This window comes from Ursus americanus, chromosome 34 (assembly GCF_024610735.1).
Source record: "Ursus americanus isolate L20-20 chromosome 34, mUrsAme1.1.p, whole genome shotgun sequence".
Lineage (NCBI taxonomy): Eukaryota > Metazoa > Chordata > Mammalia > Carnivora > Ursidae > Ursus > Ursus americanus.
This window is the reverse complement of record NC_142160.1, coordinates 1,495,139-1,783,496: the sequence shown is the minus strand read 5'-3', so window position 1 is coordinate 1,783,496 and position 288,358 is coordinate 1,495,139. Positions and strand designations below refer to the sequence as shown.

Genomic DNA, 288,358 nt, shown 5'->3' with positions numbered 1-288,358 from the left:
TCCATGTGGAATATTTTCTAAAAATGACTCCGAATATTTGTACTTTTATAAACATAGATTTATAGCCCAGTCCTTATCCTCTAGATTATGTAGTTAAACGTTATATTCATAATCACAAATGAAATTCAAGTGTGACACTTTATATGGAAAGTTCCAGAATGTACCTAAATTAGATGGATTGAGACAGTTTAGTATGTGGGAAGTACCATGCAATTATGTAGATTAAAAACTACATCAGAGATATTAAAAATGTTTGTTTAACTTTGATCAATAAATAAACCAAAATCAAATGGTTTATAATTATAAACATTATAACATTATAATTATAAACATTAAAACAGCCTCCACGCTGATGATAAGAAAAACTGACTTTTTTCCAGTACCACGTAATTGGTGAAGGAATCAAGTTAAATATATGCCTTCCCTGCCTCAAATTATTTGTTAAGAACAAATATCCAGGTACCAATCTACTTTCTGTTATGAATGGGTTTAAGTTGAATAAAATTCAGGGTACAACTTGTAGAGAAAAGACTATAATATAAAAGCACTAAAGAGTTGTGGGGGGAAAAGATAGAAGGAAGGAAGAGGGGAAGAGAGAATGAATAAGGAGGGAAGGATGAGATTAGCATTTAAATCAATAGGCAAAACCTCCCAAATGTGGGTGGGCCTCATCTAATTAGTGGAGGGCCTGAATAGAACAAAAAGACCAGTCTCCACCAAGTAAGAGGGAATTTTCTAGCAGATGGATTTCCATGTCACTGGCACCACCAGCTCTCCTGAGTCTCCATTTTGCCGAGGCCCAGTGTGGATTTGGACTGCTCAGACTCCATAGCCCACGAACCATGTCCTTGTAATGACTTCACACACACATCCTGTTGGTCCTGTTTCTCTGGAAGACCCTGACTAATCACACACCCCATCATTCTCCATTGTTAACACACACACAGAGGTGTCCTGAGATACTGTAAAACAATTTTTACAAAACAGAAGAGCCTTGCCCCAGACACACAAGCCTTTACTTTACCCCCAAGAGAAGCCAGAGGTAAAAGGAGACGTTTTAAAAACCAAATCACTGTGTGAACACCTTGCTCATTAAGAAGGACTCTGAGGCATTAAGCTGTCGGAATGCCGGCACTGGCCACGGTCCTCGCCATGGTCCACGCCCACCGCCCCAAAGGCTTTGCAGAGACCTCTATGAGACAGCCCCCTCACACACGCCCTGGCTCTCTCCTGACAGAGCTGGGCCAGAAGGCCTGTGATGCTATGAGCACCCCTGTCTCCGCGAGTACGGAACGGCCCCTCCACCTCCCTGGTCCCTGGCACCACCTTCCACCAGGACTCCCTGCAGGTCCAGGCTCAGAGGCACACGGGTCATGGGGGCCAGTCTAACAGCAAGCGGCACTTGCTTTTTACAAAACTAGCAGTCCCTACAGACTCTCAGTTGTGCCCAAAATTTAGTGCTCCTCCTTTCGGGTTTGTTTTTGGTTTTGTTTTAACTAATAAACTTAATTTTTTAGAGCAGTTTTGGGTTCACACAGCCTGTCTTTACAGCGCCCTCTGCTGCCGCCTCCAGCCATTGCATCCTCTCTTACTGGGTCCACACCTCCCCGGGGTAGCAGGTGGGAAAGGAAAAGCCCTTCTTCATGTAAAGCAAGTATTAATTAAGCATGATCTTCTACTCTATGTCAGGCACCTTTTAAGACACTGCAGAAATAGCAAAGTTACACAGAAAAGTATTTTTGACATTATTTCTCATTTAATAATACATAATAAATAACATCAGGGATGACGTCAAAGAAAAATAGAGTGGAATCAAGGGATAGAGACTGAGCGGCTCAGCTAGTCACGAAGGGCCCCTCTCTGTTAGTTGTTTTTTTAGATTTTATTTATTTATTTGAGAGAGAGAGTGTGCCAGTGGGAGGATGAGCAGAGGGAGAGGGACAAGCAGACTCCACACTGAGCATGGAGCCTAATGTGGGGCTCAATCCCAGGACCCTGGGATCATGACCTGAGCTGAACCAAGAGTTGGAGGTTTAACCCACTGAGCCACCCAGGCGCCTCTCCGTTAGTTTATTTCTGAAGCTGGTGTAGACATCGAGCCCTATCGATGTTGGCAAATGGAGAGACCATGGGGCAGATCAGAGGGAACAGCATATGCAAGGGTCCTGAGGCAGAGGCACAGGACAGTAAGTGAGTGAGGCCTGGGTGCGGAGTCTGGGGGGATTCCAGGCTCCCTGAAGGGAGACCCAGCTTTATTCTAGGTGGGACAGGAAGCATGGGGTTCCACACCATCCATCCCTTAACTGCCTATCCTGAGCCTCACCTCTCTTTCCTTGGGTTTGTGGGTATCCGGGGACATTTGCAAATGGGGAACCACATAGGATAGTCAGTAGAGCACAGGGTTCCAAGGCCAGGTTGGGTGACTCTGCCTCTGTTTCAGGAACATGCTTCTTTCCTTCCTGGTTCCCTTAGGGGCTTCCTATACCCCACAATCTGAAATCAGATTCTCCCTAATTGTAAAAGAGTTTTTCTATGACCTGGGAAATCCAGTTCCTTTCTTCTTGGTGATGCCAAGGACTTCATTTTCTTATCCTCCCAGGAGGCAAGAGAAAATATTTATATTCCCTTTTTCCTGAAGCAACAAAACCATCAGGTTTCCAAATTTGGAAAATCCCGTTGTGCACATTCAGGCTCGCGTTGCAGACTCCAAAATGAGAGGCGTGGCCAGCGTCGGAGCAGAGGTCCAGGTGCCACACTGGATGGGGGTGCGTCTGGGATGCATCTGAGCCCCAGCTTCATGGCTGTGAAAGGCCTGGAAGAATCGGGAGGGGCTCAGATATGCTGAGATACCAGAGCTTCCCACACTTACCAAACTTGCTACAGTGATACACAGAAGCAGTGACACTGGCCTGGGTGCCGCTTCATCCACACAGAGAGAGAAGAAAAGCTCAGCCCCAAGAGCCAGGATGGGATACCACGTCATGTCCACCATCAGACAAACGGGTAGAGAAGATGTGGTGTCTGCGTGCAGCGGGGTATTATTCAGCCTTGAAAAATAAGGAAATCCTGTCATACATCACAGCTCGGATGAATCCAGAGGACACTGTACTAAGTAGAACAAGGCAGACGCAGAAGGACAAATGCCACATGGTTCCCCTGCCATGAGGGCCCTAGAGTCATCCAGCGCAGGGAAGCAGAGCAGAAGGTGGGAGCCAGGGCCAGGGGAAGGGAGGGGTGCTGTTCGAGGGAGAAAGCTTCAGTTGCGCAGGATGAATGCATCCGGGGACCTGCCGCCCACCCCGTGCCTGTGGCCAACGGCGCTATGCTTTGCCCTTGAAAGTCTGTTAAGAGGGTACATCTCATGTTACGTGTTCTTACCAAAATAAAATAAGATTTAGGAAAAATAAAATTGATTCTTTAAATTATTTTTTTAAAAAGAAGAAAAAGAAAATGCAAGCAAGAGCTTAGCCATGACAAAGTGGCCTCAAGGAGTGGAACTGCTGAAGGGGCCCCCAGGACAATGGAAGCCCCAGCCCCAGGCCCTGGCTATACTAGCCCCCCGGTGCACATCGCCAGGCTGGTCCCCAGTGGGAAGTCTTGGGGGACGTGTGCTGGTCCTCAGGACCAGTGAGGCTCCCTTGCCCCGAGAAGATGTCCTTGTCTCCCTGGGACCTCAGTAAAGTTGCATTCTGGCAGAGGGAGCAAAGGCCAGCTCCCAGGGAGGCGGCCAGGCTGGGGGCCCAAGCTGGGGAATGCCACCTCCCCCTGAATGGGATTGAGGCTTCTGTCACTTGTGACCAGGATATTTCTAACTGATTCATTCTAATAAAAATAGCATTTAAGATAGATAAAACATGAGGGCATTTGTCATATTTGCTGATAAATTACTAAACATAATTTTTAAAATCGGCAATTAGATGAGATGAAACAATTACAATTCCCTCATTCAATGTGTATCTTTTCCATTAAGGACCTTGCAAGGCGGTTCTATCATGACAAACTAAGTTCTGCTCTGCAGTGTGGGCTGATTACTTAGCGGACAAGGGATGTTACCTATGAAGTGACCCAATCTGTGTGAAGTTCCCCAGGATCCTCTGGAAGAAAAAAAAGTAGAAATCAATAAAAACCTTTGAGTCCACAGATGGAAGACATTTTCAATGATGTTTCCACTGGTCTGAAGTGAAAAATAAATACAAATAGAAAGTTAAATTCTCATTTTTCTATGTTCTTAACCTAAGGAAGCGTTTTTTGTAAACAGTGGGGAAAACAGCAGCGAAGCGAGCACGTGCCTCTGCTCCAAGCTCTTGGCCTGCGCATGGGAAGAGAGCCACCGCCAAACCTCCTACCACCTCACACTCTTGCTGCCATGTACCCATAAAAACCCTGTGGTCCCCAAGAAAGCAAACAGAGTTCTAGTTAAAATTCACAAAGAAAAGTTAAGAATTAAAACTCCACGCAGTTTTGACCTAACGATACACTCTCACTCTTGTCCTTTGTGTGTCGTCTTAAATCCAGTTTCTTTCTGGGTCGTGTAAGAACGAGGTTTTCACTGGGAAATTCTACACCGCATTTTACTGGTCTCCACATATGCCTCAGTGTCCAGTGGCCTGAGTGCCCCCCAAGCCCCCCTGTTCCAAGCCTCTGAGCCTGGAGTCTGTGTCCCCATCAGACACACAGATACCAAGGGAAGCTCGTTCATACAACAGTTGGGTTACTTTAGTCATAAAAGCCAACCAGTTGCCTGGTTAAACTTTTAAAATTTATTTGTCACCTGACTGGTTGTCTCTTCACATAAATTTTATTTTATTTTATTTTTTATTTTTTTCACATGAATTTTAGAATTTAGTTATGGCAATAATTTCATCTCTACTGAGGGAAATTACATGTTTTTTGTCACTTAGTAAGAACGGCATGGCTTATAATGCTTCTAGAGTGAATTCTTACCAGAACACAAACTCTAACCTCAATCCCAGTAATTACGTCGGACTTTACTGTTGACATATTTGCATTTTCCTTTTGCTTGGTTTGATTTTATATTTTCAAAATTGTCTACATTATTTAGTATATGTTTTAATATACACCATCTATGTATTTTTGAAGCCTATGTGGAAACAAATTTTTAATTCTTCAGAGGAAATGACTTAATAAATTGATAAGCTATATAGCTTTGAGATTTTGTCATGAGTATCTACTTTTCTGTGTAAAATGTCTGTGTAGATTGCCAATCACTACAAAAATTGTTGCAGACCACCCTTGTTGTATGTGACTATTGACTGAAATACTGGTGAAGCGTCTTTCCCGGTTGCTTCCCCAGGAACCCTGTCACAGGCTGTTGTGGCTTCTGAGTGTGTGTGTGATTCTGTAACGCTCATAACATTCCTCGACACCAGCATTTTCCAAACAACGAGCAGGAAAGCACCAGAGTCAGGAAACAATTGAATGTCCACCAACAAGGAAATGGGAAAACCAAGGGTGGTACATTCATATAATGGAACTACTCAGCAATAAACTCGATCAGCGGCTGACACACAGCGACACGGATAGATCTCAGAAACACTGCGCCAGCCACAGCACACATGTGCCACAGGAGTCCACTTCCGCAGGGTTCGGGGACACACGGGAAGCTGCTCCGTAGTCATGGAGACCAGACTAGCGGCTCTCTGGCGCCAGCGAGGGCGCGTGGAGACAGATGGACTGCAGGCCACAGAAAACGTCTTAGGGATGCAGTGTTCTCTGTGCACATTTGTGGAAAAGGGATGTGTTTTGTTTATGTAAATTATACTTTACACTGTTGGTTGATCTTTTTTTTAAATGAGTGTCCTTTGAGATGTTCAGATGTGCTCGGCAAAAATGGAGTGACGTGGTGAGCTAACGCTGGGGACAAGCGGACAAGAGCAGTTAAACTGATTGATTTGTGCAGGAATTCCCAGACTGCAGTGGATGCGCCGAGGGAAAGACGCTCCCCGCGGTCCTGAGGATGGAGCGGGAAGAGCACCCTCGCTCACAGCTGCTCTGAAGGGTGCCAGGCGTCTACACAGCGGCGTCTACACCACCAGGGCCACCGCACACCCTGTCCGGAAAAATGTTTCCTCCACACACCACAAAAATCACAACAACAACAACCACCACCACCACCAGGTGGACTAAATTGAAAAAAAATGTCTCAATGAAAAGCTGGTGCTGTTGGGTATTTGGGATGGTCGTCCTAAAAGTTCAGTCTGACCTCCAGTCCTTAAGCACACACCTCTCGGGCTTCCATGTTTCTCTATTTCATTCTTACACTCAGACAATCAGACATTCCTTAAACTGTCACCAGGGCATTCCTGAGCCTGAGAAAACCAGTTTTCCTCTTCATTATGGAATAAAAGCTAGGAAAATGCCATTATTCACAAAAATGGAAGTCTATACACTTTATAGACTAGTATTATTTTAATATGAACATTCTGGGGGAAAATCAGTTATATTTTCCTGAAGTATCTTCTTGGCGTTCTGTAAATGACAATGCAGATGGCTGCCGGGCACTGCTCAGGAGACAGTCTGCATCATACGGCAGCCAAGGATGGAGGGGCAGCCCCAGAGGCTGGGGTGACAGATGAGCAGCTGCTCTTCCAGGCAGGTGAGTGGTGGCCGGAGCCCGGGCGTGCCTGCTCTTGTGTCCCTTGAAACTGAGGCAAAATAACAATGTAGCTTCTAGTAATTCATACCCCTCCAAAAGAGGATGATTTCTCATAATATTCCTAACTTAAAAACAACAACAAAACAAAACCAAGAAACCACTCTTTGACGCTTGAAAAACCAAATCCAAATTCCCATGTTTTGGAGTTTGTCAATGGAAAAGGTGATACAGAAGGTTTCCAAATACGTCTTTGGGGAGGTGAAAAATTGGTTCCAATGATTTTAGTAAGAAAAGCCATCCATGTGTTCAAATTAAAATCTAGAGAATAAATTGTTGAAACATCTTCCATCAAAAATAAGCAAAAGTAAGAAAATACATTAATAAGAAACTTACTTCCAAAGGATCTGTTTTGAAGAGCCGCAGAATCAGAAGAAACCAGGCCATAATCTTTTGAACCAGTTCTTGAAATCGTCCACTCTTGTTGTATCTGTTGGTCTTTCTTTAATTCTATTAACTGACGTTCAAATCTTCCAATAAAAAGTGTATAATTTATATTCTCTCGCTGCAGGAATAGGAGGCCCATAGTCCTTGGAAGCCTGTATCTGAGAACTATCTGGATCATATTATACATTGATTTGCTCTTGGCTTTGAAAATGGTTTTAGTTCTGTTGCAACCCCATTTAAAGTATCTGTTAAAACGCTCTGGTATAATCTGTGTGCCTGGCTTTTGAAACCTGCTCCAGCAACAAAAATGCCATTTGCATAATGCCCGTGTCAGCTAATGCTGCATAGCAGTGTGATCACAGCCTTGCAGGAAATCAATAGTTCTAGTGACTGAAGTATTGTAAAGGGATGAAGAAAATAAGAATTTTTAATTATTTTTAATGCCTTGGCTATTTAAACTTACCAGCCTTTTAAAATGGATTTCTCTAACAGGACCCAGGGATCTGTCTGCTACCAGTTTGGCTGGCGACACGAAGGTGAGTTTTCTGCCGCGTTGTGGCCCTTCCAGTGGATGACGCAGCCAGGATAGGGCCCCAGAGCCAGGCCCAGGCATTAGCTTGTGGCTGGTGCCCTTCATAACAGGAGGCTCCCCAAGAGCATGTAAGGCGGCATGAAAACAGTCCTACAGTAAGGTTTTTGCTCTGTAATTCTGGAGTAGAGTTGGAGGCACTTATGTGGCAATTAAGTATGAATGCGCTCATTTCCTGACAGGCCAACTATGTGACTCTCACCCGGGGAAATCTTCCACCGACTCAGCACCGCACAGACGATGCAACCAGAGCTTCGGTGGGGCTGACGTGTGGCCGCGCTTCCGGATAGGAGGGACGATCACGTCGTGTGCTTGACAAGTGAGCATGTTTCTGTGGGGGGAAAGGCTATAAGACAGCCATGACCCACTCCAGCTTTTTGTGCCATCATTGTAATACGTTATCCTTAGAATAATTAGAAGGTTTCCAGTTCATGGAAATGCTGAGAAAGTGTAGATTTTGCTGGGTGCAAGGAGATGAGCGTTAGTTTCCTCCGTTAGTCTTGGTTTCTACCTTCTGGTCTTCTGTGCACAATGCAGCCACAGGCCCGGTTTTGGGAAGTGTGGCCGCTGGGCAGGCCCTCTCAGGTCCCTGGTTCCTACTTAGGAAGAGTGGTCCCCATTTCTGAGGCTCCCCATTTGTGAAGGTCCTCATCAGCTGAGCAGATGGGGAAAGCTGATGAAAATCTTTCCCTTTTTATGCACATATAAACAGAAGGCCATCCACAGGCTTGCTGGCTTTCTTCCGTCCCTGTGGGACCCCATAGCAGGAGCCTCCAATGCCCGTGGAAGCACAAGGAAACGGATGGTAGATTCAGGGGACCCGCCTGGCAAGCGGATGTTGGTGCTGTGGGTGGAGCTGCCTGTCCCGCTGCAGAGTCTCTGCGCGGCCCTGCAGAACCTTGTGCGCGTTTTCACAGCATTCGTGTTGTATGAACCACTCCATGCGTGCATCACACGTGTTTGTCTGAAATCACATAAAGAAATATATTCTGTGAGGAGTCTGGCCAGCAGCGTGGCTCGAGTCCTCTCTATGTCATGGGTTCCCCGGGGGGCCAGGGTTAGATGCCCGTCCCGCGTCCTGCTGACACAGCAGGCGGGTGGTGCCTCCCAGGCAGGGCCCCTCCCTTCTGTGCCACATCAACCACAGCGCCATCAAGCGGCTATGAAGAGCGTGCACGTGGACGCCTGTGGCCCACACACAGCCTCCCACCGATTTTTTTTTTTTTTTGGCCCACACTGTACTTTCAAAGAAAATGTAAATAGTTCTAACATATAAAATTTGAGAATGCTCACATTAAAAGTGTCTAGATTCTGGCTTCTCCAGAAAAATCAGTAGCTCCAACTCTCCAGCTTGGCAGGAGCTGCGTGGGCTGAGAAACGATGACCTTACAGGATGGTCATGAGCTCTCCGTGTGCCCAGGCCCTTCTAGGCCCATCCACTTACTTACCACTCGGCCCCCGGAGGCGGGCAGGTGGCCACCCTGCTTTAGAGAAATGATGGTGACCTTGTCCTCAGAGCAACACCAGAGCCTCAGGGTGAACCCGGAGCACCCCTCTGCCTGAGGGTTCAGCTCCCACTCCTCCATGATTCCCCTAGTTTCATAGATAGAGCCTTTGACTCACTATTATTTTTTTAATTTACAAGGTTGCTGTAGGAATTTCCCCCAGAGGCAAGCCCAGCCAAGGTGCCGACATCGGACTGCCCAGGCTGTAAGGCAACAAGGGAGGTGATGGGGGTCCTGGGACATGGGACACAAAGAGTTTGGATCCATGCTGTCTGGGGTAACAGGTGCCAGCCTCTAGAAAGTTCTCCAGTAAGTTTTCAATGGGGCATGCACATTTAGAGAAAATACATTGTTTACTGACACCATTTCAGCTAAGCATTAGGAAAAATTAAGAAATGTATAGCTTCTTGTAAAATGTTCTTTTATTGAGCGAGTGGCTGGAATATTTCAAGAATTTAGGATTAAAGTTATTCTTCATGTGCAAAGTAATATAAATGATGATCATTAAAAAAGACATTAGAGGCATTGATTGAATTATGTTGTTTTATAGGATTTGTTCAGCACAGCAAAGTGTTTAAAGATCAGTATGTTTTTGCTGTCGACATAAAGAGAGAAGACAAATATTAGTAGCAATTCACTTTTTGAACTGAATCTGTTTTGTTCTTATTTAAGATTTTTTTCTTCATGACACCAAAAGCAAAGCAAAATTTTTTAAAAAGTAGGACTATAGTGGGGCGCCTGGGTGGCTAAGTCGATTAAGTGTCCGACTCTTGATTTTGGCTCAGGTCATGATCTCAGGGTCGTGAGATTGAGCCCCTCGTCGGGCTCTATGCTTAGGTGTGGAGTCTGCTTAAGATTCTCTCTTTCCCTCTCCCTCTACTCCTCCCCCTCCCTCTCTAAAAAAAATGTAAAAATAATGAATAAATTAATTAATTAAAAGCGGGACTAAAGCAAACTACAAAGCTCCTGCACAGCAAGGAAACCATCAGTAAAATGACAAGCAGCCTGTGGGATGGGAGAAGACAGTTGCCAATCATACAAGAGTTAACATACAAAATACGTAAGGAACTCATACAACCCAGTAGGGAAAAAATCCAATTAAAAAATGAACAGAGGGGGGCGCCTGGGTGGCACAGCGGTTAAGCGTCTGCCTTCGGCTCAGGGCGTGATCCCGGCGTTCTGGGATCGAGCCCCACATCAGGCTCCTCCGCTATGAGCCTGCTTCTCCCTCTCCCACTCCCCCTGCTTGTGTTCCCTCTCTCGCTGGCTGTCTCTATCTCTGTCAAATAAATAAATAAAATCTAAAAAAAAAAAAAATGAGCAGAGGACCTGAATAAACATTTTTCCAAGTAAGACATGCAGATGGTCAACAGGTACATGAAAAGATGCTCACCATCACTCATCATCAGGGTCATGAAGATCCAAACCACAATGAGATGGCACCTCACACCTGTCAGAATGGCCATTAACAAAAAGATAAGACATAAGTGTTGGCAAGGATGTGGAGAAAACCCTCATGCACGGTTGGCGGGAATGCAAACCGGTACAGCCGCTGTGGAAAACAGTATGGAAGTTCCTCAAAAAACTAAAAATATAACTACCATATGATCCAGTAATTCCGCTCCTGGGAATATATCCAAAGGAAATGAAAAAGTATCTCAAAGAGATGTCTACACCCCATGTTCATTGCAGGATTGTTCACAGTAGCCAGGACAGGGAAGTAGAGTGTCCATCAACAGATGAATGGATAGAGAATGTGTGGTACACGTTTATAATGGAATATTACTGAGCCATGAGAAAGGAGATCCTGCCATTTGCAGCAGCATAGATGGGCCTTGACAGCATTATGAAATAAGTCAGACAGAGAAAGATAAATACCGTCTGGTGTCACTTATATGTGGAATCTAAAAGAAACCAAAAAACAAAAAGCTCAAACTTGCAGAAGCAGAGAGTAGAACGGTGGTTGTCTGGGGCTGGGGGCGGTGGGGGAAAGAGGGAGACTTTGGTAAAAGCGTACAAACTTCAGCTATAAGATGAATAAGGTTTGAGAATCTGAGGCATGACGTGACTATAGTTGCTAATACTGCATTGCGCACTTGAAATATAGTACAGTAGGACTGAAATGTGCTCACACACACACAAAAATAAGGATGTGAGGTGATACATATGTTTAACTAGACGGAGCGAATCCTTTCACCGCACATAGACCAGATCACCACGATGTACATTTTAAATATTACAATTGTATTTGTCATTTGTTCCTCAGTAAAGATGAAATTTAAAAATTTTTTCCTTCAAAAAACCCTCTGAGAACCAGAAAATCCCCAAAAGCATTTAAAAAGTAATTCAGTACCTGCCAAGACCCACTTTCCTGTGAGATCGTAGCAATGCACTTTGCGGAAGTTCCACATCACCAACGCGGCGCCCCTCGCTCCCTCCCTTGCAGACGCTATTTCCAGGAGATGTAATTCGGTCTGTCGGAAGTATCTTGCCTAGAGACAGACGTGCGCTTGAGTCTCTCCCAGAGCACATCAGAGAGAGACAGCAATACCCTGCTAAAATCGTAGTTGCTTAATCTGGACTCAGCAGGACCACACATAAGACTGCCGTTTTGAAAATGTGGAAGAGGACCTGTTGGGATGAATCAGCGTAAGCATCAGGTGCAATTCAGAAGTCCTCCGTCAGGGCGTGGGGGTCATGGAAATCTGGTGGTTACGACAAACGTTTCTCAAGTGCTCACCGGCAAGACAGTGGAACCGCGCGTGGTCTCAGGGCACTACCCGCTTTCCCTTTCCTTTGTTAGGATCCATATTCGAGAAGAAGAGACAATAAGCAATTTAATAACTGCTTTGGTGATGGCGCGCCTGGATGGCTCAGCCCATTAAGTGTCCAACTCTTGATTTCGGCTCAGTCATTATCTCAGGGTCATAAGATCAAGCCCGTGTGGGGCTCGCTCTGGGCATAGAGCCTGCCTAAGATTCTCTCTCTCCCTCTGCCCCCCCAAAATAATAATAAATAAAAATAAAATAAAACAACTGCTTTGAGGATGCTGGTGTCCCTCCTGGATCTCCCTCCCCACCTGGCCTTCACTCCCAGCTGCTGGGAGTACCTTTGCCAACAGCACCCAGATGGGTCCCTCCTCGGAAACTGCCCTCAGCAAAGGACACTGCCTCATCCAAGGTCACCTGCCCTCCCTGGAGGGTGCAAGCCCTGGACCCCTTACCTCTCAGAAGAGCCATGCCTGCTCAGACCTGTGCCCACGGAGGCTGCTGCAGCGACCAGTCACAGCCGACTCTGCCCTGCCAGTCCTGCTGCCCTAACGCCCTCACAAGGTGACTGGCTCCCAAGAGGGCACCTCAAAGATCCTGCCTGCAAATCTCCCTTCAGACTCTGTTCTCTAAGGAATCCTGACAGTGTGGCTTCTGCCACGCTTCGTATTTTATAGGAGTGTTGCAAGTATATCAAACTGTCCCAACCGTCATTAAATTGTCATGTGCTGGCCTCAAGATTTTCTCTTAGAGGGTGGTATTAACTGACATTGACAAAGGAACGCTATTTTTGTTCAATGGTGACGAAATTCACATGACATCAAAACAGCTGTCAAGCAGTCAATTTCGTGGAGACAAAAATTATAAAATTAATTATTTTGAAGCATCATTGTCTGTTTTGGGGAGGTATTTAATTACTTGAAATTTATGGCTGTTAAATTCAAGTGGGCTGCTTGAATTTAACAATTAATTAACAAAGCGTAACAGTGCTTCCCTTTCCAGGTGCGCTTGGAGCAGTCTTGATGAAGGGGAATCTTGCCTTCAAGCACATTGTGAGTTGTTCTTGTCAAAAACCAGTCTATGTTCTACGAGTTTTCGATGGAATTTGGAAGAAAAACATGCCGCTTCCGAGCTGAGTTTGGAGGCAAGGCATTCTGGATGCATCCGAGCAGCGAGAGCAGGGAGCAGGGTGAGGGACAGATCCAGAAGCAGTGCCGCGCCCATCCCCACCTGACAGCGCCCGCCACGGAGCACTCACTTTAGAATCCACTCCAAAGTAATGCCACTGAAGGTCCCAAGGCAAGATGGGGGACTGAGTCAAAGTAGAGTGATCAGGTGCAAGATGAGACATTTTCTGTTTCTTCTGGCTCCCAAAGCTGCCCAACCTTGCCAAGCTGTGTCCCTGGGGCCCCGAGAAATGTGGGCCCAGAGTGGGGAGCCCCCCTGTGGGAGTGGCACCTGCTGCATGAAAGGCAATGGCAGTGGGCGCCCCTGGTCTGAACGGCGCTTCTTCTCTGGGCCGATGCCTTTCTGACCCCCCTAGTCTAACCCTGGTCTGAACGGCGCTTCTTCTCTGGGCCGATGCCTTTCTGACCCCCCTAGTCTAACCCTGGTCTGAACGGCGCTTCTTCTCTGGGCCAACGCCTTTCTGACCCCCCCTAGTCTAAGGAAAGGGAGGTGGGCCAACAGAAAGGGTTTCCAGCAGTGCTTGTGGGTCCTCGAGGAACGTGGCATGGAGTTTTGCCTCGAACTTCTTGGAGAAAGTTACCAGGAGGTCAGTGAGAGCCATGTGACCGGCTCACACGGTGCCCAAGAAGCCACGGGCAGAGAGCAACCAATGAATCAGTGGATGGAGCCACGATGGACACAGACCATCCATTATGTCAACCGGTGCAAATCAGCAGAGCTCCCCTGTTAAAGACGGAAGGGAGGAAGAACGGAAGGGCCATGGCCAGTATTTATAAAAATAAAAAATCCAGCATCTTGCCACCTACAGGAGGCGTACTTGAAATAAAAATTCCTGTGCATTAGAAAGTAAGCTGTGCCCTGCTGATGCTGACGGAGAGAACGAGGGTGGACACTAGTGGGAAGCCAGGATTGCAGGGACCACAGGAACCCTCCACGGCTTCACCCTGGCTGAACAGCCCCGGGCGTCAGCTTAAGTCTAACAGGCACGGTCATTCTGTGGGTTGGAACAAAAACGTTTCCAATTGTGTGTGACCTACTTTACCTAAGTTTGCCGACGGCCAGGTGCACACATTCTGGTTTCCTCTCTCTCCAGCTCCCACTTTTGTCCCCTCCCTAGTTTAGCCCCAGTACAGAGGTTCCCTCTGAGGATTTATTTTTAAACTGATAATATTATGTCCCCAAAACAAAACTGCAAAAAACCCAACAGTATAGCAAGAATAAACTGACAAATTCCCTGACAAGAGCCGGCTTCCCAAATACAACAAGTGAAGATACAGCTAAATAAGATCAGTTTCCCACATACCTTAGAAATGGGTTCTCCCTCTAAAAGTGGCATTTCAAGGGACACAGAGCTGGAGGATTTGGGAATGTCCAGCTGTGATCAAGCCGCCTAAATCCCACGGAGGAGGAGCAGATGGCTTGGACTCAAAGGTGCTTGTCGCTCGGGAAGACTGAAATCACGATGAGTACGTTGTATCTTGTCTGAAGAGTCAGTATTTGTCAAAGAGAAGCCTGTACGAGTACTGTAGACCACTGGCCCTCAGAGTCAGGACTTGCCAGTGTCCCCACCATGTGCGGGGTGAAGCTGTCCTGCCGGCCGGCGCTGGAGGCCCTCGTACGGGAGTGATGGATGCGTCAGCCACCGCAGGACAGCTCAGCTTCTGATTCAAAGCTGTGTCCTAAGGCTGCCGCCTGGCAAGATGCCATCCAAGCATCTTACGCACACCTATTTTCCACCCAAAACAGTCTCCTAAGAATGATTGGCTTCTAGTATTGAAGAGAGAATGTGTTGAAGAGAAGAGCTCCTGTGCTTTACTCATTGGAAAGTAATAAACTGGCATTTTGGTTTATACATCAGTCTCTTGAGGGTTTGGTTAACTTGAGTTAACTATGGATGCTACCCTGGAGTGAAGATCCTACAGTTCCCAGAAGAACACTGTCTGAGTAGCCAGCAGGCACCTTCTTTGGCATCAGAGTGGGGTCAAGGCTTCAGCACTGATGAAAATGACAGAAAATTCAGAATCAGCCCTCTACCAATACCCCCAGAACCTTCTTTGTATTTCACTTTCCATCAGAAAACATTTTCTCCAAGGAGGAAGTTCCTAGATGTTTTGTATTCTGGGTCTCACTCCAACACAAGCGTCTCCTTCAGAACTAGATATCCCAGGGGCACCTGGGTGGCACAGCGGTTAAGCGTCTGCCTTCGGCTCGGGGCGTGATCCCGGCGTTATGGGATCGAGCCCCACATCAGGCTTCTCTGCTATGAGCCTGCTTCTTCCTCTCCCACTCCCCTGCTTGTGTTCCCTCTCTCGCTGGCTGTCTCTGTCTCTGTCAAATAAATAAAATCTTAAAAAAAAAAAAAAGAACTAGATATCCCAGAGGGAGGATTTAGAATGACACAGAAGCCCTCATTCTCTTTGAAAAAAGCTGTCACATACTTCACTGCAAATGATCTGAATCATAGTTTAATTCATTTCAAGTCACCGGTCACAATATTGAAAACTCTCCTGCCTGAGCGAGTATACACAAAGTGTGGATTCATTCTTCTAAGCTCATCAAGATAAACTTCTGTATCAGTAATAATGCCAGAAATAAGGAACTTATTTTAAATAATGACCACAGTTTCTGGAACTCTCCCACCTTTTATTTGTCTAAAGAACTTTTCTTTCCCCACTGAATTGTTAACATTGGTACAAAACAGTTCTTCCAGATTCGTTTCTTTCAAAACGAATTTATTACACATTTAGTTCTCCTAAAATATGCCAGACTGACAAACTATAGATCACTCAATTCTAAATCTGTAAACTGAGAGTCTTGTTAGAAGAATGAGTTGCATTAGGGGAGAAAATAAGTTGCACGAGGGAAAACAGGGGATTTGTCCTGAGCGGAGAGCAGCCGTGACATCTGAGGTGTGACCAGAAAGAAAAGAAAAGAGTATTTGCTTTCTCTTGTTTGAGATGAGTTACGTCTTGTACCCTCAGGTTCAGGCTGAAAGCTGTGAGCAGAGTCAGGAGAAGGGGCTGACACTCCTCACCCTTCCTTGGGGCGCCTATGAGGGTTTCTCAGCTAACCCCCGAGTTATCCCCATTTCACAGACTTAGGAATAGAGGTGCAGGAGGATTCAGAATTCACCTTTTATCGGCTACACATCAGTTACCTGGACACCTGACAGCAAGAGGAAGAAGAGGAAATGGACACGCAGCCCACGGGGGTTTGGGATTAAATCAGGGGTTCTGCATAGATGCTTCCTTCGGCCAGCGGCAGCTGCCTGCTGGGGGGGAGGTGGGCTCGGGGTGGGGGTCTAGCTGGACTGGTGCAGAGAAAGAGTGAGCTCGCTGCAGTGTGAGGGACACAGAAGAGGAAAGGGTGTCCGATCGTTCTGGGCGTTCACGGTGAGGTGCCGGATCCAGGGCTGCTGGTGGAAGCAAAACAGGGAAGCAGGCGGCAGACGGATAGAATTGGAACAGGCGGAAATAGATTTTTAAACCCAATTTCCATTTTTCCATTTGTCTGGCTTTGTTAAGAGGAAGTTTTCTGAGTTGAGGCCCCCCTCCCACTGAGCGGGGAGCCTGACATGAGGCTCGATGCCACAACCCCAAGATCATGACCTGAGCCGAAACCAAGAGTCCGAGGCCCAACCGACTAAGCCACCCAGGCACCCGGAAGCCCTTTTAAAAAGTCATTTAGTCACTGTGAGCACTTGGTAAGTGTTAACAGCACCAAAACTATTCGTGATAATTATTGGCCATAATCATTGACAATTTATAGCAAGAGGCAGCAAATTATGGCCCACAACCCGCTTTTAGGCAGCCTGCGAGCTAAGAATATTTTTTACATTTTTAAATGTAAAATGGGGGGAGAAAAGGAGACCATTATTTAGTGACATGTGAAAGTTACATGAAATTCAAATTGTGTCTGCAACACATGTCCAAAATAAAGTTTTATTGGAACACAGCCATGCTCCCCCATTTACAGATGGCCTGTGGCTGCTTTCCTGTTCCCATGGCAGACTGAGGAGCTGGGACAGAGGCTTGCAAACGCACACGTTTACCATCTGACCCTCCACGGAAGGTGTGCCAGCTTGTGACAGGACAAAGTATTCGTTTCTTCCTTAGGTCGCTCCATGCCTGTTATCAAAATATCGCGGATGGCCAGCTATGAAGACATGCATAAGTTTATCAAAGATATTTGGAAAAGAGAGAGAAATCAGAACCACACGAAATGGGTAGTTGTGAAATAAAAGTTAGGGGCACCTTCCCAAAATGGATTTGAATTTCACAGCCTGCAAAGACTCGCGGTTCTTAGACGTGCTCTGGGATTTAGAGGGTGAGCTCATATGCACAGTGTGCGTGAACGAGCAACACTGCGCAGGAGAGGCAAAACCCCAATTAAAGTGGAAAGGTTTGGAAAATGCTACATGGACGCGACACCTGGACCCTCATGTTCACTGCGGCATTATTTACAGTAGTGAGGATATGGGAGCAACATTCATGCCCATCGTTAAAGGAATGGATAAAGGAGGTGTGGTATATACATACATGGAATATTACTCAGCCATAAAAAAGGAAATCCTGCCATTTGCAACAACATGAATGGACCTGGAGAGCACGATGCCAAGTGAAATAAGTCAGTCTGAAAGAGACAAATACTGTATGATCTCATTTGTATGTGGAACTTGAAAAAATAAAAGAAAAGAAAGAAAGAAAAAACCCAATGTCATAGAAAAGGAGATCAGATTCGTGGTTCCCAGAGGCAGGGATGAAGGGGAAAGGGATTGGAGGAAAGTGGTCAAAAGGTACAAGCTTCCAGTGAGAAGACAGAACTAGGGTGTGAGGTACGCGTGGACCGTAGTCACCACGGCCGTGTGATGCACAGGGTTACGGGAAGCAGCTCTGAAGGGATGGGCTCTCCTGGGGATCTATTTCAGATGATGGATGCTCACTACATTGACAGTGGTGACCATTTCAAAACATCTGTAAGTCAAGTCATCGTACTGCATGTCCTTAATAAAACTGGAACAAAGTTTTTAGAATGGACAGGTTTCAGCTCACATCACAATAACGCTGCTGGGATTGTCCACTTGCCTGATCGCTAAGCAGTGTTTTCTTGGGAGTGGGGTGAGGTCCAGAGTGACAACAGCTAGTGGCCGATGATGGACATTATAACGGGCATCCTCAAGATACAAGAAGCTAACGATCATGGCAGAGACGTGTGCCACGTGCGGGATGCAGCCCCCATGGGTGCCTGGTGCACACCGTCCCAGAGGGCTGAGTTGGAATTACTGACTCACGTTTCTGTTACGCTGCTGCTCATTTGTTTCTTGGATTTTTTTTTTTTTAGGGGTTGGTTTTTTGCTTTTTAGAATGTTTGCTATATCCAAGAAACCAAAGAATCAACGTGACATAGTAAAACTTTGACTCCTTCCAGTTTAAGAGAACATTGGCATCGCTGGGCTGGGATTGTTTCTCTTTGGCACACGCTGCACCAAGGTGCAGAGAAACCCCCAGGTTCTCACCCACTGCCACCTTTCAGGTTAAAAAAATATAGTTTTAAAATATAGACCTGATTTCCATCCTTGACCATGAGTCAGGTTGCTTATATTCATAAGGCACAAAGAAACCAAGCAGCAAAATGATCATTAATGTGGAAATATATCGTTAGCCACAAGGGCCTGGATCAGAGCTATAAACCCTCAAGGACCTGTGAAACCATCTGAGATTTGAAAAAAGGAAGAAAAAAATGTGCATTTCAAAACTAATCTCTATTTAATTAACTGTTTACAAAATATAGCATTGGGTCAGCAACTTAACTGAGTTTTCTCTGATAGACTTGTTGGCTGGGCGTGTCATGGGGGCCACACCCTACTCTCAGTCCCTGCCTTTCCCCGCATTTTCACTTTAGGGAAAGAGAAAAAAATGACAAACATGAAGTCGGGTAAGAGCAGAGCTATGAACAGAAATCCCACAGGGTAGGAGGACCCAGGGGTCAGGTGGAGGTGACCTCTGGCAGAGAACTGTGTGAGGAGGGGCCACCCCACATCCAGGGGAAGGGGGACAAATCACATTCGCAGTTCTAGATTTTCTACTTACCACATTGTGAAACTAAAAAGAAGCAGGTGGGCTTAATTTTCATACCATAGTCTATTTAACTCATTATACCAAAATATTATTATTTGGACATGTAATTGACATCGACAATTTTAATGAGATTTTTGCTGGGACATGATTAAAGCTGATTGAAATAGACAACAGTGTAGCATTAATCTAGGTGAAGCGGGTTTATTGGCACTTTTGGCCAGTTAGGACTTCAGGAAGCCATTCATCTTTCTTTTGAGAATCTTTTCCTAATGTACAGGCCAGAAGGATTCCTGATTAGGATATTTGGGAATATCTCACATGAATTATTTTAGAACTGCTTTCTTAGGTAACTTGCAATTTCTAGGATGAACAAAGCCTGTTATAGCCCTCCCCGCAAAGAATTTGTGCTCATAAAATGTGTGCAAACTGGTAAGGAAGTCGGAAGCAGAAAATGGGATTCTGTAAAGCAACTAGGCCGTGCACCTCTAAGAACACACGCACGTCCCGTTCACTAGAGCAGGTTCGGAGGCAGTGCTGACAGACTTGCTCCTGGCTGCCACTAACTGCAGACCCAGAGGCCCCTGGTGAGCACTAAATGGCACGAAGTCGCACCCTTGCTGGAGGCCAGGTCGCCCGTCTTCCTGGGAATCCGCCCTGTGACAGAGGAACAATACAAGGAGCTGTTTCCCAAATTTAGGAGAGGATTAAGAATGACCTGGATGCTTGCTGACAATACAGATTTGGAGCCCGAAGCAGGGAAATCTTGCTTGAGCAACCACTGTGGATCGAAGTGAAATTTCCAGTACCAAGGACGAAGAGCAGGAACCTGGGGTTCTAGGCCCTGCCCTCCCCGCCACATCCCTCTGCACCTCCAGCTCCCAGCTGCCTCCCTGTCCATTTATAGCAAGGGGAACACGGGGACACCTGGGTCAGGGCAGATACTTCTGTTTCTTGGCTACAAGGGATCCTGAGCCTAGGTTTCAGAGTCCACCTGCTGCTGGCAAACAAAACTACTTTTCTCTTGGCGGGTGTGTCAGCGATTATGAAAGTGAGTGCCTGGGACGTTGTGAAATCCTTACACGGGAGAAGCCGCCCTGGCTTTTGGTCTCTGTGAGCTGATCACCCCCATAGCAGGCTCTCCGCCAGCCAGGACCTGCTGCACTTCTCTGCCTTGTGTTTTAAGATGTGGTGTGATTAGAATATGAGCAGACATGTCCTGAGGATGAAAACAAAACGGCAGAGAAGCCCCTGAGAAGATGCCTAACGCCATCAGCTGTGAGGAAAGTGCGAATCAAAACCATGCGGGATATCACTACAGACCTAACGGTGCGGCTGAAATAAAAAATATCGACAGCACCAAATGCTGGTGAAGATTCAGACACTGAATCACTCCTGCACCCTGGAGGGAGCGTGTATTTGCACAGTCACTCCAGAAAACAGTGCGGAAGGTTTTACAGAGCTAAACACACAGTCACTGTATGACCAAGCAAGGACACCTTGGACATCTATTCCGCGGAAACGGAGGCTTATGTTCACGCAAAAACCTATATGCGAGTGTTCAGAGAAGCTTTATTCGTAAATCTAGAAACACCCCAGATGCCCTTCTGTGGGTGACTGGTCACAGACTCTGGTATCTCCGTACCATGGAATTCTACTCAGCAAGCAAAACTGACCATGCAACAGATTACAAAGGAGTTCTACGGAGGGAAAAAGTCCAGTTCCAAAAGGTTACTGTTAAAAACCAGTTCACCTGAGTAAATTTTAAAGACTTTATTGGCTTTATTCAATGATTCGTGAACTGGGCAGCATCACATCTAGCAGACAGGACAGAGACCCATTTCACACATGGTACGAAACAGAAGACTTATACAGGCAGAAGGGGGCAGGACAAAGAAGTTACTAGCAACGAGTAGATTCTTTTAGGCAAGGCCACCTTCCTTTGGGGGAAGGCCAAGGGTCCATCAGGCAGATGACCTCACTAGTGCTGACCAGGTAATCCCAGACTGACTGGTTAAGATTACATCCTGGGAAAGGCTGAAACCATGATTAGGTTCGATGTGAAGTCTTGGTTTGGTGACATGAACTTATCCCAAGTGACTCCATTTTGGGCCTGTTCTCTCTTTCTCTCTTTTTTTAAAGTACTTATGGGGCTTGAACTCACAACCCTGAGATCAAGTTACCTGCTCTACTGACTGAGCCAGCCAGGCACCCCTGTTTTCTCTTTTTAACCATACCATATGATTCCATTTTTATATCATTCTTGAAATGTCAAAATTATGGAGATGGGGAATAGACTAGTGAAGAGGAATGATTGCTCAGGTTAGGGATGGCATGGGGAGGACAGGGGTCACCTGAGGGGGTCTTGTGGTGATGAAAATGCTGTGTCTTGACTGTGTTAGTGTCAATGTGCTGGTTGTGACATTGTCTTGTAGTTCTGGAAGATCTTACCCTCTGGGGAAATTGAGTGATGGGTGCTCAAGATGGGTCTGTATTATTTCCTACAACTACATGTCAATGTACAGTTTTCTTTAGATGAAAGTTTAGTTTAATAAGATATGGTGTAACTGTAGATGTCTTATGCACCCCAGCCTGCCCACACACACAAGTATACTGTCCCCTTACTCTCATAGGCATTCGAATTTCTGAATTCTTCTAAACGGCAATTAAATGGCCCAAATTATTAATTCACCATTTGAAAGTTGTTATTAGCTGCTGTTTGTCAAAAGAGTCTATCATTTTTATCCATTTCATGTCACCGAATCATTCCCCCTTATCCATATCACTGAGGGCACACAGCCAAAAGTTCTGTATAATCTTTTTTAGTTCTATCTAAGCAACGTTTATGATTGGGAACAAGGATGCTGAGATGGTTTTGTTGAACCGCGTATGACAGAATGACTGCGCAGGAGAAGTAGATGGTGCCGGGGGCAGTGAGACTCGGAAGACGGGAGACCATGGCCCACAAAGCATGACCATAAATGAGGTATTTCAAGTAGGCAAGTTTGCTTTCGTGACAGTGCCTACAATTTGCAAGCAAGTGCAACCAGGGAATCAAGGATTGAACAGTCAGAGGGCTCACACATGTGGGCGATGAAGAATAAGACCCCGGTCCACAAGCAAGGAGAACCACCACATAAATGTGATCTTCCACTTCATCTTTCCTAGAAACACAAAAAACCCAAGTCAAAAAGGAATGCACAGCCAGCGCACTGAGCAAGCTGGCTCCACAGCTGAACAGGCCGTGGGTGCGCCCAGTGAGTAACAAATGAATAATGGAACACTTGAAAGGCTAAGACATTTGTATAACCATGGAGCCTGCTGAGGAGGGAGCAGCTGTAATGAAAGCCACAGGGAAAACACAGAGCAGAGCATCCTGGGTAATCCTCTAATCACACTTTTTAACAAGAGAAAAGCCCTTTCAGGCCTGTACCTTTCATTCCCCTAGAAACTCATCACTGGATTTCCAAAGAACAAAATTAAATACAATGAACAGTCTTTAGAATTTTTCTTTACTCATTTGGAAAGACAAATAAAGGGTAAATATTCCAGAAAAAAAAAACATCAAGTTCTACAGTGTTCCATAAAGGACTCTTTTCTTTGTCCTGAGCTCAGAGCTTTCTGATCTAGAACCAAGTATGAATATCCTCTCCAAGGCAGACTGGGCCCAGTGGCCTCAGAACCCCACGGCTCTGGGATGGTCCCACCCATCGTTGCTCCATGGCCACCATTTCTACTCATCACTAGCTGGGTGGAGTCGCTCTGTTCACGGCTTTGGATAATGCTCTAATCACGTGCGATTTAGTACAAAACGCCGAACGAACTCCTGGTTTCTCGCATTCATTCCTGACATCCCACGGAAACAATTTTAATGGAAAGAGACAACCCTGCAAACATACACCATCTTATGCTCTGTGAGTTACCCCAATACCTGTGCCATCTTTCTCCTTGTTCCAGTTATGGATTGCTACAAAGATCAGTATTATAAAACAACGTCCACTTTATTATGCCCTTTCGATTCTGCAGTCAGGAATTTTGGCAGCGGCTTCTTTCCTCACTCATCCGACACCTGGCCTGGGATGACCCGAAGGCTGGGCTCACCCAAGCCTGAGCTCTTGTATGCGGCTTCTCTGTGAGGCTTGAGCTTCCTCCCAGCATGGCTGCTTCAGGTCAGGTAGGCTTCTTACATGGGGGCCCTCCCATTCAGCGGTGTGGTCTATGTCCCCCACTTTCTATCTGGGCGGGCTTCTGTCTGCTTTGACCAACAGAATATAGTGGAGGGGACCCTTTGTGACATGAGGCCATCCTGCATCAGCCGGCTTCCACACTACCCTCTAACTGACCACAGATACAGGGACCAACCAGGCTGGCCCAGACTGGACTGCCAGCCCAGATGACTCAGTAATCAGATGTGCAATAATCAGATGGTTGTGGTTTGAAGCCACCATTTGCTGGCAGAAGCTAGTGGGTATGCATGTATTTGGGTCAGTACTTTATGATGTCAATAGCCTCACCAGAGTTCCAGCTCCGTGAAGAAAGGCGCCAGGTGCACTCTGCTCACCATCTCGTCGCTGGGGTTTAAAACAGCACCTGACACAGGGAGACTCTCAGTAATGATTTATTGTTGAGTGAATTAAGTGAATAGTCATGAGTCTCCACTGGGCCTGTTCCCACTCTGTCATAATCATGTCTATATGCTGTGTATTGACCCAACTTTAGGTGAAACCCAGAAAATTCATATATGGCCAGAGGACCGGACTCAATGACATTAACTTTGACAATATAAAATAAGTGCATGCTGGGTATTGGGAATGCCCTAAAACTGAACTGGGGAGCTCACACAGCTCTAGACTTATAAACATCGATGAGTTGTAGTCTGACAGTGGGGGACTGTTATGGTATGTAAACCATACCAACCATTAAAAATCGGGGAAAAATCTATCACTGAAAAAATAAATGCATATCTAGCTGGAAGAATGTAGGATGCATAACGTGAGGGAAAAGATAGAGGGAAGGGCAGGGTTTGGAGACCCACCCGTCTCAGCAATTACTCCCGTCTAAAGTTGACCCAACAAGAAATTCACGTTCAAGCATTCCATTTAAAGCTAAATCGTGAATCCACAGGAGAGCTGGCTACAGTAATGTATCCAGAGCAATCTGGAGGAAAGAGAGAGGACCACGACTTAGCCAAACCTTCATCCTAATGGAAAGTCATCATAAAACAAATCAAGGTTGAAAAATGGAGAAATTGGTTAAGTATATTACTTATTTATAATTTGGAATTTTGGAAATAGCCACCATGGAAACTCAAAATAGTAATAGTTAAATTCCTGCCTTTAGGAAATTTCCCACACGTGCCTGGATTAAATCACAGTTGGTATTTTTGCGGCAGAAAAGATGTTGAAAATGATGTATCGTATTCTTACTGCCCACGTGTGTCCATGTGTGTGTTTGATGTTTTAAGAGATTCATAACATCAAAAGGAAAACTAACCTCGATAAAAAAATTCCAAAGAATCCCCTCAAATATTTATAGTGATCAGTGACAGGAAATATTCTTTCTTTCATTTTTAAGAGAAATATTAAGATTTCATTACATGGGATGGTTTACGTTTAGCAAACTAGTTGATCCAGATTAAGTTGCCCTGTTATATTTCAAGTATCTCTCTAAATTTCTGTGACTTTTATATTGCTGAATTTGCTGCTAAAGTTCTTGATCAAATTACATTTAAAGGGGGCACCTGGGGGGTTCAGTCGGTGAAGCGTCTGCCTTCCGCTCAGGTCATGATCCCAGTCTCCTGGGATCGAGTCCCACATCAGGCTTCTTGCTCAGCAGGGAGCCTGCTTCTCCCTCTGCCGCCACTCCCCCTGCTTGTGTGCTCGCTCGCTCTCGCGCTCTCTGACAAATAAATAAGTAAAATCTTAAGTACATTTAAAACTTTTAAATGTGACTTTAAAAATGGTCACTAATCAGGTCATACCTAAGTGTATCCAATAAAATGTAATATCCATGAGTGCTTTGATGATGAGCCAAAGGGCCTTCCTTTGGTGCACTGAATCATCTCATTTCTATTACCTTGAGTCCTTGGATATTTCTGAAATTAAGAAGAGAATGTCACTAAAATTGGCAAGAGTCTTCCAAGGTTTATTGGTCAGTGTATTATCGCTTTCGGCCAAAGCGACCGTCTCATGTGACATTGGCCAGGGTGTTGTTTGTTTCCGTGGGATCCGTCCTCAATTCCTGCCCTGGGGGAGCGGAGGCCCGCCTGCAGTTTCCAAATGGACTTTGAAGTCCCAGCAGAAGTAATTGTTTGGAAGAAAAAAAGACTTGAATCTCAAAACCATTCATCCTCAGCACCAAAATTTGAAACTTTGTCATAAACAATTTGTCACAAGCAAGTTTTCCCACTGGGAAGACAGTGGTTCTTTCCAGGAAGTAAGTTGTCGTAGAAAACACGGCACAGCCGCGGGCGCCCCAGCTTCAGCTGCCCCTACAGATGTGCTTACCCTTTCTCCGTGCAGGCAACAGTGAGAAGAAGGCCAGGAGTTAGGATACTGAATTTTCCATTTGTCTAGGAGCCTGAAAACGTATGGGCTGAATAGCAAATAGTTGGTCTCGGGGCAAATGAGAACCCGTGTTGCTGCACTCAGCCCGAATGTCTGTTGTCCTGGAAATATCACTGAGACCAGACACGCTGGCAAAACGTCTGGCGAGACAGGATAGATTGTTTTGATTTAATTCTAAGTATGGGGAATCCCCAACGGTCCCGTATGAAAGAACGCGGTCGTGTTATAAAATCTGAGGAAATGTGCAAAATGTGAATCGTGCCAAAGACCGCCGCCGTGCCCTGGAAGACCAGATACGCTGGAAATCTCTTTTGGGACAGAGACAGCCCTTCTGTAAGACAGTGGCCCCAGGTTGTGTAATTCGTTCCTCCCCTGGTCACACCTTAAACTCGAATTTCTGGGCCTTCTTTATCAATTTTATGTTAATTAGCTGGGAATTAATATTTCAAGTCCATTTGAGTGTATATAAATGCAGTGTGATTGTATACACATGTGTGGGTGCAATAAATATGCCCCAATTAAAACAACAAACCTGCTGCTTCGTGCCCAGCATCTGAGAGAAGCAGAGCAGTGGAGCCCCAGACCCAGAAGCAAGCGCTCAGCTACCCCACAGCCGATCCGTATTTTCCTCTTGGGTTCAAATCCCTCCTCTCCGTTGCTTGCCGCCTGGTGTTGGATGGGTTACATGGCCCCTCTGCCCTTCACAGTCCCCATGTGTAAAGAGGAACAACACCCCTCCTTGCAGAGCTGGAGAGGAGGAGCGAGCTACTGGTGCAGTACCGGGTTCACAGGACCCTCCCTGAGCAGAGCTGTGGTAATGGAAGCAGTGGCTCCGGGGGCCCAAAGCTCTCACCCCTGACACCAAATACCCTCCGTGCAGCACAAAGGAGTGAGGTCATCCAGAGTGTTTACCGATGTCCCGGAGAAGGTTCCAACACTGGGTTCTCATGGTGGGGTTCCACAGGCTCGCACCCCGTGTGAAACCTGGGCGCAAGCCTGCGGGTTTTCCTAGATGCTCCTTTTGAAAGATCCCCCTGTGTCTCTTGCTTCAATGGCCTTAATCATTTATTTATTCATTATAAGGAGTGTGACGGTTAATTTTATGTGTCAACTCCACTGGGGTGTCTGGATATTTGGTTAAACATAATTCTGGGTGTTTTCTGCATGAGATTAACATCTAAATGGGTAGACTGAATGAGGCAGACGGCCTGCTCACTGTGGGTGGGCCTCATCCAGTCCATGGAGGCCTGAGTAGAGGACAAAGCCAAGGAAGGGAGGCTTCCCTCTCTGCCTGACCGTCTCTGAGCTGGGGGCACGGCCTTCGGCTGCCTTCAGGGGCAGACTCAGATGGAACCCACACCCCAGCTCCCAGGTCTCCAGTGTGCCCACTGCAGGTCAGGGACTTCCCAGCCTCTAGTCACGTGAGCCAATTCCTTATAACAAACCTCTACTTGTATATTCTTTTTTTTTTTTTTAAGATTTTATTTATTTATTTGACAGAGATAGAGACAGCCAGCGAGAGAGGGAACACAAGCAGGGGGAGTGGGAGAGGAAGAAGCAGGCTCACAGTGGAGGAGCCTGATGTGGGGCTCGATCCCAGATCGCCGGGATCACGCCCTGAGCCGAAGGCAGACACTTAACCGCTGTGCCACCCAGGCGCCCCTACTTGTATATTCTATCAACCCTGTTTCTCTGGAGAACCCTGACTAATACAGAGCAGTAATCCATATTAATTTTAAATACTTAGGATACCAAAAAAGCTATGAAAAAAATCACCTATAATCTTGATTCTCAAAAATCACTAGGGACAATTGCGCAATGTCATGATATGCAGCTTCATAATCCACTTTCTTTCACATTGTGACATTTTTGAGAATATGCTTTTTAAAACATTATTGTTTTTCAAACAATAAATACTTCTTATTTTTTTTAAAAAGTGATACAGAAAAAAACCCAGGAATGTAAATATCCTGACTCTAATCAGCTCAAAGCAAAACAAGGTGGCACCCAGAGAATAACTTTCTACGCATGACTAAACATAGAAGAATAGGAAAAAAATTACAAACATGGGATTATAATATGTATGCAATTTTTAAGTAAAATTGTCAAATTTAATTTTCTGGAATCTAATAGAAGAAAATGGAGTGAGTCAATTTCAGGAGTTTCTGTACATCGAATAAATTTTCTTCATAAGAGAAATTCATTTCCAAATGACACTCTGAAGACAGAAAAACGCGTATTGTTGCGGCTACAGGAAGCAGGAGTCAGGATTCTGTTTTGCGAATCTCAGGAAATAACTGGCTGCCCAAGTAGAAAGACATTTTTCAAAAGAGACCTGGTAGCTCATCAACTCTCAGTTTGTTCTCGGTTATTAAGAGTCTTTTACGGTTTGCTTCTTTCTCTTTTTTTAATCTTATTTTATTTATCCCTCTCTTGCCCTATGTTCATCTGTTTCGTTTCTTAAATTCCACATATGGGCGAGATCATAGGATAATTGTCTTTCTCTCACTGACTCATTTCACTTAGCGTAATACCCAGTACTTCCAACCATGTCATTGCAAATGGCAAGACTTCATTCTTTTTTATGGCTGAATTATTTGTATGTATATATACAGACACACACACCACATCTTCTTTATCCATTCATCTGTAGATGGACTTCTGGGCTCTTTCCATAGTTTGGCTATGGTGGACATTGCTGCTATGAACACTGGGGTGCAGGTGCCCCTTTGAATCACTATGTTTGTATCCTTTGGATAAATACCTAGTAGTGCAATTGCTGGATCACAAGATAGCTCTATTTTGAACTTTTTGAGGAACCTCCCTACTGTTTTCCAGAGTGGCTGCACCAGTTTGCATTTCCACCAGCAGAGCAAGAGGGCTCCCCTTTCTCTACATCCTTGCCAACATCTGCTGTTTCTTGGGTTATTGATAATAGTCATTCTGACAGGTGTGAGGTGACATCTCATTGTGGTTTTGATTTGCTTTTCCCTGATGATGAGTGATGTTGAGCATCTTTTCATGGGTCTGTGGGCCATTTCTGTGTCTTCTTTGGAAAAGTGCCTCTCCGCGTCTTCTGCCCACTTCTTATCAGTTCCTTTATTTTGAGATATGAATACCACCTACATTGTGTGACTAGGAGAGCTACATGAGGTGATGTGGAGCCCCAACACATCGAGTGCCCGATGACCTTAAGGACTGGGTACGATGGGTTGAGTTTTGCCCCCCAAAGTCCTTATGTTGAAGCCCTGACTCTAGGACCTCAGAATGTGACCGTGCTTGGAGATGGAGTCTTTACCGAGGTGGTTGAGTTAAAATGAAGTGTCAGGCTGGGCCCTAATCTAGTGCGACTGGTGTCCTTATAAGCAGAGGAGATCAGAACATGGGCACACATAGAGGGGTGACCACGTGAGGACCCAGGGAAGACGACGTATCCATGCCCAGAACAGAGGTCAGGCATGTTAAATTAGCATCTGTCTCCTGGAGCCCTGGGTGCTGGACAGTGAGCATGGTTCCACAACAGGCCACAGAGAAATCGAAATAGAGAAGTTTATCACAGAACCTGGAGGAGGCGCTTGCCTAGGGAGGCCCTAGGGAGCTCAAGGCAGGTGCAGGCAGAGAGCAGAAGACCTGGGGCTCCTGCCTTTACCAGGGCTCTCCTGGTCTCCAGCTTGCCAAGTGCAGATCTTGGGATTGGTCAGCCTCCGTAGTCAGGTGAGTCAGCTCCTCTAATAAATCTCTTTCTATAAATAAACTCCATTGGTTCTGTTTCTCTGGACAACCCAGACTAACAAGCATTTTCTTTATACAACTGATCATTGTAAATTCTTTCTCAGCCCCTTTGAGATGTATGTAAATCTTTTTTAAAGCCTCTTGCCTGTGTTACAACACAGGAATGTCCTTCTCGAGGACCTGGGAGCCATCTCTCTGAAATGAAATGCCGCGGAAGGTAGCATGCAATCCCCCAGTCCCTGTGGGGGTGGGTGCCCCATCTCCTAGTTGGACAGCTACCGGCCGTCGCAAAGACAGGAGAAGTCCACGTTTCCTTTGGGTAAAGCCAATTAGCAAACACAGGCAGTCTTGGGTCCCTGTCAGCCAGCGCTTGAAGAATCCCGTCCTTTGTCTCAGAGGAGCTGCGTCCTCTCTCCGCTGTTGTGGTAGCTCTGCATTGAGTCGTCCCTACCTCTTTCACCTTCTCCAGAGCTGTTTTGGCTTTGGGAGTGCCCACACCTCTGCTCATACAGGCTACTCCGGCCTGTGGTCTGCTCCTCACCGGCCTGCACACGCTCAGACCCCGACTGCAGGGGAAGACCAAGAAGGCGGGCAGCGTGGGCCCCACACACGCAGTGGGTGTGCAGTGACACACCCAGGAGCCCCGTGCGTCAGGGCCCTGCCTCCTGGCTTCCCGCATCCCCCCAGGTCTGTCCTCAGACACAGAAACAGGTGCGGCCACATCCTGAGGCACATGGATTCAGTTGCTCCCCAAACCAAATTTCTATAGAAAGTAAGTCTCCGGGTGCCGGGGTGGCTCAGTCGTTAAGCGTCTGCCTTTGGCTCAGGGCGTGATCCCAGAGTCCTGGGATCGAGCCCCACATCGGGCTCCCTGCTCCGCTGGGAGGCTGCTTCTTCCTCTCCCACTCCCCCTGCTTGTGTTCCCTCTCTCGCTGGCTGTCTCTCTCTCTCTGTCAAATAAATAAATAAAATCTTAAAAAAAAAACAAAAAAAAGGAAAAAGAAAGTAAGTCTCTAAGGAAATGCAAGCATTTACTTGTTTCCACAGGTCCACAATGAGATGACCTTACGGACAGGATGTGGGCCCACTTCTCGGACTTTTCCTGTTCGTGTATCTTTCTTCCTATGTCCTAAAACAGGAAAATTCTAACATGTACCTCAATTTCCCACTTACACAGCTAGCTTCTGCTAGAAAATGTCTGCTCGTAGAGGGAAAACAAAAACCCCAAACCTCTCCTGAATTTTAAGCACAGCCCTGAGCAGTGATCCTCAGCCTTTCGTGGTAACTGTGGAAGGCGCAGGTGTGAGAAGCCTGATCTTGACCTGTAATGCTTCATCCTTCTCTCCCTTGTCATCCTTGGGAGGACTCAGGAGACAAGGGAAGGCCTCACCTGGGCTCCAGCCACAGCGAGGGGGGTGTGGGGGAGGGGCACAGGAATCCCACCAGAACTGCAGGGAAGCGACAGGCTGGTGTTCTCATTTTTGCTGTTTCGAAATTGCCTGTTGGGAGTTGGGCAGGCCTCTCTGGAAGCAGAGAAGAAGGCCGCTCTTGCCCTGTGTTTGGGCCTCTCAGTGCCCAGCAGGGGGCCTCGGCCCCTTGGCAACCCCCCAGGGAGAGGCCCAGCCCTGCAGTGAAGCTCCAGGAGCAGGCTCAAGGTCTGGAGCGTGCAGCTCTCATCCACTTGCTGAACTGTGTGCTTTTGTTCTTTCAAGTACTTCCTCTAATCGAGCTGCCTGGAGATGCGCTTGTCAAAGGAGCTAGAAATAGAAGCCTCTTAGAAACCCCGCTGGATTCCTGGTGAGAGAGGCCTGAGAGAGAGCAGACCACGTGCACACACCAGCAGGTGGGCCCGGTTCTCACGCTCTTCCCCCCCGTTGAGGCTTCTCTCTCAAGGACCCTGAAAGGACCACTTTAGAATCCTTGAGGGGATTCCCAGTAAACCTTTGGCTTTGGGCTCCCGTTGCTAAGCTGCGTGCCTTTTGTGGTAGCCAGACGTCAGCCATTTCTCGCTGTTCCAAGTGCTGAGTGGTGACCGCTTAGAAGTTGGGTCCAAAGAAAACACGGTAGAAGTTCCTGGAAAGATTTGCATCAATCATCATATGAAGGAGGGGCTGACCTCCCAGACACTAGAAGTGTGCTCCAGTTGTGTTCTGTACAAGAAGTGGCTTTCGTTAGGGTCTCCACGCTGTGGTACGGAACGATGCGACGCCCTCTAGGATGGAGGATCGGGCTGTTCGCGTAACACAAGCATGTGCAGAAGTGGTGGTTAGGGAGTCAGCGTGGCTAACACATCCTTCGGGGGTGAAGGGTAAGGAGCCTCGTCTGCGTTCGATAGCACTCTGTCCCTGGAGGCTGGGTTCGGGCCTTCACGATTCAGGAAGGTGAACACAGCGCGCGGACCTGGAAGACCTCAGGAGTAGCCGTGGCGCTCCACACCGCCCACTCTTCCTCAGCAGCTTCCCACCCGTGGTCAGAACGACCTCACGCCCCGGCCTTGTTCCCCGGGTGCCTGCCTGATGTTCCCAGCCTCTCCAGCACTGCGGGGCACACAGCCCTCCACGGGCCTCCTCCCCTCCCAGCCCTCCTCCTCTGAATGTGCTACCACGGCTGGGCCACGCTTCATTATTCACTCTCCGTCAGGGCGCTGGTTAATTTCTTGTGTGGACTTGACTGGGCCGCAGTCCCCCATATTTGGTTGGACAGTATTCCAGATGTTTCTGTGAAGGTATTTGGTAAATGAGGTTAACGTTCAAATTAGCAGACTTTAAAGTAGAGGAAATTCTGTAATGTGGGTGGGACTCATCCAATCAGTTTCAGGTCTTAAGAAAAGACTAAAGCTCCCTGAGAAGAGGGAGATCTGCCTCCAGATGGCCTTCAGACTCAAGACTGCAACATTAAGGCTTCCCCGGGTCTCCAGCCCGCCAGCCCACCCTGCAGATTTTAGACCATTCTCCATAATCGTGTGAGCCAATTCCTCAAATAAATCTCTCCCACTTGCACTCTCCCTTCTTGCCTCCCTCCCTCTCTCTTGTTTTGTGTCGCACACTCACACACAGTGTTGGTTCTTTCTCTCTGGAGAAGCCTGTCTGATACGGCTTTCCATACTCACCTCATCTGAAGACAGCGGCCCACACAGAGGGCTTTGCCAATGTCCTTCGTGAGCATTTCTGCGGCCCGGGTCTCAGCATGTGTGGGCCCTGGACTGGCCTGAGGCCTGAACTCCAGGCAGGAGCAGGGAAGGCTCTATGTTGCCGGGGCCTGGGTGGGCGTTCCCAGCACAACCCCCAGTGCAGACACAGAGCACCTGTGGAGCAGAGGGGGCGTGAAGTATGTGCTGTTCCTTTTAACCGCATCCACACAGACGTAATGATTTTAAGGCATAATATTTGGAAGTTAATTCCCACATTACTATTTTGGGGAACTTGAGCAGGGGATCATGAGAACTGGAATTAGGGGCTAGCTCATGAATAATTGAAGTTCCTCTAATCAGTCATTAATACATTAATAATTATGACATGAATACCTCGTAAAAAACTGGAGTTACTCCCTGGTGTCAAGCCCTATCGGCGCCTTCCCTGCTTTCTGTCCTGTTTTGTCAACTTCACCCGCTGCCTGTTCTCCCACCTCCCGCAGCACCTGGACTTGGGCCTTCTTGGGCCGGCCCACTGACACAACATCTGCTACCACATCGGGGTTGTCCATGTGTTTGTCTAAATGCTGAATCCCAGGGTGGAAATCAGCACACAGCAATTGTGTTGACCATGTAAGAAGGGGTCGTCAGAAACCCAAGTGAAGTCATTTCCCAGAGCACCACTGCGTGTCCATGTCATGATAGCGACATCTACCCCTGAAATCTCAGTGGCTCCCAGAATGATCTTTTATGAATACGATCCCAATCACCGTTTTGTTTTGTTAAGATTTTATTTATTTAAGAGAGAAAGAAAGTAAGAGTGGGGAGAAGAGGGAGAAGCAGGCTCCCCTCTGAGCAAGGAGCCTGATGTGGGGCTCCATCTCTGGACCCTGGGATCATGACCTGAGCTGAATGCAGATGCTTAACCGACTGAACCACCCAGGCACCCCAATCCCAATCAACGTTCAGGCCACACACGCAGCCACCAGCCTGAGTTGTCCAGACCACACGTCACTGTCCCAGTTCAAACCTGATAGAAACATGTGAACCCATCGTATCTTGACTGCAGCACACCCTCTTCTTAAGCATGAAATTCACTTTTCTTGTTATACTGAGTCCTTGGCCGGATTCTGCTCAAGGAAAAGAAACGCAATGTTAAAAATCTTCCATCGACACTGAGCGCCATGCTTTTCTGCCTGTAACTGGATGTGCCACCACCAAGAGCAGACATATTTGCCTCCATTTCTCTAACACGTTTGCCAAATATTATACGACCGTCACAGGCTCTCCGCTGACGAACACCCTGGATCACTAATTCAACCAGCCCTGGTTGGGAGTTACTCTCTGTCATAAACAATAGGGCACACCATCTGCTGTGCCCTTCGTATTAAAGGATTTGCCTTTAAACCATCAATAGCTCCATACAGCTCCGTGTCCAACCCAGAATCAAAGCAAGAGCTCGTTCCACAACAATTTTTGAGAATGGAGTTCTGTTTTCTTTTGCACTTAATGGCTACGACCTATTTGATGTGCACACGAGGAGGCATGAACCTGACGCACAAGGAGGACGAGCCTTTTGAGGGTCCTACGAATGCACTCATGAACTTGGGCGTGCTGTGTACTGGTCAGCGTGCACCCTCTAACCCCTTTCCAGTGAGCCACAAGCCATGAACAAATGTGTAGCAGGCTCATGCAATTTTTACTTGGGGGACATTTTAAAACAATCCCTGACAGAACTAAGAAGCCACAGATATAAAAAGTCAGAGGAAATGAGGGAAAGGACAAAGAGACAGGAAGGGAGGGGGGACAGGTACACAGGGTGCCAAATGGCACCCAGACTTGCCTTCAGCTGTCCGAATCACCTACCCATCTTGGAAACAAAGCTTTCGTGGTAACTGGGATGTCTCTGCCTTTCAGAACTCCACAAATACCCATTGCGGCCCTATTCCTGGCGGTCAGGACGGATCAGCGCAGCCCCGGGTGTCTGCCCACACGCGTGGTCCAAGGTTCACATCGGCTCATCCGAGAGCTTCGTCCTTCTGATGACGAATGTCACTTCGACATAAAGGGGGTGAGTGTAGAATGCTTGGCAGCAGAATACGTTCCCATAGTCCATAAATGTGCAGTTTCATGGACTGTCTGATGCATTTTGACAAGAATGATCTGGGAGAGGGTTATGTGCCGGACGTTCTGCTCTTTTTGGAGAACCCTGGGGGCCTGGGGAAGGCTGCTCTTGTTCTGCCTCCGTGGGAGCAAACAGTGATGCTTTCAGGTAACAATGCAAATGTCAGAACAAATTTTAGTGCAGTCTGTAAGGGAGCATAAGGACAGAGAGGAGGAGCTGAGGGCAATTCGGCTTGGCACTGCTGCCGGGATCACTGTCCTTCTCCCCAGTAATGTCTACATTTTGAATCCCTTGTGGTAGATACAAAATACGGCCGCATTCTGGGAGTCTGCGTGGCGTGGATAAGCTAGCATCCAAATTCATGAAAGGAAGCGTGTAGAACACAGAGTCACTGGTTATAAAAGGAGCAGAGAGAGACAAAAGTGAAGGGGAAATCTGATGAAAAAAGGTTGGGGTTCATCATGGAAAGAGCCAGAGCAGGGCTTCCGACCTAGACAAATCTCTACGCCAGTGGTTCCCAAGCTTTGACATGCACCAGGATCTTGTGGCCTGAGAGCTACCAGATAAAAGGCAGAACTCCAGTCAAATGTGCATTTCAGAGAAGCAGTGAATCATTTTTAGTATAAGTATGTCCCATGCAAAAAAAAAAAGGGGGGGGTATACTTATACTAAAATATGATTCACTATTTCTATAAATTCGAGTTACACTGTGTGTCCTGTATTGTATTTTCTCTATCTGGCAAGCTCACCTAGAGAGCCTGTTCAAACACTGGTTTCTGAGTTTGATGGATCTGGGTGGAGCCCAAGAATCTGCAATTCTAACCCATTTCCTGGTGGTGCTGAGGCTGCTAGTCCGGGGATGCACTTTGAGAATTGCTGCCCCCAAAGCCCTCCTGGTGTAATGACAGTTCTGCGTCTCTCTGGCGGCACGCCCGCAGGAGGGATGCTCTGGGGACGTCAGCTGTGCCTCCTCTGCCGCTTCATCTCCTGCCTCCGCCGGGAGCGCAGAGCCCTCCGTTGTCAGGCAGAAGCGCCATGTGCTCCTGTGAACTAAGGAGCAAGGCTCGTTTTCTCACGTGGGCCCGGCCCATCCATACCCGCTCTGTCTGAAGTTCTCAGTTGGAAGCACAAGGCAGGCAGGGGGCTTGACGGAGCTGTAGCCCGTTAGACACGGTTCTGCATGCAGGGTGTGCGAGGGCATTCTCCCACTGCCTACCAGCTGATCCCATACTCAGAAACACACTCTGCTTTTCTACAAAAGGCATTAGTGCCCCATCAACATAGGTGATGCAGTTCTTGCTGAGCATGTTAAATTTACCAGCATCTTGCTCGTGGGAAGAACGTCTACACCAGACTCCCATTACGCTCGTTAGCCAAGGCACCCCACACGTGTGCTTAGTGACTGGTGGACTCTGTCCCCTTCGGAGGCCGACTCGCCTGGTATAGTTGCTGAGCCACAGACTCATTCCGGACAAAGGCTTCTCCAGCTTACTTGGGTCCGGAAGCCGTGTGTATTTGATGGCCGTGGCTGCCATAGCACTCTGCCCTCTGGCCCCCTAAATTCATAGGGTAGCGTTCTAACACCCAGGGCCTCAGAATGGGACTGTGTATGTACAGAGGGCCTTTACATTTGAAAGTAAAATGAGGTCATTAGGGTGACCCTCATCCAACGTGACTTGTGTCCTTATAAACAGAGATCAGGACACAGACACGCCCAGAGGGACGACCACGTGAGGACGAAGGGGGAGGACGGTGTTTACACGCCAGGAGAGAGGCCTCAGAAAGAACCAACCGTGCTGACATGCTGATCTCGGACTTCGGCTGTGAGTTCGCTGTGACCGCCGAGCTGACTGCCACGCCGTGGGAGCGCAGGTACTCCCTTACGAGGAAGAATGGGCAGCACATACACCCCAGATGTGACGATTAAACTGCGGGATTCCATTTAAAATTCACTTTGAATTAACCTGTGATTAAGGATCTCACGTTGCCCCTCCCAGCAGATTTTACCGTCTTATCCTTCAGTCCCTCTGTGCCCCCCAAACAAACAGAGACCACAGACACGCACACAGTGGAGCTGAGGGCCGGGCCTGGGGCGCTCCGTGCGCGCAGGCTAACTTACCCCCTGCTTCCTCAGGCTCTGACTGCGCCAAGAATCATCTTTAAAGATGATCTGCTTCCTTATTATTTTTCTTCTTTGCAACATGCAAATCTTGGCCTTGATAAAAGGCAATATTCTTTGCTAATTTGAAGTACAATGAAACATATAAAAAAGAAAAAAGATTTCCGACAGACACTGTTAATCAAGTATTCAGAAATCTGCTTGTGCTGAAATAACCTGACATTTCTGCACGTCCTTTAGTCCCTCTAATACAGTTTGGGGTTTTTCCCTCCACAAAGGTGCATTCTTGATAATTGCTTCCTCACATCCCTGGGAAAACTGCTAGAAATCATAGACCTAATTCATAGTGTAATTACATAGCTTGACCTGAAGATTTCAGCTCCTTGGACACAGAGCCACAGGGTTTGCACATAAGCAGGTTGAGCACAAACTTTCTGAGCAGTTAGATCTTGCAGTCCCCCCACTTGATACATATCTTATTCAATACACTGAGAAACACATCTATTAATAAAGTGAGGTCATTTTTTCCACAAAAAAATATTTTATTTATTCATGACTTCTGCTTTCCATCATCACACTGACTTGTACCACTCAAAATTACAATTTCACGACATTACTTTTCTCTAATATACACATAATTAGTTACATATTTGATTAGCTTCCCTTCACCCCCAATACTACTCACTTTCTCTGATTAACCATCCGAGTCATGCAAACCCTTACGGTTATCCTGCTGTCAGTGGGAAGCGCAGTTAAACAGGATTAGTTAACGTCACACCGTGAGTTAGGTTGAAGGGTAGCAGGTGGTCGGGAAGTTAATTTCACAAATAAGTGGATCCTATTGACTCTGACAAACAAAATGTAAGAACAAAAACAGTCAAAGCAGAAGGAAGACCCTTTGTCCTTCTCAGCCCTATTTTGCATCTGCTGACTGCACTGGCGCAAAAACTCCTGTATGAAAAAAGACTCACGGTTCCTTCCTGCTTCATTCATTACCAGTCTGTGTCATTTAAAACGTTATTACTTTTGAGGTCTGAAATGCCACAGCTGAAGCTGGGTCACAACAATTTCGGGTAAAAGTCCTTCCACAAGGGGCGAGGAGATTCACAGGCTGTGGGGAGGGTCCCTAAGTGCCCAGGTGCCTATCACCCCCTCCCCCCACCAGGACACCAGCAGGGCGGGATGGCCTGTCCCTGGGGTGCTCCCGCTGCGCCACCTGGTGGGCCATGTCTGGAATAGGTGGGTGAGCACCCCCCCGGGGGTTGGGGGGCTTGTCAGAAACGCACAACCCCAGGCCCCAGGAGACCCCCTGGGTCAGACACTCGGGGGTGCAGCCCAGTGATCAGTTTAAACACAGCCCTCTGGGTGATTCTGATGACTCTTGATGTGCTAAACATGGGCCAAAATTGAACTCTAGGCACTATGAATACATATAAAGATAGTCACAAAATCCAAACTACCCATAAGGGAAAGTATGCTGGTCTTTTTAAAGGAAAAAAACATTCTGAACACAGGGCCGAAAGCAAATCTTGGGAGTGTGGGCCCTACACCGAGAAATGTAATGGGTGCCACACTGGTGTGGGCTGACATGAGGTCACAGGGGAGCCCTAGTCCAGCGTGACTGGTGTCCTCACAAGAAGAGATGAGGCCACGGATGCACACAGAGAGACGCCGGGAGGAGGAGGCCATCTGTAAGCCCAGGAGAGAGGCCTCGGGAAACCAGCCCTGCCCACGCCCAGATCTCAGGCTTCCAGGCGGGGTCCTTTGTGTCTGTGGTCCTTTGCCATGGCAGCGGAGCAGACTAATACACACGCTCGTGAACAACCCTCAACAAATGAACTAGTGGCTTTAAATGCGAGTTCATTATTCCCTCCTCATATCTAGTGAGGCCGAAGTGTCTGTGCATAAACTGATGCACGCAGTTTGTTGGGGGCGGGGGCACCAGCTTCAAACAAGTGGTTTCTGCAAGTCTGTCTGTCCATTCGCGCCTCTCAGTTCCAAAGGGATCTAGCAATAACTGGTGTCGGGTCCTTCAAGGGGAAGGAAGACAATTCACAGGAAGATGAAAGGAGTAAACGTTTGATAGACTCAGACAACATGGGACACGGAGGAACTTCAACAAGCAGACCTTGATGGGCGCCTCCCTGTCCAGCACGGCCAGTCCCCCTGCGGGGTCACCACCGACCACAGCTCCCTCCCGGAGCAGGTTCTCTAGCCACATCCTCTACACACTTAGAGGGAGGCCAGGGTTCTTCCTGAGCCTTCTGTTTCTTAAAAATGAGCAGCCCAGAACACTCAATGCCGGAGAGACACATTTTGGGGTGGCAGTTTTGCTCCCCTGCATCTCCATCACATGACCGACAGGGGCCCCCTACTTGTCCCCAGGTGGCTGTCCCCCCACCCCTCACGTGGCTGTGTCTCTCCCCATATCACTACTGAAACTTTCTTTGAAGGTCAGGCACACAGAAGGCTCTTTCCAGGAAAGTGACCAGCAGAAGAGGAAAAATACTTAGACATGGGCGGTGCACATTCATCTGCACCCGGAGCAGAGGAGCCCACACACACCCGCCCCCACCCAAGCTTCCAGTCGGACATTCACTGCCTCAGTCTTAAACTTGAACGAATGATCGAGGATCACCAAGTATTTGAAAGAAGGCTGTAACACGAAAGACAGAGACCAACATAAATAGGGGGGAAAAGTGCAAAGAGGGGAGTCGTCGTGGGAAAGCTGTGTGGTCAGGCGTTGTCCGCTCCAGCTCTGGGAACTCTGTGCTTCGGGGTCACCAGACGGCACGCGGGGCCAGTCAGGGTTGGGTGCCGTCCTTGCATGTGTCCCGTGCATCCAAGAGCCTGTTCCCTGGAGTTTGGCGGCACTCTCCAGCGAGGCTGAAGATGATCCTTCTGGAGACTATCTTCCAACAGACGAAATCTCCAGGTTACAAGGGGTGATGCAGGTCACCGTCCCCCGGGAGCGCACCGTGGAAACATCGCTCGGCCAAACGGTGGTTATTTTTAATAGAAGCAGCGAGGCCTTGGGCCCAGCGAAGTGGATCCCCCTCTATCGGCTGTGGGTCGGAGGAGGCAGGGGCCACGCGGGCCGGATGTCCTGGGACTATCTGGGAGCGTGAGAGTGCAGGAGTTCCAAAGACAGTGGATCCGAGATTCGGAAGGACCCACGGCAGTGCTTTCGGCCAAGGTGTGCAGAGGGTCTCGACAAGCGTTGCCAGTTGAGACTTCGTGATGCCGTCAGTGAGTGTGACTAACTCTGAGGACTGAGGACGGTGCGCACGGTGCCAGTGTTGTAACACCTGCCACACAGCGCACATTTGTCGAAGTACCTGACCGGTAAAACGGGTTCTCTGATCGCCGTGAAGTTTGAGAGGGGTCCCCAGGTAGGGGTTCTCTTTCTCACAGAATTTGAGCCACAGAAGAAGCAGTGGCCTGTCTGCAAGGGAAAGCTTCGGTCCAGTGACAAAACATACAGACCATGACTAAAATGTATTTCTATCCCTGAGATACGGAAGCAACATCAGATCCATTTGCCAAATGTGGAATGGCCCATCAGGCCATCTGGGGTCTGGGAGCAGCGCAGTTCTCCCTGAACTATGCTTTGAACAGGCGGGACAAGCAAGATAGGCACTTTCTGTGGCCCTATTACCTCTCCCCCACCAATACTGGTTCCTGAATGCTATCGCTGTGTCAGGAAACCAATGGTTTAAAGCACGTACGGTGGTAAGTAGTGGGAATTTTGGAACTTCTGCTGGGCACCTTGTTATTTGGTCCAAACCAGAAGACTTCTTTCTTTTTATCAAACCAACAATTATTAGATTTCCAATACTGTTTTTCCTTTTCAGGGGCCAATTTTTGGGGCCTCCTGGTCAGTTTTTCCAAATTATCATTTGGGAGAACATCCCTTTGGACCATGATAGAGGTCTGGCTATTGGTTTCCTTGAGAGTAGCTTTTTTTTGCCCCAGAAATATCAGTGAGGTGATTTCCTGTGGCCTCCAGAGAGTCACTTCCAGAATGCCCAGGAACTTTAATAATGGCCAGAGCAGCCAGCGAAAATATGGCATGTAATAAATTTTGGATATAGCCATTTAAAATTTTATCTCCATTGGAGGTAAACCTCACTGTTTCCACAGTATTTCAAAGTCATGAGCTACTGGAAGGCATACCAGCTCTGGGTATGAATGCTTGTTGTTTTACCCTCAGCTAGGGTGTCAGGCTCAAGTCAGGGTGCTGATATCGATTCTAATGTCGAAAATATTGGTAGCAGGTAAAAATCCAAATTACCAGGAAAATATAACAATTTTAGAAGGCATGTGCCCAACAGTACATAAAAATCTCAAAAAGTATAAAGCAGAAACTCATAGAAATCCAAGGAGAAACTAAAAAATCTGTGATCATAGTAAGATGTTTCTCAGTGATTTACCAATTAAGTAACAAAAACTGGTAAATATTTGAACAACAAACCTGATCTCTATATAAACATATATAGAACGCTGCACCCTTAAATTAGAAAATGCACATTATTTCGCAAACATTTAAGGGAAAACATACAAACATGGGCCATATCCTGGACCATAAAGCTAGTTTCAACAAATTCCAAAGAATTCGTATCCATCTAGGCTACATTTTCTGACCATAACTCAATTAAAGTAGAAAACAGAAATAAAAAAAAGACAGCATTGGGGCGCCTGGGTGGCGCAGTCGTTGGGCGTCTGCCTTCGGCTCAGGGCGTGATCCCCGTGTTCTGGAACCGAGCCCCACATCGGGCTCCTCCGCTGGGAGCCTGCTTCTTCCTCTCCCACTCCCCCTGCTTGTGTTCCCTCTCTCGCTGGCTGTCTCTGTCTCTCTGTCAAATAAATAAGTAAAATCTTTGAAAAAAAGAAAAAGACAGCGTTAAGAAAATAATGCCCACAGGCTTAGGAACTAATCGGTCAACGAGTCTAAGTAATTCGTGGATTAAAGAAGAAATCACACTAGAAGTTGGGAAGTACTAATGCTCACTCATCGTATGCTAGAGCGACAGGCTGAAAACTAAAAGCACCACATGAGTGTAAATATCCAACAAGAGAATGTATTTGCCCAAAAAGCAGAAAGCAGAAAATAATAAAAATAACAGTACAAATGGATTAAAAAGGAAACAAAATACACCTAAAGGAACCCAAAAAAAGTCTAAAATTGGTTATTTAAGGGAGAACCAGAGGATAAATACAACCAAGCAGCCGACCTCTGGCGGGCCGTGCAGCAGCGGAGGTAAGATACTGTGCTCTTACCACAGTTGGGGTCAAGGAGGAGGCGAAAGTGAAGTCACGGCAGACTCTTCACTCATCATACAGAGTGCTTACCGTGCAACGGGTACTGTTCTAGACGCTCTGCGAGGCCTGTACCACAGCAGCCCTATCATGACCCTCGTATCTCAGACGAGGAAACTAAAGCACAGAAGGTCAGTGACTCACCGAAATTCAAACATCGTCGCAGCGTTACAGTTGTGATTGAACGCGGGACCCATCCGTCCATCCACACACATTCAGCCCCACGGTGTCAACATCATTGTAAGAAGAGCACGTGAGATCAGAGATACTGTGCTTGCCATCTTTAGGAAATCAAATGTGTCCTCAATAGGAAACCGGAAAACGGAAATCAACTTTGGAAGCTGGAAAAATCAAGAGTAATAAGTGATCGGGACGCCTGGGTGGCTCAGTCGGTTAAGCATCCGACTCTTGGTTTGAGCTCAGGTCATAATCTCCAGGCTCTCGCAATCAAGCCCCAGGTCATGCCCAGTAGAAGGGGCCTGCTGGGCACTGCTTGCTGCCGTGAGGGAGCATAGATAAGGGAGACCCCCCCAGAAGTGAAATGCGTTCGGGGGACTGTGACGTGTCTTCGGGGGGCCTGAACGGGGAAGGCTCCCTCAGTGTCGATGTTCCGCCCACGAACCCAAAGATGGCATTTCTTAGCAAACGTCTTTGCCCCTCTCTCTGGCCCAGACACTCGGAGCTCGGACGGACAGGTTCCACTCCTGGGTCTCTGCTCCTGCCTGACCACCCCCAGTGTGGGCCAGGCCCAGACCAGGACCAGGAGCATTTCAGAAGTTTCAGTGATTCATCTGAATGGTGCTGCTGGGCCTTCAAAGCATTTATAATTAGCTGGAGAGATTTAATAAAAAGGGCGAGGAAGGAGGTTGACCCTGGCTGATCATCTGCTCAGACTCTTTGCTGTAGGTAGAGGTTTAATTAGCTGAACGGTTCTCGCCCAGATGTTGGAAACAAGACTACGTGTCCTTAAACATTCACTTAGGACATTGTTTGAAATGGGTGCATAATAGTTCACGTTCTAGAAGATCCGTATAATTAGCCGTTCTACATTCCTTAAACTTGGCAAATTCCTCCCAAATTTTACTATTACAAACGAAGCTCTTATGCATATCCTTAAATATTACACTGTGTGATGAGTATTTTCATTTTCAGGCCAACATAATAGGTAAAAAATGGCATGACTCTATTTTAAGTTGCCTTGCTCTTTAAATTTTAGAATGATGACTTTTAAAACATGTTTATTGCCATTTCATCGTACTTTCATTTTGGGAGGTGCTATTTTTTTTAAAGATTTTATTTATTTGCCAGAGCGCGAGCGAGCATGCTCGCAGGCGTGCACGTGCATGAAGAGGGGGAGGGGCAGAGGGAGAAGCAGACTCCCCGCTGAGCAGGGAACCTGATGCCAGCTGGATCCCAGGACCCTGGGATCAGGACCCGAGCCGAAGGCAGACGCTTAAACACCTGAGCCCCCCAGGTGTTCCTAGGGCGTGCTATTCATCATTATCTGAACTTACTAGTTTCTCTGCTATTATAAATGCTCATTTTGCCCCCAGTTTGTCATTTGCCTGGTGAGTTTTGTCTGCAGTAACTCTCTCTCCCCAGCTAATAGCAGAGCCACCTCTTTTCTCTTTTGTGTTTAGGTTTATGCTCGGAACCTTTGTCTTAGCCCCAGTGAGCTGCCCTGTAATTAAGGAAATTAGGTTGTAAGAGAAGAAATACTGTTCAGACCCTACACCTAGAAAGAGCTGCGGGCAGACCTGAATGCCAATCCCACCTCGGGCTCTTCCCCCTGCTGCTCAGACTTCCTCTGGCCAGCTGCCTGGTGGGTGGGCACGTGCAGCTGGGGACAGGGACCCAGGAATTGTAATCCAAGAAGACCTGGGGCCTTGGTGAGCCTGGCTCCCCGTTGTATATCCCAGAGCATTTTCTACCAAATACCAATGCTCTAAATCCTATGATGACAAATTTCTTGCTAATAGAACACAGAGAAATAGAACACAGGTCCTTTGGATTCTTTTGCAGCAACAGGAAGCTTGGAGATGCCAGAGTCTCACTTCAGAGAAAGAATATCGCTCACCGCGCATCTCAGCACAGGCGGGGCCTGGGCCCAGCATTACCCTGGGTGCTTAATAAATGGTTGGCACGTATCTTCTCTCTAGTCCCCACCATGACCTGGCACATAGTAAAGGCCACTAAGATTTGATCCATTCCAATGTGGACTCACACCTTGCAAGGTGTTTAAGATGCAAAGACGGGGAGTCAGAGAGAACCCCACCTTCAGGTCAGCAGTCAGCCAAGCCCCTCCCCTTGCTGCATCTGAACAGGACAGCCGCTAAGTCCCAGGTCACACAGCTCTGCTCCTGTCACTTCAGGCCCCAGCCCTGGGAAATCCAGAACAGACTTCATGACCAGATACATGGGGCAGGTCCCTGACAAGGACCGCGTCACACCAGGTAGCCTGGGGCTCTGCCTGCACACCCGTTCAGCGGGGACTGTCACCTGGGACAGGAGAATGGGAGGCAAGGAGCACTGGGCTTCGATCAAGACAGATGGCACCAACAGAGGGGAACAAGCAGGTGGACCAAGAGGGCACTGCACCATTATTCACAAAACTCCGGGCGGTTTGTGACTGTGTCCGCCTTCCTCTCGTTTCCCAGAACAGTAATGCAGCCGGGAAGTGAAGTGTGTGCTGGTGCTCGGCTCCTGGCATCCCGAGGACAGCAGGGTGATGGGTCTTCGGCGTCCACTCTGACTTGCCCCTGGCCCTTGCTTGGAAGGTGAGTGAAGCTAATGTTTACTTCTCTGTAACCTCAAAGCTGTGATTCCGTGACCGAGAGGGGGTCTTCATGATTTCCCCAACTGCAAAGGACCCCCACCAGTCCCCACCCACCCTCCCTCCCTCTCCCCCACTTCTCGGCACAGGTGGGTGTTGGGAGAGCCCAGGCTATGCTATGGTCTGGAGAGAAAGGTGTCATCTATCCTCCTGGCTTCTCCCCCTGCTCACACCCATCTCTTTCACGCCAAGGTTTACAGAAGCACACTTGGCTAGACATGGGGAGAGGCGGGGAGAACGGGGGAGGGACCCCGTGAAGGCCAGGCAGAAGGATGCAGCACTGAGCACACGGAGAAGAGGGACAGTCTGTTACACGTGCGTAGAAATAGCCAGAATCCGAGTCCTCATGCTTTATTGTCAGATCCACATTTACCAGGCAGCCCCCACCCTGACCCCAAGCCCCTTCTAAGAGTTTATAGGACATTGTTAAGTGCTCCACATTTACCGATTATTAGAAGGCCGGACAGATGGGTTCCTAAAAAAATCCCTTTTTCTCCCATCGAAGGAAACCCCCTTGGGTCCTCTGCCTGTTCCTCTGTCCTTCATGACGGACCCCACTCCCTGAGAGCTAGTCTGGGGCACCTCTCCACAGCAAAGGACACAAACCTTTGCACTCCTTTTTAATTGTGCGTAGTTTCAAGCGTACAGAGGAACCGTAGCTGATTTACTCTATCTCCTATCCACTCAAGCTTGCTTAAGTCATTTCAACGTTTTGCCCTGGAAGAATCCTCATGGGCTGCCCCACAGCTGTGGGGGTGAGGGCTGGGGTGCTCCGGGGTCTCGGGGTCCCCAATCAGCATCCTGTCTCGGAGGGAGGTGGGGAAACTGCTCCCAATGCCCACAAGCTCATCCACGGGCGAGGGCTGCTGCCAGTGCTCCTGGGGTGGCGGGGACGGTGGGGGCTGCTCCCAGGCCCCCAGGTGCTGGGATTCCACCTGTGGCTCCAGAGCCAGCGAAGGCTGCCAACCCCACCAGGGCTGCTGCTGAGAGGGAGGAGCCTGCTCCCACCCCTGCAGGGCACAGTCCCCGTAGGACAGCAGCTGTCCCAGGTCCCCCTGCTGAGCTCCACTGCAGCCAGCTTCCTGCTGGAAAAGGAGCTGTACGGGAGCCGGAAGTGGACACAGAGCTTCAGGGCTGAAGGTCAAGGGAGAGTAATAGAAATCTCCGGAAGGCTCACCCAGTGCACTGACTGGAGTCTCCAGGTCAGGCAAGGCAACAGTGTTCAGGACATCAGCATGCCCCAAAGGAAGGACTTGAGCAGAAGCACCCCCCGACTCCCCGGAGAAGTGGCCAGCATCGCTCAGGGCCCCCACGAAGTTTTGCTGACACGGGCAGTCTGGGGCACAGCTGCCATGCTGAACGGGCCCTAGAACCTGGGCATCTGCCTCCACGCTCGGCCTCCGCTGGCTGCTCTTCGGGATTCGGGCTCTCCGGTTCTGAAACCAGACCTGGAGGGGAAGGGATGGCACGAGAAGAGGAGAGAGAGAAGAGAGACTTTCGAATGAAGCCCAGTCCGATAATTATCATAATTATCACCAAGTAGCTGAGGTTAAGCTGTTATCAAATCAAACTTCTCCAGTTCAGAATGAAAGCAAATCCTTGGCTCGGATAATCCAAACCATTCGCTGCCTGGCCCAGCCTGCCTTCCAGGCAAATGTCCCCGAAACGCCCACCTGTGCCCACGTGTTTGTGGGTGTGCATACACACACGGTCACACACGTGGGCGCCCCGGCACTGCGTGGAAGCGGCCACGGTGACACCACGCTCTCACCGCGCGTTGCATTAGTGTAGACAGTTGCTAGGCTTAACACGATGGCTGGAGACCAGCAAGGGGAGAGTCAGGGCCCGTTAGCCGGTCAAAGTTAGGGACCTGTCCTGGCAGCTATAGGAAGCGAGAACTAGACGGGCCCCAGACAAAGGCCAGAGACCCCGTCCCAATAAGGGAGAAAAGGCACATGAAAACCTACTCACCCCAAAATCCCCTCCCCAAAGTAATAAGGATTCCACTCCCTAGTTAACAACTGTCAAGGAAAGCTAGAGACCCAAACCGCGTGCGCGGCTCTGCTGGAGCTCCCCCCATGCTCGCTTTGATACCCTTTCCTTGCACCGCTCACCCTCTGCGTCTTGTGCGTCCTTGAATTCTTTCTTGGGACGAGACCGGAGCCTCCGATGACGTCCAGGGACAGGCTGGGCAGAGGCCCCAGGGCCCGGAGGTCTCCCCACTGACGCTCTGGCTCCCACACCTTCTCTACTTGCCAGTGGCAACTGATTGTCTATTACCTGATCACCTTTCAGGTTAGGTCTCCCCACAGGTAGGGGACATGCAGGGAGCTGCGCAGAGGCACACGCTTCCAGGCTCAAGATCGCATGTTCTCAGGTACAGCATGGTGACTACAGCTAGTGATTGTGTCTCCTACGCTTGAGCATTGCCGAGAGAGTAGATCCTAAGTGTTCTCCCCCCAGAGATGGTAACCAGGACCTTCACACAGAATTGTTTAAAGCTCTGAGGACCTCTGCCTCTTTTTCACACATATGTTCATTATTTGTTAAACAAGTATTCAAAATAATGAAATGTTTTTTAAATGTACCGGAAAAGTGAGGGCCTGGACATGCAGACAGGGGCCCCGGAGCACGAACGGCCATGGAACCTGACCCACAGACTCTGCAGCTGTGACAGTCAGGACCCCCGTCACCTGCTCTCAGCTCAGACAGAAGTACCGCCTCCAGCCAACCGCCCCAGCCTCCGTCGGAGTGCGCCCGGACTTGCAGCCCCCTGCTCCCCGCCTGCCTTCGAGACTCCACTGAACCCAGTGCCTTATCTGGGTGGTCTCCTTTCCACCATACAAGGAATAAGACAGCCCTCTGAGTAAAGCCCTTTCTGCCCAGGTTCAACGTGGGTCCCTCTGCAGGCCACCTGGGCAGGTGAGTCCTTGGTGCGGGCCCAGGTTGGTTGAGGTTCCTTCTCTTCTGCCCAAACACAGGTGCGCCCTCTTCTTCTCTCCAAATTTCTGAGCAAGGCACAGAATCACCCCGTCCACACGCACTCCCCACCCCGTGTAGCTTGAGAGGCGGTTCCAGTGCCTGCGGGGGCACCCCCAACCCCCTGTGGCCTCCCAGTGGAGCTCAGCCAGGCCTCCCTTCTCTCTTCCAGAACACAACAGGGACCTCTGTACAGGCCCAGCCACCAGGCATGGCCTGAAGATCCCACAGGACAATGGGACACAAAGAGGCCAACAACTCCCAGCATTTTCTCTGCTTAGGGGGAAAAAAAATCCTCCAAACTGCAAGATAAAGGTGGGCCATTCCCAGAACTCCAACCCTGCACCCTCCTCGAACACACCCTGGCCCCAGGCTAGGCCCAGGTGCTGGTGCTGCCTGTGCGAGCCAAGCTAGCCTTCCTCCCCGAGCCTCTGCAAATGCTCATCGCATCTTCAGCCCCCACACTCGGCCCCAAGGACTCACACTGGCAGCCCGAACCAACGTCAGGGTTTCTTCCTGGCTCCAGGAGCGTCTTGAGCTCGAACCAGAACCCACGCCCCCAAGTACTGAACTTCTGTGGCCCATTCCCCTGTCTGTGAAAGGTCATCAGGTCGCACCTGGCACGTAGGGTTGTTCGGGCTTCAAGGAGACCATGACCGGCAAACCCTTGGGAATGTGATCGAGTCCGGAAGGGCTGCCTGTCCTCCCTGAGTGAGGGTCCAGGCTGGCTTAATGCCACTACATCAAACCATTTAGAGGCCTCTAAATCAAATGTCACAGGCTTAGGCCTTTCACTAAGCTCTTTTGTGTCCCGGTTCTCTTTGTAGGGTCTTAACAGTTGGGGGGGGGGGGGGCTTCTAGGACAGATCCGGGAATTAATTTAGAAAACTCTGGTTTAGGTTACGTTTCTAAAAATAGGAAGGCCCAAGGCCCTCACCCCCCGGGCTTATCTCTGAGCCTACACAGGATGTTTCTGGTAACCTCCCCTCTGGGCTGTGGTTTGTTTAATCATCCCGAACGTTTTCTTTACATTAGCAAACCCTCAAGGAGCGTTCATTCCCAGGCAGCAGCCTCTGTTCCGGGCCACTACCCTCACTGAGCACCTCGCAAGGGGCTAAGTAAGAAGTGGGGGGCCCTGGGAGCCCGCTGGGGTGACTTTGACTCCGCTGCCCCCGAGAAGCAGCTGGGGAGATGTCACAGCTCCCAGGACCAGCTGGAACCCAGACTCTGTGGACAGCAGGCTCTCCGGGGCTGACAGGCGGAGGGCAGGGTCGGCATGCTGGAGTCACCTGGTAGCTGAAAAGCTTCTGCACACCGGGGGCCACTCCCAGAGATCCCAAGTCAGTTTGAGATGAGACCCTGACGGTCTCAGATTGAAAAGCGCCAGTCCAGGGCAGACATTTCAATCCTGGCTACACAGCAGAATCACCTGGGGGGGGGGGGTCCAAACAATCTTCTGTGTCCGGGCTCCACTCTCAAACCCAGGCTGCACCCACGCTCATCACGGCAACCTTCCCGGAGGTGGAACCCAGTGCCCGCAACGCTGAGACCCAGAGGATCCAGTGGTGGACCCCCAGGATCCCTGTGACGTTCAAACCCCGACGTAATCTGCCTCTGCCACATTCACCCCCCACTTCCCAGAGGCCGCCAAGCCTGCAGCACAGAGGGCGGCCCCCCGCAGAGCGCGACCCACCCCTGCTTTTCCTGCCTTCTCTCTCGTCTTCTCAGAGTAGATTTTCTGGCTACAAGAATACATTTGCTTGTCTTGATAAACAGTTTCAGTTAACATGTAATGGGCTTGTTATGGTTATTTTTAAAAGAATTAGCGAATATTTGAAATTTTGTCCAAAACGTTAACATGGTAAATATTGGGCAGATACACCCTGGCCAGAGCTGTAACCGGTTACCAAACCCTATCTGTACTTGCCCAGCTCAGTGGATGGGGATAATTAACGCCCATCTCACAGGGTACTGAGAGGATTAACTCGAAGAGGGTGGTTAAGTCCGAGTTAAAAACAGGCTCTCACGCCACCTTGCCCTCCTATCAGGAGCACAGCTCCATAGTCACCTGGATTCTGGGCTCAGGAATCTGGGTGCGTCTGGCCAGTTCTTCTCTGGCGATAATATCAGGGTACGAGTCCCTCTCAAAGGCCTCGATGAGCACCTTGTACTGACTTTTGCTGAATTTGGTCCTTCTGCGTCTCCGACCTCCTTGGGGCGCTGGGACAGATACACAGGGAAAGAGGAGGCGTTAGTCTGACCCCACACATGTCCAAGTCAGCAAGCAGCCTGCAGCGTCCCAAGGACAAGGCATCTGCTTCCAGGCATAGGACTGAGGTCCTTCTGAAAAATTCTCCCAGCCTCTCCTGAGACACTGCCTCTGGCCCGGTGCCCTTGACAGAAGCCACTCGTGAGCCCCCTGGACTCCCACACCAGGGTCTCCTGCGGCTCATCCTGCCCCAGCCAGCTGCCCCAAACAGTTCCCAGGCAGCTGCTCTGTGAACTGTAGGGACATCTCACGTTCCCGTCAGATATCAGATGGGCACGCCCGGGTTCCCTATCTCGCTTGCACCCACCAATACACAAATAGGAAGAGATGCCAAAAACCAAACGAGAAGGAAATTTCATGTGAGAAATCTGAGCATCAGGGAATTTCTGTACATTAGCATTTTCCCCTGTGACCCCGGGGCAGCCCCCCAAGCCCTCAATTTTAACCTCTCCTCCCCTCACCCTGAGTCTGGCAGAGCTGGGCTCGCCACTAACGAGAGATTCAGGCCAAAAGAGAATTCACTTTGTGGAGAAAAGCGGGCAAAATACAGGCCCAGGCGAGGTCCTGCTCAGAGCCCCCACAGCGCCAAACATCCTGCCAAAACCGATTATCCACACTTCTGAATTGAAAGAGCACTGTACCACCTTCATCCTTCTACCACCTGAGCTCCTCCAGGAGGCCTTCCAGGGTTTGGTTTGGGGTGTTCGTCTCCCTCTTTCCGGGTCTCAGTACCAGATGTCACCGTGAACACAAACCCTGAAGCCACACGGCTGAGACCTGCCTGGACCCTGCTCTCCTGCCTCTCCCGCCAACCTTCCAGGGCCCCCCTGAAGGACTCACGGTCTGAAGACATGACCAAGCTGACGCTGGACGGGCCCAGGAGGGATCGGTGGGAACTGCCTCCCTCTCCCCCACCCGGATTCTTATAGAAAGGCAGAGGGACCCACCCAGTTAAGCCCCTTTTTAGCACTTCTCAAGACCCACCTCCCTTAATACCGTCTTCTCGGGAAAGTATGCTTCCTGGAGTTGTGCGGAGCCGTTCTCCCCTCTTGCCCTCGGTGAGGGTTCTTCTCGGGGGCTCTCAGGCCCTGCAGGGCAGCCCACCTGGTGAGCGGACCTACATCGCTTAGACTATGCCGACCACGTACGTCGCCCAGGAGTGCCGTTCTGCAGGCTCAGCCAGCAGTGAATTAAGTGAAAAGAGTGGACAGGAGGACCACCCCAAATGCACACCTCCTGCCCGTGTGTGCTGTGCAGCAGCCCGTGTGGGCTGGGAGTCTCACTCCTTCCTCAGTTACTATGGAACCCTCCACTGCTACTTGCTCGTCCGTACCCTCTGAATTCTAACAGGCAGATTTTGACCACAAAATGAGCTTTCCGTAAAGCAGCTCCACTACGCCCACCTGGCACACAGATGGTGGTGAGTCAAGGTCGATGCCAAATATCTATGCCCCCTTTTCTGGAATCTGGGTGGACTGACCAAGTCCCAGGGTCGTCAGTAGCGTGTAAACCCCTGTGAACAGGACCGCGGGTTGCAAAGAGCCCCAAGCTGCAGGTTCCAGGAGTGGCAGGGCCGAGCGGAGGCCCAAGGGCAAAGCTGCCCGTCTGCAGGCTTATCTCACCTGGCGGATTAGCAGGGCGGGGCAGTTAGTTAACCACATTTTAATGAGTATCAAGTGCGTCCTTTCAAACTAGGCAGAGTTTTGCTTTGTTTTGTTTCTGGCTGGATTGATTTGCAAGTGAAATGTTTTGGGACATCCTCATGAGGTTGACTCAGAAAAACAAAGAAAGAGAAAGAAATTGTTTTCACCGAGGACTGTGCTGGACGGAGTGATTTAAATATCCAAAGGAGGAGCCTTGAGAAGATAGAGGGGCTGAGAAGCGGAGTGGGACCGTCCTTGGGTGCTGCTGAGAACCTCGCGAAATGCCCCGTGAACTGTCCTGATACTCTCCCTGGACAATCCCAGGAAACCAGGTTCCCGCTCTGCAGACCAGGAATCTGGAAGACGCAGGACCACTGCCCTCCTGGCCTGCTCTGCGAGCCCCTCTGCCAGCCTGTCCCCCTGCTGTAAGGAGGAAGCAGGCCATAAATCCAGAGTGCTTCCACTCCTAGAAAGCACCAGTTCTGGTTAGAAATGGTCCCCAAAGCTGTATGTGTTTGAAGGACATGGACAGAGTCTCTGCTTGAGTATGTTCAGTATCAGAGAGCCTTCCTGGGACCAAAGGAACCACCTGATGGGGTCTAAAGTCCGTACTCCTCTCCTAGGGGACAGATACACCAGCTACAAGCTAGCTCAGCCACCCCCCCAGCTCCATGCTGCCCCATGCCTCCCCGAAATGACCATGCACCACCCTACAATGATCCTCCAGACCTAACAACCCTACAAGGACCGTACAAGGCCCCACAGCACCCCACGGCCCCCAACGGCTATGACCGACCCTTCCACCCTTGAAAGCTCTCCCTTTTTTTCTTGCCTCCTGCAGTCCCACTGAAGAGCTCCGAGGTTTAAGGAGACCCACTGCCCATGCAGGGCCATGTGGAGAGAGAGAGGGGAAGGTATGCATGACCCAGGCAGGTCTGCATGGAACAAAAGCTCTGAGAGGGGTGGACATGGGTGCTGGGGGAGCTTGTTTCAGGAGGGCAGAAACTCCAGCATTGTTGTAGGAAAGAACGGACCAAAACAGAGACTGAGGGGGCCATCCCGAGGAGGGATGTGCCCAGAGCTCCAGGACCCTCGTGGACCTCTGCTTGGGGCCGAGCCCTGCCGGTGTGTTAAGTGGTCCTCACCTCCACCCTCATCTCTGTTCAGGCCCAGGTCCCTCAGCAGACACAGCCCTGGATCCCAGCGGTCTTGGACATGACCTTCGGCCTGTTTCCTCACCTGCCACAGGCCGTGAGGGCATTTCTATCCGACACAGAGTGTGAGCCACACCTGCTGCTGGGCGCCCGCACGTGGCAAGTCTGAGCTGGGCTTGCCGTGAGTGCCTACACACCCTGCCTTTTGAACATTCGACACAGACAGGCGTGAAGTAGCCCAGGGATGTTTATATTCATTACATGGTCGAAATGATAACATTCTTGGCATATTGGGTAAAATAAAATCTAGTATTAAAATCTGTCACCTGTTTGCTTTTGCTCCAGATGGGAGTCCCGAATGGTGGGCCCTGAGGCGGCCAGCAGACCTCACGGCTGGACAGCAGAGCTGGGGAGTCAGCTCAGGCCCCAGGACGGCGGCTTCCTACATCACCATGGTGACGCATGGAGGCATGCCATGCCTCCTACAATAATAGACCAACATGTACGTCCTCCTCTTTTCCCCCAGTCACCTTGGAAACGGTTGGCCTTGGCCCCCTCCCGACCTCTCCAGAAGAGACAGAGGACCCAGAACACCAGGTGCCCAGGTAGGTCCCAGAGGGAGATGCATTTTGGAGGTTGTGGACTGTTCCCTTAGTGGGGTGGGGGTCGGCTCTCCCCCAGTCTTTGTCCAGCCCACGGCCTTGCCTAAGGACAGAGTATGGCCTCGGTGAGACACTTCGCTTTTGGAGCCTCAGTGAAACACAGTGACTACAATAGATGGCCTCTAAAAGCCTTTGAAATGCAAACGGACTGGCCCAGGCCCCCTGGGAGCACCACCCAAGTGTTTCATGGCTCCAGGCAGGAGGGTTGCACTATTCCCAACTTTGCTGTGCCTTTTCTCCAAGTTTCTTTTCCCAAGAGGTTATAACCATGAGTCAGAAAATTACCATAACTTACCCTGGGGCTGGGGCTGGGGGTGAAAGCTGTGGGAGGGGAAGTCACTTCCCTAAGGGGACCACTCCCACCAGCGGCAGAGCCGACAGCAGGACCTGAACTTGAGGGCCTGGGTGCGTGACAGCAGGACCTGAACTTGAGGGCCTGGGTGCGTGCCTGCGGCCTGCACCGCCCTGGACACAGGGCCGCTGGTCGTGGTCTCCACGGATCGGCAGGCTCGGCCAGGCGGGGACCCCCCTTGGTAACCAGGGTCTGAGTAAGGACACAGATGGCCCACAGGGGCACAATCCCTTCCTCCACATCTAAACTTGGTGTCCTTAGTTCCGTTAGGAAAATACATCGGACAAACAAAGTCAAAACCAACAATAATCCCGCACAGTTTTTAAAATGGTATAAATTCGAGTAAAATATCTCCTTCCCTGTATCCACGGCCCCTAATGCCTGCCCCTCCAATGGCAACCCCAGGGGTAACTGCTTACAGTGTTTTGCCACATTTTCCTTGCATTTCTACATACAACATTTATTTTACAAAAACGTGTGGACCGACTTCAGTTGCGCAGAATCCCTCCGCGTCAGCCCATGCCGCCTCCTCGCACGGACGTGTACGTTCCTGTCCAATATCCTGGAGTCCAGTAGACGTCCTTCCAGGGACGTATGAGTGCTGACAGTTCTCCGGCGGTGAGGGAGTGGGGTGCTGCCTCAGCCCAGCAAGAGCACAGCACCCGGGGTGGCCTGCCCTCTGGGGAAGATGCCCGGGCACGGGCTGAGCACCCCGAGGACACAAGGGGTCTCACTGTCCCAGCAGCCACAGTCAGGAAGGAGCTGCGTGACCCTGTCAGAGAGGAAGGACTGCCCGCGTTGGAACTTCAGCTGATACAGAATGAGAACTTTCAGAGCAGAATGTGTTGCCCTGTTTTGGCCAAGCCCTAAACCGTCTTTACAAAGTCCCGGGTAAGGCTTGGAGAACACCTGGCTCTTGTGCTGCTCCCACTTCTCGCTTGGGCAAGAGATCCATCTGCCAACTCTCAGGTTGCCGTTTTTTTTAGAGAGAGAGAGAGCGCTTGGGTGTGCGGGGGGGGGGGGGGGGGGGCGGGGAGGGGGAGGGGCGGGGCAGAGGGAGAGGGAGAGAGAAACTTGAGCAGACTCCCTGCTGAGTGCAGAGCCCACCCAGCGATAGACCTCAACGACCCCGAGATCGTGACCTGAGCCGAAGCGAAGATTCAGACGTTTAACCGACTGCGCCACCCAGGTGCCCCTCAATGTTGCCTTGTTACAGAACGTGGAATAGGGAGAGCTCTTACCCAGAACACGGATGTCGAGGTGGGTCGCCAGGCTGTCAGCGGCAGTGATTGCTTGAGGAGCAAATCCGTTAAAGGACGTATTTCTGAAGCCACCAAATGCACATTTAACTGAGGCCATCATGACGGAGCCTGAGACAGATAGGCTCCGCTGCCCTTTGCAGTCCTGTTCTCGCCGCTGCCCCCAGGTGCCTGGCTGGAGCCCTGAGAACAAATCCAGGACCTCGGGAAGATGGCGACAGTTGGGTATGTCAGTTATGTGCTGCATGACCTGATATCTTGAGGCCTCTTCTGGAGGTCGGCCTGGACTGTCCTGAGTTTTTACGCGTGAAGGGAAGGGCGCAGTGCGAGGAGCAGGCTCCGCCCCCTCCGTGCTCAGGAACCTGATGCCGTGGACTCCCCATCACCACCCGCCTAGTGAGTGGCATGTTGCTGCTGATTCAGACGTGGAGCGTGGTGCTGTCCGCATGTGGTTGCCGAGAGCAGCTGAGAATTGCTGTGTGGCTTTTCAATATTTGATTTTGGGCTAAGGTGTTAGCATCTCATTCCTGCCGGGCCAGTGGAGGTGACCAGTCCCAACAGGATGGGAATAAGGACGGTCCTTTTGGTAAGTGCACAGGTCGGCGGCAGTGGAGGTACGCCCAGGGGGCAAAGGGTGGCTGGAAGAGTAAAGGTCACAATGTTGCCGTAACAGGGACTGTCTCCTCGTCTGGCTTGTGGGTGGGCAAGTTCTGGTGGACTTGCTCCTGGCCTAGGAGTCAGTTCCACAATAGAGTCTGCATGAGAAGTGACCACTGGGGGCAGTGAGTAGCCAGGGGCTAGAGCTGGAGGCAGTGTGGGAACAAGGGCGCGGGTGGCGGTTGTGCCGTGTGCAAAGCAGAAGCTGTGTTCCAGGAGCTGCGAGGGCTCTACCCCTTGAGGTCCAGGCGGGTCAAGCTGGGGTGACCCAAGAAATGTCTCTGGTGGTTGGTGTGGTTCAGAATCCGTTGTTTGGCTTCCATAAAGGTGAAATGCTGCCTGGTGGTGCCAGGTAGTGGGCAGGAGACTTAGCCCAGTTTTGCAAGTGTTTAATAGGGGGAGGGTGTGCGAGGCAGTTACCTACTCCAGAAAAACAGTACTCTCTATGGTTGTGAGGGTCGGTCAGTGAGAGCCACGTGTGCAGCTCGGCCTCCACGGTCACTGTCCCCCGGGTGCAGAGGCCACCTGGGAGGGGAAGGTCCCAATGTACTGCACATTGTCCCCATCATTCTCTCGGGCTGGGGGGACGTTGTCCAAGGCACTGGTGTACTTGGGGTGGTGGGGGCCAGCCCGGTGAGTGGCCCACCCAGGAGGAGATGCATGAAGAGCTGGTGTGGCTGGCTGGTGTTAAATCCTGGGTCTCCCTGCTGGGGCCCACGGTCAGGGTGGCACCGTGCTGTGGGCTCTGTGGCTAGGTGAGTGGATCTCAGGGAATCCACCTGGGCGTTGGGAGTGTGTCTTGCAGAGCAGCACGAGGTGTCCATAACCGAGTTTTGTGGGGACTCTGTCCACGGTGCATACAGATTCTGGACACATTGATGGGCTAATTGCAGGGCATCTGTGGATGGCAGCTTCGCAATCCAAGGCTGCCCCATGAACCTATGGCGATCGTCAGAGCACACACCTGCCCGCCAGATGGGCTGACTTGGTCACACGGGAGGGACTTTCTGCCTGGTGTGTAATTGGAGGCAGGGCATAAGGACGAGTCTCCATGGCTCCATTATATGAGAGGGAGGTGAGCTCTGGGTCAGAACCCATGCCCGGTGGCACCGCGGCCGAAGCCTTTCTATCAGGGCCTGGGCACCTGGTGCTCAGTCACCCGTGGTGCCATTGTGTGCCTGGCTGATTCTGCCCCAGCACATCTTCCAGGACAGGCTAGGCCCCAGTGGCCCACTGGCAGCCCTTCCATCCAGGCTGTGCAGATAAGAGAGTCTCCACAACAAGGACAGCATTTACACCTGACCAGCTGGCAGGGCCTCTTAGGGACCAGCCGTCTGGATACTGACCAGAAGCACCGAGTGACTGCTTTGGAGCCTGAGTTCATTCCCCGCTCCATCTGTGGTGGCCTGGGGGCTGGGGGCTGGGGGCTGGGCACATGTCTGCCGACAGCAACCACTAAATTGCAGGGCTCCTTCATGGATTCCGTTTCCCAGTGGGACTGGCATCTGCTTGGCAGAAGGCCTCTTTTCCTCTCTCTCAGATCCACGCGGTCCCACTAGTGGATCCTGGAGCTATAATTTCAATCTCCTGCAAAAGTTTTGATGAATTTGTTTTAAATTGACCAGCTATTATAACACAAATGTGAGGCAACACCATTGGGCTTAGCTTTGCAACTGACCTGGGCATCACCACCTGGACCAATTAAATCTATATAATCATGACCTTTAAGCAATTTCGTGGGGTTGTTCCCTTGGCTTTCTATTATAAGAGGGTCATATTAAGCAATCTGCCCTCAACCAGATCACCAGTTCAAAAAATCAAAACCAAAACCAAAACAATAAAAATTGCAGTGGTAAGGGGAGTGTCCTCTGGTGATGTCATCTGGTGACAGATGTGAATGATGTTGTCCCTGGTGTTGGGGGTGAGGTTCCCCACGGCACTCAGAGGAAGTCCTCGGGGGAAACCGGTAGTTGGCACGGCAGTTTTGGAGTCCTGAGAGCTGGGACATGAGCAAGACTAGAGCTTAGGGCAGAGTTTCTGTCCATTTGGGGGACCCCCGTGTGTTTATTTTATTTTTTTTTATAATGATTTTTTATTATATTATGTTAGTCACCATACAGTACATCCCTGGTTTTTTATGTAAAGCTCGATGATTCATTAGTTGCATATAACACCCAGTGCACCATGCAATACGTGCCCTCCTTACTACCCATCACCAGTCTATCCCATTCCCCTACCCCCCTCCCCTCTGTAGCCCTCAGTTTGTTTCTCATAGTCCATAGTCTCTCATGTTTCATTCCCCCTTCTGATTACCCCCCCTTTCTTTATCCCTTTCTTCCCCTACCGATCATCCTAGTTCTTATGTTCCATAGATGAGAGAAATCATATGATAGTTGTCTTTCTCTGCTTGACTTATTTCACTTAGCATTATATCCTCCAGTGCCGTCTATGTTGTAGCAAATGTTGAGAACTCGTTCTTTCTGATAGCTGAGTAATATTCCATTGTATATATGGACCACAACTTCTTAATCCAGTCATCTGGTGAAGGGCATCTCGGCTCCTTCCACGATTTAGCTATTGTGGACATTGCTGCTATGAACATTGGGGTGCATATGGCCCTTCTCTTCACTACGTCTGTATCTTTGGGGTAAATACCCAGTAGTGCAATGGCTGGATCATAGGGTAGCTCAATTTTTAACTTTTTAAGGGACCTCCACACTGTTTTCCAGAGTGGCTGTACCAACTTGCATTCCCACCAACAATGTAGGAGGGATCCCCTTTCTCCACATCCTCTCCAACAATTGTTGTTTCTTGCCTTGTCTATTTTTGCCATTCTAACTGGCGTAAGGTGGTATCTCAGTGTGGTTTTGATTTGAATTTCCCTGATGGCTAATGATTTTGAACATTTTTTCATGTATCTGTTAGCCATTTGTATGTCTTCATTGGAAAAGTGTCTGTTCATATCTTCTGCCCATTTTTGATTTGTTTATTTGTTTCTCGTGTATTGAGTTTGAGAAGTTCTTTATAGATCTTGGATACCAGTCCTTTATCTGTAGTGTCATTTGCAAATATCTTCTCCCATTCCGTGGGCTGCCTCTTAGTTTTGTCCCGTGTGTTTAAAAGCTTGAGGAGCACATCTTTGAGTAGACCATTGTGCCTCTCCGTAAGCCAGGCCTCCTGGGACTAGTGAGCGGGGTGGAAACACTGCAAGATGCCGTGTTCTAAAGCCACGACTGAACAGCCTGGGAGGTGAGGTACACGCTTTGCTCTCCGTCTGTGACGTCTGGTGTGCCAGAGGGAGTGAGCACAGACCCGGTGAAGAAGGGGGTTGCGCATCGGCAGCAGTGTCTGTGAGGAGTGGCCAGCAGGAGTCCAACGGAGGTGCCCAGCTCATGGCTGTGTGCCCACGATCTCCAGCAGAGGGCCGCTCGCAGATAGGGTCACCCTGGGGCACATGTCCTCTCGTGGGAGCCAGTCATGTACCAGTAAGAGACAGTTAGGTAGCACTACCTTGCCTAGGGCCAGGGTGAGGGGCTGCTGCGCCTGTGTGCCCGGTCAGTGAGTGCTTCATGCCCTATGACCCGATGTAACGGGCCCACTCTACGCAGGGGTGCGCCATCTCGGAGGAAGAGTTGTGTTGAGGCTGTGTCTGGTACACGGGGAGGTGGCTCGTGTGGGACCTTGGAACAGGCATGTAATTTGGATAAGGAGTCTGCAACATTACTATTAGGTGCTTCTGGTGTGTGTTGGTGTGTTTGTGCAAAGACACGCATGACCGTCATCAGCGTGCGTGAATTGGCTGTCGTTTTCCAGATGGAGATGCGCCCGGGAGGCCACTGTCCAGAGGCTGCTAACGTGGCGTACCACGCAGGAGTCAACAGTGTACGCTCCTGGGAGTCTCGTTTTTGTGGCCTGTTGTAGAGCCAGCACGCCGCCACCAGTCTTCCAGGACAGCCGTCCTCACCCAGGGATATGCGCTCCTTGAGTGACGTGCCCTGGCCTTCACGGCTGCATTCCACGCAGTGGGGGCGCTGCCATCGGTGAAGAGCCCTGGGTCCCTTTCCGTGTCATACGGTGGATTCCAAGGGCCCCCCAGACTGCTGGAGGGGCTGGCGGTGGGGGTGCCACCAGCTGCACCCTCCGCGTCAGTGCTCCGGGAGCTGAGCGTGGGGGAAGGCATATCTTCTTGTAATCTGAAAAAAAAAAATTCGGTTTCAACAGTGAGGCCTCAGTGGCTATGCCGAGCCAAGGCAGGATGGGAACCTGTGTGCCAGGAAGTATGGGCTGTGAACCTATTAATGCCTCTGTCTCTAAAAGAGCCCCGTACACCTCCAAAATTTGGCACCTGAGGGGCACGGACCAGGCTGTTGTCTGGGCAGGTTTGGTCCAGAACCCCACGGGCAGCCAGCTGGAGCCGCGCTTAGTCCGGAGACTCCCTGAGGCGTAGTCGGCTGTGGCCAGTGATTGAACGTGGAAGTCTGAGCCCAGAGGGACGAAGGGCAGCGGCAGCTGGAAGGCAGTTTGCTGAGGTTCCCCCAAGGAAGGAAGCGTACGTAGGGCGAAGTCTCCAGAAGGCGGAGAGACCTCACGTGGGCTCCCCTGCTGTAGTGTAGTGGGAGGCCGGCTGTGAAGACTGGAGGTTTACAGCGGCAGGAGTCTCGTGGCCCTCAGCCGGCCACAGTGTGCCAAGAGACCGGACAGAGCGGCAGGTCCTTGGATCTTACCCGGAGCAGTGGCTCGTCCTGTCTGCTGCAGATGTTGTTCTGTTGGGGGTAAGTCTTCCCGGACAGCGTCTCAGGACCCCGTAGCAGAACGTCCTCTGTGCGTCCTAACAGCCGCGGCGGGTCAGTTTGGGGGCATTTAGGTCTCGTCTGCATCGGTTATATGAGACCCAGGGCCGCGTGGGTAACCTGTCGCAGAGGAGTAAATGTGCCCCGGGTGTCTGAAAGGGAGAGCAAATCCACGTTGTGAGTCTTTACTGATGGAAATAGAGGAAAACACATTGGTTTGATGTCCAACTGTAATGTAAGGGCCCTGAGCGTTTTTGATGTCATCTGTCATCTCTGTCTGACAAAACGGGAGCCTGCATGGCAGGAGCCCGTGCGTCCACGTCTCCAGAGTCCGCTGGTGGTCTCCGTTCCTTAGGGGTCAGTTTAACACTGGTGACAGGGTGAGCTGGTGGGCTACTGACCCAGGGGAAGCCTCTCTGTGGTGATGGGCCAGAGGCCCCACGTACCCCGCTTCAGCCAGTGTTGCCGTGCGTTTCCTACACGCGCTGGACAAGCGGCCGCGCAGCTTCCCCTTCATGGGCTGTGCCGTGAAGATCCCCAGGAATGGAGGTTTGTTCCAGTAGGTGTGGGTTGAATCACCGCCTCTTGGAGCTTCCCTGTGAGATCTGAAACCGGCCTTGTGTTCAGAGGGCAGAGAGTCAGAGAGGGTAGGAGGAGGCAGGCCGCTCCAGGTTGGTAGGTGGCGTTTGAATAAGCAAAGGGAACTTACTTGAGCAGCAGCAAGATGAAGGGATCCCCAACTGTCCGCCAAATCTTAAAAGTTTATAAAGAGGCTCCCACTGGGCTCAGTCACGTGTGTGGTGCGGGTGTTCTCCACACCAGGTCGCCGTCGCAGGGCTACACCTTTGGAGCAGCCTCCGGGAGCGGGAAAGCCACGCGGAACCCATGCTCCAGGAGCGGGAGGGGACGAGGAGCCGCCGAGTGCCCGGGTCCAGCTCACAGCTCAACCGGCAGGCACATCCTCTCGATGACATTCCCCAGCAATGTGGGGTACCTGTAACAGGAAGAGGGAGCTCGGGGGCCTCCAGCACTAGTAGCTGTTTGGGAAATACGGGGCCGCAGACACATCCAGCTTGACTTGTACTCCGTCTGGTAGGGTCTCGGAAGCTCCCCTGGGGAGCTTAGAGGGTTACCTGGAATTACCATGACTCAGGCTCCTGTGTCTGACAGAGCCGGGAGTATGCTTATTACCTTTGTCCCGGTGGACCCCCAGAGTCACAAATGGGTGGTTGTTCCCGGGAAGTAGGACAAGCTCTCCTAGCTGCTGAGTCCTTAGGGTAAGGCTCTGGGGGCTCCCAAGCTCCCAGGTTGGAGAAGATTTTGGGAGGAAGAGTAGACTTCAGGACCCTCTGAAGGCCTCTCAGCCATGGAGATTGAGCTCTGTTGTGAGGTGATCGCTTGTCAAGAGAGAGGAGCCTGCACCAGGGTGCACAGCTATGAGCTCACTTGGGACCCACAATCAGCAGAGCTGTGGCATAAAGCCCCTTGAGTTTAGAACCGTTCTGGGCATTGCCTCCAGTGCGGGTGGTATGTAGCTCAGAACGTGGAGGTGGGAAGGGTGCTCTGGGAGGTGGGATGGGGGACCTGCACCTGAGCGCTGGCCTTCGGGTGGTAGGCCACTAGAGTACTGCAGAGTCTGAGTCTCAGCGAGCGTCTCCCTCATGGTGGGCCCTGTGTCTATTTCCCTAGGGCCTCTTTAACAGTATGGGAGGTACCCGAAAAGTGCAGGAGTGCTGCCCTGTAATTTAGGGAGGGGGCTACGCCCTGTAAGAATTCTCTGGAGGAGGGGTTGACGGGGGCCTGTTCAGGATTGGAGATGAAATCCAGGTCGTCTGGAATGCTATATGTTCAAAGAAGTGATAGAAGGCTGGGAAGATCGTGGAGTAGGAGGACCTCAAGCTCGCTTCCTCCCATGGGTACACTAGATAACACTACACCGGTGTAAGTAGCTGGTAGTGTGGGGAAGGGTGAAAAACAGACTTTGACACAGGGAAGCCCACAAATGGGGAGGATGAATCCCCACATACGGATTTGAGTTCTTACAACCAGCAGGATTTAAAGTCTGGAATTTTAAAAATCAGTGAGCTCAGCTCTGGGAGAGCCCAGAGGGCGTTAGGAAGTGGAGTACCCACCCTTAAAGAGACAGCACAAGAAGCAGCCCAGAGCAGGCAGTTTGAAAAGCACTGGGGGAGATGGGAGGGAGAGAGATTTACTCATCTCCCAACTGTAGCCCAGAGAGACAGGGACCACAGGGAGACCTTCCCCTAGGTAGAAGGGAGCTGGCAGGCAAGGTGTGTCGTGAGAGAGGGGCCACAGGCCATAGCCACACTTGCCTTTGTAAGGAGCCATGCCTTCCCCAGCGAGGATGGGCTTGGAGTCCTGGTACTACTCATAAGCACAGTAGTCACAGAAGGGGAGCCTCCTGGTCCTAAGGGCATGCCTGCCACCCTCGTCTGGTAGTACACGCTTGGGCAGTTTGACACTTGACCATGAACAAATGCAATGGACCTTGAAGCCTTGCAAAAGTCTTAGCCAGTTCACCTCACAGCCAGCAGCTGGGTCCCATCTTAGAAGTCTAACACCATGGGAGGACTTAACTCCTGTGGGCTGTTCATGGGTGGAAGGCGTCCATGGCACCTCCATCAGCTCCACCAAGCAGCATTCCAAGAGTCCAAGGGGCTCTGCCTGCCTTCCTCTGAGCTTGCGATTTTGGTAGAGAAGGGTGGGAGCACACTGCACAGGCAGCACTCTGCACAGTAAGTACTCTGCACAGGCAGTAAGGACTCAGCACAGTAAGGACTCAGCACAGTAAGGACTCAGCATAGTAAGTACTCTGCATGGGCAGTAAGTACTCAGCACAGTAAGTACTCAGCATGGGCAGTAAGTACTCTGCATGGGCAGTAAGGACTCAGCACAGTAAGTACTCAGCACAGTAAGTACTCAGCACAGTAAGTACTCTGCACTGGCAGTAAGGACTCAGCACAGTAAGTACTCAGCACAGTAAGTACTCTGCACTGGCAGTAAGGACTCAGCACAGTAAGTACTCAGCACAGTAAGGACTCTGCATGGGCAGTAAGGACTCAGCACAGTAAGTACTCAGCACAGTAAGGACTCTGCATGGGCAGTAAGGACTCAGCACAGTAAGGACTCTGCATGGGCAGTAAGGACTCAGCACAGTACGTACTCTGCACTGGCAGTAAGGACTCAGCACAGGCGATATTCTACAGCCCACAGCAGGAACTGAATGCCAGCAGACAGTGGACCTCTCGCAGATAGATCATCGCCTGAGAGAACCATTTGCAGCTGAAGGCTGTTCCCTGAGGTCAGTTGCAAGCAACTCAGTCCATCCTGTTTAGGAAGGTAATTGTGACTTTGTTAAATGAGCAGTTGTTAAGTGGAGCCCAGGGTGCCCTGTGGTGAGTCTGGTTTACAACAACAACAAGTTCCACAAGGTAATTGAAGTACAGAAGTTTATTATTCACAGGTCCTGGGGGAAAGTACACTTCTCCAGGGGTCACACGGGGAGGTCAAGGCAGGTGCAGGCGGGAAGGCAGGACCTAGGGCTCATGCCTTTATTAAGGTCCTTGGGTGCAGTGCTTTGGGCTCCCCCGCTAAGGCCAGACTGGTCACTTCAAAAATAATAGGATTTTGGTAACCTCTCGGGGTCTTATCTAAGGGATGCACACAGGGAGGGCCCCGAGGGTGGGGGGATGCTTGCTCAGAGGGCTACTGGGGAGTCATATCCAGAGCCTATGTCTGCTTGTGACCCTGAGGGCCACCTAGGGCGTGTGCTCCAGGGAAGGGTCAGTGTCGGTTCAAGGCCTCCAGGCTGCCTGGCCACACAGAATGGGTGTGGAGGCAGCAACACCACGGAGCATCTGAGCTAAACTCCTGACATTCATAGTGTCATGGTGAGCATGTCATCAGGGTCTACCCGTGTTGTACCCTGAGTCATAATTTCCTTGTTTTTAAGGCTGAATAGTATTCCATTGGATTTACATACTACTACATATCCCAATATATATTTTGTTTATCTGTTCATCTTCCATGGACACTGGGCTGCTTCCACCTCCTGGCTCTTATGAATAAGGCTACTATGAACATGGGTGTGCACACATCTGTTCAAGTGCCTGCTTTCAGTTCTTTTTGGGTATATACCAAGAAATGGGATTATTACTGGATCACATAGTAATTCTGTTTAATTTTTTGAGAAACCACCACCCCATGTTTTCCTGGCCCCGTGGGGTTTTGTTCAGGTTCTAAGCTATTCTCAGCCCTGCAGCAGGGGTTCCCCAGACCCTGCCGGGTACCTTGGATGGCTGTGGCCCAGTGTCTTGCACACTGGATGGGGCAGGCCTCTCGGGAACACCACTGCTTCTCACCAGCATGGCCTTCTGTTCTCTTCAGTGGGAGTCTGGGAACCGGGTCTGCTCACTTATCTCCAGTCCCGTCCCCCATATTTTGTAAAGTAAGGCAGCTACTTTAAGACCCACTTCCAGGGTTATTACTGATTTGACAGGCGGTTTTGAGAAGGAAAATAAAAAATAAAGTAACAATCCTATTAAGGCTGAAGGAAACTAGAATATGTCACCCCACAATATGCCTTTGTGAACATAGATAAAAGAAACCTCATTTAGAATGGGCTCAGGAGACCCTGAAGGGGGTGCTCTCACACAGGCACCTCTCCCTGCACCTGCACCATTGGCAGGAAAAAGATAATTATCTTGACAAGGGGGAACTTTTTTCACATAAGAATTTAATGTACTGCTTTATTTTTATTTATTTTTAATTCCAGTATAATTAACATGCAGTGTTATATTAGTTTCAAGTGTACAATATAGGGACTCAACAACTTTATACATTTCTCGGTGCACATCAGGATAAGTGTGCTCTTGGGATGCCTGGGGGCTCAGTTGGTTAAGCAGCTGCTGTCGGCTCACGTCATGATCTCAGGGTCCTGGGATCAGGCCCCACGTCAGGCTCCCTGCTCAGCGGGGAGTCTGCTTCTCCCTCTGCCCCTTCTCCCGATCCCACTCATGCTCTCTTTCTGTCTCTCTCTCTCTCAAATAAATAAATAAAATCTTAAAAAAAAATGGTAATGGACTCTTACTCCGCATCACGTAGTTCACCATCCCCCGCAGAGCTGCCCTCTGGTAACAATCAGTTTGTTCTCTGTAGTTAGGAGTCCGCTTTTTGTTTGTCCTTTTTTCTCTTAATTTGTTTTGTTTCTTAAATTCCACATATGAGTGAGATTATATGGTGTTTGTCTTTCTCTGACTATTGCACTTGTGGTTATACCCTCTAGATCCGTCTATGCTGTTGCAGTTGGCAAGATTCCATTCTTTTTATGGGTGAGTAATATTCTATTGTATATGCTGCTGCTTCTTTATTCACTCAGCTATTGATTGATTTGCAAACATTGAACCGCCTTTGCATCCCAGGAATAAAGCCCTCTTGATCTTGGTGAATGATTTTTTAATATCTTGTTGAATTCTGTTTGCTAATATTTTGTTGAGGATTTTTGCATCTATGTTCATCAGAGATATTGGCCTGTATTCTGGGGGTTTTTTTAGTGCTGTCTTTATCCGGTTTCAGTATCAGGGTAATGCTGGCATCATAGAATGAATTTGGAAGCCTTCCTTCCTCTCATATTTTTGGGAATAATTTGAGAAGAATGGGGATTAACTCTTATTTAAATATTTGGTAGAATCCACCTGTGAAGCCTTCTGGTCCTGGACTTTTGTCTGTTGGAAGTTTTTAAATTACTGATTCAATTTCATTGCTGGTAATCAGTCTGTTCAAACTTTCTATTTCTTCCTTCTTCAGTTTTCGTAGGTTATATCTTGGTAGGAACTTATCTGTTTCTTCTAGGTTGTGCAGTTTGTTGGCATATGGTTTTTCATAATATTCTCTTACAATTGTTTGTATTACTGTAGTGTTGGTTATTATTTCTTCTTTTTCATTTCTGACTTTGAGTTCTCTCTTACTCTTTTTTTTATGACCCTGCCTAAAGGTTTATCAGTTTTGTTCATTTTTTCAGTGAACCAACTCCTGTTTTTTTTATTTTATTATTATTTTTAAAAGATTATATTTATTTATTTGACAGAGAGAGACAGCCAGAGAGAGAGGGAACACAAGCAGGGGGAGTGGGAGAGGAAGAAGCAGGCTCCCAGCGGAGGAGCCTGATGTGGGGCTCGATCCCAGAATGCTGGGATCACGCCCTGAGCCAAAGGCAGCGCCACCCAGGCACCCCTGGTTTTATATATATATTTAGTTTCTATGTCTTTCTGTCTACTCTAATCTTTATTATTTCCTTCCTTCTGATGGTTTGTGGTTTTGTTTGTTGTTCTTTTTCTAGCTCCTTTAGGTGTAAAGTAAGTTGTTTGAGATTTTTCTTGCTTCTTGGGGTAGGCCTGTATTGCTATAAACTTCCCTCTTAGAACACGTTTTGCTGCATCCCAAAGATTTTGGACCATTGTGTTTTCATTTTCATTTCTTGGGGGGGAGGGGAGGAGTATTATATACCAACAAATTAGATAACCCAGACGAAATGGATAAATTCACGGGAAGACATGGACTCTTAAAACTGACTCAGTAAGAAACAAATTTTGAACAGACCTAGAGCAAGTAATTAATAATCAAAGTTTCCCACAAAGAAAACCCAGGAACAGATAGTTTCACTGGTTCATTCTAATAAATGTTTAAAGAAGTAGTAACATGAATCCTTCACAAACTCTTTCAAAAGAGAGAAGAGGGGGGAACACTTTCCAGTGTGTTCTATGAGGCCAGTATTCCCCTGATACCAAAACTAAACAAAGATATCATAAGAAAACTACAAACCAGAATCCTTTATGAATATGGATTTTTTTAATTATAAAAAAAAAATACTAGCATAATGAAGCTAGTACCAGAAGAATGAGAAGACAGGCCACATACTAGGAGAAAATATTTGCAAAAGACATATCTGATAAAGGACTGTTACCCAAAATGGGCAAAGAAGAAACAATTCAACAAATACGATATACAAATGGTAAGCAAACATATGAAAAGATGCTTCACATCATGTGTCATTAAGAACTGCAAATTAGGGGCGCCTGGGTAGCGCAGTCGTTAAAGCGTCTGCCTTCGGCTCAGGGCGTGATCCCGGCGTTCCGGGATCGAGTCCCATGTCAGGCTCCTCCGCTGGGAGCCTGCTTCTTCCTCTCTCACTCGCCTGCTGTGTTCCCTCTCTCGCTGGCTGTTTCTCTGTCACATAAATAAATAAAAAATCTTAAAAAAAAAACTGCAAATTAAAGCGACAGTGAGATACCGTGACACATCTGTCAGTGTGTGAAAATCAAAAACACCGACAACATCAAATGCTGGTGAGGATGTGGAGCAATTGTATTGCTTACGAGAAGGCAAAAATGGTGGAGCCACTTTGGAAGAAAGTTTGGAAGTTTCCTACAAAACTAAATATACTCTTACCATTCAGTTCAGCCACTGTGCTCCTGTTCTGGTTTCTCCCCAAACGAGTGGAAAGCTTTTGTCTAAACAACACCTGCAGATAGATGTTTATAGCAGCTTTACTCCATAATTGCCAGGACTCTTGGAAGCAACCAAGAAATCCTTCAGCAGGTGATTGGATAAATACACTTCAGCACATCCAGACAGTGGGATATTACTAAGTGCTGAAAAGAAATGAGCTAATCCACTTTTGTGCTACATGTCCTGGGCATCCGAGGTGCTGGTGGGCAGACATCATGGATTAGGCCAGGCAGTTCACTGAGCCAAGTCAGCAGTTCGTGAAGGACTCAGTTTGGCTGGTTGAAAGATGCACTAAACCTGATAGAAAAGAATTCCAGAAGATTGCCATGGCAACAGCAGTAGGATTTGCTAGATGGGATTCATTGGCCTTTTTTGTGAAATTGATCCATATCGCTATTAATAACATCATTGTTGGTGACTGAATACCTTTTAATTTTTTTAAGACTTATTTATTCATTTTAGAGGGAGAGACAGAGCAAGCGCAGGGAGGGGCAGAGGGAGAGAGACAGAAACTCAAGCTGACTCCTCACTGAACTCAGAGCCCAGTGCAGGGCTCGACCTCAAGATCCTGAGATCAGGGCCTGAGCCGAAACCAGGAGTCATTCGCTCAACCAACTGCACCACCCGGGGATACCTCTTCAGAAAAGTTTTTGATCTTGGGGGTTGGTGAACAAGTGAGGATTTGAGAAGCTCATGGAGTAAAAATTTGCCTGTATGTTTTGTGTTTTTCTTCATTTTTTTTTGCTCCAAGATGTTTTATATATTAAAACAATTTCAAAATAAAAATAAATGAGCTATCAAACCATGAAAAGACATAAAGGAACCTTAAATGCATAATATTAAGTGAAAGAAACTAACCTGAAAAGGCTACGTACTGTGTGATTCCAACTCCATGACATTCTGGAAAAGCCCAAACTGTGGAGACAGTAAAAAGTTTGGTGGTTGCCAGGGATTAAGGAAAAGGTATGAATGTGATGAGGACAGGGGACTTCCAGGGCAATGAAACTATTCTATATAATACGGTAATGGTGGGTACATGCTATTATGCATTTGTCCAAATCCATAGAACGTACAACACCAAAAGTAGTTCTTAATAGACTATAGACTTTGAATAATAATGAAGTGTTAGTGTTAGTTCGTTGATTCTAACGAATGTACCACTCTGAGCAGGATGGTGGTGGTGGAGGAAGCTGTGTATTTGTGAGGACAGGGAATATATGGGAACTCTGTATTTTCTCCTCAGTTTCATCGTGAATATAAAACTGCCCAGAAAAGGATGCTTTTCTAAAAAAGGGTTATACATAATGACTAAGTGAGATTTATCCAAGGAATGCAAAGTGGGTTCAAAATAAGAAAATCAAACAATGTAATATACCATATTAATAAAGGACAAATTCCACATGCTAACCTCAATAGACACAGGGGAAAAAATGCATTTGACAAATCCAAAACCCTTAACGGATATAAATAGCCAACAAAATGAGAATAGAAAGGAACTTCTCCAACCTAATAAAGGCATCTATGGAAATCCCACATTTATTATCATGCTTAATGGTGGAAGACTGAAGTTTTCTCCCTGATATCAGGAACAAAGATAACCATGTCTGGTTTCTCCACTTTTACTTAGCATTTTACTGGAGGTAAAATTAGACAAGAAGAAATAAAAGGCATCTAGATTAAAAGACATGTAAAACTATCTCCACTTATGGAGGACATGATTTTGTATACAAAAAACACCAAGGAATCCACATGAAAATGGTAAAAGCTAATAAAGGAGTTCAGCAGTGTTGCCCTGAAAACTGCAAAACATCAATGAAGGAAATTAAAGATTTAAATAAGTAGAAAGGCATCCTATCTTCCTGGATTAGATGACTTAAAATGGCAAAACTCCCCAAATTATATACTGATTCACTACAATCCCTACAAAATCTAGTTCACTTTTTTTGTACTAATTAACAAGCTGATCCTAAAATTCATATGAAAATGCAAGGGACCCAGAATAGCCAAAACAGTCCTGAAAAACAGGGACAAAATTTAAAGATTCACATTTTCTGATTTCAAAATTTACTGCAAAGCTACAGTAATCAAGACTGGGTGATACTGGCATGATAGACAAACTAGTGGGATAGAATTGATAGTCCAGAAAAAAACCCATATACTATGGTCAGCTGATTTTTGACAAGCGTTCCAAGACAATGCAAAAAGAAAGAAATCATCCTTTCAACAGATACTGCTAAGACAACTGTATGTCCACATTCAAAATAATGAAGTTAGACCTCTGTCTCAAACCACATCAAAAGATGAACTCGAAATCGGTCAAAGACCTAAATATAAGAGCTAACCCTATGAAACTCTTAGAAAATAGAAGTCTTTGTGGTCTTGGATTAGTCAGTGGTTTCTTAGATATGATGCCTATAGCAAAAGCATCATATCTTTTTTTTCATTTATGCTTGAAATTTGAAATGAAATTCGTGCTTCAAAAAACACTATCAAGAAAGTGAAAAAGATGAAATTTGTGCTTCAAAGAATGCTGTCAAGGAAGTGAAACGGATAACTCCCAGAATAGGAGAAAATATTTGCGAATCATATATTTGGTAAGAATGTAGCATCCAGAACACATAAAGAACCCTTTCAAGTCAACAATATAAAAACAAATATCCCAGTAGATAATGGGGGAAAGGACTTGAACAGACATTTCCCAGAGAAGATGTACAAATGGCCTACAAGCACATAAAAATATGCTCAACAGTATTGGTTATTAGGGAAATACAAATCAAACCACCTTATGCTTACTAGGGTGACCGAAATAAAAAAGATGGTCAATGTGTTGGCAAGGATGTGGGGAAATAGGAACTCTCATACACCTCTGGTGGGAATGTACACAGGTGCAGCCACTTCGGACAAGGTGTGGCAGCGACTCAAAGAGTTAAACGTGGTTACCATAGGGCCAGGCAGTTCCACCCCCAATGTATACCCAAGAGAACCGAAAACATAATTGCACACAAAAACTTGTACACAAATGTTCCTAGCAGCACTATAACAGAGCCAAAAAGTGGAACCAACCTAAATGTCCATCACCTAAGGAATGAATAAACAAAATGAGGTATTCCCATATGATGGATATGATTTATTCATAAAAAAGGAATGAGATACTGATACATGTTACAACATGGCTGAACCTTGAAAAATGCTAAGTGAAGAAAGTCAGACACAAAATGTCACATGTTGTATGATTTTATTTATATAAAATGTCCAGACTAGGCAAATTCATAGAGATAGCAAGTGGATTAGTGGTTGTCCAGGGTTGGGAGAAGAGAGGAGAGGGGAATGACCGCTAATGGGGCGGGGGTCTTTTTGGAGGGTGATGAAAATATACCCTGGGTATTGGATAATAGTGATGGTTGCAATCTTGTGAATATTTAAAAATTTTGTGAATATACCAGACATCACCTAAGAGTACACTTTAAAGGGGGGGAATATTATGGTATGTGAATTGTATTTCAGTTTAGAAAACAAAACAAAAAATTGGCCATACTGTTTTAGGCCTATCCCTGGACTCTATTCTGTTCCATTGATTTATGTATCTGTTTGCCTGCCATTACCACACTGTGGTGGTTACTGTAGCGATATACAACTCCCTGCTATTGAGAAGGGTGTTTCCTCCCTTGAACTTTATTCTTCCTTTTCAGCACTTTTGAAAATAGCTATTCTAGGGGCACCTGCTGGCTCAGAGGGCGTGTGACTCTTGATCTCGGGGTTGTGAGCTCAAGCCCCACACTGGGTGTAGACATTACTTAAAAACAAACAAACAAATAAATAAAAACTAGCTATTCTAGTTTCTTTGCCTTCCCATCTATACCTTATAATGAGCTTGTGTACCTCTGCACACTCTTGGGGGTACTTGGTTGATAGTTTTGCTCAGTACTTCTATGTCTTTGCTGATTTTCTGTCTGGTGGTTCTGTCAATTACTGTGATAGAAAACTGTAACTGAAGATATGTCTATTTCTCTTTTCAGTTCTGTCAATTTTATTGCTTGATGCATACACATTTTAGATTAAATCTTCTTAATGAATTGACCCTTTTTAATAATTATAATGTTTCTCTTTGACACTGGTAGCTTTCTTTGTTCTGAAGTCTACTTTGCCTTATTTTGATAGAACCCCTCTGGCTGTCTTGGATTCGTGTTTTTATATATATACATTTTAAAGGAAACTTTAAAATTTTAGAATAGTTTTAGATTTACAGAAAAACTGCAAAGATAGTAGAGTTTGCATATGCCTAATGCCCAGTTTCTCCTATTAACATTTTATATTAATATGGTACATCTATCACAATTAATAAACGATATCAATACATTGTTATTAGCTAAAGTCCATATTTTATTCAGATTTCCTTAGTTTTGGTTTTTTTTTAAGATTTTATTTATTTATTTGACAGAGAGAGACACAGCCAGCGAGAGAGGGAACACAAGCAGGGGGAGTGAGAGAGGAAGAAGCAGGCTCCCAGCGGAGCAGGGAGCCTGATGCGGGGCTCAATGTGGGGCTTGATCCCAGAGCCCTGGGATCACGCCCTGGGCCAAAGGCAGATGCTTAACGACTGAGCCACCCAGGCGCCCCATCAGATTTCCTTAGTTTTATTTATTTATTATTTTTTTTAATGTTTTTTTATTATATTATGGTACATCCCTGGTTTTAACCTAATGTGTTTTTTCTCTTCCAGGTTTCCATCCAAGATACCCAGTTTTAGTTGTTAATCTCTTTAGGCTCTTCTCAGCTCTGACAGTTTCTCAGACTTTTCTTATTTTGATGATCTTGACAGTTTCGAGGAGTGTTAGTCAAGTATTTTTGTAGATTGCCCCCAAGTTCGTCTTTTCCTGGTGTTTTTCTCATGGTTAGATGGAGGTCATGGGATTGCGGGGGTTGGCGGGTGGAGACCACAGAGGAAAGTTCTAGTCTTTCCACGTATCTGTGATACGTACCGTCAGCACAACTTATCACTAGTGATGTTGACCTTGATCTCCTGGCTGAGATGGTCTCCTGTCAGGTGTCTCCCCTGCATAGTCCTTGTACTCCCTTTCCATACTGTCCTCTGCCAGGAAGACACAATGTACCACCCGCACTAGGGGAGTCATGCGTACCTCCTGAGATCAGAGCATCTACATAAATTATTTTCTCCTGCATAAGATACTTTCCATTATCCCCCATCTGTTTATTTACTCAATCATTTATTTATATTACTGTGAACCCATGGACATTTACTTTATACCTGGGGCTATAATCCAGTACTACATTATTTATTTCATTGGTCGAACCGTTTCAGCGTTGGCTGTGGGGAGCTCTTTCGGTTGGCTCCTGTGCACTTTTTTCTGAAGCAGATTTTTACTTTCCATTTTCAGTATTGTCTGTGACTACTTTAAGAACCACTTCAAACAATGCTACGTTTTTCTTTCCAATATCAAACAATTTGGGTGGCTTAGATGGTTAAGTGTCTGCCTTTGGCTCAGGTCGTGATCTCCAGGTCCTGGAATCGAACCCCACATCAGGCTCCAGCTCAGTGGGGGGTCTGCTTCTCCCTCTCCCTCTGCCTCTCCCCCTGCTTGTGCTCTCTTTGTCTTTCTCTCAAATAAATAAATAAAGTCTTTTTAAAAAAACAAATATCAAACAATTTTTAAAACCCAAGTAAAGAAGAATAACCTATCATATTCACCAAATATTAACCTGTTCTACTCCTCTTTTTCACTCCCAGCATTCCCTGCTTTCTTCTGTTATCATCTCCCTTCTGTCTCAAGGACTTCCTTTAGCAATTCCTCTAGGTGAGGTCTGCTAACAACAAAATCTCTGTTCTCCTTCCTTTGAGAACGTCTTCATTTCCCTTTCATTTCTGATGGATTTTCTCCCTGGATATGGAATTCTTCTCTTAGCACCTGAAAAACGCCGTGCCACTTCTCTGGCCTCCATGACTTCTGGTGAGAAATCACAGCCACTGGAGACTTTGTGCTCTGTGGGCAATGTATTATCTCCCTATGGATGCTTTCAAGTGTTCTTCTTTTCCCTTTAGTGTCCGGAAATTTGATTATGATGTTTCTGGGCATGGATCTCTTTGAGTTAATTCTGTTTGGGGTTCACTCAGCTTCTAAAATCTCTCCCCCAATATTTGTGAAGTTTTCTGTCATTATTTATTCTAATATTTTTTTCATCCCTGTGCTCTTTCTCCTCTCCTAAATGTTAGAAGCACTATTATTGTCCTACAGGTCCCTCATATTCCATTCCTTTCTTTTTTTCTTTCTTTCTTTCTTTCTTTCTTTCTTTCTTTCTTTCTTTCTTTCTTCCTTATTTTCAAGATTTTATTTATTCATTTGAGAGAGAGAGAGCATGAGAGGGGAGGCAGAGGGAGAGACAGGAGCAGACTCCGTGATGAGCAGGGAGCCCAATGTGGGGCTCGATCCCAGGACCTTGGACCATGACCTTAGCCATTACTATGTCCACAGTAATATAAATAAATGATTGAATAAATAAACAGATTGGGGATAATGGAAAGGTAGGTGTGTAACCAACTGAGACACCCACGTGCCCACTCCCTTCATTTCTTTTTAGATTTTTAATTAAAAAAAATTTCATTGTATTCAAATCAAAACCACACTGAGATACCACCTTACGCCAGTTAGAATGGCAAAAATAGACAAGGCAAGAAACAACAATTGTTGGAGAGGATGTGGAGAAAGGGGATCCCTCCTACATTGTTGGTGGGAATGCAAGTTGGTACAGCCACTCTGGAAAACAGTGTGGAGGTCCCTTAAAAAGTTAAAAATTGAGCTACCCTATGATCCAGCCATTGCACTACTGGGTGTTTACCCCAAAGATACAGACGTAGTGAAGAGAAGGGCCATATGCACCCCAATGTTCATAGCAGTAATGTCCACAATAGCTAAATGGTGGAAGGAGCCGAGATGCCCTTCAACAGATGACTGGATTAAGAAGTTGTGGTCCATATATACAATGGAATATTACTCAGCAATCAGAAAGAACGAGTTCTCAACATTTGCTACAACATGGATGGCACTGGAGGAGATAATGCTTAGTGAAATAAGTCAAGCAGAGAAAGACAACTATCATATGATTTCTCTCATCTATGGAACATAAGAACTAGAATGATCAGTAGGGGAAGAAAGGGATAAAGAAAGGGGGGGTAATCAGAAGGGGGAATGAAACATGAGAGACTATGGACTATGAGAAACAAACCGAGGGCTACAGAGGGGAGGGGGGTGGGGGAATGGGATAGACCGGTGATGGGTAGTAAGGAGGGCACATATTGCATGGTGCACTGGGTGTTATACACAACTAATGAACCATCGAGCCTTACATCGAAAACCGGGGATGTACTGTATGGTGACTAACATAATATAATAAAAAATCATTATTAAAAAAATAATAATAAAATAAAAGCACTAAAAAAAAAAATTTCATTGTGGGGGCGCCTGGGTGGCTCAGTCGGTTAAGCATCTGCCTTCGGCTCAGGTCATGATCCCAGGGTCCTGGGCTCGAGCCCCGCATCCGGCTCCCTGCTCAGTGGGGAGTCTGCTTCTCCCTCTGCCTGCCTCTTCCCCACTTGTTCTCTCCCCTCTCTTACTCTCAAATAAATAAGTAAAATCTTTTTTAAAAATTGCATTGTGGGGAAAACAAATACAGTTTACCATCTGAATCATTTATTTTGTTTTTTGAACCATTTTTAAGTGCACAGTTCAGTAGTGTTAAGTATATTTATATTGTTGGTCAACCAATATCCAGAACTTTTCATTTGGTAAAATTGAAATGCTGTACCCATTAAACAATAGCTCCCTATTTCCTTCACCCCATTCCCTTTAGCCCCTAGCACTGACCAGTCCACTTTCTATTTCTATGAATTTGACTATTCTAATACCACATGTAAGTGGAATCCTACAGTGTTTGTCTTTTCATGACTGGCTTATTTCACTTAGCATAATGTACTCAAGGTCCATGCATGCTGTAACATGTGTCAGAATTTCCTCCCTTTTTAAGGATAAATAATATTCTATTGTACATATATACCACATTCTAAAATCTATTCATCTGTTGATGGACACCTGGGTTGCTTTCTCCTTTTGGCCATTGTAAATAATGCTAATATAAAAATAGGTGTACAAATATCTCTTCAGGATCCCACTTTCAGTTCTTTTGGATATATATACCCAAAAGTAGATTTTCTAGATCATATGGCAATTCTGTTTTTAATTTTTGAGGAACCACCATGCTGTTTTCCACAGTGGGTCCACCATTTCACATGCTTTTGTGTCTAGCTTCTTAGGCTCAACATGGTGTTTATGATTCATCCATGTTGTTGCCAGTGGTGATGCTTCGTTCATTCTCATCACTCTGTAGAACTCCACTGGGTAAATATTCACAGTTTATTTATCCATTCTACTGTGGACATTTGGGTTGTTCCCAGGTTGGGCTATTAAAGAGTGCTGCTATGAACCTGTATGTCCTTTGGGAACATACCTATATGCACTTCTGCCAAGTTTAATTCCTAGGGGTGGAATTACTAGATTACATATGTGTATGTACGTATGTATCTATCCATCCATCTATAAATATGTAAAAATCTCCACATGAGTTTGAAAAGATAGTATGAAACTGTTTAAAGTGGCTGTATGGACTTGCTCTCACATCAGCAGTGTATGAGAGTTCTGGCTGCTCGACGTCTTCACCAGCATTTGGTATTGTCTGTCTTTCTCATTTAAGTGATTCTGGGTGGTTACAGTAAAATTCGGAGTTTTTAGATTTTATGTATTTATTTTATTTTTTAATTTTTTAAAAGATTTTATTTATTTGACAGAGAGACAGCCAGCAAGAGAGGGAACACAAGCAGGGGGAGTGGGAGAGGAAGAAGCAGGCTCCCAGTGGAGCAGGGAGCCCGATGTGGGGCTCGATCCCAGGACCGTGGATCATGCCCTGAGCCGAAGGCAGATGCTTAACAACTGAGCCACCCAGGTGCCCCTATTTATTTATTTTAGAGAGAGAGCACGAGTGAGGGGAGGGAGAGGGACAAGCAGACTCCCTGCTGAGCACGGAGCCTGATGCAGGGCTCAGTCCCACAACCCTGAGATCATGACCTGAGCTGAAATTAAGAGTCGGATGTTCAACCGACTGAGCCACCTGGCATCCCAGTAAAATTGTTTTAATTTGAAATTTCCTGGTGACTAGTGAAGTTAGCACAGACCTTGTCAAGTATTTATTGGCTATTTGGGTATTGCCTTTTGTGAAGTGCCTACTCCAGGTTTTGCCCATTTTTCTGGTAAGTTTGTCTGCTTCTTACTTATTTTTTATGAATTCTTTATAAGTTCTAGATAGGAGCCTTGGTCATATATATGTATTTCGGCATCTTCTCCCTTTCCGTGGCTTTCCTTTTCACTCTTTAGTGGTATCTTTTGAAGGACAGATGCTCTTACTATTGATAAAGTCCAATTTCTCATGTTAGGGCTTTCAATTTCCCTTTTAGTGCTTTCCATAACTTCTTTAAGAAAAATCTTACCTAACCCAAAGTCATTAAGACATTCTGTTTTCTTCCAAAACTTCATTGTTTACCTTCAGTATTTAGTTCTGCAGTCCATCTGGGATCAGTTTTTGTGTATGGTGTGAGGTTTGGGTCAATATACATTTTTTCCTCATATGACCTTTCAAATGACCCAGTACTAGTTTTTGAAGACCATCCTTTTCCCATGCCACATCCATTTCCTCACCATTTTTAATAGCTACAAAATAGTCCATTCTAAAGCACTCTCATAACTTATCTACCCATTCTTCCATGGGATATTTGGGTTATTTTCTGGCCTCTGCTATCATCAAACAGGGTGAATATCTTTGTTTGGACATCAAGGCATTCTTCTGCAATTTTTAAAACAAAGGTGGAACTTCTGAGCCAGAAAATACTTACCTTTTTGAAAAATTAATAAACGATACAGTTCAAAACTCCAAGAATACAAAGAGTGAAAAGTTTACCTCCTACCCTGTCCCCAGTCCTTGCAGTCCCTCCACCAGGTCACTGCAATTATGAAATCTTGAGTATCTTTACAGATACCTTGTAATGGATGAACAGGTATTAGTTAGGTTTTTTTCTTTTCCTTACACAGCTAGGGGCACACTGTATGCTCTGTTCTGCATCTTGCCTTTTTAACTAAACAATGTATCTTAGAAGGCTTCTTATGACTGCACGTAAAAAAGCATCAGGCCACATACTCCACTGGATGAGTGTGCCACCATTTAGGCGGTCTCCTACTGATGGACATCCGTGGTGTTTCCAGTTTTTTGCTGTTCACTCGGTGCTGCGATGAGTAACTTTGCACACGTCACGTGTTCTCACATGTGTGCAGTATATCTGCTGGGGAATTTCTAGAAGTGGCCTTGCTGAGTCCAAGGATATGTATCTGTAACTTACCAACATTGCCAAGTTACACTCCCACCAGCAATGTATAAGAGCTCCTGTTTTCCCACAGCCTGGCTAATGGATTAGATCTGGGATCATTAGTCATTTGATAGGTGGAAAACTGTAGATTATTTTGCATTTATCTTGTGTGTGAGACTGAGCATCTTTTCAGGGGTTTAAGAGCAACTTGTGTTTTTTGTCCACATCCTTTGATGGTATGGACTTCTTCAGAATCACTCATGCAAATTCCTTCAAATGTTACCTCATGAGAAGCCTTAGACGTGGACTTTCTGGTCAGAGTTCGAACTTTTTAAAAGATGTCTCTACGCGTTGCCAGCTGACCTTCCAGAAGGGAGGCCCCACCCACGTTCCTTCCACAACTTGGCCCTAGGCCAGGCTCCCATCATCACTGGCCCCAGAGTGTCCTTGAAGCTGGCATGACCAGCTACGGGTGAGGATCCTGGCCTGGTGGGACGGAGCTGGCCCCGCCTCTCCAGGAGGCCCCGCCCTGTCGCCAGGAGCCCCCGCCCCAGACGCGTAGCCCCGCCCCCACCTGCGATGCCTTCCTATCGCGACCGCGCGGCCCCGTCCCGCCCCCCTGGCCGCGAAGCCCCACCCCCAGGCGCGGCGGCTCCGCCCCCCGCTGCGTGCCCCGGCGTCGCTGGTCACGTGATGTATGGGGTGCGGGGAGGGGCTACTGGGAGCCATTGCGCCCTCCGCGCGCTATGGCTTCCCCCGAATATAGTGGGCTGCGGCCTGGCCGCGGGAAACAGGCGAAGGCATAGACGAGGCCCGGACGCCGTCCGCAGCTGCCGGCGCCGGGAGGCAGCTCGTTGCTAGGCAGCCGCGTGGGGCCAGCGGGGAGGGGCGGGGCCCGCGGGGGCGCAGGCATGGACCAGTACTGCATCCTGGGCCGCATCGGAGAGGGCGCGCACGGCATCGTCTTCAAGGCCAAGCACGTGGAGGTGAGCCGGGCGCGGTGCGGCGCGCAGGCCTGACCGCTCAGCTTCCAGCAGTTCCTGGCCGAGACACACACCCCCCCCGTTTTCCCGCCCCACGTCTGCACCGCTGCGCCAGCCGCCCCGCTACGTGGTGTGCGCCCACCACTTCGGCCCCCTTCAGGGGGTGCCGTCCAGGTTGCGGTCAGCTGCCCAGCCACCCGCGATGCCACCGCAGTCGTCCCGCGAGTGCCCCGAGGAGCGTGGCGTCAAAGTCTGGGAGCTGTTCGCGCAGCGCCGCAGCAGCTGGGTCCCAGGCTAGATCTGATTTCCCTCCAGAACGGGGTGGGGGCGCTTCCCACTCCCCCAAGGGCCTTGGGCCTCTGCGACCCCCCACATGACACCTGTCCCGAGGCGCACGCCCTTCCCCACCCTGGGATGGGTGGCAGTGTCAGCGTTGTGTCCCGCAGACTGGAGAGATCGTGGCGCTCAAGAAGGTGGCCCTGCGGCGCCTGGAGGATGGCATCCCCAACCAGGCCCTGCGGGAGATCAAGGCCCTGCAGGAGATCGAGGACAATCAGCACGTGAGTTGGTCTGGGCTCCCTGTGCTCCTCCTGCACCCCTCCCTTACTCCTGTCTTATCCACCTTGGCCCCCACTTAAGTCATTCTGCACCCATTCCCTCTTACCCCCTTATTTCTTCCTGTACTCATAATTCATTCATTTATTCACTGACTTCTTTTCATCAAACATTTGGTGATTTGTAATGATGATGATAACTGCCTCTGTTGAGTTCTGTTTTGTTCCACAGGCTGGGTTAACTGTGTTAGGTTCGTTGTCATTCTGAGTTGCTGCTCTGCAAGGCCAGTTTCAGGATCTCCCGTTCTTCTCGGGCCAGGGGAGGAGGCTCGTCCACCAGCTGTGGGCACGCAGCTGGTCCGTGGAGGCTTTGGCTGGGGTCTGATTGAGGAGTCCAGATGTTCTAACCTGGGGTCCACCCGTAGGCCCTACCCTGTGCTGGGCATGGGCCCCGAACCAGCTTCTGATAACTTAAGTGCAGTAGGGGAGATGCACAGAGAAGGCAGGGCCCACATGGCCTGGTTCGTCTGTGATGGGACTGGAGGTGCTATGGGCACACGGGGAGAGAGACATACACCCCCAGCCTCATTGCTCTTCACCATGCTTTCTCTCATCCCTGGGGAGTGACATTTGTGTCGTGCTCCTGCTTGTCTGTTATCCTCTGGAGTTTTCTATGATACATTGGATATATGACAAAAGCATGTTGTAAAACTGTTTATAAAACACATCTAAAAACTTGTCATCCTAGTTTTGTACGAAAACGTGTGTGTATATATATATGAGAATATGTGTTAGTACACGCCATAACTGTTGTAAAGTCTGACAGAATGTACTGTAAGGTTGATTGTAGGTGATAGGCTGTTTCTTCTGTTGTTTGTTTTGTAATTCTGTGTATTATCTGAATGTGTGTGATCTGTGCAATGATCGTGTGCTACCTTCAAAGTCTGAAAACCAGCAAGAAGTCTGTTTGCATTTTTTTGAGGGCAGTCCAGGGACGTGCAGACAGCCCACGTGCGAGAGAGGTGGAGGGCCCGTAAGAAGGCGGGTGACAGGGCCCCTCAGCTCGAGTCGGCAGCCCAGAGTGTTCAACCGTAAAACCCTCCGGAGTTGAGCCCTCGCCACCTTCCAATCTTACCGGAGCCAGTGCAGCCGCTTCCTCACTGTGCTCCTCTCCCCACTGTCAACAAGTGTGGATGGAATCCACTTCCTCGCTTGAAAAACCCACTGGCTTTTCTTCACACAGAGAACTCCAGCCCCTCTCTTCATTCATTTCACATAACTTCTGAAGTGTCTCCTGTGACACCGTCCAGGCCACAGAACCGAGCAAATGTCCTTCCCCTAGAGGATCCTACATGCTCTCGACCCCCCAGCCTCCTACCTGTTCCCACGTTGGGTCTTTGTGCTTGTGGTCCCTCGGCCCTCAGCTCCTTCCCACATCCCTGCGTTACTGACCCCACCCGTTTTATTCTCTGTCCTCAGAACCTGGACACACCCTGGCGGTTTGCTTTCTCATGTGTTAGGTGTGTGTGTCCCTGTGCTGTGAGCTCCTTAAAGTCATTAGGACCTGCCAGGCCTTGCTCCTGCTCACTGCTGTGCTGCCTAGTCCCTGTGACCCGTGGGCCCTCAGGAAGTATATGTGATGTGTCTCCTGATGCTGGGGTTTCATGGCCCTAGAGGAAACCAGAGGAGACCTGTGCTGTGTGTGTGAGAGAGAGAGGGTTGCCCCCCAGGTGATTTCCCAGTTCCTGCCGTAGGTGACCTTCCTTAGACCTCCTTTTCCCTGAGTGTGAGTGCGGTGTTAGATGGGGACCTGCCTTCTCTCCAGAGAGGGGAGCCAATAGAGAGCTCAGAACTCCTTTCTGAGCTCAGATCTCGCATCACCTCTGCCTGCCTTGTCCTCTGTCAGGGCAAGGGCTGGGGGTCCCAGAGACGGTCTGAGCAATGTGGGTCCAGGGGTGACGGGATGCCTGCCCCGCAGGTGGTGCAGCTGAAGGCCGTGTTCCCGCACGGCGCAGGCTTTGTGCTGGCCTTCGAGTTCATGCTGTCAGATCTGGCTGAGGTGGTGCGCCACGCCCAGAGGCCACTGGTCCAGGCACAGGTCAAGAGCTACCTGCAGATGCTGCTCAAGGGTGTCGCATTCTGCCATGCCAACAACATCGTGCATCGGGTCAGTCTCTGCATGGGCTGTGGCGGGACCTGCGGGGCCAGCCCTTGAAGAAGGCGTGGTCAGAGGGGGTCAGAGAGAATAGGACCTGTGGTGTGGCCACACCACAGAGTAAGTGGCCCTGGAGAGGGTGGGGGCCTGGGCTGACCCATGTGCTTAGCCTTCCAAGCTCACGTCCCAAGGTCCTCTGGGGGATCTGGAGGAACTGATGCTTCCTTTGGTGCTCTCAGGACCTGAAACCGGCCAATCTGCTCATCAGTGCCTCAGGCCAGCTCAAGATAGCGGACTTTGGCCTGGCCCGGGTGTTTTCCCCAGATGGCAGCCGCCTCTACACACACCAGGTGGCCACCAGGTAGGGAAGGCCAGTTCCCAGGCAGGGCTTGGCAATGGACGGGCCCCATCCTTCTCACTGGGGATGAGGTGCTTCTGAACCTTCAATTCAGACATTGGTTGTGGGTCTGATGTGGGGCTGGGGTGACCTATTCAGGCCGCCTTCTGGCAGACCAGCGACCTGGTTGTGACTTCCCGCCCTCCTCCTCACAGGTGGTACCGAGCCCCTGAGCTCCTGTACGGCGCTCGCCAGTATGACCAGGGCGTTGACCTGTGGTGAGGCTCCTGTGGGCTGGGCGTGGGGGAAGGTGGGTTATGGAGTCACCTTTTTCTCCTGGGCTTTGGGGTTGCTAAGCTATTTGGGGGTGTCTTCTGTGAACTATAGGTTGCCTTGGGGGTGTCTTCCCTGGTTGGGCTGTCTGAGGAGTTTGGTGTCAGTTTTCCTCTCTACGACATTTTTGAGCTGGGTGGGGATTAGGTGTGATCAGAGTGGGAAGCTTCCGGGCTGGAGTGGGGGAGGTGGTGTGAGGCTCAAGGCGTATGGATCATCTACATGAGTGTATAGGGGTTGCATATATCCCAGGAGGTGAGCTATCCAGAGGCCTGGGTCCCTGCGTGTGAAGGCTCGAAGCCTTTATTTGGGGTAGGATGATTTGCACAAGCTCAAGAGCTTGAGATGTAGGGGCTGTTCTGGAGGTCTGCCCCGGAAGGCGAGGAGTGTAAGGTGGTGGCTGTGTGTCCCAGAAATTGAGGCTCTGAGAAGTCTCAGAACTAGTGAGGGTGTCACTGTGTTTTCTAGGGTTGAGGCCAGTGAGCTGTTTAGTAGGGGGATATGTTCTGTGTTCTAGGCTTGTGGTCTTTGTTTACGAGTCTGTATTCCTAGATATGAAGCATCTGTGCTGTTTGTGGTTCCTTGGCCCCAGTATGAGGTGTGGGTGCTATGTGGGAAGATCTGTGTCCTTAGCGTGAGGTGATGGAGCTGGTGGCAGGAGATCTTTGTCTATAGTGTGAGGTGATAGAACTGGGGTTAGGGAGATCTGGGTCCCAGTGTGAGGTGACAGAGATGATGGGGGGAGACCTGTGTCCTGGTGTGAAGTGGCAGAGCTGGTGGTAGGAGATGTGTGTCTGGTGTGAGGCAACGGAGCTGGTGTGGGGAGATCTATGTCCTCGTGTGAGGTGACAGAGCTGACGTGGCAGATCTGTGTCCTGGTGTGAGGTGGCAGAGCTGGTGGTGGGAGATCCTGTGTCCTTGTGTGAGGTGATAGGTGACAGAGCTGACGTGGCAGATCTGTGTCCTGGTGTGAGATGACAGAGCTGGTGGGGGGAGATCTATGTCCTTGTGTGAGGTGACAGAGCTGACGTGGGCAGATCTGTGTCCTGGTGTGAGGTGGCAGAGCTGGTGGTGGGAGATCCTGTGTCCTTGTGTGAGGTGACAGAGCTGGTGTGGGGAGATCTGTGTCCTTGTGTGAGGTGACAGGCGACAGAGCTGGCGTCGGGAGATCTGTGTCCTGGTGTGAGATGACAGAGCTGGTGGGGGGAGATGTGTGTCCTGGTGTGAGATCTCTGAGCTCTTTGGGTCTGTATCCACAGGGCTGTGGGCTGCATCCTGGGGGAATTGCTGAACGGATCCCCTCTCTTTCCTGGGGAGAACGATATCGAACAGCTTTGCTGTGTGCTTCGAATCTTGGGCACCCCCAGCCCTCAAGTCTGGCCGGTTTGCAAGGGTTCCCAGTGGGGAGGGGTGGGGGCAGGTGTCCTCCCTTCCCCTCAGTAGCCAGGACCACCCTTTCCTGCACCTTTTCCTCATGGCCCCATGCCTCCTTGACCACCCATACCACTGTCCTGGCCTCCCTCGGGGGCTTCTCCCTTTCTGTCCTGCTGGATGCCTGAGGCTAGGTCCTGTCCCTTCTCTCCCAGCACACTTGCACTTCTCACCAAGCTGGGTATGGCACAGGTACCTGAGTCAGGGAGGGGATGTGGGATTTCAGGAGTGACAGCAGGAGCGGGAGCCGCGGGTGAGAGTGAGCAGGTGGGCCATAGCGAGCAAGAACTAATGACAGTGGTTCTAGGAGATCACAGAGCTGCCCGACTACAACAAGATCTCCTTCAAGGAGCAGGCGCCCGTGCCCCTGGAGGAGGTGCTGCCCGACGCGTCTCCTCAAGCCTTGGACCTGCTGGGGCAGTTCCTCCTCTACCCTCCGCGCCAGCGCATCTCAGCCTCCCAGGTACGGTGACCCACTTTCCCTGATACCCCTCACTCAGGACCCGCAATCCCGAGGTTGAAGCCCCTCAGGACTGTGATGGGTTGGAACCAGAGCCCAGGGGTCACAGGCAGGTCCGGGGGCCCATGCCTACCTTGCAGAAGAGTGCATCTGTGTTATCCCTCATCCCTTCAACAGATACTCACTCTGCATGATAAACTCCCGCTATCATCCTGGGCCCTGAGGGTGGGGTGTTGGGACTGACTTTGGGGGAGTGCAGGTTTAAGCATGAGAGAAATGATGAGCAGAGGTCTGGCAAGGGGGACCCAGAAGGGTGGGTTGTGTGGCAGGGAAGGAGGGGGAGGACCATGGGCTGATGGCCAGTAGTGCCAGGGCCTCTGCCTTGGGTATACCTGTGTCCCCAGCCTCATGGCTGCCGTTCCCTTCCCACCCTCAGCACTGGCATGGCCCCTGGTGAGTTCTCACGTCATCGGCTCCTCTAAAGTGGGCCAAGGCCATCCGACCGCTTCCTGCAGTCTGGTAGCCCCTGCACACTACCCCACCCCGCCATTGCCTGCTTCTGCCCATTCAGTGTGTCCTCCACCTGGCAAGCCGCCTAAAACCCCCTGCAGGGCTCTCCTGTGACCCCCTCTCAGAGCAGAAGCCCAGGTCCTAGGGGCCAACGGGTGTCACACACTTGGGGCCATCACCTCCTTGGCCCTGCCAGCTCCTGCCCCTTTGCTCATTCCCCCTTGGGCTCCAGGTGCACTGCATGTCCTTGGGCCTCACCCGTGCACCTCTCTGCTCGAGCATCGCTTTGCAGGCCTTCAGCCTCTCCAGCATCCCTCACCCCCTTGCTGTCTCTTCCACAGCCCTAGTCATGTGATGCACCCTGTATCTTCCTTTATCTTGTTGGTCACCCGCACCCCTGACTCGTGGAAGACGTCACGAGGGCAGGTTCTTTGTTCTGCCAGCCTCCGGAACAGTGTTCAGATGGTGAACACTCAGAGATGCTGTGGGAGCGAGCCTCAGGAGGGCAGTGCTCAGGTCCTCCCTCACAGGGAAGAGAGCTGAGGCGGGGACGGGGAGGTGACTGATTTCCTTCTGCTTTCCCTTGCTTGCTGCCCCCAGGCCCTCCTGCACCAGTACTTCTTCACGGCTCCCCTGCCTGCCCACCCCTCGGAGCTGCCGATTCCCCAGCGCCCAGGGGGACCTGCCCCCAAGGCCCACCCAGGGCCCCCCCATGTCCATGACTTCCACGTGGACCGGCCTCTCGAAGAGTCACTGTTGAACCCGGAGCTGATTCGGCCCTTCATTCCAGAGGGCTGAGACGCTGGGCCAGCCCTGTTGTCCTGCTCCCCAGAGTCCCCAGGCTTCTTGTTCTGCATAGCCTGACTCGACCTCCCATGGCCTCTACCCAGCCACACTCAGTCCACTCCATGCCTGGTCCTGCTCCCAGCCAGTTGATGAGGATGTCCAGCTCCAGCAGAGGAGACCTGCAGCTCGCACTGTCGGCTTCCGTTCTGCGTGCTGCTGACCTACCCATCAGAGGGAGACAGTGGGCTCCGGGGCTGTGCCTGCCATGGTGCTGGTTCTCCAGGCTCTGCCTTCCCAGTCAGGGACGGTCCTGGGAGAGCCGTCTAGGGGAGTGCAGAGGGTAAGATGTCCTCACACTGAAACACAGGTGGGAGGGCAGGTTTGTTTTGGTTTTGTTTTCAGAGGCATTAAAAGCTAGTTCAGTTTCAAGATTTATTATGAAAAGCCCAGGTAGTTCTGCCTGATGTCTGCCCCTCTTCCCTTCCTATTTAGGGAAGTGGCCGAGGTGGCATCAGTTCATGGCCCCTTCTTCCCCTGCTTCCCTATTCAGGGAAGTGGCCCCATTCATGGCTACTCTGGTCCTGAGGGTTTCATACAGTGCTCTCATTTGGAGGTGAGGTGGCAGGAGTTAAGCCCAGGGATGGCTCAGGTTGGGCACCTATCAGGTTTAAGCTGGTTTACCAACATCTCTACCTTCAGGATAAGGTTGAGCCAGGACCAGACGTATCCCCTCCTTAGATAAAGAGCAAGTAAGGAGATAGGCATTCCTGGAACTCATGTCTTAATTTAGTAAATCCAAATACAAGCCCAATCAGCCCTTGTTCGTTGTCTAGTAAGATTTGATAAGCTGTTTCTACAGTTTGTATCAAAATAAAAGGGTTTAGGCAGAAGAGGAGAAAAAGGAGGGAAGGACTCACTCTGTTAGACCTAAGACTTAGCATAGGGCTCAACAATTGGGACAGTGCAGCCTTAGTTCAGGAAGAATTAAAAACAGAGCAGAGAAACTTAGCAAGAGAAACTTGAGGGATGTGTGCCTGTTTCTCCAGCCGCATCTCCTGTCAACTCTAAGCTGCAGTCTGGCTACCTTCTGGGAGCTCTGAGCTCCGTATAAATTCCAGCCTGTACCCGCAGCTCGACCACTGACCCTGACTTTGAATGTCAAGGTCAGAGTGAAGCTGGGTGTCACGGCCAGGGTGAGGTTCACTGTGAGGGTTACGGTGCCAGGGTCAGGTGAAGGTAGGGGTTTCGGTAGGATAGATGGCAGATGATAGCAGGGTTGAGGGTTAGAAGCAGGGCGAGGTTGGAGGGGAGGGTCAGGGTCAAGGTAAGGGTGAGTGTCACGACCAGGGGCGGCTGGACCCTGGTAAAGGAGAGGACCTTGTCAAAGGCCAGGTTGAGAGAGTGTAAGCGGTGGGGCCGAAATGCAGGACAGGGCAGTCACTGGCAAGGGTGAGGGCCGGGGCTGGGGAGGTGCTCGCCTCAAGGTCCCTGGCGTGAGGGTCAGTGCAGGAGTAGAGGTCAGGGCGAGGGCCAAGGGGGTGGTCAGAGGCAAGCGGAAGGTTGGGGAGAAGCGGGGCGGACTGGCTACTGCATATGCTGGATGGCTGGAAGAGGATTGACTCAAGATCCGGAGCAGTGCGGGCTGGGTGGGCGTAGTCTGCACGGCGGAAGCGCGGTAGTCGGGGCGGGTCTTGGTCTGAGGGGCGGAAGCGCGGTGGGTTGGCCGCGGTTTGGTTGAGTGGAGCGGAAGCGTGGCAGGGTGGGCGGGGTTTGGCCTGTGGGGCGGAATTGCCATGGGATGGGCGGAGTTTGGCTGAGTGCGGCGGAAGCACGGTGGGATGGGCGGGGTTTGGCCTGCGGGGCGGAAGTGCGGTGGGATGGGCGAGACCTGGCCAAGTGAAGCGGAAGGGCGGTGGGATGGGCGGAGTTTGGTCAGCTTAACGCAAGCGTGAGGGAAGCGCGGTGGGATAGGCGGGGTTTGGCCTGCAGGGCGGAAGCGCGGTGAGGTGGGCGGGGCTTGGCCGAGTGGCGCAGAAGCGTGTAGGAGGCGTGGCGGGAGGGAGGGGCCGGGGTGGCGGAGCGAGATGGAACCTCGGCTTGGGCCGCACGAGCTGCTCCACGTTTTCTCCTTCCTGGAGGCCCGAGACCTGCTCTGCGCCGCACAGGTGGACAAGGTAGCGCGCTTGGTCGGGGCGGAGGCAGGGCTGGCTTCACGGTCCCCGAGTGCTCACGGCTGGCCCCGCTCTGGGCTTGGTTCCCCATTTGGGAGGCGGTGTCAGGCGGCCCTGATGCCGTGGTCGGCAGAGGGCGCTCGCGGCCCCGGGGGTGGTGATCTGGGCGGCTTTTTGGGGAGCAATGCTGCAAGCCGCCGGCCTCTGGCAACGCTCAGACGCTGCTTGGTTCTCCTGCAGCGGGCGCCCTGCCATCAGGCTTCACTGCTAAGATGGGCTTGAGCACCGGTTTCCTTGCTCCTCCCATCTCTTCTGGATAATTCTGGAATTTCTCTCCTGGGGCCTGCTTGGGAAGCCAAGATTTTCCTGAGTGGCACGCCCGCTGCGCCCAGGACGCTCGCACACCTGCAGCCTGGCTGTCCGTGCCCTGGGCTTGTTGAGTGCATCGGTTTGCACCTGGGCCCCGTGTGCAGCTGCGCTGAGCTCTTCCTAGAGCTCCACGCAATTTAACTGAGTGTATAGCATATTTATTTAACGTCTGCTTTTCCCCTTACCGAGATTCATTATCCAGATCAAGGTTGTCTGTGTTTTGCGTCATGTGTCTCTAGCAGCCAGTGAATTTCTTGGCGTTTAGTGTACCCTCTGTAAATACTTGCTGAGTATATGAGCTTTGTTAAGTAACCTAAAATGCATTTGTTGACCTTAAAAATGAAACCGCCAGTTATTTTGCCACCAAAAATGTGTTTATTTGGGAATAGCAGAGAATTGCAGTTTGGGACAAGCAGCTTACAGTAAAACCATAGTCCAGAAAACAAAGGCCAGGAGGCTTCTTATATAGAAGTGTTGTGAAGGCTGTTGTAAGCTAAAGGTCCCCTGGAGGAGCTGGGAGCTGGAAGTGTAGTGGCCTCTCTTAGGCTGGGCTGTTGCTGGGGCAGGAAATCTTACTCCCTCTGGGATGGTAAAGTAGTAGTCAAACTAGTATCAATTTGCAATGTGCATCTTTTCCTATGGGGTCTGCACTTGACAAGTGCTGTGGTCTGAAGAGTCCCCCACTGCTGGTCTCCTGAGGTTTTCCTTATTAATTTTCACACATTATCGTATCATTTTATAGAAGGATCAATAGCAGATTTTTTTCGCAGACTTCTATTTGAATTTTATAACTCATTTAAAATGTGTCACGTAAAACCCCGCGTTTTTATCCCCTTTTTTTTTACCAGTAAGGAAACTGAGGATCACCCAGGTAGTCCCATACAGGGCTGGAATTGGATCCCTGGCTGTTTTCCCGGCAGCAGACTAGGGATACTACAGGGGCAGAGTTTGAAAGGAGGGTGACTTATACCATTGGATAGCACCAGCTTTTCTGGGACATAGTTTCCCCCTTAGGTAAGATGAGGTCAATGATCTTTGCCTCACGGTGCCACTATAAAGGGCAGGATCTAACAGAGGGATCCTCAAAGGTGGGTAGTATTTTTCAGGTTATATTACACATTATACTTTGTATTTGGGAAATAAGTTCTCAGTTGGGTTTTGAACTGGGAGTTATAGAAAAGGAAAATGTATAAATCTTCTTACCTGACTTGATTTTGGCAAAATACAAATATTACGTTCCTTCCAAAAATACCGAGGAACTTTGATCTAGCAGATGACCAAAGGCTGTGGAAGTGGGGGCCTGGGCTCAGAGGAAGGTGGTTCCTTCTGCCATGGATCAGAAAGCCAGTTTCTGGGATGGGGCCTTCAGTGGAGCTGGACCGCAGACAGCTCTACAGTGGTTCCCACCGAAGCTGTGTGGGCTTCAGAATCAGGCTGGCCTAGGCTGGAGAGGCCAGGGAGGCCTAGAATGCAGCTGTGGGAATGAGGGAGGGCAGGCATGGCACTCTGGTCCCCTCCTGGGACTGACGCTGAGCCTCTCCCAGATGCTTCTACAGGGCAGGTTATGGAGCAGGGCTGACGATGTGTCCCCCCCCCCCCCCACGCCCCCAGGCGGCTGTTCAGTTCCACCATCTTGGCATCTCTGGGACACCCTCTAGGCCAGTGCAGCAGCCATTCTGGGGCCTGTTGCTCTACCCTCCTTTCCAGTTCTGACGGCAGCCGATGATCCTCCTGAAACAGTGTAACCCTGCCGCTCCTCCAGCCGCAGTTCCCGAGGGCTTCTCACAGTTCTTGCCAATAGGCCTTTGGGATTTAGGACTTAGCAGATCTCCAGCTCCTTTCCCCAGAACCGTATACTCCAATTATGGCAGAATACTCACTCTTTTTTTCACACTTGAGACACTGCTCGGGTAGTCCTGTCTCTCCCTGGAGTACTTCAGCCACTGGGGACTTGATCAGTAGTCACTTATGAGCCCCTTGGCTCTGATTTAGCTCTCTGCCCCTTCTGCAGTGCCCAGCAAGCTGGGTGCCAACTGCACATTGACCGACCAGACATTCTCTTCTCTGTGCTCTTGTTCTAGGTCTGGAATGAAGTTTCAATGACCAAGGAACTGTGGAGGTGAGTGAAGGAAAGGCCAGACATGGTCAGGGGAGTGTCCCACAAAGGTGAGGAGTGCACTGGAGAAGAGGTTTGAGCACTGTTTCTGGCGTTGATGAGTACACGAGAAGGGACAGTCCACAGCACTTAGCAGGACCCCCCCCCCCCCGGTTAGGTGTGTAATACTCTTTCTTTTTAGTGGTATGTTGAAATGTAAGAGTTTTATTAATTGAATGGGAGATTGATATACGGCAGGAGTACCAAACTCAGGGGCAGAAATGTACAGGAAATGCATACAGCCGGCTGACAAGACAAATCAAACTACTTTTCATTTGAGCTCATCTGTGGTGTAACAACATAGCTGTATAAGCACATACGATTTTAGAATTTAAAAAAAAAGAAAATCAGGGGCGCCTGGGTGGCCTAGTCAGCTAAGTGTCTGCCTTCAGCCCACGTCATGATCCCGGAGTCCTGGAAGGGGCTTCGGCTCCCTGCTCAGTGGGAAGTCTGCTTCTCCTGCTTCTCCCTCTCCCTCTCCCTCTGTAACATCCCCCCCCCCCACCGGCTCCTGCTCGCTCTTGTGCATGTGCTCACTCACTCTCAAAATCTTAAAAAAAAAAAAAAAAAAATCAATGGAACTTTACATCAAAAACTAGGGATGTAATGTATGGTGACTAACATAATAAAAAATTATTATTAAAAAATTAAAATTAAAATTGAAAATGAAAAATATTTTAGTCATTAATTTATTATGTTTTTCTTTCTTACTCATTTTCCCTTTGGAACCTGACTTTTGTCCCAAGAAAGGAGGCAGATCGTCGGTCTCTTGCTGAATATAAGACAGACTATAGCCTTGACTGTCAGCTGGGAGCCGTATTTAGTTTTAGCCCCTACAGCTGTTCACACAGGAAGGGCTGCCAAACATGGAGGGAATCTTTGCTGGATGGGTTTTGTTTTCAGGACAACTATGCATTGAGATCCTTGAGAATTCTGGAATGCAGGTCTTGCCGTATTCAGTGTTCAGTGTCTTACAGTACCTGATGCTTTTCGTTCACTTATCACTAGTGATATTGGAAAAATGATACTAATCCCCTTCATTAGTTTTGAAGAGAACTTTTGTTTTATTTCCATCTTTACATTTTGGGGAATGAACTCTAGATAGAACATTCATTTCTGGAAATTGATTTCTCTGTAGGGAATGGACAAGATTATGTCCTGCCAAATGTGATTCTCGGTGACTTTGTGTCATAGGAAATAAATGAATTGACTTATGGGTTGCTGTGAGTATTTGTGGAAGACCTAGCAGAGCAGTATTCACGTTTGAAATCAGTAGGATGCCAGCCCCAACCCTGGTCTTCGTCCTCATCTTTGGTGATAAGCTGGGAGAGGAATTTCTGTTTGAGTGACAGGGGTAAGTTCCTTTCAGCAGTTCAAAAAATATCTTCAGTGGCTTATCACCTACCCACCACACGTATGTCATATGTTGGCACGTCGTTCCTCCAGTTCCTCAGGTCGATGGTTTGGCTTCTGTAAGCCAGGTCACGAATGGGTTTCAGTTCATTACTATTTCATACTGTTTGGTGCTAAACTTTCTTAGCATAAAGTCATTCTTTAGCATTGTATCTTTGAACTGTGTTCTTATAAAAATGGGGTTTGTTTCTGGAGCTGGGACAACAGCATTTCAGGAGCATTGTCATCTGTGGTCACATGCATGTATCATTTCTGATGCTGTGTCTGTCATGGGTACCAGGTCCGAAAGTTCTCCAGGACCATTAGAAATTCTTACGGACACAGCAAATGAATGTAGTTAACTGGTCATTTATTTTTAATGTCTAGTATATAACTTTAATTGAGAATGCTGCAAGTTCCTTTTTTTAATGTCTCATGACCTTTTAAATTCTGCTGTCTTCACATTAAACATTAGCTTTTGGTTAGAAGTAAAATTGCAAATATTTGCTTTTGCTTAAGGTACATAATTTCTGTTGTGTATAACAGATCATCTGTTATTAATTGCTATCTGAAAAGTTTTGGTATCACAGTATTTTTTCACTTGATACATTGAAATTCAGAGGAATAGCACATATTTTATTAATATTCATATTTCAACCTTTTTGATGGTCTGCCTTTGTTTCGTTTGTTTTTAAAGTAGTTTCTAGGGGCGCCTGGGTGGCTCAGTCGTTAAGCGTCTGCCTTAGGCTCAGGGCGTGATCCTGGCGTTCTGGGATCGAGCCCCACATCAGGCTCCTCCGCTGGGAGCCTGCTTCTTCCTCTCCCACTCCCCCTGCTTGTGTTCCCTCTCTCGCTGGTTGTGTCTCTCTCTGTCAAATAAATAAATAAAATCTTTAAAAAAAAAAATAAATAAAGTAGTTTCTATGCCCGGCGTGGAGCCCAGTGTGGGGCTTGAAGTCATGACCCTGAGGTCAAGACCTGCGCTGAGCTAAGAGTCAGCTGCTTGACCAACTGAGCCACCCAGGCACCCCAGTCTCCCTGTGTTTTTGTCAAATCATTTGTTTTTTCATTTCTTCTAAATATTGGTCATGAGTCCTACTTAAGGTTTGATGTGTAATGGCCTTAAATACGTAGAAATAGACTTTACTTCCACAAGGAACTGTGCCTTCTCTTTTTCTTAAGCCACATTATCTTGGTCTAGCTTTCGTTTTCACACTCTTCAGATTGAGATATGGGTACAGGAAATTTCCTTTTCTTACTTCAGCTCAAAGCCCACAGCATAAGGAGTGGTGATGCGAGGTAACTGGCGCTCAGTCCTGACATCCAGAAGGTACAAGAGTTGGTGAGGCCCAGAGCTCGTTCTTTTCTACAGGGTACAGGTTTGTGCAGCTCCGGACAGATTTGCCAGCTGGGGATTTGGGTTCAGTACAGCCACACCACTTGCCTTTTCCTGACTTTTATGTGAAATCTAAGGATTTTTAAGTGTGGCAGCTGGTTCGTGTGGGCTGATCCTGTGCGAGCCAAACAGAATAATCCAGGTGTCCGTTCGGTCCACAGGCTGCAGGTATACTGCTATCACTTTTTTATTTTTTTAAGTTGAATCTTTTTTTTTTTTAGGATTTTATTTATTTATTATTTGAGAGAGTGAGATTGAGAGAATGAGTGGGAGGAGGGGCAGAGGGAGAAGCAGACTCCCTGTGGAGCAGGGAGCCGGACATGGGACTCGATCCCAGGACTTCGGGATCGTGACCTAAGCCACCTAGGCATCCCAGTGTACTAGTTCTGGCAGAAGGACCAGAGTTCCAGCAAGCACAGTAAAACCTTCATCCAACATGGGCACTGGATCCTTCTCCGTGTGTTAGAAGGTCCCTGGTGCCTAGCACAGGCCTGACATGGAGGTGCTCAGTGAGTGGAGCAGCTGTGATGACTGTGTGTTGTACTTTGGGGCCACGGGCTGTGAGCCCTGTATTTCCTACTTAACCTCATCTGTGTTCTCTGTGAGGTAGGCGTGCTGGGCTGGAGCCACACGATGCCGCATCAGCTCCGCGGACTGTGAAATGCTGGAAGCCTCTGCCCATGAAGCGTCACTAGCCTTCCCCCAGCCAGAAGTCCTCTCACTTTGTGCTCAGGTCCCGTATCACATGTTGCCCCTTCTGAAATGTCATCTTTCTCCCATAAACTTTTATTTTGCTTATCCTCCTAGCCACTGGCTGAGAGTGTCCCACGGCAAGAGCCATGACTCTTTCACTCTGGTGCCCACAGACAAGATGGAGAGTCTAGTTCTCTACAGTGTGGATGAGCTAACATTTTTATTCTCAAAAACCTGATGAGAGAGGCTCTATCATAGAATTGACAGCAGTCAAATGGAAGCCCAGAATGCAGGGTCTTGGAAAATGGTGGGTTTGAAAATTTTCTGCTCTATTAAAGCAATGAGAAAACTGACACAAATTGTCAAAATTAACTTTTTCAGAACTCTGGAAATTAACAAGAGACTTGTAGTAGTCTAGGAAGTGTTCATTTAAGAAAAAAATATTTGAATCTTGGAATAGCAAGTTTTCTAGCCCTGTTCCCATAAACCCCCTCCAGTTCTGTGTTAGCCTCGAACATCAACAGCTCACAATCATAGTGAAACCAGGAGGCTGGCAGCCACTGGAGGGGGCAGAATGGGATTGGATTCTCATTACCAGAGAATTGTCATTATTTGACCTGTCTGGTATTTCTTGGAAGACCCCGTGGGCAGACTGTTTTTATTTGGTCTGATTTGGAGTTCACTCAGTGTGAAAGCCTTTCCTTTGGGACCTTTGTCAAAACAATAATAGTTGATTAAATTTGTGGCTGTCAGAACTGATGGACAGCAGTTGAGCAAATAGTAGGCTAACCAAAAAGCTTAAAAGGAAAAGCTGAGAATGTGATGTCTTTAGGGGCTTGGGCTTTGAAAAGCTCTGACACTTTCCTAGGAACCTAAAAGCCCAGGCACTTGTAACGGGGGTGCACAAATTCAGGGAAGACCTCAGAAGGCTCTAAAGTCACTTGTTTGGCTAACCCTGGGGTTCTGTGCAAGTAGGAAGTGAAGGCTAGGGTACAGTTGTCAGCTGCCTTACTGAGTGTGGGATGCATGCCCCAGCGTGCACCGGAGCCCGTGCTGATGCCCACAAGACTTAGTAGTTCCAGGCATTTGGGAAATCCCTGGCCAATCATTAGTAAGCTCTAATTTAAGCAGACTTCAGTGGCCAGATGTAACAAAGAATGCAGGCTTTTCAGAATTCGTTCATAAACTTTACTAAACGAACAATAATAGTAAACAGCTGAAACAAACCTGGGGGGGCTTCAGATTTCCAGAATTCCACGGTATTTAAAATGTTCGCTTTTCGGGGCGCCTGGGTAGCGCAGTCGTTAAGCGTCTGCCTTCGGCTCAGGGTGTGATCCCGGCGTTCTGGGATCGAGTCCGACATCGGGCTCCTCCGCTGGGAGCCTGCTTCTTCCTCTCCCTCTCCCCTGCTGTGTTCCCTCTCTCGCTGGCTGTCTCTCTGTCACATAAATAAATAAAATCTTAAAAAAAAAAAAAGTTTGCTTTTCAACAGAAGTTACGCGTCATGCAGAGAAATAAGAAAACTATGGCTCATACACAGGAAATAAAGCAAACAACAGAACCTGTCTTTGAGAAATTCAGGCATTGGATGTACTAGATGAAGACTTTAAATTGGCTCTTTTCATTATGTTCAAAGAACTAAAGCGAAGTAGGATAGTGTCTCATCCAATAGAGAATAGCAGTAAAGAGTAATTATAAAAATAACTAAATAGAAATGATAGAGTAGAAAATTATCCTATCAAATTAAAAACTCAGGATTTGAGCATAGAAGATAGAATCAGTGAATTTGAAGATAAGCCAATGGAGATTATCCAGTCTGAAAAATAGAATGAATATAAAGGAAGAAAAATCAACAGTGCCTAAGAGACCTGTGGGACACCATCAAGCATGCCAGCATTGCATAACAGGAGCCCCAGAATGAGAGGGAAAAAGGAGAAGGAATAAAATATTTAAAGAAATAAGGGCCGGAAACCCCGAATTTGTTGAAAGATGTTAATTTACACTTGCAAAAACTCAATGAACTGCAAGTAGGATAAACTGAAGAGTTCCACATCACCAGTGTCGTCTCGGTGCAGTAGGAAGCACGTCAGTCTCACAGAGTTCCGCATCAGGACACATTGTACGGTCACCTGGCTGGCTCAGTTGGTAGAGCATGCAACTCTTGATCTTGGGGTCATGAGTTCAAGCCCCACACTGGATGTAGAGATAACTTACAAAAATAAAATATTTAAAAAGACACGTTGTAATCAAACTTGAAAGCTGAAGACATAGAATCTTGAAAGCAGCAAGAGAGAAGCAGCTCGTACAAGAAACCCCGATGAGACTAACAGTTGATTTCTCATTAAAAAAACATGGAATCCAAAAGGTAATGGGATGACATTGAAAGTGTTGAAAGAAAAGATTGTTACTTAGAATTGAATATCTAGAAAAATAAAGGAGAAAATGAAGACTTTTTAAGATTAGCAAAAGCTAAGAGGGTTTGTTGCTGTACACTTGCCATACAAGAAATCCTGAAGGAAGTCTTTCAGATTGAAGTGAAAGGACATTACGCGGTAAGTTGAATCCACGTGAAAATAGTTACTAGTGAAGTAACTCTATAGGCATATGTATAAGGCAGTATAAACGTATTTCTTATTTGTAGGTCTCGCAGGTCTCTTTTTCTCTTCTATGATTTAAAAGTTGCGTAAAACAGTAACTGTAGATCTCTGTTGATGCAGTAGGATGTGTAACGTGTAATTTGTAGATGGAACAGCACAGCTGGAGAGGGGCAGGAAATGGCACTACATAGGAGCAAAGTTTTTGAATATTGTTGAAATTAAGTTGATATCAATCAAAACTAGATTAATCCCCAATGCAACCATTAAGAACTTAAAAAATACAGTCAAAGAAATGACAAGGGAATTAAAGTAGTACATTAGAAAATATTCAACACAAAAGAAGGCAGTAACAGGAATAGAGGGGAAAGTGCATAAAACATAGAAATAAGTAGCAAGATGACGTGTAAATCATGCCTTATTACATGAAATTATTAAGTGTACACTCCAATAAAAAGGCAAAGTTTGTCAGAAGGGATAAACAATTATCCAACTTTATGCTCTCTGTAAGAGACATACTTTAGATTCAAAGACTTAGATAAGTTGAAATTAAAAGAATGGGAACAGATAAGACTGTGCAGACAGTAACCAAAGGAAAGTTGGAGTAGCCACGCTAATATCAGATAAAGTAGACTGTTAGACAGAAAGCATTACTAGAGACAGAGAAGGCTATTTTATGATGATAAGTCAGTCTATGAAGAAGTTCTAAAAATTACAAATGCATACGCACCTAATAACAGCCACAAAAGACACGAAGGGCTGACAGAATTCGGGGGAGAAATTGATAATTCAGCAATAATGGAGACTTCAAGAAATACTCTTCTATTTTTTAAGATTTATTTGTTAGAACACGAGCAGGGGGAGTGGCAGGCAGAGGGAGAGGGAGAAGCAGGCTCCCCACTGAGCAGGGAGCCTGATGGGGGGCTCGATCCCAGGATCCTGGAATCATGACCTGAGCCAGAGGCAGACGCTTCACCAACTGAGCCATCCAGGCGTCCCAAGAAATACTCTTGAATTACAGTTACATGACCAAAGCTGCACGTTCTTGGCCTTGGGTCAGTTAAAGCCCCTGTCACGTACGGGGGGCGGGGAGGGTTGGGACCTACTTCATGGAGGTGTCGGGAAAACTGGTGGAATACCCAAGAAGCGCTGATGCCTTCTGGTGAGCCCTTGTTCAGTGTCATCTCATCACTGTCCCCATGTAGCAATGGAGGTAGTTGAGGCCTTGGTAGGCAGAGTGAGTTGTCCAAGCTACGAGACAGTAAAGCCAGGAATCAAAGCCAGACCTGTCGACATCATAGTACCTTCTTCTAACACCTGCCCTGTCCTGCCTGGGATCGTGGGTGTTTTCCAGGCAGCTGTGTCTGAGACGCTGGTCATCATGTAAAGGCTCCCAGATGACCTTGGGCGCACAAACATGGAAACAGTACTATCTCTGCCGATCTGAGCTGGAGTTCCGAATGGAATCTGGGCGGCCAGAGAAGGACTTCATCTGCAAAGCCATTGCTGGGCATGAAGGTACAGTGGGGAGTACAGTCCTGTGTGCTTTCCTGCTGCTCACCTGCCCTGGTCGAGTGCCCTGGGATTTGGTGTTCAGCCAGTGAGGCAAGGGGCTGCCTGATGAGTACTTGCCCTGCTGGGTTCTGTATTTGGCTATGTCACTTGGTGCTCGAAGTTACCCGGTGAAGAAGGGATCGTTGTATTTATTTCAGAGTAGAGGGAAACAGAAAGCAAGAGTAGGGAGTTGTTGTGGCTATGTGGCTGGTGGGAGGGGGCAGTCCTGGGTGTGAAGCCCTGTGGCCACTGCTGTCCCCTAAGGAGCAGCTGTGCACTCCCGAAAGAGAGGAATGAGTGTCCTGCCTGCCCCCCAGTCCTCATGTCCACGTCCCGGACAAACGTGTGTGCGTTCAAGGCCAGTGTCTGTTCTCTTCTAGGCGGCATAGACGAGCTCGCCTACATCTCAACCAACGAGTGCCGGTTTGACGGGCAGGAGAAGTCAGTGGTGTGCACCGTGTCCTCAGACAGCACTGTGCGTGCCTGGGATGTGCAGGAGGTGAGCCGGGTGGAGGGGCCAGGGTGCGACTCACAGGTTCTTAGGGAGGTCCTTCCTCTTCACTAGCGCGTTCATCCCCCGCGGGCAGCTTCGAGGTGGTGGAATCCCCGTGGTATAGACAAGAATGCTGAACTGCAGGAGGCCAGGTCGTGCCTGGAACTCAGGTCTGATCGCAGGTGGAGCCTGATCTGCCCCTCACGCGGCCGGGCTCGGGGAGCTGGGCACCTGGGGCAGTGGCGGGGTGGCAGCACCTGCTCCCCGTCCCGCGGTGTCCACGTTGGGGCTGGTGCCCGATCTGGGGCGTTCTGCTCAAACAGTTGCCTCTTTTAGTTACCCCCGTGTACCAACTAAGTACACGAAGTTGAGACTTCGATAACTCAATTTGTATTTCACACTTGGTTGTCACTATAGTTAAAAAACTTTGAGCCCATTTTCTCGTTGATTCTCACAGCGGCTGAGCAAAGCATGGGTTATCGTCATCCTGATTTTATAGACGGTCAGTCTGAGACAGAGGGAGATGTCTGAGTCTTGAGCCATCTGGTTCCCTGTAAATCCAGGGGTTCCGCACACGTAAAACCCAGCCTCCTGTGCAGAACGTTTTCCTGGAAAGCCACAGATCACCTCTTGGTTTTGAACGCCCTGGACAAGCAAAGGCACCTCTAGGTCCTTGCTGCGTCAGGTGGGGAGCCTGTTCACGTCGCTGTCAGAGGTCTGCTGGAGGTGCCCCAGCTCACGCACAGAGAGCAGAGCGGGCTCCCCGGGTTTCCCTACCCCTTCGAACAGGGTACCCTGGCTTGCAGCACACTGATCGAGACCTGGGCCTTCCTTGTGAGTGTGCAAGGAAGCAGGCTGCTGGGAGCTGCGTCCTTGCACCCCTGTGCCCGTGGGGCCGCTGCTCTGCCCAGACGTCATGTTAGAGTCTGGGAGAGAACGGGTGTGTGCTGTGCTTGGTCACACGGGGACACTTGAGAGGCCGCCTGAGGCCACAGGTGGTGATGGAGTCTTCAGAGTCCCAGCTGCGGTGCAGCCTAGGTCGTGAGGGGCCCAGGAGCCAGGGCAGGGGCTCAGAATGGGAGGAAGGGGTGCCGGGGGGGGGCATTTGAGGGATGCGCTATGGTTAGTTACAATTTGTTTTGCTTTTGAATCATGAAAGTAAAATACTGTTGAGGGTTTTGGAAAAGTAGGACTAGGAGATATTTCATGAGCAAAAGAATTGTCCCCCTGCCTGCTCTCCTCAGCAGTTCTTCCCAGAGGCGACCACTGTTGACGTCCTGTCTGATTTTGTTTTCCTGGTAGCTGTCGATTCAGCCGTCTTTACGTTAGTAGACTTTGTTCCTCAATCCGCATACTTCAGAGACTATGTGTTGTCTGCCTGCTTTGCAGAAACTTCTTTCATTACCAGGAGCCTGTTCTTATCCCCATGCTCTTTTTTTTGTTTAAAGGGTACAAAGTTGTTTGTGTCCTTTCTCTCTACTCCGTGGCCAAGCTTTCGGTTCTTGATGATTTCCTGTTCTCGTGCTTGGTTTTCCTCCTACAAGGCAGTGTTGGAGGGTCATTTCACGGGAAGGCCTGTGGCTGCTGAGGGTGGGAGGCTGCCTACATTCCTGCGGCCTCTCTGAAGGACCTGCCTCGGCTGAGGAAGGACACCTGGCCACATGGGCTCATAGTGGGGGGGGGGGGCGGCCCTGGACTTGCCCCGATGATCGGGTCTCGACTTGAGCGGGAAGAGCACTTGGGTACGGGCTCGGTGGACGTTGTCCGTCAGGGGCCCTGTGGCCCTGCTCTAACCCCTAGTTCTGCGGGTGCGATGCCGGAGCAGAAAGCAAACGGGAGTGGCCTGTTCTGACAGAGCTAGTGACCCACAGTGACGTGTGAGGCACACGCATTTTCATGTGTTGTGAAATTGTCTGCTGGTTTTGTTTTTAACTAAAATACAGATACGAGCAGTGGGCTGGGTGTGGCTGAAGGCCGTAGCTGGCTGAGCTCTGCTTCCCTGTGCTCTGTTTTGCCAGCGTGAGCCTCTTTCAGAGTCCAGAGCCATCTGCACACGTCGTGCCTGGTTGCACAGCCTCAGTACCTCCTCGAGCAGACCTCCTGTAGAGATGACCCCCCTTGCCTCCTCCCACCTCCACACACAGCAGTTGCCCTGTTCCCGAATATGGTCTGTGTAGTTAGCAGCACTGTTACCGCATAAGTGCTTTTCACGCCGAGCTGTGAGGCAAACTAACATTTGGCTTTTCCTGAAGTTAATAAATACTTCTTTTTTAAAAAAAGATTTATTTATTCATTTTAGAGAGCAGGAGAGCAGAGGGTGAGGGAATCTGAGGCAGACTCCCCGCTGAGCGTGGAGCCTGTCGTGGGTCCCAATCCCAAGACCCTTGAGGTCATGACTGGAGCCGAAATCAGGAGTCAGACACTCAACTGACTGCACCACTCAGGTGCCCCAATAAATGCTCCTTTTCAAAAATGATCTTAGTTCCCACGTACTCACAGTATTTAAGATCATGCTTTGGGGGCGCCTGGGTAGCGCAGTCATTAAGCGTCTGCCTTCGGCTCAGGGCGTGATCCCGGCGTTCTGGGATCGAGCCCCACATCAGGCTCCTCCGCTAGGAGCCTGCTTCTTCCTCTCCCACCCCCCCGCTTGTGTTCTCTCTCTCTCGCTGTCTCTCTCTCTTGTCAAATAAATAAAATCTTTAAAAAAAAATAAAATAAAGACCATGCTTTTGACTGATCATATTGGTTTCTGGTCTGTCTAGCTTTCCATGCCACGTCTCATCCACTGTCGCTGGAGAATTCTAGGGTTTGAGTTCGTCTGTTTCTGGCGTCAGAGGCCTGGTGCCGCCAACAGCGCCCTCCCTTCCTGCGGCAGGTGCGCGTGTCCGTGCTCAGACCCCTGACCTCCACTTCCACCCGAGACCAGGAGGGAGTCTCACGCCTCCCTCACTAACCCTGGTGAATGTTCAGTGTTCCCTGAGGCTCCTTGCCGCCTCCCCCCCCCCCCCCCGCCGTGTCACTTGGCTGCTTAAGCAACAGAAATCAACTGAGAAAGGAACTCACAGAGGAAACCTGAGTGTCTTGGCCGGAAAAAGAGATACAGAGCGTGGTAAAATGAACACACGATAGAGAAAGGGTCATGATGACCAGGGTGGGAACAGAACATCGCGGATGGTTCTGTGGTGTGCCGCCTTCAGGTGTCCCGGGCCCGCCGGCACCGCCCTTTCTCAGCTGTTCCGTTCTTACAGTCCTGGGAGAGACCGTGGAATCTCCAGCTCGGGTGTTGGCCGGGGCACCTCACAGGAAAGTGGCTGTTTGAAGCGGGATGACACAGACCTGCCGTGTGAACTGTTCTCCGCACACGCCTGAGGCAGCAGATCTGTAAAACGGGCCTGCCGAGGGCCAAGGGAGGCGCTTCGCGTGTAGGTTCTCCAGCAGCCGTGTGGCCCAGGCCCCAGCCTGCTACCCAGCCGGTCTTGGTGGAGCTGGGGGCAACCGCCGTGCATGTCTGCCCCCCACCCCAGTCCTGGTGGCGCCACTCAGCCCTTGGGCATTTTCCTACGCCCCCAGTGCAGCCACTGCTCTGCCCCGGAACCCCGTGTCCGAGTCGTGCTCGGCACCACGCTGTGGCTCCCAAGGGTGGGGACAGTGCCTCTTCCACCTGCGCGTCCCCCGTGTGCGCTAGGTGACTGTGATGTTGATGAAGTGAATGGCCCCCGTATAAGTTGTTCTTTTCCTTCTACCATTGCCCAGGGCACAGAGATCTGGTCGAGCCCCCAGCAGCCTGCTGCTGTGGTGAATTTGGTGACCTACCCCCGTCTGCAGCTGGTCGTCACCGCGGACAAGCAGGGCCTGATCAAGGTGTGGAAAGCGGAGAATGGGAGGGAGCGGGCCTCCTTCTCCCTGCCTACATTCTCGTCTGCGTTGCAGGCCTGTGACCATCCGGAGGGCCCCTTCCTGCTGGTGAGTGATGGGCTCTTGGGAGCCTCTGCAGGTCCTAGCTGTCTCCTAGGGTCATGGATACTGGTGCTGTGACCAGTGTGATGGGTGGCGCCTGAAGCCGGCACTCAGTATGGCAGAACAAGCCGTTGTGCGGCTGCTTGGTCCTCCAGCTCAGCTGCCCACAGCAGCCTGTCTCCGTAGCCCCGTCTCTGCCTCGGTAGCCATCAGCGAGACCCAGCCATGCGCGGCCCGCGGGTTCTGTTCATGTGCCCCTGTTCTCCTGTCCCCTGACCTTGCAGGCAGTCTCTCTTCTCCCTGCAGTTCCTTCTCTCATCTGCATTCTCACCCTTCCTTCCCTGTTTCAAGTCCCAGCTAAGGCCCAACTCGGGAGAAACTGAGGCATGTTTGACAAAATGTGGTATTTGCCCAGGACGCTAAAAGCCTCTCACCAGAATGTCCATTTAAAAGTGACTCCTGGGCATTGGGAGGGTTTGGCCGGGAGAAACAAGGAAAGTGAGTTTAAGATGGCAGGTGCAGGAAGTGGCTCTCAGCTGGTGGCAGTGTCCCCACCTCTGGGGAAGGAGGCCTCGGAAGGGCTGGGCAGGCTGGCGTCCCGGGTTTCAAGAGGAGCGGACATTTGGGAGCAGCTTCATATGCACACAGAACTGACTGGAAAGGAACTAGGCTTAGCAAACAAAGTAAGTAACAGCTGATGAAACAGATTTCACGTAAACCATCTGCAGCTGTTGCAGACGACTTCAGAATAAGCGTAATTGGGGTCCCCAGATCAATTTGAGTCTGTTGGGTAGATGAAGAGGCCACTGTGGTTCTCTCGGGGGCTGGTAGACCACCTGATTCCCGGTTATTTGTCTGCAGAGCACAGTTAGTGAAGGTAGAAGGCGTGCATCTACTGGGTAATGTCCGAGAGGAGAAAGGACAGAAACGTCTAGACCAAGATTCAGGAGATTTAGCAGAAGTCAAAGTGGAGCCCGACACTGTGGCTACTTTGCCCCGGAGACACTTCCCCCAAGGCACTGAGAGGCCGTAGACCTTTGACGGCCCAGGGGACGAGTTGGGAGTACGGGGTCACTGAGGGCAGAGCCCTGAGCCTCTCCTTACACTGGGCAGGATGTCAGGTGTTGCAGCCCAGTGGAGGGTCTGCAGATTGGCCGTGCTCCCCGTGGCTGCAGCCCAGCACCCCGGCCCCCAGGAGGAGTAAATGAGAATCCTTCCTGGGGAAGGATAACGTCACCCGAAGCCGCATGTTATTTCTGTTTTGAAATGCAATGTTCAGCACACACTTAGAGCCAACTAGGCACGTGAGAGAGAGAGCACGAGCTCAAGCGGCGGGGTGAACCGCAGAACGGCAGTCCTTGCACTGAAACGCCTGTGGTTGCTGTGTGTAGGGAGGTGGATTTCAGCACAGAGCTCAAAGCTAGGAAAAATGACGTAACAGATTTAGAAAAGAACCAAATAATTCCAGAATAGAAACACCGAGTACAAAGGTTAAGTGGGTGGGTGGGTTTCATAGCAGGATGGACAGTGGAATCACACTGAGATGGGGGGGGGCAGGGAGCCTGTGGGTCTGTGGCAATATCCCATTTCTTAACTTGGGTGGCAGTGTGAATATTTGCGATGATGCATTGAGCGCTGTTTGTGTTTCGTGCACTTTTCTGTGTGGTGTTTTCTGCATCAGTGAAAAAGTTAAGAGGTTACCTGGAATGAAATGTAGATATCGAGTGAGGTACATGGAAAGAGAGGGCAGGAGGTGTAGACCAGTCCTTCTCAGGCTTTAATGGCATGTGAACCACTGGGGATGTTGTTTAAATGTAGATTGCAATTCGGCGGGTCCCTGGGGATGCCTCGATTCTAGTGTGTGTGTGTGTGTGTGAGAAAGAGAATATGCAAACAGGGAGGGGGAGAGAAAGAGCCTGAAGCAGACTCCCCACTGAGCGTGGAGCCTCTCATGGGGCTCGATATCACGACCCTGAGATCATGACCTGAGCTGAAATCAAGAGTCGGACACTTAGGCACCTGAGCGCCCCAGGCGCCCCTGGATTCTGACGTTTTACAACCTTGGTAGTATCAGTACTGCCGGTCTGCAGACAACACTTTGAGGAGCGAGGCCATAAAGGATCCGTGGAAAAATTGTAATATTTGGTATCAGGAGCAGGTGAGGGAGTGAATGGGTCAAAAGCAACATTTGGAGAGATAGTGGCAGGTATTTCTCCAAAACAGACTGAGGACATTGATCCATGGAATCAAGAAGGTCTACAAGCCCCAAGTGGGATAAACAAAAATAAATCTGCACGTGGGCCATCAGAGTGACCTGAGATAACCCGAGGACCGAGAGAGCCTCGCTGGTAGAGCCAGAGCACGCAGACCCCTTCAGTGTCGGACGTACTGCGGGCAACAGTGGACCTCAAGGACCATCGAATAGGATCTTGAAAGAAATAACTGCCAGCCAGGAACCGCATAACAGAAAGTGTTCCCCAGGAATGGAGGGGAATAAAGGCATCTCCGATGAAACGCAGCATTAGCCACAGCTGCAGCGCCGCCGAGAAGAACACGGGGGGACTCGAAGCAGAAGGCAGGTGAGCGGCGCTGCAGTCCCAGGGCGGCGGGAGAGGCTGCTGAGCAGCTAGGTGGGGACCAGGAGGCCTGAGAGTATCGGCTGTGAAACAGCAGGAACCACGTCTCGTGGGTTTTAAACTCCGTGCAGAAAAGAAACAAGGGGCGTTAGCATTTGTGTTCGGAGAAGGTTATGAGAAACTAAACAGCCCAGGATCCTTGACCCGTTTGGTACCATTCCTGTTATGATGGGCGGTGACGTCTATAAGGCCAGGCCGCATGTAGGACCTCTCTCCCAGCTCCTGGAAGAGAAATGAAGGAGCGTATAGCCTCGAAGTCCTAAGGGCAGAGGGGGCAGGGTCAACCCTGACCCCAAGTTCAGCTTGATTATCAAGAGTGATGAAACCACATGAGCACCGAGAGGGTCTGAAGAGGTAATTTGTCACATGATCAGGCTTTTGGGGACAGAGGCTGCCAGGAGCTGGGTCTCAATGGCTGGAGGCAGCAAGGGGGAGTGACTGGCCTGCTCTTCCTGTGGTTGGGGTAGTGTGGAGGGAGGGCTGCGGCTTGGGCCGAGCTTCTGTGGTTTGAATTCTCCACGGGTGGCCTTTATCCACTTGCCTGGATGTGGAACAGAGGGTGGGATGGGCAGGCTGAAAAGCGGTCTGCCATCAAACATCAAAGACAGTCAGATTCCAATAAGTTTCCCTTCTGGGGACTTTACTGTAATTCTGTCTTCAGGCCGATGGCTGAAATGTGCACTTTTTGTTTGTTTTTAAAGATTTTATTTATTCATGAGAGAGGCAGAGGGAGAAGCAGGCTCCCTGCTGAGCAAGGAGCCTGATGCAGGAATCAATCCCAGGACTCTGGGATCATGGCCTGAGCCGAAGGCAGCCATGTAACCGACTGAGCCACCCAGGTGGCCTGAAATGTGTACGTTTTATGTCCTTGAACCTGGACTTGTGTAAGCCAGCCATACACGTGGCGCTCTGGGGGGCCGCATGCTAAGGCTGGCACCTGAGGGGAGGTTCTCTTGTGTGGCTCTTTCGGAAGCTCAGGGTTGTGTAGTCGAGAAGTGAAGTGAGTGCCTGGTCACTGTTGGTATGTCTGGGTCTCCAAAGGGGATGGGGGTGTCGGATACGTGCAGAGATATGTATGATTGCCGTCTAGGTCTTGGGGTGTCTGGGAGGCAAGAGTTCCTGAGGTCTTCACCAGGAGGGAGAATTTTGGATGAGAAGCTTTGTTTCTGGCCACAAGGCTGCAGCACTGGCAATGGCCTAAGAGCATAAGTGTGTGTCTGCAGCTGGAAGCTGGGGCTTCCAAGGCTAAGGTGACTGCCCGAACTTTGGCCGTTGGTGCTCACCGTGGGGTCCACCCTTTATCGGGGATATTCCAGTTGGTGGAGGAGCCGCAGCAGTGGGCTCCGTGTGTGATGGTGGCTTTGCCACCTGTATAGCATGGGAACCCCCTTTCCTGTTCATTCAGAGGGTGGCCTTCTCCAGTGTCCCTGCACGTGGCAAGGGTCTGAGGACAACAGGAAGCCACTTCCTCCCACAGAGGGAAAGCCCAACGTGGCCCAAGCCTGCCTGGATTCTGAAGATGCCATTTTTATCTCAGCAGGGAGGCTTGGGTGGCCCGTCAGAGGCTGCGAGGTGCTCCCCCACGTCCCGAGGCGTGACGCCGACACGGGAAGGCGGGGGCCCAGGACCTCTGAGCACCAGCCTCGGCACAAGGGCCCGGATGCGGCTGGCCGCCTTCATGCTAGTGCAGTGTTATGTGACCCCAGGAAAGCAGGCTTTGGGCAGAAGCACTCATTTTCTTGGGGTTGCCCTCTAGGGGGATGGAGCAGGATCAGCCCCGTGCCAAGATTAGGCTCAGATTTGGAGATTGCTAACTCTGTATGTGCACCAGTAGGGTATGGACTAGGGTATCCGCTGCCCCCCCCCCCCCAATTCATATCTACTCGGAGCCTCAGAATGTGACCCTGTTTGGAAATGGTATCTGGTTAGAGATTTCAGGAAAAACCCTCCTGGATTTAGCCTGGGCCCTCCGTCCAATGAGTAGTGTCCTCATAAGAGGAGGAGAGGACACAGGTACACAGAGAAGGCCATTTGCATACAGGGGCAGACAAGTCAAGGAAAGCTCTGGAGCCTTCAGAAGGAGAGGGCCCTGCTGGCACCTGATTTGGGGCTTCAGCCTCTAAAATTGTGAGAGAATAAATTTTTTGTTTTTTAAGCCACCTAATTTGTTACTTCAGCCCTAAGAAATTAATGTAAGACCCTAAAACAGAACACTCAGGGCACCCGGCTGGCTCAGTCAGTAGTGTGGGCAAACCGCTGGCGGGCTCAGTGGGTTGAGTGCGCAACTCTTGATCTCAGGGTTGTAGGTTCGAGCCCCACATCGGGTGTAGAGATTACTTAAAAATATAATCTTTAAAAAAACAAAAGGAAAAGCCTGTAACACTTAAGGAAGTTTGGAATGAAAAGGAGGGAAAATGACTCACTGGAGATGCTAACCAGAAGCAAGCTGAGGTTAGATCAGAAGACTTCAAGATAAAAGTCATCCCTAGATGTTCAGGGGCACTTTATAATAATAATTAGATTAGCCTCCCAGGAAGATAGAGCAAGGCTAAAGGTGGCCTAAACATATATGATATAGAACAAAATTGGTGGAATTTCAAGGAGAAATGGTCAAATCTAAAGACATCCTGAGAAGTGTGTTACACAGCTAAAGGGCAGTGATCTGGGTGTGCCCACTGCGAAAGCTCTGAAGGCAGTGAGTTTGCTCTGGCTGGTGCCGAAGTCGGAGACTGGAGACTAGAGGGCACTCACGTGAACCCCACTGGCTGCCGTGTTGGGGGCCTGGGAACGCCCCACCGCCCACCACGGGAAGGCTCAGTTTTGCTTGCGGCCACAACAGGCTGAGCTGCCAGCAGCCCCACTGGGACCCCAGGTGCAAACCTGGCCCTCGGCTCGGCCTCATGTGACTTCTCTGACCCGTGGATTATTTGGAGACGCTACATGTAGGTTATTTAAAGTTAAATTACATGTGTGTGCAAGGTCAGCATTGAGGTTTTTTTATTTACAAATGGGTTTCCAGAATTTGTAGGAAAGGCCATCCTTTCTTCACTGAATTATAGCAGCACCGTTGTCAGAATACCAGCATCATGTGTGAGTCGATTTCCACTGTAAGGATAGACATGGGCTCTCGTTGGCTGTACACTTAGAAGTCATGACCTCCAGCATTTTCTTATTTCAAAAATAGATGGATTTCTTTAAAAACTTTCAAGTCAGCTTGTCAATTAAAAAAATTTTCTTTATTATGTTCAGTTAGCCAACATATGTACATCATTGGTTTTTGATGTAGTGTTCAGCGATTCATTAGTCGTGTATAACACCCAGCGCTCATCACAACACGCTTGTCAACTTCTTTAAAACTACCTACTGGGCTTTTGATGACATTGAATCTATAGATTGATTTGGGGACACCTGACACCTAAATACGTAGTCTTCTAAGTCACAAACACGGCATCTATGTCTCCATTTAGATGGGCCTTCACTTATGTCTCTCAACAAAGTTTTGTAGTTTTAAGTGAACAGGGCTTGCATATATTTTGTTAAAATTATTCATTGGTATATTACACTATTTTAAATGTTAATGTTTTAAAGTTTAATTTCTGATTTTTCATTGCTAGTATGTAGCATATATAGAAATGTATAAATACAGACTATGGACTCTGGGAGACAACCTGAGGGCTTCGGAGGGGCCGGGGGTGGGGGACTGGGATGGGCTGGTGATGGGTAGTAAGGAGGGCACGTATTGCATGGTGCACTGGGTGTTATACGCAACTAATGAATCATGGAACTTTACATCAGAAACCAGGGATGTACTGTATGGTGACTAACATAACATAATAAAAAATATTATTATTAAAAAAAGTATAAATAATATATAAATGTGTAGTTCTGTATTTAAGGAAATTGCTATACATACTATACGTAGCACATAGAAGTTACCTCTGTATAAATATGTGTAAGAATACATTTGAATTTTGTATATTTACCTCCTATCTAGCAACCTTGCTAAACTCACTTATTAATTTTAGTAGTTTTTATTTTTTGGTAGACTAGAAAATTTTCATTGGTAAAGATTTTCTCAGGACACAAAAAGCACTAACGTTACAAGAAAGAAACAGATCTATCGGATGCCATTGAATTCAGAAATTTTGCACTTAGAAGGCATTGTTCAGTAAAAGAAAAGGCAAAGCTTAGACCAGAAGAAAACATTTGTAATAATGCAACTTCGTTTTAGGACTTTGTCCAAAATATATAAAGATCTATTATCACTCAGTAGGTAAGTGACAGCCCAACTTTGAAGTTAGGCAGAGGATTCGAACACTTACAGAAGGATATAAACAGGTAGCCATTAGCGCACAGAGAAGGTCCACAGCACCTGTCCTCGGTGGAATGCAGTTTAGAGCCGTGGTGAGATACGGCACCGTGTTGATCTGAAGAACTGACATTAAACGCCTGCTTACAAAGATGTGACACAATACTTCAGAGAATTGTTTGACAGTTATTTTAATATTAAAAAACACTTCCCACATTACCCATCAGTCCCTTTTTCAGCTATTTACCAATGAGATAAGAAAGTCTTTACACAAAAGACTTTACACAGATGTTTGTAGGAGCCTGGTAACAATAGCCAAATTGGATACAACCCGAGTGCTTAACAATAGGTGGATTTCCAAAAATGGTATCTGTGTGCGGTGGAATACTACTCAGCACAGAAAAGGAACGGGGCTGCGGATCTGTGCGGCAGCGTGGATGAACCTGAGAAACGTGCCGAGCAAGAGAAGCCAGACGCAGCCGCGTGTGTATATGCTGTGGTTCTGTTGCTGGGAAGTTCTAGTCCCGACAGAACAAGTCTTCACTGTCAGCAGACCGGCGGTTCCTAGGGATGGAGGGGACTGTGAAGAGACACAAGAACTGTGGGGATGATGGAGACTGTTCTAGAACTGGGTTAGGGATCTAAGTCTGACTTCCCTTACTCTTATTTTTTCAAGGTTTCCTTAGCTACTTTCATGTTTATTTTTCCATATGAACTTTAGAACCAGAATCTCTGTCTCCTGGAAAGAAAATGATATCTTCGTTGATATCATTCGGTTTAAATACTAACATGGAGAAAATGGGCACCTTTATGCTGCCGAGTCAGTCTGTCCAAGAATAAATGATGTATTTCCATTGGTTCAGGTTTGCTTTTTATTTTCTTCAGAAGTGATTTCCTTTTTTCCTCACATAAATTTTGCACATTTCTTTTTGTTAACTTTATTCCAAAGTATTTTATCACTTGTTGCTATTCCATTGATACGGGACAGTATTTTCTGTTCCATTGTTTTCTAACTGGATGTTGTTTGTTTAAATGAAAGCTGTTGTACTTTATATTGTGTCATCTTACTGAATTCTCCTGTTTGCATTTATTTTATGATTGATTCTCTTAATTGTTTTAGGTAAACACTTAATCATCCATAGGTAGAGATACTTATTTTTTTCAAGCCTTGGGCATCCAGTTGCTTTCTTTTCTCTGGCTGCTCCGGCCCGTACTTCCAGTACAATATTAATTAATTAGTGGTGCCGTTGGTGGCCATTTCCCCTTGTAGCTGACTGTGGTGGGATGACCTGGAGCTTCACTGTGGTGGGTGGGGTGCTGGCTTCAGGAACAATGTTAATGAAAGATCCAACAGTGACCATTTTACTGTTTTCAGAAATCATGCTTAGGTGTAGAATTTTGTGAGAGGCCTTTTCGTTTTGCAGATATAATTACAGGATGTTTCTCCGTAGGTTTGTTATGGTGATTTATTGGATTTTTAAGATATAAACCATCGTATATTTCTGTTTAGTGTCATGATGCATTCTAAATGTTGGCGTTCTACCAGGATTTGGGTCTGTCTGTGGGGGATTGGTCTGTAGTTTTTTTTGGTCGTCTTTATCAGGTTTACATATAAATGCTGTACTTCATTCAAGGAAAGTGAACATTTTCCTTCTTTTTTAATGCCTTGGAACAATTTAAGTTGCATTGGGATTATCTGGTTTTTCAGTTTGATAGAATTTATTTTTGATGTTATTGGGTGCTGGGTCCTTTTTTTGTGGGGAAGTTTTAAAACCATTTTCTCTGGAAATTGGTCTGCTCAAGCTTTTCTTTGTCTGCTAGGATCAATTTTAATATACTGTGTTTTCCTAGGAAACTACCCACCGTATCTAGGCTTTCAACTTTTTATGTATACAGTTGTCTAGAATACTCCTGAGATTTTTTCCTTCAAACTTCCTCTATTTGAACATTTGTTTCTGCCCTGTCATTTTTTAAATTTTTTATTTAAATTCAATTTATTTAATATATACTGTATTATTAGTTTCAGGGGTAGAATTTAGTGATTCATCAGTTGAATAGAACACTCAGTGCTCATTACATCAAGTACCCTCCTTAATGCCCATCACCCCAATTACCCCATCCCTCAACCCACCTCCCCTCCAGCAACCCTCAGTTTGTTTCCTAAAGAGTCTCTTACGGTTTGCCTCCGTCTCTTTTTTTTTTTTTTTAAAGATTTTTTATTTATTTATTCGACAGATATAGAGACAGCCAGCGAGAGAGGGAACACAAGCAGGGGGAGTGGGAGAGGAAGAAGCAGGCTCATAGCGGAGGAGCCTGACGTGGGGCTCGATCCCATAACGCCGGGATCACACCCCGAGCCGAAGGCAGACGCTTAACCGCTGTGCCACCCAGGCGCCCCTCCGTCTCTGTTTTTATCTTATTTTGGTTTTCCTTCCCTTCCCCAATGTTCATCTGTTTTGTTTCTTAAATTCCACATAAAAGTGAAATCGTATGGTGTTTGTCTTTCTGTGGCTGATTTACTTTACAATAATACCCTCCATTTCCATCCACATTGTTGCAAATGGCAAAATTTCATTCCATTGTGTATAAATACCACATCTTCTTTATTGCCCTGTCATTTCTTTTTGTGTGTATGTGCTTTCTCCATTTTTTGTGATTATATTAGCTAGTGCCTTGTCTGTTTTATTTAATATTTCTGTTGATTTCCAGTTTCATTTCATTTTATTCCATTGTGATCAGAGTTTGTATTACTTTACTGTATAGGATTTACTGAGGTTTCTTTGTGACTGTATATTCAGTTTTTGTGAATGTTTGCGTGTGCTTGCAAGGAAGGTGTATTCTCCATTATTGGGATGCAAAGATCCAAAAATAGTCATTATTAAGTTTATTGTTAGGTCTTTTTATTAGAACACGAAGGGGGGAGGAGCTGAGAGAGGGAGGGGGAAAGAATCTCAAGCAGAGTCCGCATTGAGCGTGGATCCTGACGTGGGGCTCTATCTCACAACCCCAAGATCATGACCTGAGCTGAAACCAAGATTCCAGCTCTCAGCGGACTGAGTCACTCGGGTGCCCCAGTTATATTGTTAGGTCTTATATTTATTTACTTTTTGTCTACCTGGCCTTAGACTGAGAGCATTATTATTGTTTATTTTTACATAATAATGTTTAATTCATAAATATTATTGTGTTTCACTGTTTCTGTGTTTGCTTTGTGAAGGTGATTGGGGTGTTTCTTTGATTGATAGCTATCAGAGGTTTTATTTCTTCGTTGTGAATTACAGCCTTTAGTGTTGTTAACCTTGAAAAAAAAAAGCTGCCAGTTATTTTGCTAGCAAAAATGGGTTTATGTGGGAATAGTGGACAGTTCAGTTCAAGACAAGCTAGCTGCGGCAAAACCATGGAGAAGTCCCAAAAAACAAGAGAAAGCTGCTTTTATAGAGGAAGGGGGTGGGGCTGTTGCAAAGTAAATGTCCGTTGGCATGAACTCGGAGCTGGAAGTATAGTGGCTTCTCATTGGCGGGGCTGTGCCGGTCTCTCATTGGTGGGGCTGTTGCTGGGATGGAAGAAACCTGCCTCCTCCTGCTGGGATATTAAATAGCATCCTCCAGGAGGTCCCAATCTCCGTTTGGTCTGCGTTGACAGCCAGTGCTTGGTGTGAGAGCTCCCCCTGCCAGCCTCTGAACTCCATTCTAGGCAAGGTTTCCTTTTACTGATTTTCACATGGGTAGGAAGTGTCTGTTGTTGGATTTCCTGCTTTGAGCCTGAGTCCTCCCTTTTCTGCTGTCAGGACCACTTCAGCTGCTTTCCAAGGATTTGTGTGTGCCTGACACACCTTTACCATTTCATCATGGTTAACTTCTGTTTTGATTGAGCTGCTTGAATACAGTCATGTTTTCTTCTGTTCATCAATGTGGTCATCTTTATGCTGATAAAGTGAGTTAAGCCATTTACATTGAACAACGTATGTTCCTGATCTCAACTTTTGTTTCATATCACGTTTATGGTGTGATGTGGCACATACTGGGCTCCATTCTCCAAGTGTGTTTTCCCTTTTTATGTGTGTGTTTTTGGGTAAAGGTGATCTTTTGTTATTTAGGAAGGTTTGTATTTTTGTTGGGGTGGTTACCTTTGTCTTTTTTTTTAAGATTTTATTTATTTATTTATTCGACAGATAGAGACAGCCAGCGAGAGAGGGAACACAAGCAGGGGGAGTGGGAGAGGAAGAAGCAGGCTCCCAGCGGAGGAGCCTGATGTGGGGCTCGATCCCAGAACGCCGGGATCACGCCCTGAGCCGAAGGCAGATGCTTAACCGCTGTGCCACCCAGGCGCCCCTACCTTTGTCTTAATACTTTGTCTCCATTTTCCCTGTCCAGGCCTATGTACTATTTTATTTGTGGGCTTTACGTGATACTCCTTTCCTCCATGGCGATCAGTGAACTTACTCTACTTTGATCATTGTCCCTTCTCTTCCTGCTTTTGAAGATCCGCTATTTCCACCTTTCTGAGAACATGCAACATTTACGCAACATTTACACACTGTTCTTCCTTGTCACTTTCTCTCTCTCTCTTTTACCTCTTTGATCTACAGTGTCCTGTACTTAGTAGTCACACCAGTTCTGGTGACATTTTCCTTGTATCTTGTGGTCTGATGGGGCCCCATCTCTAGTAGATCCCCAGGGAAGTCTCTCAGATGCATCCTTGCAGGTCTGGTGCTGCTTTCTGTGGCCTGGATGCTTGAAGCATGGCCTGGCTGGGCCGTAAATCCCTGGCTCATATTTGTCTTAAATTTTGTGAAAATATTATTTCACTGTGTATGTTTCTGTTGAAAAGTCTACTCCCACCTTGACTTACTTTCCTTGTTAGACACTTGGACTTGTAAATCAGAAGCTTGAAGGATTTTTGAAATACCTTAAGTCTAGGAGTTTTGTTGTGAGGTGTCTTGGTGACCATCCTGGATTGACTTTTCCAGGAACATGTGTACCCTTTTGATACATGGATTCAGGTTTTCTTTTTCAGAAAGTTTCACTGTATGTGAGTTTTAAGTATTAGTCTGTTTGCTTTTCCTCTGCAGGAGCTCCACTTGTATGTTGACTCAGATCTTCTTTGCCCGTTCTCTTGGACTCCTGCTCTCGGATTCATCTTAGCCCTTTATCCCATCTTTGTTCTCTTGCCTGTTTCCCTTCTTCTCTTTAGTGTCCTTATTGGTCTAGTAGAATATATTCTGTCTTAGGTATATTGCTAGTCTTTCTTACGATAACTTTTTCTTCAGTATCTTTCCCGAATTAAGTTAACTCTGATTTCACATCTTGGCTTTTTGTCCATTTCCGGTTGAGTGTTGACTTTCTAATTCAGGGTGTTCTTCATGTCTGCATGTGCTTATTTCGTGATATTTGATTCAGTTGGGGTGTGGCTCCCGGTCTCTGATTGTTGGTTGTTCTTTGGGGAATGGTTCTGTCAGCTAAAATGTTTTGCTTCTTTCTTACTTTCACTTTCTTCTAATGACTTTGTTTGAATGTTGCCTGCCATTTGCTGAGCATTTTGAAGTTTCTGGGTTTTCTTGGCCAGTAAGAACAGGTGTCTTTATGTAAGTCGAACAGAATAGAAAGTCCAGAGAGGGTTTCATATGTAAGTGCCTGTGTAAACATGTCCATTTTATTTACTTATTTATTTATTTATTTATTTATGCTGAAACCCGGGAGCAAACCATAAAGTTGTCCTTTTATTTATTATTTTAAAGATTTTATTTATTTATTCGACAGAGATAGAGACAGCCAGCGAGAGAGGGAACACAAGCAGGGGGAGTGGGAGAGGAAGAAGCAGGCTCATAGCGGAGGAGCCTGATGTGGGGCTCGATCCCAGAACGCTGGGACCATGCCCTGAGCCGAAGGCAGACGCTTAACCGCTGTGCCACCCAGGCGCCCCTAAAGTTGTCCTTTTAAAATAGTAGGTGAAGGATAAGCTATTGGAGAAATGGAACGTACGGACAGGAAGGGAAAACAAGTTACTCCCATGTCACTCTATAGAAATATGTTTAGAATAATTAAAAACTAATGCAAAAGGCAATAGTATAGAATTATCTCAGGAATATATAAACAGTTTTTGAATCAAGAAAAATTATGTAGGTTTGATTTACCTAAAAATCCAAAACATCTGAATCAGAGAATATTGTAACATTAAAATACATGACAAATACGAGAGAACACTGAATCTTCTTTAACAAAACATTGATATCAGATTATATGAAGTATAGAATCTAGATGAAAAAAGATATGCATAGTCAGTTTCATAGAAAACAGCGCAAATGGCCAATAATACCTGGTTACTAACCCGTAATCGAGGAAGTGGCACTAAGATGAGGCTCTTCACCTCTTAGATGAGTAAGCATTCTCAGAGACCGGCATTACAGTGAGTCAGGTGAGGCTAAATAGGTATTTTTTACACATGGCAAACACGATTTGCGCTTTTTGAAAAGGTGGTGGTTTTTCTGTTAAGTCTTCAGGATGACACTCTTCGACCTGATACGGCCAGCTCTGGGGACCGCCGAGAGGTGGTACTGGAACTGGTGTGTGGGGCTTCTGTGCAGGAGTGCTCAGTGCTGCAGTGACCAGATTTGTGAACAACTTAAATTTCCAGCAGGGTGAGAGGAGGTGAAAAGTCGTGGGAAATGTCTGGCAAGAAATATTTCCAAGGAGTGTTAGAAGCCGAAAACAAAAAGGCAGTTTGTGGATACCACTTCAGCATAACAGATAGAAGGAGCCCCGGAGGTCGCACCCCGGCTGCCGTGAGGAGGGAGTAGAGGGTTTGCTGCGAAGGCTTACGTGTATCGGAACGTGTTTGTTTCTGGCGCACGGAAGTGGCACTGCCCCAGCAAGGAGGCAGTCGAGCAGTCGCCCTCTGGCCTGAGAGGCCGTGTGCTGACCACGGCCTTTGCTGTGCAGGTGGCCTCTGCTGAGGGCGTCCTGTATGCGCTGACCGTGCCCCAGCTGCAGCTGCTCTCCAGGACCAGGGTGTTTCCGAGCAGCCCCACCAGTCTCCTCTGCTCTCCTGACTGCCAGTGGGTGTTTGCTTCGACCCAGGACTCAGACCTGGGCCCAAAGGTCAGTGGTGAGCTGTGTCCTCCGCTCCAGGGTCCTGGCTTTGTGCACACAAGGTGGTGGGTTCTGTGCCCAGGCTTGTGGATGGGTCTGGGAGGGTGGCTTCCAGCGCAGGACCAAGCCTGCCAGTAGCACCTGCAGACAGGACGGTCCAGGGACAGGGGAGTCGTCTGGAGCAGACTTCCAAGTGGGTAGGCCAGGAGTACAGAGCAAGACGTTGGAGGTAAGAGCACACCAGTGGTGTACACTGCTCAGAACCACAGGAGCCCGGAGAAAAACACGAGAGCCGTTGATTTGGTTGTCCTGTCACACCGACTGACCCGGGACTTGTGTGCGAGATGTTCCCAGCGGGGCCTGACTGGCTGTTCTGAGCAGTCTGGAGAGGAGGGTGCACAAGGGGCACAGGCAACCCTGTAAGACACAGAGAGGTCACCGGGTGTGGGTCTGCGGCCCTCCTGGGTGCTTCTCAGCGTCGTGGACCACGTGGCGGTGTTTCCCCAGGTGTTCTACACTCGCTCCCTGCTGTGTCTGCTGGAAGATGACCCTCCCGTCTCCACCACTCTGCCCGTCAGGCTGACTTCCAGAGCCTGCTGGGCCCCGGACGAGACCGCCAGGCTGATGGTGATGCACAGAAACCGTAACAGCACGCGGCTGGCCGTCACCACCTGTGAGCTGGGGGCCAGGCAGCCCCGGGAAGGAGTGGATGTTGTGGGTAAGCGACCCCATGCCAGACCGTCACCATTGCACCGCGGTGCTTCGAGCACAGATTCCTCGGGTTCCTTTGGGGCACTTTTCTTCCTTCTCAGTGAATACAGTGGCCCAGCAAATGTCTTCTTGTTTGCGATTGTCTGTACTGGCCGAGTGGCTGAGCGCTTGCCACATTCTGGGCCCTCTGTGTGGCCCTGGGATCCAGACACTAACCACTGGCCATATACAGTCTCGTTTCTCCTCACTGTCTTGTCACAGCTGTGGCAAAGACACTCTTTTTGGTGCTGAGTGTGCACAGAGATGAGTAAAAGCCACAACCATGTCTTCCCCAAGGAGCTCCCAGGCCAGCAGGAAAATAAGACCTAGAGCCATCTCGTTTTCTGCCGCCTCTGTCTCCCAAACTGCACGTCACTGTGACTGGCCTGCCCTGTGGCCCTTAGCATTTTTTTCTTTTGTATTCATTTGTTTTCATGTCGTCATTTGACCATAAACTTTACTCTGAGCTTCCTGGCAGCCGAGGAGAAAGGGGAAACAGATTGTGTACTCTAATCTGTTGTTTGGTATGAGCATGAATTCTTCAAAAGATGTAATTGTTTTTTCCTGGTGGCAAACCATAAGGAAATGATCCAATTAATTAAAAAAAAAAAAACGAGGAATGCTATACAGTATAAAAGACAGTATCATCAGTAATAGTTTTTGGTAGATGTTATAAATGTCACAGTTCCCATGGTGCCGCTTCTTACGTCACCGTGCCGTAGCTGGGGGCGGGCGGGGGGCCCATCTCCTGGAGGGTACGTGTGCCAGATGTTGTCGCTTCCACATGCATTTTGCCTCAAATCTTTGCAATCCCCTTAAGTAGGGCACCATCATCCGTATTGGAGAGTGGATGAACTGGAGGCTTCAGGGAGTAATTGCAGGTGTGACCACAAAGGTGTTGCTCTGGTCAGCGTACCGTGTCCTCTTAGGTGAGGCACGTGTCCTCCACACCCCCAGCTGCTATTGAGAGATGACAGTCTGTGTGTTTTTATTTCAAAAAGTGCAGCAGATTGCAAGTTTCCTCCTGCCAGACACCATGATGCCTCCTCACCTCATGAAGGGCCACGGCTCCCAGGTGATCCTGCTGGTGTCGGGGTCGGAGCTGGTGCTCTTCACCATCCAGGGCCTGCAGCTGGCAGCCTTCCAGGACCACCAGAAGCCCATCACATCCCTGTGGGTGGTGAGTGCGGGCCCGCCTGCCTGCATGGTGGCCCCGGCTCCAGAGCCCGGGGCTCTGCCTCACTTGGCTTCTCATTTCAAGGACCAGAGCCGAGTCCTCACGGCTTCCTTCGACCTCTCCCTGCGAGTGTATGTGTGGAATAAGGAAAATAAGATTCCCGTCCTCAAGAGCTGCTATCACCTGCTTGGGGGCTCCCACAGATGGGCCAGGTAACTGCGTCCAGTTTCCTTCACTTGACCTGCGAAGTGGCCTCACCTGGCCTTTCCAGCAGTATGACTGGGACTTGGGTCTCAGCCCGGCCTATTTTCACTATCCGGGGAACCTGAGATAAGTCGCTGCTCAAATGCCATTTCCTCCTCTGCTTAAAAAATTTATCTCCTTTAACGTACAAAGCTGCCACCTGCCGCCCAGTCTCCCAGATGAAACAGGGTCTGAGATGTGGCTGTTTTGTCCACAGCCCCACAGGGGCACATAGTGACACCTGGGTGGGCCCAGCATGGACCTGGAGCCCCACCCTCACCTCCTGCCCTAGGCCACACGATTCCAAAACCATTTACCAAATGCAGGTGGGGGTGGAGTCCGTGGGGGTGGGATGGGAAAAACCCCAAAGAATGCAGTTTTTCTTTGGGTTCTTCAGTTAGTATTTTGGAGTCACTTGTTTCTTCTTCCAGACTGAGTTCTGCAAACGGACGGGGTGGACAGGTCCGCCTCAGGCTGCACAGAGAGATGGCGACCGCCATCACACTCGGCGTGCGGTCTGGGGTAATTTCAGCCTCCTGTGGCAGATGTTTTGCTGTTGTAAATGAAAATGAAAAAATACCAAGCCCCAAACCAAATATTTAAAAAACTACAGATTTCTGTAACAGACCTACCTCATTTCTGAGTTTTCAATCAGTTGTCGTTTGAAGATAATTATTAAAGCAAACTCCTAATTAATACAGAAAAACTTTGTTTTAGTATACCAAGCTCAACTTTCTGATGAGACAGAAGTAGAGATTTCACTCAAGTCTTACAGTAACGGGTAGGTTTAAACGCTGTCTCTTCACTTGCTAAACAAAGCATAGAGGACGGCCTGTGCTCTCGTTCCGAGGAGGACGCGTACCAGTTCCTTCCCCGCTCGGGTTCCTCCGCAGAGTCCTTTGAAGTTGGAGGCCCTGTTGGCATCTGCATTGCTGTGTCTTTGCTAACGCCCTCGTGCAGTTGTTCACGCCCCTGCCCTTCGGGGGCGCGGGCATCGTGGCTTCACCACGCTGAGTGTGCGTGTGCCCAGAGGCCGGCGTGGGTGACCAGCCTGTCAGGCGGGCGCGGTCCCGCTTAGACGCTGCGACCGCTCGGCCGTGGTGATGGCTTCCTCCTGCGGCGGCAGGAAGCCTCTCTGCTGAGGGACGCGCAGCGCAGACACTTGTGCTCATGGTCGCTGGAAAGCGGCCCGGTGCGGAGGTTGCCCTTGAGGGATTGTGCTCCCGTGTTGGCCTCAAAATACGCTTTTCCTGCTCTTCTGTGTGTGTGTCTTTAAAGAATTCTCTACCTCATTACTGAGTGGGTAGAGCATCCTTTCCCTGAAATAACACTGTTCTCAACTTAGCAACCAAGTGGCACTTCTAGAAACTTCTTTTTTACATGTCTTTTAAAAACACTGTACCACATGCACGAGACGGCGCGACCATCGTGCTGAGCAGGTGGCACTGTGAGGATCTTCACGTGTGTGTTCACACACTGACTCACATGGATATAGGATGGAAGACATTCTTCACTGAACTGACGCCATTCTCAATGTCATAAAAAGTAGCACACGTAGAAATATCTTTTCCAGAGTGTGCTTTAATCAGGACCCCAGAATGGATCATGATTTTGAATTACACCCCTTTCCTAATTCAGAACAGATTCCTCCAGAAATCCTCAGTTGAGTGGTAATTTCCTTTGGGAGCTTCATTTGGCAACAGTAAACCCAGCAATCTTGCTTCGTGCTATTGCCCATAACTTTTTCCAGCACCTTTTTGAATGCTGTAACATAACCAGTACTTTGAGAGCTTTTCAGTTTCCTAAAATGTTATCATCTGTGAATACATAAATAATTCTCTAAAGAAAACAGGGAAAATTGGTGTGTTAAATATAAATTTACCACAACCTAGCCACATACCCCCCAGGTATCTGCCCAAGAGAAATGTTCTGTCCAAACAAGGACTTGCACATGAATGTTCTTAGCAGCTTTATCTTGTTTTATTTTTAGCATGGAATTAATTCTGAGCTAAACAGTAGTTCATGAAAGCCAAAGTGGCAATATTTTAGAAGCAATCTATGGCCAAAACCAGCTTCTACAGGAAACTCAAATCCCTTGTGTGCTTGTCTGGTATGGTTCTCTCCACACCTGCTCACTGTCTGTCATGCCTCAGAGCAGCGTTGTCTGTCTAGGCAAAGATAGCATCGTGGAAAATGATGGCTCCATTAGCTCCTGTGTTGATGTCTTTCACTGAGACTGGTTGGGAGTTGATGGCCTGGTTCTCAGTTCTGGGGAAATGACTCTACCCTGTCGAGATTGGATTAGGTACCTGTTCTCTATTGGAAGTTTCTAGATTTGCTGAAATCATGATTCAGGCAGCTACCATCAGGAGGGCCCAAAGCGGATACTCCCACTCCAGAATGTGAGCCTACCTGCTAGTTGTTAGGAATGAACGCAGGTCTCAACCCCGATGGGGTGTGCTAGGGTGGAGAAGGTCCAGAGGTTGTGTTCCATCTTCGTGTAAAGGCTTAACTACTTAAACATATGTCTTCTTTAAGTTAACATGCAGCCTGTCCCTTCCTTTCACAGTGGATTCACCCACGTGGAAAGCGACTGTATGAGTATTGTAGGTGTGGAAGCCAGAAGCATCGGGACTAGTATCCTGAGGTCATATTGCTTCAACATGCAGCATGGCTCAGATGATTGTGTCAATTGAAAATAATCTCACTTTGGTGAAAAGCTTGTCTACATACAAACTAAATGATTATTTTATCAACATTGGAAAAGGAATGAGCAATTCTCAAATGCCTCTTATGGACCAGGCACTGTGCTATGCGACTTTTTTTTTTAAATCCTCACAGCAAGCCAATGAAGGACATATGATGTCTCTCTTTTTCAGACAAGGAGCATGACCAGTAACAGAGTCACTCATTGTTGGCCTGTTGTCTGGCTGCCATGCCCCCTGCCCAAGCTTATTCAGATGGTAAGTGGGAGAGAGGAGGGGATGCAAGAAGGCCCGTGTTCAAGGTGCTGGGCTTGTATCCTGATTGTTTTTGTCATTCAGATACGTAATGAAGGAAGGAAATGTCTTTTTTCTCTATTCTGTTACATGCTGTAGACGCATTAATAAATAGTTGTGTGGCACCACACTGCTGAACTGTAGGGATACCATTTTGTATTCTGTGCAAGTGGCATCCTTGGAGTTGGTCCCCAGGGCAGCCCTGGCTCCTTGGGTCGCACATCATTAGAGTTCTCAACTGCAAGCCACAGGACAGAAGGCTCGCTAACACCAAGAGAGGAATTTACTGGAAGGAAATAGAACAGTGCACTAGGTCAGCGGGAAGGCTGGAGAAACAGACGTGGAACCACAGGAGACCGGGCAGCAGGCAGCAACCAGAGCCTGTTCCAGCAAGGTCTTGCCTGCTGTCGTTTCCCACACGCTCCTACCGCTGCCATTGCACGCATGGCGCTGATGCTGTCTGAGAACTTCCCGGCTGCTCCGACGCTCGGAACACCAGGACGCGTGTGTGATTTTCCGGCTTCACGACATGCCCACACCCCCCGGGCCAGGATGGGAGAGAGCGACCCCTTCAGCTTCAGTTGAGCAGCTCCCAGTTGACTCGCACTGTGAAAAATTCTTCAAAAATAGGAAAAATTCTTGAGAAACAGTGAGGATGAAAAGCTCTCTGCTACAGCCTGCTGCTTCAGGGGTCCAGTACCACAGCCCTTCTTCCTGATTCTTGTACTGTATACCCAGCATAGCGCCTGTGCCCCGGACAAGCCCAGTTACAGTCATTTCCTCAAGAGGAAAAAATCTATAGCCCCCCCTCCCACCCCCCTGCTTTGAAATCTGTGATAAGGTTTATTTTGGGATAATTGTAGGTTTACAGAAAAGTTGCAAAGACAGTGCTGTGGATTCCATATACCTTTTGCCCAGCCTCCCCTGGTGTGAGTATCTCCCAAGGTCTTTGTCGTCTGGAAGTCAGAAATCTCTGTTAATCCTGTTACAGTACTGGTTGGTACTCGGCGGTCCTAGTGCATCCTGCATACAGCCATAGGGGAAAGGGAGAGCAGACAAGAAATTAGATAAATAAACACACACGTGACACAGCAAGAAAGGAAATAGCTCTTTCCTTCAGAAGACGAAGGGAAAGTTCAGGTAAGTTGCGATACAGTTTCTGGTGAAGACACATGGAAAGAGGTTGGAGTGTTCGCAGAAGGGGGGGGTCAGATAAGGGAATGGTGAGTGTATGGGCCACCTAAGAGGTGTGGACATGGGGCAACTGGGAAAGCAGTGCGGTCAGTTCTTAGGGGAGCCAGCCAGAGCCTGGTGTGTGCTGGCTGCAGCAGTAGAGTGGTGTCATGTCCGGCTATGGTGGCCCTGCCCAAGGACAGCTCTGTGGACCCCTGCTTTGGGTGTGATGTGGGAAGCTTGGGGAGGGAGTCATAATGGGAGCACTGGAAGCTCTTAGGGAAGGTGTGTGTTGAGTCTGGCAGACAGGCTCCTCACAGGAAAGCAAGGTCTCTGAGGTGTGATACCACAGCCTGGGGGAAACACAAAAGTGTGTCATGCTCTCACGTCCTCTAAATCCAAGTTCTGAGCCTTTTTCCCCCTCCTGTGGCAAGGACTGCTGCTGCTGGGGGAGCACGAGGGCCTCAGGAGCACCTCTGACTCCTGCCAGCAGGCAGATCTCAGCCTGCCTCTGAGTCTGTTACTCCAGGTGCAGCCCAAGATACTCCAAAAGTAGAAATAGATACAAGGGGCGCCTGGGTGGCACAGCGGTTAAGCGTCTGCCTTCGGCTCAGGGCGTGATCCCGGCGTTATGGGATCGAGCCCCACATCAGGCTCCTCCGCTAGGAGCCTGTTTCTTCCTCTCCCACTCCCCCTGCTTGTGTTCCCTCTCTCGCTGGCTGTCTCTCTCTGTCGAATAAATAAATAAAAAAAATCTAAAAAAAAAAAAAAAGAAAAAAAGAAATAGATACAAAACACTGGCCACAAGTGAAGTCTTAACAAATTCCAAAATATTGTTAACTATAAAAAGTCCTTTGTGAAAAGACAGTCACACCAAATACACACACACACACCATTAAAATTCACTTTTAAATAATTGATGGGTTAAATAGAAAATCTAAGCAGAAATTATGAAATATCAAAATTAAGGATAGATAATTTTCTTAACTGGATAAAGGGAGTGGGGAAAGATTGCAAACGCGTAATGATAGGTAATCAGAAACGTTTCTGCTGATGTTAGAAACAAGGTAAGCATGACATTGGTCACATACTGATAAATGTAATACTTTTTTAAATTCTAAAAAAAAATTAGAAATGGGTATGTGTGCTATAATTTCTAAATAGTACTGTCTCCTTTAGAAACCTAAGAAAATCATCAGAATTAGCAAATCAGCATGACTGGTGAATAGGGTATCTACATATTGAAATCAGTGTACAAAAATTAGAAAATATGATATCATTCACAATAACACCAAAAACTATAATATCTTGGGATCTTAAAAAAAAACTTAAGAAAAAACACAGCTTTTCTAAAGGAATAAAGAATAGAGATAACCCATGTTCAAGGATAGAAGAATCCCTACTTGAAAGAGGCCATATATTGAAAGTAATACCAATAAAATTGCTACCATTTTTAAAATAGAATGTAAAAAGTTGATTATTGGATGTATATGGAGCTATAAGAGGACAAGAGTAGCCAAGACAGTCTTGCAGAAACGAGGGCAAAGGAAGGGGTAGACCTGCTCTGTGAATCATGAAGACAGAATTGAACTTTATCATTGAGACAAATGGCATCTGTGTGGATAGACAATAGATCAAGAAACAGACCCAGGTATGTTTGGAAATTGGGTGTACAATAGGAGTGACACTGCAAGTCAGAATGGAGGGGTGATGCTTTAGTAAGTGATCTTGGACTGCTATCCAAATGGAGTAAAAGCAGATTTCCTTCCTCATTCCATGCACAAAAATACGTTTTTATGTGTAAAGGATCTAAATAGAATTGCTTTTAATTATGGGGAAATTTTAAAGCAGGATTAATACAAAAGCAAAAACCATAGTGAAATAGTATCAAAATTTAAATCTTTTGTTCAAGTGGCACCATAACCAAAATTAAGACATGCCGTTGACAGCAACCCCCAAATTGAATTAAGAGGAAATGTAATTTACAGAAGAAATCAAACCCTAAAGAACAGGAGAAAATGCCCAAAATCATTAGTAATCACAGCCGAATAAAATAATAATGACCTATCACTTTGCACTATTACGCTGGCCAAAAAAAAAAGTAAAAAGCTGATGATGCTGAGTGTTTGCAGACACATGGACACAGGACCGGTGCTGGAGGCTGCCTCCGTCCTGTTCGCATCTGGACGTCTGGCCGATCCGAGGTGCGTGCTCCAGTAGTGCGGGTTCAGGCCAGCGCTGTCTCAGCCCCCCACCCGTCCCCCGTTCTGGTCAGCACCGGGCTGCCTTCTCTTAGTCCCTGTATCCTCTGCTGTGAGGGTGTAGCTCTTGGAGGTCCTGGCTCAGTGTGGGGCTCACTCCTGTGCACCTCTAGTGTGCACCATCCAGCACCTAGGTGGGTGACAGCTCAAATGCCCTGCAGCGTGTGCCTCAACTCCGAGCGTGGGGCAGCCTGGTGCGGATGGGCTGCCAACTGCAGGAGAGCGGGACCTGGTTGAGGGAATTGGAGGTGTGTAAGCTCCAAGTCCCAGCTCAGTCCACCGTTTGCACCACTCCCTCCCGATGTGTACAGCTCTTAGACTGCATTGTGGGACCTACCATCCCTGAGCCGCCTCCTGCTGAGAACAAAGGCATCTTTACTGTGCCAAGTGTGACCAGAGTCCCAGAGCGGATGATGACCTGTCTGGATGCCTGTGGCAAGAGCACTAGTGAAATGAGCAAGAGCCCCTTTGCTGGATTCCCTTTAAGCAGCACTTTGGGCTATCTGGGTTGCTTGTTTGGTGGGGTGACCCAGACCTTCGTCCCCAAGGTGATGGTTGTGGTGGTTTCCCTTGCTCACTCAAGGTCATTGCTGCTAAGTCATTGCTAAGAGATACCCAGTTACTTACCTAGGTTGTAGACACACTCCACGCGATTATCTACCAGCAGCCTTAGTCCCTGATGTTTGTCACTTACGATTCCAATCAGAGCCAGTCCGTCCTTCCTTTGCCTGTTGGGCCACTGGCCAAGAACAAAAAAGAGGTAGTAGTCACAGCTTCCATTTAAAAGGAATGCTTGCTGTGACCCTGAAAGAATTGTCTCCACTCCTATCTCCAGCAGCTAGGACCTATCCATAATCTGCGAGAGCCCCGGGTTGCATGAATGGGAAATGAAATATGCGGGTTTGCTGACTGTCATAATAGATGGGGCCACTCCTACACCTGTTGGTTCTCAGACTCCTATATTCTAGCAGTAGTGGCACTATTCGTCATTGGTTCAGAATGTATGCCACATCATGGATTGGAAGATGGTATCCAGGCCACATTAGGTGGTGTCCTCTGGCCAGCACCTTGGTGCAACCGTCAGTAGGCCATGTCATCATCACATCAGGCCAGTTAATCCTGGATGATGGGATGGGACAAGACCAGTGCATTCCATAGTGATGAGCTCATGGTCACACCTCCTTTGGTGTAAAATAAGTCCTTCATTCTGAGGCAGTACTGTGGGATATCACAGGTAAGGCATTCCATAAGACTTTGGGTGCTGGTGCTGGCAGAACCATAGGCAGGGGTCATAAGGACAAAATACTGCCCCGTGATTAATGGTGCCAAGTGGATAGCATCATGGACAGGCCTTCAGCTGTGGTGGTAATGTGAGTCTTGATACAGGAAGTCCTTGTCATTGGGCCTGTGCTTAGCTGTTTGTTACCCCTGACACTGTTCATGGGTCTTTGCACAGGGACCGGATTGGTGAGAAGAGTCTGCCTGGCAGCCAGAGGATGGTCATCCTGTTGCCGTATTATTGAGAGCCTTCCCTGTAGTACATGGTCTCTGGTGGGCTTTCAGGTAAGACACAGGTCTCATGCTGTTTGCCCAACTCCACCTTCCTCGGACCTCCAGTTTGACCCTTCTAGGCCCCTGACCAGGCAATCCATCTGCCACTGTCAAAAGTCCATGTATCTCTGTACCCACAGTCATTTTCTTTCTTATGAATGAATAACTGAGCCGCTCTCAGCTTGGTTCATTTGAAGGACTTCCTTTCACAGTGTCTTTCAGGGATATCCCCAGTGGTGCTGTAGTGAGGCATAGTGCAGCAGCAGGCCATTTCTGCCAACACCCACATGACCAGCCAGCCTGGGTGTGATTCACTCAGTCCTTTCCTCATGCTGGTTGGTTGTAGGAACCCCCCATGAAGCATGGGTGCAGTTGAGGGGAGAGGCAGCACAGGTAGGAGTCTGGGTCACCTGCTCCTATGATTCTGTTGGGTCTTATGGCCACGCTTAGGTGCAGTCCCAAACGGGCCATAAGCATTGCATGATAGATCACTGCTGTGCACGCTGAATTCTGTAATGGGTGGATCACATCACGTCTAGCTTATGATGGGAAACTCCGATCAGTTCTCATATTGTGTCCTGCTGTTGGGTGATCTGTCGCTACCAGGTCACAGGAGCTACTCTTCACATGACTGGTTCTCAACCCTAGAAGGCACAGATTTACTCCAGAACCCTACCTCTCTGTTCTGTTGTCCCTGTTGGAGCTTTCCAGATTCCAGACAACATCCTTACCGATCACAGATCTTGCTAGCACCTTCTGACCTGCTGAATTCTAGGATCAAGGAGGTCTTCTTGTGCCACAGCTAGGGTCTGCTGTAGAGCCTGCTCTGGCTCCAGACCCAAGACTCTGGCACCCTCTGGAGTTACTCAATAAATGAGTCAGAGGAGTATTCCCAACTTTGGTACTTGTTGCCTCCAAATTCAAATTCCAGAGAAACAAACTGAGGGCTTCAGAGGAGAGGTGGGTGGGGGAATGGAATGGGCTGGTGATGGGTAGTAAGGAGGGCATGTATTGCATGGTGCACTGGGTGTTATACGCAACTAATGAATCATTGAACTTTACATCAGAAACCAGGGATGTACTGTATGGTGACTAACATAATAAAATAACACTAAAAAAAAAACAATTCCAGAGAGACCCACAGAATGTTATTTTCATTGTTTTTGAGTGGAGAGATACTTGAAGGGCAGCAGGTCCACGAGCGCGGACACCAGACCCGCAGGACACCGGACCCCACACCCAGAGCCGCCAAAGGACGCCACCACCGACTCATAGGACCCGCATCACCCCCACAGAGTCCCCCGAACCGCCAACGGACGGCGCCTCGCACCATAGCCTACCCGGTTTAGTGTTCAGGAGCATGGGCTACAAAACGAGCTGTGTTCCTATGGTTATCTGACCCACAAGAAGGATTTCAATTTCTTTGGAATTGAAAGTTGCAAAGAACATCAAGAAATAATAGTTTGAGTGGATGACACATTCACGGAACCAGGGAAGTAACCACCATCCACAGGGTGTATCAAGGAGATGCTCAGCCTAGGGTCAGTGTGGCTGTGGCTTGATCAGGAGAGAGGCAGCTTCTGGGAGACCTCTTGTACATAATATTGACCAAGGCAACCTTGGCCAGCGACACCAGCAAAAGGCCATCACCGCGAAGACAGTGACCACCTGTCTTCATTACCCCCAACCGGGAATCAAAGCACTGGTTGAAGAAACAGACTTGACAGTCAGTGAGACTCTGGGTCCCCCTGGGCTGAGTTCTCCACACAGTATGTCCTGTTTCTCCAAGAGCAGGGCAAGGAGCCACCATTTTCCAAATCACAGACTGAATATCCTAACAGAACAAACTTTACGAATGTGCTGCTTGAGTGGCTTTGTTTGAAGGGGATTGTTAAGTGGTGGGCTGGGAGCAATGTGTTCCAGGGAAGACTGGAGCCCTCTGGCCTGCAGGTGACCCTCTCGTCAGGCAGGAGCAATTCTGTAGTAACTCATCGGGAAGCTGGGTACTGTCCCCAGCATGGCGTCATTCCTCGGAAGGCAGGGACACAAAGGGACATAGGCAGAGGTCAGCCTTGCTGAGAACGCAGACCTGGCACCTGCTGTCCCTTCACGTCCACCGCCCATGTAGCCAGTGAGGGTGCCAGCTTCCTGCCTTCACAGAAGCTTCTGACAGCACACAACATCTGAGGTGATCTCCAGCATGGACTTCTCACATTTGGAGAAATCCAGAGTGGTCCATGGAAGTCACTAAAAGTCTTGTTTTAGGGCAAACCTGCTTATTTTGCAAGATGTGCTTCCTAGTCAATTGGGGTTAGGATGTCCTTTCTTTATGAAACGATGTTGTTGATGTTTGAAAAATAAGAGATGGGCAACCTCATGAGAAATTGTGCCCTTATCTGGGTGGGGGGAGTCAGGGGTCATGATGAACATGTTGACTGTCGAAGTGGCAAGAGGGCAAGGCCAACTTGTCTCAGACGGCTTCCCGCTGGACTGGCCTCCCTGAGCTTTCATGGACACTGCCCACAGCCAGGGCCCACAGCTGTCAAAGCTGGTAAGCACCACCTGGTGGCTCAGCCATGGGCCTACTGAGCATTAGAGCTGCAACCACAAGCTCAAAATCAGATGCTGACCAACAAGGAAACAGCTGGTGCTCCTCTCACCCTGAGTGCTCACAGGATGCTCACTAGATGATGGTGCTAGTTCTAGTTCCTGCCAGCACAGGGCCTGGGATTCTCTGATCATACACTAGATCGCATCAGAGCTTGACGGCTGAGCCTCTCTCCTGGATCCTGGATCCTGGATCCCTTCAGGATCCCTGTGTGCTGGTCCAGAAAGCAAGTATAATGGGAACCCACAAACTCCCACTTGTCCCCTGATAAACATGTCTGGCAGCCTAGGATTTATATTTTCAGGGCATTCCCTTATGGTTACTCTAACAAGTACAAAAGACTGATCTGAACTACTATGTAAAATTAATGTTTGAAAAGTTTATTCCAATGATATTTGAAGAATGCATTTAAAGTAACTAAAGTAAATATAATTGCATCTTACTCTAGTATGTCCAAAGTATAAGCTTTAAATAATATAAAAATGACAATAATAATAAGAAAGCCTCCAAATATTTGAAAATCAAGATGCAAACTTCCAAATAATTCATGGTAAAAACAAGTATCTTGAAGAAATTTTTAAAAATACACAGAACAAAATGAAAATGAAAATACAACATATAAAATGTGGTAGGACCCAGATAAAACATTGCTAAGAGGGGGGGCGCCTGGGTGGCTCAGTCATTAAGCGTCTGCCTTCGGCTCAGGGCATGATCCCAGAGTCCTGGGATTGAGCCCCGCATCGGGCTCCCTGCCCGCTGGGAGCCTGCTTCCTCTCCCACTTCCCCTGCTTGTGTTCCCTCTCTCGCTGGCTGTCTCTCTCTCTGTCAAATAAATAAATAAAATCTTAAAAAAAAAAAAAAAAAAGAAACATTGCTAAGAGGGAAAAATGGCACTAAATACCTATATTAGAAAAGGAAGTTCTCAAATTAATAATCTAAGCTTCTACCAAAGGAAACTAGAAAAAAATAGCAAACTAAAGCCAACACATGAAAAAAGAAGGAAAAAATAATACACCATTATTTTTAAATAGATTTTATTTATTCATTTGAGAGAGAGTGTGTGAATGAGAGAATGCAAGCAGGGGGAGCAGCAGAGGGAGAGGGAGAAGCAGACTTCCCACTGAGCAGGGAGCCCAATATGGGGCTCAATCCCAGGACCCTGAGATCATGACCTGAGCCCAAGGCAGACGTTTAACCAACTGAGCCACCCAGGCATCCCAATACACTGTAATTAAATGGAGTTTATTCTAGGAATGCAAGCCTGGTTCAATATTCAAAAATCATCAATGTAATCCACCATATCAATAGTCTATAGAAAAAGACACTTGTGGCATAGCAGTTAATGCAGAAAAAGCATTTGACAAAACAACACACATTCATGTTAGACACTCATAAAACTGGGAATGGAAGGGCACTACCTCAACTTAGCAAGGAATATCTACAAAAAAACCTGATGACATCATATGTAATGGTGAAAGAATGGACATTTTTCTCTTAAATTCAAAAACAAGACCAGAATGTTCTCTCATCTCTCCTTTTCAACTTAGTACTGTAGATACTGGCCAGTGCAGTATGGCAAGAAAAGGAAAAAAGACAAACAGATTAGAAGGAAGGAAGGATTACTGTCCATATTCATGGATGACATGACTGTTCACATAGAAAACCCAAAGAAATCAACAAGAAAATGCCTAACAAATGATAATCAGTCTATCAAAGTCTCAGGATACAAGATCAGCACAGAAACATGAATTGTATTTCCTAATACTAACAATGAACGACTGGAAACCAAAATTAAAAACACAATGACATGTACAACAATTCCAGAAAGTGAAATGTTTGGTTGTAAAACTTTTTTAAAAGAAAGGATCTGGGGTTGCCGGGTGGTGGGTATTAAGGAGGGCATGTGCTGTGATGAGCACTGGGTGTTATATGCAACTAATGAATCGTTGAACTCTACATCAAAAATTAATGATATACTGTATGGTGGCTAACTAAACATAAAAAACAGAGAGGATCTGTATGATAAAACCAATAAAACCTTGATGAAAAGAACTAAACAAGACCTAAATAAAGAGATATGTCACATTCACGGATTGGAAGACAATATAGTAAAATGTCACTTCCCACAGAATTCTTTTGTCCACCTAGACAAGCTTATCCCAAATGTATAGAGGAGAAGGTAAAGGGACCAGAAGAGCTACAGCTGTTTGGCGAAAGCAGAATACAACGGGAGGGTGTTAAGACTTGACATAAAGCTACAGTGTAAGGCAGTGTGGTGGGATAGGTATGTGGCTCCATGGACGGGACAGAGAATACAGAAATAGTCACACAGAGATACAGCAAACTTGTGTCTTAGAAAAGTGCAAAAGCAATATGATAGAGGATAGTGTTTTTGGCAAATGTTAAAAATAACTCAGAACAGATAATAGATTCAAATGTAAGATATAAACTTTGAACCTTTTATAAGCTAAGCTAGGAGAACATCTTTGGGTGCTAGGGCTTGTTGAAGAGCTCTTAGACCCGACAGCAAAAGCACCAGATAAAAGAAAATGAAAAAATTGGATTTCATCAAAATTAAAACTTTTCCCGGATGAAAGGCCTGGCCAGGCATGAAAAGAAGCTACAGGTCTGGAGAATCTATGTGCCCTACCAGAAGCAGGAAGGAGTTTTCTCTGACCTACACTTGAGACTGTAACAAGGCTACTGGAGGAAACGCTTGTGCAAGTGTGGGCCCCCTGGGGCTGGACCCCAGAGCCTTGGACTCTCCAGCTGGCCCACACAGGTCTCTAGCCGCCAGCTACCACGTGAGCTCTCCTGCAGCTCTCCGGCAGCTGGCCACACTTGCGCAAGCTGGGATTCCTCATCTGCTGGTCTCTCTGATTTTCTGGGCCACGGCTTGCCCTATGACCTCAATTCTCTGCTGGGTCTAAGAAGAGTTATTGATTTTTAGTTTGTTCAATGTTTTTCATGTTTTGAGGATGGGAGTAATGACTTTCAAGCTTCTTACACTCCAGACTGGAAACAGGAAGCCTCTAACTGGTTCCTGTTAGCTTGCTCTCACTTCTGTAGCTTATCTGGGGTTGACTCGGCAACGAGAGCTGGCAGCCAGTGCCAGTGCCCCATCTAGGAGGGCAGGGAATCCCCAGTGGCAGACCTTCCACGTCCCTCTCCCCACGGATGCCTCCAGTACCCCTCCAGGCCCCGTTCCCAGGCTCACTGCCTCCTCCACTCGGCCCCTTCCCTCCACCCCACCCTAGACTGTCTACTCAGGAGTGGTTATCTGGGACCCACTCTGGAGACAGATCTGAGGAAGCCTTTCCCTGGTGTCTGAGGGGAGGGCAGGCAGGGTAACAGCACCTGAGCCCAGCCTGCTGGAGTTTGGAATAGCAAGGAGCTCCAGCTCCCTGAGAGAGAGGTGTAGGTCTGAGTCCCTGTTCTACGACTTGTGCCATCTCTGAAACCCTACGGAACCCCGCAAGACTTCATTTGATCTTTACAGGAAGCCGAGGCAGGACGAAACTACTGAGCACGAAGTGGGGAGTGGCTGGGCTGTTCCTGAAAGTTGGATGCTCCGTCGTGCAGGTGAGGTATGCGCGGGATGCCTCTGGGAGAGGTCTGAGAACCCAGGAGGGGCAGAAAGCACCCAGCTCCAGAGCACAGCCAGCTGCGGCTGCCACAGTTGGCAGGCGCAACGGTGAGAACCCGCGGGGATGCTAATGGTCCAGCTGAAGTGCCCGAGCTGCCCTAACTTGTGAGAGTGTGAGAACCGCGTGCCGTCTCAGTACTCACTGACACCCAGGGGCCTGAGCACGCCTGCCTGGGGCCCCAGCAGTGAATTTCCCACAGAGGGAGAGAATGCTCTCCTTTCCACTTCCACAGACAGCTGAGCCAGTGGCAGGCACACAGCCAGGCATAGGGTACCTCACTGGCGGGGCTCCGGCTAGGGGGACGGCTAGGGCAGGGTCTGCCAGCAATGCCACACAGGTGTAGGCCCTGGGAAGACACATTCCCGAGGCTCCCAAGATCATCCTGGAAGGCAGCGCCTGCACCAGTGAGATCCCAGTGTTAACAAGCATGTGAATCCATTTTTGCCCATCTGTCAGCAAGGATCCAGGATATTTAAACAATGCCAGAATTGGAAAGAATTTGCATGGAGCCCTCTGAATGGCATTTGATCTGTACTGGACGTGCATTAAATGGGAGCTTTCCCACCTTATTGTGGGTGTGAGGCCTGGGGTGGGTACATTGTGAGTAGGGGGCTATGCTGGCTGTACAAGGGCCTTTGTCAGGCAGACGGCCAGGAAGGACACCCTAGAGCATTGCTTCAAGGCTCATCGCCTGGCCACCAGGTCCTGGGTCACCTAAGCAGGAAAGGTGACTTCAGCATCCAGCTGTTGAAGGTATGGGGACACGTCAGACAGGCTGTCTTGCAGCCTTGGGAAGCAGGGAGCCGTTTCACGAGGAGCTGGGCCCCTTCTGACTGCAAAGAGTGGGGCCATGGGGACAGGTTTTGGAAGGTGCTGGGAGCCCGCTGTAGAACACAGGTCTGAGGACCACCGGCCTGAACCTCAGCTCTCAGCCCGGCATCCGGCCTCCTCTGTTCCTGGCTCACTCTCCCAGACCCTCCGTGTCTGAGAGCCGTCCCTACTGAGGGCCAGAACCCCCCTCCTCATGGCCTGGTTGTGCACCCCAGTCCAACTCAATCACCCTACAGTCTGGAGCTTCCCTCCACCTCTACTGGGAGTCGGTCCTCCTCCCTCCAAATCCCTGGATTGGTGTTTCTCTACTTTGGGGACACTGTTGCTCCCCCGCACTGTAGACATCTGGTGAAATGTCTTACTTCTGCTTGTGGGCTGAACTGTGTTCTCCAAAATTCTTGTATTGGAGTCCTAACTCCCAGCGCCTCAGAATGTGGCTGTATTTGGAGATAAGGTCTTTGCAGAGCTGATTAAAGGTAAATGAGGTCACTAGGGTGGCCCTAATCCCATATGACTGGTGTCCTTATAAGGAGATAAGGACACAAACACACACAGAGGGACGACCATGTGGGGACAACGGGGGAGACGGGAAAGACGGAGAAGCCTGGGTCTACCGGCCCGCAGAGAGGCCTCGGGTGAAACCGGCCCGCCCACGCCTGGACCTCCGACTTCCCACCTCCAGGGCTGGGAGGTGATAAATTCCTTCTGTTCAAGTGGGTCTCTGGTGTTTGTTAAGCAGCCGGAGCTGCCTGACACACTTCCTCTGAAGGCCCACGTGCTCGCCAGTGCTCCCTGAGGCAGGGGTGGAGTCTGCTCTCCTCCCAGCTGGCAGCCCTGGCTCCCTCCCAGGACAGTCTCCCTGACAGGCCCCCTTTCCTTGCACCGGGAGCCAGATGCTTGGCCTCGAGGGAGCGGTGAACGCTGAGGAACAGGAGGGGGAATGGGGTCCCCAGACAGGAGCGGAATGAGTCCTTTATTTGTTTCTGTTTGTTTTTTCAGGCTTGGCTTGGGGGGTGGCAGCTGATGGACAGGGAAGTCCCGGAGGAACCCTGAGAGCCAGTGGGGCTGGGGGAGGGGAGGTGTGGAAGGTTCCAGCAAGCAGACTGGGTCTGAGGCAGAGAGCTGGACAGAGGGGCTCGGTGGGTCACCGCAGGGCCTGCCGTGGGTCCCTGAGCGCAAACAGTAGCAGGAGCCAGGTCTGGGGAGGTATGAGGGCTGTGCCACGCCCCGCGGAGCTGGCGGCCTGCAGAGGCTGCTCTGGAGACTGAGGAGCAGATGTGGGATCAGGGGTGGGTGTGAGCCTCTGGGTCTTGTGGATCCAGTCGGTGAAGTAGTCGACCCTGGTGAAGACGCTGGGGTAGAGAGGGTGCCGGCAGTCCAAGCCCCAGCTGGCCAGCCCCACCAGAACCCAGGCTGCGGGGAGGTCGCAGACGAGGGGGCCCCCGGAATCACCCTAGGACAGAGAGGGGCGTTAGTGTGGGTGACTGAGCAGAGCCTGACAATAGCAGGGGGCAGGTGGCACTTGTGAGTCTGGGGAAGTCTGGCGGCTGGGACAAGGCACCGCCCAACGCCTAGAGGGGACAGCTGCAGGGACAGGGCCCACAGGGCTGGCTGTGAGTGGATCCTGGCCGGCCAAAGCCTCTGCAGCTGCCGGCCCCCCACCACCACTGGAGCTGCAGCATGCATCCCCCCTGGGGCCCCCTTCTTTTCACCCATTTAGGGCTTTGGTTTTCTCTGAGCTTCTTGGTCAAGCATGTCCAGAAAATGCCCAAGCCCAGGCCTGGTGGAGGCAGCCTACATTGTTGGGGGGCTGGGGGGAGCAGGAATGGGTTCCCTGACAGGTGCTGAGAGTTACTGGAGTCCTGAAATGCTGGCAAGGCATGTTGGTGGCACGGTGGGGACGCACCAGGGTGGAGACTCAGGACCGCTGGGGGGAGCCTTTCCGGAGAGGAGGGTACTCCTGCCGCAGGTCTCCGTGGGAGCCAGAGCTGTGGGAGAACCTCCAGGGCCCCAGGATGGTTCAGCAGTGCACGGTGGGTGTGTGGGTGGGAAGGCGGCTGGGATCCTAGCACGACCGCTTGGGTGTTGTCAGATCTCCAGCTGAGACCCAGGGCTGGGAAAGAGGTCGCTTGAAGGAGAGAGAAGGGCACAGGTGCGGCGGGGCAAAATGTGACCCTGAGAGACACACAGCCTTGCCCCTGGAAACTGCGACCTTACGAGGGGCTCTGCAGTCCTGGTGGAGTTGAGGGTCTCGGAACAGGAAGACTGCCCTGGGTTATCTGGGTGGGTCAGCACGAGGCAGAGGGAGGCAGGAGGTCAGAGTCACAGAAGGAGTGTGCCCCCGAAGCCGAGGCTGGAGCCACGCCCTCTGAGGACGGAGGAGGCCTCGGGCCAAGGAGTGCAGGTGGCCCCAGGAGCTGAGGAAGGCAAGGAAAGTCTTCCCTCGAGCCTCCCGCAGGAGTCAGCGGCGCCCACACCTGCATTTTAGACTTTGGACCCCCAGAAATGTCAGATGATGACTGTCGCTGTGGCCACCCAGTTTGAGGTGGCTCATCAGTGTACTTCCAGACTCACACACAGGGGCTCCTGGGAGAATGATGACCCCTCGCCCCCCCAAGAGCCCCCACCTGGAGTGCCTCTGGTTCTCCCAGCGGTGTGCCCCCCATAGCTGGCCCCCGTCTCGTGCCGTGGCCTCTGTCCACTGCAGGCCTCAGTGGTCTGCGCAGGTGAGCTGCAGATGCTACGAGGGACCCGGGGCCAGCCTGGAGGAGGCAGGATGGGGGCCAGCCTGGAGGAGGCAGGATGGGCTCCAGCGGCCTCCCAGCCCCTGCGGAGCTCTCAGCAGGCAGAGGAAAGCCCATCACTAACACAGCCCACGAGAAGTGCACCTTGGCTTGCACCAGCCTAGAGACAGCGCAAGCCGCGTGCGTGCGTGTGTCGGGCAGGGCCCAGGCAGCGACGCCCACGTTGATGAGGGTGAGTCTGAGGCAGGCCCAGAAGGACACGCAGAACTCAGATCGGGGAGGCAGACCAGGCCGATACGTGCTCCTTGTTCCTATGGACCAGGTGCCGCGCTAAACTCTCTACAGGAACCCCATTTCATGGGGGAGGAAACTTGGCTGGACTCTCAGCACTGATAAATGACAGACTGAGGCTGGAGGCGGGTCTGTCCACCCTGCAATCTGAATGCTGAGTCCCCGGCAGCACCCACCTCCCAGAGCTGCTTCCAGTGCCCTGCACAGGGGAGGGGCACTTCAGGGGAGAGAAGAGAGCCCGGGGTGGGGGCCAGAGCAGGTGGCCTGGAACACGGGGCCAGATGGAATCTCATGGACAGGCTGTGGTGACTGGAAGGCTAAGGGAAAAGGGGGGGACTCCCGGGTGTCCAGCTCAGCAGTGTCCTCAGCCTGGGGTTGAGGACACTACGATGTCCAGACCTCAGGCCCACAAAGGGCACCGGCTCTAAGCTCCACAGGCATGGCCTCTGCAGAAGAATGCAGGTGGAGGGCAGGGTCAGAAGGGAGGTCCAGGGTGACAGCTGGGTGGGGACTCAGGGGCTGAGCCCTTTGCATCACCCTGGGTGCAGCTGGCCCTGTGAGGAGGCTGGACCAGAGAAGCTGGTGGCCTGGGAAGCAAGAAAATGGGTCTACGTCCTCCCAGGAGGGCAGGCGGCCCAGCAGCTCCCGGGGCCGTAGTGAGAGCGGCTGTCAGTGGGGCCTGCCCCCGGCAAGCCCCTCTCACACCTCCTGGGGCCACCATCACCCATGACCTACAAACCACAAACGGGGGCTTAGAAAACAACAGAAACTTGCCTCTCCCGGTTCCAGAGCCAGAGTCTGAGCTCAAATGTGTTGGCACCTTCCCTCCATCCTTTAACCACACCAGTCACGGCATTTAGGGTCGCTCTGCATCCAGAACGGCCTCACCTCGAGACTCTAATCACAGCTGTGAAGACCCTACAGAGTTCCCAGTACAGTCACATTCTCAAGTTCCCAGTGGACGTGAATTTGGGGAACAGTGTTCAGCCCACTGCACCATCCTTTCAACAACCCCACAAAGGAGGCCTCAGAACCCCGCGCAGGCACAGAAGGTGCCACCTGAGCCCCCCCCCCCCCCAGCAGGCGGGGACACGAGGCCGAGCAGGGTGTCTGGTCCAGAGCCCCCCTCCCCTCCCCTTCTGGAGCCCTCCGGGCAGTACCACGGCTGGGCCCTGGGGGCATGCTCAGAGGCCGGGTGGGCTTGGAGTGGGGGGGGGCTTACATCAGGCTGGCCACATTCCCTTGCTGGGCCTGCTGGCCCACCTGCAGGATGGGGCCTCGCACAGAACGGAAAGAGACCCTCACGGTCCACATGCCCAGCAGCGGACACGTATCCACAATATACGAAAATGCAAAGAGCTCCAGAAAGGACAGCACAACAGAAAAGTGGGAGGGGGAAACCCTAGAAGGGAAACTTGACAGAAGACACACGGGAACAAACAGGAGAATTTATGTGACTTAGTCATCAGGAAAACACAAATTACACCCCAGTGAGACGTCGCGACGCACACACCCAAAATGAGCAAAGTTGGAGAGTGCCCGGCGTTGGCGAGGATACAGACGCACCGCGGCTCGAGGCGGCGCGAGGTCTGCGAACCCCGCCACGGCTGAGCCTCCACGGCCTTTCCCTCCGACCGCTCGCTCGGGAGCATGAAGCAGAGGAGTCACCTGAAGTGACTGGCAGGGAGACTCGGAAGCTGCCAGCCCTCCTCAGCAGAAGCCGCGGCGGACTGAACGCACACGGCCAAGCGGGGCAGAGCCGCGGCCCGCGCAGGACCAGCCGCAGGGCTGAGCAAGCACAGACCGAGCACAGAGACGACGCTCTGCGCGGGGAAAGCTCGGAGTCTGACCGGAGGTGTTGAGGGCGACGGTGGGTGGGGCGGACGAGCTCAGCCCGCACACACACCTGGACAGCAGACGCTGTGGGGGGTCCTGCGGGCGCCCTCGTGGGGCTTAGGGAGGGGCAGGGGACGGGAGACACGCAGGCCCGGGGGGGGGGGGGCAGGGGTGCTCCGCAAGCGGGACCCTGGAGACCGGGGGGGGGGGGCAGGGGAGAAGAGAAACGGCCCCACTCACTTGGCAGATGGCCTTTCCTGTCGAGAAGTCCCCAGCGCACACCATCTCCTCTTGCACAGAGTGGGTCTTGCTGTTGCTAAGTCTTCGTCCGTATAAGACATTACAGAACTCGTTGTCAAGGAGCCTCACCTTACCCTCCTGCAGATGGAAGGGCGAGGGCAGATGCTCTGTGTGGACAAGAAGGAGACCAGGGCATGCGCTGTGGGGAAGCCCAGCCACGCCGCACCCCTGCTGCCCCTGACACACGGGGCCTGCTCAGCACAGATGAGCCTTGAACGCGGCGGCAGCCTTCGTCTGTCCCTCACAGGCTCCTCTCCTATTTCCCAGACCTTCCACTCTCCTCCACTCCGTGCACCTTGCTCATACCCGTCCTAGTCCACAAAGACAGAGGGCAAATCCCACCCACACACGCCGTTTGTGGACCCTTAGCAACCACTGACCAACACAGGCCATTCACGTGCACTTGTCTGTCACTGACCTTCCTCCCATCCATCCATCCTCCTACCTCACACCCCACCAGGCTCCCTCCCTCCACCCACCTGTCCACACACCCACCTGTCCACGCACGGCTCCATCCCTCCAGCATCCGCCCACCAGCCACTCATCTCCAAGCCGCGCTTCCCCATCCAGCCACGAGCACTCACCTGTCCATCCGTCTGTCCTCATGCTGGGCATCTTGTGGACACCCCTGACACAGGAGGCATTGTTGTTGGGGACACAGGGTGAGGAGGTAAGTGGACGGGGCTGTTACAGATCTAATAAGTGGTGTGAAGGAGACAGAACAGGAGGAAGTGCCTCTTGAGCTCCTGGAGCAAGTCGAGCTCCAGAGGAGGGGCCGAGTTGTAGACGTAAGGACAGAGTGACTCCCGCATGCAAACGCTGGAGGGCGGAGAGGCCGCCGAGGCCACGAGGCCACGGGCTGGGGTGAGGACAGCCTGGCGCGCTCAAGCAGGAAGGAGGCTGGTGGCCGGGGCGCTGTGTGCAGGGGGCAAGGGGGTGTGCAGGGAGGGTGGGGCCAACATCACACAGGCCTGCCGGCCAAGGCAGGGAGTTGGACTTGTTCTAAGCACGGATGGGAAGGCATGCAGGGAGCTAAGCAGGGAAGTGGCGGACTCATGTTTTAAAGAGGACAGACAGCCATGTGGATGCTAGCGCAGGGCACACGGGGTGGAGCTGGGAGACCAGTCTGGAGCGATGGTCCGTCGGACTGGGGAGGCAGCGGTGGAGTGTCTAGGCCTTGGGGCCAGCTTGGGATATTAAAACAAGTGAGACATGGTCCCTGCCCTCGAGGAAGAAGAACCAGCCTCTGCCTCTGTGTGTGTGCGTGTGTGTGTGTGTGTGCACTCACACACGTGCAAGGAGGAGAGAGAGAATGCTGGAGGCTGGACAGTCCCTCAGACTTAGGGAATGCAGAATCACACACTACTTGGAACTAGAACTAAAATGGCCCAGTCGTCTAGAAATGAGGCCCAGAGGCCCAAGGTCCCGTGGCCACTTGCCTGGGGCCCCTCAGGCCCAGCCACGCCTCCCTTCTCCCCTGCAGCCCTCACCCGCCCGCGTCTCCCACACCCCCTCACTGTCCTCGCTGAGCATGCCCCAGCCGGTGATCCAGCAGGACAGGCTGCTGGACAGCTGCAGGCCCGGGCTTGGGAGGCAAGCGGGGGCGATGTAGGCGGTGAGGTTCACGGGCAGGTGCAGCTGTAGCATGACGATGTCACTCCCGAAGGGGTGATGCTTCTCGAAGTCTGGGTGCACGACAATCCGGCGCAGGGACAGCTCCCGCGTGTGCGGGGTGTGCTGGTACAGCCGCGTGCTCCCCAGCAGAACCCGGTAGTCTGCTGGCGCGTGGGACTTGCTGGCGGAGAGGAGCTCGTGGTCATTCTCACCTCTGAGCGTGGGCCAGCTCTGTCTCCCTGCCCTCTCATCTAACCACCCCTCCCTCTGGAGCCTGTGCCTGACGGAGGACAGGCAGCGTCTGTCTCCTCTTCCCAACCCTCTTGAGGCCGACCGATCTCTTGTTCCCAGCCTCAGAACATGTCTCCCCACTACACCTCGCACTGGAGGAGCGGGATTCCTCGGGCTCAAGGCTCCTTGCTGGGGCCTCACATCAAGCTCTTTCATTTTACACAGAGGCGCTCTGGCCCCAACCTCCCTCTAGCCCGACCCTTCCCAAAGCTCCCCACTACCCGACTGTGGCCCCACAACTTTCCTGCCCCTTCTTCCTATAAACGCCTTCCTGCCCCACAGCTGCTTGTCCATTTGGTCCGTACACGTTCACAAAACATTTGTTAAATGAGCAAATGAGCACAGGAAATCGAACCTTGCCTTGTCCCCTGAACACGAGTGACGGAACAGCCCACCCTGCGAGGTGCATGGCCCGCCACCTGGAAAGACTTCCCCCACTCCCATGCCCAAACCCTTTCTTCCGGCGCCATGCCAGCTGGGCCACTGTTCCTCTCCTGACCTCCCTCCCTGTCCGCGGGGCCCTCCCCTCTCACCCATGTTGGTTTTCTCTCCTGCCAGCATGGAGACGCCCCCTCGCCACAGAGGGGCCCATGTTTGGCACAGGGTCGGTCCCGATGAGGCTCCAGGCCCTTAAAGCCAGTCAGTGCCTGAACTCTAGTTCCCTGACGTGGGCTGTGATGCCCCCACTCCCTTGAGACTCCTCCTCGTCTGTTCAGAAGCCGGGCACTGAGCCAGGCCCAGGAGGCCAGAGGAGCCAGCCTGCTAAATAGCCACGTCAAGCTCAGGGAGCCCACCTCCCACCCAGGCAGCCTGGCAGGTGGGTGCTGGCAGCCACGACTCCTCCCGGGCACGCAGTTCTGCAGAAGTAATATGAAAAACCGGCCAGCTGTTGCTGTGTGAGCAGTCCCAGGTCCCTGCCTACGGTCTGACGCCCAGGAGTCTTGGGACACTGAGGAGAAGCCCTGGCCGAGGAGGCCAAGAGCCTGTCCACACTGCACGACGGCAGGACAGACCCTGCTAGTTCCCTGGGGCACGTCTGTGCTGGGGAGCAGGCACAGGGGCTGAGGTCGGAGGATGAGGTGAGTGGGCAGCACACTCAGGTGGAGGGGACATGGGTCAAAGGTCAAATACGCTGCTCCAGAGCAAAGCCCAGAGGAGCTGGCATCAGACACCCATCATCCCTTTACTCCTCTTCCCCTTGCACCCCCTGCCCTACCGGCCTGTCTGCGGGCACCCGGGAAGGACTCACTTGAGGAAGCAGTGGGCAGTGGAAACCAGCCAGAGGGGGTCAATGAGGACAGCTCCGCAGACGTGCGTGCGCTGGTACCGGAGGCTGGCCTGCCATGGCCACTGGCCAGCCAACACATCCCGGCCACCGTAGATCCTCCCCATCGTCTTGGGCTTCCCGCACACTGTGGAGACACCCCCCACCCTGTCCATGATAGAGACACTGGTGACCCCAGTGATGCGATCCCAGAGGCCCTCCCCCTCTTCACAGATGTAAAAACCAAGGCCAAGCGTTAAGGGGCCTGGCCAAAATGCCAGGGCTGCCGGACCCTGACTTTGTGACCGCTGCCGAGGACTGCAGGGCAGAGCACAGGCCAGCAAGCCCTGGGGGGACGGGGGCCCGGGGGTCTGCCGGGGCGGGGCAGGGGACGAGGGGACCAGAGCAGAGTCTGCAGGGAGACAGACGTCCCTGAACGCACCTGCCCGGTCGGAGCACATCCCAGACACTCCCTTCAACCAGCACACCTCCCCCTCCTGACCTGCTCCGCAGGGCTCACGGGTGACCAGATGTGCCCCAGATCGCACGCCCGGGGGGGCTCCTGTGGCCCCTCCACCTCACCCCAGCATCTCAAGGAGGAAGGTTCACAGGCAGGAGTCTGGTGCTGGGGGACTGGGGGAAAGCCCCTCCCCTGACTCAGGATGCTCCCTTTCTCAACGAAGAGGAAGTGGGCTAATGCAGACAGCCCTGGTCCTGGGATTCTCACCTGGGGGCCGGGAGGGCAGGGATGTGCCCAGGACCCCTGGAAGGGGCCTCCTGGGTCCCTCATTCAGCAGCAGTCCTTCCCCGCCCAGCCCCCATCCCAGGGCCAGGCCTGGCCACCTGCTCGGTTCCAGGGGGTCCGCAGCGGGGCCTGTGACCCGCCTGTGTTGCGGTTGGGGGATTTCCCAGGGCAGCCTGGTCAGAGGGGGCGGAGAGAAGAGGGGGCTGCGCCCCGCCCCAACCCCTCCCAGAGCCCCTCCGCCCACACGCCTCAGCCCAACACACCTGCTCCAGGGGCCAACGGCTCTGTTCCACGCCCCCGCAGCACCGGCTCCTTGGCCTGGGCCTCGGTCTCGTCTGGAGCGAGGGCCGGGGCTCGGGAGGCTACCGGCCAGGACCCTCGCATGCCTGCCGGCAGCACCAAAACCCAGAGCAGGGCCGCCAGCCAGCCTCGGCAGCGGGAGGTCGGCGCCTCTGTAGCCATCAATAAGGCTTCTGACCCCAGCCTGACCCGACCCGACCTGACCTCCACCCTGACCCCGTCTGGATTCCAGGCCCTGCTCCTGCCCCCACCCTGATCCCCCTCACACGCCCCAGCACCATCTCCTCCTAACCCCGGGCCCAGAGCCTGCCCAGACCCTAGCCCAGCCCTGACCCAGGCCTGGACTCCTCCCCACACCCGGTCCTGACCCCCAGGGCCTGACTTCTGGCCCAGCTGGTCCCAGCACGATCCAAACAGTGCAATCAAGTGCTCCTGTGAATTCAAGAGAAAAGACAATAGACTCCACAGAGACAGATGGGAACTACACGAGAAGGTCATTCACGGGAGTGGGGATGGGAAGGGGCCACAGGTGGGAAAGCATGCTTGGTCTAACTGGTAATCTAGAAAATGGGAGAGAAACATTACAGTGTGTCATTTTGAACCATCAAATTGCAAACATTTTCTGAGATGGATAAAGACCCCTAAACATTTGTGAATCAGTGATTTCTCTGTAGCTAAAGGGGAACATCCAAAAGTCAGACCTGCTCCCTACCGTGTGCTCCGATGTAATATCCCGCATTTGTTCATATTCGGAATGAGATCCTATCATTTCACACTTGTTTCCTCGGGTGTACAGGGACAGTATTTTATTCACCACCAAGTCTAGGGGCGAGAGAGTAAGGGAATTAGAGCTGCACACAGTATACACTGAAATATCAATTTTTGTTGTTGTTTAGAGAGAGAGAGAGAGACGGTGTGTGAGCAGGGGAGGGGGGAGGGGCAGAGGGAGAGAGAATCTTAAACAGGCTGCATGCCCAGTGCGGAGCTGGACGTGGGGCTCGATCTCACCACCCTGGGATCATGACCAGAGCTGAAACCAAGAGTCGGCCGCTTCACTGACTGAGCCACCCAGGTGCCCCTGAAATTCCAATTTAAAAGCTACTATTGTAGGTCACCATACAGTACATCACTAGATTTTGATGAAGGGGTGACTAACATACATAAAAAAAAAGAATCCATAAAAAAATAGCTACTATTGTTATTTAATGGAAACAGAAGCCGAGGGACACCCAGCTTTACTAACTAGTTAAGAACTTATACTTCACTAAATTTAAAAAATTCACGCTTAGGTTTTGGGGAAACTATACTCGTGTTGGGAAACATTTCTATTTCATTATGGAGGCTGGAAGAATAGTTCGTGAACTTGGTCAAAGGGAACCCAGGGTTCATGGTGAAGGTGAGGTGGGCCCTGGGGAGCACAGTAAATGAGCCGAAGTTGACGTTCCCGTGGAGTGTGTAGTTGAATTTGTCCAGCAGGCATTTGGAAGCAGCAATTTAGAATTTAGAATTCGGGGAAGTGCCTTGGCGTGGAGATAAGAGTACTTTAAGGTTCAAAGTGACAGTCGAGGCCATGGGAGTGGATAAAATCATTGAAAGAAACACGTAGAACAAAATTAGAGCCCAAAACACAGAAAGGAGACAAGGAGCCAGTAAGACACTGAGGATTGCGCAGGGTGAACGGAAACCATAGAAACACCAAGTCACACAGCTACAAGATTTCTTGTCCACCTTCTAAACAGCTTTGTGGAGATATACTCTATATACCGTAAAATACACTCCTTACAAGGGACAACTGAATGATTTTCAGTCGACTTCGAGAACTGCACAACAATCATCAGATTTGCAGCTGATCTCTGCTCCCACCGATGGCTCTAGACGGCCACCGATCTGCTCTACGTCCCTCTGCAGTTGTGTTTTCTGGACATTTCACATACATGGAATCACATAAATGTAGTCTTTCAAGTCTGGCTTGTTTCACTTAGTGTGACAGCACTCCCGCGGCCTCCGCGGTGGGGTGCCTTCACGCTAACCGCCCCATCTTGCTGCCCTGTGTCCGGGTCTGCAGCAAACTAACCCGCGGCCTTGGATTTGCAGACCACTGGCCTTGAGAGGGAAGGACCAGACTCTCCCAGGAGATAACGCCCGACCACATTCGAAAACACCTGCCACGGATGCCAGCAAGTCTGTCAGGGTCCCGTGGACATAGAGCCGACCACGTGGGCACCGTGTCTCCTGCTCACGGCCCCCTCCCCATTCCCTGCACCGTCCCCTTCTAAGACCTTCCTGCTGGCCTGGACGAGGATGGTGGCCTTCCAGACTTTTTCCTGGTTGCCGGCTTTCTGAATATAGCGACCTCTTCTTGCCCACCCTCACTTGTCTCTCGAGTGTTGATTTTCAAGAGGTGAGCAGCGAACCTGAGTTCAAACTGTTTCTGCCCGGCAACATTAGCGGGTGTTTTGGACGGCGATGCGTGCAGGCACATACTGGTACTCTGTCCTGGTACGGTTGTGCCACAGTTTGATGATCCACCTGCTGCCTGATGGACATTTGGATTATTTGCAGTTTTTGTTGTTTTTTTTTTAAGAGAGAGAGAGGGCACGCACCTGCAGGTGTGTGCAAGCACAGGGAGAGAGAGACCATCTCAAGCAGACTCCCCACCCAGCACAGAGCTCCACACCCAGCTGGATCTCACGACCTGAGATCATGACCTGAGCCAAAATCAAGAGTCGGAGGCTTAACTGACTGAGCCACCCAGGCGCCCCTGTATGCGGTTTTGGAATATTACAAATAATGCTGCTACGAAAATTCATGTGCTGGTCTTCATGTGGACATCTGTTTTCATTTTTCTTGGGTAGATTCCTAGGAAAGGAATGAAAGTCCTGGGTCGTATATAAGTTTATCTTGAAGGTTGTATCAGCTGACAAACTGCTTTCCAAAGACTCTGCACCATTTCACATTCCTGCTCCCCTGTAGGAAACTTCCAGTTTATTCCATGGGCTTGCCAACACTTGTCTTTGTATTATAGTCATCTTAAGGGTGTGAGGCGATGTCTTCCTGTAGTTTTAATTGCCTTTCCCCTAACGGCCAACAAGGTTGAACGTGTTTGCATTGCTTCATTGCCACTTGTATATTTTCTTTAGTAAAAATGTCCATTCAAATCTTTTGCTTATTTCAGAAAATGTCTTGTCTTTTCACCTAGTTGTTATCTATGATCTTTACAGGTACGTGATGTGTGAGTATTTTCTCCGAGTCTCTGGCTTGTCTTCTCACATTTTCCACAGTGGCTTTTGGAGAGCAAAAGTTTTTAATTTTTGACGTCTAATAGGTTTGGTTTCCCTATGGATCATGCTTTTTGTGTCATAGCTAAGAGGTCATGAAGGCTTTCTACTATTTTCATTGAGAAATTACATTTGGGTAGATTTTTAGTTCATTGTTGTCTAGTGTGATGTAAGTTTTTTCTGTTGGATGGGTTTTTAGATTTTCTTGTGACTCATCCTAACACCGTTGTCCCAGAACCATTGTTCAGTTAAAAAAAAAATATTAGTCTTTCCCCCACTGATTCGTTTTAGGGCCTTTGTTGAAAATCAATTCATAAGAAAAGATAAGCTTTTATTTCTAGACCGTCAGTTCTGTGCCATTGTCCTAGATGGGAGCTCTCGTGCCAGATTTCCACTGTCCAGACTAACATGCATTGTAGCAAACTTTGAACCAGGCAGTGCCAGTTTTCCAGATTTGTTATTTTTCCAAATTATTTGGGCTATTTAAGGCCTTTAACATTCTCATATGTATTATAGGATCAGCTGGTCAATTTGTACCCCCCCAAAAATCTGCTGAGATTTCCACAGGGACTGCATCACATTCATAGGTGAATTTGAGAATTGCCTTCTTGATAATACGAAATTTCCCGTTCCATGAACAAGAAATGTTTCTCTATTTATTTAGATCCTTAACTTCTCTTAGCAATATTTTGTAGTTCTCAGGGTACAGGTGATCTTGTACGTCTTCATTAAATGTATATCTAAGTATTTTCCATACTACTGTGAACGAGATTTTTTTGTTAATTTTTTTCATATTTCCATAGCTAGTGTACAGAAATACCATTGGCTTTTGTAAGAAATATTGCTTCTTAAGGTCTTCAACCTTTATTAATTCTAGTCTCTTTTGATTTGTTTTGGTGGGTTCATTGGAATTTTCTGCATAGACGATCGTGTCTTCTACAAATAAAAGTTCTACTTCTTCCATTCAAAGTTGGGTTACTCTAATTTCTTATTTCTTTCCTTCTACCTCTTAGACACCATATTTATAAGGGCCTTGCTTTTTTAATATGTCCATCGGGATGCCTGGGTGCCTTAGTCGATTAGGCGTCTGCCTTCAGCTTAGGTCATGATCCCAGGGTCCTGGGATCAAGCCCTACATCGGGCTCCCTGCTCAGAGGGGAGTCTGCTTCTTCCTCTGCCTCTGCTGCTCCCCCTGCTCGTGCTCTCTGTCAAATAAATAAAAAAATATTTTGAAAAATTAATATGGTCCATCAATCTCTATGTTTAAATTGGAGTGTTTGACTATTCACACTTAGGGATTATTGATGTAGCTGGAACTACATTTTCCAATTTGCTACTTGCTTTCTGCATGTCTCTTATCTTTTCCCCACTTTTACTTGTTTACTTCTTTCTTCTTCACATTTTTTATTGTGCTGTCTACTTCCTCTGTTAATCCTCTAACTGTAGCTTTAGTGACTTTCATAGTGACTGCTGTATTTGTTGGGGTTCTCCAGAGAAGCAGAGCTAATGGGAATCAGGAGAGAGAGAAAGAGACGGAGAGAGACAGATTGATCAATTATGAGGATTGGCTCACATGGTTATGGAGGCTGAGAAGTCCCACGGTCTACCGCCTGCACACTGGACCCCGGAAAGCCAGCGGCGTGACCCCAGTCTGAGTTCAGAGCAGGAGAAGGGTTTCGTGTTGCTGGCATGAATATGGTGGGCTGCATGGCAAGGGATGTGGTGGTCCCGTACAGCTGAGAGTGGCCCTCGCCGACGCGGGGAGGAAACCAGGACCTCAGACCTGTAGCTGCATGGAACCGAATTGTGCCATGAACAAGGACAAGCTTGGGCGTGGATTTTCTACCCAGAGCCTCCCAATGAGAATGCGGTCCTGAGGACAGCTCCACTTCAGCCTCGCCAGACCCTGGGTGGTGAATCTCCTGTATCCACAGCTGTTCACACAGGGATCCCTCAAGGGAGGAAAGGGAGGGCACTAAGTGTGGGGTGTCCTTGAAGACCCAGGGACCCTGGCCAGTCCCCCTTGCTCTGAGTCCACAGCAAGACGGGCCCCTCGCATGGTTGGAGGAGACAGACTTGTCCAGAAATCCCACCAAGGGACTTGGTGTCTGCCCCACAACCGTGGTTCCTGTGTGCACCCCGTGGCCAGTGCCCCCACGTCTGCCCCGATCCTTTCCCCGTGTCCGTCCTTACTGGCGCTAGGACGATCCCCCACTGTCCCTCCTATTTCAATGATCCCACTGGGACTAGAAGACGCCCCTCCTACCATGAGGCCAGGGCGCAGAGCCCGTCCCCTCAGACCCCCACACAGGGAGCCCTGGAGGAGCTGAGGATCGCCAGCCCTGCCAGCCCCGGGGCTGGACGCTTCAGGGAGACGGAGGGGAGCTCCCGAAGCCAAGCCTGTCTGCAGACTCCATTCTCGCAAATGGTCGTGGTGCAGAGGGCTCCCCCTCCCTGACGTTCAGGGATCCAGATGGCAATGGGAAGCCCCACGAGGCCCCTCTCAGCCCCTTCCTTCCTGTGGGGGCCCCTCTCCGTGCAGCAGCCCAGATGCCAGCAGGAAGACAGTGGCCCGGAGCATTTCCCAGCAAAACCATCTTTATTCCCAATTCACTCACAGTGCCCCAGTGGGCTGCCGCCACCCCGCCCCCACAGTCATGCCCTCCCTCCCTGACCCCCGCAGCCCGCATCAGCACTGCGATGAGGAGGAGCCCCCGGGCTCCTGGGGGGGGCCCCGCCCCTCTACTGGCTGCAGTGGCGCTTCCTCCTCCTCCCTGTGACAAAGGAGTCACACCTTCTCTTTGCAGGCTGTGAGGGGTGAACCAGCCCCATGGCCAAGGCTGGCCTCCTGGAGCCCCTGAGGGGGGCCCCAGGGAGGGGCGCCTTCCCAGCAGGGGCTGAGCCCCCACACAGAGCCCGCTTCCTGGACTTGGTAGCTGGGGGGGTGGCTGGGCTGAGGCCTATTCTCTGAGGAGAGGGGGCCCGGGGAGCTCCCCGGGGCCCCCGACCTCCAGGGCTGGGGAGGCCCGAGGCAGGGGTGGGACTCTGGGGGAGCCCCCAGGGCAGCAGGCTGTGCTGAGAGGCCAGGAGGAAGGCCAGGCTGGGGAGCTCCTCCTCGTCCTCGCTGGACCCGTCCACTGGCCCTCGAGTGTCCCTAGCAGGACGGGCCTCTCTGAGAATGGGGGCATCCCTGGGGCCCAGTAGAGGGGAGGTGCACCTCTGACCCTGGGGAGCAGAGGGGGGCCGTCCGGCCCGGGGTGCAGGGGACGCCTGTCGTCCGGGAGAGAGAGCAAAGGCTCTGGGCCTGGACAGGTGTGTGTGTGCTCGGCCGTGCCTCTGAAGGTCCTGGCCGTCAGTCTCTGGTGGGCAGGCTTTGTCGCCAACCCCCAGCCCCAGCCCGGGACCAGCCTCACACTCGGAACCGGGGCCCGACTGGGCTGTGCCGTGACGTGGGGGTGCCTGCACACCCTCCTCCACCTTCGAGGCCACCAGTCTTTTCTCCACCAGCTGAGAGGAAGGAAGGGACAGTGACTGGCCAGCACAGGGCTGAGACGGGGGGAGGCTGGCACTGGGGGAGGTGGATAGGGGTGACCCACGAGGCTGTGGCTCTCCTGACATCTTCCTGAGTCCCTCCCTCCCTTTCCAGGCTCCCCATCCTCCACTTCCCATTCTCTGCTCTGGACCCACCCAGAGCTGGCCTCCCCAGTGCCCTGACTGGCAAGAAGGGAAGAGGGACAGAGTCATGTGGGCCTTTGGTCTGGGGTCCCCCTCCCCTGGCTCACCAGGGTCCCCTCCCTCCCCTGGCTCACCTGGGACCCCTTCCCTCCCCTGGCTCACCTCTGCAAGGGTGAGTCCTTCCTCCTGCTCCAATTTCTCAGCTAGGGCCAGGAGGTCCAGCTGTGGTTCTGAGGAAAGCAATTCTGCCAGGAATCGGGGGTGGATGACTGCCTCCACCTGGGACAGAAGAAAGAGGCTGTGGGTAAGCTTGGCAGGGAGCCACCTGTGAGCCAGGAGGACCCGCAGGAAACGGGGAAAAGTGAAGACCCACCCAATCCTTCCCCAAAAGGTAGGATCCTTGAACACCACGGTCACTGGCTACACAAACACACACACACACTCACACACTAACACACACGTGTGCAGACACACACACATTCACACATATATGTACACAGAGAGACAAAACCTGGACACACATACATACGCACACACAAAACCCCCGTACAACCACACGCGCGCGCACATATCCCCCAAACACGCATGTGCACAAAGACACAAACACACATGAACGTACACACAGGACCACATGTAGACACACACAAAGACATCCACACAAGACATAGTGCAAACACACATGCGTGCACACGTGTGCCTGTAGCAACACACATATGCACATGCACACACAGAGCCACACACATGCACACATGATCATGTGCACACACGCACACGCATGCAGCACAGAAGTACACACAAGCATGCCAGGATGCACACGTGCCTGCATGCTCCAGGCATACACACTGTCTGCACACACCACAAACACATATGTGCACACATAGACACAGAGGCACATGTACAAACACACACGTACATAGGTCTATGCACATGCATGTACATACAACCACAACGACGTATGTACACAAACCTGCACCAACACAGGCATGCACACGTGTAGGCACACACACATCACACACGTGTGCACACAGATACAGCAGACACACACACACATGTACACACACACATACACTTTCACAAGGGCCCACAGAGAGCCACACAAAAGATACACACACAGGCACACACACAGCTCAGGAACAAGGAACGGAGCTTAATGTCAACGGCCTGGGCGCAGCCCTGATCAGGGTGTTGCAGTGCCAGTCCCAGAATGTTCTAGAGCCCAGGCCGCGGGGCAGCCACCTTGGTGATGAAGCCTTCCTGGGAACACAACTTGTCAATGTAGCTCAGGAGACCCAGGTCCGGGTAGGTCGCAGCCTCATCGTGCTGTGGCTCCTTTCCATCCTCTCCCCATGCACCTGCTGGCCCCCCTGGGGCTGAATGGCCAGGCCCCAGCAGCCCCTCCATGATGTCCACGTACTCTCTCACGGCCTCAGGGGGGATCTCCTTGGGTGCCTTGTTCTCCAGGGGCCGCGCGGGTCTGTGTGGCTGCAGGCGGGATGGCTGGGCCCTGGGACCCGCCTTCCTGGGAATGCACACTGAGGCAGAGCAGGGAGGAGGGAGGGGGCGTGAGGGGCTCCAGCAGCGCATCGGGAGGGCAGTGTTTGGGAGACACTGATGTCAGTGGGGGCTGGGTCACAGGCACCTGAAGCCACAGGCACCGTGGGACAGGTGGAGGGAGAGGAGGAGTGTCTCAGAGGAAAACGTGTGAGCAGGGGTGGGCCCACCGAACCTCCAAGGGTCTCCCCAAGCCCTCTTCCCAGGCAGACTTCATGTTGGGTCCCCTGACAGGAGGGGGGAGAGCAGTCCAGAAATTCACCAGGTCACTACCCGTCCCGACAAAGGGCAACTGAGACCCCAGGCTCTCGGTGGCTGCTCTGGTCGAAAGACCAATGTCCACTTGAAGGAGAAGACACACAAGGGGACAGTGGCCTTCCCTCGGCCCCCACTGCCGTGGGCCACCCGCTGCCATGGGAATGTGGGGGCCGTACCTGGCTGTGGACCCACATCTGGGGCTGGGGGCCCCCGCGGTTCAGGCTTCGGTGGGGCTGCAGGAGGCAGGCCCTGGGCCAGCTTCACCCACTGCAGCTTCTGAATTTGCATCTCCTCCTCTGCCTCAAACTCCATGAACCTGGGGGTGAGGAGGCCCAGCCGCACTGACGAGGGGCGCGGCCCTGGAGCCTACAAGCCAGCAGCCGGTTGACGGACCGGGAGAGGCAGTGCCTTGCCGGGGCGGCCTGGCCCTGGCCACCAAGGAGGCAGCAGGCTGGCTGTCCAGCACATCGCCTCCACAGCCCCCTGGGCGGGAGTCTGACCGCAGAGGAGGGGGCCTCAGGATCACCCAACCCGTCCTGAGACCTTCCCTGGGAGGCAGGGGTGGGTCCAGATCAGGGGAGCGTGGAACTCCCGGGGAGGCGTGTGAGGGGCGCCCTCTGTGACCAGCATCAGCACAGCCAGACCCTGCCCTTGGCCCGGGCCAGAGACCGTGACTCACTTTCCTGCCATCTCGTAGTAGATCACGCGGTCGAAGTTGCTTCTGCGCCGCCACTCCTGCACGGCCCGCCACACTCCCTCCTCCAGCGTCATAGTGGGCTTCAGGCGTGCCAGGGACCGCAGCACCGGGCTGTAAGCGCTCGGGCTCAGGGGCCGGCTGCCGTCGGTCACCCCAACCCTCCCCCCGGTCCTCTGAAGCCCGCGTCCCCCACCCAGCATGACCGCGTGCTAGCAGGTGACAGGCGGTGTCTGGCTGTGCAAATCAGCCTTCTTGGCCACCATGGTCACCGCTCACACTGCATCAGCCCCCGGCCCTGGGCTCTGGGCTGACCGTCCACTGGCACCCAGAGCAGGGACTCCGTGGCCTTGGGCACTCGGTCCTCCTAGACTCTGCCTCTCAGAATACTACTCGCGGACATTAACGTGCCGGGCAATGAGTCCAGGCCTCTGCAGGAAGCGCCATCACCCCGTGTTCAGGAGGGACCCCAGTTGCCATGGATGGGCCTGCGGGGTCCCAGCTCCACAGGAAGGATCCCACGCCCTCACCCCTACACCAGCTCTGCCCCCTCCCCTTCTGCCGGGAATCCTCCTCTGGGACAAGGAGGGTGGGGCTGCACACAGCGTCCGCTGGGCTTGCAGGACCTGAGCCTCCTCTGGTGTGCAGGTCCCCCAGCCTTGAGACACCCCAGGCCTGTGTTCCAGGAGCCAGGATGACAGACGGCCCGGCACCCAATGCATGGCTCCTCCCCCGACACCGGGACCCTCTCTGCCTATGAGTCCCCCGTGAATGTCACTGTGATGCATCCGGAAGGTAAGGGTAGGCCGGACTCCCCAAACGTTGGGGGTCTGCTGAGATAGGTGATGGAAAGTGTGTCCTGGACCAGAATGTGCCTTCCCAGAGCAGGGACCTGGCCTCACACCTTCCTCCCAGCGCCCCTGGATCACCGCCCTGTGTGTGCCCCCCAAGGTCGTCCTGCGTGAGAGCTGCAGGAGAGCGGAGGACACTCACATGAGAAAGCAGGAGAGAGCTTCTGCATCGGGGCTCTGCGGGAGGTGCCTCCGGGCCAGCGACTTGAAGCGCTGCCAGCGCCTGAAGTTCTCGTAAACGCTCTTGGGGCTACAGGAGTCCTTGGGGCTACAGGAGTCCTCGGGTGAGGCCTTGATCGGGCTCCTGGCCAGGCTGCCCTCCCTGGAAGCTCCGTGAGGCTGTGGCCCGGCGTTCGCCGGGGGCACGATAGGGGTCAGCTGGGCAGCGGGGGCCGGGGCTGGAGGTGGGAGGCCTGGGGCCAAGTGTCCTTTGACAGCCTGGGAGCCTCCAAAGGCCGAGGCAGGCATGCTGGTCTCCACCGCAGAGGCTGCCAAAAAGAGGGGTGCGGGACACACAGCACCCCCGCAGAGGGCCCCTGGAGCACTCCAGTTGAGGGGGGCCTGAGTAAGGACGATGGTCTGAGCCTGCGGGGTCTCTGAGGACCCCAGCTCTGACCTGACCTGGACAAGGACGTTGCAGGTCCCGGTCCCACTGGGACCAAGGCCAGCCTCTCCTGCCACCGACGGTGTCCTGGGGAAAGCTGGCAGCACCAGGGGGCCACCAGGAGGGAATGGCGGGGTCATGAGGGGCGGCGGGTGCTGCCCCCAGAGTGGCCGGTGCAAGGGGCCAGGTGTGGGGGTGTGGAAGGGCTGTGCCGTGAAAGAAGGTATGGAGGCTCCCGGGTCCGTGGCCACATGGGGTCCCAGCACTGGAGATGCTGTGGACAGAAAAAAAAGGGCCTCTGGGAGTCAGAGAATCCACAGCCAGGAGGGAGGACCCTGGGACCCCTTAGTCACTGGGGAGCAGAGCAGTGAACTCCATCGCCTGAGGGACATCACAGGAAAAGGTGCAGTTTGCAAGTGTCCTCGAGTCTCTCTAGCAGAGAATCACCATCCCTGCCCCTCCCACCAAGAGAGCCTGTCTGCCCAGAAGAGGCAGCTGGGCCAGCAGTGACTCGGAGAACCTTGCACAGACCCCCAGACACGACCCTTCAGCCTCAGGGGCTGGCTCTCAAGACGTGGGCCTGGCTGGACGCCTGCCCTGTGGGAAATGACTTCAGCAGGCTCCCTGGCAGCTGGGGACCTCCTCCAAGGTACGTCCCAGGCACCCAAAAGGCCTCTGTGAAAGGACAGCATTGAAACCATTTGGGCCCCTCTCCTGCTAGCCTTCCTGTTCCTGACGCTCCCTGTGAATCCCTCCCTTTTCTTCCTGGCCCAACACAACAACGCAAGAACATTTGACCTATATGCCATGAAAGCTCCCTCCACACCCGAGGTAAGCCCATCTCAGAGCCATCCACACACACAGGACACAGGGCCAGGGTCTGCCTGCACGCAGCAGCTCTGTTCCCGGGAGAAGGGTCTGGGACGCAGGCGTGTGTGCCCTGACTTTGTCACTCACAGCCAGCGATGGATGTAGGACTTTAGCAAAGGGCCACCGGGTGGGGAGCAGTGGGGCTGTCTGGGGCGTTACCCAGAGACTGGGGTGCTGCTGTCCGCTGGGCTTGTTGGTGGGGTGCAGACTGCCTGTGGTCCTCCCCCTGCTGCTCCCACCTCATCACGTGAAGCCGACTAGGAACCGAGCAGGAGCCCGGTGCCGGCAGGACAAGGTGTCTGAAGACAGGTGTCTGCTCATGAGGAACCCATGCTGCTCCTAGTCCAGGAGGACAAGCTACACACCTGTGCACCTAACGGATCAAGACGGGTGTCCTCGGACGCCTGGTAGAAACACAGAAGATCATGGTCCCCTTCCGGGCTCCCCCCCCACCCCTCTTTAAAGAGGACTCGGGCTTCCTGGGTGCTCCACGAGATAACCGACCACATGGCACTTCTGTTCCCTGTCCAGGACGCAGGGACGTGGATTCAAGCAGACTCGTCATCTCAGAGGTGAAACCCAGGGCCGAGGTTACACCAGGAACCAGGACAGGAGGAAGCAGGCGTGAACTGCGTTTCCTCATGAGGGAGAGCCACCCAGAAGAGCTGAGGAACCCACGCCTTACCTTGAGGCCACCTGGTGCCCTGTCCCTGCTGAATCCAACACGAGGGCCACCTGGCCTGGGGGCATGTCAGCTCTAGGCTGGAAGGACTGGAAGGCCTGGGCTGGGGTGTCGGAGTGACCTCCAGCCCAGGTCTCGGGGAGGACATGTCATTGCACCCTTGGCCACATGGCTCCACACAACGAGGTTCTGGCTAAGACCCCCCGTCCCCCTGCCCCTGCCGGTGCCACAGCGTGACACGCTCCCACTCCCTGCAAACTGTCCAAGTGGTTGTGTGCCTCCAGAGAGAATCAGTGCGCCTGCCGCCATCCTTTCTCCACACGCAGGGCATTTCCTCTGCCAGGTCTTGACCCACAGAGGCCTCCTCCCCAGGGTCCTTGCAGGTTTCTGCTGATTCCCAGCCTCCCAGCCCCCAGGTGAGCTGTCCTTGGGTGTCCGGTGCGCTCCCCTTCCTCTACCTAGCCCCACCTAAGGGCGCCTAGCCAGAGTCACCTTTGAGTCCCAAGGATTTCGGGGACTCTGACACATCCCACCCAACCTACAGGCTTACCTCCTTCTGAAGCCATCCCCACAGGCAGGGGATGCAGCTGCCCGGCAGCCCCCACGGTGAGAATAGTCACATCCAGGACCCAGACAGTGAGCCGCTCCAGGAGACGCTCAGGGGCCAAGTTAAGGAGGGAAAAGTTTGAATCCCAACAGGGGTAGAATGCAGGACTCATGACATTCTGCGGCGGGGGAGGGGCGGAGGGCCGCTGACCTGGGTGGGGGTGGGGAGGCATTCCGTGAGTCAGGCTCCGGCAGGTAGGCAAGAACTCCATGTTCCTTTCAAATGATACAGGGGCAACACGATTGGGGCGTGTCATTCCAGGCAATTTATACACTGCTTTCCAGATTCATGGCTCCAGGGTGTGACTCGGTGCCCCTTTGATTCACTTCTCCATCCAGCAACCTATGTTTGTGTCCCTCGGCCCACTCTGCTTCCTACCTGGCTCCTGACTTACTTCAACAGGGGCTGGACTTTCTGAACAACACTCAGAACAGATATTCTGATGAACACATGGGTCCTGAAGGCCACGTGGAGCTGAGGGTTTCAAATCAGCATTGTGTCAGCAGATCCCGCGGGTTTGGCTGCACATCGTTCCTCAGCCCTGGGTGCTTCTGTGCCCCCGCGCTGCAGTGCTGGAAGCTGTGCGGACTCCAGCAGGACCGGCCTCACTAGGATCCCCTCTGCGGGAAAGCCCCAGTCCCTCAGAGAGAGGACGTGCGGCCTACCATGCAAGACCAGAGGTGACCACGTTTGGTTCCCTGGCGTATTGTGCTGATGTTTGATATTGACGTTCATCCCCTTTCATTATTTGAGTGGAAACTTTCCAACAAGCAATACCTTTGCTTGGTTCAAAGTCAAACAGTTTACGGTGGACTATGCAGGGACGCCGCTTCTTCCCACCCCTACTCCTGGCGGTCCAGACCCGTTCTCGCAGGAAACCAGTGTTACCTGTGTCGTTTAGATCTTTAGAGACTTGTATGGTGCTGCAAAAAGTAAATGTAAGCTACTGGTTTTTTTTTGAAAAATGAAAGCATATTTCTCTCCGGTTAAGAGTTGATACAGGTTCCAAAATATATGTTCCATATATGGATATGCACAGTGATTGTCTTTGTTCTGGTAACGTGGCTCCTCTCCTTCTTTCTGCAGGCTAGATTCCTAGAAGTGCGACAGTCCTTTACAATTCAAGGGACCCTGTCCAATGGGGTGGCCAGATTAAGCAAATACTACTAATGGACACTGTATTGAATCAGAATTTCAGAGAAACAGGGAATCAGCTTTTACAATAATTGTGTCTCATTCAACACTTGAGATATACTTTTAATGCAGATCTGTTCCCCCTTTACCTAAGTTCGCATTTAGCTAAGACTCTGCATTTTATCTGGCATCTCTACCAAAAAACTGTAACGTGTTCAGTTATTAATCACTTACCCTGTGAGAAGGAGAACTTGAACACAGAGACTCAAGGGTGCTATCTTGGCTTCAGCACAAACTCATTTGTGTACACACACACACACACACACACACACACACACACAGTGTCTGCAGGCTCTTTGAATGATTTGGAATTTGGAGGAGCCGTCATATATCACTGAGTGTCTAGGCTTTGTGGGGGTATGGACAGAACTAAGGGACAGGAAATCTTCCCCTTTCTCACATTAAAGGAGCATAGAAAGACCCCACAGCCTTCGTTTTCCTCGGTGTTAAAATCAGTGCTTATGAAATGGATGTGCCCCTTGAGACAAAGCCAGGAATGTCTCCACCGCTACCCATTCCCCACTCCCACAACCAGCTTCCTCTAAGTGCTAGCTGGCCAGTCTGAGCCTGGAAACCCTGCTCTTGGGCCTGTGAATGACAGACCCTCGTTCTTTGGAATCCGGGTTCACACTGCATGTGGTCCCATGTGCATGGGAATCACGGTTGCACCCCTTTAAAAATCTCATCGATTCTTATTTTCACGTTGTGCAACAATGTCAGTTTGTCGGGAACACAATGATACGAAGGAGCACTGGTGTTTTGTTTGTGAGAAGAGAGGACTATTTGGCCAAGGGTGATGCGGGGTGAGAACTTCAGAGGCTGCAACCAAATGTCTCCCATGGCAGCAGAGTTCCTACGACAGCAAGGTGTTGCGGAAGCAAAGGGTGGTTTAGAAGGATGGCTCCACACTGAACATACACTGAACAAGACTCCTGGTTAAGGCGCTGAAACAGTTCCTTGCCCCCTGCAAAGGAAAGTTGACTCCAAAGGCCACTGTTGAGTGAAAAGATAACAGGGGACATATTGAAGGGGAACGGCAGTAGACTGTGAGTCCAGGGCCTGGGCTTCTTCTCCCCCTCACCCCATGCTACAGTTGTGAAAGAAAGGCATTTCTCAATTCCTATCCAATTTCCTCAGGATCTTAAGTGTTCTCCCAGCTCACACCATGACAAGGCCCAGGGAATATTTATATGGAATACTTCTGGAGCGTCCTATCGGCCACCTGAAGGGACTGAGCTGCCCGGGGCAGCCCTTTGGGACACTTCCCAGGCCTTTCACTCTGGCAGCCCGCCCGTGGCCCTCCACATGAACCCCTCTGTCTATTCTCTCCCACGCACGCTTCCTTGACGTTACCTGGGGACATGAGCTGAGCGCAATTCAAGCAAATCACAGTGAACTTTATTTCAAAAATCTCTGTTGGGGATTGAAAAAATAAACAACTTGGAGACATCTCTCAGGCCTTGAGTTTTTATCCTGAGAAGCCTGAAATGATTTTCAACCAACAACTTCCCATTAGCGAGATGTTGAGGCCAACTGTTGCGCTCAGGCACTGGAGAAAGCAGGTTCCTTCTTGTTTCCTGCCCTCGTCCAGTCCTTCAATCAAATATTCACAAGGTTCTCGCTCATGGCTCAGATGTAGGATCTGAATGAGCCTTCTGCAGTCCACTGATATAAATAGGGCACTGTGGAAAAATGATCTGGTCTCATTTCTGCAATCATTTCTGCACTACCTCAAAATCCTACAGCCCAGAAGAGGATGGAATCAAATTAGCCCAAATGCAATTTGGGAAGACCGGTCACAGAAGGCAGGACTAGAAATCCTTGGCACCCCGATCTCTGAGCCTTCGTGTAGTGACTGCTGAGATAGAACCATCTCTGGACAGGGCGCCCCGGTCTGAGAAGAGCGACGACCTTCCACCCAATCACAGAGCATTGGCAGAAGGGGAGACACCAGGCTTGTGCGCTGTGGAGTCGTCTTTCTGTGCACCTGGAGGTGTGCTGTGCCGAGAAACAGCACCACTCTGGCGATGGACGGGAAGGAACGTGATGATTACGCTTCTTCCAAAAATATTACAACGTCAGGGCCATCAGCTGAATCCTTTCTTCATGCCCACTGATATTCCTAGCTATTCCAGAAGAGGAGGGAGGGGAGAGCAAATCACCCAAATTGTCACGTGCGGACCCAAGGGGTCAGGCAAGCTTCGCACGGACAGCTCCGTGGATGCGCGTTCATTGACCAGCTCCACCAAGAAACCTATTGTGTACAGGCCGTGCCTCGGGAAAAGTCTGGGGATGGAGTCGGGGAGGACCCTTCGAGTGTTCCCCGGGTCTGAATTCTCCGCCAGAACTGTGCTTCCATGGAACCTTCGGGCTCAGGGGCCCAGGCGGGCGCAGCGGTTGCGGAAAGACGCGAACGAGCAGCGGGACACGCAGTCCGGGCGGAGGGCGGCACTGGCCGCACGCGAGGCCCGCGGGCTTCGGGTGCACCTGTCCCAGATCGTTAGGAAGGTCGCGTCTGAGGCCAGGGAGTGCACGTCTGAGGTGGCACGACCGCGAGTGCTCACTCCACATGCGCTTGCTTGAAGGCGGGACAGCCACAAAGAGTGCAGGTGGGCAGGCGTCCCCGGTGCAGTCCCCGTGCTCCCCTACCCACTGCTTTGCGCCTCTCCTGCCGGGACCTCTGGGCCGGTTCCGGGCGTGTCCCGCGCGCACGCACTGGCACACCCGCCGCGGGGGCGGGGCTGCAGGTCGCCCGGACCCGCCCCCAACGGCTCCCAGTGTCCGTTGTGGTGGCCCGCGGGAGGAGGCGCGCATGCGCGAGCGCGGGGGCGGGGTCCCCAACGGTCCTCCGGCTGGGGGCGGGGCCGTGCGTGGCGGCCTCGTGCTTGGGTGACGTAGGCTCGAGGTAAAGGGCGCGCGCTCCCCGGCGCTCAGGTGTGGCAGCTGCCTGTGTTTCCTCACTTCCGACTGTGTGCGCGCCTGAGGTGTGGCCGGTCAGTGCCTGCGGCTTCCAAGGTAGGCTGCGGCGCCAGGCGCCGTCCGTTGGCGGTTCGGGGACCCTGTGGGGGTGATGCGGGTCCTGTGAGTCGGTGGTGGCGTCCTTTGGGGCTGCTGGTCGGGGGTCTGTGCCCGGGCGTCTGGGGTCCCGAGCGGTCCGCAGGTCTGGGGCTTTGCGCCCGGGAGTCTGGGGTCCCGGGAGCCCTGTGGGTCCAGCGTCCCGGTGGCCCGCCGTTTGGGGGTTTGCGTTTGGGAGTCTGGGGTCCCAGGAGGCCCGCGGGCCTGGGGTCCCGGTAACTGTCGGGTCCGGGTTTTGCTCTCGGGCGTTTGGGGTCCCAGGCGGCCCGCGGGTCTGGGGTCCCGGTGACCCACAGTTTGGGGGTTTGCGCTCGGGAATTTTGGGTCCCGGGAGGCTCGCGGGTCGGGGCTCTGCGCTCCGGAATCTGGGGTCCCAGGCGGCCCGCGGGTCTGGGGTCCGGGTCTGGTGCGGTGGGCGGTCAGCAGAGAGGAGCGGTCGTCGTTTCAGGTGTGACAGTGCGGGGGCGCGAGGGGAGTGGAGCACAGGTGGGCCTTGCAGGGGCTTGTTAGGTGGGAATAGGTAGGTGTATTCAGATGTGTGGATATTTGTGATTAAGGGGCGGTCAAGCCTGTGTGTGTGAGTGGGTTGAGTGTTGTTTGGAGGGTGTTAAGGGGTCAGAGTGCGTGCGAAGTTGAGGAGTTGGTGGTTAGGTGTTTCCAATTCAGTGTTCGGGGGAATATGATACGTGTGGATTTTTCCCGCATGACTTGGGGATCTGTGTGAGTGAGGGCAGACTTGGAAGCATTATGTGCTTGTGCGTAGGGGCATGTTTGGAAAAGTGCCTGCCGTATATTTGTTTAGGTAGACCGTGTTTGGTTTGTATGTTCGGGCATTGCGGGAGATCATTTGTGTATTCAGAGCACGCTGGAAAGTTCTGTGTATTTCTTTTTCTGGTCGTCAGGGGTCGTGTTTGTACTTTGGTTTGTAGAGGGCAAGTCTGACTTTTATAGTACTGGTGGGTGTTTTACGTGCCAGTGTGATGCGGGTTTTGTTTGAATCTGTATTGTGCAGGATGGAAGAGTTGATTCTGTGTGAGAATTTGGGAGTGTGAGGTTATGTGTGTGTAGGTAGTGTGGCATTACACCTGTACGTGGAACAGGGTGTGCGTGATGTATTTGCATAGTTGTAGTGTACTGGGTTGTCGTAGGTATATTTCGGGCTTGTGGAGGGATGTGTGTATTGAGTTTGTGTGTGTATTCAAAGGGCATGGTCATTGGGAGGAATATTTGCTGGGGCGGAGTGTATTTTTCAGTAGGGGGCCATTAAGCTTGTGTATTTTGGAAAGTATGTATCTGATGGGAAGATGGGGTCTGTGTTTATACAGGGAGTTGGAGAATTGTATTTCTGTGTATTACACGTATGTGATTTGATTATTAGTATTTGCAGATGTGAGTACTGGCCGCTACTCACTGTAGATAGTTAGGCATTTGGAAGTTGTTTCATGTACGGATTGCTGGGGATGTTTCCATGTGTCGTGTATATATACAGTTTGTGTAAATATCCATCACCAACTGCATGAATTACCAAGTTTGTTCATAGGGTATGAAGTTGTTAGGAGTATTCAGAGTGTATTTCTTTGGGTAATGCTAGTCGTTTCTATATGTGTTTGGTAGTAGGTAGTAGGAGGTGGCCTGTATATTCAGGATGAGGATAGAAATAATATGTGTGTGTTCAGGAGATCTGTATGTATGTATGTAAATATATGCACGTATGTATAGATATATGTAGTGTTTTTGTGTATCTGGGGTGGGAGTTGAGTTCCTACTCGGGGTACAAGTGGATTGTGTGCACATATTTGTATGAAGGGACGGGGTACGCTGGAAGTGGCTCATACTAACTTGGGATGGTCAGTGGTGCATCTCTTTTCCTAGTTCCGTGTTTAGTGATGTTAGGTAGGTAGCTTGAAATTAGTCATGCCGGGAATATTTATACCAGGTAAAAACCACAAATGAAATTCCCAACTTCCTCTGAGAGCATTTTGTTAAGCATTTACCAGCACACCATTTGTGTGTCTGTATGTGTGAAGCAGGCATTACTGGGTGTGTGTGTGGGTGACTGTGTGAATTGTGAGTGGGGCATCCAGAGCTCTGGGCCCTTGTATGTGTGCCTTGACCCTGGTCATTCTGAACCATTGCATTACTCCTAATCAGGTCGGCCCATTCTTTAGGGCCAAAGAATCCCCGTAAATTTGGTGATTTCCAGTTCTTCATGCAGATAGGTTCAGGGGTGTCTGTATGTTAGGCAGGTGGACACTCCTTCAGCATTTGTGGTCCTGTCGTCTGGGTCCCAAGATGGATGGGCCTGGTGGACAGATGGCTATGCAGAGCAGAACCTCTACAAGTGTGTTGTTGCTGTGACAGGCAGCATTCAGAACATTGTGGGGACTCCTGGATATGAGGTCAGAGGGCGTGCTCTCCTAGGCAACCCCTTGCAAGTCACGTAGGCAGCTACAGGTGTCGCTGTCTCTTCTGGAACATGGCTGGTACGCAAGGACACCCTCCACATGGGGTCCAGGAGGTGAAAGTCTGCAGAACCACATGCCCAAGGTGGTGGGGAGTGTTGGGGATCACTAGTTCTCAACCAGCCTATCTCAGTGGAAACCTGAGTCCTCAGGGTTAGGCAGGACCTTGTAGGGGTCAGTGAACTGACAAGACTGGAGGTGGGGAGGCTTTGTCCATGAGTAAGGGCTGGGGGCTGAGACCCAGAAAGACTAGGATATTCTGCTCTGGGTAGATACAGCTCTAATGTTCCCAAACCGTTTAGAAATTCTCTCCTTTCTGAAGGTTCAGGATGCTCCTAGGACTGGGAAACTCATCTCAGCTTCATGTTTCTCTGAAGGGATGACCTAATGCTCTCTCTGTCCTTGTGGAGCTGCAAACCCACCAGAGGTAGCCATGTGAACAACATGGCACCAGCTGACCACATTGCCGCCTCCTGCCTCCCACCTCCCTTGGACCCACCCAGCATTTCTGGGCCTTCCTTGTGGTGAATCTCCTACCAGTCTTTTCTCTGTCATGGTGAATCTCCCTCCAAAAAAATGTGCCATTGTCACCTTCTTGAACTGCCTCTCTTAGTACAGGTGGATTCCTAGTGGCTCTCACTGCCTCCTTCATAACCTACCCCCAGTAAAATGACAGTATGGTGTACTAATTGTATTGTGTTTTGTTGGCAAAATGGACCTTTGCCTGCTTTTATATTTTGAAGTCAATTCTAAAGAGAATGCGATACACTGTGTACAAGGTATACTTTCTTGGTTTTAATTTGCTTTGTCTTCGAAATGGGAAGACGTAGACCCTGAGCTTTAATGGAGAGGATTAGGAGTATCTCTGTATCAAACCAGCACTGAAAACCCAAATGGAATGAATGGGAATTGCTGGAACGGCCGAGGCTGGTCAGAGCTGGTCGTTCTGGGGCCGCTAGTTGTTTTGGAGTGTATGTCATGGGACATAGACTGTGTTCCCTCATCTCTCCATGGACAGAAGGAGTCCTCTGTTTTGTACTGAGTGGCCCCTTTGGCCAGGCCATTAGAAGCTCCCACTTGTTCTACTTCCCAGAAGTTGTTGGGGAGAAAGGACCTGAACCCTCTCATCCACACTGGGGCGTGGGGGCTCAGGAGCCCTGCAGCAACACACGAGTGGGTCTGAGGAGACCCAAAAGGTGGCTCTGTGGCCACTAGGGAACTGCTCCTACAAAGGACCCTGTTCTCTCTTTAAAATTTTTTAAAAATTTAAATTCAGTTAGCCAACACATAGTACAACATTAGTTTTTGATATAATGTCCAATGATTCATCAGTTGTGTATACCATCCAGTGCTCATCACATCACATGCCCTCCTTAGTGCCTGTCACCCAGTTACCCCATCCTCCCATCCACCTCCCCTCCACAACCCCAGTTTGTGTCCTAGAGTTAAGAGTCTCTCATGGTTTGTCTCCCTCTGATTTCTTCCCAGTTTTCCCTCCCTTCCCTTATGATCCTCTGCACTGTTTCTTATATTCCACATATCAGGGAACCATATGATACTTGTCTTTCTCTGCTTGACTTATTCCACTTAAGCATAATCCTATCCAGTTCCATCCATGTTGATGCAAATGGTGGGTGGGTATTCATCCTTTCTGACGTCTGAGTAATATTCCATTGCATATATGAACCACATCTTCTTTCTCCGTTCATCTGTTGGAGGACATCTCGGCTCCTTCCACAGTTGGGCTATTGTGGACATTGCTGCTATGAACATTGGGGTGCATGTGCCCCTTCTTTTCACTACATCTGTGTCTATGGGGCAAATACCCAGTAGTGCAATGGCTGGGTTGTAGGGTAGCTCTATTTTTAACTTTGTGAGGAACCTCCATACTGTTTTCCAGAGTGGCTGTACCAGCTCGCATTCCCACCAACAGTGTAAGACCGTTCACCTTTCTCCACACAAAGGATCCTGTTCTGATCTGCTAGGGCCCAAAGGGGGAGGCTTATAGCTTACAGAGACCGGGAAAAGCAGAACATGTTCAGTGGGACACTAGGAACAGAGCAGGGAGAGGATGGGACTCAGGATGTGGCTGGAGGCAGGCTTTGACTTTTGTGGTGGTGGGGGGAGCAGGTCAGGAGATGAAGTCCCCCACCCTCGCCCTTTGGCCAGACTTCACTACTGTGGTTGCTAGTAGTTGGGGACACCGAGAGAATGTTAGGTAGTCAGTAGTCTATGTCCTTCCTGCAGCTTTCTCATGCTTTGAACAGCAAACATATCCTGACTTGTAAATCTGTGCACCTTCCCCCACTTCCATCTGAAGAGATCAAGAGTCCTTCGTCTCAGTCCTGACTGGACATCAGATGACTGTGCATGTGCATGCATCCAAATCCATGATATAGCCATGTGTTTATTATCGCTTTTCTCCCCTGGAACATAAGAGCCAGAAGAAGGGTCTTTACTGTGTTCATTGATGCTTGATAAATAATTGTCATAGTTTGGATTCGTTGGAACACAGAACCAGACACAGAGTTTAGGGAACAGGATGTTTACTAAACAGCACCTGTGAGGATAGATACAGAAAGAATTGGGCAGAGTGGTCTCTCAGCCAGACTCCAGAACAGCCTCTGCCTCTCCTACTGGAGCTGAGGAGCCACCCTGTCTCTCAGAGCTGTCCTCAGTTGGAAGAAATCGGCCAGGCCTCCATCAGCCCATGAGACACATGCCTTCCTAGAAAGGGGATGCCCCTGGGTGAGGCCACTCTTTGTAGTTTCCGCCATAGCAGAGAGAGCTGGGGGCTGACACTGTCTCCTGAAGGCGCTCTTGTCAACTCAGGACACATGCCATTATCACCAGACTCCTGCTGTTACAGCTTACAGCAGTTTTTTTTTTTTTTTAATAATTTTTTATTTTGTTAGTCACCATACAGTACATCCCTAGTTTTTGATGTAAAGTTCCATGATTCATTACTTGCGTATAACACCCAGTGCACCATGCAATACGTGCCCTCCTTAATACCCATCACCGGCCTATCCCATTCCCCCACCCCCCTCCCCTCTGAGGCCCTCAGTTTGTTTCCCAGAGTCCATAGTCTCTCGTGGTTCATTCCCCCTCTGTTTACCCCCCCTTCATTCTTCCCTTCCTTCTCCTACCGATCTCCCTGCTATTTCTTACGTTCCATAAATGAATGAAACCATATGATAATTGTCCTTCTCTGCTTGACTTCTTTCACTTAGCATTATCTCCTCCAGTGCTGTCCATGTTGTAGCAAATGTTGAGAACTCGTTCTTTCTGATAGCTGAGTAATATTCCATCGTATATATGGACCACAGCTTCTTAATCCAGTCATCTGTTGAAGGGCATCTTGGCTCCTTCCACGATTTAGCTATTGTGGACAATGCTGCTATGAACATTGGGGTGCATATGGCCCTTCTCTTCACTACGTCTGTATCTTTGGGGTAAACACCCAGTAGTGCAATGGCTGGGTCATAGAGTAGCTCTATTTTTAACTTTTTGAGGGACCTCCACACTGTTTTCCACAGTGGCTGTACCAACTTGCATTCCCACCAACAGTGTAAGAGGGTTCCCCTTTCTCCACATCCTCTCCAACATTTGTTGTTTCTTGCCTTGTCGATTTTTGCCATTCTCACTGGCGTAAGGTGGTATCTCAGTGTGGTTTTGATTTTGCAATTTTTGTATTTTAACCTTCATACCAGCTTTATAAGTGCTTGCTTACTACCTTTATTGTGTGTTTGCTTTTATTGATGAAATTTTTCCTTTCATGATTTTCTTCTAATTATGGCATTTTCTTTTCCACTTAAAATCCCTTTAAAATTTCTCATAAGGCCAGTTTAATGGTGATGAATTCCTTTAACTTTTTTTTTGTCTTGGAAACTTTTGATCTCTTTAATTATGAATGATAAGTTTGCCAAGTATTCTTGGTTATAGGTTTTTCCTTCTCAGCACTTTAAGTGTACCACGGCACTCCGTTATGTTTCTTTTTTTAATGATATATATATATTGTATTTCACTGGTTTTTTTTTTTTTTAAAGATTTTATTTATTTATTCAACAGAGAGAGAGAGACAGCCAGCGAGAGAGGGAACACAAGCAGGGGGAGTGGGAGAGGAAGAAGCAGGCCCATAGCGGAGGAGCCTGATGTGGGGCTCGATCCCAGAACGCCAGGACCACGCCCTGAGCCGAAGGCAGACGCTTAACAGCTGTGCCACCCAGGCGCCCCTGGTTTTTTTTTTTTTTTTTTTTTTTTTTTTTATATTATGTTAGTGACCATAGAGTACATTCCCAGTTTTTGCTGTAAAGTCCCTTATGTTTCTGCTGAATACTCAGCTGATAGCCTTAATGGGGGTTCCCTTATACATAACAAATTGCTTTTCTTTTGCTGTTTTTAAAATTCTCTTTATTTTTGCCATATTAATATGTGTTGTGCTGTGGACATCATTGGGTTCATCTTGTTTGGAATCGAACTCTCTGTGCATCCTAAACCTAGATGTCTGTTTCCTTCGCTAGGTGAGGGAAGTTCTCAGCTATTCTTTCTTCAAATAATTTTCAGCTTTCTCTCTTTTCATTCTGGGATCCCTATAATGCTAATATTTCCTGCTTAACGTTGTCCAAAAGATCCCTTAACTTATCCTCATTTAGATTTTTTTTTTTTTTTTTTGCGGTTATGCTGGGGCTTCCCTTTCTCTGTCTTGCACATGGCTGATCTGCATTTCTGCATCCTGTAATCTGTTGATTCCCTCTGTTGTATTTTTTCATTTTGGTTATAGTGTTCTTCAGCTGTGATTAGTTCTTTTTTAATTAAAAGTCAATTAGCCAACATACAGTGCATCATTCACCAGTTGCATGGAACACCCAGTTACGTTTCTGTCGCCATGTTGGAGTTCTCCCTGAATTCATCCACCATTCGCTCTAGTCCCATGAGCATCCTCATGAACTTTACTTTTACTGATCTCCATCATTTCACTTAGCTATTTTTCTGACGTTTTGTCATTTCTTTCATTTGCAGCATATTCCTCTGTCTCCTCATTTTGCCTGGCTTTCTTTGTTTCTATAAATTAGAACAGGTACTTCTGATGTTGTAGGAATGGACTTATATAGTATCCCCCTGTGTAGACTGTGTGGCTAGCTGGCTGGAGCTGTGGCTGGCATGGGTTTGGGGGTCTTGGGTTGCTCTCTGCACAGGGGGTACCCTTGCAGGGCAACTGAAGCCAAAGTGGTCTGGGCCTGGAGTGTTCCAGGATGCTTCACCCCTGTGTCACCTTGGCGGGATGGCTGGAGCTATAGTGAGCACTGACAAGGAATGGACCATTGTGTGCTCTGCTGGGGCCACCCTATTGGAATGGCTGAGGCTTGTATGGATTAAGGGCCTAGGGCTGGTTGAAGTGATAGGTCAGCTAGGATACCCAGACCCTGCTCCCATCCATATATCAAGGTAGAAAGGAGAACGTAAACCATGGTGCTTGGCAACTCCTCCAACCTGGACAGGGCTCCAGTAGCTCTCATACCATTTAGTGGAGTTCTAGGGCTGGATATTTTATATTCTAGCTGTTCTTTTAAATTGTGGGGTTTTTTCTTCTGTGCTTCAAGGAAGACAAATCAGCTCATAGTCCCTCAGCACTGTCCCTCCCCCTGCAGTTTGTACTTTCATGGCTGCCATTCTCTGTATGGTCTTTCTGTCTTTTGTTGTGAAGAGACTGAACGTCTCCTCAGTTTTTCCAAAGGAATTACTCTATGAACAGGTGTACATTTGGTGTGTCCATGGAGGAGGTGAGTTCAGAGTCTTCCTACATCACTATTTGGACCCTTTCTTGCTGAGATTCTTTTTAAAAAAATTAAGTATTTGCAGGCAGTTCATAGATACCTACTTCGAAGTTTTCAGGTTACTTACTGCAAATTTGTTCCTTTGGTGGTGTCATATTTCCTTGATTTTTTTGTTTCTTTGTGCTGATGTCTACACACTTGAAGGAGCAGTCACCTCCTCCAGGCTTTGTGGACTGGCTGTGGCTGGGAAAGACTTTCACATACGGGTGGGTATGAGGGCTCTGGGTGAGTTGGGTGCAGCAGCTCCAGGTTCAGAGTGGACAACAGTGACTCTGGCTCTGAGGGGACACAGTGGTACTATGAGCAGCTTTCTTAGCTCAGTCAGCCTTCATCAGAGACTGACGGTTTCCATGGGAGCCGCGAGGGCTGCCAGAGTCCTGCTCTCCCTCCCTCTACATAAGAGATCACAGTTGAAGGGATCTGTCTTGGCACCAGGATCCACGGCATGGACACGCATTAGATAGTGACACTGGGGTCCGGGGCATGGGAGTGCATGCTAGCTGTACAGCCGTGGGGACGGGGCTCACAGTGTTGGCTTCTGCTCCAAAGGAGCATAGTGGCATGAACCGTGGGCAACTCTGTTGGTTATAAGTCTGCACGAGCTCCTGGTGGTGAATGGCAAGGGCTGCTGCTGTCCTCAGTGATGAAGGCCGTTGGGGTCCTCCTGCTGTCCTTTGGCCTGTAGAAGGGGGTTGCAGATCACACTGGGCACCAAATCGCTGGGCTAGGGGATGGAGTGACACAGAATGCTTCCTTCACTTTCCCTTGTGTACATCCATGGATTTTGTGCTCCACTGAGCTGCTGCAGCTTAATTTTATTCTGGCACTTTCCCAGATCTATTTTTGTCAATAGTTGTTATATTATTGTTTTGTGTAAGAATGGGGTTGTGACTGCGTAGTCTGCCATCTTGCTGTCACTCCTTGTTTAGTTCCTTTTATGGTTGAAAGACATAAGATTGGATAAATACTCAACATTTTGCTTATCCATTCAGCCACTCATGGTTTGTAGTTTACAGTGTACAAGTCTGGCATCTCCTTGGTTAAATTTATTCCAAAGTATTTTATTCTTTTATTGTTTTCGGTTAGCGAACATATAGTACGTCATTAGTTTTTGATGTAGTGTTCAGTGATTCATTAGTTCCGTATAACACCCATTGCTCATCACAACACGTGCCCTTCTTAATACCCACCACCCCCTCACCCCATCCCTCCACCCCCTCCCTTCTGTAACCCTCAGTTTGTTTCCTGGAGTTGAGAGTCTCTCATGGTTTGTCTCCCTCTCTGATTTCTCCCCGTTCAGTTTTCCCTCCCTTCCTCTGTGGTCCTCCACACTATTCTTTATGTTCCACATATGAGTGAAACCATATGATAATCGTCTTTCTCTGCCTGATTTATTTCACTTAGCATAATCCCCTCCAGTCCCATCCCTGTTGATGCAAATGGTATTCATCCTTCCTGATGACTGAGGAATATTGCACTGTATTCTTTTAGATGCTGTTGTAAGTGGATGTTTTTCTAAATTTTATTTTCTGATTGGTCACTGTTACAGAGAACAACTGATTTTTGTGCTGATCTAATATCTTGCAACTTTGCTGAATTGGTTAATTAGCTCAGATAGTGTTTCGTGAGTTCTTTAGGTTTTTCTATATGTAGGATCATGTCACTTGCAAACAGATAGCTGTACTTCTTCATTTACAGTCTGGATGTGTTTTATGTCTTTCTCTTGCCTAATTACTCTGGCTAGAACTCCCGGTACAGTGCTGAATGGAAGAGGCATAAGCAAGCATCCATCCTTTCACCATTGAGGATAATGTTAGCTGTGGGTTTTTTGTACTCTTTATCTTGTATAGGACATTACCTTCAGTTCCTAGTTAGATTATCTTTTTCATATATGTATTCATTTTATATACATATGCATGCATGTATTTTATATATGTAAAATAAAAGAATGATATTTCATCAAATGTTTTGTATCAACTGAGGTAATCATGTCTTTATTTTTCATTTTAACAGTTTTTATTTAAAGTCATATGTATGATTACTATATTTCTGTATCCTCTCAATTGTTTCTTCCTTGTATTTGCCCTTTTCCTTTCCTACATGGTGAGATTTGGCTTTACCTTCAGGGATCTTTCTGTGGTCTTTGTCTAGTTGTAGTCTGGTGGTGACCACCTTGTGCGGGTGAATGCCCACATGGATGGTTGTGCCATTGGCCTTTTCTCACTGTACTTGTTCCACGTAGATGACGTACTTCTTCCTGTAAACTTGGGCTACTTTGCCAATTTGCTGACCTTCGTAGTGTCCTCACACAACCTGTACTTTATCATCCTCTCAGATGGCCATGGATCAAATGTCATACTTTTGTCTCAGCTCTTTGGAAAGAGGGGAAAACATAGTTTTCTTGCAAATGTGGGAAGGTGCATTGAAATGCCTGTTATGGTTCTTGCTCTGGTCAAAAGTCACAAAAAGACTGAAATTCATTTTGGCTGCTGGTACTTCAGCGATGGCCACAAAAGGGAAAAGCCATATTTATTTTTTCCTTCGTTCTATTAATGTCATATGTTATACTGATTAATTTTCATATCTTGAAACATCTTTCCATTCCTGTGATAAATCTCAACTCATCATCATGGATAATCCTCTTACTATGCTCCTAGATTTGGTTAGCAAGTATCTTCTTGAGGATATTTGCATCTGTGTGTGAGGGATAGGGAAATAATGTCTGTTTCCTGTGATATCTTTATGTGGCTTTGATGCCAGGGTAATATTGATATCATGGAATAGCCCTTTTATTTTTTGGAAGAGTTTGAGGATTGGTGACAATTCCTTAAATGTTTGGTAGAATTCATTAGTAAAGCCCTTTAGTTCTGAGCTTTTCTTTGTTGGGGTTTTTGATTACAGATTGCATCCCTTTACTTGATATTGGTGTGTCCAGATTTTCTATTTCTTTGAGTCAGTTTTGGTATTCTGTTTCTAGGAAGTTGTTGATTTCATCTAGGTTATACAATTTGTTGGCATAAAACTGTTCATAGGATTCTCCTAAAATTCTTTTTCTTTCTGGAAGGTCAGTGGTGTAATGTCTCCGTATTCATTTCTGAATTTACTAATTTGAGCCTTGTCTCTTTTTCTTTGTCCGTCTAGCTAAAGGATTGCCAATTCTGTTTATCTTTTATAACATTTCTTGTTGAGCAGACCTACTAGGGATGAACTTCTTTAGTTTTTCTTTATGTGAATATGTCTCAGTTTCCCTTCACTTAAAAAATTCCCATAAAATACACATAAAATTTACCATTTTAACCATTCCTAAAAGCACAAGTCAGTGGCATTAAGTACGTTCACATCGCTGTGCTGCTATTACCACCATCATCCACAGAACTTGTTTCTTGCAAAACTGAAAATCTGTAATTATTAAACAATAATTCCACATTTCCCCATCCCCAAAGCCTCAGCACACACCATTCTATTTTTGTCTCTATGAATTTAATTACTCAATGTACTTTATATTAAGTGGAATCATATAGTTTATGTCCTTTTGCGACTGGCTTACTTAGCATAATGCTTCGAGGTTAATCCATGTTGTACCATGTGCCAGAATTCCCTTTTTTAAAAAGAAGAATATTAACCCGTATGTATATACCATATTTTATTTATCAATTCATCCATCAATGGACACTTGGGTTTCTTTTACCTTTAGGCTATGGCAAATAATTCTGCTATGAACATGAGTGAACACATGATTCTTCAAGTCTCTAACTTCAATTATTCTGGGTATATAATGGGAAGTAGAATTAAGGGATAATATGGAAATCCTGTTTTTAATTTTTTGAGGAACCACCACACTATTTTCCGTAGTGTGTGCCCCATTTTACATTCCCACCAACAGTGCACAAGTTTTTCAGTTTCTCTACACCTTTGCCAATACTTGGTATTTGCTTGTTTTTTTTTTTTTCTTTTTTTTTTTTTTGTGGTAGCCATCTAGTGGGTATGAGGTGGTATTTTGTAGCTTTGATTTGCATTCCCCTAGTAATTATTGATGTTGAACATCTTCTCAGGTGTTTATTGACCACATATATATCTGTTTTGGAGAAATGTTTGTTGAAATCGTTAGCCCAAATTTTAAAGGTTTTTTTTTCCCCATGTTGTTGAGTTGTAGCAATTTTTTATATATACTGTTACTAAGTCTTTATCAGATATTTGACTTGCAAATATTTTCTCCCATTCAGCAGGTTTCCTTTTCACTGTGCTTATTGTATTCTTCGATGAAGTTTTTAATTCTAATTGATCCAGTTTTTCTATTTCTTTTATTGCTTCCACTTTTGTGTAATATCCAAAAAATGATTGCCAAGTCCAACATCATGAAGTTTTTTCCCAACATTTTCTTCTAAGAGTTTTATAGTTACAGGTCTCACATTTAAGTTCTTTGATCCATTTTGAGTTAATTTTTGTATGTGGTGTAAGGTAAGAGTCTAATGTCATTCTTTTGAATCTGATATTCCTACAATTCCTCACTGTATGGTCTTGACACTCTTGTTAAAAGTCATTTGGTTGGTATAATACTGTCTAGCTCCATCCATGTCACTGCAAATGGCAAGATTTCCTTTTTTATGTCTAATATTCCGTTGTGTGTGCGTGTGTGTATGTGTGTATACAGCAATATCTTCTATATCCATTCATCAGCCAATGGATACGTGGGCTTTTTCCATAATTTGCCTGTTGTTGATAATGCTGTTGTAAACATCAGGGTGCATGATCCCTTTGAATTAGTATTTTTGTAGTCTTTGGGTAAGTAGTAGTAGTTGCGTAAGTGTCGAATTGCTAAATTCTACACCTGAAACTAATATTACACTGTATGTTAACTAACTGGAATTTAAATTACAACTTTAAAAAAATTGGTGATATATGTAAGGATTTATTTCTGGGTTTCTACTCAATTTCATTGTCTATATGCCTGTGCTTATGCCAGTACTATAATATTTTGACTACTATACTTTTGTAATAAGTTTGAAATAAAAAACTTTGAGGCCTAAAACTTTGTTCCTTTTCAAGGTCATTTGGTTTTGACTACTATTAAATTCCATATGAAATTTCGGATGGATTTTTCTATTTCTGAAAAAATTGGAATGTTGAAAGAGAATGCATTGAATCTACAGTGTTGAAAGAGATTGCATTTAGTATGTAATACTGACATATTATTGTTACATCAATCTATGAACACAGGATGTCTTTACATTTATGCTTTTTTCAAGCCCAGCTAGTATCTTCATAATTGTTATTCTGAACTGTAGTTCTGACATCTTATACCCATACTGTTATGTCCCTGGCAGTCAGTACTGACTCTTGTTCTCTTTTTCGAGGTGAGTTTTTCCTTCTTGTCATTCTGTTCAAAGAAGAATTGATGAACGAGGGAACAAAATACTAATGGCAACAACGACCCCAGAGAAATATACACGAAACAAATAAGAAGAGACCTGAAACTGGGGGGGGGGGAAAAGAATATAATCAGACAGGTGAACAGAATAGAGCAACACACTGGATCCTGTATGTATTTTGGTCCATTTGTTAGAAAACTAGATCCCAAAATTGTAAAGAAAGGAAAACTTGTATTTAACTTTATTTTTGTACATATATAATAAAAGGATAGAATGTAACTGTAAAAATGAAATTTAGAAGAGAAAAAAGAAGGAATATAAACAGATAAACGAAACAGGGCAATACATTATATCCTGAGTGTATTTTGGTCAGTTTGTTAGAAGATACTGTATCTTAAAATTGTAAAGAAAGAAAAACATATATATACAAAAATAAAATTAAATACATTGAAAGGATAGAATGTAACTATAAAGATGAAAATTAACAGAGACTTTAACAAAAGAAAAAGAAAAAAAGAATATGATCAGACAGGTGAAGAGAACAGAGCCATACACTAGAAAGAAAAACATATATATATAAAATCAAATATGAAGATAGAATGTAACTGTAAAAATGAAAATTAAAACTTTTTAAAAAAGTCGATAAAATAAGAAATTGGTTGAAAAAGGAAAGAGAAACAAATTAAAATTTAAGACTAAAGAATCCTGGGGGCGCCTGGGTGGCTCAGTTGATTAAGCATCTGCCTTTGGCTCAGGTCATGATTCCCGGGGTGCTGGGATCAAGCCCTGCATCAGGCTCCCTCTCCCTCTGCCTGATACTCCCCTTGGTGTGCTCTTTCTGTCAAATGAATAAAATCTTGGGGAAAAAAAGAATCATGGGGGAAAATCCATGAATTCTATACGCTATATTCCCCTAGAGCTGAAGTTTTGCAGTTCTCAAAGATCAGTAAACTTGGTCTTGGCTGGATGTTCTTGCTAATCTTCTGGGGGAGGGGCCTGTCACTGTTGATTTGTAACTGTCTTTGCCCTGGGCAGAATTGCACTGCTCTTGCCAGGGGGCCAGGCTAAGTAATCTGTTCCAGATTGCTCTACGTGGCTTTCCACCCTGCTTTAGAGAATGAGAATGAAAATGGCAACCTCCCAATCTGCTGCCCTGGAACCAAGAGCTCAGGGCCCCACTCCTCAGCTCACCCGCAGGGAAAAACAATCACTCCTGTCTCCCTGGTCTCCGTCTGGGCTCTGTGCTAACCCAGCCTGTGACTGAGTGTTTGCCATTCCGTTTTGAGTCTTCAAACCCTGCAGACTCCTGCGGTGCGCGCCTGTGCCACTCCTCCCAGGGAAGGAAGGGGGTTCTCACTGGTTCTGCTGCTTGTTGGGCCCTTGCTCAGAGAGCAGTCGCCTGACTGCGCCACAGTTCACAGTTTATGGCGACCCCAAGCTGAGAGCCCACTTCTGGGCTCACTGATTGCAGCCGGCTTCCCCGCTCTGATGCCTGTGAACTCTGCTGCACTCAGGAACCCCCGGTCTTCTATGACCCTGAGGATCCTGACACCACACTCTTCCCACCTAGGATTCTGCCCTGTTTCACCACCTGAGCAGTGGCTCGTTTTTCTGCATGTGGCTGTCCAATTTTTCCAATACCATTTGTTGAAGAGACTTTTTTCCATTGGATATTCTTTCGTGCTTTGTCAAAGATTAGTTGACCATAGAGTTGAGGGTCCAATTCTGAGTTCTCTGTTCTGTTCTATTAATTTATGTGTTTGTTTTGTGCCAGTACCCTACCGTCTTGATGACTACAGCCTTGTAGTACCGCTCAAAGTCCGGAATTGTGATGCCTCCAGCTTTGGTTTTCCTTTTCAACATTACTTTGGCTATTTAGGGTGTTTTCTGGTTCCATACAAATTTTAGAATTGCTCATTCCAGTCTGTGAAAACTGCTGGTGATATTTTGATATGGATTGCATTGAATGTGTAGATTGTGTTGGGTAGCATAGACATTTTACCAATATTTGTTCTTCTGATCCATGAGCATGGATTGTTCTTCCATTTCTTTGTGTCTTCCACAGTGTCTTTCGTAAGTGTTCTATAGTGTTCAGAGTACAGATCCTTTCACTCTTTGGTTAGGTTTATTCCTAGGTATCTTATGGTTTTTGGTGCAGTTGTTAATAGGATTGATTCCTTAATTTCTTTTTCTGTAGCTTTGTCTTTGGTGTATAGAAATGCAGCTGACTTCTGTCCATTGATTTTTATATCCTGCCACTTTGCTGGATTCCTGTCAGTTCTTGCAATTTTTTCGTGGAGTCATTCGGGTGTTCTACATAGAGTATCATGTCGTCTGTGAAGAGTGAAAGTTTGACTTCTTCTCTGCTGATTTGGATTCCTTTTATTTCTTTTCTTGTCGTCTGACGGCTGAGGCTACGTCGTCCAGTACCATATTGAACAGCAATGGTGGGAGTGGACATCCCTGTCATGTTCCTGACCTTAGGGGAAAAGCTCTCAGTTTTTCCCTGTTGAGGATGAAATTCGCTGTGGATCTTTCATATTTGGCTTTTATGGTATTGAGGTATGTTCCCTCTATCCCTACACTGTGGAGAGTTTTTATCAAGAAAGGATGCTGTATTTTGTCAAACGTTTTTTCTGAATCTATTGAGAGGATCATATGGTTCTTGTCCTTTCTTTTATTAATGTGCTCTATCTACCTTGATTGATTTGTGAATGTTGAACCACCCTTGCAGCCCAGAGGTAAATCCCACCTGGTTGTAAATAATCCTTTTAGTGTACTGTTTTATCCTATTGGATAGTATATTGGTGAGTATTTTGACATCCATATTCATCAGGCACATTGGTTTATAATTCTTTATTATTATTATGTTATGTTAGTCACCAAACAGTACTTCATTAGTATTTGATATAGTGTTCCATGCTTCATTGTTTGCGTATAACACCCAGGGCTCCATGCAATACATGCCCTCCTTAATACCCATCACTGGCCTATCCCAGTCCCCTACCCCCCCTCCCCTCTGAGGCCCTCAGTTTGTTTCCCAGAGTCCATAGTGTATCATGGTTCATTCCCCCTTCTGCTTGCCCCCCCTTCATTCTTCCCTTCCTTCTCCTATCGATCTCCCTAGTTCTTATGTTCCATAAATGAGTGAAACCATATGATAATTGTCTTTCTCTGCTTGACTTATTTCACTTAGCATAATCTCCTCCATAAGTTCCATCCACGTTGATGCAAATGTCGGGTAATCATCATTTCTGATGGCTGAGTAATATTCCATTGTATATATGGACCACATCTTCTTTATCCATTCATCTGTTGAAGGGCATCTCGGCTCCTTCCACAGTTGCGCTATTGTGGACAATGCTGCTATGAACATTGGGGTGCATATGGCCCTTCTTTTCACTACATCTGTATCTTTGGGGTAAATACCCAGTAGTGCAATTGCTGGGTCATAGGGTAGCTCTATTTTTAACTTTTTGAGGAACCTCCACACTGTTTTCCAAAGTGGCCGTACCAACCTGCTTTCCCACCAACAGTGTAAGAGGAACAGTTCCCCTTTCTCCACATCCTCGCCAACATTTGTTGTTTCCCATCTCTTTTATTTTAGCTATTCTGACTGGTGTCAGGTGGTATCTCAATGTGGTTTTGATTTGAATTTCCCTGATGGCTAATGATGTGGAACATTTTTCATGTGTTTGTTAGCCATTTGTATGTTTTTTTTGGAGACCTCAAAACTCCACTTTCAGCAATAGACAGATCCTCTAAGCAGAAAATCAAAGAAACAAGAGCTTTGAATGACACACTTGACCAGATGGACATCATACATATATACAGAAAATTCCACCCTAAAACAACAGAATACTCATTCTTGAACACACATGAAATTTCTCCAGAATAGACCACATACTGGGTCATAAATAAGGCCTCAGCCAATATCAAAAGATTGAGATTACTCCCTGCATATTCTCAGACCACAATTCTTTGAAACTGGAACTCAATCACAAGAAAAAATTTGGTAGAAGACGATAGGGATAAAGAAAGGGGGGGTAATCAGAAGGGGGAATGAAACATGAGAGACTATGGACTCTGAAAAACAAACTGAGGGCTTCAGACGGGAGGGGGGTGGGGGAATGGGATAGGCTGGTGATGGGTAGTAAGGAGGGCACGTATTGCATGGTGCACTGGGTGTTATACGCAACTAATGAATCATCGAACTTTACATAAAAAACCAGGGATGTACTGTATGGTGACTAACAATATAATTTTAAAAAATTAAAATAATAAAAAACAAGAAAAAATTTGGAAGAAACTCAAACACTTGGAAGCTAAAGACCATCCTGCTTAAGAACGTTTGGGTCAACCAGGAAATCAAAGAAGAACTTAAAACAATTCATGGAAACAAATGAGAATGAAAACACATCGGTCCAAAGCCTATGCGATACTGCAAAGGTGGTCCTAAGGGGGAAATACATAGCCATCCAAGCCTCACTCAAAAAAAAAAAAAAGAAAAAAGAAAAATCCCGAATACACCAACTAACTTTACACCTTAAAGAACTGGAGAAAGAACAACAAATAAAGCCTAAGCCAAGAAGGAGAAGAGAAATTAAGATTAGAGCAGAGATCAATGAATTAGAAACCAGAAATACAGTAGAGCAGATCAACGAAACTAGAAGCTGGTTCTCTGAAGGAGTTAATAAGATCAATAAGCCACTGGCCAGACTTATCCAAAAGAAAAGGGAAAGGACCCAAATTAATAAAATTATGAATGAAAGGGGAGAGATCATGACTAACACCAAGGAAATAGAAACAATTATTAGAAACAATTATCAATAACTATATGCCAATATATTAAGCAACCTGGAAGAAATGGATGCCTTTCCAGAAACCTGTAAACTACCCAGACTGAAACAGGAAGAAACTGACAATCTGAATAGACCAATAATCAGTAACGAAATTGAAGCAGTGATCAAAAACCTCCCCCAAAACAAGGGTCAGGGCCTCATGGATTCCAAGGGGAATTCTACCAAACATTCAAAGAAAAAATAATACCTATTCTCCTGAAGCTGTTTCAAAAAATAGAGACAGAAGGAAAACTTCCAAACTCATTCTATGAGGCCAGCATTACTCTTATCCCAAAACCAGGCAAAGACCCCCATCTAAAAGGAGAATTACAGACCGATATCCCTGATGAATATGGACGCCAAAATTCTCAACAAGGTCCTAGCTAATAGGATCCAACAGTACATTAAAGGGATTATCCATCACGACCAGGTGGGATTCATCCCTGGGATGCCAGTGTGGTTCAACATTCGTAAATCCATCAGTGTGATAGAACACATTAATAAGAAAAGAGACGAATCATATGGTCCTCTCAATTGATGCAGAAAAAGCATTTGACAAAATACAGCATCCTTTCCTGATTAGAACCCTTCAGAGTGTAGGGATAGAGGGTACATTCTTCAATTTCATAAAAACCATCTATGAAAAGCCCACAGCGAATATCATTCTCAATGGGGAAAAGCTGGAAGCCTTTCCCTTAAGATCAGGAACACGACAAGGATGCCCACTCTCGCCATTACTGTTCAACATAGTACTAGAAGTCCTAGCCTCAGCAGTCAGACAACAAAAAGAAATAAAAGGCATTCAGATTGGCAGAGAAGAAGTCAAACTCTGTCTCTTCGCAGATGACATGATGCTTTATGTGGAAAACCCAAAAGACTCCACCCCCAAATTACTAGAACTCATACAAGCAATTCAGTAATGTGGCAGGATACAAAAATCAATGCATAGAAATCAATTGCTTTCCTATACACTAACAATGTAACTGTAGAAAGAGAAATTAAGGAATCGATTCTGTTTACAGTAGCACCACAAACCATAAGATACCTTGGAATAAACCTAACCAAAGAGGTAAACGATCCATATTCTAGAAACTACAGAACATTGATGAAAGAAATTGAAGAAGACACAAAAAGATGGAAAAATATTCCATGCTCATGGATCAGAAAAATAAACATTGTTAAAATCTATGCTGCCCAGAGCAATCTATACTTTCAATGCCATCCTGATCAAAATACCAATGGCATTTTTCAAAGAGCTGGAACAAACAATCCTAAAATTTGTATGGAACCAGAAAGAGCCCGAATCACCAAGGAAATGTTGAAAAAGAAAAACAAAGCCAGGGGCATCACATTGTCTGATTTCAAGGTATATTACAAATCTGTGATCACCAAGACAGCATGGTACTAGCACAAAAACAGACACATAGATCAATGGAACAAAATAGAGACCCCAGAAATGGACCCTCAACTCTATGGTCAACTAGTCTTTGACAAAGCAGGAAAAAATGTCCAATGGGAAAAAGACAGTTTCTTCAATAAATGGTGTGGTGAAAATTGGATAGCCACATGGAGAAGAATGAAACTAGACCATTCTCTTACACTGTACACAAAGATAAACTCTAAATGGATGAAAGACCTCAATGTGCAACAGGAATCCATTAACATTCTAGAGGAAAACACAGGCAGTAACCCCTTCAACATTGGCCACAACAGCTTCTTTCCAGACACGTCTCCAAAGGCAAGGGAAACAGAAGCGAAAATGAACTTATGGGAGTTCCTCAAGAGAAAAAGCTTCTGTACAGCAAAGGAAACAGTCAACAAAACAAAGAGGCAACCCACGGAATGGGAGAAAAACAAATAAGTCAACAAATGGATAGGAGACATGGTTTGTAATTCTTCTTGTTGGGGTCTCTGTCTCGTTTGGGGATCAAGGTAATGAGTTTGGAAGTTTCCCTTCCACTTCTGTTTTTTGGGAACAGTTTCAGAAGAAAAGGTATTAATTCTTTAAATATAGAATTCCTCTAGGAAGCCATCTGGCCCTGGACTCTTGGTTTTCGGGAGGTTTTTGATTAGTGCTTTAATTTCCTTGCTGGTTATGGGTCTGTTGGGATTTTCTGTTTGTTCCTGTTTCAGTGTTGGTAGTTTATATGTCTCTAGGAATGCATCCATTTCTTTCAGATTGCCTAATTTGTTGGCATATAGTTGCTCATAATATGTTCTTACACTTGTTTATATTTCTTTGGGTTGGTTGTGATCTCTTTCATTCACGATTTTATTTATTTGGGTCCTCTTTTCTTTTTGGTAAGTGTGGCTAGGGGTTTATCAATCTTAATTCTTTCTGAAAACCAGCTACTAGTTTTATTTATCTGTTTTTTTTTAAATTTCTATCTAATTGATTTCTGCTCTAATCTTTGTTGTTTCTCTTCTGTTGTATTTAGGCTTTATTTGCTGTGTTTTCTCCAGCTCCTTTAGGTGTAAGGTTACGTTGTATATTTGAGACTTGTTTCTTGAGGAAGGCCTGTATTGCCATGTACTTCCCTCTTAGGATTGCCTTTGTTAAATCCCAGAGGTTTTGAACTGTCATGTTTTCATTTTCATTTGGTTCCGTGTATTTTTTAAAAGTCTTCTTTAATTTCCTGGTTGACCCATCATTTAGTAGGATGCTCTTTAACCTCCATGTAGTTGTGGTCCTTCCAAAAATTTTTTTTGTGGTTGACTTCAAATTTTAATGAACTGTTGTCTATAAATATGCATTGTATAATCTCAGTCTTTCTGTACTGGTTGAGACCTGGTTTGTGACCCAGTATGTGATCTATTCTGGAGAATGTTCTGTGTGTACTTGAGAGGAATTTGTATTCTGGTGCTTTAGAATGACAGGCTCTGTATAAATCTGTGAAGTCCATCTGGTCCATTGTGTCATTCAAAGCCCTTGTTTCTTTGTTGATTTTCTGCTTAGATGATTTGTCCATTGCTGTGAGTGAGGTGTTAAAGTCCCCTACTATTATTGTATTATTATCAGTGAGTTTCTTTAATTTTGTTATTAGTGGTTTATATATTTGGCTGCTCCCAAGTTAAGGGCATAAATATTTACAATTGTTAGTTCTTCTTATTGGATAGACCCTTTTACTCTGATATAGTGTCCTTTTACATCTCTTATTAAAATCTAGTTTGTCTGATATAACGATGGGTACTCCAGCTTTCTTTTGATATCCATTGGCATGATTAATGGTTCTCTACCCCCTCACTTTCAATCTGGAGGTGTCTTAGGGTCTAAAATGAGTCTCTCATAGGCAAATTATCCATGGGTCTTTTTTTTTTTTCTTTTTTAAGATTTCATTTATTTATTTGACAGAGAGACAGCCAGTGAGAGAGGGAACACAAGCAGGGGGAGTGGGAGAGGAAGAAGCAGGCTCCCAGCAGAGCAGGGAGCCGGATGCGGGGCTCCATCCTAGGACCCTGGGATCACGCCCTGAGCCAAAGGCAGACGCTTAACGACTGAGCCACCCAGGCGCACCCCCATGGGTCTTTTTTTTTTTTTTAATCCATTCTGGTACCCTCTCTCTTTTGATTGGATCAGTTAGTCCATTTACATTCAGAGTGAATACTGAAAGATATGAATTTAGCGCCATTGTATTACCTGTAGTACCTGTAAAGTCTCTGTTCCTGTAGATTGTCTCTGTTCCTTTCTAGTCTTTGTTACTTTTCATCTCTCTGCTCAAAGGGTCTCCTTTAGCGGTGCTGCTTTAGTGTTCACAAAATCCTTTAGTTTTTGCTTGTCCTGGAAACTCTCTCCTATTCTGAATGACAGCCTTGTAGATAAAGTATTGTTGGCTGTGTATTTTTCCCATTTAGCACGGTGAATATATCATGCCAGTCCTTTCTGGCCTGCCAGGACTGCGTGGATGGGTCTCCTGCCAGCCTTTTGTGCCTACTCTTACAGGTTAAGGATTTTTTTCTTCTGAGCTGCCTTGAGGATTCTCTCTTTATCTTTGCATTTTGCAAGTTTCATTACAATATGTCATGGTGTTGACCTGTTTTTGTTGATTTTGAGGAGAGTTCTCTGTGCCTCTTGGACTTGAATGTCTGTTTCCTTTATTAGGAAAGTTCTCAGCTATAATTTGTTCAAATAAACCTTCTGCCCCCTTTCCCCCACTCTTCTTCTTCTGGGACTCCTATGATACAAATATCCTTTTGGTTTATGGAATTGCCAAACTGAGTTCCCTAAGTCTACCTTCATGATCTAATCATTTTCTTTCCCTCTTCTTTTCAGCTTCATTTTTCCCATGATTTTTTCTTCTATGTCATCTATCATCTCCTCTGCTTCTCCAGTCCTTGCAGTGATTATATCCAGTCTGTTTTGCATCTGAGTTATAGCATTTTTTACTTCAGCCTGACTAGTTTTTAGGTCATATATCTCTGCAGCAAGTGTTTCTCTGCTGTCTTCTATGCTTTTTCATGTCCAGCTAGTAGTCTTATAACTGTTGATCTAAGTTTTGTTGAGATACATTGCGTGTATCTTCTTTGAGTAAGTCCGTGGCTGTGGCATCTTCCTGACCTTTGTTTTGGGGAGAATTCCTCCTTCCTGTAATCTTGCCTAAGTTCGTATATTTTGAGTGTTATGAAAGCTTGTTTTGTTTCCTGCACCTCAAAGTAATGTTATATTAAAAAGAGGTCATACACTGTCCAGGGTCTGGCACTCATGAAGTGTTTCTGGTGTATGCTGTGTGCACTCTGCTGTTACATTTTGGCTGCTCTTTCCCGCTGGTCCATCCTCTATAGAGTTCCTCCTTGCCTGGGAGTGTTTGGACCTTTAACTAGGTTTGCTTTAATTTATTTGTTAGGATAAGCTTGGAAAAGAAAAAAAAAGCCTGATTGAAGATAAGAGAAAAGGAAAAGGAACAAAAAAGCAAAGAAACAAAAAACTGTAAGCCTGATTCCAAAGAATAAGAAAGAAGGTGAAAGAGTAAGGAAAGAAGAAAAAAATCAAAAGCCTGACCCAAATTATAAGAGAAGGAAACAAACCAAAAAGAGAAGAAGAAATTATATCAAAAACAAGGGGAAAATGTATATAATAAAAGGTTAAAAAAATAAGAAATTAAAAAAATGAAAAATTTTTTAAATGAAAAAAGAAGGGAAAAAGAGAAAGGGAGAGAGAGAGAGAGAGAGAGAGAGAGAGAGAAAGAAAGAAAGAAAGAAAGAGAGAAAGGGAGGAAAGGAAGGAAAGGAAGCCTGGTCCTATTTCCACCAAAACTGGAGCTCATGCTTTGTAGCACTCTTCAGTCAGTAGACTTGGTACATGCCAGGGGCCTGTGTTGGTCTTCTGAGGGAGAGTTCTTCTGGGCTGGATCACAGTCTTGCCCTTGTAAAGGTGACCCTGCCAGGTGCAGGGGGGCAGGGTTTGGTGCAGGCGAGTCCAGCCTTCCCTGGAGGTGCTCTGCTTCTCTCTGATGTCTGACTGTGCTGGTGGGCAGGCGGAGGGAGAGGTGCTAAAGGAGGAAGATGGAGTCACCCCAACCTCTTGTCCCCAGGGAGGGCAACTCATGGCTGCCACTCTTCAGGAGGCCTTCATAGAAAAGCAAATAGTCTCCTGTGTCTCAGGCTTTTGTCAGATCTCTGCCCTTAACCTGTCTGTGCCTGGGCCATCAGCATGTTTGGCACCACAGATCTGCTGTATTTTATCTCCGGCCAGTGGCTAGGATTTAAAACTTCAAATTTTAAAATGCCTGGCAACGTATGGATCCACTCCCCTCCTCTAAAGGAGAGCCTTGGGGCACCATCCTGTCCCAGAAAAGCAGTTGCACAGTGTGCACATGGTGGCCGGATTCTGTTGTGATGAACAGCAAAAAGGTGCGACCTGGTTATCTGCCATCTGCACGTGCCTTAGTCCCCTACTCCGTTCTGTCCTGGAAGAGCAGTCGCACAGCGGCTTGAGTCTGTTGTGGCACACAGTGAAACGATGCAACCAGGTTATCTGCAGCCTGTGTGTGTCACTGCTCTCTGTTCAGTTCTGTCCCAGAAAAGCAGGCATTCGGTGTGCACATGATGGCTTAACTCTGTTGTGGTTTATAGCGAAAAGCTGCTCCTAGGTTATCTGACCTCTCTGCACACCTCTTTCCCTGCTATTAAACTCCACTCAACGGCTTCCAGCTGGCCTTTTGTCTTTGGAGAGGCAAATTACACTCTTCCAAATGTACTCCAGGAAGGGAAGCTTCTCTTCCAGTGTGACCCAGGGCATCCCCTCACTGTGGCTTATTGTGCAAACCCTGTGTGCTGCGCACTCTCCTGCTCTCTCCCTGACTTTGCTCCATGAAAAGAGTTCCCTCCCCTTCGCTGCCTTTTGGCTTTCTCTTCCCCAATTCAGCACTCCGAACCTCAACCTCGCATCTGCCATGTTCTCACCCTCTGATTGTGCAGATTGTTTTCTTAATCCTCAGATTGTATTCGTAGTTGTTCAAAATAGTTCCCTGTTGATCTAGCTGTGTTTGAAGGACGAGGCAAGTTCAGGGTCCCCCTACTCTGCCATCTTAACTCCTCCCTCTAGGTTTAGCTTTGATAAAAGTTGTGTACGAAAGCTTTATACGTTTACTCTTCTTCCTACATACTTTAAGTTACTGATGTCAAAATTTACATCTTTTTATATTGTGAATCTCTTAACATATTTACATATTTTTATATTTTTGTCTATTCTTTATTAGAATTGATTTTTCTCACCACTATTACAGTATTTTGGTAGTCTGTATTTTTCTGCATATTTACCTTGACCACTGAGTATAATACTTTTATTTGCTCTCCTGTTGCTGCTTTGCATGCTTTCATTTCAACCTGAAGAATTCCCTTTAGCATTTCTTGTTAAGAAAAGTCCAGTGGTGAATGAACAACTTCAACTTTTATCTGGGAAAATCCTTCTCTCTCCTTTGCTTTTGAAGAGTAGTTTTGCCACATACAGTGTTCTTGGTTGGCAGTTTTTTTCTTTTAGTGCTTTGAGTATATTATCCCACTACCTTCTGGCCTGCAAGGTTTCCACTGAGACCTTATGGGGGACCCTATACATGAACTCGCTTTTTCTTGTTGCTTTTACAATTCTTTGTCTTGAGTTTTTGACAGTTTGATTATAATACTTCTTGGTGTGAACTTCTTTGGATTCCTCTAACTTGATTCTGTTAAGCTTCCTGGATTTGGTTGTCCATTTACTTCCCTAGATTTGGGAAGTTTTTGGCCATAATTTCTTTGAATAAAATTCAGTATTATGTGCCTTGATATTTGAAGTCATCAGGACCTCAAATGGCATACTAGCAAGTTCTCTCCACTCTTCTCTTTGTCTAAGAACCCTCCTTATCACAGAGACTAGGTACAGTGCCTTATTCATGAGAAATAGGTTTCAGTTCCCTAGTAGCCCACAGAGTTACTGAAACAAGACAATAACATTATCCTGTGGAAACCAGAGGACTGTGAAGCCTGTCTTCCATCATGGAGGTACTGGCGCTTTACTTCTACTAGAATAGACACTTAGTCTATTAGATATGGTTTTGTCTTCACTGAATGCATTGCTTTTGCCAAAACTACCATATGTGGATTTAAAGGATGTGTTATCCACCCTCATGGTATTCCATACAGCATTGATTCTGGTCAGAGAACTCACTTCACAGCAGATGAAGACTGTGAATGGGCTAACATGTGGAGTTCACTGGTCTTACCATTTCCCCACCATCCTGAAGTAGTTGCCTGAAGTGAACTGGCCTTTTGAACATTCACTTACAGTGCCAGCCTAAGCGGCAATACCTTGCAGGGCTGGTGCAGTGTACTCCTAGCAGCTGCATATGCTCTAAGTCTGCCTTCAGTATATAGTTTCTCCCACAGTCAGGATTCACTGGTCCAGGAATCAAGGGGTGGAAATGGGAGTAGCTCTACTCACTATTAGCCATAGAGACCCTCCACCAAAAATTTTGCTTCCACCGGGAGACAGCAATAATTCTGTCAGCCTGGAAATTGAGACTCCTTCTCCCCCCAGCCACTTTCAGATCCTCGTGCCTCTCAATAGGCAAAAAAGGAGATCATTTTAGTGGATGGGATGATTGGTCCTGATTATTAAGGAGAAACTGGGCTGTTACTACACAGTGGAGTTAAGGAAGGAGAGTGTCCAGAACATAGGAGATACCCTAGGACATCTGCCATGTCCTGTGATTAAAGTCAATGGGAAATTACAATTCAGGCAGAACTACTCATGGCCCATTCAGAAATGAAAGTTTGGGACACCTCATCTGGCAAAGAACTATAAGCTGAGGGGCTTACCGAGGGCAAAGAGAATACAGAGTGGGTAATGCAGTAAGGTAGACATGAATACCAGCTACAACTATATGACCAGTGAACTCCATACAACCAAAAATGAACTAGCACTTCCCTACAGAATTATACCACATCAGGCAGAAGTATGACTTTGTTGTTACCTTTATTTGGAGATTAAGTATAGTTTGAGATGTATGTAAGTGTCCAGTTGACAAAGGGTGGGCTGTGATGGATAATTCTATGTGTTAACTTAGCTAGACTATAGTACCTACTTATTTAATCAAACACAAATCTAGGTGTTTCTGTGAAGGCATTTTGTAGACGTAGTTAACATCTACCATCAGGTGACTTTAAGTAGAGATTACTCTTGAAAGTGCGCGTAAACCTCATCCAGTGAGTTCAAGGCCATAACAACAAAATCTGAAGTTTCCCAGATTAGAAATTATCCCCTAAGCATGCTTACTTGCCTTTTTTTTGTTTTTGGCCTCTTTTCCCCTCAGGAATCATAAGTTTGTTTTTAATATCTGAATTTATCTCTATATTTTGTTTATTGGTGCTCCCAAGAATACTTTTCACTGGGTTTTCAGCCCAATGGCTTGTCCTGAAGATTCAGACCTGTCAGCCCCTTAATCAAATGAGCAATTCCTTAATAAACACACACACAGAGACACACACACTATTGGTTCCATTTTTCTGAAGAACCTTAATACACTGAAGTTTCTTTGCTCTCTGTTTCACTTAGTTTCTGCTATTCAGTACTTTGTTTTTTAATATTCTTTTTCCTTGAGCATGTACCTGTTATTTTTCCAACTTTCTGACTGAAAATGCTCATTTACTTCCAATATTAGTGTCAAATATGATGGCATCTTGGCTATTGATTTTCCTTTAATATTTTAGTTCTTCTCTATTTATGATATATATATTGGGTTCATTGTTATAAAGTTATAAATGTTATTAGGTTTCCACTAGATTTCATTTTTGGACACATGAATTAATAGAATTTTGTTTAGTTTTCTAAGTGTAAGAGGCTTTTTCTTATGGTTTTTCTTATTTGTAATTTTATTGTATTTTGGTCTCAGAAAATGTTAACATAAGTCCCCAGATTTTCATTTTGTATTTTTGTTCATCTTTTGATTATTTTCATTTTTCAAGATAAGCTATATATTAAAATTGTATGATTTTCTAGAATTCCTGTGTTGGGGAGTGGGCATATATCTTAGTACAATGTGTCCTATTTCAGGGATCCTCATGTTTTATGAAAGGGGAAAAAAACCCTAATGATTTTACTTTAGAAATTGTGATAGAAGAGCTGAAGTTGGGAATGGGGAGTTTCTAATCTTTGATTTCTCTCTGTACTCTGAACATTCTACATGTTATGCCCCTTATTTCTTTAAAAAAAAACCCCAAATCAAAACCCTAAATGGTAGATATTACCAGTTTCCAGGATGACAGATATCTGTCTCATGGATAGGATAAATATGAGTCACATGCTTGGCTTTCAGGCACGTACACAGGAAACATGGCCTCTGATATCCTGAGTCATGCGTCCACTTGTGCTACCTCTTCTCTTCCTGGACCAATTCTTCTGAGGGTTCTCAGCACATTTCAGTCTGGTTCCTTCTGGAATGGAGCCAGGAGACCAGAGAGGGGATGGTGCTGATTGCAAAACCATATCCCTTCCAGGAGACCCAAGAGTGAATAAGTAATGGTTTGCTGAGGAAACCAGAATCTTCTTACCCAGACTTAAGATAGACCCTTCATTCTGTGCTCAGCTGGGCCAACCATATGCCAGGCCTTCAGAACCTCCAAAAGATTATGTGGGTTTAATAGGAGAAAAAATTGTGTCCCGTCTTTCTACCACTTTAAAAAAGAAGGTGATTGGAGTTTTTTGTTCCCATATGGAACAGAAGCAGCACCACAGTTGCTTAGAATAAGGAAGGTCCATTTTCTCTCTGTTCTGATCCCCTAAAACACACCACCACACAAACTTCCCTTGTGGCTTTCAGCTCTAGCCCTGGGAGATATAGCTAAGGCCACTGCACTTTATTGGAAATGTGGTGCTTATGAGGCCTAAGCATTATTTTTTTCTCTTTTTTGGGTAAAGTTTTGAGTTTATGTTACAATTATTGAAGTACTTACTGGTCTGAAAAGTTATTCAGCACAAGAGCAGTAGTAGATCTTAAAAGTTCCTGAAAAAGAAATCTCCAGGCCCAGATGGTTTCATTGGAGTATTTTACCAAACATTTGAAGAACGATTATTAAGACCAATGTTATACAGTCTCTTCCAGAAAAGAGGAAGAAACATTTCCTAACTTATTTTATGAGGCCAGTACTACCCTAATAGCAAAAGCAGACAAAGGAAATGTAAAAGTATAAAACTACAGACTAATACTTCTCATGAAGATGCATGCAAAAATCCTCAAAATTAGCAAATAGAACCCAACCATGTATAAAAATTACATTATGAATTCAGTTTTCATAGTGGTTATGTAAACGCTCAGATTATCTATTTGATCTAGAGTTTTGGGATGTGGTTTTTGAGGAACTGGTCCACTTCTTCAAAGATACAGAATTCACGATTGTTGTAAAATTGTTCATAGCACTCCCTTATTACCCTTTTGATGGCTACAAGATCTGTAGTGATATCCCATTTCATTCCTGATTTTGATAATTTGTATTTTTGCTCTAATTTTAGTCATTCTTACAAGAGGTTAGTCGAGTTTATTTTACTTTTTAGAGAACCAGCATTTTATTCCCTTGATTCATCTGTTTTTCTCTATGAACTACATTGACCTTTGCTCTTTGTTATTTCTATCCATTTGCTTCCTTTGGGTTTGTTCTACTTCTCAAGTTTCTTTAGGTATAAATTTCAGTTACTGGTTTGAAACATTTTTGTATGTATGATGTATTTAGTGCTATCAGTTTCCTCCTCATGGCATTAGCTGCATCTCACAGATTGGTATCTTGTATTTCATTTTCATTCAGTGCAATATATTTTTAAATTATTTCCTTTGAAACAACTTCCTGTTCGACCCATGGTTCAGTACTATGCTGTTAAATTTCAGAGTCTTCGTAAATTTTCTTGTCTGTTATTGATGTCTAGTTTGATTCGATTGTAGTGAAAGAATATACTCTTTATTATTTTCTTTTAAATTTGTTGAGATGTGTTTTATGGACCAGGAAATGGACTGTCTTGGTGAATATTTCACTGGTGTTTGAAAAACAAACCTACTCTGTTGTTTTTGGCTGGAGTGATATATGTGTCAGATCCCGGTGTTTGACTATGGTGTTCAGATCTACATCCTTGGTGATTTTTATTCTGTAGTTCTCAGTTGCTGACAGAGCATTGTTAAAGTCCTCAACAATAATGATGAAATTCTCTCAAACTGTTTCAGCTCAATCAGTTTTTGCTTCATGCATATTTGTTATTTGGTTCATTCACTTTTAGGATTGTTATACCGTCCTGGTGCATTGATTCCTATATTATCATATAACATCCCTCTCTGTCTCTGGTCAATTTCTTTGCTGTGAAGTCTATTGTATTAGATATAATATGGGAACTTACACTTTTTAAAATTAATGATTGCATGGTGTATTTTTTCCTGCCCTTTTTATTTTCAATCTGCTTATGTTACTGAATTTGATAAACAGTGTATAGTTGGGGAGTTTTTTTTAAATCCACTCTCACAATCTTTGTCTTCTGACTGGTTTAATTAGAACCAGTTTTAAGGTAACTAAAGTAATTACTGATGTGTTAGGGCTTAAGTTGGCCATTTTATTACTGAATTCAAATTTGTTTCCTCTGGGTCTCATTTTTCTGTTTCTCTTTTCTTGCTTTTCTGTAGGTTATTTGATATTTAAGTTCTATTTGGATTCATTCTTCATGTTTTTAGTGTATCTCTTTGTATAGTTTGCTCTAGGTATTACAATACACATTAGTCCTTATCACAGTCTATCAGTATATTACCATTTGGAGTGAAGTGTAAAAATGTTATTTTTGTTTAGGGCCCTTTTCCTACTTTTTTTTATAACCATATTTTTTATTATATTATGTTAGTCACCATACAGTACATCCCTGGTTTTCCTACTTTTAAACATCATTATCTAGAGTATCAGGTGGTCTTCAATCATCACATTTTAAAAACTTGTGGGTAGAAGGATGGCCTGTTTTATGTAGTCACATTTGTGCTCTTTTCATAGTTTTTTATTTCTTCCTGATGCTCCAGTATTTTATTATTTTCTGTTTGAAGAATTTCCTTTTAGCCATTTTTTAAGGTCAGGTCTGCTAGCAACAAATTCTTGCAGTTCTTTCATCTGGGAATGTATTTGTTAATTCTGCCTTCATTTTTGAAGGATGGTTTTGGCAGATACTCAGTCTGCAGTTATCAGTCTTCTTTCAGCACTTGGAAGAAAAGCGTGCCATCTCGTGACCTCCATAATTTCATGAGAAATCCATCATTTGAATTGGTGTCCCCTTATGGGTAATGAGATATTTCTCTGGGGTTGCTTTCAAGATTTTTTTTTTTTTGGTTTTTAGATTTCAGAATTTTAATTATGATGTCTTAGCGTGGACTTCTTCTGATTTATGTTATTTGGTACTCACTTGCCTTATTGAATCTGCACATTTATGTTTCCTGTCAAATACGGAATGTTTCTGGTCATTTCTTCAAACTATTTCTTCAAATATTTTCTCAATCCTATTTCTTTTCTCATTTTCTGGGACTTGACACAAATGTTAGCTTTTCTGTTCTTGTCCCAAAGATTTTTTTTTTTTCAGTCTTTTTTCTCCATTGTTCAGATTTGCTAAATTCTATTAATCTGCCCTCAAATTCTACAATTACATTTTCTGTCATATCACCTCTACCATTAAGTCCATCCAATGAGCTTTTAAACGTCTCTATTTCTTATTTCTATAATTTCCCATTGAACTTTGGTGTAACTTCTGGGGGGGGGGTTGTTCTTGGGATCTTGTACTTCTTTCATTTGTTTCAAGAGAACTTGTGATTGCTTGAAGCATTTTTATGATGGGTGCTTTAATATAATATCCCTGTCAGTTCCAATATCATACTTATCTCAGTGTTAGTGTCAGTTGATTGTCTTTTCTCATTTAAGTTGTGATTTACTGGTTCTTGGTATGATGAGTAACTTTCTATTGCATTCTGCACATTTAGCTATTAAGAGACTCTGGGTCATATTTAAACCTTTGATTTTAAGTTAGCTCCCAGATTGCCGCCTTTTTTTTTTTTTTTTCTTTCTGTTTGATCCAATGACAGTGTAGTTTTCAGTGCTCTTGCAATGCTATTTAGGTCTACTTGGCTTATTTGGTACCACTGTTGCTTCCACTTTTTCCTGCTGGTGTTAGGAATGTGGAAGGAGTTCCCCAAAACCAGGCTGCCTGGTGTCTCTAGAGAGGGGAAGGGATGCTCTGGCCCAAAAGGGAAGCAAAGGCTTCACACGTTGAGCTGCTAAGGTTTCAGGATCCCCATTTCCAGTGCCTCCTGGCAACCTGTTGTCTGCCAGTAAGGGAGCTGGATCTCTTCTTGGGCTGGGCAGTTTAGCGGGGATGTCCTTGCTGGTGCCACCCAGCTAAGTGTCTTGCATCTGGATGGGGAATCTCAGGTCTCTGGAGATAAAGAGTACTTCCTCAAACAGGTGTTTCTGTGGCAGGACTGACCTTCCCTGGCTGTGCTGGGTCTAGGTGAGGGAGGGGAGTCTCAACCCTGTGAGAAGAGAAAGCACTTCCCTTAATCATTCCTACCTGCTGGTGCTGCTTGGCTCACCTAGTGTTGTCAGCAGGACTTTTGTTCCATCCAGGGAGGAATGGACCTATCTGGGCTGTCTTTTGCTAGTTTGGGAAGCAGAAAACACTGCGCCACTTTGTTCTGTGGGTTGGGGGATGTAAGAAGCCCTAATCACAAGGTGCATTCTCCAGGAAATAGAGCTTAATTCCCTTCTCTTGGAGTACAGACTGGATTTACTGATTACTTCCAATAAATGGGGTATGGAAAGAGAAAAATGGGAAGTTTACAGTGGAGAGTCCTGGCAGCCACCACTTTTAACCAAGTGATCAAGGTTACATCACCATGGATAAATCTTGTTGGTATCACGTGCTCTCTGATATGATATAGTAAGGATACTTCACTTCTGTGGTATTCTAGAAAATCTATAATGCAGATCTAATAATGAGAAAATACCAATCCCAAACTGTGAGGTTCTATAAAATATTTGACCAGCTCTCTTTAAGTGTCAAGGTCATGGATGACAGACTGACAGAGGAACTGTCACAGATTGGAGGAAGCTAGAGACATGAGAATAAATGCAGTATGGGACCTAGACTAGATCCTAGATCACAAGGACAATAATGGAAAAGACTAGATCCTAGATCACAAGGACAATAATGGAAAATCTGAATAGTTCCTAAAGTTAACTTCATAGCTTTGATAAAAACACCATGATAATATTATGAGGAGGAAAGTATAGTTACCAGTTGGCCCTTGGCGTTCTCCTGTAAGCAGCAGACTACACTCTGTACTTACTACTGATCATGTCTTTTGCCCACTTTCTGTGGCATTTCTCTTTTGATTTTTGCAAGTTCTTATAAAATGGGGATATTAGCCATTTATTTGTGAAATATGTTGATAGATTTTCCTTCCAGACATTTGTCTTTTGATACTACTTTTGATATTTTTTGACATCTAAAATTTTGGGTTTTTTCTTATTTTTTTCTGTATTAATCTTTTATTGCCTCTGGATTTTAAGCCAGCAAAACCTCTGGGCCTGGGGAAAAGGACTTTGTGGGCACATTACTGTGCCCAAGGCAAAGGGATAAAGCCTGTCCTGGAGTAGGCACTTGTCAGGCTCTGGGGATCCGAGAGCAAGAGGCAGGCTAAAGGGACAGTACGTTGGGCTGGGTATAAAGACAGGAGGACTAGGGAGGGTCGTGAAGAAAGGCCCCGAGACCTCAGGCTGGATCACTGGTACATGGTGTGGCTAATAGGATGCAGTGCTGGGGATGCAGGAAGATGCCCTCAACTGGTGGTGGTGGAGGACCTAAGGGCGATGATGAAGGCCCTCCCCACACACAGGGCCACAGTTCAGAACAGATACAGTGACCCTCCATGTCTCCTGAGGTTCAGGACGACGGGGTTCTTGGCAGCTGAAGGAATGAGGTATATGATCAGGTTCAGCTTTGTAAGGAAGCAGTTTATTAAACAGACCTGGGTGTGAAGGAGGGCTTAGAAAACAGGTGTGTCCAACACCCCCCCCCCACCCCGGCCACTGAGAGGACCAGCATGCTTCTTGCATTCTACTTGAAGAAAGTGCAGCACTGCCCAGTGCTTCTTGCTGACTTCACACTCCTGGGAAAAAAAAGATCAGGACCCTTTACGGCAGGGGTTGATGGCCAGGTAGGAATCTGGGGGGTCCAGTAGGCAGTGTTATGAACTGAAATTTCCCCCAAAAGTCCATGGTGAAGCCCTTTCCTAATGTGACAGTATTTGGATACAGCATCTTAAGGAAGTACTGGAAGTTAAATGATGTTGTAAGGGTAGACCCCTGATCTTACAAGAGTAAGGGACTCTAGAGCTCACTTGCTGTCTGGTACACTTGCAGGGGAATGGCCATATTGAGGAGAAGGTGCCACCTGCCAGCCAGCGGGCAAGGTTCAGTAGGTCACGGTGATCTTGGGACTTCCAGTCTCTCGTTTTGTTATGGCAGTCCTGGCAAAAGGCTGGTTTTGGTACTGAGTGGTGTGCTATTATAAATGTGAAAAACTATGGAGGTGGTTTTGGAACTGGGTGGTGGGTAGAGGGTGCAAGAGTTTTGAGGTGCTTACTGGAGAAAGCCAGGGTTGCCTCAAGGAGACTATGGTAGGAACAGGGGAATTAGAAGTGATTCTGCTGTGGCCTCAGACAGAAATGTGGAACGTTACTGGAAACTAAAGGAAAGGCAATCCTGATTATAAAGCAGCCAAGAATGTGGCTGGGTTGTGTTCCAGTGCTTAGTGGAGGGTCGACAGGTGACAGAAGTGACAAATTCTTAGCTGAGATGGTTTCTAAGCAAGTTGTTGAAAGGTATACCTGTTTCTTGTTACTCCTCATAGAAATGTGTGAGGAGGGAGGTAAATAGAAGGAACTGTTTTTAGCAAAAAGGAGCCAGAACTTGAAGATTTAGAGAATTCTTAGCCTCTCCATATTGTGAAAATGAGAAAGCCTGTTCTGGAGAGAACACCAGTGGTGTTGCTGGACAGTCATTTGATAAAGAGATTAGTTTGGAACCAGTTGATGCTCAGTGGAAACTATGAGGCTGAACTAAGGATGGTACAGACAGGACACAGCAAAGGCCAGCTGTCAGACTTCTATGGTGCTACCCACCAAAAGGAGGAAACAGTGACCACAATGGGGAAACAGATTAGTTGGTCTGCCATTCCCGTAGTGGGCCCGGAGGGTGAATGCCTCCATGGTTTCAGGGGGTTGCATACTGCGGTCAGCCTGCTGCTGCCACCCCAGCAGGACCACAGGGCAAAGCATCCTACCAGACATTATTCTCAAGCCTTAAAACCTAACAGAATTTGCTTGCTAGGTCACAGACGTGCTTGGGACCCATCAATCTTTTCTTGTTTCCCCCTGTGAAAAGGGAATGCAAATTCTACATCTGTGGTAACTTGTCTGGTTCACAGGTTCACAGCTGGAGAGGAACTTTGCCTCAGGATGAAACATACCCCTGGCCTCACCCACACTTGGACAGTCAGTGCTGGAATGGGTCAATACTTTGGGAGCTATTAAGAACATGCTGTAGATGTGAGAACATGAATTTTGGGGGTCCAAGAGGCAGTTATGGACTGAACTGTTCCAAATTCCTATGTCGAAGCCAGAACCCACAGCGTGACCTCGTTTGGTGATAGAGTGGGGCCCTAACACTAAGGCTGTAGTCCTTGGAAGTGCGTATACAAAGGCCATGTGAGGACACAGTAAGGATGCAGGCATCTGCCAGCTGAGGAGAGAGGCTGCAGTAGAAACCGAAGTGCGTACATTGAGCTTGGACTTCCAGTCCCAAAAACTGTGAGAAAATTGTTCTTTAGCCATCAAGTTCGTGGTGTTTCATTATGGCAGCTCTAGCAAGTTAAAACACATTGCTAGCACAGAAAATAAACCATAAATCAACTATCTTCCAATCACTGAAAGAACACATTTTTTTTCCTCCACTGCATGTGAGGAAAGGTCAGGAGAGCAGCTCTTGAGGTGGGAGGCGATGGCCAGACTTGGTCCTCCTGTGTCTGTGAAGGTGAGACTTCTGGCTGAAGCCTCGGCCGCACTCCCTGCACACATATGGCTTCTCTCCTGAGTGGGTGCGCTGGTGTCTGATAAGGGCTGACCTGAAGCCAAAGCCTCGTCCACACTCACTGCACACACATGGCTTCCCCACCGAGTGTGACCTCCGGTCAGAGGTGAAGTGCGACTTCTGGCCAAGTCCTTGTTCACGTACCCTGTACACATCAGCCACCTCTAAGTGTGTCCTCTGGTGTCTGGTGAGGAGTGACTTGAAGCCAAAGGTGCGTCCACACTCTGGGCACAGGTAAGGTTTCTCCCCTGTGTGTGTCCTCTGGTGTCTGATGAGGGTGACCTTCTGACCAAAGCCCCGCCCACACTCCGGGCACAGGTAAGGCCTCTCCCCTGTGTGTGTCCTCTGGTGTCCCATGAGGGAGACCTTCTGGCTAAAGCCCCGCCCACACTCCGGGCACAGGTAAGGCTTCTCCCCCGTGTGCGTCCTCTGGTGTCTGACAAGAGTGACCTTCTGGCGAAAGCCGTGCCCACACTCGGCACAGACATAAGGCTTCTCCCCCGAGTGTGTGACCTGATGACTGAGGAGCAGCGCCTGCTGCCTGAAGCCACGCCCACACTCGAGGCACAAGAAAGGCCTTTCGCCTGAATGTGAGCTGCGGTGTTGGAGGAGCGATGCCTTCTGGCAGAAGCCTCTCCCACATTCAGGACAGACGAAGGGCTTCTCCTCCAGGTGTGTCCTCTGATGCAGGATGAGGGCAATCTTTTGGCGAAAACCTCGCCCACATTCCTGACATTCGAAGGGCCTCTCCCCAGAGTGTATCCTCTTGTGGTTGGTGAGTGAGGACGTGTACCTGAAGTGGCGCCCACACTCCTGGCACACGTAAGGCTTCTCCCCTGAATGTTTCCTCTGGTGGATGGTGAGGGAGGACTTGCGGCCAAAGCCTCGCCCACACTCCCTACAGCTGTAAGGCTTCTCCCCTGAGTGTGTCCTCTGGTGCTTGGTGAGGTCTGACTTCTGACAGAAGCTTCTGCCACATTCAGGACATACATGATGCTTCTGGAGGCTCAAGAAGCTAGATTTGGTACCAAGTCCCAGTTTGTATTTTCCACACACGGCTGCTTCAGATGCTGAGAGGCCTGCCTCCTCAGGATGCCCAACTCTGTTGCCTTCCACCCAGTCTACTGGCCGGCCCTGAGGGGGTCTGAAGAGCACCCTGGAAACCCCACTCAGCCGAAGTCTCCCTTCTGTCTCTCCATCATCTGCTTCTTCACTTGAGCAGTTTGGAGCTTCCACTGGGATGGGGCTTCCTGCATATGAGAATATCTGAGGAAGGTGACCACACAGCACATACTGCTCGAGGAACTGCGTCCTGGAAAAGGCCATGGGGCAAGAATGGCCACATGGCTGGAATTCTGTCCCTGGTTCTGCTGGAGAGAAAATGCTGGTCAGAATCGCCACAGGTACCTTGTGAATGGTTGGTTCCACCTGCCCAACAGTCATTCCTCAGCTGTTCCCACAACCACGACCTCCCTTACGTACCTACCTTCCATCCCTCGCTGACACATTAATGCACACCTTATCGCAACACAGAAGACACACGATGAGTCAGCTCCAAATACGAGCCCAGCAAGAAAGCATCATAGGCAGCCTGACCCTACAAACTGTCATTAGAGTTAGACATTTTCCTCCCAATACAGTTTTCTGCAAGCCAGTGGTCAAAGCTGATGCAAACATTATCCACAAATATTATTTCTACTGAGAAACTGTGTGACTCATGAGGGAGGCAGTGCAAGATGGCAGAATAAAAGGACCGTAAGCTCACCCAGTCCCATGTTTACAACTAGTTATCACTCAAAGTCTGTAAACTGGAGAGGGACCTGAAGACTGGCAGAACAAACTCCATGACTCACATCTGAGAGGTTATGAAGGGCAGAAACAGTGGCTGAAAGCTGCCTGAAGGATGGCGCTGTGGCCACGGAAAGGAGAAAGCACCATGGAACGCACACAGAGCAAGCAAATCCCCATAATATCTGACCTTGAAAACCAGAGGGGCTGAATTCCATGAGTTTGTATAACCAGTGGGATTTGGAGCTTTAAAAGTCAGCCACATCAGTGCTAGGCAAGTGACAGCAGCCCAAGGGGAGGCAACAGCTAAGTGACAGCTTGTACAACAGGAAGGAGATCTGTTTATGCTGATTTCGAAGCATGTTGGGAGACTTCTGTGGGAACAAAGGAGCTGGCAGGTGCCCTTTTCTTCCCCCACCCCCCCAGCATAAACAGAGGGCCACCTGTGGGAAGCAGGGCTGCACAGACACTTGGTACCTAACCTGCTAGCAGTGCACCACACCCCTGTATTCTCCTGAGGACTTGCCCACACCAAGCCTCCTGGCCTCAGCAAAACTTCTGTTAATGTCCTGTGCCTCTGTGGCCGCTGTATTTCTTCGGGGGATCTGAATTAGGACTAGCAGCTTATGCATGCCCTGCTCAGTTGCTGTATGCCCAAAGCCGCTGCTGGTCCAGTGCAAATTCTGCTGACATTGTGCATGCCATGCCCAGCCACCATAGGCCCCCAGCTGCCATGTGTCCATTACGGGCCACCTTGGCTACTCCCCAGGCCACTGCTGCTAATGTACACCACACCCCCGGCCATTACCACACTTTGGGGAATCTGGCCTAGGACTAGTGACTCAATACAAATTTTGTTAGCACCACCACCCTACCCCTGACCCCTCCTGTGGTCACTCCCCTTCAGAGCCAGCCTGCCTGGGTCTCCCTCACACCACAGATAACAGGCAGAGTCCGTGCAGAAGTCTGGACTGCAATGAAAAGCTACTCTGACACAACGGCAGGATGCAGGGGGCACTACAAGACCTCTCTTCACAGAACCACTGTTTTCAAGAGGAGAAGTAACTGAGTTTCCTAATACACAAAAACAGATAAAACAAGGCAGGGGAGTAAGTCCCAAATGAAAGACCATGACAAAAACACAGGAGAGATAAGTAGCAGTAGCCTGATAGAGAATTTAAAGTAATGATCACAGAGATACTCACTGGACTTTAATGAAGGACATCAGTGAGAACCTTGAGAACTCAGTAAATGAAACTAAAAATACAATGGATGGAATAAATAATAGGCTACAGGAAGGAGAGGAATGTATTAGTGACCTGGAGGATAGAGTAATGTAAAGCAATCAAGCTAAGCAGATGAGAGGCAAATGCCACATAGAGAATAGAATTAGGGAGCTCAGTGACTCCAACAAGCATAGTAACATTCACATCTACAACGGGATCCCAGAAGACAAAGTGGGGAAGAGAAGAAATTATAGCTGAAAATTTCCCAAATCTGGGGAGGGAAAAAAAAATTCAGATTCAGGAGGCACAGAGATTCCACCAACAAAATCAACCCAAGGAGGTCCACACCAAAACACATAGTAATTAAAATAAATAGCAAGAAAGAGTGGTAAAGAATTTTAAGGTTGCAAAAGAAAAGACCTACATACACAGGGAAACCCCACAAGGCTATTAGCAGATTTTGCAGGCCAGAAGGGAATGGCATGATATATTCAAAGTGCTGAAAGAGAAACTTCTGCAGCCAAGAATACTTTATATCCAGCAAGGCCACCATTCAGAATAGGAGAGAGAAAGAGTTTCCCAGACAAAACCTACAGTAGTCTGTGCCCACTAACCAGCTGTAGAAGAAATATTAAAGGGAACACTTTCAGTGGAAAGGAAAACTGATACGTTAGAGTGTGAAAAGTAAAAAACACGCAAAGGCAGTAGAGGTATTTCAGTAAAAGTCAGTCAAGGGATTCATAAAAGGATCCAAACTAGGACACCACATACCTAAAACATGGAGCAGAGGGGAGGAGTAAAGAATTAATGCAACACTGAGTGACCATCAGCTTAAAACAGACTGCTGTATGCAGATGTTATATATAAATTAAATCGTAAACAAATCAAAAAACAGTAATAGATAAGCAAAACAAAGAGTCAAGAATCTAAGTATATCATTAAATAAAACCAACAAACCATTAAAGAAAGAGAAGAATCAGAAAAAAGCTACAAATGCAACCACAGAACTAGCAACAAAATGGCAATACAGATCAATAATTACTTTCAATGTAAATGACCTAAGTGCTCCACTCCAAAGACACAGTATGACAGAGCAGGTAAAAAACAAGACCCGCTATATGCTGCTTACCAGACACTCATTTCACACCTAAAGACACATGAAGATTGAAAAGTGAGGATAAGGAGATCATGGAAATGGATGTCAAAAGAGACTGTAAAAGTCTGTAAAAAGAGACAAGGATACTAAAGGAGGCACACTCAAAAGAATAGAAAAATCTAAAATACAGACCCTATGCTCACAACTCAAACAACTGGACGTGGAGCAACTAAACAGGCCTAAGCCGCACATGTAAAGAGAAGTAAGATTAGAGCAGACATCAATGAACTGGAAACCAGAAATACAGTGGAGCAGATCAACGAAACCAGAAGCTGGTTCTTTGAAAGAAGAAGATCAATTAAACCACAGGCCAGACTTATCCAAGAGAAAAGGGAAAGGACCCAAATTAATAGACTAACACCAAGGAAATAGAAACAATTATTAGAAACTATTATCAACAACTATATGCCAATATATTAAGCAATCTGGAAGAAATGGATGCCTTTCCGGAAACCTGTAAACTACCCAGACTGAAACAGGAAGAAACTGACAATCTGAACAGACCAATAATCAGTAACGAAATTGAAGCAGTGATCAAAAACCTCCCCAAAAACAAGGGTCAGGGCCTCATGGATTCCGAGGGGAATTCTACCAAACATTCAAAGAAAAAATAATACCTATTCTCCTGAAGCTGTTTCAAAAAATAGAGACAGAAGGAAAACTTCCAAACTCATTCTATGAGGCCAGCATTACTCTTATTCCAAAACCAGGCAAAGACCCCATCAAAAAGGAGAATTACAGACCGATATCCCTGATGAATATGGACGCCAAAATTCTCAACAAGGTCCTAGCTAATAGGATCCAACAGTACATTAAAGGGATTATCCATCACGACCAGGTGGGATTCATCCCTGGGATGCCAGTGTGGTTCAACATTCGTAAATCCATCAGTGTGATAGAACACATTAAGAAAAGAGACAAGAATCATATGGTCCTCTCAATTGATGCAGAAAAAGCATTTGACAAAATACAGCATCCTTTCCTGAGTAAAACCCTTCAGAGTGAAGGGAGAGGGTACATTCCTCAATCTCATAAAAACCATCTATGAAAAGCCCACAGCGAATATCATTCTCAATAGGGAAAAGCTGAGAGCCTTTCCCTTAAGATCAGGAACACGACAAGGATGCCCACTCTCGCCACTATTATTGAACATAGTACTAGAAGTCCTTGCAACAGCAATCAGGCAACAAAAAGGGATAAAAGATATCCAAATCAGCAAAGAAGAAGTCAAACTGTCTCTCTCTGCAGATGACATGATACTCTCCATGGAAAACTCAAAAGACTCCACCCCCAAACTATTAGAAGTTATAGAGCAATTCAGTAATGTGGCGGGATACAAAATCAATGCTCAGAAATCAGTTGCATTTCTATACATGAACAGTGAGACTGAAGAAAGAGAAATAAGGGAATCCATTCCATTTACAATTGCACCAAAAATCATATGTTATCTTGGAATTAACTTAACCAGAGACATAAAGGATCTATATTCTAGAAACTACAGATCACTCTTGAAAGACATTGAAGAAGACACAAAAAGATGGGAAAATATTCCACGCTCATAGATCGGAAGAATAAACATAGTTAAAATGTGCTACCTAGAGCTATCTACACTTACAATGCTATCCCGATCAAAATTCCAATGACATTTTTCAAAGAGCTGGAACAAACAGCCCTTAAATTTATGTGGAACCAGAAAAGGCTCCGAATCGCCAAGGAAATGTTGAAAAGGAAAAACAAATCTGGGGGCATCACGTTGCCAGATTTCAAGCTATACTACAAAGCTGTGATCACAAAGACAGCATGGTACTGGCACAAAAACAGACACACAGAACAGCGGAACAGAATACAGACTCCAGAAATGGACCTTTAGCTCTCTGGGCAACTAATCTTTGACAGGAAAAAACATCCAGTAGAAAAAAAGACAGTCTCTTCAATAAATGGTGCTGGGAAAATTGGACAGCTATATGCAAAAGAATGAAACTTTGGCCACTCTCTCACACCATACATAAAGATAAACTCCAAATGGGTGAAAGACCTCGATGTGAGACAGGAATCCATCAAAATCCTAGAGGAGAACATAGGCAGCAACCTCTACGACATCGGCCACAGCAACTTTTTTCATGACATATCTCCAAAGGCAAGAGAAACAAAAGAAAAAATGAACTTGTGGGACTTCATCAAGATAAATAGCATCTGCACAGCCAAGGAAACAGTCAAAAAAACTAAGAGGCAGCCCACGGAATGGGAGAAGATATTTGCAAATGACACTACAGATAAAATACTGGTATTCAAGATCTACAAAGAACTTCTCAAACTCAATACACAAGAAACAAATCATAAAATGGGCAGAATATATGAACAGACACTTTTCCAAGGAAAACATACGAATGGATAACAGACACATGAAAAAATGTTCAAAGTCATTAGCCACCAGGGAAATTCAAATCAATACCACCTTACGCCAGTTAGAATGGCAAAAATTGACAAGGCAGGAAACAACAAATGCTGGAGAGGATGTAGAGAAAGGGGATCCCTCCTACATTGTTGGTGGGAATGCAAGTTGGTACAGCCACTCTGGAAAACAGTGTGGAGGTCCCTTAAAAAGTTAAAAATTGAGCTACCCTATGATCCAGCCATTACACTATTGGGTATTTACCCCAAAGATACAGACGTAGTGAAGAGAAGGGCCATATGCACCCCAATGTTCATAGCAGCATTGTCCACAATAGCTAAATCGTGGAAGGAGCCGAGATGCCCTTCAACAGACGACTGGATTAAGAAGATGTGGTCCATATATACAATGGGATATTACTCAGCCATCAGAAATAATGATTACCCAACATTTGCATCAACATGGACGGGACTGGAGGAGATTATGCTAAGTGAAATAAGTCAAGCAGAGAAAGACAATTATCATATGGTTTCACTCATTTATGGAACATAAGAAATAGCAGGAAGATTGGTAGGAGAAGGAAGGGTAGAATAAAGGGGGGGTAAACAGAAGGGGGAATGATCCATGAGAGACTGTGGACTCTGGGAAACAAACTGAGGACTTCAGAGGGGAGGGGGGTGGTGGATTGGGATAGGTCGGTGATGGGTATTAAGGAGGGTACATATTGCATGGTGCACTGGGTGTTATATGCAAATAATGGATCATGGAACATTAGATCAAAAACTAAGGATATACTGTATGGTGAGTAACATAATATAATAAAAATTATTTAAAAAAAGAGCAGCACAAGGCATTCATGTGATGCAGCTGTTCTGTATGTTTGAATATAGTGGCAGTTACAGGAATGTATATGGGATAAAATTTCGTAGAACTAGATAAACATACACTCCACACACATAAGAGAGTCAAGGTAAAACTGGTGAACCTGAATAAGGTCAGTGCACTGCGTTAACAAAAATAAAAGGCTGGTTTAACAACAAAAAAAAATGTCATTTATCTCACATACAGAATTTAAGAATCAAAACAGATGGACGTAGGAAAGGAAAACAAAAGGGAAGCAAAGCATAAGAGACTCTTGACAACAGAGAATAAACTGAGGGTTGCTGGAGGGGAGGTGGGTAGGAGTTGGGCTACACTGGTGATGGGTATTAAGGAGAGCACTTGTGATAAGCAGTGGGTGTTATATGTACGTGATGAAACCAATATTTTCGCTATATGTTAACTACGCAGAATTTAAATAAAACTTCAAACATTGAAAAAAAAAGGTCTGCACTTGCTGAGATGAGTATAGGGTGATTGATATATGGAATTGCTGAATCACTACATTGTACACCTGAAACTAATATAACACTGCATATTAACTAAAAGTAAAAAACTTTAAGAAAATGAAAGACTAAAAAACCCACATATGATCACCTCAAAAGATGCCCAAAAAACATTTGACAAAATCCAACATCCATTCCCAATAAGAACTCTCATCAAACAAGAAATAGAAATTTGTTGTGCTCATAAAGGGCAGCTATAAAACTTACACTTAGGAGAAAGCATTCCCCAAAAGATCAGGAACAAGGAAAGGATGTCCACTCTCACCATTTAAATTCATCATTGCACTGTATGGTCTCGCCTGTGCAATGAGGCAAGAAAAAGAAATTAAAGATATACTGAATGTAAAGAAGTAAAACTTATTCACAAATAACATGATCATCTATGTAGAAAATGCTATAGGATTTAGCAAAAAAGCTACTAGGGCTAAAAAGTAAGTTTTCCAAGTTTACCAGATATAAGATCATTATCCGTAAGTTAATTGTACTTCTCTGTACTTTCAACAGTTAAAAACTGAGTTTTAAAAAAGGTTAATTTAAATAGTATCAAAAATATGAAATATAGAGGGATAAATCTGACAGATGTATAAGAACCTGTGTACTAAAAATTATAAAACAAGGCTGACAAAAATTAAAGAAGTCCCATAAAAATGGAGACATATACTGTGTTCACATATTGGGTGATACAGCATTAATTACATATAAATTATCTGCAAAATGAGGTAGCTTTAACTGAATCCAAATCAAAATCCCAGCAGGCTTTTTTTTTGGTGAAAATTGCTGACTCTAAAATCCATATGGAAATGTGAAGAATCTAAAATAAAACAAATTGAAAAGGGAAAAAATGTTGGAGATTTGTACTATCAGAGCTCCAGACTTATAAGGCTACATTAATCAAGACTATGCAATACTGGCATCAAGACAGACAAAGAAAGGAGTGGGGGGAAAAAAAGAAAAAAGTCCAGGGATGCCTGGGTGGCTCAGTCAGTTAAGTGTCCAATTCTTGATCTTAGCTCAGGTCTTGATTTCAGGTTCGTGAGTTCAAGCCCCATGTTGGGTTCCACACTGGGCATGGAGCCAACTTAAAAAAAAAAGAGAGTCCAAATATAGACCCCCATATACATTGGTCAACTAATTTACCACAAGGGTAATAAACAGGCAATTCAATAAAGCATAGGTTGCCTTTACAATAAATGGTGCTGGAAAATTTGGGTATTTGTATGCAAAAACAAATGACTATATTTAAATCCAGAGCTGGTACTTAGTATAAAAATTTATTCAAAATAGATTATAGAGCTAAATGTAAAATAAAAATTGTAACACTTCTAAAAGAAAAAAAATATAAAAATCTGTTTCACTTTAGAGCAAAGATTTCTTAAATACACTACCAAAAGTAAAATTCTGAGATAAAAAGCTGAATATTAGACTTCATCAAAATTAAGAATTTCTCTTTGAAAGACATCATTAAAAGAATGAAAAGGAAGCCACAGGGAAAATATCTATAAATCAAACATCTGATAATGACCTTCTATACAGAATATATGAAGAATTTTCAGAACTCAATTAACAAAAATAAATATAAGAAACCACTTTTTTTAAATGGGCAAAAGATTCAAGAAGACAGTTCACCAAAGATATATATATATACATGGCAAATAAGCACATGAAAAGATTCTCAACATCATCAGTCACTAGGTCAATGTCAAAACACGGGTGCCACTACAAAGCTATGTGAATGCCTAAAATTAAATTAACAATACCAAGTTTTGACAGATGTGGAACATCTGGGACCCTCATATCCTACTGGTGGGAATGCAAATGATATAGCCACTTTGGGGAACAGTTTTTGAGTTCTGTAAAAAGCTAAATATACACTGTATCCTACAACCCAGCCCTTCCAGTCCTAGGTATTTATCCAAAAGAAATGAAAGACTTGTCACGAATGTTCACACTTATTTTACTTGTATTCGTCAAAACTGGAGACTACTCAAATATCTTTCAATAGGTGAACTGTTAAATAAATTGTGGTATGTATATAATGGAATACTATTCAGCAGAAAAAGTGAACTATGATACACACAACATTATGGAGTGAAAGAATATGGTATATATTCTGTATTATTCAATTTATATTAATTCTAGAAAATGTAAACAAATCTATAATGATAGAAAACAGATCAGTGGTTACCTGGGTATGGAGAGGAGGGTTAAGACAGGGACAGGAGATCAGATTACGATAAAGCACAAGGAAACTTTCGGCGATAGGTGTGCTTGGTATTTGGATTGTGGCAGTGGTTTCATACTTGTGTACATATGTCAAAACTTAATAAATTTTATGCTTTAAATATGTGTAGTCTAGGGGGGCCTGGGTGGCTCAGTCGGTTAAGCATCTGCCTTTGGCTCAGGTCATGATTCTGGGGTCCTGGGATAAGATAAGCCCCACATCGGGATCCCTGCTCAGCAGGGAGTCTGCTTCTCTCTCTGCCCCCTTCACCCCTGCTCATGCTCACTCACTCTCTCGCTCTCAAAATCTTAAATAAATACATATGTGTAGTTTGTTGTACTTTGATAATATACCTCGTAATTATGCCTTAACTATTACACTGTAATACCTAATACCATATTTTTTTTTAAATGATTTTTTATTATATTATGTTAGTCACCATACAGTACATCCCCGGTTTCCGATGTAAGGCTCGATGATTCATTAGTTGTGTATAACACCCAGTGCACCATGCAATACGTGCCCTCCTTACTACCCATCACCGGTCTATCCCATTCCCCCACCCCCCTCCCCTCTGAAGTCCTCAGTTTGTTTCTCATAGTCCATAGTCTCTCATGTTTCATTCCCCCTTCTGATTACCCCCCTTTCTTTATCCCTTTCTTCCCCTACCGATCATCCTAGTTCTTATGTTCCATAGATGAGAGAAATCATATGATAGTTGTCTTTCTCTGCTTGACTTATTTCACTTAGCATTATCTCCTCCAGTGCTGTCCATGTTGTAGCAAATGTTGAGAACTCGTTCTTTCTGATAGCTGAGTAATATTCCATCGTATATATGGACCACAGCTTCTTAATCCAGTCATCTGTTGAAGGGCATCTTGGCTCCTTCCACAATTTAGCTATTGTGGACATTGCTGCTATGAACATTGGGGTGCATATGGCCCTTCTCTTCACTACGTCTGTATCTTTGGGGTAAATACCCAGTAGTGCAATGGCTGGATCATAGGGTAGCTCAATTTTTAACTTTTTAAGGGACCTCCACACTGTTTTCCAGAGTGGCTGTACCAACTTGCATTCCCACCAACAATGTAGGAGGGATCCCCTTTCTCCACATCCTCTCCAACAATTGTTGTTTCTTGCCTTGTCTATTTTTGCCATTCTAACTGGCGTAAGGTGGTATCTTAGTGTGGTTTTGATTTGAATTTCCTTGATGGCTAATGATTTTGAACATTTTTTCATGTGTCTGTTAGCCATTTGTATGTCTTCATTGGAAAAGTGTCTGTTCATATCTTCTGCCCATTTTATGATTTGTTTGTTTCTCGTGTATTGAGTTTGAGAAGTTCTTTGTAGATCTTGGATACCAGTCCTTTATCTGTAGTGTCATTTGCAAATATCTTCTCCCATTCCGTGGGCTGCCTCTTAGTTTTTCTGACTGTTTCCTTGGATGTGCAGAAACTTTTAATCTTGATGAAGTCCCATAAATTCATTTTATCTTTTGTTTCTCTTGCCTTTGGGGATGTGTCATGAAAAAGGTTGCTTTGGCCGATGTCGTAGAGGTTGTTGCCTATGTTCTCCTCTAGAATTTTGATGGATTCCTGTCTCACATCGAGGTCTTTCATCCATTTGGAGTTTATTTTTGTGTATGGTGTGAGATAGTGGTCAAGTTTCATTCTCTTGCATGTAGCTGTCCAATTTTCCCAGCACCATTTATTGAAGAGACTGTCTTTTTCCCACTGGATGTTTTTTCCTGCTTTATCAAATATTAGTTGCCCAAAGAGCCGAGGGTCCATTTCTGGGCTCTCTATTCTGTTCCATTGGTCTATGTGTCTGTTTTTGTGCCAGTACCATGCTGTCTTTGTGATCACAGCTTTGTAGTACAGCTCGAAATCCGGCATTGTGATGCCCCCAGCTTTGTTTTTCCTTTTCAACAGTTCCTTGGAGATTCGGGGCCTTTTCTGTTTCCATACAAATTTAAGGACTGTTTGTTCCAGTTCTTTGAAAAATGTCCTTGGTATTTTGATCGGGATAGCATTGAAAGTGTAGATTGCTCTGGGTAGCATGGACATTTTAACTATGTTAATTCTTCCGATCCATGAGCATGGAATATCTTTCCATCTTTTTATGTCTTCCTCAATGTCTTTCAAGAGTGATTTATAGTTTCTAGAATATAGGTCCTTTACGTCTCTGGTTAAGTTAATTCGAAGGTAACGTATGGTTTTTGGTGCTATTGTAAATGGGATGGATTCCCTAATTTCTCTTTCTTCGGTCTCGTTATTCGTGTATAGAAATGCAACTGATTTCTGAGCATTTATTTTGTATCCCGCCACGTTACTGAATTGCTCTATAACTTCTAATAGTTTGGGAGTGGCTTCTTTTGGGTTTTCCATATAGAGTATCATGTCATCTGCAAAGAGAGACATTTTGACTTCTTCTTTGCCAATTTGAATACCTTTGATCCCTTTTTGTCGTCTGATTGCTGTTGCAAGGACTTCTAGTACTATGTTGAATAATAGTGGCGAGAGTGGGCATCCTTGTCGAGTTCCTGATCTTAAGGGAAAGACTTCCAGCTTTTCCCCATTGAGAATAATATTTGCAGTAGGCTTTTCATAGATGGCTTTTATGAGATTGAGAAATGTACCTTCTATTCCTACACTCTGAAGGGTTTTAATCAGGAAAGGATGCTGTATTTTGTCAAATGCTTTTTCGGCATCGATTGAGAGGATCATATGGTTCCTGAGTCTTTTCTTGTTGATATGATGTATCACGCTGATTGATTTGCGAATATTGAACCACGCTTGCATCCCAGGTATGAATCCCACCTGATCGTGATGGATAATCCTTTTAATGTACTGTTGGATTCTATTAGCAAGTATCTTGTTGAGGATTTTGGCGTCCATATTCATTAGGGAAATCGGTCTGTAATTCTCCTTTTTGATGGGGTCTTTGCCTGGTTTGGGGATCAAGGTAATATTGGCCTCATAGAATGAGTTTGGTAGTTTTCCTTCTGTTTCTATTTTTTGAAATAGCTTTAGGAGAATAGGTATTATTTCTTCTTTGAATGTTTGGTAGAATTCCCCAGGAAAACCATCCGGGCCTGGAGTTTTGTTATTTGGAAGGTTGTTTATCACTGACTCAATTTCTTCATAATTAATTGGCCTGTTTAAGGAATCAATTTCTTCCGGTTTCAATCTTGGTAGTTTATAGGTTTCCAGGAAGGATTCCATCTCTTCCAGATTGCTTAGTTTATTGGCATATAGCTGTTGATAAAAATTTCTAATAATCCTTCCAATTTCAATGGTGCTCGTCGTGACCTCTCCTTTTTCATTCATAATTTTAATAATCTGGGTCCTTTCTCTTTTCTTTTGGATAAGTCTTGCCAGTGGTCTGTCAATTTTATTGATTCTCTCAAAGAACCAGCTTCTAGTCCTGTTGATCTGCTCTACTGTACTTCTGGTTTCTGCTTGATTGATTTCAGCTCTAATTTTGGTCAACTGCTTCCTCGTGCGTGGATTAGGCCTGTCCCTCTGTTGCTGTTCCAGCTTCTTGAGGTGAGAATATAAAAACTGCATTTTAGATTTTTCTATTCTTTTGAGTGAGGCTTGGATGGCTATGTATTTCCCCCTTAGGACTGCCTTTGCAGTATCCCATAGGTTTTGGACTGTTGTATTTTCATTCTCATTGGTCTCCATAAATTGTTTAATTTGATTTTTGATTTCCTGGTTTATCGAGTCATTCCTGAGCAGGATGGTTCTTAGTCTCCAAGTGTTTGAGTTTCTTCCAAATTTTTCCTTGTGGTTGAGTTCCAATTTCAGAGCGTTGTGGTCTGAGAATATGCAGGGGATAATTTCAATCTTTTGGTATCGGTTGAGACCTGTTTTGTGTCCCAGAACATGGTCTATTCTTGAGAATGTTCCATGGGCATTAGAATAGAATGAGTATTCTTTGGTTCTGGGGTGTAGTGTTCTATATATATCTATGAGGTCCAACTCGTCAAGTATGGCATTCAAAGCCTTTGATTCTTTGCTTAGTTTTTGCCAGGGTGTTCTGTCTATTTCTGATAGTGGAGTGTTGAGGTCCCCTACTATTAATGTATTTTTATTTATATGTCTCTTTATTCTGGTTAAGAGTTGGCTTGTGTATCTTGCTGCTCCCCTGTTGGGGGCATATATATTTATAATTGTCATATCTACTTGTTGAATACTTCCCTTAAGAATAATATAGTGCCCTTCTGCGTCTCTAACTATAGTCTGTAGTTTAAAATCCAATTTATCTGATATGAGAATTGCTACCCCAGCTTTCTTTTGAGGTCCATTTGCGTGAAAGATGGTACTCCATCCCCTTACTCTCAGTCTGAATGCATCTTTGGGTTTGAAATGAGTCTCTTGTAGACAGCAAATGGATGGGTCATTTCTTTTTATCCAATCTGCAACCCTGTGGCGTTTTATGGGATGGTTCAAACCATTTACATTAAGGCTGATTACTGAGAGATATGATTTTAATGTTGCCATGTTGCCAGTAAAGTCTTTGTTTGTATTGGCTGTGACTTTCTGTTCTGTATCACTCTTGGGGCCCTTTTACTTTTATAGAACCCCCTGTAATATCTCCTGTAGGGCTGGTTTCGTGGTTACAGAATTGGTTAGTGACTGGCGATTCTGAAATGTCTTTATTTCTCCATCAATTCTGAATGACAGCCTTGCTGGATAAAGGATCCTTGGCTGCATGTTTTTCTCTGAAAGAGCTTTAAATATGCTCCCCCAACCCTTTCTCTCATTCCAGGTCTGTGTAGACAGGTCTGACGTAATTCTGATGCTTTTGCCTTGGTACGTGAGAAATTTCTTTGCCCTGACCGCTTTCAATACTGTATCCTTGCATCTAATATTTGCGAATTGCACTATGACGTGACGTGGCGTAGGTTTGTTGTGGTTGAGCTTGGGAGGGGTCCTCTCTGCCTCTTGGACACGAATGTTTGTTTCCCTTGCTAGATTAGGGAAGTTTTCAGCTACAATTTGTTCAAATATCTCTTCTAGACCTCTGTTTTTCTCCACCCCCTCGGGGATGCCGATGATTCTAACATTGGATTGTTTCATTGAGTCAGTAATCTCCCGTAACCTACATTCATGGGCGTGGATTTTTTTAAGACCATCTTCTATTTTCATTTTTTCCTCTATTAACCCATCCTCCAATTCACTAACCCGTTCCTCTGCTTCTGCGACCCTGGCCGTCAGAGCCTCTAGTTTTGCCTGCATTTGGCTCATAGAATTTTTAATTTCTGTCAGATTCGCTCTCATTTCTGTCCTTAGGGATTCTATATTCTCAGTAACCTTTTCGTTAATAGTTTTTTCAATTCTACTCATCATTTTGACCATCGTTACTCTGAATTCCATTTCTGATAATTTGGTTACATCCATATCCATTATTTCTGTGGCAGAGGCCACAGACTCACTGTCTTTTCTTTGCTGGGGGGGGCTTCTCCTTCTTGTCATTCTGATGAAGAGAGGTTGCGAGGTTTCCAGAGCCCAAATTATTGACTGGGTCCCAGGCCGTGCCCCTTGTTTTATAGGGATCTTAGGGATGTGGGCTTCTTCTTTAAAGATTTTATTTATTTATTTATGTGGCAGCCAACCAGCGAGAGAGGGAACAGAAGCAGGGGAGTGGGAGAGGAAGAAGCAGGCTCCCAGCGGAGAAGCCGATGAGGGATTCCTTTCCGGAACGCCGGGATCACGCCCTAAGCCGAAGGCAGGCGCTCAATGACTGCGCCACCCAGGCGCCCGGGTTGTGGGCTTCTTGATTTTTCAGCCTGCCTTCTGGGGGAGGGGCCTGCCGCGCTGATACTCAGGCAGCCCTGTTTGGGTAGAGTCTCAGCGTCCCCTGCGAGGGGGGATGGGGATGGACACTCCCTGAGCCGGTATTTCCAGGCTTTTGTTCTCTGGCGGCTTTCCCTGGTGGTTTGCTGTGCCTCTTCTGAGAGTCAGAGCAGCAGCGGCCAAATTTCAGCCTCTGTCACAGAACAGAGGGATTGCGGCCCGTTCTCTACTAATGTTCTGGCCACTTTAACTCTGTTTCTATTGGTGCTGCTCAACCCTGCAGCGACCCGGGATGTGCGCCCCACACCAGGCGTCCCAGCCCTCACTTCCAGGGCCGGCGCGTCTCTGTCCTTTGTGTTTCTAATGCCGCCAGCCGCCAGCCACCCCGCGCGCGCGCTCCCGGATCTCCCGGTCTCAGTCTAGATCCAGTGAGCGCACCGGGATTCCGGTGTTCCGCGAGATGCCTGGCGACGCGTGCACCTGGCTCACGGTCTCAGTCTGCTGTTTAGCAGGTGCCATCCGCGAGCCCCGCCCGCTCTCCCGTGCAAGTGGCTACCGCTTCCCGGCGCCCAAACATGGCGCCTCCCTCCCCCTTCCGTTTATCTTCCAATATCTGTGCACAGTTTCATGGCTCCCCGCTTCGTACCTCAATACTCAGCGCTGGAGATGCTCATTTGTAGAGATCCAGATGCGTCTTCCTGCGTCTCAGGCTGGTTCCGTGGTTGTTTAGGCTGGTCTGGTACCTATCCAGCTCGACTCGGAGGACCGGCTGAAAACGGTGTCTCCTACTCCTCCGCCATCTTAACTCCCCTCCCTAATACCATATTTTTATGTTATACCATAATTATAGCTTATATAATAGTTCCCTTTAAAAAAAGAGAAAAGCACTGAGTTTGCTATAAAGTACAAGTCCAGATATATGGTTGTATTTAGAAACAAACAAAATAAGATGCCAGGAATGTTAAAAATAAAAGAATAAAAAAGATAAATCAGGAAAAAATTTTCTTCTTACCTCCAGACATTCATATTAAATTCTTTAATGCAATGGCATTAAAGGCCTGAATGTTCCCTGAATTAATATGGAATTTCTACAATCAGTAACAGAGACAGAACAAATGCAAAGTAGGGAAACTTTGAACAGACAAATCACCAGACTCAACACCAATGGCCAAACAACAACATAGGAAGAGATACTCCTGCTCCCTGAAAAGCAAAGCCCCTCTGGGTTATCACTGCAAGAAGAGATGAGTGGGAAACGAGGTCGACAATACCTAGTATTGGTGAGGATGTGGAACAAGAACCTCAAGGCTACCTGTGCCTCAGAGCCAGCTACTGTGCTCCTAGGTATGCATCCTGGAGAAACTCTTGCCCTCGTTTCCACGGAAGTAACAAGAAAATATAGCAGCATTATTTAATAGCCAAAAATTGGAAATGTCCAAAAGAAGGGAACTGAAAATTCAACTTCATTAAAATAGAAATATATAATGGAATCAATATAACTTAAGTTTTTAAAATTATAAACTAAAATCTACACATTTTAACACGATTCTCACATAAAGTCAGTAAAACATGTTCCAGAAGGATGTGTACATTACAATACTAAGTTCAGAGAAGTTTACAAACATGCAAAACACCACTATATAGCTGAAGGACCCATTCGGATGGGGAAAAAAGGATTAAGGCACATGAGAACGCTCATGCAGAAACTGGATTCTCAGGCAGGGTGGAGAAGCAGGACACACCAGGGAAGGTGCAGGAACTGTTTTCTGGTCTTTAACATCTGTTTCTTAGACCACAGGAAGGCACACAGGCACTTATCATACAATTCTACACACCCTGTTGTAATCTTAAATAATCCATTATAACAGAAACAAGGTTATGGGGATTTATGGGGTAGAACCGATGCACTAAGAAGTTACCAGGTTAAGAACAGAAACCGGACAGTGTCTCCCGGGACAGCAGACTTAGTCTCAGATGGCAAATGCTATGCAGGGTATCAGGACAACCAACAAAAGCCCAAGAACGGGGGAGATCAGAGAACTAGAAAAGGTGCTGGAAAAAGAGAGACCATATGAGTGGAATGAAGCTGCCTGGGGGAAGGGAGGATGCCAGGGAAGCCCTCTCTGGGTGAGCAGGATGGCATGAAAGGGAGGCCTGGAGAAGAGCCCTCCCCACAACCTCACTGCCCAGTCTCCTTCTCTGCCCACTGCTTCCCACTCACCTGGACAAAGGTCCAGAAGACATTCGCTCTCCTCTCTCCAGGGCTCATCCCCTTGCTCCAGCTGTGTGATGAGTCTGGGTTTGGAAAAGGCAATTCCTACTCACAGGGAAAGAAACCAAGGTGACCCTGGGTTAGTGGCTTAAGAGGCTATGGCAGAAGTCAGTCAACAGGAGAATGCAATAACCCAAAAGGGGACAGAGAAGCAGGGGGGTGCATCCCAGATCTAAAGGCAGTACACTAATTCTCCCCTGTGGTTAAGTGAATACTAGTATTCCCAAATTTGAGGTAAAATCACTTTGGAGGAGGGGCCCAGCCCAGCCTTGGAAGAGGCCTGGCAGTGCAGTGTCAGACCACACCCTCCCAAACACCCCTTCACTATTTCAACTCTACAGAATCCAGACATTCTCTGGGGGTATAGGGAAGATACTGTTTTTCTTTCTGAGCCAAAGGTATGGCAGCTGTTATACGTAAAATCTTCAGGTGCCCACAGGCAGTCTGAGACCTGAGACAAGCCATCCTTACCCAGTGACACCAAGTGGCTGTAGTTCTCCAGCATTACATCCCGATACAGGGTCCTCTGAGCAGGACTCAGTAACTTCCACTCCTTCTGGGTGAAGGCCACAGCCACATCCCTGAAGGCCATTAATGCCTGTAACACAAACACACTCCTGCTCACCGAGAAGCCAGCCACATGCATTAGTCAGCCTAACCTAGGCCACTGCCCAGGACCAAGTTAGGAAGAATGCCAGTGTGGGGCACCTGGTGAGATTCACAGATCCTGCTTTTCACCCAAACTCTAGTGTCATGTGTTCAAGACTATTAATCCCCTTCTCACATTGCTCATGGGTCTAGTTAGGGATCCTCCCCTTTCTTCTCTTGATCTTATGTCTATGATGCTGTCAAAAACACAGTTTTGATTAGCTATAGAGTAAGTTTTGAAATCAGCTAGACCGATTCCTCCCACCTTATTCTTCATTTTAAAGGTTATTTTAGCTATTCTAAGACATGTCCTTTCCATATAAATTTTAGAATCTTAATATATATCTACCAAAAAAACCTTGCTGGAATTTTGACAAGATTTGCATTAAACCTTTATATCAATTTGAGGAGACCTAACATCTTTACTATGTTGACTCTTCAAATCCATGAACATGGTATGTCTCTCCATTTACGGAGATGTTCTTTAATTTCTTTCACCAGCATTTTGTGGTTTTCAGCATACAAATCCATATGTTTTGTTAGATTGATACCTAAGAACTTCTTTAAGTGATTTTAATGGCATTGTATTTTTAATTTCAGTGACACTATGTTCATTGCTAGGACATAGAAATACAATTGTGTCTATGTTTATCTTAAATCCTGCAGCCTGGCTGAACTCAGTTTTATGGGGTTTTTTGTTTTTTCTCCTAGAGTCCTTGAGATTTTCTACATAGACAAGCATGGCATCTGCATATAGGGACAGATTTATTTCTTCCTTTATATAAATCTGTATGCATTCTCTTTCTTCTTCTTGCTTTATTACATTACTTCTAGCATAATAAAGAATGAGTGGTGAAAGCAGACATCCTTGGCTTATTCTTGACATAAGGAGGAAAGTATTCTGTCTCACAGCATTAAGAATACTATTCCACAATGAGATGCCATGCTATACCCACTGAAATAGCTATTACCAAAGAAAAGGGAAAGAACAAGTTCTGGCAGGATATGGGGAGACATTGGAACCTTTGTGCATTTCTGATGGAAAATGTAAAATGGTGTGGTTTCTGTGGAAGAGTCCAGCAGCTCCTCAAACATTAAATGTACAACTGACTCTATGATCCAGCAATTCCACTCCTAGATATCTACCATTCTATACTCATACACCAAATCCCTAATGGCATTATTCACAATAGCTCAAATGTGCCTCAACAGATAAATAAAATGTGGTATATGCATACAGTGGCATATATTCAGCCTAAAAAAGTGAGGAAATTCTGATACATTCTATGTCAAGGATTAGACTTGAAAGTATTATGCTAAGTGAAATATGCCAGTCACAGGACAAAAAGTGTTTGATTTCACTTATAGCAGGTATGCAGACCTTGGAGACAAAATAGAGGTTATGAATAGCTGGGAGGAGTGGGGGATGAGTCAGTTTTTAATGGACAGAGTTTCAGTTTAGGAAGATGAAACAGTGCTGGAGATGGAGAATGGGGATGGTTTCACAACTGTGTGAATGTACTTAATACCACTCAACTGTACATTTAAAATTGGTTAAAATAGTAAGTAAATTTTAAGTATACATCAGAAAAAAAAAAAAGTTACATAAGTGGCCAAGAAAGGCCTGAGGAAAAGAAAATGTTAGATATGGATTTTTTTGGTAGATGTCCCCACTCAAGTAGCAGAGTTCCCCTGCATTCCTTTTGTTCTAAGACTTTTTTTACCCCACCATGGTTATTGAATTCTGTCAAATAAATGCTTTTACTGCATCAACTGATACAATCATGTGGTTTTTCTTTTTAGTCTGTTAATATGGTGGATTACACTAAGTTTCAAGTATGGAACTAGTCCTGCATTCCCAAAGTAAAATTGTACTTGGTAATAGCATATAATTATTTTGGTATCAATGTAATACCTGACCCATAGAGTGAATTGAGAAGTGTTTCCTCTTCTATTTTCTGGAAGAAATCATGTAGCACTGGTGTTGAGTCTTCTTTAAAGATTTGGCAGAATTCCACAGTAAAAGCATCTGGCCCCATAGAGTTCTTCTGTAGGAATTTTTTGGTTTGCAAATTAGACTTCCTTAATAGTTACAGAGCTGTTCAAATTACTCCATATTGGGTGGGTTTTGGTAGTTTGTGTTTTTCAAGGAAGCAGTTCATTTCATAAAGTTGTGAGATTTATGGGTGGATATTCTTTTGGTGGCTTCAGAGTACATAGAGATACCTTTCTTTCATTCTTTCTTAAAAGATTTTATTTATGTGAGAGAGAGTGAGAGAGTATGAGATGGGGGAGGGCCAGAGGAAGCAGCAGACTTCCCGCTGAGCAGGGACCCCCCCCCAATGTAGGACTCCATCCTGGGACTCTGGGATCCTGGGACTCCTGGGACTCCTGGGACTTCAGCTCATGACCTGAGCTGAAGGCAGCCGCTTAACCGACTGAGCCACCCAGGCGTCCCTTTGTTTCACTCTTGATATGGTAATTTGTGTCTACTCCTTTTTTTCTTAGTCTTGCTAGAGGTTGTTTCAATGTTGTTGTTTTCAGAAGAACAGCTCTTTAACTGATTTTCTCTATTCTTTTTATTTTCAATTTCACTGATTTCTGCCTTTATCACTATTATTTCCTTCTATTTGTTACCTCTGAGTTTATTTCGCTCTTATATTTCTAGGTTCCAAGGTAGAAGCTTATTGACTTGAGACTCTTCCTCTTTTCTAACATACATGTTCAGTGCTACAGGTTTTCCTCTCAGGACTGCTTTAGCTGTATTCCACATACTTTGATATATTGTATTTTCCTCTCCATTCTCTTTCATGTGTGTTTTTAGTTCCCTTGAAACTTCATTTTTGATGCATGGATTATTTAAAAGTGTGTAGTTTATTTTGTAAGTGTTTATAGACTTTTCTGTCAACTTTCTCTTACTGATTTCAATTTTTATTCCATTGTGGTCAGAGAACACACCTTGTATGGTATCAATTCTTTACATTTGTTAAGGTAAACAAATTCTAATGTATTATGTGTTGTTTTATGGCCCAGGATACGTCTGCCTTGGTGTATGTTTTTGTGGGCATCTAAAGAGAATATGTATTCTGCTATTGTTGGCTGAAGTATTCTGTAACAATTAGATTCTGTTCATTGATGGTAATGACAAACTCTTACTGATTTGGGGTCTAGTATTTCCATCATTGAGAGAAGGGTGTGGAAGTCTCATAATTGTTGATTTGTCTGTTTCTTCGAGTTTTCTCTTCACATATGGTGGAACTGTTATGTGGTGCGTACATATTAAGGATCACTGTCTTCTTGACTTGACCATTTATCACCCTCTGTGTCTGGTAACTTTCCTTGCTCTGAAGTCTACCTTACTTGATTTAATATAGGCACTCCAGCTTTCCTTTGATTAATTTGCATGATGTTTCTTTTTATCCTTTTAACTTGCCTACGTTGTAATATTTGAAGTTTCATTTAGACAGAATACAGGGTTTGTTGTTTTGGTTTTTTTCTTTCTTATTCTACTATGCCAGTCTCTCTCTTTTGGTTGGTGTAGTTAGATCATTTTCTTTTTGCTTCATTTTCTTTTTACTGACTTCTTTTGGGTTACTTGGACTTTTTTTTTTTTAGAATTCTATTTTGATTTATCCAATGCTGTATATTTGTTTGTATAGCATTTTTAGTGGTTACTCTAGGAGCTACATTATGTATACATAACTAATCAGTCTACTGGTATCTTCATTTTCCAGTTTAAAAAGTATAGAAACTCTACCTCCCATTACATCCTCTTGCCCTTCCGGTAATTTTAAGTATTTCCTCTCTATATATTTAGAATCACATCAGACTGTGTAATAATGTTTGCTTCAACCATCAAAATTGGTTTAGAAAATTCATGTGTAAGAGGAGTGCCTCCTATATTTACCCTTATTTTTCCTGTGTTTTCTTTCTTCCTGATTGTGTCCACAAGACCACCCCCAGGTTTGATGTTCACTAGGACTTGTGTGACTCATCCTAGTTGTACACATGACTACAAACAAAGGGATACATGGCAAAATCACCAAAGAGAAATGGTACAAGAGACAAAGTTCAGAGGAAACCAGGAACAAGCTTCGAAGAATCCTCTCCCAGTGGAGTAACACATGACCCATTTAACTCCTCCACCAAGGACTTGTGACATGTGTTAAATGTTGTCTAACAAGGAAGCTCATTAGAGGCTCAGTGCCCAACTTTTTTAGGGGGACTGGTCACACAGGCACTTTCAGCATAAACCCTACAGTTTGCATAGTTTTAGGCACAGTGAACCATTCTTATCAGTTCTGAGAATGGTGCTAACCCTCCAGAAATGCAAGATCCCAATGCCAGCCAAAGGATAATCTTGTAAGCAGTATTTCCTAAGAATAGCAGCCTCAAGCCTGTTAACTCTTTACCACACACAGATATTCCAAGGTTCCCTCTTTTATTGTTTCCTTTTTGTTTATAAAATTGCCTCTATCCACACTTCCGAAGACAAATCCTGTTTTCCCCCATCTGAGAATGTCCTGATTTTCCCTTCATTCCCGAAAGATATTTTCTTTGGTACAGGACTTGGGGTTGACAATTCCTTTCTTCCAGCACCTAAGAAACATCACACCCTTTCCATCTAACTTCTGTGGTTTCTGATAACACATCTACTACCATTCTAATACCTTTTCCTTATAAAAAATGCATTTTCTTTGGCTGCTTTCAAGATGTTTTCTTCATTTTTAGGTTGCAGAAGATTCATTATAATGTGTCTTGGCATGGATTTCAGTGGGTTTTTTATGTTTGGCATATGTTCAAGCTTTTTGAATCTGTAGGTTTACATCTCTTGCCAAATTTGGGAAGTTTTCAGCCATTAATTCTTCTAATACTTTTTCAGCCTCTGTCTACCTTCACTTCTTTTTCCAGAACTACGATGACACAAATGTTAGGTATTTTGTTATATTCCCATAGGTTTTGAGGCTGTGTTCATTAATTTTTTCCCAGTATATTTTCTCCCTGTTTTGCAGATTGGATAATTTCTATTGTTCTGTCTTCTAATTCACTGATTTCTGTGTTACCTCTAATCTGTTAGTAAGCCCATCTACTGAGCTTTATCTTTCAGGTATGTATTTTTCAGTTGTGCAATTTCCATATACTTACTCACTGTATCTCCTATTTCTTCAGAGACTTTCTAATTTTTCATTTATTTCACATGTTCTTTTAGTGTGGATATCCAGTTGTCCAGGCACCATTTGTATGGACTGTCCTTTTCCAGTTGATGGTCTTGGCACCCCTGTCAAAAATCAATTGACCACATATGTGAGGGTTTTTTCTCAGGCTCTCAGTTCTATTCCATTGATCTATATATTTATCCTTATGTCAGTGAGAACCTATTTTGCCACTGTTTGTAGCTTGGTACTAAGTGTTGAAATCAGGCAGTGTGACTCCTCCAAATTTGTTTTGAAGACTCAAGATCCTGTGATATTCTGAATGAATTCTCTTCTGTTTCTGTAGGGGAAAAAAAAAGTGTGAATGGAATTTTGATGGGGACTGTTTTGAACCTATAGATCACTTTGGGTAGTACTGTCATCTTAGCAATACTAGGTTCTTCTAGTCCATAAGGGTGGGAAGTCTTTCTATATACTTGTCTTCTTTAATTTCAGTAATATTTTATAGTTGTCAGTGAACAAGTCTTTTGCCTCCTTGGTTAAATTTATTGCTGAGTATTTTATTCTTTTAGAGGCTATTGTAAATTGGAATTTTACTGGAATTTATTCTTTGGAATTTATTTTATTGGAACTTATTTCCTGTTTGGATAGTTTGTTGAAAATATACAGAAATAAAACTTTTTCCATGTTGACTTTGTATCCTGCAATTTTGCTAAATTTATTTCTTAGCTCTGACTTTATGTGTGGGGATTTTAAGGTTTTATGGATATGAGAGAATGTTTTCAGTAAAGAGATCATTTTATTGCTTTTCCAATTTGGATGTCTTTTCTTTTTCTGCCTAATTATCCTAGCTAGAACTGCCAGTACTGTGTTGAACAGAAGTGGCAAAAGCTAACATCTTTATCTCATTCGTGTTTAGAAAAAAAGCATTCAGTCTTTCACCACTAACAACGATCAATGATATTAATGTGGATTTTTCATATATGACCTTAATCATGTTGAGGAAGTTCCTTTTATTCCTAGTTTGCTAAATGTTTTTTCATGAAAGGGGGTTCAGTTTTGTCATATGCTTTTTCTGCATTAGTTGAGATAATCATGGTTTTACCTGCATTCTCCTAATGTGGTATATTACAGAACTGATTTTAGTATGTTGAAACACTCTTGCATTCTGGGAGTAAACCTCACTTGCTTAAGAAGTACAACCCTTTTAATACGCTGCTGAATTAGTTTTGGACATATTTTGGTGAAGATTTTTGCATCTGTGCTGATAAGGGATATTAGTCTATAGTTTTCTTTTCCTGCAGTGTCTTTGTCTGAGACCTCTGGTAACAAAGTAATGCTGTCCTCATAGAATGAGTTAAGAAGTGTTTTCTTCAATATTTCAGAATAGAGAAAAATTTTAACTCTTCTTTATATGTTTGGTAGAATTAACAAGTAAAGCCATCTGGTTGTGAGGGTTTTTTTTATTATTGATTTGATTTAATATCTTCACTATTCCTAGGTATACTCAGAATTTCTGTTCTTTCCTGAGTCAGATAGATTGTGCATTTGTAGAGATTTATCCATTTCACCTTGGGTAGCCAATTTTTTGGCATACAGCTGTTCTCTTATGTAAGTATTCCCTTATAACCCTTACTTTAAAAAAGGGGGGACAGTAATGTCTCCAAGTTCATTTCTGATTTTAGTAATTTGAGTTACTTATTAGTCATCTAGATAAGGGTTTGTCAATTTTGTTGATCTTTCTAAGGAACCAGCTTTAAGTTTTGTTGATTGCTCTATCATTTTTCTGTTCTCTATTTTACCTTATCTTTGCTCTAACTTTTATTATTTCTTTCCTTCTTCTAGTTTGGGTTGTTTGCTCTTGTTAAATTGTACTATTAGGTTGCTGATTTTAGATCTTTCTACTTTTTACATGATGCATCTATAGCTATGAAGTTCGCTCTAAGCATTGCTTTTGCTGTATCCCATAATTTTAGTATATCTTGTTTTTACTTCCATTTGTCTCCACGTATTTTCTACTTTCTCTTGTGATTTTTCTTCGATTGAACGGTTGAGAGTGCTACTTAAATTCCACATATTTGTGCATTTTCCAGAGTTCTTCCTGCTATTCATTTGTCGTTTTTATTCCACTGTGATCAGAAGTTACTTTGTATCATCTCAGTCATTTCAATTTCATTAAGACTTACTTGTGGCCTAATATATGGTCTATCCTAGAAAATGTTTTAGGTGCACTTGGGTGAAATATATATTTTGCTATTGTTGAGTGGTAGTATGTGTGGTGTATGTGTTTGTATGTGTGTGTACTAGTTGCAACTGATATATAGTGTAGTTCAAGCTGTGTATTTCCTTTGATCTCCTGTCTGGCTGCTCTATCCATTATAGAAAATTGGGTACTGAAGTCTACACCCATTATTGTAGAACTGTTTTTCTCTTCAGTTCTGCACAATTTTACTCCATATATGTTGGGACTATACTGTTAGGTATGTACATATTTATAATTGTTATATCTTCTCTCCACAGTGAACCTGTTTTCAACATATATCCTTCTTAATCTTTTATTATTCTTTTTAAACTGAAATATAACTGACATACAATATCCTCTTAGTTTCACGTGTACATCATAGTGATTCAATATTTGTATACATTACAAATATAACCCCACAATGTCTAGCTACCATCTGTCACCAAAGTTACTACAGTATTATTGACTATATTCCCTCTGCTATACATTGCATCCCTGTAACTTACTTATTTTGTAACTGGAAATTTGTACCTCTTAATCCCCTTCCCCTCTTTGGCCCACTCCTCAACTCCTCCCCACTTGGGTAACTAATAGTTTCCTGTGTCCATGAGCCTGTTTCTGTTTTGTTGTTTGTTTTTCAGATTCCACATATAAATGAAACTGTCCAGTATTTGTCTTTAACTTACTTCACTTGGCATAATACCCTTTAGGTCACCACATCCATGTTGCCACAAACAGTAAGATCTTACTCTTTTCTTTATGGCTAATATTCCTGTGTGTGTGTGTGTGTGTGTGTGTGTGTGTGTGTGTGTATGCACTTCTTTATCATCTATTGATGGGCACTTAAGTTACTTCCATACCTTGGCTTTTGTAAATAATGGTAGAATGAACAGAGGGATGCATATATCCCTTTGAATGGGTGTCTTTGTTTTATATGGATAAATACGAGAAGTGGAATTGATGGATTGTACAGTAGTTCTATTTTTACGTTTTTGAGGAGTCTCCATACTGTTTCCCACAGTGGCTGTTTTCATTCCCACCAATAGTGCATGACACTTGTTATTTTTGATAAAAGTTGATATGACTGGTGTAAAGTAATACCTCATTATGTTTTTTAAAAAAGATTATTTTAGAGAGAGAAAGAGCGTGCATGCAAGTGGAGGGAGGGGGAGAGAGAGAGAATCTCAGCAAACTCCCTGCTGAGCACTCTAGTGTTCACTTTTTTTTCTTACGGTTTAGAGTTACTATCTAGTGTCCTTTCATTTCAGCCTGAAGCATTTTTTGTAGAGCAGGTCTACTGTTAATGAGCTCTGTTTTGTTTTGTTTTTTTTTAAGTCTGGAAACCTCTTAATTTCTCCTTCATTCTTGAAGGATAATTTACTGGATATAGAAATCTTAGTTGACAGTTTTTCTTCTAAGACCTTAAATATGTCATCCTACTGATTAGTGGTCTCCATGGTTTGTGATGAGAAAAAAGCTCTTAATCTTACCGAGGATTCCTTCCTTGTAGACAACAAATATCTTCTTGCTGCTTTCAAAATTCTGTCTTGGTATATGGTTTTTGATAATTTTGACTGTATGTCTGGGTGTGGATCTTTTTGAGTTTATCCTACTTGGAGTTTACTACACTTCTTTGATGTATAGACTTATGGGTTTGTTTTTTAATATTTGGGGAGTTTCTGGATATTTCTTAAAATTTTCTCTCTCTCCTTCCCCTCTGCAATTCCCACTATGTATATGTAAGTACACCTGCTGGTGTCTCACAGGTCTCTTAAGTCCTGTGCATTTTTCAATATTTTTTTTTTTTCCTGCTCCTCAGAGTGGATAATTTCAGTTGAAGTACTTTCAAATTCACTGACTCTATTATGCCTACCTAAATGTGCTGTTAAACCCCCATACCAAGTTTTTCATCTCAGTTGTTATACTTTGCAGCTTCAAAAGTTTGGGATGGCTCCTTTTTATAATCTCTTCATTGATAATCTCTATCTCTTCAAACATTGTTGGCCTACTTCCTTTAGTTCCATGTTCATGGTTTCCTTTAGCTCTTTGTGTATATTTACTATAGGTAGGCAGTTTAAAATGCTGCAGCACTCTTCTGCCATAAAGTACGAGCTTCTTTCTTCACCAAATTTTCCACTTTTGACTAGGTTCCAAAGTTTGACAAAAGGTAATTCTGGGTTTTAGCAGCTCGTTAGTTGCTTTGCAGCAGGCACAGAGCCATGTATTTCCCTTACTCCACCATTTTGATGTCACAGTGCAATTTCTTCTTTGATGTAAGGATCAGTGAAGAAATGTGTTGTTTAGATTTTAAATCTTTGAGATTTATTTAGGTATCTTATTATTGGTTTCTAATTCGACTGGAGTCACACAGCTTATATTCTGTATTCCTTAAATTCCTTCAAATTCACTAAGTCTATCTTGCTGAGCATACCAGACACACTTTAAACAATGTATGCTCCGTAGCTGTACGGTACAGTGGTCTATAACTACTGATCAAGATGATGTAACTGGCAGTTTTCTTTAGATCGTGTACGTCTTTACTGCCTTTTTACCTACTTGTTCTATCAGTTGCTCAGAGGGGATTAAATTCCCAATAATTGCCTTTTCCTCCCTTTAATTCTGTCGATTATTTTAAAGTTTTGTTATTAAACACATACATACATAACTGCTATGTCTTCCTGCTAAAGTGACTCTTTTATCATTTTGAAATGGTTTTCTTTCCCTTTGTCTTGAAGTTGATTTTATCTGATGTTACCACATTTTACTTTTCCACATTGAGCACAGTTAAAAAAGACTTACAAGCCCTTATCTGATCATTTCATCCACAGGGTGAATTATATCTCAAAAAAATTAAAATTCGAAAGATGGCTAAGATTCAGAATAGTCAAGAAAAGAGTAGAGGGCTAACAATCTAAATGAAGTATGTAGGGAGGCAGGGAACACAGATGCCATGAGCAGAAGAAGAGAAGGGAAAAGTCCATGATGTGGGTGAGGAGAAGCGCCTGGCAGGAGGGAAAGGTAGCTAGTGGCAGCATAGAAAGCAGAGGTGTTCTAGTATCCTGTAGATGGTTTTGAAAGCAGGCAAAGAATACAGACACTCTACTACAGAACTGTAGCTCATACAATTTAAAATACGCATTTCTTCTCACTTGGCCATATTTTGTGGTGAGAAGAACTGTCAGACTAAAATTCATCTCATGAACAAAATTTCCCACAGAAATAGGTTCTCAACGCACGCCAGAGTGGCTCAGTTGTTGGGCATCCCACTCTTGATTTCAGCTCAGGTCGTGATCTCAGTGTTGTGGGACTGAGCCCCACATCAGGCTCTGTGCTCAGTGGGGAGTCTGCTTGAGTGTCTTTCCTTGTCCTGCTGCCCCTACCCCTACTTGGGTGCTTTCTCTCTCTCAAATAAATAACTAAATCTTAAAACACACACACACACATAGGTTCTCAAACATTGGGAACAAGTTAACTTCACAATGACCAAGAAATAGTGGGATGGGGTAGTTAAAATCTGTGAATGTTTTTAACCTATAAAGAGTCATAGATCTGAATATGAATGTAGGTGGTTTCACCTTTATTATTATGTTCAGTTAGCCAACATAAAGTACATCATTAGTTCTTGATGTAATGTTCAATGATTCATCGGTTGCGTATAACACAGTACTCATCACAAGACGTGCCCTCCTTAATACCCATCACCCGGTTACCCCATCCCTCCACCACCCCCTCCCTTCTAGAACCCTCAGTTTGTTTCCCAGAGTCAAGACTCTCGGGGCGCCTGAGTGGCTCAGTCGTTAAGCATCTGCCTTTGGCTCAGGTCATGATCCCAGCGTTCTGGGATCGAGCCCCGCATCAGGCTCCCTGCTCGGCAGGAAGTCTGCTTTTCCCTCTACCTCTGTCAAATAAATAAATAAAATCTTAAAAAAAAAAAAAAGAAAGAAAGAAAGGAAGACTCTCTCATAGTTTGTCTCCCTCTCTGATTTCTTCCCATTCAGTTTTCCCTCCCTTTCATTATGGTCCTCTGCACTATTCCTTATGTTCCACATATGAGTGAAACCATATGATAATTGTCTTTCTCTGACTGACTTAAGTTAGCATAATCCCCTCCAGTTCCATCTATGTTGATCCAAATGGTAGGTATTCATCCTTCCTGATGGCTGAGTAATATTCCATTGTATATAAGAACCACATCTTTCTCCATTCATCTGTTGGAGGACGTCTCGGCTTCTTCCACAGTTGGGCTATTGTGGACATTGCTATGAACACGGGGGCACATGTGCCCCTTCTTTTCACTACATCTCTATCTTTGGGGTAAATACCTACTAGTGCAATTGCTGGGTCGTAGGGTAACTCTTTTTTTAACTTCTTGAGGAACCGCCATACTGTTTTCCAGAGTGGTTGTATCAGCTTGCATTCCCACCAACAGTGTAACAGGGTTCCCCTTTCTCCACATCCTCGCCAACATTTGTTGTTTCCTGTTTTGTTAATTTTTGCCATTCTAACTGGTGTAAGGTGGTATCTCACTGTGGATTTGTATTTCCCCAGTGGCTAGTGATGTTGAACATTTTTTCATGTCTGTTAGCCATTTGTATGTCTTCTCTGGAGAAGCGTCTGTCCGTTTCTTCTACCCATTTCTTGACTGTATTATTTATTTTTTGGGTGTTGAGTTTGAGAAGTTCTTTATAGATCTTGGATACCAGCCCTTTATCTGAAATGTCATTTGCAAATATATTCCCTCATTTTGTGGGTTGCCTCTTAGCTTTGTTGACTGTTTCCTTTGCTGTGCAGAAGCTTTTTATCTTGATGAAGTCCCAAAAGTTCATTTTTGCTTTTGTTTCCCTTGCCTTTAGAGACATGTCTTGAAAGAAGTTCCTGTGGCCAGTGTCGAAGAGGTTACTGCCTATGTTCTCCAGGATTTTGATGGATTCCTGGGTTTCTTCATCTTTAAAGATCTGACACTGAGGTAGTCACTAGTTTTAATACAATTTTATTAAAATCTATCAAAAATGTGCATAGACCAAAGATATTAAGTTCCAATGACAGGAATAAATGAAATGTCCATCAACTGATGAATGAAAAAATAAAATGTCATATAGCCATAGAATAGAATGCTATTCGACCATGAAGAGGAATGAAATATTATTGATTTGGGCTACAACATGAATGAACCTTGAAAATATTATGCTAAGTGAAAGAAAACAGACACAAAAACCATATAGTATATGATTCCATTTATATGAAATACCCAGAATAACCAAATTTATAGAGACAGAAAATAGGTGAGCACTCGCCAGAGGTTAGGAGAGGGGAGAAAAGGGAGTGATTCCTAATGGTTGTGGGGTTTCTTTGGGAGTTATAAAAACATTATAGAATTAGATAGTGGTGAGGGTTGTACAACTTTGTGAATATACTAAAATCTACAAACTGTACACTTTAAAATGGTGAATTTTACTGGATGTGAATTATACCTCAATAAAGGAACTTTCAAATGTTTAATTCCAATGATAGTTAAATGCCTAAATAAGTTGGGAGTCTTCTAAGAATGGGGGCTATGCTGTGGATATCACTGTTTGTTGACCAAAGGATCCTTCACACAGTAGACATTCAAAACAATTTTTTAAGATTCAATGAAAGAGTGCTAATTTCTTTCTAGTTAACGACCTGTAGGTCCAGCCCTGATCTAGGGCTGCAGGTCACAACCCTAAAGCATATTCCAATTTCTTCTATCAGGCCAAACTCCTTAGACATGCCTAAAGACCATGTGTGTATATGGTCAACAACATATTCAATTAAAATATAGGTCAAAAGATTTTATATAATTCAGATCAGATATATACCAAAGTTAAAAAAAATATATAGAACAAAGTATATGGAAATGCAATTTAAAGAATCCCAAAACATGTAATTTCTATGTCTCAAATAACAAAGAGCAAAGCAAAGAAACACTTTTGTTCTTTCATTCTTTCAAAAAAAGTTAAGATTATTTGGAGTGCCTGGGTGCCTCAGTTGGTTAAGCATCTAACTCTTGATTTCAGTTCAGGTCATGATCTCAGGGTTGTGGGATTAAGCCCCACACTGGGCTTCATGGTGGGCATGGAGCCTGCTTAAGATTCTCTCTCTCCCTCTTCCTCTGCCCCTCGTCTAAAAAAAAAAAAAAAAAAAAATTCAGACTGTGGTCCCTTTATGAAACAAGCAGGTTTGGATGCCTAACACTCTTCCAGGTATGGAAACTTCATCTTAAAAAACTAAGCCCTTCAGATACTTATGCCCTCACATCATTTTCACAAGGAAATGAATAAAAGAAAAAAAATGTATATGGAGAGATACTGATCACAGACAGGATGAGATATACAGGGTGTGCTAAGAATCCCACAGGAAGTGGCAGAGTAGGGACAGAAAAAGTGAGCCAGTGCTACATTCCATTTTGGCCCAGAATGCTTCTCTAGTAACATCATAAATGGTAAAGTGAGACATAAAAAAGTTCTCTCTCTTAAGTAACACTTGGAGGGAAAATGTTTATGTAGTGCAAGGTATAAAACACTTGACAACTGAGGGACACACAGCTCTCAATGGTTCTGATAACCATTTTTAACTTGTACAGTAAGAGGCAAATATCCATCATATGAGCCCAGTATTAAGATCAAGTTCAGATCTTCTTGCAAAAAAAAATTCTAACTTGATATCACAGGCAATGAAAAACAACTGAATACAACTGACACTATTTTGTGTGACTGATATGATTATACACAAAAGTATCCCAGTTGGTATCTATTTAGGTGGTTAGTAAATATTAATTTTATCCAACTATTGTCAAATTCACATGCTGCCTAATTTTAGGGATTAGAAAATCTTTCCTTTTGGACATATATTCGTTCGCTCAGTTACAGTTGACCTTTGATCAACATGGGGGTTGGGGTGCCGACCCACCATACAGTCAAAAATCTGTGTATATTCATTCACTCCCCAGAAACTTAGCCTACAATTAACCAGAAGACTGACAACATAAACAGTGAACATATATTTTGTATGTTGTGTATTACATACTGTATTCTTACAATTAAGTAAGCTAGAGGGAAAAAAAGTATTAAGAAATTCATGAGGAAGAGAAAATACATTTATAGTACTGTCCCATATTTACTGAAAAAAATCCACACATAAATGGACCCACACGGTTCAAATCCATGTTGTTCAAGGATTAACTGTACTATTTATTTCCCAATCCTTGATTTCGACATGGCAAAATCCTTCAAAATCTAGCTTATCCAAGTTCAAGCCCACAATACCCAGCCTAGCTTTCCAGATTCTGGCTGAACTGCCCGTCCAGGCTCAGAATAGGTGAAGGCAAAGCGTTTAGGGGCCAGGAAGGTAATGAGTGAGTCCATCACAATCCTCAGCCTTGGCGTCGGGGGCAAAAGGGAGTACGACTACACTGTGAGACACTGTTTGGCTTTAGCTACTTGTCATCTGCCAAGAGTGTGGACTCTGGAGAGGGGTGAATGACCTATTCTCAGAGAAGTTGGCAATTCAGACCTTCAGATATAATCTTCCAATTTTTAAGTGTGGAAAACTCATTTAAATATAAAGTACAGGGGGCACCTGGGTGGCTCATTCGGTTAAGCATCTGCCTTCGAGCCCCATGTTGGACTCTCTGCTCAGCAGGAGTCTGCCTCTCCCTGCTTCTGTGCTTTCTCTCACTCTCTGTCTCAAGTAAAATAAATAAAATCTTTACAAAAATATATATACATAGCACAGGACTGGCCAAACTAAATGTATCCACGAGTCACAAGCAGACAACAGGTCCGCAGCCTCACCACTACACAGAGAAAACTGATGTGACCGAAGGCTATTGGCTGCTCCAAGCTTTCCAAATGGTGAGGGACAGCCTGCCAGTCACCCGGTTTCTGAGGTGCACTACACTTCCTATCACACTCCCACTGGACGTTCTTCAACTTCCCAAGTCCATCAGGGGCAGCTCAGGCAGCTCTGTAAAGAGCTTTCTCCTGAAAGCCTTCCTTCACTTTTTTAGGCCTTGGGAATCACTGGGCACATAAGCATGAATGTCCTGTATTTGTATTTTAACTGTGCTGATTACAGTTCACTACTTGGTGAATGTCTAAGTCATGAATAGAGCAGAGGAGTCTGAGAAAAGGCTCTGGAAGATGGGCCACACCCCCCAAATCAGGGCGAGATATGACCTAACACCACCAGGGCAGCTCCAGGACAGGGAAAGGCAGTAAGTCCATCCTGTGAAAGCAGGCAAAAATTTCAGGACTCACCTCATCCCTCACTGTCAGGAGCCCTGGGGCCATATTCCTGGTCAGCTGAGTGCTCTTCCTAGAGAAGAGTCGAATTGCAGGGCAGAGCTGGGGAAAGAGGAGAGAGGTAAGGGGGCGCCTAGGAGAAGCACCTTCCATTAGCCTCCCAGTTCACCACAGGTGAGTGGAGATAAGGAAGGCATGCTGTGGGGACATAAGAGCTGCCCATTCTTAACCAGTGTCCCCCCACCCAAAAAAAAGGGCACCCAGAGGCAAATCAGCAACAGGCTGTCCCAGTCCCCAGTTGAGAACTGAAGCCTTCAGCCCCCTGCAGGTAGATGAGACTTTTCTCACTGTGGGGACTCTGTTAAGAGGGAAAGGGCCTCAGAGTACCCAACGGAGAGTACTGACACTGAGAGCCAAAGTCACCTATCATAGGGAAAACAGAAGCTCCCCATCCACATCTTCCCTAAAGCCAAAGGACAAGTCCCAAGAAACCCAAACAGAAAGAGTGCTACAGGTCTCCACAGAATGTAGATTTGGGGGGGGGGGGGAGCGTGAAGCAGGGTGGGTGCCATCACTGTACTGCCTCCCCATTTAAATGCCCAAGACTGAGTTCCTGGGATTTTAAACGTGACTTGAGATTTAAGAAGGAGCAGTCAGCAAATGGCCCAGGTCTTCCACAAGCCAATGTCATGAAGAAATTATTAAGAGGGGAGACTTTCCTTAATGCAAAGACTAGATAACCATTCTTCAGATGTGATTATACGCTTCATACAAATGAACTATACGCTTTTTGGGAACTACAAAGGACAATTCAAGATGAACTGGGTGTTGGAGAACAATTGTGAACACTGTTTGTTAGCTGTGATCATGATACTCTGCACATGGGGAAAACAAGTAAGTACTGGGGGCGAACTGACATATGTAATTGTTTTAAAATGTGAAGCTTTCAGCAAGTTAATAGCATAAAAAGAGAGAGGGCTCTTTTGGAATAAAAGGGGCCTTTAGAGACCCAGCAACCAAATGCAACGTGTGGACACTGTTTTAGCAGTTTTGAGCAATCCAGGAAATATGAACAGTGGCTGAATGTTAGAGAACAGTAAAGAAATGACATTAATTTTGTCAGCCTCAGGTTAAGGACAGGCTGTGTTGACGGCCTCTGCAGGTAACTGTGGCTGTGCTTAAAGAAAGAGTGGAAGAGCCACCACTCACATACCCTGCTAAGTGCTGAGAAAGCAGCTGCTGTCCCTGAAGAACAGGAACAAAGCAAGGATGTCCCCTCTCACCTTCCGTATGAACGTCACACTGGAAGTACTAGTTAATATAAGAAGACAAAATAGATAAATAAATAAAAGGTACACAGATTGGGAAGGAAGAAACAATACTATCTTTGTCTGTAGATGACCTGATTGACTATTTAGGAAATACCAAAGAATCAACAAGAAATTTCTGGCACTACCAAGTGAGTATATCAAGGCTGCAGGATAGAAGGTTAATATACAAAAATCAATTGCTGGGTCACCTGGGTGGCTCAGTCGGTTAAGCATCTGTCTTCAGCTCAGGTCATGATCCCAGGGTCCTGGGAGGAGTCCCACATTGGGCTCCCTGCTTAGCAGAGAGCCTGCTTCCCCCCTCCCTCTGCTGCTCCCCCTGCTTGTGCGCACTCGCTCTCTCTGTGTGTCAAATAAATAAATAAAATCTTCAAATAAATAAATACCATGACTTTCAAAAGCAGGAAACATAGCTGACTTTTCTAACACACAGAAACAGACACAGAAGTTAGACAAAATGGGTAGTCAGAGGAATATGTCCCAGATGAAAGAACAGAACAAAATCACAGCAAAAGAGCAAAACTAAACATTGGTAAGTAATATGCCTCATAGAGAATTTAAAGCAATGGACATAAAGATACTCACTGTACTTGAGAAAAGATTGGAGGACCTCAATGAGACCGTTGATGAAGAGAAAACATAAAAAAGAACTAATCAGAGATGAAAAACTTAATAACTGAAATTAAAAGTACACCAGAGGGAATAAACAGTAGACAAGAGGAAGCAGAAGAATAAATTAATGACCTGGAGGACAGAGGAATGGAAAGCAATCAAGCTGAAGAGGAAAGGGAAAAAATAGTAATAAAAAATGAAAACAGAAAACTCAGCAACACCATCAAGAGTACTAACATCTGCATTATAGAGATCCCAGAAGAAGAGAGAAAAAAGGGAGCAGGAAATTTATTTGAAGAAATAATCGCTGAAAATTTCCTGAATCTGGGGGAGGAAACAAAAATTCCAGATCCAGGAGGCAAAGAGAGATCCCCACAAAATAAACCCAAGGAGCTCCACACCAAAACACATAGTAATTAAAATGGCAAAAAGCAGTGATAAAGAGAAAAATTTTAAAGCATCAAGAGAATAGAAAACAGTTACACATAAGGAAACCCTATAAGGCTATTAGCTGATTTTTCAGCAGAAACTCTGCAGACCAGAGAGTGGCATGATATATTCAAAGTGCTAAAAAGGAAAAATCTGCAACTAAGAATACTCTATCTGGCAAGGCTATCGTTCAGAATAAAAGGAGCAATAAAGAGTTTACCAGACAAACAAAAGTTAAAGAAATTCATGACCACTAAACCAACCCTACAAGCAACGTTAAAGGGGACTTTATGAGAGGAAACAAAAGACCATAAGCAGGAGTGAGAAAAGTAGGAAGCACAAAAGCAGTAAAATTAAGTATATTTATAAAAATCAGTCAAGGGAGGGGCACCTGGGTGGCTCAGTTGGTTGAGCATCAGACTATTGATTTTGGCTCAGGTCATGATCTCAGGGGAGATCATGAGACTACGTCCTGCATCAGATTCTGCACTCAGTGCAGAGTCTGCCTGTCCCTCTCCCTCTGCTCCTGCCCCCACTGGCACACTCTCTTTCACTCTCTCTCAAATAAAAAAAAAATAAAATCTTTAAAAAATGTCAGTCAAGGGATTCATAAAAAGGTTGTAAAGTATGACACCAGATACCTAAAACATGGCAGGAAGAGGAAAAAAGAATTGGCTCAAACTTAAGCGACCATCAACTTACTATGAATTGTTGAACACTACATCCAAAAACTAATGATGTACTATATGTCGGCTAATTGAACATAATAAAAAAAATTAAAAAGTAAACTGCTATATACATAATATATTATATATAGACCTTATGGTAATCACAAATTAAAAGCCAATAACAGATGAGCAAAAAACAGAAAGTACTCCAAGTATATCACTAAAGAAAGCCAGCAAACTGTGAGACAAAAAGAAAAAAGGAACAGACAAGTACTACAAAAACAACCATAAAAGAAGTAACAAAATGGCAATAAATACATACCTAATAATAATCACCTTGAATGTAAATGGACTAAATATAACAATCAAAAGACACAGGGTGGCATTATGGATAAAAAAGCAAGACCCATCTATATGTTGTCCACAAGAGCCTCATTTCAGAACCAAAGACACATGCAGACCAAAAGTTAAGGGGTGGAAAAGCACTTATCATGCAAATGGAAGTGGTAAGAGAGCTAGAGTAGCAATATATATATTGGACAAAATAGACTGTAAAACAGACTCTATCAAGATACAAAGAAGGACACTATATAATCATAAAGGGAACAATCCAACAAAAAGATACAACAATTGGTAAATATTTGTGACCCAACATGGGCGCACCCAGATACATAAAGCAGCTAATAACAAACATAAAACTATCAATAGTAATAACAGTAGGGGACCTTAACACCCCACCTATATCAATAGATAGATCATTCAAACAGAAAATCAACAAGGAATCAGTGGCTTTCGACAACACATTTGGCCAGATGGATCTAACAAATATACTCAGAACGTTCCATCCTAAAACAGAATATTTTTTTCAAGTGCACATGGAATAGTCTCCAAAAGAGATCACGTTAGGCCACAAAACAAGTCTCGACAAATTCAAGAAGATCAAAATCATACCATGCATGTTTCTGGACCACAATGCTATGAAACTAGAAATCAACCACAAGAAAAAAAATCTGAAAAGAGCACAAATACATGGAGGTTAAATAACATATTACTATATAATGAATGGGTCCACCAGGAAATCAAAGAAGAAATAAAAGAAACAAATGGAAATAAGTGAAAATAAAAATACAATGGTCCAAAACTTTGGGATACAGCAAAGGTTGTCCTAAGAGAGAATTATATAGCAATACAGACCTACCTCAAGAAGCAAGGAAAATCTCAAATAAACAACCTAACCTTACACCTAAAGGAGCTAGAAAAAGAACAAACAAAAACCTAAAGCCAGTCAGTAGAAGGAAAGAAATTATAAAGATCAGGGCAGAAATAAATGAAATAGAAGCTACAAAACCAAACCAACCAAACAAAAACCCAATAGGACAGGTCAATGAAACCAGCATCTGGTTCCTTGGGTGGGGGGGGGTGAGGGGGACCAATAAAACTGATAAAAAGTAGACTGCTTAAAAAAAAAGAGTAGAGTAGACTCAAACAAAATCATAAAGAGGAGAGAAAGAACTGACACCACAGAAATACAAAGGATTGGAAGAGAATATTATGAAAAATTATTTGCCAACAAACTGGACAACCCAGAAGAGCTGGACAAATTTCTAGAAACATATAGCCACCCAAAACTGAAGCAGGAAGAAACAGAAAATTTGAACATACAGATTACCAGTAGTGAAACTGAATCACTAATAAGAAACCTCCCAACCAACAAAAGTCCAGGACCAGACAGTTTCACAGGTGAATTCTACCAAACATTTAAAGGAAAGTAAGTAACTATTCTCAAACTCTTCCAAAAAATAGAAGAGCAAGGAAGCTTCCAAATTCATTTATGAGGTCAACATTACCCTGATACCAAAACCAGATCAAGACACCGAGAGAGAGAGAGAGAGAGAGAGAGAGAGAGAGAACTACAGACCAGTATCTCTAATGAACATAGATGCAAAAACCCTCAAAAAATATTAGCAAACCAAATCCAACAATACATTATAAAAATAATTCACAATAATTGAGTGGGATTTATTCCTGGGCTGCAAAGGTGGTTCAGTATTCACAAATCAGTGTAATATATCCATCAACAAGAGAGAGCACAAAAGCCATATGATCATCTCAGTAGATGGGAAAAAAAAAAAGCATTTGACTAAGAACAACATCCATTCATGATAAAAACCCTGATCAATACAGGTTTAGAGGGTACATACCTTAACATAATAAAGGCCATATATGAAAAAGCTGTAGCTAATATCATACTTAAAGGTGAAAAACTGAAAGCTTTTCCCCTAAGATCAAAAAAAGACAAGGATGGGGGCGCCTGGGTGGAACAGCAGTTAAGCGTCTGCCTTCGGCTCAGGGCGTGATCCCGGCGTTATGGGATCGAGCCCCACATCAGGCTCCTCCACTATTAGCCTGCTTCTTCCTCTCCCACTCCCCCTGCTTGTGTTCCCTCTCTCACTGGCTGTCTCTCTGTCAAATAAATAAATAAGATCTTTAAAAAAAAAAAAAAAAAGACAAGGATGTCCACTCTCACCACTTTTATTCAACATGATACCGGAAGTCCTAGCCACAGTCATCAGACAAGACATAATAGGCATCCAAATTGGTAAGGAAGAAGTAAAACTTGTACTACTTGCAGATGACATGAGACTATATGTAGAAAATCCTAAAGACTCCACAAAAACAAAAACAAAAAACCACCCACAACAACAACAAAACTAATAGTACTGATAAATGAATTCAGTATGGTCACAGGATACAAAATCAATATACAGAAATCCATTGCATTTCTATACATTAATAACAAAGTAGCAGAAAGAGAAATTAAGAAAACAATCCCATTTACAATTGCCTGAAAAATAAACCTAGGAATAAACTAAACCAAGGAGGTAAAGTATCTGTACTCTGAAAACTATAAAGCACTGTTGAAAGAAATTGAAGATGACAGAACAAATGGGAAGATATTTCATGCTCATTGATCAGAACAATTATTGTTAAAATGTCCATACTACCCAAAGCAATCTACAGATTTAATGCAATCCCTATGAAAACCAACAGCTTTTTTCTCACAGAACAAGAACAAATAATCTTAAAATTTGTATGGAACCACCCACCCACCCACACAAAAGAAACAACCCAGAAATAGCCAAAGCAATCTTAAGAAAGAACAAAAATAGAGGTATCACAATCCCAGATTTCAAGATATACTACGAAGCTGTAGTAATCAAAACAGCACTATACTGGCACAAAAGGCAGACACATAGATCAACAGAGCAGAAAAGAACACCCAGAAATAAAACCATGATGGTCAATTAATCTTCAAAGCAGGAAAGACTATCCAGTGGGAAAAAGTCTCTTCAACAAATGGTGTTGGGAAAATGACAGCTACATGTGAAAGAATGAAATAGGACCACCGTCTTACACCATACACAAAAATAAACTCACAATGGATTAAGAACCTAAATGTAAGACATGAAACCGAGAAATCCTGTAAGAGCACAAGCAGTAATTTCTCTGACATCAGCCATAGCAACACTTTTCTATATATGTGTCCTGAGGCAAGGGAAACAAAAGCATAAGTAAACTATTAGGACTACATCAAAATAAAAAACCTTCTGCACAGCAAAGGAAACAATCAACACACCTGAAAGACAGCCTACTGGATGGGAATATATATTGGCAAATGACATATGCAGTAACGTTTAGTATGCGAAATATATAAAGAACTTCTACACCACCACCAAAACCCCCCCAAATAATCCAATTACAAATAGGCAGAAGAACAGACATTTCTCCAAAGACAACAGACACATGAAAAGATGCTCAACATCACTGATCATCAGGGAAATACAAATCAAAACCACAACAAAATACCACCTCACACCTGTCAGAGCAGCTAAAATAAAAAATACAGGAAACGAATACTGAAGAGGATGTGAAGAAAAAGGAACCCTCATGCACTGTTAGTGGGAATGCAAACTGGTGCAGCCACTGTGGAAAACAATATGGAGGTCCTTCAAAAAAATAAAAATAGAACCGTATACGATACAGTAATTTCACTATTTGGTATTTACCCAAAGAATATGAAAACACTAATTTGAACAGGTATAAACAGGTATATGTACTCCTATGCTTACTGCAGCATTATTTACAATAGCAAAGATATGGAAGCAACCTAATTATCCAATGATAGATGAATGGATAAAGATTTGATACACACACACACACAAAATGCATTACTTAGCCATAAAAAAGAATGAAATCTTGTCATTTACAACATGAATGGATCTAGAGGGTATAATGCTAAGTGAAATAAGCCAGCCAGAAAAAGACATATACTGTATGACTTCACTTGTATGTGGAATTTAAGAAACAAAACAAACGAACAAAGGAAAAATGAGACCAAAAAGCAGACTCTTAACTATAGAGAACAAAGTGATGATTACCAGAGAAGAGGTGGGTGGGGAGATGGGTTTGAAATAGGGGAAGAGGATTAACAATACACTTATCCTGATGAGCACTGAGTGATGTATAGAATTGCTGAATCACTACATTTACACCTGAAACTAATGTTAACACTAATGTTAATTGTACTGGAATTTAAAAAAGAGAAAAGGCCTCAAAATGGATTAAACACCTAAATGTGAAACCTGAAACCATAAAATTCCTAAAAGAAAAGAGTCCGTAATTTCTTTGACATCAGCTGTCACAGCGTTTTCCTAAACGTGCTTCCTCAAGGAGGCCTGGTTGGCTCAGTTGGTTAAGCATATGCCTTTGGCTCAGGTCACGATCTCAGGGTCCTGGGATCAAGTTCTGCATTGGGCTCCTGGATCAGCAGTGAGTCTGCTTCTCCCTCTGCCTGCAGCTCCCCCTGCTTGAGCCCTCTCCCTCTCTTTCTCCGACAAATAAACAAACAAAATCTTAAAAAAAAAAAAAAAATATGCCTCCTCAGGCAGGAAAAACAAAAGCAATAATAAAATATTCGGACCACATCAAAATAAAAAGCTTCTGCGCAGTAAAGGAAACCATCAACAAAAGACCACCCCTGCTGAATGGGAGAAGATATTTGTAAAAGATATATCCAATAAGTGGTTAATATCCAAAATATTTAAGAACTTACACAACTGAACACCAAAAAAACATTTTTTTAGATTGGCAGGACCTGAATAGACACTTTTCCAAAGAAGACATACAGATGGCCAACAAACACATGAAAACATGCTCAATATCACTCATCAAGGAAATGCAAATTAAAACTACAATGAAATATCACTTCACACCACTCAGAATGGCTAGTATTAAAAAGACAAGAAATAACGAGTGTTGTCAAGGATATGATGAAAATAGAACCTTCACACACTGTTGGTGGGAATGTAAATTGATACACTGGTACAACCACTGTGTAAAACAGTATGGAGTTTCCTAGAACACTTAAAAATAGAACTACCACGTGATCCAGTAATTTCACTACTGGGTATTTACCCAAAGAAAATGAAAATGCTAATTCAAAAAGATACATTCATCCCTATGTTTACTACAGCATTATCTACAATAGCCATGAGATGGAGGCAACCTGAGTGTCCATCAATAGATGAATGGATGAAGAACAAAACATATGAACCAAAAAAACCCACTCAAACAGAAAATGGTGGTTGTCAGAAGGCAGGTGGTGGGGATGTGAGCAAAATAGAAAAAGGGGATTAAGAGGTACAAACTTCCAGTTATAAAATAAATAAAGCACAGAGATGAAAAGTACACCATAGGGAATAGTCAATAATATTGTAATAACACTGTATACTGAGAGATGGTGACTACACTTATCGTGGTAAGCACTTATAGAATTGTTGAGTCAATATACTGTACATAAACTAATGTAACATTGTATGTTAATTATACTTTAATAAAAATTTTTAATAAAAAAATTCCTTATTCATAAAAGATGCATACTGAAGTATTCACAGGTAAAATGATATCTGGGATTTGCTGCAAAATACTTCAGAAGAGAAAACCAAAAAGGAAGAGGAAGAGCAGAATGGTGACAACTGCTAAAGCCAAGTGAGGGGAACAGAGACGCTCTTTCAATATTCTTGCTACATGTGGCTGTATTTGTAAAATTTCCATAATAAATTGTAAATTTAATAACCCCATCTCCCACCACACCCCCCAAAATAAGGAAAGTAGAAGAAACTTGAAAGGGTCTGGATCTGCGGACCGCAAACACTGGATGGTCTGATTCCATAGGGGCTGAGACGAAGGATCAGGAGAAAATGAATGTTTTTTTAATCAGTGTTAGATGTATGAGACAATCTTTAAAAATAGAGCACCTCTTTTTAAATTTTCATTAACTTTGAAAGGGAAAGAACAGCTAGCTCCAAGGTAAAAGTTACTTCACCCTCTACTGCACCATTTACGGTTCCACGAAATGAAAATTCTACCACCTAATGTGCAAGATGGCTGAGGAAATAAAAATATGGGCAGTACAAGACTACTGTTCTCAAGACAGCATTTCTCCCCATCTTTGTTTTGCCAGCACTGCCAAGGCCCTGAGAATACAGCGGAGTGAATGTATGGGGAGGTTGAAAGCTCCTGAATGAAGGCAGAGAAATGGGCCCCAGGAGGATACCTGTGCAGGAATGTGTCCTTTCAAGAACAGGCCAGGCTTCCTGGGAATCCACCTGCAGCTCTGAGCCCCACACGGAATATTACACACACAAAGCTGACACCATAAGAACACAAAGAAGTGGTGCCACCTGAGATGGGCTGCCAGGCCCTTAGGAGATCTCCCCTCCCTAACAAGCAGTTCCCCCTGGATGTAGTGGGGGAGGGCAGATTGCTCCAGGGCGCACCTGGGCATACCAGAAGCCGTTTCCACCTCAGGAGTCTCTCCCGGCCCCGAGAGCAGCCTGGAAACTTCCAAGGCTGCAGCTGGGTTCCACTTCACTAAAGCATCAGAACCAGGCAGGGAAGGGATGGACAGCCAGGAACACAGGCAGGGTGTGAGTTTTAGCGCACACCTGCTCTGAATTCAGGCTGACACCTGGTACATTAATCCTCTACATACCCACGGGGCTCAGAAAAAACACACATGAACGTTATTGATCACTTAGCATATGTCAGACGTAAGTTTTAACTCCACACTCACACCAGCTCCAGCAGGCCTTGCTCAGGAAGAGCCAGTGAGAAAGGGGCAGACCTGGATTTGAACTCTCCCAACGGGACAGTTAGGGGGCGGGCTGTGGACAACTTGGGGAGGGGTCTCCCACCGCAAGCCTAGCACAGGCCCGCTGGACAAAGGCATTGCCCGAAGAGCTACACACTCTGGGGTGCAGACTGGGGGAGAAAGGATAGGGTTGATAACTGGTGAATCTGAGTGATAAACCCATGAACTTTACGACTACTGGGTACGCTTGGGTTTCATTTTCATAAGGAAAGTTAAAAACAAGAACTTAAGTGCGGAGGTCTTACCCTCCATTGTCTCTCCCACCTCCAGTAATTCAGGGGGGCAGGGGGAAGTGCCCTGTCCGGTGGACTTCACTTCAGTTGCGCCGCCCCAAGCTCCCGGAAGGGCCCCCACGGCCGAGGAGGCAGACAACCGGGAAGCGCCGATGTGGACCCAAGGACGCCGCACGCAACCCGGGGATGTCTGACCCCGCCGGGCCCTTCCAGCGCCCTCAGGGGTCCGCGGGCCCGAGGCCCCGACCCGAGTCTCTCGCCCCAGCCGCCCCCACCATCGAGACAAAGCTGGGTGTTTGCCCCAGGCTGATCTTCCCCGCCAAGACCTGGGCGCATGGAGCCAAGCGGCGCCGGCATCACCGCGGTGGGCTCCAGCGACCCACGCGCCCGCGGCCCCCGTGCCCCAAGTCACCCAGGCCAGCCCGGCCCCTCCGGCACAGGACGCTGGGACCCCAGCCCCGCCGGACAGCGCGCGCCCGACACTCCCGCCCACAGCCCTTCCCAGGTGGAACGCCCCGGCCCCGCCGGGAAAACCAAACCTCCAGCAACCCGCGGCCACAGCGAACCAACCCTGCTCGCCCTCGCCCGGCGTTCCCCACCCTGCCTCCCCGGGACCGCGGCCGCAGCGGACTCGCTTACCGCAAGCGTGCAAGGACGGTCAGCAGTGACAAGAGACGCCGGCGGCCACGGGGCTACGTACCCACAGTGCCCTGGGCGAGGGTCTTCAATACCCACAATGCCTCAGAGCACAGCGCGCCTGCGCTGACACCGCCCGACTGGAGTGGGCCTCGGGCGACCCCACGTGGTAGTTGCCTGCTGCACTCCATTGGACCCCTGAACTCAAGTGACTGATTTACAGTCCCTTAGGCTTTTGCAGAAATTGTGAAAAACCAGGCAAGTAAAATCAAACTGACCTTCCCGTACAAGAGAAGGGTGGCTTAGGTGAGAAAATACTTTTAATTTATAGGGCCCTTGTATTTTTTAATAATTTAAAAAATGGTTACCTGGATGTGTTGTCCTCCATCCTGCAGATTCACCCCTAGGTTTACATTTAAATAACAATGCAAAATGAACGAACTTCTGAAAAATGCCAAAGATAGTGGCATTGTTCTTTTCTAAGGAAGATACTGAAGTTCATAAAAAAGAGGAAAAATGAGAGAAAACTTGTTAACCTTAAAAATAAAACTGCCAGGGGCGCCTCGGTGGCTCAGTTAAGTGTCCGACTCCATCTCAGCTCAAGTCTTGATCCCAGCCTGTGAGTTAAAGCCCAGCGCTGGGCTCCATGCTGTGGGCGGAGCCTACCAATAAATAACATCATAATATAACATAACATAGCACTGCCAGCTATTTTACCCGCAAAAATGGGTTCATTAAGAAATAGGGAATTGCAATCCCAGACACGTAAGTTTTGGCAAAACCATCAACAAGGTCAGGAGCAAAGGAGAGTAAGCTCTTTAAACGAATAAAGGAGGCCTTGGGAGGGACTGTTCTAAACTAAAAGTCTATTGGAGAGAACCGGAGCTCGAAGTGTAGTGGCTTCTCATTGGCTGCGCTGCTGCAGGGGAGTGGGGAGGAGGAGGAAAACTACCTAACTCCTCCTGGGGTAGTAAAGTAGTATCCCAAGGTCTATCTTTTCCTATTGGGTCTGCAATTGTCCGTGAGTGATAGGACTTCAAAGTTCCGCATGCCGGCCTCTCGGCTCCATTCTTTTTTTTTTTTTTTTTTGCTCCATTCTAAATGAGGTTTCCTTTTATTTTCACATTTCCCCGTTTCAATCAAGATCTTTCTTCAAAAGCACTGCTGATCAAGAGTCAGGTTTTTTATGTTTAGTGGTTTTGTCCCTCAGTGCCAGGAAAAATGTTTCCTGGTTGTCATGGCCTATGTCAGAGGGAAAATGCAAAGCAGTTGGAAACCACTTAAGGCCACATTTGAGTAACAAGGAAGGTTAGGAGGGTACATGAAGGGTTTTGTTTTTTTTTTAAGTTTGATCAGGCAACAAAATATGAAACTTAGTTATACACAACAGAACTGTGGGACCAAATCTGCTATTGATAATACAGCTTATGAGCCTGCAAATTCAGAAATCATGAATTTGAATAAGAATCCAAAGTCAGTTAATAGTTCAGAAGAAAGAAGACTTTTGTGAATTCTGAACCTTCTAACCCTTTGAAGAACACAAGTGAAAATTTACTTGTCCTGGGATCATAATAAGGTTGTTTCTAAAAAAAAAAACAAAACAAACCACACAATAAGAAGAAGAAATTTCACAAGGACTTGGATAAAGCAGAAAGGGGCATTGTCTTCCTACAAAAGAGAGAAGAAACAACAGTGAGAAGAAGGTATACTGGCCTGGTCCAGACATCATGGAAAAGCAGTCTGGTCAGATGTCTGCTTTAATTCTGGGAAATCTGTACTTTCTAGACATGTCTCCCAAGGCAAGGAAAACAAAAGCCAAAATAAACTATTGGAATACATCAAGATAAAAAGAACTCATAGCAAAGGAAACCACCAACAAAACAAAATCTTGAAAGTCACTTTCATTTTTGCATGAATGGGAGAAGATATTTGTAAATGATATATCTGATAATGGGTTAATATCCAAAATATATAAAGAACTTACATAACTCAACACCAAAAAAACCCAATCCAATTTAATAAATATTAATAAATAATAAAAAAAGTCTTGAATAGACATTTTTCCAAAGAAGACATATATATGGCCAACAGGCACACAAAAAGATGTTCAACATCGCTAATCATCAGGGAAATGTCAATCAACACTATACTGACATATCACCTCACATCTTTCAGAATGGCTAAAATAAAAAAGACATAAATAATGAGTATTGGCAAGGATGTGGAGAAAAAGGAACGCTCATACACTGTTGGTGGGAATATAAACTGATACAGCCACTGTGGAAAACAGTATAGAGGCTCCACAAAAAATAAAAAATAGAAATACTGTATGATCCAATAATTCCAATACTGGGCATTCACCCAACAAAAATTAAAACACTAACTTGAAAAGATACATTCATCTCTATGTTTCTTGCAGCATTATCAACAATAGCCAAGTTACGGAAGCAACCTAAGAGTTCACTGATAGACAAATGGATGAGGAAGATGTGGCACATACATATACATACATACATACATACATACATACATACATACATACAATGGAATATTACACAGCCATAAAAAGATGAGATCGTGCCATTCATGACAACACAGATGGATCTAAAGAGTATTATGCTAAATGAAGTAAGTCAGATTGAGAAAGACAAATATCGTATGATTTCATTCATGTAGAATATTTTTTAAAAAATGAATACACAAAAAACAAAAGCAGAACTATAAATACAGAGAAGAAATTGTCAGTTGCCAGAGAGAAGGAGGGTGAGGTGAATGTCAAAATGGTTGAAAGGGAGTTGGATATACAGGGTTCCAGTTACGGAATGAATAAATCATGGTAATAAAAGACACAGCATAAGGAATATAGTCAATAATATTGTGATAGTGATGTATGGTGGCAGATGGTAGCTACATTTGTGGTGAATATAGCATAATGTATAAACTTTTTAAATCACTGTGCTGTGCACCTGAAACTAATACAACAGAGTGTGTCAGCTATGCTCAAATAAAAAAAAATTACTTTTGGTTAAGTCAGTGCACATGAGGAAGGACCATAGTCTTTTGTAAACATAAAACCAGCTGGAGTCCCAATGTGTATGTGGGGGGGGGGGGGCGCTCAAAGTATTTTGATGACTGAGATCCTATTTCTTAGAGGTTTTTCTCTAGAACATAAAGAAAAATATCAAAACAACACAGTTTCATCAGGAACAGTTTGGCTCCAGAAGGAATCAGACCAAAGGCCAGCATGGTTCCAGTAAGAACAGTCCAATTTCAAAAAGGAGTCAGACTGAAGGCTAAATGGGTACTCTTGGAAAAAAACAAAGCCTTAAAACAGATCCCGAGTAAAGCCTGGAGAGCTGGAACACATCGAGAGCAGAGCTCAAAACCCAGAAGAAAATTTACCCTCAAACTAAAGGGTCATCAGGACCCAATGAGCCCGACTGGCTCTGTGGGCACCAGCACCTGTTTACTCATTAGCCTTGGAGTGGTTGAGGGTCTTTGCTGGATCTCACTTCTGATCACAAGTAATGTTAACCTTAGAAATAAAACTACCAGTTATTTTACCAGTAAAAGATAGGTTTACTTGGGAATAGCAGAGGATTGCAACCCAGGACAAAAAAGCTGTGGCAAACCATGGGCGAATCCAGAAATCAAAGAACAGAAGGGTTCTTTTATAGAGGAAAGGGGAATTTGGGAGGGGCTGTTGTAAACTAAAAGTCCATTGGAGCAAATGGGGAGCTGGAAGTGTAGTGGCGTCTCATTGGCTGAGATGTGAAAGTTTCTCATTGGCTGAGCTGTTGCCAGGGCGGAAAAAAATCTTCCTCCCTCCTGCGGGGTTAGTAAAATAGTTGCTAAAGTAGTGTTCATTTGCAAGCCACACGTTTTCCTGTGGGGTCTGCAATTGATCGTGAGTGGTAATGTGGGAGGGTGTGAAACTGCTCCCTGCTGTCCTCCTGACTCCATGTTGAACCAGGTTTCCTTTTATTAATTTTTACAAAGTAAATGTGAAAACACTTAGAGCTATAATGATTAAAACTAAAATTATTTTAAAACAAAAATCATTGATTAGATGTAACAAAATGGAGAGCTCTGAAGCAAGGCCTTTATAGAGACACACTCTTTTTCTAGAAATTTGACAAGTGTTTTCAAATTACTTCCTATTAACTTTGGCTCAAAATGAAGTAACAGGAACCATATTTAGCCTCCTCCCTATAATAAATGTTAAATGAAGAAAATATATGAGGAGATAGGTTTGAAGACATCGGATATAAGACAATGAAGAGCAGTGAACCTTGAGAGATGAGTAATAAAACAGGTAAGCCCTTGAACTTCCCTGGATGGAGAGAAACTTCACGTCATAAGCCAGAGAAGGGAAACCCAAGGGGAGGATGGTCCAGCTCAAGTATCAGCTGAGTGCTGAGCAACACATGCCTGTGCAACCCTGAGGAAAGAACCACTGGACGGACTAGAAGGAAATACTGTGAACTCACATAAGCCAGGAATAGAGCCTGTCCCACCAGACAGACTGAAAATCTTCATAAATCACATGGCATGGAGGAAAGTACTCAAAAGGGTTTTGCCTCAATAGTGGGGCAAAATTAGGCCTGAATGCTTGATAGAGATAATTCTTATATTAAATTTGGGAGAGAAAACATACATCTCAGAAATCTTAAAATTCACTTTCATTTTTGCATGAATTATGTACGCAGAATTACACATATTCTTATATAAAGAAAATTTTAAAGAAGCCTAAATTCATGGTCTCCATAAAGTGAGTTGTACACTTAATATGATCCAATTAAAATAGCATTTGCATACTTTTTAACACCACAAAGTAATTCTAATATTTCTCTGGGTGACTATATTCATTAATACAATGGTGATGATAAAGCTTAATTTCCTGTATTATGAGCATTTTAATTTAAAACTATAATAATCAGTGTGATGATGGTGCAAGTTAGCTGAACAGAACTAAAGGGAAAGTCGGTAAAGCAACCAGGAAGGAAGAAGTAGAAAGAGGAAAAGTGAGAGAGAACAGTTTCAAATCAGTTTGAAATGCTTGAGAAAATACTTATTTGTGGGAAGTTAAGCTAGCTCATAAAACAAATGTAAAAAGAAATCAAAGACATAACATGAGGTATTAATGGTTTTGAAAACTATCTTGTGATATGGAAGGCTTTTGTATGAATTACACCAAAGCAGAGACAAGAAAAGAAGGCTTCAAGACAGCAGCACCAGGACAAGCGTTCTCAGGCTCTTAGGCAGAGGTCTCTCTCATCTCTCTGGCTGAAGTCCAACTGAAGTGACTGAGTCTGCTATGGAGAAACAGCAGGGACATTTCTGGAACTTCTTTAGTGGTGGCTTAAGTTTTGAAACCACAGAAGAAAGTTCGAGGAACTACTGCAAGCCATGGGAAAAATTTATAAACTGTGTGGTAATAAGGAATCCTTCGAGCAAGAGCTCAAGAATATTGGGTTTTGTAACTTTTTTCATACATGGCAGAGGTTGGTGCTGTCATGGCTGCAAGATCTCATTCAATTGATGGGAGAGTGCTTGAGCCAAAGGTACCGTAGCAAGAGAAATCTGGAAGACCTGGTGCTCACGTAACTCTGAAGAAGCTACTTGTCGTGGAATTAAAGAAGGTACTAAGGAACATTACCTTATAAACTATGCAAGGAATATGGAAAACTTGATACCATTTGAGATCATTACTGATAGGCAGTCTGGAAAGAAGAGAGGCTTTGGTTTTGTTCCTTTTGATGATCACGATGCTGTGGTAAAATTGTACTGTGGAAATACCATACCATCTGTGCTCAGAAGTAAGAAAGTCTTTGTGCAGACAAGAAATGCAGGGAATCAAAAGTTCTAGGACTGGCAGAGGAAGGTATTTTGCCGTGAAGGATGGCAGTGCAGAGGCAGTGGATCAGGAGTCAAGACTGGAGGAGATTCTGATGGGTATGGAGGAAGACGTGGATTTGGGGATGGCTATAATGGGTATGGAAGAGGACTTGGAGATGGCATTTTTGGAGGTAGCATGGTGATGGAGGAGAAAAATGATGATATGGTGGCGGAGATATAGGCTGTGGAAACCAGGCTGGGGGATACAGAGGTGGTTTTGACAACAATGTAGGAAGAAATTATGCAAGTGGAAATTACAATAATTTTGAATATAACTATCAATCTTAATACTATGGTCCAAGGAAGAGTGGACATTTTGGTGGCAGCAGGAACATAGAGAGACCATGTGGTAAAGGAAACTATAGTTCAGGAAGGGGTGGAGAAAGTAAAGATTGTGACCGAGGAACCAATACTGAGTTTCTTCCTATGTTCCATCGGCTTCACAGTATAACTTGGAGAGGACAAGAGCCCAGAAGTACCAAAACAGCTTTGGATTATCAAAATAACAATATTTAGAAAACTTATATCTCATACATGCATAAATATGGAATGATATGCTCATACTTCCCCCAACATACAGTTATCCTGCATACAAATGAAGACACTCCAGGAGGTGTGTCCAGGAGGTGATGCAGAGACCTTATAATGTTCACTCTTATCCTTGTTATCCTATAACTTAAATACCATAATGTAAAATTCACAATATTTAAATGCTATCATGTAAAGTCAACGCATCTTACATTATATGATAAGGGGATAACAGTGACAAAAGCACAGTATCCCGTATTATGTGTACACACACGCAGCACACAAACATGTTCATAACGAAATCAGGAAGAAACATTCATGGCAATTACAGTCCTCATTTCTGTAACTGCTCACATGGTTGTAGCTGGTATTGATAACTACCTTTGCCCACTACCTATTCCCTAGTCCCTTTCCCCTCAGCAAACATCTCAGCTGGTCATGGTTCTTTCCCTGGTGGGGTGACCCAAACCTCCATTCCTGAAGGGCTTGAGCCAGTAGCAGTCTTGCCTACATTACATTGTTGTACTTTTCCATTGACTTTAATCACAGGGCACGGCAACACTGAGACACCCTAAGGAATCTCCTCTGTTCCAGACATACTCTTTCTTACCTCCATTGTGGAGTAGTGGTTCAGCTTCTCTAGGTAGTCAAAATCAATCAGCCCAGCCAGCATAGCAACTCCTTTCTATGCCTGTTGATTCAGAGGCGTGAGGAGTCCAAAATGGCCAGATGACAATCTTAACTCCCAGTTCGATAAAATCATTATTGTGTCTCCTAGTGGAAACATTCCTGCCTTTGGAACTAAGACTTCTAGGCCCGCAGAGTATAAGACTGTGGGTATAGGAAACAAAAATATTGTTAGCATGTTACTAGGGGTAGTTATGAGTGATGCCACTCCCAATACTACCCCTTGATTCCCAGACCTGTGAATCCTGGCTATGGGATAAAAGCACCATATATTGAATGCCGAATCAGGGTATATTCAGCCTTCTGAAGAATCTTGTCTCATTCCTGCAAGGTATTGCCATCTGAGTGGAAATGTGGTGTGAGTCACTACCCCTGCATCTTCCCAGTCCTTGATGGTAGCACTAATCTCTGCAGTCCCTCCAGGAACCCAGTGCTACTTTTACTTTGCTATCTTTCTAAGTAGAGGCAGTTCTAATGGCTTCCACTTGGCCTTTCCCACATGGTAGCCCTTACTCTACAGGTCAGAGAATCAATGTGAGAAATCCTCAGTTACTGAGTCTATTTATTCCATTTATGCATTCTGGAACTGGGGAAATAACCACAGGATGGGTTTGGGGACCCACTAGGCCCACTGTGAGAGGGATGTGAACTAAAACCCCATCTATCATATAACCTCCATAAGCCCCTATTTTGACTGGTGGACACCAGTGACATTGAGTCTCCTGGAATTGGTGTCAGTTCAGAGCCAGTGCCCAGCAGTCCCCAAACGGTCTATTATTATTATCCCCTTTTCCTCAGTGCACAGTCACGCTGGTAAAGGCTATAGGTTCCTTTGGGAAAGGCTGGGAGAAAAACTAACATAAATTTTGGCAGTATACCAGTGTCCTTCCTCACCCATCCACCCCTTCATTCAAGTTCTGGATCTGGTTCAAGTCTAGGAATCCCTGTTTGTATGATTCAGTTTCAACTTCTGTTCACTTGACCTAGAACTTTCTTCACTTATACAGACCAAGTAGGAATGTAGCAGGCTTCCAATCTACTTCACTTCTAAGGACACCACAATCAAGTAGCCAAAGCCATGGATCTGGAAGCAGAGAAGGGTGGTGGGGGTGGATTCTGAAGAGAATCAGCATTGTCTTCCAAGGCAACTGCCTCAAAGAGAGGCCATTACGGTTTCCACGGATAATGCGGAGTTGATTCCTCAGACTGGGTGGAGAGGCTACTTCTACTGGCAAACAAGACTCATCAGAATTTAGGGGCTCAATGTCCCCAGCTTCATCCATGTCTTCCCATACATCCCCATGCCAACTTTCAGGATTGCATTTCTTCCTAATCAATGCCCTCACTTCAGCAATAGACATCCTACAAAGCTGGGAGTTCGGTGTGCAATGTGCACTGTAAGTCAGCCACTTGTAAAATGCAATTCTGGGCTTGATTTTCAGCAGTCTTCACCCTTGGCTACAGGAGATAAGAGCCCCTCTTTCAGGGAAGACACAGATGCTTTCTAGTCGCTCATGTGGCACTTGAGCTAGAAGTTTAAACCCCTGACCTCATCCTTTGTTTTTTTCCTCCACTTTGTTCAGTGACATTAGGAGCAAGCCAAAAATTCATTATACTCATTAGTTTGACAAAAATGTTTGAAAATACATACATTGCCGCTTAGATTCTTAGTTCTAATAAGTGTTTGATTAGAAGTATCCAATGATGTGACTTCATTCATAGGTGGAATTTAAGAAAAAAAACAAACAGAGAAAAAAGAGACAAACCCAAAAACAGACTCTTGATATAGAGAACAAACCAATGGTTATGAGAGGGTAGGTGTGTGGGGAAGGCTGAGGGGACTAAGAGAACTAGGTGAAGGGAATTAAGAGTACACGTATCATGATGAGGACTGAGTAATGTACAGAATTACTGAATCACTATATTGTATACCTGAAATTAATAAACACTGTATGTTAACTCTGCTGGAATTTTAAAAAATAAGAAGTATCCAATGATAATATTTCATGTATCTCTGTTGCCAAATCATATAATGGACTATCAGTGCTCTCTTTATCTCATCATCACTCTCATCATCAGGGAAATACAAATCAAAACCACAGTGACATATCACCTCACGCCAGCTCAAAACCACAACCCTGAGATCATGACCTGAGCTGAAACCAAGAGTCAGACGCTTAACTGACTGCGTCATCCAGGCGCCCCAAAGACAAAGAATGAATCTTGAAAACACCAAAAGGAAAGTGAATCATTACATACAAGGGATACTCAATAAGAACATATCCAGATTTCTCATCAGAAGTCTTACAGGCCAGAAGATAGTGGGTCAATACATTTGAAGTGCTAAAAGAAAAAAAAAACTGTTAACCAAGAATCCTGTATCCACCAAAACTGAGGGAGAAACCAAGACATTCCCAGATAAACAAAAAATTGAGGGAGCTTATGACATTAGACCTGCCCTACAAGAAATACTCAAGGGAGTCCTAAAAGGTGAACAAAATGATACTAGACTCACTTAAAGACATATGGAGCAATAAAGATCGCCATAAAGGTAAATACGTGCACAATTATATAAGCTAATGTTATCGTAACAATAATTTGTAACTATCCATTTTGTTTTCTTCATGATTTGAGATTAACACATTTAAAGGAAAACAATTACTAATGTAGAGCGGTTTTACTATAACTTTGGTTTGTAACTCTAAATCTTGTTTTTTACATAAATTAGGAGACTAATACACTTAAGGGAATTATTAGTTTAGGTTTTCAGACACACAGTGTATGGGGCACCTGGGTGGCTCAGTCGGTTAAGCACCTGCCTTCGGCTCAGGTCATGATCCCAGGATCCTGGGATCGAGCCCCGCATTGGGCTCCCTGCTTAAGCGGGGAGCCTACTTCTCCCTCTTCCACTCCCCCTGCTTGTGCGCTCTCTCTCTTTCTCTAATAAATAATAAAATCTTTAAAAAGGGGGGGATACATGCACTATGTTTATAGCAGCATTATTTACAATAGTCAAATTATGGAAGCAGCCCAAGTGCCCATGAATAGATGAACGAATAAAGAATATAATGGAATATTACTCGTCCATAAAAAGAATGAAATCTTGCCATTTGCAATGTCCTGGATTCAGCTAGAGAGTATAATGCTAAGTGAAATAAGTCAGAGAAAGACAAACACCATATGATTTCACTCATGTGGAATTTAATAAACAAAACAAGCAAGGAACAGACTCTTAACTGTAGAGAACACCCTGAGGGTGAGGAGAGGGGAGGTGGGCAGGGGGATGGGGGAAAGAGGGGATGGAGATTAAGGAATGTATTTTCTGTGATAGGCACTGAGTATTGTATGGAGGTGTTGAATCACTATATTGTACACCTGAAACTAATATAACACTGTATGTTAACTATACGGGAATAAAATAATAAAGGAAAATGAAATAAAAGCCTGAAATAAACTCTTACATATATTATCCAATGATTTTTTTTTTTAAAGATTTTATTTATTTATTTGACAGAGAGAGACAGCCAGCGAGAGAGAAGGAACACAAGCAGGGGGAGTGGGAGAGGAAGACGCAGGCTCTTAGTGGAGGAGCCTGATGTGGGGCTCGATCCCAGAACGCTGGGATCACGCCCTGAGCTGAAGGCAGACGCTTAACCGCTGCGCTACCCAGGCAGCCCCTATCCAATGATTTTTGACATGGGTGCCAAGACCAGGGAATGGGGAAAGGACAGTCTTTTCAACAGATGGTGCTGGGAAAACTGGATATCCATATGCAAAAGTACGAATCCTTACCTACCACCATATACAAGAGGAAATCAAAACAGATCAACGAAATAACTCAACAAGGACCTAAGAATCTAAGCAATAAAACTCTTGGAAGAAAACATAGGACAAAAACATCATGTTTAGCAATGATTTCTTGGCATAGGCAACAAAAGAGAAAGTAGGCAAACGGGGCTTCATGAAAATTTTACAATCGTGTGCTTCAAGAAACACTATCTACACAGTAAAAATGCTACCCATGGAATGGGAGGAAATATTTGCAAGTCATATATCCGATTGGAGATTAATATTCACAACATATACCCCTAAAACTCAGAAACAACAACAAATCTCAACTCAAAACTGGGGGAGGGACTTGAATAGACTCTTCTCAAAGAAAGCATACAAATGGCCAACAAGCACATGAAAAGATGCTCAAAATCACTAATCATTAGGGAAAAGTTAATCAAAACGACAATGAAATACCACCTTGCATCTATTAGGATGCCTACTGTTTATTTATTTTATATGATAATATTTTTTATTATATTATGTTAGTCACCATACAGTACATCCCTGGTTTCTGATGTAAAGTTCGATGATTCATTAGTTGCGTGTAACACCCAGTGCACCATACAATATGTGCCCTCCTTAATACCCACCACCAGCTTATCCCATTCCCCCACCCTGCTCCCCTCTGAAGCCCTCAGTTTGTTTCTCAGAGTCCATAGTCTCTCATGTTTCATTCCCCCTTCTGATTACCCCCCTTTCTTTATCCCTTTCTTCCCCTACCGATCTTCCTAGTTCTTATGTTCCATAGATGAGAGAAACCATATGATAATTGTCTTTCTCTGCTTATTTCACTTAGCATTATCTCCTCCAGTGCTGTCCATGTTGCAGCAACTGTTGAGAAATCATTCTTTTTGATAGCTGAGTAATATTCCATTGTATATATGGACCACAGCTTCTTAATCCAGTCATCTGTTGAAGGGCATCTCAGCTCCTTCCACGATTTAGCTATTGTGGACAATGCTGCTATGAACATTGGGGTGCATATGGCCCTTCTCTTCACTACGTCTGTATCTTTGGGGTAAATACCCAGTAGTGCAATGGCTGGATCATAGGGTAGCTCAATTTTTAACATTTTAAGGGACCTCCACACTGTTTTCCAGAGTGGCTGTACCAACTTGCATTCCCACCAACAATGTAGGAGGGTTCCCCTTTCTCCACATCCTCTCCAACAATTGTTGTCTCTTGCCTTGTCAATTTTTGCCATTCTAACTGGCATAAGGTGGTATCTTAGTGTGGTTTTGATTTGAATTTCCCTGATGGCTAATGATTTTGAACATTTTTTCATGTGTCTGTTAGCCATTTGTATGTCTTCACTGGAAAAGTGTCTGTTCATTTCTTCTGCCCATTTTATGATTTGTTTGTTTCTTGTGTATTGAGTTCGAGAAGTTCTTTGTAGATCTTGGATACCAGTCTTTTATCTGTAGTGTCATTTGCAAATATCTTCTCTCATTCCGTGGGCTGCCTCTTAGTTTTTTTGACTGTTTCCTTGGCTGTGCAGAAGCTTTTTAACTTGATGAAGTCCCACAAGTTCATTTTATCTTTTGTTTCTCTTGCCTTTGGAGATGTGTCATGAAAATGGTTGCTTTGGCCGATGTCGTAGAGGTTGCTGCCTATGTTCTCCTCTAGGATTTTGACGGATTCCTGTCTCACATCGAGGTCTTTCATCCATTTGGAGTTTATCTTTGTGTATGGTGTGAGAGAGTGGTCAAGTTTCATTCTTTTGCATGTAGCTGTCCAATTTTCCCAGCACCATTTATTGAAGAGACTGTCTTTTTCCCACCGGATGTTTTTTCCTGCTTTATCAAAGATTAGTTGCCCAAAGAGCCCAGGGTCCATTTCTGGATTCTCTGTTCTGTTCCATTGGTCTATGTGTCTGTTTTTGTGCCAGTACCATGCTGTCTTTGTGATCACAGCTTTGTAGTACTGCTCGAAATCCGGCATTGTGATGCCCCCAGCTTTGTTTTTCCTTTTCAACACTTCCTTGGCGATTCGTGGCTTTTTCTGGTTCCACACAAATTTAAGGGCTGTTTGTTCCAGTTCTTTGAAAAATGTCATTGGTATTTTGCTGTTTTTTAAAATCTATTCCTTGGGGCGCCTGGGTGGCACAGCGGTTAAGCGTCTGCCTTCGGCTCAGGGCGTGATCCCGGCGTTATGGGATCGAGCCCCACATCAGGCTCCTCCTCTATGAGCCTGCTTCTTCCTCTCCCACTCCCCCTGCTTGTGTTCCCTCTCTCGCTGGCTGTCTCTGTTAAATAAATAAATAAAATCTTTTAAAAAAATAAATAAATAAAAAATAAAAGCTATTCCTTGGGGTGCCTGGGTGGCTCAGCTGTTAAGCGTCTGCCTTCGGCTCAGGTCATGATCCCGGGGTCCTGGGATCGAGCCTCACATCAGGCTCCTCCGCTGGGAGCCTGCTCCTTCCTCTCACACTCTCCCTGCCTGTGTTCCCTCTCTCTCTCTCTCCATCAAATAAATAAATAAAATCTTTAAAAAAATAAAAATAAAAGCTATTCCTTAGCTCTCAAAATTACAGATACACACATCCTTGGGCCCAGTAATTCCATTTCAAGAAACATTCTATAGATACCCTTGCACGTGTGGAATAATTTGTGCACAGGGTAATCGCGGCGTTGTTTGTGATGCCTCACTAGAGGGAAACGGGTAGTTAGTGCTGGGGATGGAGGGAGACTCTTTGCTTTTGTACTTTTTGGGTTTTGAATCATTGAATGTATTCTTACTTATTTTTAAAAGAAACAGTATTGGGGCACCTGGGTGGCTTAGTTGGCTAAGCATCCGACTCTTGATTTCAGCTCAGGTCATGATCTCAGGGTGGTGGGATTGAGACCCACATCAGCTCTGCGCTCAGTGCGGAGTCTGCTTGTCCCTCTCCCTCTGGTCCTCCTCCACCCCACTCCCTTCTCAAACAAATACATAAAATCTTAAAAAAAGGAAGGAAAGAAGGAAGGGAGGGAGGGAGGAAGGAAATACAGAAAGAAGGAAAGAAAGAAAGAAAGAAAGAAAGAAAGAAACAAACAAACAAACAAACAGAAATTTTTTTTAGCAATTTCCATGGTCCAGGTGAGAGGTGCTGGTGTCCTGGTCAAGGGTTTCCTCCCCTCAGGGCAGCTGCTTATTTATCACATGACCCCAAGCAGGTCATTCCCCTTAACCTCACATCTGTGAAATGACTCCTTGTTTCTAGGGCCTTCACTCCTCTCTGGCTGAGTATCATCCTCAGTTTTTCAAAATCCCAGGGTAGCCTCTGAATTTTGGTTCTTTCTGCCACCTTTTCTGTCACACTAGGTTGAGGGCACCCCAGGGTGGGAAACAGTAACTTTTCTTTGGTGCCCTGCAGGACCTGGCCCAGGGCGGGTGCTTGGGCTGCTATTTGATGGTGTAACCACCAGATGGCAGCATGGCTCTGTTCCTGGAGGCCAGGTCTTAGATGCTGGATCTGTCCAATATGGTAGCCACTAGCCACATGATGGTTATTGAGCACTTGAAATGTGGCTAGTCCTAATTAAGATTGTTTCACATGTAAAGTAGTCATGGGATTTTGAATACTGAATATGAGAAAAGAACATAAAGTACCTCAATAATAATATTTTTACATCGGTTACATATTGAAACAATATTTTAGATATACTGGTTTACATAAAATACATTTAAATTTCCACCTTTTTCCTTTTTACTCTTTTTAATGTGACTGTTAGAGAACTTGAACTTACATATGTGGTTCACATTATATTTCTACTGGACAGCGCTGTGCTAGACCCCCGAACAGAGCCAAGGAGCTGGTGCCCCTGCCTGTGTCCCAAGATGAACAGCCACATGGCACGTGGTGTCACAGCACTCCTTCCCCATCACAGAGGTCCAGATCACAGCAAGGCCCCTGATCAACAAGGAGCCTCTGACCATCCTTACTCCTCCCCTCAGTCAGGTCTCCATGGGGAATCCATGTGGGAAAAGGCCATCCCCACTGGGACTGGCAGGGCCAGCCAATACGCGGCACTTTTCCTGTATTCCCTCACTGACCCCTCACATCAGCCCAACTTCAGTGAAGAAATATGATCGGAGAAGTGGAGAAATCTGCCCAAGTTTCCCAGCAGTGACTCGCAGAGCTGTCACAAGATGTCAGTAGATGCAGACTGTGTCTTCCTCTGCGTCACACTGCTATCCTAGCAAACCCACCAAGGCCATAGAGGAAGGAGGAAACTATCCTTCCACATGCTCCTGATTGAGCTAGAAACCTGGACTGCTGTCATCTCACTTCGGTTCTGCTCATAGGTCACCTGTGATCTCCCGAGGGCAGAAATGGAGCGGCTTACCTCTCAGGCAATGCCTACATCCTGAACAAGGGGAGAATAGCTGGTTTGTGTCCTCAGACCACACTGTCTGTGAGTGGGACATGCTAGAGGGAAGACTGGCCAAGGGAAGCCCAGAGCAGAAGGCTTTCCTGGAGGCTGGTTTCATGCCAGACCCTGTGTTATGCACTTTCTTTACATCATCTCATTTAATCCACACAGGGCCCCTCCAAAGTAGGTGCTGTTAACCCCAATTCACAGGTGAGGAAACTAAGGCATAGAGAGATCTATGTGGACAAGCAGGAGAAGCAGAGACCTTGTGGTCATAGTGTGTGCCCTTCTTGGGTCATCAGTCTCAGCAGTGTGAGTATGCAAACATTACCTTTCTGACGGTAGGTGAGGCTGGGTCTCACAGGGCCCACGAGGGGAACGAAGAGGGAGGGGAACACCTAGAATCTACTCCGACTGAGTGACCTCGAGATGGCTGGAGCAAAACGAGGAGGAAGACTCCCAGCCGCAAATGCAGATGCCCATGTCTTTTCCTTTCAAACCGCTTTGGTGGATTCCTCTTCACCTACTGAATAAGAGCCATGTAGCCTAACCTGAACTTGTGGTCCAAACAGTCCAGCTGCGGCTGATACTTCAGCCTGGCCTTCCACAATACGCATTTTTCATGCACCCAGCAGCCTGCTCCCTGCTTCCCACACATGCAACCTTGCTTACCTGCCCCCTGGCCTCTGCTCCTGTTATTTTCCTCCTAGAAATGCTCTCTCCCACACAACCTTCAACAGCCCTCTCTGTCTTTGCCTGTCCTTAGCTTGCCCACTGTTGAAGGCACAGCCAGAGCATGCATGGGCTAAACATAACAATTAGGTGTGCTTGACGTAAGTTTTGTGCAGGACTGTCAGGAGCCTTGAATGCTAATATAATTAATGTAGAGAGAGCTCCTGGCGCTGAAGAACAAGCAAAGGTTTGGGTGCAGGGGAGAGACCTTAAAAGCATGGTCTTGTGGGATATGAGGCAAAGGTGAGGCAGAGAGCCCAGGGAAGCTATTCCGAGACCACAGAACTCAGTGATTCCAAACAGTGCCATCGGCACCCCAGACGCGGGTTCCAGCCTAGTCCTGATGCACACGAACCACATGGCCTTGGGTGGGTCACTCCGGTGTGACGAACACACATCACAAACATGGTACTTAATTCTTACAATTACTCTGGGATTATATGCTATTTTTATCTCCAGCTTACAAATAAAGAAACTGGGACTTTTGGATGTTACACTATTTCTCTAACACCACACAGCTGCTAGGAGTTGGTAGCAGGAATCTGTAGTAAGAATAGCACAGGTGCCTGAAGTGCTCATCCAGGGCACCTATCAGACACTAAACTTCAAGTGATGGCCCTGAACCGAAGCGTGGAAGGACCAATGGAGAGAAGACTGGGGCTCCTCAGATGTTGAAGCGGTCGGAAAAAAGCACTTGATCATTAGCAGCAATATATCCACGTGCACCGTGCACGTTACAGAGCTCATTCAGATCCATTATTCCAGAAAAGTCTCCTGAGAGATTTGTGAGCGGAATTTAAATTCCCTGCTTTGCAAAAAGAGAAGCAGAGGCACTTCTGGTAGGAGGGCACTGCCACTCCCGCACAGCATCCCACAGTGCCTTTCCCACTGCTATTAGTCAGGGCTCGTGGGGTTGCAGTGAGCTCAACCAGACCCTCCTCAGCTTAAGCAAAAAGGAAGGATGGCGGGATGATGGGGGTGGCAATGTCCCTGGACCTCAGCATCAACTGGGACTGGGACTCAGGAGACACCAAGAGTTCCCATTCCTGCTTAGGACATAGTCATGGGGAGCTATCTCTCTTACCCTTAAGATCAATAACAACAACAAAAGCCAGATACCCTACAAAACCGCAGGTTTAAAAAAAATGATGGGAAGGAAAGAAAAAGAGAGAGGAAAGCAAACCATAAGAGACTCTTAACTATAGAGAGCAAACTGAGGGTTGATGGAGGGAGGTGGGGGGGTGGCTAAATGGCTGGTGGGTATTAAGGAGGGCACTTATGATGAGCACCGGGTGTTGTATGTGAGTGATGAATCACTAAATTCTACTCCTGAAACCAATATTATGCTATACGTTAACTCACTAAAATTTAAACAAAAATTTGAAACAACAACAACCACCACAACAAAATGATGGTTTAGACCATCGGAAAGCTGAGGTCACCAAGAAACCTATTAAGTTAAAATACAGAAAGTGATGGAGTCCTCGTGAAAGAAAAGGCAGCCCCATTATTTTACCATTGCAAGGGCCTCATGAAGAGGAGGAGGGTGCCGTAGCTATGGGTAGGAAGACTTTCTGAAGGCCAAACGGGCTGGTTTGACAATTTAGAATCTTCAGGAGCCCCAGATATATAGGGAACCTACAGCCACCACACAGCTGTTTTCAACAGGCTTTCACTGAGTGCTCTCCAGAAAGACTGCAGGCAGAGCAACAGAGCTGAAAGAGACTCCCTCTGAGGCACGGACAGTCACAAACTGCTGGAAAAAAATGGGGACAAAAAAGGCAAACAGAAGAACTCCACAGGAACTCTGGCCATTACACTGGGTATGGGGCAGTGGTGGTCCACAGAATGGGGACAAGTCAGGGAGCCAAGAGAATTGGTCAAGGGAGCAGGCAGCGTTTGCTGAAGTCTGGGGGACAGTGGGAAGACCGAAGGGACTCTAAGACACTCAGAATCTTACAAGAAATAGAAGGCAGTGGCCTCTACAGCTGTCAGCTTCAACACAGGAAAGACTCTTGACCCAGAATTTTCCCTGATAGTGGAACAAGCAAACAGAAACAAAATAACTATGATCACTATTTTAAGGAATCTCGTGGAAAGAGAGGAGAACATGAACAGTGGGGATATTTTGGCATACAGTTGAAAACTTTTTTTTTTTTTTTCAAAAAGAGCCAAAAAAAAAAAAAATGCTAGAAATAAAAGATAAATCAGAGAAGAAAAAAATCTTTCAATGGACTTACCAGCATGACACAGCAGAGGAAAGAATAGATAAACTCAAGATAAGTCAACAGAAAGTACTCAGATTGAAACACAAAAAGTGAAGAAGAAAAAATAGTGTTAAGATTTTTTTAATGAATAATAATACATCAAAAACAAGTGGGTTTATCCCAGAAATGCAGTTCACTTAACATTTGAAAGTCAATGTAAAACCCCATATTAATAAGCTGAAAGAGAAGAAAAAAGGTAATTTAAACAGACACAGGAAAGGTAATTGACAAAATTCAATCCATTCATAATCTGTAAAAGCTGTCAGCAAACTATGAACAGAAGGAAACTTTCTCAACCTGTGAAACCTGTAGTTGATATCATCCTGAATGAAAGCTTTCTCTCCTAAAAGCAGAAACAAGACAAGGATACTGAACTGGAGGACAGTGGAATAAGTGCAAAACAATAAATAAAAGGCATCCAAAATAGAAAGGAAAAAGTAAAAATGTCTTTGCTCACAAATGGCATGACCATCTATGTACACAATCCAACGATTAGTTTCAAGGAAACTAATAAGTAAGTTTAGCAACTTGCAAAAAAGAAGATTTTTTTAAATGTGCTTTTATAATGAACATTTTTATAAAGAATGATCAGGAATTAAATTTTTATTGCAATAATATTTATAATATCAAAAACATAAAATTCTGACAGATAAATATGACAAAATATTTGCTTTTTTGGCAAACAGTGCTGGAACAATTGGATATTCCTGCGGAGGGAGGGAATGAATCTCAAAGTAACCCTCACACCTTCTGTAAAAACTAACTCAAAACGGATCACAGACTTAAATGTAATGCATAAAACTTTTACCAAAAGTGGGGGAGAGGGAGAGAGAGGTTGGTGGGGAGGCAAACCATAAGAAACTCTTGACTGTGAAGAACAAACTAGGGGTTGATGGAGGAAGGTGGGTGGGGGATGGGCTAGGTGAGTGATGGGTATTGAGAAGGGCACTGGTGATGAGCACTGTGTGTTGTATGCAGGTGATGAGTCACTAAATTCTACATCTGAGAGCCAAAAAAAAAAAAAAAGGAGAAAACTCTTTGAGACCTAAGACAAGCAGGATTAGGCCTAGAATTCTTAGCCTTGACACGAAAAGCATGATTCATAAAAAGGAACATTCGTAAATTGAACACAATCAAAAATTTAAACTTTCACTCTGTCAAAGAGAATAAAAAGGCAAGCTACAAGCTGGGAGAAAATAATTTCAAACTACAAAATCAACAGAAGACTTGTATCTAGAATATCTCAAAATTCAAAAGCAAAAAAATCAAACAACCCAACTTCTAAAAAGGTCAAAAAAATGTAAAAACAATTTCACTGAAGAAGATACACAGATGACAAATAAGCACATGAAAAGATGGTCAGTGTCGTGGGGCGCCTGGGTGGCTCAGTCGTTGGGTGTCTGCCTTCAGCTCAGGGCGTGATCCCGGCGTTATGGGATCGAGCCCCACATCAGGCTCCTCTGCTGTGAGCCTGCTTCTTCCTCTCCCACTCCCCCCGCTTGTGTTCCCTCTCTCGCTGGCTGTCTCTATCTCTGTCGAATAAATAAATAATATCTTTAAAAAAAAAAAAAAAAAAAAGATGGTCAGTGTCGTTAGCCATTTGGGAAATACAAAGCAAAACCACAATGAGGTATCACTATACACTTATCAAAACAAGCAAAATAAAAGTAGTGTTAACACCAAATGCTGGTGAGGATGTGAAAAAACTGGACTGCTCATACATTTCTACTGGGAATGTAAAATGATACAATTACTCCGGAAAAGAATATGGCAGTTTCTTTTTTTTTTTTTTTTTTTTTTAAGATTTTATTTATTTATTTAACAGAGACAGAGACAGCCAGCGAGAGAGGGAACACAAGCAGGGGGAGTGGGAGAGGAAGAAGCAGGCTCACAGCAGAGGAGCCTGATGTGGGGCTCGATCCCAGAACACCGGGATCACGCCCTGAGCCGAAGGCAGACGCTTAACCGCTGTGCCACCCAGGCGCCCCAGAATATGGCAGTTTCTTATAAAACTAAGTATGTCCTTGCCATATGGCCCAGAAATTTTTTTTTTCAAAAAATTTTTTTCAGAAAGTCTCTGTTTATCACAGAGAAACAAAAACTTATACTCACCCAAAAACATGTGCATAAATATTCACAGCAGCTTTATTCCTAATGGCCTAAAACTAGGAACGAGTGAATGTTACTCAGCCCTCAATAGGAGCACAGCAGCTTGGACGGATCCAAGGGAATTATGCTAAGTGAAAAAACCCAACCTCAAATGGTAACATACAAATAATTTCACTTAGGGGCACCAGGGTGGCTCAGTCAGTTGAACATCCAACTCTTGATTTTGGCTCAGGTCATGATCTCAGGGTTCCGAGACTGAGCCCTGTGATGGGCTCCACACTCAGCGAGGAGTCTGCTCCCCCCACCCCTTCCCCTGCTCATGCACTCTCTCTCTGAAATAATTAAATATTTTACTTCATTTATTTATTTATATTTTTAAAAATATTTTTAAACATAATTTCACTTATATAACATTCTGGAAATGCTAAAATTATAGAAACGGAGATCATAGTAAAGGTTATCGGGGATGAGGAGGAGGGAGGAAGAAAGGCAGCCGTGGCTATAAAAGGACAGTGACCCTCACGATGACACTCTTCTGTATGCTGGCTGTGCTGCTAGTCACGTGAATCTAGACATGTGATAAAATCACATAAAACTACACACACACGCACAAACACACACACACAAATGAGGGCCTGGAAAACGTGAAATCTAAACACGGCTGATGGGTTGTCCTGATGTCAGTTTCTTGGATGTGACATTGTAGTGCAATTATGTAAGATGTTCCCCCTGGGGAAAATGGGTGAAGAGTGTATGTGATCCCTCTATTATTTCTTAAGCTATGTGTGAATCTACGATTATCTTAAAACAAAAAGTTTAAGGAACAAGAACAACAACAAAACCTTATGAAGCACAAGAGAAAATCCGGACAACCTTAGCTTAGGCGAAGATGTCCTAGATACAACATCAAAAGCATGACCCATAAGAAAACCAAATAATAAATTGGTCTTCATCAAAATTAAAAAACTTCTGATCTTAAAAGACCTCATGAAGAAGAATGGAAAAGAAACCACTGGCTGAAAAAAAATGTATTTGCAAACCATTATCTGAAAAAGAACTCATATTCACACGTAGAAAGAACACTCAAAACTCAATTAACAAGGACTCACAAGACTCATTTCTTAAAATGGGCAAAAGTTTGAACAGAAATTCTACCAAAGAAGATGTACAGATAGCAAATAAGCACATGGACTGGAAGCTCGACATCATTAGTCATGAGGGAAATACAAATGAAAACCACAAGAAACACCACCACACACCTACTGGAATGGCTAAAATTGAAGGGGCATGAGGAAGCATTTGGAGATGATGGAGTCATGGTTTTATGTATGCATACATATGTCAAAACTTACTAAATTCTAAATTTTATATCAAATTTTAATGTATACTTTATCAAATTTTAAATTTATGTTTTAAATATGTGGCATTTGTGCTAAGTGAAATAAGTCAGTCAGAAAAAGACAAATACCATATGATTTCACTCATATGTGGAATTTAAGAAACAAAACAGATGAACATACGGGAAGGGAAGGAAAAATAAAATAAGACAAAAACAGAGAGGGAGGCAAACTGTAAGAGATTCTTAACTCCAGGAAACAAACTGACGGTGGTGGGTGGGGGACAGGGCAACTGAGTGATGGGCATTAAGGAGGACACTTGAAGTAATGAGCACTGGGTGTAACATGCAACTGATGAATGACTAAATTCTACCCCTGAAACTAATAATACAGTATATGTTAATTAAATTGAACTTAAATTAAAAATTAAAATATGTGTCATTTATTACACATCAATTATTATTCAATAAAGCTGTTTTTTAAAAATGGAATAGACCCTCTGAAGTATGTGACACAATATCAGTCTAACCTATGTGTTATTGGAGTACAAGAAAAAGAATGGGACAGATGAAATATTCAAAGATATGATGGCCAAGATTTAACAAAATTAGTGAAATACAGCCACCCACAAATCCAACATGATCTATGAAACACAAGCAGATAAATGCAGAGAAGTCCACATTTAGTCACATTCTAGTCAAACTGCTAAAACCAAAAGATAACAAAATTGTGAAAGCAGCCAGAAAAAAAAAGACATAATGCATGTACAGAACAGTGAGAAGAGAAAGACTGACATCTCATCAGAAGCAATGACAGCCAGAAGACAAGCCAGAAGACAATGGAAGCACATCTTTAAGGAGATGAAAGACAAAGAATGTCAGCTTACAATTCCATATCCACTGAAAATACTGTCCAAAGATGAAGGCAAAATAAAGATACTATCAGACAAAGGCTGAAAGATTTTGTCTCTAGTACAAAATGTGAAAAGTCCTTTAGGGTAAAAAAGAAAGGATACCAGGGAAAAACTCAATTCTACAGGGAGAACTAAAACACCAGATATAGTAATATCTTTTTGAAAGACATACCATTGTGTCAGCTGGATCTTCCAGAAAGCAAATGACCAAATAGAGTTAGGAGTGCAAGAGGTTTATTGAGGTGACGTCTTTGAAAGATAGGAAGAGGGGCCAGAATTTGGCAGGGGAAGCCTTCAGACCACAATGTAAACTGAACATCTGAGAAAGGAATGGGACAGGGAGCAGGATTTGGCAGGAAGATCTTTTGAACTTTTAGCCAGTCTACTAGGGAGCTCCATAGCACAGCAAACCCACCAGAGAAGGCATGCAGTATGCTGGAATGGTCGAGTCCTGGCCAGCCCACCATGCTTATTCATTAGCTGCAGGCTGCCTGAGGAACCATGACCTCAGTTCTAAAGCTGAGGCAGGTCTTGGATGTTCCTTAACCAGAGGCTCTCAAATAACTGCACTTCTCACAGCTGGACAGTGTTTTCTTAAAGGCAGCTCTGAGCAGCACACCTAGTCCATGGATTTCTAAACTGTGTAAGTGAAAATAGCAGCATAACACGGGGATTTTAGTCTATAGTGAAGTCATGTATACGACAAAGGCACAGAGTATGGGAAGGTGACAATTAGAAATACCCTATATAAAGTTCTTATATTGCCCATGAAGTGACATATTATATTTTAAAGGTAAGACAGTGATAAGTTACATATGTATATGGTAGTCTCCAGAGTAGTGGCTCCAAAATGTTTTGGTTTTAGGACCCCTTTAGACACTTAAAAATTATTGAAGACACCAAAGAATTTCTGTTTAAATGGGTTAAGTCTATCACTACACATTAAAAATTAAGACTGAGAAAATTTTAAAATACTTACTTTAAAATAATAATAAGCACATTACATGTTAAGTTAGATTTTATGAAAAATAACTATTTTTCAAAACAAAAAAATGGTGAAAGAGTGGCACTGTTTTACATTTGCAAATCTCTCTTTAACGTCTGACTTAATGGAAGACAAGTACATTCTCATACCTACTTCTTCAGTCTGTGGTGATAACATTTGTTTTTGCTGAAGTATCTGATCAAAACCTAGCCTCATACCAACGCGTAGTTGGAATGTGGGAGCTCTTTTTACGGATAATCACGGGTATTCTACTGTGATACTACGCTGAAATTCAACAACTGGTAGTTTCTTAAAGGAACGCAATGTGGAATCTGAACACATATCAATAAATTCTCATATTGTTTACATTAAAATCCATTAGGCTAATAGTAATCAAAACAGTACAGCACCGGCACAAAAATGGACACATAAATCAATGGCATAGAATAGAAAACCCAGAAATAAACGCACACTTACATGGTCAATTAATCTAGACAAAAGAGGTAAGAATATGAAATGGGAAAAAGTCTCTTCAATAAATGGTGTTGGGAAAACTGGACAGCTGCATGCAAAAGAATGAAACTGGACCACTTTCTCACACCATACACAAAAATAAACTCAAAATGGATTCAAGACATAGACATGAGACCTGAAACCAAAAAACCAGTAAAAGAAAACCTAGACAGTAATCTCTTGAACATCAGCCTTAGCAACATATTTATGGATATGTCTCCTCAGGCAAGGGAAACAAAAGCAAAATACACTATTGGGACTACATAAAAATAAAACGCTTTTGTGCAGAAAAGGAAACCATCAACAAATCAAAAAGGCAAACTTCTGAAAGATATTTGTAAATGATATATCCCAAAGGGGTTCATATCCAAAATATATAAAGAATTCATACAACTCAACAACCAAAAACAAAGCCCGCACACAATCCAATCTTAAAATGGGCGGAGGACCTAAACTGACACTTTTCCAGAGAAGATACACAGACGGCCAACAGACACCTGAAAAGATGCTCAACATCACTTACCATCAGGGACATGCGATCAGAACCATAATGAGCTAGCACCTCCCACTGGTCAGAATGGCTAAAATCAAAAAGACAAAAAACAATGTGCTGGTGAGGACGTGCAGAAAAAGGAACCCATGCGCACTGTTGTTGGGAATGCAGACTGGTGCAGCCACTGTGGAAAACAGTATGTAAGTCCCTCAAAAAATTAAAAATAGAAATATCATACAATCTAGTAATTCCACTACTGTGTATTTACCCAAAGAAAAAGAAAAGACTAATTTGAAAAATATATGCACCCCCATGTTTATCGCAACATGCTTTACAATAGCCAAGAAAAAGCAGCAGCCCAAGTGTCCACTGGTAGGTGAATGGATAAAGAAAATGTGGTATATAGACAATGGAATATTACTCAGCCATAAAAAAGAACAAGATGTTGCCATTTGCAATAACATGGATGGACCTAGAGGGTATTATGCTAAGTGAAATAAATCAGACGGAAAAAGACAAATACCTTATGATTTCACTAATATGTGAAATCTAAAAACCAAAACAAATGAACAAACATACAGACTTCTAAACACAGAGAAGAAACTGGTGGTTGCCAGAGGGGAAGGCAGAGGCGGGTCAAACAGATGAAGGGGAGTAAGAGAGATTAACTTCCAGTTATAAAATACAGAGACGAAAAATCACAGAGATGAAAAGTACACCAGAGAGAGCACAGTCAATAATACTGTAATAACCTCGTAAGGCGACCAATGGTGACTACATCTATCATGGTGAGGATTGAGTAATGTATAAATTGTCCAGTTAGTATGTTTTACACCTGAAACTAATACAACATTGTATGTCAATTATACTTCAATAATAATTTTAAAATCCATTAGCCTATTTTTACACATTGAATAGATCTTTTCCTCATACATGATTTTGTTACATCATGCACTGGTTATTTGGAAAATACTGGTTTACTGAGATACGCAGATCTCTCAAATGTTAACACATTTCATTATATAATATCAAAAATATCATTAATATAACCACTGATCTAATTAGAAACATATCTAAATATTGAGAAAGTGCCAAACCCTCACACGTTTACAAATTTCCACAATTCTTTCTTTCAATCTCCATAATTCTAAATTTCACTTGAAAGCTCAAATTTTATCATTAGCGAAAAATAGTGTCAGAAATGACAGGCTCATCTTACTCATTTTTGAGAAAATGTCTGCCAAATACCCAGGTCTGTGTATTTATATTTTATCTGTCAGTAATTCTTTCAAGGAAGAAATGGCTTTCCCGTGAAAAAAAAGTCAGCTACTTCAGTCACAAACACAAATAATTGCTCAAAAATGCCTTCTGCTACTTCCCACTTTGTCACACAGAGTATTAAAAAGTCATGTATTCAAGGGTCAAGCTTAAATAGAATTAATAAATTTTACTTCATCGGGGCTCCTGGGTGGCACAGCGGTTAAGCGTCTGCCTTCGGCTTAGGGCGTGATCCCAGTGTTATGGGATCGAGCCCCACATCAGGCTCCTCTGCTGTGAGCCTGCTTCTTCCTCTCCCACTCGCCCTGCTTGTGTTCCCTCTCTCGCTGGCTGTCTATCTCTGTCAAATAAATAAATAAAATCTTTAAAAATAAATAAATAAATAAATAAATAAATAAATAAATAAATAAATAAATTTTACTTCATCAAGAGAAAACTTAAGCAACACTGGCTTCTTTAGAAAAAAAACCTTTGATTGTATGGCAGTAAAGGACCACTAGTACAGTCTGGTGCCACCACCTTGATTCCTGCTAAATGAATCAATAGTTTTACTTACTGCTTTGTACCATCTGTGTGAAGGTTAACACACTTAAAAAGGCAAACAGCATCTGAAACATGCTATAAAAATAATAAATTATAAAAATAATTTAATCTTTGGATTCTCTAAAGAATCTTGGGGCCCCTAGGAGGTCCATGGACCATACTTTGAAAATTGCTGTCAAGTGATCAGGTAATGTGCCATCTTCTTAGTTACGGCTCTCCCAAGTGTCAGTATTTGGAGATCTTTTCTTTGGGGCAGGTGATTCTACAATCCCCTGCCTTTAAGGGATAGGAATGAGATGAGAATTCACCACCAAGAGGAATTCTGTGAAAATAAAGGGGCTAAGGGCTTCAATATTCAAACTCTTACCCAACATTCCAGTGTGTTACTCCTACCTCATGCCTAGAAGTCAGACCTCTCTGGTTCAATTTCTCCATAGAAGACACCTCCTGGGAAGTTTCAGCTGTCTGCATGGCTGGAATAGAGAAACCCTAGACTGGACTATGCTCTGTTCATATTTAAACAATCCCTCCTCATTGCTGGCCAATCTTGCATGGTGTTTGGTACTTCCAATTCACCCACTTTCCTAGCCACAGCTCATGAACAACTCATATAATGAAAGGTCAGGGTACACACGAATCTCCTGAGATCAGGTCAGTGCTGATACTCCATCTCTGATGCCCCGTTGGCCACCTTAACAGCCACGGCACGGTCACCCTGTGCACACGGTCTCTATCCACGCATAACCTTCCTCTGCTTTTCTCGACTTCGGGTCTGTGGTGCATGCTAGAATGTGCCACCTAGATCCCTCTTCAGGAATGAAGAATCATTATCCCAGCTGCCGGACGTACAATTGGCAGGCAACCCTCAGTCCCAGACCATTTTGGAGATTGCCTTGGCTGCAGAGACTCAGCCATACAAGATGTATCGCCTTCACAGAGTGGCCAGCATCCAATAATTATCAGCATGTGAGTCTAAAAGTCAGTTCTCTAATCCCAAGTCAGGGCGACTCTGAGAGGCCATCTGAGTTCCACGGACCCTAATGCATGTGGCTGGCTGTAGTCATTGTCAAGCATCCCTACTCAATGTCTCTGCCCAGTCCTGCTTCCTTCCCTTCTCCCAAAATGTTGATCTTGAGAGTACAGTATAATACTTGTTCTGAAAACTAGTCTCTACCTCAGTGTCCGCTTTCTGGGAAATTCACCCAATCCGCGACAATATCAAAATTGGTTTGATTTGTAAGGTCACTTCCATATCATTAGTTCTTCCTCGGGCACCATTTGCAAAGGTGCACACGGATGCAAAAAAGCAGAGTTCCAGTCTCAAGAGGTTATGCTACATTCCAGAATTACAGGGTAAAAAGAACACGTAACTTCTTCATGCCTCGCTCTACCTCTTCTGTGAAATGGATTTCCTGCCCAACCCAAAATAACTGTGTGAAAAGCACTGGAGTCCTATCTCTGCCTCTAACTAGTTACATGACCTCACATAAATCATCTCATCCCGCTTGGGTTGATTCCTCATCTGTAATGATACCTGCCGCTTATTGAACAGAATGGTAAGAGTGTTACATGCATAATTTTCTTTCACCTACATGACCATGGTTGAGGTGAAATTGTCATCATGATGCTGGATCTTAGGAAGGCAAAGTAGCTCACCTGAGATCACAAAGCTCTTAGTTGCTGTCTCTGAATTCCAGGCTGTTCCAAAGCCTGAGCTCTTAGCAATATCTTCTGCAATCTAAAACAGAGGAACAGTGCTATTAATGGCCCTGCTAGTTCTATGGTGCTATGTGTAAAGAGGGAAACGAGGGAAGGATTGTGGAATGACTTTGTGACTAGGAAAATGCTGGACGATTGATACTAATATCTCAACAGTGTTGAGAAGGGAAAGGATTTATTTGCTATGTTGATAAGAGAAAGGGCTGGCTTATTCCAGCAGGTCCGTGTAAAAGGAAACTGACATTTGCATACAAAAATGTTCTGTTAATCAAGACAGCTACCCGGAGCCAACATAGAGCCTGCTTGAGCATCTTTCCAGAACTGATTGCTGGGATGCTAATTTGCATTAAAACATTGTTTCTCCAAAGCAACATCTTTCACAGGGCTAAGAATTAAGGTTCTTAGGAAGATGGGGATTCCAACATGGGGAAGTTAGGAGCTCAGTAAATCTTCTTCTCCAAAAATGAAACAAAACAATAAAACTGGATAAAAATTGTCAAAAAACAATGATTTCAGGACCCTGAAAATTGACACAAAGACAACAAACTTAGAATTTAGTCATGAAAAACTACTGAATGATGCAGTATGTGGCATTATTACTGGGACTGCTCCCACTCCCCCACCCAGCTGGGTCAGTTTCAGTCTTACAAGGGTGGGGCAAGCCCTGAAAACCAAAAGATTCACTGCGAGGGGAGTCTTACTTTCTTTGGAGCAGAGTACAAAAACAAACAAATAAACAAACAAACAAAAGCCCCTACACCCAACAATGTTATCAGGAAGAGTAGCATCTAGCATCTAGGTAGCATAAAAAAGTGGGGGGGGGAACACCAGTAAACCAACTACCGTGGGGTTTCACTCCTGGCTAGGGAGAACAAGGGACCAGAAGACTAGCCAGAAATTTAACAAGGATCCAAATGGAGAGCCTTAATGAGCTCCCCACATGCCCCAGGCTTACTGGAAGGCTGCAACGTGTGTAGGGGAGAAAAGAGGGGACTCAAATCATCCATACATTCTTGGATGACTATGAGAGGGTCCACACATGTGGAGACGTGAGAGGTTAAAAGAGAAATAAAAGCTAAAGGAGACTTGAAAATGGCCTGAACCTTGAATACATTCCCCAAACTATGCATAGCTATATCAGCAATGAGTGGGAACCTTATTGGCTCAAGGTGTTTGAACAGACCAATCTTTGGCTGACAACTAAGATATGCTGAAGCAGAAGCAACTTCTAGAAAGCCAGGAAAGAAAAGAAAAGAAAAGAAAAGAAAAGAAAAGAAAAGAAAAGAAAAGAAAAGAAAAGAAAAGAAAGAAAAGAAAAGAAAGAGAAAGGAAGGAAGGAAGGAAAGAAAAGAAAAGAAAAGAAAAGAAAAGAAAAGGAAAGAAAAGAAAAGAAAAGAAAAGAAAAGAAAAGAAAAGAAAAGAAGTGAGCACAGACAGCAGCAGCTGCGCATTGTCAGGAAGACGAACACCACGGAGTTAGTCCAGACTAGTTTACTAAACAAAAAACAATCAGCAACGACAATAACCCTCAGGGGAAAGAATAAGAATCCAGAGTACCTGCAGGATGTTGTCTAAAATGCCAACTTTTACACAAAAAAATTACAAGACATGTAAAGAAACAGTGTGAATCATACTTAGGAAACAAAGCAGTCAATAGAAACTATCTCTGACTAATCTCAGACAATGGAATTGGCAGACAATGATGCACAAGAAAACTATTTTAAATATATATATTTCAAAGAAACAAAGGAAACCACATCTAAATAACTAAAGGAATAAATGATCACAGTGCTCAGGTAGAAAATATCATTAAGAGAAAGAAATTATTTTTAAAAACACAGTGGAAATTCTGAGATGAAAAATTACAATAACTGAAATGAAAATTTTACCAGCAAGTCTCAAGAAAAGATTTGTGATGGTGAAAGAATAAATAAACTCAAAGACAGCTCAATGGAAATCTTCCAATAAAACAAGCAGAGAGAAAATGATTTTCTTTTAAATGAACGGTGCCAGGGCACCTGGGGGCTCAGCTGGTTGAGCATCAGCCTTCGGCTCAGGTCATCATCCCAGGGTCCTGGGACTGAGGCCCACCTTGGGCTCCCTGCTCAGTGGGGAGCCTGTTTCTCTCTCTCCGTCTGCCCCTCCCCCTGCTTGTGCTCTCCCTCTCTCTCTCTTAAATAAATAAATCTTTTTAAAAAATTAACAGTGACACAGAGAAGTGTGACAACATCAAGTGCACCAAAATATATGTAATGGAGCTCTAGAAGTGGAAGAAAACAGAGATGTACAGAAGATATATATTTGAAGAAATGATGGCCAAAACCTTCCCAAATTCGATGAAAAATGTTAATTTACATACCTAAGAAGCACTCACACTGATACACATCAAGTTAAACTGCTGAAATCCAAAGGCAAAGGGAAAATCTTGAAACCAGCAAGAGAAAAAGGTTCATCACATATAGAACAATACAATTAATAGCTGACTTCTCATCAGAAACAACAGAAATCAGAGACAGTGAGAAGACACGTGTCAACTAAGAATTCTATATCCAGGAAAACTATCCGTCACAGAAGAAAGGCGAAATAAAGATAGCATAGAGTTCTTCTGTAGGTTTAGATTGCAGATTAGACCTCCTTAATAGTTATAGAGCTGGTCAAATTACTCCATACAGGGTGGGTTTTGGTAGTTTGTGTTTTTCAAGGAAGCAGTTCATTTCATCTAAGTTGTGAGATTTATGGGCGGATATTCTTTTGGTGCAGAGTACGTAGAGATATTCTTTGTTTCATTCTTTTTTTAAAAGATTTTATTTATTTGAGAGAGAGAGAGAGAGTGAGAGAGACAGCATGAGATAGGAGAGGGCCTGAGGGAGAAGCAGATTCCCACTGAGCAGGGCGCCTGATGTGGGACTCTATCCTGGGACTCTGGGATCATGACCTGAGCTGAGGCAGATGCTCAACGACTGAGCCACCCAGGTGCCCCCAGAATACACATTCTTTTCAAATGCACATGGGACATTCTCAAGAACAGATCACATATCAGGACACAAAACAGGCCTCAAAAAAACAAAAAGATCTAAGTCATGCCATGCATCTTTTCTGACCACAATGCTATGACACGAGAAGTCAAGCACAAGAAAAAATCTGGAAAGACCACAGATACTAGGAGGTTAAACAACATGCTACTAAACAGTGAATGGGTCAACCAGGAAATCAAAGAAGAAATTTTAAAAAATACATGGAAATAAATGAAAATGAAAACACAATGGTCCAAAACCTTTGGGATACAGCAAAAGTAGTCCTGAGATGGAAGTATACAGGCCTTCCTCAAGAAGCAAGAAACATCTCAAATAAACAAACTAACGTCACATGTAAAGGGGCTAGAAAAGGAACAACAAATGTTGCTAAAGCCAGCAGAAGGAAGGAAATAATAAAGATCAGAGCAGAAATAAATAATATAATACCCCCCAAAAAACAATAAAACAGATCAGTGAAACCAAGAGCTTGTTCTTTGAAAAAATTAATAAAATTGATAAACCTCTAGCCAGACCTATCAAAAAGAAAAGAGAAAGGACCCAAATAAATAAAATCACAAATGAGAGAGGAGAAATAACAACCAACACCACAAAAATACAAACAATTTTAAGAGACTATTATGAAAAACTATGTGCCAACAAATTGGGCAACCTGGAAGAAATGGATAAATTCCTAGAAACATATAAACTACCAGCACTGAAACAGGAAGAAATAGAAAACTTGCACAGACCAATAACTAGCAAAGAATTGAACCAGTAATCAAAAACTCCCAACAAACAAAAGACCAGATGGCTACAAAGGTGAATTCTATCAAACATTTAAAGAAAAGTTAATATGTATTCTTCTCAAACTATTCCAAACAATAGAAAAGGAAAGAAAACTTCCAAATTCATTCTATGAAGCCAGCATTCCCCTGATACCAAAACTGTGCAAAGACACTACAAAAAAAGGGGGGGAAGGACTTCAGGCCAATATCCCTGATGAACACAGGTGCAAAAATTCTCAATAAAATACTAGCAAACCAAATCCAACAATACATTGAAAAAAAATCATTCACCACAATCAAGTGGGATTCATTCCTGGGCTGCAAGCGGGGTTCAGTATCCGCACATCAATCACAGTGATACACCACATTAATAAAAGAAAGGATAAGAACCACAATCCTTTCATCAGATGCAGGAAAAAACATCTGACAAAGTACAACATCCATTCATGATAAAAACCCTCAGCAAAGTAGGTTTAGAGAAAACATACCTCAACATAATAAAGGCCATATATGAAAAACCCACAGCTAATATTCTCAATGGGGAATAACTGAGAGCTTTTCCTCTATGATAAGGAACAAGACAAGGATGTCCACTCTCACCACTGTTATTCAACATAGTGCTGGAAGTCCTAGCCCCAGCACTCAGACAACAAAAAGAAATAAAAGACATACAAACCAACACAGAAGAAGTAAAACTTTCATTATTGGCAGATGACATGATATTCTATATAGAAAACCCAAAAGACTCCACAAAGAACCTGCTAGAACTGATATACATATTCAGTACAGTCGCAGGATATAAAATCAATATACAGGAATCTGTTGCGTTTCTATAAACCAATAATGAAGCAGCAGAAAGAGAAATTAAAGAATTAAACCCATTTACAATTGCACGCACACACACACAAACGATACCTAGGAATACACCTAACCAAAGAAGTGAAAGACCTGTGCTCTGAAAACTATAAAATGCTGATGAAAGAAATTGAAGAGGACACAAAGAAATGGAAAGCCATTCCAGGGGCAACTGGGTGGCTCAGTCAGTTAAGCATCCAACTCTTGATTTCAGCTCAGGTCATGATCTCAGGGTCCTGAGATGGAGCCCCTTGTTGGGCTCCCCACTCAGCGGGGAGTCTGCTTGAGATTCTCTCTCATCCTCTCCCTCTGCCCCTCCCCTCCGTCACTCACACGATCTCTCTATATCTAAAATAAATAAATGAATCTTAAAAAAAAAAAAGAAAGCCATTCCATGCTCATGGATTGGAAGAAAAAATATTGTTAAAATGTCTATACTGCCCACAGCAATCCATAGATTTAATGCATTCCCTACAAAAGACCAACAGCATTTTTCACAGAACTAAAACAAACAATCCTAAATTTTGTATGGAACCACAAAACACTCCAAATAGCCAAAGCAACCTTGAAAAAGAAAAGCAAAGTTGGAGGCATCACAACTCCACATTTCAAGTTATATTACAAAGCTGTAATGATCAAGACAGTATGGTACTACTAGAGTGCCTGGGTGGCTCAGTCTGTTAAGCCTCTGACTCTTGATTTCAGCTCAGGTCATGATCTCAGATCATGGGATCAAGCCCCATGTCAGGCTCTGCACTCAGTGGGGAGTCTGCTTGGGAATTCTCTCTCTCCCTCTCCCTCTGCCCCTCCCCCAACACATATTCTCTCTCTCCCTCTCTCATAAATAAATAAATAAATCTTAAAAAAAAAAATCCAGATGGCCAACAGACATGAAAAGATGCTCAACATCACTCATCATCAGGGAAATACAAATCAAAACCACGATGAAATGTCACCTCACACCTGTCAGAATGGCTAAAGTCAACAACACAAGAAATAATACATGTTGGCAAAGATGAGTAGAAAAGGGAAACCTCTTGCAGTGTTGGTGGGAATGCTAACTGGTGCAGCCACTCTGGAAAACAGTATGGAGGGTCCTCAAAAATTAAAGTAGAGCTACCCTACAATCCAGCAATTGCACTACTAGGTATTTATCCAGAGGATACAAAAATACTAATTCAAAGGGATACACTCCCCCTAATGTTTATAGCAGCATTACCTACAATAGCCAAATTATGGAAACAGCCCAAGTGTCCACTGACTGATGAATGGATAAAGAAGGTGTGGTATATATATACAATGGAATATTACTCAGTCATAAAAAGAATGAAATCTTCCCATTTGCAATGACATGGATGGAGCTAGAGAGTATTATGCTAAGCGAAGTAAGTCGGTCAGAGAAACAAATACCATATGATCTCACTCATATATGGAATTTAAGAAACAAAGCAAATGAGCAAAGGTGGGGGGAGAAAGGTGAACAAGGAAACACACTCTAAACTCTAGAGAGCACACTGACGGTTACCAGAGGGGAGGTGGGTGGGGTGGGGATAGGTTAAATAGGTGATGGGGATGAAGGGGGGCGTGTGTTGTGAGGAGCACCGGGTGTTCTATAGAAATACTGAATCACAATACTGTACATGTGAATATTACATGTACGTTATTACATATAACGAATATTACACTGTATGTTAACTAACTGGAACTAAAATAAAAACTTTAAAAATTTTTTGAATGCCCTGTTTCACAGAAATGGAAAAGCCAATTCTCAAAATCCTGTGAAATTGCAAGAGTCTTGATGGGCGGGAGGAGGGAGAGAGAGATTGGTCAAACTTGGAGGTTTTACATTCCCTATTTCAAAACTCACTGTAAAGCTACAGGAGTCAAAACACCATGGTACTGGCATAAGATCAGACATTTAGACCCATGAAATACCACAGAAAATCTAGAAATAAAACAACACATCTATGGCCAATTGATTTGGGATGAGGGAGCAAAACCGTTCAATGGGAAGAAAAATAGTCTCTTCAACACATGATGACGGGACAACTGGATAGCCACATACAAAAGAATGAAGTCAGACCCCTACCTCATACCATACGCAAAAACTACCTAGAAATAGGGGCGCCTGGGTGGTGCAGTCATTAAGTGTCTGCTTACGGCTCAGGGCGTGATCCCAGCGTTCTGGGATCAAGCCCCACATCAGGCGCCTCTGCTATGAGCCTGCTTCCTCCTCTCCCACTCCCCTGTTTGTGTTCCCTCTCTCGCTGGCTGTCTCTCTGTTAGATAAATAAATAAAATCTTTAAAAAAAAATTACCTAGAAATGGATCAATGACCTGATATAACACCTAAAATTATACAACTCTTAAAACGTAATGGCAAATCTTTTTGACTTTGGATTTGGCAATGGATTCTTGCATGAGCAAAATTTTAAAATGTAAATTTCATCAAAACTTAAAACTTTTGTGTATCAAAAGACATTTTCTGGAAAGTGAAAAGACAACCTACAGAATGGGAGAAAATACTTAAAATGTATATCTCTAATAAGAGACTGGTATCCAGAATATTTAAAGAACTCTCACAACAAAAGACAAACAAAATTTTTAAATGCCAAAGGACTTACATAGACATTTCCCCAAAGGTCTACTAATGGGCAACAAACACATGAAAAGATGCTCAACAGCATTAGTCATTAAGGGAAATGAAAATCAAATCTACAATGAAGTACCACTTCACATTCTCCAAAATGTCTGTACGTAAAAAAGAAAAAGAAGGCATTAGTTGAAAGATGCTTTGTGAGGAGAGGGAAGATGGAGGAAGAGTAGGGGACCCTTGTTTCATCTGGTCCCTTGAAGTCAGCGAGATATCTATCAAATCATTCTGAACACCTTTGAATTCAACCTGAGGTCTAAGAAAATAATTGCTGAAATTCTACAAATAGAAAAGTGACCACTTTTTGTAAGGTAGGAGGTGCAGAGAAGTGAATCTGAGGAGACATATAGGAAGATAAACCATGGGGGGAAGGAGCCTCCACGAGCCGGCGACCAGAAAGTGACACAGCAGCAGAGTGCAAAATCCAAACTTTTAGAAGTCTGCTCCAGGGAGGAGTGTCCTGCCTGAAAGGTGCTCAGTGGTGAAGCAGGCAGAATCCCAGGGGGGATAGTGTGGTCTCAGGATCCCCGGGGTCACAGAAAGAAGAGGGCTGCCTGAGTGCAGCAGAGATCCCAAGCATTGGAGCAGGGAAGTAGGCCGTAATCAGCAAGCCCGGGAGTGGGTTCTCAGCTCGCTGTTGCCATAAACCAGGAACGGAGGCCCGATCAGTGACTGCTCTACAAGCAGGGGCCCAATAAGCAGCAGGACAAGGGTGACCCTCCTCCCTCCCCAGGGAGATTGGTGGGGGTGCACACTGCCAGGGTCTGCAGAGTTTGGCGCACACGAATGTGATTGCTTTTCCCTGGGGGTGCACTGAGGGGTGAGGGCTGTGATACAGAAGAAGACACAATGATGGAAAGTAAGGAAGCTGAGGAAAAGAGAGGAAAACAGCTAATGGATCCTGAGGGGAGGCTTAGAGAAACCAGTGACACCATAAAGCCAAACAATACTAGAATTATTGGGGTCCCAGAGGAAGGAGAAAGAGAGGGACAGAAGGTCCCTCACATAAAGGGCTAATATCCAAGATCTATTAAGAACTTATCAAACTCAACACCCAAAAACCAAATAATCCAGTCAAGAAATGGGCAGAAGGTATGGACCTTTCTCCAAAGAAGACATCCAAACGGCCAACAGACACATGAACAAGTGCTCAACGTCACTTGTCATCAGGGAAATACCAACTTACACCAGTCAGAATGGCTAAAATTAACAAGTCAGGAAACAACAAATGCTGGTGAGGATGTGGAGAAAGGGGAACCCTCTCACACTGCTGGTGGGAATGCAAGCTGGTGCAGCCACTCTGGAAAACAGTGTGGAGTTTCCTCTGGAAGTTAAAAATAGATCTACCATGTGACCTAGTAATTGCACTACTAGGTATTTACCCCAAAGATACAAACAAAATGATCCGAAGGGGCACCTGCACCCCAATGTTTACAGCAGTAATGTCCACAATAGCCAAACTACAGAAAGAGTCCAGATGTTCATCGGCAGATGAATGGAGGAAGAAGTTATGGTATATATATGCAATGGAGTATTACTCGGCCATCAGAAAGAATAAAACTTACCATTTTCATCTATGTGGATGGAAATGCAGGGTATTAAGCTGGGCAAAATAAGTCAATCAGAGAAATACAATTATCATATGATTTCACTCATATGTGGAATATAAGAAACAGTGAAGAAGATCATAAGGGAAGGAAGGGAAAACTGAATGGGAAGTAATCAGAGAGGGAGACAAACCATGAGAGACTCTGAAATGTGGAAAACAAATTGAGGGTTGCTGGAAGGGAGGTGGGTGGGGGGATAGGGCATTAAAGAGGGCATGTGATGTGATGAGCCCTAGGTGTTGTATGCAACTGATGAATTATTAAACTCTACATCTGAAAATAATGATGTACTATATGTTGGCTAATTGAATTTAAATTAAAAAAGCAAGAAAAATAAGGAAAATATGAAGTGTTGTTGAGGATTTGGAGAAACCAGAACCCTTGTACATTGAGGAAATATAAATGGCTCAGTTACAGGGGAAGAATGCTTACTGCTTCTTTAAAAAGTTAAATATAGAATTATCATATATCCTAGCAATTCCATTCCTAGGTATATACACAGAAAAACTGAAGATAGGTAATCTAATATATGTACACACATGTTCATGGCAACACTATTTTTTCAAGATTTTATTTCTTTATTAGAGAGAGAGCAGGAATGGGGGAGGGGCAGAGGGAGAAAGACGAGCAGACTCCCCACTGAGCATGGAGCCTGATGCAGGGCTCGATCCCAGGATCCCACAATCATAACCTGAGCCAAAGTCAGACACTTAACTGACTGAGCCACCCAGGCACCCCAGTTCATAGCAACACTATTAACAATAGTCAAAAAGAAGAAATATCCCAAAGATCCATCAACAGATGAATAGATAAAGAAATGGTGATGTACACATACAATGGAACATTACTGGAATAAGGTAGCAATACAAACTACAATGTGGATGAACCTTGACAATATTACACTAAGTGAAAGAAGTTAGACACAAAGTGCCATATATTATATGATTCCATTTATATGAACTATCTAGAACAGGAAAATTCATAGAAACAGAAGCTGCCTGGCAGTTGCCTGAGGTGGAGTGGGTAGGGAATGGGGAATAACACTCCATTTGGGGTGATAAAAATGTTACGGAACTAAATAAAGGTGGTGATTACACAACATTATGAATGTACTAAATGCCACAGAATTAACTTTAAAATGGCTAATTTTACATTATGTGAATTTCATCTCAATTAAAAAGAAAAGTCAATGAAAGACATCGAGATTGCAAAAGAATAAAAATATCTTTATTTGAAGATGATTGCCTATGTAGAAAATTACAAAGAATCTAAAAAGACAAAAACAAACAAAAAACCCCACCCCCAAATCTCCTAAAACTAGTACGAATTTAGTAATGTCACAGGATATAAGATCAACACGTAAAAACCAATTGCACTTCTACCACCTAGCAATAAACAGTGTAACTGACCTTTAAAACACGATACAATTTAAAATGTATACTTAGTTATAAATGTGAAATACACGAAGCGCCTACATCCTACTAATTACAAAATGTTCATGAAATTTAAATAAGACTTTTTTTTATGTTCTAGTTTTTCAACATAGTGAAGATATCAATTCTTTCCAAAATGATCTACACAATTCCTATCAAAATCCCAGCTATATGTTTTGAACACATAGATAAACTTATTATAGACCATGTAGAAAGGCACAGGAAAGGCAATAGCTAAAATAATTTTGAAACAAAAAAAGAAGAGAGTTAGAAATCACTCTCTTCAATGTTGAAAAGCTTCCTATATAGCTAACATAATTAACACAGTGTGGCATTAGCAGAAAGATACACACATAGATCAATGAGACAGAATAGTAAATCCATAAACAGACCCATACATATAAACCTGACATTTCACAAAGGTGAAAAAGCAATGGAGGGGCGCCTGGGTGGCTCAGCCATTAAGCATCTGTCTTCGGCTCAGGTCATGATCCCAAGGTCCTGGGATCGAGCCCTGCATTGGGCTCCCTGCTCAGCGGGAAGCCTCCTTCTCCCTCTCACACTCCCCTTGCTTGTGTTCCCTCTCTCACTGTCTCTGTCAAATAAATAAATAAATACAATCTTAAAAAAAAAAAAAAAAGCAATGGAGAGAGGATGGTCTTTTCATCAAATGGTGCTGGACTAATTGGATATTCATAGATACAAAAAACCCCAAAAAACAAAAAACAACCCAAGCCTCACACCTTCCACAAAAATTAACTCAGAGTGGATCATGGATTGACATGTAAAGTATAAAACTATGAAACATTACAAAAAATATAGGATAAAATCTTGGGATCTAGAGCTAAGCAAAGAATTCTTAGATATGTTGCTAAAAAAGAATAAATAACAGGAAAATGATAAATTGGAGTTTATCAAAATAAAAAAGTTTATTTTAGTGAAAGACCCTGGTAAAGGAAGAGAAGACAAACTATAGTCTGGAGAATATACTTACTAATGATGAACTCAATAAAAGATCCCTATCTACAATATATTTTAAAATTCTGAAAGCTCAACATTGGGAAAACAAGCCAACCAGAAAATGGGCAAAATATATGAATAGACACTTCATCAAATAGAAAATAATTATGGCACATAAGCACATGAAAACATGTTCAACATTATTAATCACTACAGAAATGCAAATTAAAATCACAAGAAAATATAACTATACACCAATTAGAATGGCTAAAATAAAGAAGTGTTAGCACGATGGCAGACTAGGAAGCTCCAGGCCCTCATTCTCCCAAGGAAATATTAAAAATACAATTAGAGACTGACTAATGTAATTTTATAGGAGTTCTGGAAACCAAACTCTACAGCAACCAAGCAAATGCCCAATGAAGAAAAGCCACTTTCAAATGGGAGGAAATGCTGTGGCATTTTAAATTCATCTTCACCCCACCTTCTCCCAGGTGCATAGCATGGTTGAGAAGAAGTAACCCAATTCCCCGTTCTCTTCCTCAGGCTGGAAGGACCAATCTGTGGTCTACCTGAAGGACTGATTTCTATCTTGCTCAACTCAAAGCTCAGAGAGGGAACAGCACAGCTCAGAACTCAGATGGACAAAAGTCACCGAAGGCAGTGGGGGACACAATAGCACAGGAAAAATGAAGAACCATGGACACCTGGAGCAAGAATTACAGGCAAAGGGACACAAAAGAACAACTAAGGCCCTAAGAGGCTTTGAGGAGATTCTTTAGGAAGTTAACACATTTAAGGGCAGTCATTTACTCTGAAGATATTGGAAGGAAAAATTGCACACATACGGCTGAAGCAAGATGCATGTCCAAAAAGAACTGAGAAGGTGTTAGTTTCATGCCAGACAGATCTCAAGGCTAAGGACATGCCCTGCTAATTACTGAAGGCCTTTCATGTTTGTCTGCAAAGACAAGGAGAGGTGGCTGTTTTCCCCTATGGCCAATTTTCAACACAAGATCACAAAACATACACTGAAACTAAGGGCATATTCAAAACAGCAAAATAAATCTCCAAAAGCCAACCTTGAAGAAACACAGGTTCTGGACTTACTAGACAATGTCTTTAAAAGAAGTATCTTAAATATGCTCAGAAATAAAGGGAAACTTGGACAAAGATGAAAGGAAATCAGGAAAATAATATATAAACAAATAATACTGAAAGTGACTAGAATATGAGGGATTTATAGGACACCATCAAGAGGGTCAATGTACACACCACAGGAGTCCCAGAAGAAGAGAGAAAGGGGCAGAGAGATTATTTGGAGAAAATTTCCAAAATTTGAGGAAAAAACAAAGCTCTACAAATTCAAGAAGCTCAGCGATCTCGAGGAGGATAAATCCAGAGACACACACCAAGACACATTATAATTGCACTGTGAAGAGTCAAACACAAGGAAAGAATCTCAAAAGCTGCAACAGCAGAGCTATTCAGCATGTACAAGGAATCACAAGTAAGATTATTAATGGATTTCTCAGGAGAAACTTTGCAGGACAGAAGCCAATGCAATTACATGTATTTTAAAAAGAAGAAAAGAGGAAGGAGGAGGAGGAGAGGAAGGAGGAGGAGGAGAAGGAGATGGAGAAAAAAATGTCAACTGATAATTTCATAGCTGGCAAAACTGTTCTTTAAAAATAAGAAAGAAATTAAGGAATTCCCAAACAAGCTGAGGGAAGTCATTACTACTAGATCTGCTCACTAGACACGCTCAAAGAAGCCCTTCATGTTGAAACGGAAGGATACTAGACCTGTCCCTGTGAAACTCCTAGAGCAAACAGAGGGATACAGACCATTGACAAGAGTCAATTTATTTTTACTGTTGTTGACACACAATGTTATAGTTTTAAGTGTACAACATAGTAATCTGACTTTATACTCCAGTGACTCCAGACGTTATACTATGCTCACCACAAGTACGCTCACCACCTGTCACCATACACTATTACAGTACCACTGACTACATTCCCTATGCTCCACCTTTCATCCCCACGATTATTCATTCTGCAGCTGGAAGCCTGTAACTCCTACTCCCATTTACCCATTTTGCCCATCCCTCCACACTCCTCCCCTCTGGCAACCACCAGTTTACTCTGTATTTATGGATCTGTTTCTGCTGTTTTTTGTTTAGATTCTACATATAAGTAAAAGCATGCCATATTTATCTTTCTCACTCTAACTTATTTCACTTAGCATAGTTCCTGCCAGGTCCATCCACGTTGTCACAAACAGCAAAATTTCATTTTTTATGGCTGTATATATACCACATCTTTTCTATTCATTTGCCCATAGACACATGGGTTACTTCCATGTCTTGCCTATTGTAAATAATGCTGCAATAAACATAGAGGTGCATATAGCTTTTTGAAATAGTGTTTTTGTTTTCCTTGGGTAAATACCCAGTAGTGGAATTACTGGATCATATGGTAGTTCTATTTTTAATTTTTTGAGAAACCTCCATACTCTCTCCCATGGTGGCTGCACCAGTTTACATTCCCACCAGTAGTGCTCAAGTGTTCCTTTTTCTCTACATCCTCACCAACACTTGTTTCTTGTCTTTTTTACTTTAGTCATTCTGACAGGTACAAGGTGATATTTCATTGTGGTTTTGATTTGTAGTTCCCTGATGTTGATCAGTGATGAGCATCTTTTCATGTGTCTGTTGGCCATCTGGATGGCTTCTCTGGAAAAATGTCTTCAGGTCTTCTGCCCATATCAACTGCATTATTTGTTGTTGTTTTTGGTGTTCAGTAAGTTCTTTATATATTTTTATATTAACCCCTTATAAGGTATATCATTTGCAAATATCTTCTCCCATTCAGTAGGTTGCCTTTTTGTTCTTTGTTTTCTTCATTGAGCAAACCCTTTTTATTTATTTTTATTTTGATGTACTCCCAACTTTATTTTTGCTTCTGTTTCCCTTGCCTCAGGAGAACTACCTAGAAAAACGTTGCTATGTCTGATGTCAAAGAAGTTACTGCCAGTGTTTTCTTTGAGGAGTTTCATTGCTTCAGGTCTCACATTTAGGTCTTTAATCCATTTTGAGTTATTTTTTGTGCGTGGTATAAGAAAATGGTCCAGTTTCATTCTTTTGCATGTAGCTGTCCAGTTTTCCCAGCACCATCTGTTGAAGAAGACTGCCTTTTCCCCATTGTATATTTTTGCCTCCTGTGTCGTAGATTAATTGACCACATAAGTATGGATTTACTTCTGGGCTCTCTATTCTGTTCCACTGATCTACGTGACTTTTTGTGCCAGTACCATACTATTTTGATTACTACACCTTTGTAGTATATCTTGAAACCTGGGATTGTGATACCTCCAGCTTTGTTCTTCTTTCTCAAGATTGCTTTGGTTGTTACTCACAGTCTTTTTGTGGTTCCATACAAATTTTACTATTACTAGACAACAGTCTTGGCAGTGCTTTTTTGGATGACATTGAAAGCACAAGTAACAAAAGCAAGAATCACCAAGTGGGACCACGTCAAATTAAAAATTTCTGCACAGCAAAAGAAACAATCAACAAAAATGAAAAGGAAACCTACAGAATGGGAGAAAATATTCACAAACCATCTATCTGACAAGGGGTCAATATCCAAAATATATAAAGAACTCAACTGCAAAATATTCTGATTAAAAAATGGGCAGAGACTTCTGGGGAAGATGTTAGAGTAGGAGGACTCTAAGCTCACCTTGGTCCATGGTTACAAGTAGATAACACCCACATGAGAGTAAATAACCCAGAAAATGACCTGAAGACTAGCAGAACAGAATTTCCACAGTTAAATGTAGAGAAGAGGCCACATGGAGGAGGGCAGGAAAGGCAGATACATGGCACTGTCCTCAGGAGGGAGAGATGGCATGAGTGCAGAGAAAGAAACAAACCCTCACACCAGGTACCCCAGGCACGGGGAACCCACAGGAGGAAGATGAATCCTGTCACATTCAACTTTGAAAAACAGAGGGGCTGAATTTCATGAGTTTTTACAATCTGTGGGGTTTAACACTTAAAAATTACAGGCTCAGCTCTGGAAAAGCTAGAGGGTGATAGAAAATGGAGTCCCCGGCCTTAAAAAGATAGCATAACAAACAGCCCTGTGGAGATACAGCAAAAAAGCAGCCGTTTGAAAAATGTCTGGGGTATACAGGAGGGACATTTGTTTACTCATCTCAGAGCGTGTGCTGGAGGGGCAGGGATCATTGGGACACTTCTCCAGGAACAAAAGAGCTGACAAACACCATTCCCCCCTGCCCTAGCCCTGATACAAGGACACTCTGGGGACTAGGGCAGCACCAACACGCTCCACCTAACCTGCTAACAGTGTGCCCTGCCCCTGTGATCGCTGGTGGACACAGCCCCTTCCAGCTGGCCTTATTCCCACAGCAGACCAGCACAGACTTTGCTAACGCTGCATGCCCTGCCCTATATTCTCCTGTGGATCTGCCCCCTAGAGCCAGGCCTTGCTTCCAGGTATCCTCCCACAGCAGACCAGTGGACCTTGCCGGCACTGCGTCCTACCCCCATGTTCTCCTGTGGACCTGCCTTCTCAAATACACCTTTGGCCACGCCCATCCAAAGCGGTGCCACAAGCACAGCAGTGTGCAAGCAGCCCCGATAGGGGCCAGCACCACTCCAAAGTGACTCCTGCCCCGGAGAGAGGGGAAGAAAACTACTCACAACAGTCCAACTGAGGACCCAGCAGTAGACTAGGAGCAGACACCGGCTCTGACTACAGGCCCTGCCCACCAACAAAAGCTTCTCTGAGACAACACAGGGAGAGTGCCCTGCAGTTCTGTGCTACTCAATCTCTGGCAAAGGCCTGGTCTGACTCAATTCAAGCCCAAGGCAGTCCCAGGCTGGCCCGCTAACAACAAAGGACCAAACCCTGCCTTCAACAATGGCAAAGAGAGCCACTGCAGATGACTGGTCTGAAGACAAACACAGCTCATCCATAACAGCAGGGCACACACAACACACAGGAGACACTTCTGAAACACCAGGTTTGGTGAGTAGGGGACACTGAGCTGCAGGGCACTCCAGGACCTCTTCTTCATAAGACCATGACTTTCAAGAGCAGGACATGTAGCTTTCCTAACACAGAGAAACAGACACAGAGTGTTAGACAAAATAGAAGACAGAGGAATATGTCCCAAATGAAAGAACAGAACAAAATCACAGCAAGACCGCTAAACAAAACAGTGGTTAAGTAATATGCTTGATAGAGAATTTAAGGTTAAAGTCATAAAGATATTCACCGGACTTGAAAAAGTAGGACCTCAGTGAGACCCTCAAAAAAGAGAAAACATGAAAAAGAACAAATCAGAAATGAAGAACTGAATAACTGAAATTAAAAATACACTAGAGGGAATAAATATAGTAGACTAGAGGAAACAGAAGAACAAATCAGTGACCTGGAGGACAGAGTAATGGAAAGCAATCAAGCAGAACAAGAGAGAGAAAAAAAAATAATAATAAATGAAAACAGAAAATTCAATGACACCAATAAGAGTAATAACGTTCGCATTATAGGGATCCCAGAAGGAGAAGAGAGAGAAAAGGGGGCAGGAAGTTTACTTGAAGAAATAATAGCTGAAAACTTCCCAAATCTGGGGAAGGAAACAGATATCCAGATCCAGGTGCACAGAGAGCCCCAAAAAATCAACCCAAGGAGTTCCACATCAAGACATATCGGTATTAAAATGGCAAAAAAGTGGTGATAAAGAGAGGATTTTAAAAGCAGCAAGAGGGAAAACAGTTACATACAAGGGAAACCACAGCTATCAGCAGGACTTCACAGGCTAGAAGGGAGTGGCATGATATATTCAAAGTGTTGAAGGTAAAAACATGCAGCCAAGAATACTCTATCCAGCAAGGCTATCATTCACAATAGAAGACAGTTTCCCAGATGAACAGAAGTTAAAGGAATTAATGACCACTAAACCAGCCCTACAAAATAAGTTAAAG

General features: G+C 45.9%; 5 protein-coding genes, 1 long non-coding RNA gene and 2 pseudogenes across 35 annotated transcripts; 3 read left to right on the top strand and 5 right to left on the bottom strand.

The window, feature by feature from the left end:
• Positions 1 to 45,712: 45,712 nt before the first annotated feature.
• LOC148107156 (uncharacterized) lies at positions 45,713 to 60,860 on the bottom strand. Its single transcript, XM_087858768.1, has 5 exons — positions 60,708 to 60,860; positions 60,329 to 60,507; positions 59,948 to 60,176; positions 50,056 to 50,217; positions 45,713 to 46,456 (listed from the first exon to the last, which is right to left on the bottom strand). Exons 1-5 carry the CDS (start codon positions 60,858 to 60,860, stop codon positions 45,713 to 45,715), a joined length of 1,467 nt encoding a protein of 488 aa, XP_087714894.1.
• Positions 60,861 to 68,515: 7,655 nt separating this feature from the next.
• On the top strand, positions 68,516 to 72,671 carry LOC123776502 (protein transport protein Sec61 subunit gamma pseudogene; annotated as a pseudogene).
• Positions 72,672 to 79,405: 6,734 nt separating this feature from the next.
• Positions 79,406 to 122,924, top strand: CDK20 (cyclin dependent kinase 20). Of its 9 annotated transcripts, XM_087858789.1 has the most exons (17): positions 79,407 to 79,706; positions 80,150 to 80,263; positions 82,236 to 82,424; positions 82,652 to 82,773; positions 82,965 to 83,027; positions 84,342 to 84,465; positions 84,821 to 84,976; positions 90,891 to 90,928; positions 98,394 to 98,557; positions 98,974 to 99,092; positions 102,840 to 103,049; positions 116,927 to 117,085; positions 117,584 to 117,794; positions 118,828 to 119,006; positions 119,088 to 119,215; positions 119,964 to 120,027; positions 121,816 to 121,945. In XM_087858789.1, exons 1-16 carry the CDS (start codon positions 79,632 to 79,634, stop codon positions 119,983 to 119,985), a joined length of 2,073 nt encoding a protein of 690 aa, XP_087714915.1. In that variant the 5' UTR covers positions 79,407 to 79,631; the 3' UTR covers positions 119,986 to 120,027; positions 121,816 to 121,945. The 9 variants fall into 9 exon arrangements, 5 of the variants coding, with proteins under 5 accessions (XP_087714915.1, XP_045628281.1, XP_087714916.1 ...); XR_006775331.2 differs by lacking the exon at positions 119,964 to 120,027 and having other exon boundaries at positions 79,406 to 79,706; positions 118,833 to 119,006; positions 121,816 to 121,952; XM_045772325.2 differs by lacking the exon at positions 119,964 to 120,027 and having other exon boundaries at positions 121,816 to 122,924.
• A 12,536-nt stretch (positions 122,925 to 135,460) lies between these two features.
• Positions 135,461 to 143,863, bottom strand: LOC123776432 (putative serine protease 47). The gene is made up of 5 exons (XM_087858767.1): positions 143,665 to 143,863; positions 142,642 to 142,882; positions 141,005 to 141,282; positions 139,428 to 139,594; positions 135,461 to 135,769 (listed from the first exon to the last, which is right to left on the bottom strand). Exons 1-5 carry the CDS (start codon positions 143,861 to 143,863, stop codon positions 135,461 to 135,463), a joined length of 1,194 nt encoding a protein of 397 aa, XP_087714893.1.
• Positions 143,864 to 149,721: 5,858 nt separating this feature from the next.
• NUTM2F (NUT family member 2F) lies at positions 149,722 to 156,733 on the bottom strand. 2 transcript variants are annotated; one of them, XM_087858949.1, is made up of 7 exons: positions 156,715 to 156,733; positions 154,151 to 154,886; positions 153,143 to 153,271; positions 152,567 to 152,779; positions 151,891 to 152,173; positions 150,817 to 150,933; positions 149,722 to 150,486 (listed from the first exon to the last, which is right to left on the bottom strand). In XM_087858949.1, exons 1-7 carry the CDS (start codon positions 156,728 to 156,730, stop codon positions 149,722 to 149,724), a joined length of 2,259 nt encoding a protein of 752 aa, XP_087715075.1. In that variant the 5' UTR covers positions 156,731 to 156,733. The 2 variants fall into 2 exon arrangements, with proteins under 2 accessions (XP_087715075.1, XP_045628493.2); XM_045772537.2 differs by having other exon boundaries at positions 151,891 to 152,186; positions 152,640 to 152,779; positions 156,715 to 156,730.
• Positions 156,734 to 160,827: 4,094 nt separating this feature from the next.
• LOC123776498 (uncharacterized) lies at positions 160,828 to 228,963 on the top strand. Its single transcript, XR_006775371.2, has 3 exons — positions 160,828 to 160,980; positions 196,510 to 197,405; positions 228,312 to 228,963. It is a non-coding gene; the product is annotated as an uncharacterized LOC123776498 (long non-coding RNA).
• Positions 170,562 to 177,703, bottom strand: LOC148107155 (large ribosomal subunit protein uL24 pseudogene; annotated as a pseudogene).
• Positions 179,355 to 271,051, bottom strand: ZNF169 (zinc finger protein 169). 21 transcript variants are annotated; one of them, XM_045772516.2, is made up of 7 exons: positions 269,707 to 271,051; positions 267,523 to 267,580; positions 249,878 to 250,098; positions 231,738 to 231,824; positions 215,887 to 216,013; positions 215,365 to 215,460; positions 179,355 to 198,538 (listed from the first exon to the last, which is right to left on the bottom strand). In XM_045772516.2, the coding sequence occupies exons 3-7, from the start codon at positions 249,938 to 249,940 to the stop codon at positions 197,052 to 197,054; spliced, it is 1,860 nt and encodes a 619-aa protein (XP_045628472.2). In that variant the 5' UTR covers positions 249,941 to 250,098; positions 267,523 to 267,580; positions 269,707 to 271,051; the 3' UTR covers positions 179,355 to 197,051. The 21 variants fall into 21 exon arrangements, with proteins under 21 accessions (XP_045628472.2, XP_087715046.1, XP_087715035.1 ...); XM_087858920.1 differs by lacking the exons at positions 249,878 to 250,098; positions 267,523 to 267,580; positions 269,707 to 271,051 and adding exons at positions 213,790 to 215,195; positions 221,209 to 221,556; positions 242,845 to 249,871 and having other exon boundaries at positions 179,355 to 205,417; positions 215,365 to 215,438; XM_087858909.1 differs by lacking the exons at positions 267,523 to 267,580; positions 269,707 to 271,051 and adding an exon at positions 250,964 to 253,430 and having other exon boundaries at positions 179,355 to 198,541.
• Between the last annotated feature and the right edge of the window lie 17,307 nt (positions 271,052 to 288,358).

Coding starts and splice junctions, on each gene's coding strand:
- LOC148107156 (XM_087858768.1), bottom strand. CDS start 60,860: ATGCAGACGAGACCTAAATGCCCCCAAACTGACCCGCCGCGGCTGTTA. Junction 50,218..59,947: donor CAAGGAGCGCATATCCCTGG/GTGAGGACGGCT, acceptor TTTCCCTGTGTA/TCTGTCCCAGCGCCCCAAGG. Junction 46,457..50,055: donor TTCCTGAGCCCAGAATCCAG/GTGACTATGGAG, acceptor CTTCCCCTCCAG/GTCTGGTTTCAGAACCGGAG.
- CDK20 (XM_045772325.2), top strand. CDS start 79,632: ATGGACCAGTACTGCATCCTGGGCCGCATCGGAGAGGGCGCGCACGGC. Junction 82,774..82,964: donor ACACACCAGGTGGCCACCAG/GTAGGGAAGGCC, acceptor TCCTCCTCACAG/GTGGTACCGAGCCCCTGAGC. Junction 103,050..116,926: donor CGGAGGGCCCCTTCCTGCTG/GTGAGTGATGGG, acceptor TTTGCTGTGCAG/GTGGCCTCTGCTGAGGGCGT.
- LOC123776432 (XM_087858767.1), bottom strand. CDS start 143,863: ATGGCTACAGAGGCGCCGACCTCCCGCTGCCGAGGCTGGCTGGCGGCC. Junction 142,883..143,664: donor GCCGTTGGCCCCTGGAGCAG/GTGTGTTGGGCT, acceptor ACATCTGTGAAG/AGGGGGAGGGCCTCTGGGAT. Junction 135,770..139,427: donor CAGGAAAGGCCATCTGCCAA/GTGAGTGGGGCC, acceptor TCTCTGTCCTAG/GGTGATTCCGGGGGCCCCCT.
- NUTM2F (XM_087858949.1), bottom strand. Junction 152,780..153,142: donor TACTACGAGATGGCAGGAAA/GTGAGTCACGGT, acceptor CCTCACCCCCAG/GTTCATGGAGTTTGAGGCAG. Junction 150,487..150,816: donor AAGGACTCACCCTTGCAGAG/GTGAGCCAGGGG, acceptor CCTTCCTCTCAG/CTGGTGGAGAAAAGACTGGT.
- ZNF169 (XM_087858909.1), bottom strand. CDS start 249,940: ATGCTGGCTGGGCTGATTGATTTTGACTACCTAGAGAAGCTGAACCAC. Junction 215,461..215,886: donor CAGCCACTTGGTGTCACTGG/GTAAGGATGGCT, acceptor CCCTGTGAGTAG/GAATTGCCTTTTCCAAACCC. Junction 198,542..215,364: donor TCTTCTGGACCTTTGTCCAG/GTGAGTGGGAAG, acceptor TTTTCTCTCCAG/CAGAACCAGGGACAGAATTC.